The sequence below is a fragment of the Dunckerocampus dactyliophorus genome, chromosome 7, assembly GCF_027744805.1.
Source record: "Dunckerocampus dactyliophorus isolate RoL2022-P2 chromosome 7, RoL_Ddac_1.1, whole genome shotgun sequence".
Classification (NCBI taxonomy): Eukaryota; Metazoa; Chordata; class Actinopteri; order Syngnathiformes; family Syngnathidae; genus Dunckerocampus; species Dunckerocampus dactyliophorus.
In genome coordinates this window covers 13,261,352-13,463,754 of record NC_072825.1, presented here as the reverse complement: position 1 = coordinate 13,463,754, position 202,403 = coordinate 13,261,352, and the positions used below count along the sequence as shown (strand labels likewise).

General features: G+C 40.0%; 5 protein-coding genes across 42 annotated transcripts; 1 reads left to right on the top strand and 4 right to left on the bottom strand.

Annotated features, from left to right (window-relative positions):
- Positions 1-10,194: 10,194 nt before the first annotated feature.
- On the bottom strand, positions 10,195-16,623 carry zgc:91890 (solute carrier family 52, riboflavin transporter, member 3-B). Of its 2 annotated transcripts, none has more exons than XM_054781660.1 (4): positions 16,500-16,623; positions 13,056-14,121; positions 12,739-12,862; positions 10,195-10,897 (listed from the first exon to the last, which is right to left on the bottom strand). In XM_054781660.1, exons 2-4 carry the CDS (start codon positions 14,072-14,074, stop codon positions 10,685-10,687), a joined length of 1,356 nt encoding a protein of 451 aa, XP_054637635.1. In that variant the 5' UTR covers positions 14,075-14,121; positions 16,500-16,623; the 3' UTR covers positions 10,195-10,684. The 2 variants fall into 2 exon arrangements, with proteins under 2 accessions (XP_054637635.1, XP_054637634.1); XM_054781659.1 differs by lacking the exon at positions 16,500-16,623 and adding an exon at positions 15,413-15,571 and having other exon boundaries at positions 10,196-10,897.
- A 380-nt stretch (positions 16,624-17,003) lies between these two features.
- Positions 17,004-51,596, bottom strand: macf1b (microtubule actin crosslinking factor 1b). Its single transcript, XM_054782428.1, has 43 exons — positions 51,453-51,596; positions 51,179-51,286; positions 49,245-49,385; positions 49,073-49,131; positions 48,378-48,489; positions 36,614-36,670; positions 36,363-36,533; positions 34,762-34,928; positions 34,516-34,675; positions 34,319-34,403; positions 33,982-34,226; positions 32,122-32,241; positions 31,948-32,055; positions 31,639-31,857; positions 31,244-31,447; positions 29,981-30,212; positions 29,617-29,843; positions 29,409-29,531; positions 29,234-29,335; positions 28,982-29,083; positions 28,702-28,866; positions 28,440-28,595; positions 28,094-28,291; positions 27,626-27,754; positions 27,348-27,518; positions 27,103-27,258; positions 26,802-27,008; positions 26,586-26,705; positions 26,354-26,523; positions 26,100-26,259; positions 25,597-25,791; positions 25,194-25,319; positions 24,089-24,232; positions 23,777-23,965; positions 23,554-23,668; positions 23,294-23,460; positions 23,035-23,197; positions 22,411-22,565; positions 22,256-22,330; positions 22,006-22,123; positions 21,770-21,915; positions 21,397-21,517; positions 17,004-19,463 (listed from the first exon to the last, which is right to left on the bottom strand). The coding sequence occupies exons 1-43, from the start codon at positions 51,555-51,557 to the stop codon at positions 19,435-19,437; spliced, it is 6,222 nt and encodes a 2,073-aa protein (XP_054638403.1). The 5' UTR covers positions 51,558-51,596; the 3' UTR covers positions 17,004-19,434.
- Positions 51,597-51,639: 43 nt separating this feature from the next.
- Positions 51,640-161,215, bottom strand: LOC129185395 (plectin-like). Of its 36 annotated transcripts, none has more exons than XM_054782402.1 (36): positions 160,824-161,215; positions 153,792-154,022; positions 82,341-82,402; positions 78,995-79,009; positions 77,595-77,684; positions 77,226-77,261; positions 76,973-77,050; positions 76,745-76,849; positions 75,739-75,905; positions 74,875-74,990; positions 73,948-74,051; positions 73,384-73,503; positions 71,449-71,544; positions 71,228-71,355; positions 70,740-70,833; positions 70,520-70,674; positions 70,110-70,419; positions 69,921-69,998; positions 69,643-69,804; positions 69,392-69,496; positions 69,186-69,281; positions 68,659-68,784; positions 68,420-68,572; positions 68,182-68,336; positions 67,937-68,063; positions 67,013-67,196; positions 66,874-66,897; positions 66,203-66,360; positions 65,618-65,796; positions 65,367-65,505; positions 64,800-65,156; positions 64,633-64,716; positions 64,185-64,289; positions 63,961-64,059; positions 59,162-62,515; positions 51,640-58,387 (listed from the first exon to the last, which is right to left on the bottom strand). In XM_054782402.1, exons 2-36 carry the CDS (start codon positions 153,982-153,984, stop codon positions 52,256-52,258), a joined length of 13,686 nt encoding a protein of 4,561 aa, XP_054638377.1. In that variant the 5' UTR covers positions 153,985-154,022; positions 160,824-161,215; the 3' UTR covers positions 51,640-52,255. The 36 variants fall into 36 exon arrangements, with proteins under 36 accessions (XP_054638377.1, XP_054638389.1, XP_054638390.1 ...); XM_054782414.1 differs by lacking the exon at positions 160,824-161,215 and adding an exon at positions 114,879-121,532 and having other exon boundaries at positions 153,792-153,905; XM_054782415.1 differs by lacking the exons at positions 153,792-154,022; positions 160,824-161,215 and adding exons at positions 114,879-121,532; positions 145,322-145,434.
- Positions 161,216-180,168: 18,953 nt separating this feature from the next.
- LOC129185412 (hepcidin-like) lies at positions 180,169-181,115 on the top strand. The gene is made up of 3 exons (XM_054782479.1): positions 180,169-180,326; positions 180,413-180,490; positions 180,566-181,115. Exons 1-3 carry the CDS (start codon positions 180,234-180,236, stop codon positions 180,680-180,682), a joined length of 288 nt encoding a protein of 95 aa, XP_054638454.1. The 5' UTR covers positions 180,169-180,233; the 3' UTR covers positions 180,683-181,115.
- Positions 181,116-187,274: 6,159 nt separating this feature from the next.
- On the bottom strand, positions 187,275-192,823 carry LOC129185055 (hepcidin-like). Of its 2 annotated transcripts, XM_054781717.1 has the most exons (5): positions 192,774-192,823; positions 187,963-188,028; positions 187,765-187,877; positions 187,614-187,691; positions 187,275-187,509 (listed from the first exon to the last, which is right to left on the bottom strand). In XM_054781717.1, exons 3-5 carry the CDS (start codon positions 187,849-187,851, stop codon positions 187,414-187,416), a joined length of 261 nt encoding a protein of 86 aa, XP_054637692.1. In that variant the 5' UTR covers positions 187,852-187,877; positions 187,963-188,028; positions 192,774-192,823; the 3' UTR covers positions 187,275-187,413. The 2 variants fall into 2 exon arrangements, with proteins under 2 accessions (XP_054637692.1, XP_054637691.1); XM_054781716.1 differs by lacking the exon at positions 192,774-192,823 and having other exon boundaries at positions 187,765-188,789.
- Between the last annotated feature and the right edge of the window lie 9,580 nt (positions 192,824-202,403).

Here is a 202,403-nt window from a genome sequence, read left to right as displayed (position 1 = left end):
ATCATCCACTAAACTCAAATCACCTGCACAGGCTTCCTCAGGTGTCATTAAATTGCTTCAGTTTGGTTCAATTGTCTCAGTTGGGTTCAATATGGGGAAGACTGCAGACATGACAACTGGCCAGAAGACCATCATTGATACCCTCCATAGGATGGGTAAGCCACAAAAGTTCATAACTAAGGAGGCTGGTTGTTCACAGAGTGCTGTGTCCAAGCATATCAATGGAAAGTCTAGAGGAAGGGCAAAATGTGGCAGGAGAAGATGCACCAGCAAAAGAGATGACCGTGGGCTTCAGCGGATTATCAAACAGGGAAGATTCAAGAATCTGGCAGAGATCCAGAAAGAGCGGAATGAGGCGGGAGTCACAGCTTCAACAACCACCACATTCAGATACATCCGGGAGATGGGCTACAACTGTCGGGTTCCTCGGGTCAAGCCACTTGTGAACCTGAGCCAACGTAGGAAGCGTCTCCACTGGGCCAAGGAGAAGGAGGACTGGACTGTTGGTCAGTGGTCCAAGGTCCTCTTTTCCCATGAAAGTAAAGTGTGCCTTTCATTTGGGAATCAAGGTCCAAGGGTTTGGAGGAAGACGGGTGAGGAACAGAACCCAAGCTGCCTGAGGTCCAGTGTGAAATATCCACAGTCCGTCATGATTTGGGGTGCAATGTCCAAGGTCACCGCAACAGTCTACCAGAATGTTTTAGAGGACTTCATGATTCCTTCTGCTGAGGATCTGTATGGAGATGCAGATTTCATCTTCCAGCAGGACCTGGCCCCTGCTCATACCGCCAGAAGCACCAAAACCTGGTTTGATGCCCATGCCATCACAGTGCTTGACTGGCCAGCCAACTCACCGGACCTAAACCCCATTGAGAATCTATGGGGTATTCTCAAGAGGAAAATGGGGGGCACCAGACCCAACAACAAAGAAGAGCTGACAGCAAGCATCAAGGGAATCTGGGCTTCCATAACTCCCAGGCAAAGCCACAGGCTGATTGCTTCAATGCCACGTCGCATCAAGGCAGTGATTAAGGCAAAGGGATTCCCAACCAAGTATTGACGATTGACATATCGTTTTGAACGTACCATATTTTGATTGATTTGATGTGATCCTAATTTCTTTCTTTTTTTTTCCTGCAAAAACTGAGAAGTAAATGGTGATTTCTTCAGAGTATTCTAATTTTTTGAATTCCTGTTTTCGTGGGTTTTATGAGCTGGAAGCCCAAATTACGTAAAAATAAACAAATAAACACTTGAAATCGTTTAAATTGTGGGCCCTGAATCTATAATCGATGAAAGTTTTACTTTTTGAATGGAATTATGGAAATTAAACAACTTTTCCATGACATTCTAATTTTTTGGAAAGGGTCTGTAGTATGCAATTCACTATTTGATGCAAGAGAACATAGTTGCAAAAGGCCATCTTTTACAGTCTCACTGTAATTTTAATTCTAAAATGCCAAAATGTTTTTAACATTTATATGAAAGACTTGGAAAAAAAAATACTTATACAGTAAATGAACTGTTAAATCTGCCAACAAGAAAATAAAGTTGAAATGGAATCATGTGGAAAAATAATGTGTTTGAATTTCTGTCACTACAAAGATAGTTTTTGGCGGGATGGACAACTGATTTAATAACACATACTAGACATTTACCTGTGCTGATTAAATGCTGGTTAAAAATGAGTGAGATGTAGGCTAACACAACATGCTAACACTATGCTAGCTTATTTCATTGTGGACATGAATGTAACAGGTGCATTTCCACGACACACAGCCTGGCTAGGCAAGAAAAAAAAAACTGGGTCACATATTGACACCATTTTTGTTTGCCTTTCTTCTCTCACCTTTTTCTCTTTTCTTTTTTCTCTCCTTAGGCTCTGGCAGCACAAGTTCACTCTGCTCTGCCACAACTGCCGACTGACAGGCAACACGCAGCCAGGAGGCACGGTGAAGGTAGTAGTGGACCAAACCATTTCATGTAGCCAGTGTTGCCAACTTGGCAATTTTGTCGCTAGGTCTGGCGACATTCCAACCCCCCTTGATGACATATTTTCTCAAAAGCGACTAGCGACAAATCTAGCGACTTTTTCTGGTGTCCTTGCAGAGTTTTCTGGTATTTGGAGACTTAAAAGTGAACGCACGTGTTGTTCTGCATTTTGTGTTCTCACTGAGCAGAGGCAGCTGCTGTTGACGGGTCCGCCCCGCCCAAAGACCACCGTGCGGCCGGCCGAGATAAAATATTTAGAAATCATATGCAAATGATGTTCAAATTACACAATGACATCATCTAGTGACTTCTCGGACAGCCAATAGCTACTTTTCTTACTGAAAAGTTGGCAACAGTGCATGTAGCTGTGGCGGGTGGTCAGTCAATATGGAAGTTTACTTTCGGTTAATGTGGATATTTAACTGTTACTACCAAATACAAGAGATTGTTGGAAATCACAACCAGATAGCAAAATTATTGACCTAGTTACTGGGGCCAGTGTCAGTCATGGGCCCTTGGAATTGTCCTAACTTTCCCCCCCTTTACGGCGCCCCTGTGTATAACCCAGGACGGCGTGGCCCCCAGAGCCAGGCAGGAAATCTATCACCGAGCTCACCACGCCAAGGGGCTGGGCCCGCGCAACGCCCGCGCAACCCCCGCGCATGCCAGCAGGCCCCCCGGTATGCATTATCTTTAAGTGCGTGTTTATACGATCGCAACTGTTCTCAATTCTCCGCAGGAAAGTGAATGGAGTCAATATGCCCTTTCTAGTTCACTTTGTAGGCTGTATTTCTTCATGGAGACTTCTCAAGCAATCAGTCGTCCATTGCTGGCTTTAAATGTTTTAGCACATATGCACAATGTTTACGTTAAAGTATATTGTAGCGCACATTAGAGATACGCTTAATGGGCTACAGTAAAAGCCCTGGCTGGTCTGGAGTTGAGGCAGGTGCAGACTCTTACAGTAGATAAAGCAGACTGGCACTGAAGATGAGTTCACAACAATCACTGTGAGGCTTTTAGACGCCTTCTCCAAGTTCAATCTTCATTTCCCCTGACACTGATTTTGCAATAAGGATCCGGAGAAAAGGGGAATGTCCATCTATTCATTTTAATGATCCTTCATTATTGACTGCTGGCAGGGAGGGGGCGGGTAAAGGTAATGATTCTTTGTCTTTGCTGGCCAATCACTCCTCTTAAAGGAATCAGACTCTAAATAAGGCCACTAATGGATGCCCACTGTGACCTAAAACTGACCCCATATGAAATCCAGGACTTCCGCACATAAAGGAGAGTGCTGTTTGTCTTTTGTCTCAAAGCTGGTTACGACTTCTCAAATTTAATTTCCTTTCAGGGATTAATACAGCAATTAGTATAATAATAATAATAATAATAATAATAATAATAAACAGTGCTGAATTGGGAAGATGAAATGTCTGCCCACAATCCAGTGTGGTTTGTAATTATTGATTCCAGATAAGAAGTACGAACACTGAAACTATGATTACAATAAAGAAATAGAAAAAGTTTGGAAAATGTGCGGATTGGCTTTCTTTCAGAGCTAGATGAGAAAATGGATTACACATGCCTGTACACTCAATGACGAGGCTGCAGACTGAGGTCTAGCCCAGCCACACACTGTCCCAAGGTTACAAAATCCACTCGTCATACCTGCCATGTCCGCAAGTATGCAGGGATCCACCGCATGTCTGCGTGCAGCAAACAGAGATGGTTTGTGTACCTGACAAATTGTTGAGTCTGCTGTAAACAGTAAACAGCCTGATGGTATTAAACTGTCAGAGACCATTTTTTGCAAGATGGCTGCTGTTCAAACTTATTTACCCCTCTGTTTTGTTCTTTTTCATCCTTCAGGCCTGCGTCTGTGGACTCATTTATTTTCCACAAGACACATGCAGAATTTTACAGGTATGCTGGTGAAAACGTTGGGCTCGATCATAACTACACCTAAACACAAAGAAGCAGCCCCAACATGGGGCGTTAAGAAGAATGTGACAAGAGAATTATATAATATAAATAGACATAGACGTCCCTATAATATAATATAACTAGACATAGACATAGACGGCGGTTAATTGGTTCCAGACCCAACCACAATAAGTGAATTTCCGTGAAGTGGAAGTCAATATTAATAAACGGAGTCGTTTTTGTAATTAAAGCATAGAAAACCTGTTTATGACTATGACTATAGTCTATGGGTTTTTAACATTATTACATCCCTGCACACATGAAATAACACCCCAGTAGTCACCTTTACACTCCTATTATTCTTTGTTTGCAACAATTGCGCAGGCCGCTAGCATCGCAAGCTACCAGGCTAACTAGTTAGCCTCTTCAATTTACTTATTCTAAACTAAAGAAAGCGTTTCAAACAGAGTGGGGAAGAAGGACAAGGAAGCCAAACACGTACCACTTCCACACGGAATGAGAGGAGAACCTTTTTTTTCATTTGATCTCAGCCATGGCATGTCAGCTCGGCTCGGCTGAATGCAGTGTGAAAGGTAATGTAACCTTTTTACTAATAGTCAACCATGAAACAGTGATCATTTATTCATGAATTCTTTTTTGAAAATAATTGAGTGATATTCGAACCGTGATATAGCGAGGGATGGCTGTACTATAAGCTCAGTCACATTCAAAGCCGTAAGACAGCAGTGCTGTCCCATGACACTTCGTGTGGTAAAACACCAACACAGGAAGGGGGGTGAAGGTTGGGGGAGGTGTGTCAAAGTCGACCGGCATATATTTCAGCTGCAGAGGTTGGGCGGCGGCAGTGTGCAAGGGTATGCCACTATGCCAGGACCGTGGTGTGAAGTTTAGTGAAGGACACCCAAGACACTTGGAAGTCATTGTTGCTGTCTGATAAATATTGTACAAGTCCCACCAGATGCTGGTGATGATGTCGCCAAGCATCTAATTATTTGATCATGGGAGACATGCACATCGGAATGTCAGCGGGTTCACTGGGAAAGTCACATGCAAATAAATACTGGCTCCACTGGTACGTCTGTGAGGCGCCAATTTTGCATCATCTCTGTGTGAAAGAGGCTACTACCGATGGGTCACATTTTTTTTTTGTACAGTTGAACAATTCTGTCTCTGTTTGCGTACAGTTTCCAGTCATCGTACAATAGGCCGCGCATTTTGTCATGTGATTAATACACTACAGGGATAAATGAACATTTAAGGTTACTGTGCTTTTACCTTCATTGAAGACGTGACTGTTCCCAAAGACACGATGTGGCAGCAAGATCAACATGGACACCACCTTCCTGTTTTATCATGAGTTATTGTTTCTCACCTTCTTTATCAAATGCTGCCACTTGCAACTTTCTTTAGCTCCATTTTAGGTTATCGAAGTGAGAAACACTATTGAATTCATGAAGTAACTCAGCAAAACAGGGACGTGGTGTCCGTGTTTGATCTTGCTGCCATGTGTGTCTTTGGGAACAGTCACGTCAAGAATCATGTCTTCAATGAAGGTAAAAGTAACCTTAGATGTTCATGTATCCCTAAATATAATTGTAAAACCCTAAAAAGTAGGGCTGTCTAAGTTAACGTGTTAATAACGCATTAACAAAAATTTCCTTTGACGGCACTAACTTTTTTTGACGTGCGATTAACGTGCGCACGTCCTGTTTGACTCTCAGCCGACACCATAGTTTGAGGAACCACCAGTGACTGTGGAGCCACAAGCGGGAACAAATACGTAACAGAAATGGATAAAGGGAAGGGCATTTTGATTGGTAAATTTACCTGGAAAGCCCTGGCAGACCATGGCTGAAGACTGGATTAGCAGCATTAGCAGCCTATTAGCAACGCACGAGCTAGTCATTAGGAAAGATTTTCAAGCGTACATTAAAGGGATCTAATTTATGCTATTTAGTATGTATTGTGCAATGCTAAGACAGGAACAGTGTCAAATTAAAAGCACAAAATTAATACAGAGCCACTATTCACCAGTATGAGCCTGGACTTCATTTTTCAGAGCGGTTGCGTTCCACAAATATGCACATTAGCACTCAATAAAGTCACCAGATGTTACCTTTATGCATTCCCCACATACTATCAGCATTTGGGAGCAAATATGGTGAAAGAAATATAGTGAAAGAAAAAGGGTAAGTATTAAACATTCAAAAAGTGTGGGATTTCTGACTGTATATTATTTTTTAATAAAATAATGGCCTGTATTTCCAAAATTAATATCCTTTTACATAAAGTTTGATGTAGTTATCATTGTAATTGCGTATCAAATCGTTTTCTATCTGTGATTAAATGTGATTAATTATAAGTTAACTACGGCTAAAATGTGATTAATTGTGATTTTAATCGATTTACATTCCTTATAAAAACGTGTTTTGTATGAACATTTTTAGCTTTGTGGAACGGTTTGATTGGATAGACATGATTTTTCATGAGAAAAATGTATTCCGTTAGCATCTGCTTTGGTTAGAGTGAGACCTTCTGGAATGAATTAATGATGAATTAATCAATGAATTAACCAAGGTTCCATTTTACTTTACCTTACTGATAACAGTTAATGTTAAAACCTTACTCAAATAATTGCTTGTGGAGTTAATAAAGGTTTTATTAAGGCGACAGCTTGACGCTGGAACAGATTATTTTTCCATTATGTTCTAGGGCAGACATGGGGAAACTGCGGCCCGTGGGCCATACACAGCCCGTTAAGCTTTTAAATCCGAATTTGAAACTATTTCATTGGTTTGGCTGAAGTGAGAGAGTCTGCGTTTCTAGTGATAGACGGGTCATTACGGTAATTATAGGGACTAGGTCACAGCAGCTCCAGGAAGAGGAGGCTTGGCTAGAAAGCAGGGTGGGTGGGGGTATGTGTACAGAGCAGCTCGAGCCCATGTGACAGAGAGGGTCAGCGAAGCAAGATTTATACCACAAAGCTGTGCAGAAAAGTGGTATTTTATTCTTTATGGGTGTTCCACTGTGTTGTTTGTTGCGTTTTTGCTTAATGGCAAAACATGTCGAGGAGGTCATCTGTAAAGTAAATAAAGAGGGACATTCACCTTCCCGTCACATCGTTTCATAGTTCATTTTGCAAATCCCACATCCTTTAGTCATGTACATTCTGGGTGTCTTAAACAAACCTGGAAAATGTCATTTGAGGCGGTCTGTCATTACAATATTTTAAGCATGTAACAATGCAAAGCAACCTCGGATGTTTGAAGCGCTCCTGAAAAAAGGGAACCGATCACATACAGCAGATACAGCGAAAATAACACAGATAATCCCATTTGGAATGTCATAATTGCAAAGACTGCAAACATTTTTAATCCAGTGCGGCCCCCGAGTCAAAAACTTTCCCTACAATAGGAGTGGGCAAACATTGTTTCAAACTGATAGTGTTTAACTGTGCAATGCCCCACTTTAAATCACATTCCCAAATTTGTTACAATTATTTTAAACCCCTCGCAGGCTCAAATTAAATGTTTATTGTTCTTGTTTTTTTTGTTTTTTTTTTAATGAAACCACAGCCAATGTATCCAATGTACATCAAATGATATTTGTCTGTGTATGAATGTATGAATGTGTGCGTGTTTGTATCTCAGCTGTCATCAGTCTGTCAAGGTAATGAACCCTACCTTGGTGTGGACTCCAACAGCTCTTTAAGGCATCATTCACACCACTGAGGAGACACACTCAGGTATAGTAGCCCTGCCTGGATGGTGCGGTGGATGATGGGTGGGCGGGGAGGTTATTAGCAACCTTCATCTCCAATGCTCCCCAAGCTATACTATACGTATTGAAACTGACCACAAGACAACCCTCATCATCTTCAAAGATTACCTGTCTCCTGCACATTATATGAATGTTTTATCATAAAAGCTTTTCTTTTTTGCTAAGTGCCTCCTTGAGTGTTTGCTTTCAACTTTTGATTACTTTATGTCTTGTTGCAAAGAAGAAAAAAAGGCCCAGCCCATTTGAATATAATGGACCTAACGGGAAAGGTAGTCTCCCATGCATTTAAATGATATATATTGGAGGTGTAATTCAACATAACGGGTGTGAAAAGGTCTGGACGAAAGATTTTAGTGCCTCAAGCATGCTTTTGTTTGAGTTTGTTGAGCAAGTGGAGAGAGTCAAGGATAGAAAACAGTCGGGACGGAGTCATAAAATAAAATAATACGGCAGGTTTTGTATAGAAGCCATATGTTTCCACTTGTGAGGAAATAGGATGTGATGTGTTTTTTGTGTAAAAGGCCTCATTTCACACCATTAATACCAATCAGATTTAACATCGCCTCCTCAGATGTGGTCGTTCACATCTCACTTTTTGCACTTTTATATATTAAAAAAAAGCTGAGTTTCACTTTTACATACAGTATATATAGTCTTGAGTCATTTACAAGATGACATATTTTTGCTCTCCTTTAGTCCAGACGCTTAGGTTTCCAGGGTCCGCCCCAACCCTCCTCCCCTCATCCTCAAAGTTTTAGCAGACACTGCGTTGTGAGTGGGGAATGGACCATTGCATAACAGCAGGCGAGACGTGATCGTTCCTGGCCGGCTCACAAAACTCAATCATTCTCTGCATACTGCAGCCCCATAACTGCACATTAAAAAGCAGAATGGATGGCGATATTCACTCACGTTTTACACTGAAATGTTGGTCACATAAAAGTACATAAAAGGCAGAGCGTGTACAGACGCCGAAAAACACCGAAAAATAAACATCAAGTTGGAGATAATACTTTCATACATTTGGCATGTGATTACTTTGCCACCCACATTTATTCTCCGTGCATATTCAAAGAGCCCTATGGAAACTATGGACTCAATCTCCCCTCTTTATTATAGTGGAAATCCTCCCAAAGTCTGCAGTATTTAAACCCAGCACACCATAAGTCATAGAAACTACTGGAAGAGATAAGAGCCAACAGGTGATGTATGAGCCACACGGAGATGATGACCCCAGATGTTCACTGAGGAACCTCTGGGATCTGAGTCAGACTCTGACTAGTTATGACTTTCTCATTCCTATCTGCCCCTGTGGACTAAAAGAAAGATAAATTGACAAAATCCATACACACAGCACATATACACTGTACACTCCCTCTGATTTAGTATGAAGAGGATATGATGCAGATGCAGTCATGTGGGCAGACCCTCCAGAGAAATGCATCACCAGGCTACCCCCAAGGTTGCGCAGCATTAACGTACATTGGGGAACATGTAATAAAGTGTGCATCCCAGCAAAGTTTAGAAGTGATATAAGGAACCTTGCGACTCTAAGGTTGAGGAGAGGCACTTCAATTCTTGGCTCATTTTTGTCAAAGAGAGACATCTAGTGTTCATATAACACACGTGCAGATTAAGGGTCCGAACTGAAATCCCCACAATTTTTGGTAAACATATCCTGGCTGTTGAGTGCTGTATTAAAATGGAGAATCCAAAACATACTAACCTACTTGTTTATTATGCGGTTTTAAATGAAACTGTAGCGAGGTGTTCATTTAAGTACAGTATATGTTGATCAATATGTCTGAAGTTTACAGTGGAACACAACTGCATTTTTCTGATATGACAAATTCATCAACGCCATCAATCGTGTCCCTGGTTACGGTGAAACAGAGTTATCGTACATGTTTAAGCACGTTCCGTTTACCTTTTGAGCAGAGCAAAATATGTAAAAATGTTGCCATATATGGCTAAAATGTCATCACAGGAATGTAGCCATATATGGCTAAAATGTAGCCATATATGGCTACAATTTTACTTATTTTGCTCTGCAACCAGGCACTCCTGCTTCTGTCGGCTTTTATTTTTAGTCTTATTTTTAGTCCATTGTTTGGAGTTACACTTAAATGATTTTGACCAGAAACAATGACACTTTCGCTATGAACGACCCATAAAGTAGACACGGGTAACTTCCTGTGATGACATCTTCCTGTCACTTCGACAAACATATCGCCCATTTGAATCCTGTTTTTATTGGCTGTATAAGCTCTCAGATGGCATGTCACTCATATACATCAGACATGCCAACAGGACACAACCAGCATTCCACACATTTAAGAGGAGAGATGCACAAACTATCACATTGAACATGCATCATTTGTGCCAAAGTGTTATTTAGTGTTCATCTGTTTCAGAAGGTTCAAAATAATTGGCATCCATCAAGCCTGAGAAATATCTAAGGAGATTGCTGAAACTACCACAATCGGCGTATAAGAAATCGTTAAGTAGTTAAGTATATCCAAAAAAAAAAAAGAAAAAGAACATCATTATTTTGTTTTTAAGATTTATTTTAACAGTACCTTCACTCAAGTAACATTTACAAAGCAAATCATTTTCAGCAAAAAGTATATAAAACATTAACACAAAGAGCCTAGAAGTACATCATAGTAGTACACACTCAAAATGTAATACAGTCACTGTATGTTAACCATTTTATATAATAGGTGAGCTATTATATTAAATGGTTAACATAAAAAAAGAACGTTGATGTGTGGGTTATGGGTAATGTGCTTATTTACCTGATTAACAAGTCGTTTGAAACATCAAGGCGACTCATCTCTCTTCCAAATATGTGAGGCTAAAGACTTTGATGAGTTCACGCCTACTAACATGGTGGCGGCATGGCATGGTATAGGTGCAACTTAGATTTCTGGTTTGTACAGCAGTGTTTTAACGTACTTCTTCTTTACATGGGACACTCTGTGTTGCAAGCGTCACCTGACTTGAAAAGTCCATAGACGCTGACCAGTGGGAACATGGACAGGGCACCAACCATGGAACCCAGTTGGACTACTGCTCCACACCACACGAGGGCGCTATGGCCCTCATCCCGGAGAATCACCCCAATGATGACCTTCACATAGGACAGACAAAGAACAAACAGGATCCAAGCCAGCACCTGCAGGACACAATGTGTGCAAAAACAATTACAATATTTGAGGCTTTTTTGGAATGAGCACAAGACAAAAATGTTTAAAAAATAAAATAAAGAGACTGATGGAAGTCCCATTTTGTTCAAGGGTAGGAGGCAATAATCCTAAATACACTCCTGATCTAAATTTTAAGAACAGTTGAAAAATTGCAAGAATTTACATTTTGCACTGTTGGATCTTAAAGGGATAGTTCGGATTTTTTGACAGCAGTGTAGTGTATCAACAGAGACTTATATTACTCTTTTGAGCCCATTTTGTTTTGAGAAGCCAACCTCATTACTTAAGTGACCCCAGCAACTGACCGGAAATATGTTCCTCCTCACCATAATCCGACCAGAATTCCCCTCACGGAACAAAGTGGGGGGTAAGTTACTGTCGATACACTACACTGTTGGAGGGATGCTCCCTGCAACATCTCCACATAGCCAGCTGCTGTTTGATGACCCTGCACAACCTGAAGCTCCATTGTTCCATTGATGGATAAGCACTCCAGATCATGATGGCGCCCCCTCCACTGTGCTGTGTGGAAAACATCTCAGGTGGGATGTCATTGTCATGCTAGTAACATTGGAAGCCATCGGGACCGTCAATATTTTTTTTTTCTCATCAGAGAACAAAACTTTCTTCTATCTTTCAATGTCCCATATTTGGTGCTCTTATGCAAATTCCAAACAGGTAATTTTGTGGCCTTGAAGGAGATGAGGCCTTTGAAGATGCAGATGCCGTCTGATGGTTACTGGACTGCGCCCGGCACCAGCAACAATTTTCATTTGGGCTGAGGATCATCTTGTGTCCTCCGCCAGGGCTGCCCTTTGTCATCGATTCTGTTCATTAGTTTTATGGACAGAATTTATAGGCGCAGCCAGGGCGTGGACGGGTTTTGGTTTGGTGGCTGCAGGATTGGGTCTCTGCTTTTTGGAGATGATGTCCTGCTGGCTTCATCGAGCCGTGACATTCAACTTTCACTGGATCTGTTTGCAGCCGAGTGTGAAGTGGCCAAGATGAGAATCAGCACCTCCAAGTCCGAGTCCATGGATCTCTCACGGAAAAGGGTGGAGCGTCAACTCCGGATCGGGGATGAGATCCTGCCCCAAGTGGAGGAGTTTAAGTATCTCCGGGTCTTGTTCACGAGGGAAGGATGGAACGTGAGACTGATAGGTGGATTGATGCAGACTTTGCATCGGTCCGTTGTGGTGAAGAGGGACCTGAGCCGAAAGGCAAAGCTCTCAATTTACCGTTGGATCTACGCTCCTACCCTCACTTATGCTCATGAACTTTGGGTAGTGACCAAAAGGACAAGGACGCGGGTACAGGCGGCCAAAGTGAGTTTTCTCCGTAGAGTGGCTGAGGTCTCCCTTAGAGATAAGGTGAGAAGCACTGTCATCCGGGAGAAACTTGGAGTAGAACCGCTGCTCTTCCGCATTGAGAGGAGCCAGATGAGGTGGCCTGGGCATCTGGTCAGGATGCTGCCGGACGCCAATTGCTTACTCTATTTTTTTTTTTTGTCTCACTCCCATTTTTTTTTTCATTTTGAAGCTCTACTTTGAACCTCCTCAAGATTCAAAAGTGCAAAATTGTATTGTTTTTTATTTTTAATCCACTGAAAGGAGCAAATATTGAAGCATAACACCTGTACTATTACATGCTGTAAATATAATTCAGATATGTTGCCGTCTTGATAAGTATATCGAGTCAGCAACATTTTCTATGACCCCCTACTTGTATTACTTTTCATTACATTGTGCACATGCAATGTTACGGGTGTTGAGTGTTTATGAAAAGTTTGAGAGTGTCACAAAAGTCTTACTATAACAACAGTTCCAGAAGCACTGTGGACCAGCAAAGGACAAGGACTTAAAGCAGCCATGGCCATGATGTAGGCTCCGAATCCAGTCCCAAACACAGTCAGAAAACACATGAAGGCGAGTGACCTAGAAATACATGCATAAAAGGAAATCAAGTGTTTTCGGTTGAACACGCTGCATAATCATACAATGGATGTATTTAAGATAGCCATCAAATTGAAGAGTTTTTATTAGAATCTTTATAAACATGTCACTATGTTTGAGCCTTAGCGATGCGTTATAACAGAAATACTTTTAAAGTTTGTAGAATGGAGCTCACCTGATGGGCATGAACATGGCAATGAAACAGGCCACTGGGTTGGAGACAGCGGCCATGGTAGCAGCCAGATGATAGGCCTGGTTCCCATAAGGCAGACAGGAGTAAGACTGCACTGATGGCAGCACTGCGTTGGTCAGAGCATTCACCCACGCCAGCACAGCAAAGATAAACACCACCTCAAAGTTGCTGTATGTGCCCCTGCCAAAGGAGCTGCGGGGTTCTCTCTTTGAAGACTCTAAGGGATTGATCATTGGCTTTTGCTCTGGTGTTTGAGCGTGCAAAGAGAACCCTTGCTCTCTCTTCCCAGGCGCCGATTCTTCACTGAAATACATGTCGTTCCTCTTCTCTCGAGCCACAGCAGGGTGATGATTGAGTAGGGTGAAGGCAATCAGGCAAACAACCATCATAACGCTTAGAAACACGAAGAAGACCTGAGCAGAAAATGTTGCTGGTTGGTAAATCGCTTCCAGCTCTCCACTACCAACAGTTTGGTTAAATGAGTCTGTCAAAGTGGCATTCTGACAATGGACGACACCAACGCCCTGAATTAGAGCCACCAGTGCAGGGACCAGACCACTGAGGCCTTCCCCTGCAAAGTAGGTAGTGAGGTACTGGGGGCTTAGGCGCATCATGAAAGGCAGGAAGGTGACAGAGGAGGTACAGTCCACGACCGACAACAGGAAACATAATATCAACAGGGGCACACTGTGCGGGGCGCCCCCTATTGTCACTGTATGCTTCCAGAAAAAAGCCAAAAGGAATGTTGCAATGATCCCCAACACCACAATGCAGTAGACAACGGGTCGTTCATCCAGCATACCTGGACGAAAGCGGTGCATAAGGGTGATGAACAGGGGTCCTACATTGGCCATCTGGATGAGGACTGTGAGGTAGGATGGAAGGTACCAACCCTCTGGGATCTCTGGTACAATCAGTGGGAGCTCTACCCACATTCCGTTGATGGCCACCCATGAGCCCATGCCAAACAAGCATGCCAGCACGTGAGTCAGCAGTGACATTTTGGCAGTTTAGAAGAAGGAAATCAGGAAATGGAGATCTACACAATCTGAAACACATGAAGAAAGTTTGATCAGTTGAGTCCTTGACTGCAATCCTGGAATTCATGATCCCAGAACATGTTTTTGTTTAAATACAAGCCACTTGCTGCATAATCCTCAACTCTATTTGTGCCTTGCAGTCTGTAACAAGCCTCAGCCATTGATGTCATGCAAATTGTTGAAGACAACCACAAATGCAATATAAACATGTTTCATGTAAGACAGTCATTACAAATTCATGATGTGTAATTTTTTTATAGAGATGTGTATAAAATGGAAGTAAAATGCTTGTTTACAGTCAAAGTAATCACTGAAGCTCTTCAAACTATCCATCCATCCATTTTCTATGCCGCTTATCCTCACTGGGGTCGCGGAGGATGCTGGAGCCTATGGAGCCTGGGCGTGAGGCGGGGTACACACAGGGCACACATAGACAAACAACCATTCACACTCACGTTCATACCTGTGGACAATTTAGAGTCGCCAATTAATCTAACATGCATGTTTTTTGGAATGTGGGAGGAAACCGGAGTACTTGGAGAAAACCTACGCACACACGGGGAGAACATGCAAACTCCACACAGAGAGCCAAAGGAGATTCGAACCCAGATCTTCCCGATCTCCTGACTGTGTGGCCCACATGCTAACCACTAGGCCACCGTGTGGCCCCTCTTCAAAGTATTTGACACCTTATTAGCGCTGCAACAACTAATTGATTAATCGATGGTTAACCGATTACAAAATTATTATTTTGGTCATCGATTAATTGTTTTTTAAATTTAAATATGTAAATATTCTCTGATTTCAGCCTCTCAAATGTGATTTTTTTTTTTTATTTCCTGAGTCATCCACGAAAGCATCTAAGCTATTATCTTTGTGTTTTAGCCAAAACAAGATATTCACAAATATCAGCTTTGACTTTGGAAAACAGCGATGGGCATTTTTGCCTCTTTTCTGTCACTTGACCTTCCCAGTCTGTCTCTCCTCTGGTGAAGGATGCCATGAACTTTCACACACTAACACACTGCTCCCATAAAAAGCACCATGCGGATGACATCGAGACAAGTGTACGGCTTTCACATGAAACTACACATCGATTCTCATTATAATGAAAAAAAAAACAAATGTTAATGACATTTAAAATCATCAAAAATGACACGTCTTAATAACTTCCTTGAATAATACGTCAGTCAGGTCATTTCTGCCATGCTTAGCATTTCACATACAGTAGTGTTAGACATTAAATTGTCCAAACTAATAATATGAACCTAATTATTCCGCGCCTAGAAATTATCTTACCGTGGTCAGGTCACACGGAGCTCTGCTTTGCTCTTTCCCCGTCTAACACCTTTCTACTCCATTATGAGTTTGTGAGTTTTGTCAGTCACATATGTGTGTACATGGCCCTCCCTCTTTTCTCCTCCACACACCGGTTTACATTCTACTTCCGTGTTTCTGTTGCGTTTGCCAGAGCGGGGCGGAGTTACACATGCGTACACGTTCTCTCTCTCCACCGCCATGACACTATGATGGGGGAGGTTTTATTCACGTGCATGCACGGGTGAAAGAAGAGTGTGAATGTTGCGCCGCTAGAAATGCTTTCACGCTAATTTTGTTTCTTTCATACGTCAAGTTCAAAGTTGCGCACATTCAAATTTAATGTGAATATCCTGACAACTGAAAACTCTGCTTTTGTTCAGGTTGAAACCCCTGAACTGACTGCTTTGCCTTGTCATCTATAGAAACGTCAGTTCTTTTTTTAATTATTATTTTTTAAATAACGTTTTCATGTTTTTAAATGTATGCATTTATATAATATTAATATAAATATATGACATCAATATAAATACATTTTGATTAATAATACTGTATAATATATTTTTTAATAAATTTAAAAATATACTTTAAAAATCAGCTATTTCCAAAAGAGCCAATTGATTTGACAAAGGAAGCACAATATTTAGAAGAAAACTAAACTTTAGTGTGACAGTGTGTGATTCTACATTACAAATATGGCAAATATAGTAGGGTGTAATAGTAACATATCATGTCAATTAGAATATTATAACTAAAATAACTATTATCATACATTCTAATTAGTAATTTAGCTAATGACTATAACCATTAAATCAATCAATTAACCCAATTTAATTCAAGCTTTCATATGCATTGTTCCATTAATCACTAGGATAAAGGGGGGAAAAATGCAATTCAGCATTTCAAAAACCTCTTTATTGGGTAGTTTCTAATTTTGCATGAGCGTACTGTAAATGTATTCAGTATGTTGAAAAGTACCGACATCTATCTTCTATGCTCTACATTACATAGAGTGTCTAAAGTACATGTTACTGGATATGTCTTGCAAATGGCATCAAATACCACCTACCTGCTTGTGGGAATGAAAATACAGAATCCGTTGTTGCACCCCTGGAGAGGAAAGTGTTCTGAGATAAAGACACTGTGCCGCAGGACGGTAGCCTTTTGATGTTCCAGTGGAGTATGCATTATTCGCTTTGACTCCAGTGTTTTACTAGCCTGGGTCGCTGGGATGTTGTCATGTGACTATAGGGGCTGAGCCAGGGGTCCAGTCTGGGAACCAAAACCCTAGGAATCATGAGTGGGAGGAGGAAGGCAACAAGGGTAGACAGCGGTAAGAAGGGTCAGTCTGCCTTTTGTCCAACTCAAATGAACAAGCCTAATGTCTATCCAGGTACAGTATTTCATTTGATTAGATTTCATCGTCCACAAAGGTTGTTCTCCTCCACTAATAATCACTTCAGCCTTGTCATAATATTACATACATTTATTTAGATTTTGCATATTTGACATTTCTTGGACACCACACCGGTACAAAAAAGAAAACAAAACATAACATTGAACTTTTTGGATAAACATAAAAAAGTCTGAACATTTCGAGATTAGACAGCAATGATTTCTTAGTTCAATCCCTCATAAAATTTGCAGTCCAATTCTGAAGATAATTACGATTAAAAAAAAGATCATTTTATTAAAATATCAATAAACGTAAGCTAAACTTTGTGGACAATGCATAGCAAACCAACACAATTTAAAATAATACCAATTTTGCCAAGAAAAGTGGTCAAATAACCAGCCAGAATTATGCCAGAAACTCATTGATACTACTTTAAGCAGGGATTAGTGGGTGTGTATGTACTGTATGTATTTGAACGTCCATCCATCCATCTTCTATGCCGCTTATCCTCACTAGGGTCACAGGTATGCTGGAGCCTATCCCAGCTGACTTCGGGCGAGAGGCGGGGTACACATATATTTGAACCTGTTTATGTAAATCAGACCCTTTGTAAAGTAGGAGAAACTTCAAATGTGTGCACTCAATCACTTAAGATGTGCACTGTCTCAACTTTCCACCGAAATGATGACAGCATGTAAACTAACCAAAACTGTAAAAATGGCAACAGCTTCCCCTAGAGTGGTTTGAAAGTATGGTTCTACTAGACTATTCCGAGTGAATGTCTCCTTGTATATGAGCCTTACAGGTCACAGGGTAGTGTTGTTTTGATGGACCCCAGCATTAGCGTAGGGCGATGCTGTGACGAGTCACTGTCAGTACTTTCGGCGAAGAACAATACACTGCTTTCTTTGAGAACAGCGCTGGCCTCTGTGTTTAAAGCAATATGACTGTGTTTTCAGTAAGCAGTTTCATGTTAGCTGTAAGTGAGCCTAGTTGTTTGACAGCAGGAGACCAAACTGAGCTGAGGATCCACAGATGAAATTACTGCCATTATCATTAAATAATATCAACAACGGAAGACAATGTGTATGTGGCCTAAATCTTCACACACATCTGCTACTATTGTAGTATTTACTGACAAAAATGTTACACAAAATACACATTTTTGCATATGAAATCAGCCAAACTAAATAAATAATTTACGAAATAACTAAGCTACTTAGCAGTTGGTTTGACAGAATCATGCAAATGACAAAATAATCACAACAAATACGTTTATTTCATAGCAAAACATGTACAGCATTTATCTGTACAGGTAGACATAAAATGATTAGTGACAGTAGAGAAAGATCAGGGTGCATAGTAAGAGTTACAATGTTGAGGTTTCTTTCACTATTAACCACATAATGAACATTTTTCAAAGAGTTTTTGTAAATTGTGTCATCATAATCATAATGTCGAATAGATGTGGAAAAAACAACCAAATAGTTTGCATTTTTGCCGCCTTAAAAATTAAGTTACTGGTGAAAATGAATATTCCTGTTGCCTCAGGGTACAATGGTGTGATGGCTCACGTGTTTAACATATAGAGGGGGTGTAGAGATGTTAAATGAAGAACAAAAAGTAAAAACATCTAGACAGGTACTTTTGGTACAAGATACTGAATAGGAAAAAGAAAACAGCTGAATATCCATTTGTAAATTTTGCAACGTCCGAGTATAAATCTGTGAAATATATACAAAAATATTGTTTGGCATTTTAACATGTACTTTACAACTGCCAAATTTCGTGTTTGATCATCCAACATAGTCTGACAGAAAGTGCTTTTGAAATGGGAAAAAAAAATGCGCTAAAGAAAACATGGCTAGAGTAAAAATGAAAAAGCACATGCACAGTATATTTTCACAGCGTATAAAAAAAATACATCCAAAGGCAAAACCAATCCTGAGAAAGTAATCTCAGCAAATCAATCAACAACGGCCTGTCAACCATCAGTGCATTGTTCAGTACACAATCTTCGGTGTTTAAAATATCCCAACATTGCAGGACTGTAAATAAAATAAAATAAAAATAGACACAACATTGTGGCCCTGCCAACAGCATCACCTTTATGGCAAACAACAAATAACATCACACGGTTCAAGACCAACACACTGTAGCCTTGCACACTAATTTGTTTGGGTAATTGTGTTTTTGAAACACGATTTGTGCACAAATATTAACATACAAGTGTCCATGATGGACAATTACACCATCCAGCAGTTGGCAATTTATGATGTTGCAAGGCTCAGGCTACCATGCATTACGTTTCCATGCATACACAACTATTCTCTAAGCAATGCAATTCTACTGTGAGAATTGGAACAGGGAGTATAAAATAGCTTGATTCACACCTGGAGGGACAGTGTCAATGTCTTTATTTTCACACAGGCATCCCAAAGGTGCAAATATTTCTGCATCCTGACCTCCACAGTACTTTCTCTTCAGGGCATGATTTTGTTTTTGCTTTGTTTGGCCTCTAAATCGCTGTACTCTACTTATCACTGTGTCTCAGGGCCGTGTGGCTGTTTGGGTTTAGAAAACACATGGACCTCTGGGGCAAATGCGATCATGTGGGGAGCAGCCTCTCAGCTTCCTCTGGAGAATGAAAACAAAATGAGCTCAATACTTCATTCTATCCAGTCATGACTGCAGTGGTGCGGCGTCAGGGCCTGCAAGGCCTTCTCTGCTGGCCTAAACACTGTCAGAAGTACTGACCAACATTTACAACTTATGTAGCGTATCTCTTGGCTGCACTGCGTCAAAGTATGGGTGAGATTTTTTTTGTCCAATCAGTTTTAGCTTCTATGTGTTGCCATATCAATCTAATCTACTGTCATTGAAAACACAATCAGATAGTTGGGCCACAGTAGCATCAGCATCTTTCCGTCCTCTGATTGGTTGATCACAGCAAAACTGTTCAACAAGCTTAGTCACGCCTAAAATGGTTGACTGAGGAGGAAATTGACATCTCTGGGAAGTAGATGTATTTTATTTGAAAGTTTTACGTTATGAGGTAAATATGAATTCTGAACTGCTCCAGATGATGTTGTAGTGTAGCGTTTTGGAGTAGTCTGCATCCTTTATCACCGAGCCATTACATTTACAGTCACATTTATGCTTTGAATGTGAGCGTCAAAAATGTCAAGTCAAAACACGTTTTTATAGTTTTACAATTTTAGTTTTACATTCACAAAACAATTCTAAATGCATATACTTGTAGATGCATATAAATTATGATGAAAGGGATAAATAAACATTTAAGGTTACTTTTACCTTCATTGAAGACGTAGCTGTTCCCAAAGACACGGTGTGGCAGCGAGATCAACAAGAACACCAGCTTTGTGTTTTGTCACGAGTTATTTCTTGAATTCAATAGTGTTTCTTACTTTTATCAAATTCTGGCTCTTGCGACTTTCTATGGCTCCATTTTGGGTTACTGAGCTGAAAAACACTCTTGAATTCAAGAAATAACTCATGGCAAAACAGGAAGGTGGTGTCGGTGTTGATCACTCTGCCACACCGTGTCTTTGGGAGCAATCATGTCAAGAATTATGTCTTCAATGAAGGTAAAAGTAACCATCCATCCATTTTCTATACTGCTTCTTCCTCATTAGGGTCGCGAGGGTATGCTGGAGCCTATCCCAGCTGACTTTGGGCGACAGGCAGGGTACACCCTGGACTGGTCGCCAGCCAATCGCAGGGCACATATAGACAAACAACCATTCACACTCACATTCATACCTATGGACAATTTAGAGTCGTCAATTAACCTCACCTGCATGTTTTTGGAATGTGGGAGGAAACCGGAGTACCCGGAGAAAACCCACGCGCACACGGGGAGAACATGCAAACTCCACACAGAAATGCCCAGGGGAGGTAAAAGTAACCTTAAATGTTCATTTATACCTGTCATTCATCATTCATAAGTATTTAGATGCATTTCAAATTGTTTTCGGCATGTAAAACTATATGTGTAAAACCATAAAAACATTATTTTGTGTTTACATATTTGGCTTTCTGGAACAAATTAATTGGGTTTCCATGATTTCTTCATTCATTTAGCGCCCGTTAGAGTTTCTGAAACGGATTAATGACACTAAGGCTCCACTGTCATGGTATTGTAGCCACCTGGCTATAGCTACAGTATAACGACTATGTGTAGTGTTAGAGTTTGTGATTTACGACTGTCTGTGAATGTGACAAGCTGAGTCCTGATGTTATTTTGGCTTGGTTTCAGCCGATAGTAATCAGTTTTGCTTCAAAAAAGAGAAGGTCGACCACTTCCTCGTCATCTTCACAACGTCCTGGCAGACGTTACAGTATTGGAAGTGCCTTTCTCTCTAATGCCACACAATGTTATATTGCGTTTTTGTATATTATTGATGGTTTGTATAATTGTGACGTGATCGTGGTGGTAAGAGGTGGATCAAGTCGGTTAAATCCCCACTGGAGGCCCAGGTACGACCACTGCATGACTGTGGCCTATAACCTGCATTACATAACAAAACAACTTGACATTTTGCCTCACCTGATGGTGATAGAGAGTTGTCTCCCTCTGTTGAGACAAACTGGAGTTCAGATCCCAGAGCAGCGATGGAACTTCTTGGACGAATGCAGCGGTCGCCTGACAAGCTTCGGCGAAGTAAAGCCTAAAGAAGACGGGTTGCATAGTTTAAGTCAGGCATCTAAATGGCAAAGTATTCATCCATACATGTTTACTTCTTATTCTGTTCAGTGTCATTGGGAAGCTGGAGCTTCCATCCATATATCCATTTCACGTATCACATAGAGACAGACAACTAGAGTGAACCTATACAAAGCAATGTCTGGTCGATCAGTGCTGTGTTAACCGAGTGATGAACCTTTAGTTCTGCTGTTAGTACAAGTAAGCGATAGCTTGCCTTGCGTGTCATGGGGCTGGTGGGGGCAGAGGCACTGCTGTAGAGACTGAGGCTTGAATTAGACCTGCTGACAGTCAAGCCTTTAGAGGTGCTTCCTGTTGGAGACAAGTACTTCTCCTTGATCTTCAGGTTGGTCCGACCTTTTACTGTTGGTTGAACAGCATCAGAACGGATTACAATATTGTAAAACCTAGCACATAACTCACAAAGGACATGCTATTGTGCATCATGCTGACCTCTGCAGGGATCATTCTTCACCAAGAACTCATCTAGAGCAGTCCAACCTCCTCCCACTCTGACCATCAGTGTGCTCCGCAGGATGCGAACCATCCGCAGCTGTTGGGAGTCTCCAAACTGACGAAACAAAAACTAACTTTGAGTCCACAAGTCACACGTACACTCACTATGGTATAAACAAACATCACCTGTAGAGAAGGCGACACCGATATCCTGAGCAGCACATACAAAAGCTACAGGATGACTCACCCTGTATCTATTGGCACTGATCTGCTCCACTTGGAACCTCTTGGGGCAGTTACACTGAGATACCTGACGACTCACCTACAAAGTGGAATACCATGGGAAAAGTGCTGTAAAAGCATCTGACAGGTCATTTATCCTGAAATACACATTGTTTGTACCTCTTCATTGATTTGATCTGCATCCAGAGTTTTCCTGTAGGGATCTCTGCTTGGGTGCAGTGCACTCACAAACTCATAGTAATCAATGAAGCCGTCACTATTCATGTCAAAGATGTTTGCCACTGCATTCATCTCTAAAGAGTTGGTAGGGAACTCTGTAATAGAGATGTTTTCATATGTTAACAAGTAAAACAATTACTGAGTTAATCTATTTTCCCGAGGATGCACATGTTAAAAACTAGTACTTTTATGCAACATTGGTTTGTTATAACACAACTGCTTTGATGACAATATATGAGCTTATGAAAACGTACTGCAATTTAATATGAGGGGTCATATGTAAATATTCCTTGGAACAATGGCTTTCAAGTGGCTTGAATTCTATATACCTGATTAATGCATTAAATAGTAGTTCATTATCAACAGACACAATTTTTATTTGTCAGGTGTCCCTCAGTAAATGTACTGGGCATATGTATAGTCATATGTATAGTTATATATAAAAAAAAAAGTATTAAATTACAAAAGAAAAAGAAAAAGCATGGATGCAACTGTACGCTCATTAAGTGTAACTAACATTAATTTCATGTTTACACAAAAGAACAAAAAGGCAGGGGATCTTACTAGAAGCAAGTACATAGTCGATGAACTCCTTCTGACTGATACGTCCATCTTGATCCTTGTCAATGTTGCGGAACACGTCTAAGATCCGAGACTTCAGATGGCTGATCCACTGAATGTAGCGTTTTCGCCAAATATTAAAGTCAAAGTTGGCAAATTCTTCCATCTGTGCACAAATACAAAAACATCGTAACATCACTGTTTGAAGATGGAACAACCTGTACAACCTGTTTCTTATGAACAACTGAAAAGCCACAATAACCTCTTTCAGTGTTTGCTGGTGTTGGTCCAAATGTTTTTGTCTCGCCAGAGCCAGGAGCCAAAGTTTCTGCCACTGACTGACCAGTTGACTGAGCTGTGGCGTCTGGGGGTCAAGGTGCCCCAGTGGGAGTGGTGCCGCGGGCTGCAGTTTCATTGTGCTCCTCCTCTCTGCGTGGAGAAAAAGCAACATCACTCAGTTAAATAACTATGACACATAATCTGTTATACATTGCTATTTTAAATTAAACATGTTCCTCTTACTTGTGAGTGGTCGTTTGTTGGGGGAAACGAGCTGTTTAGAAACATTCTTATGTTTGCAGGACTTTGTTGCGTTTTCAACCTCTGGGAACTTTATATTTAACTCCTCCATGAATACCTGCACAAAGAAAAATATCGACTTACTTTGTGTGGTAAAAGGCTACGCTATAATTGTATCCACACAGCAATGGGAACATAAAAAAAAAAACGAAAAAAAAAACCATACAGCATGTTGCTCAATGAGCTCTTGGTTCTGTTCTGTGTTTTCAGGCAAAGGCTCTTCATCTCTGATGTTGAGAGCTTCTTGTGCTGAGGATATCCACTCCAACAGCCTCTGGACTTCAGCTCTCTCTGCCTCTAGCGATGCTAAACTGGTCTGGATCTTTAAGTCCTGCTGCTGGGCCCATGTCAGAACCTGTTTTAAAAAAACAAAGTCAATGGTCTTATCACCATATATGATACTATTCATTTACTAAGCAAAAACTGAAAAACCCTGATATATTCTGCTTCATAACATGCATGTCATTTTTCCCCTAACCTCCTCATAGCGGGTTTTGGTGACACCCATCCAAGACTTGAGGGTGATAACAGAGTCTGGATGACAGGATGAGAGGATCTCTTCGCCTAGACACTGTATATTTTCCAACTCCACTGCCTGAGCCTGCAAAGTAACCACTGACTCCTGTGGAAAACAAACAAAACCTTTGGTCAGCATTGCATTTGATCAATTACTATTGTTCCTATGTGGTTAAACAACAACGCAGCCTTATGGGCCCAAATAGTGTGAGTAGAGTCATGCAGCGGCCTGCCTGAATGACTGCCCTTGTTAATGATAGTCATCAACCCCCTTCTGCGGCTCTGAACCCCCCTCCTTTTTGACCTTCCCAGATATGCTCTGCATAAAATTGTAAGCCAGAGAAGAAAAAACAAATGGGTATTTGTATTCACTCTCACCCAGTTTACATGTTCAAAATGGAGCACAGAGATCTATAGATTTAGTTAAACCTACCTGGTATCAACATTATACTCTACAAGTGACATATATGTACTACTGGAAACCACACTACTAGACAATATATAGTAAGGAAGTACGCTGTCCAGAAAAAAAAACTATCAGGAACTCTCCCAATGCTAAAGTGTGAGTCTATGTTATGTTTTATTTAGATCAGATAGATTAGATTAGATAGATATTTTATTGATGTCCAAGAGAAATTTACATTTCCAGCAGCTCTGCAAAAATGTCACAATGACCTTAATCACTTAAATCACAAAAAAAAACAACCCTGGCAAGACCTGAGAGACAAGAAAAATAAGAAATAGAATAAGAATAAATAACAAATAAATAAATATGGGACAGATCACATCAAATTTGTAGTATTTATATCTAATATATGTTATTTTCCGATATTATGTATACTATATTGGGTTGTATGTAAAGTAATGTAAGTAAAGGTGACTATAGGGGTGTTATTTCACGTCTAGAGGACTCTAAAAATGATTAAAAAAACTTATTTTCAATGCTCTAACTGTGAAAGTATTCCATTTATAAATAAGCAATCCTACTTTGTAGAAATTCACTTATCAGGAACCAATTAACCACGATTAACGAGGGATTACTGTACATAAAAACTGTGACATATTACCTCATGTTGTTTGCAGAAAGCAAGCAGACTCTCCTCCTCTTCTGGTATGACCCCATATTTTAATATCCTCTCTGCCTCAGTAAGGCGCTCCATGAAAGAGTGGACTAGGCCATCAAATTTCTCAGCCTCAGGAGAGCAAAGATAAATAGAAGGGAGATTAACAGCTACAGTAAGTGCTAACCAACTACAAAGCATTTTTGCTGTGATATTATGTAGTTTTGCTTAAGACCATCTGTATAACTACCTAATCTAGAATTGTGTGTTCCAAAAAAACTTAAGAAATAAACAAACTCAACTCAATTCGTTGTAACCATGCATTAGCAGCATTAGTATTTATGAATGTGTTAGGATTTAAGAGTCAGAAAGACAATTTTATTGTGTCATCAACACTATTTTTAAATACCTGCTGAAGCGCAACCTCCAGTCTGTCTTGCTTGCTGACTGACAGTTTGCAAACCACCTCCCAGCGGGTTTCCAGTTCATCCATCTGCTCCTGCAGCCAGTGTGCATCAGCTGTACTGCTCCTGGTCAGATCCCTGACTGAGCGCTTTAGGGTCTTTATGCACCCGGCTCGCTTCCCCAGTTCCTTTTGGAATGCCTAAAGAGTAAGGAACAGCGATGAGAACTTGAACTGAAGAATTGTGCAATACATGCATTTTTTTTTTTTTTTTTATAACTTAATACCATCTCTGGAAAAAAAAAAAGATGTCTGTTGGTAAGTGACAAATGTATCATGAAAGTGTGGCTTCTAACATTCTGCATATAGTTCAACTGTTTTGATAAATTTGTCAGCTGGACTAGAAAGTGAAAAATACAGGAACATCAATGATAATAGAGGATGGATTTGTCTGTTAAACATTGTTTATTTTGTGGGAATAATGTACCATTCCGGATTACAAGACACACCTTGTGTGTGTCGATCAGATTGTTGACCATGTCTTTGTCTCCACTGACAGGAACATCCTCAGCTAGGTGGGGCTCAGCTCTATACAGCCAGTCATTCAGTGCGTGAAGAGCATCAGTGAATCTCCCTGAGAACAGCAAAGCTTCCTCCAGTTTATGTTGTCTGTGGGATAAAAAAAAAACAAAAACTTAATTATAAAACGTTTAAAGTTGGTAGAACTGAATTGGATCCTTTCAACATCACTAGAACACCATACCTCTCCATGGACTTTGCACTGACTGTGTCCCAGGTGTCTTTTAGTTCAGCCAGAAGGTTTTTCAGGTGCTGTCTGTCATGGCTGCTTTGAGCTCTTTCGTGAAGGTTGCGGCCACTCTTCAGTGTGGCCTCATACATGGGCCTCTTGGATCGCAGCAGTTTCTGGAACTCCTAAAGACAAATCTTGTAATAATGGAACACTAACAAATAAAATGTGCTGACGCCAAGTGTACCTTCTGCTCAGTTAGTTGTTGTTTAATCTCCTCATGAGATGGCGCAATCTCTTTATGTGTGTCTAAGGTCTCTTCTACCTCTGTCATCCATTCCACCAAGATATGCCAGGATTTATTAAACTGAAATATTGTAATATAATGTAATGTAAACTCACAGTGAAGGTCCATGTTATACAATGATGGTAATAGCGAGTGAGGGTGGAAAACCTTTTTTACCTGTTTGGCATTCTTTTTGACCTCATCCAGCATCTTGCCTCTTTCGGAAATACACTGTTGTAGTTTTTTGTACCGATCCTGGATGGTCATGATGAGGTTATGGATAATGTCACAGTCTTCTTTCCTGCTAAGCTCTGCAAGTCTACTGCCAGCATTCTCCACTGTGGTTTTCTTTTCTCCGTAACCATTCATTTCATCCACCAGTGTCTGTACAGAGTAATAAAAATGATATACCAGATTATATATCAAACAGGCATTATGTATACTCCTGATGACTCTTGATGTACTCCTCAAAACATACTCTGTGATCCTGCAGTTGGTTACAAACAGTCTCCAGAACAAAGCTGGGAGTTGGTAGGATCCCAATAGACTCCTCACACTTGGTCATCTTAGTGAGAAGGTCCTGGACGTTACTGTGGAATTCCTTGGCCAGACCCAAACCTTTTGTAAGCTTTGCCTATGAGAACATCAATACCCACTTCTTTAAAAAAAAAAAAAAAAACGGCTGTAGTGGTAGAACTGAAAATAATTGATGAGTTCACAAACCTTTCGCTCCTGAACTTTGTTGTATACAGAAGTCCATCTCTGTTCCAGAATTGACAGGCTGTGCTCTGTATTTGATCCCCGCACAATGTTACTGTCTTCCAGCATTCTGTAGATGGCATTTTTCATATTTGTGTACATGTGAAGCTTTGACTCCATCTCATTGCACAACTCCTGTTGAGGGTGACCAGAGCAAACAAACATTTAACATTTAAGCCATTAGGAAGTTTATTTGTTGCGAAATATAAGAGTTGCTAAATGTAAGGATTTGTGGGACTTACAACATGAGCATTAAGCCTCTCAGTGGCGGTGTCTGGCATGCCCCACATGCTTATGGAGGATGACAATCTGATATCTGTGCTGTCCAGCCACTGCAGGAGGTCCTGAATATCCAATGTAATGTCTTGCACCTGCAAGAGTAATCAGTTATGAGCAAAATATCAACATGTAACAATCCCAGCCATTAATCATTGCATTTGCATAAATAGGGGTATCAAATATCTGTATATAAAATGTATGTAAAAAAATACATATATACACACACACATACATACATATAATATATACGTATAATCATATACTGTATTTAATATTGTAAAATATTATAAACAATAGAAAACTGTATGGACTGACATCTGTATGTTGATCATTATATTCACCACAAGAGTGCGCCAGTCTACACACAGACAAGTGAACAGGCCTTAAAGCGAAATAATGATCATGAAAATAAGGAATGTTTTTTTTGTTACCTGACTGAGTCTGTTTTCTAATTCCAGCTGACAACGTTCAGTCTCACAGCGAACAAACTCCCAGCTTTCATTGAGTTTCTCTAGTCGAGACTGCAAACCGTGCGCACAGTCCCCAGGGCCAACCTCCAGCAACTCTTTACCGGCCTGGTTCAGGGACGCCACGGTGCGTACATGGGACATGACATCATTACGCAAGACCTGGAAAAATACAAACATTTCATAGATAAAACCAATTTATTATATTAACTCCCACAGGTTGTGGTTGATTGATTGTTATATTGTCTTGAAAAAAGTCACATAACTGTGAAGAGAAGTAACTGTTCACTTCATTTTTTAGGAAACATACCTTATGTTTGGCCAGCTCTATTTCACAGGCCTGCAGGTCGATACTGATTGGCTGCTTGCCCTGGAGTTGTTCAGCAGTACGGGCAAGCCATGTGTGCAGTTCATCCAGTGCGTTCTGGAATTGACCCAGACTCAGTAGTGCACACTCCAGTTGATGCTGCAAACAGAAATAATTGATGTTAGGGAACTGATGTAGGGAAAATGTATTGTACTGGCATGAGACAATAACTGCCATACTGGGGCACATTAAATAGAACGCTCACCTGTCTGTTGACGGTCTCTGACTCCAAACTGTCCCAACGCAGTCGAAAGTCGCACAGTGGTGAGACTGAGCATGGACGTTCTGAACCCGGAGACAGTCGACACACAAAGCGATGGTTTTGGCTTTCTATTTCAATCTTCTTCTGGTAAAGTTCTCGTTTAAATTCCTGGAGAAAATACATAAATGAGTTAACAAACTGGTGACAGGCATCAGCTGAAGTGGCAAACTGGAAATAACATTTTCAACAGACTACTATGTATGGAGGGACATCACAATATCACCTTGAGATCACGTAGCTGGTCTTTCACTGACTCCAGGTCAGTTCCAACCATGAACTCTTCAGTTGACCTCAGCTCTGCAGATTTCAGCCACTCAAAAAGCCCCTAAAATATAATGTTTTTTTGAATTGGAAATGTGAAGGACCAATTGAACAGATATTGTCATAACCAAATTAACACCAGCATTGTGCAGTTAGGATAGCTAAATTTCGCATTGGACATAATGCATGTATGTTAAACACAGCTCGTATTCACCTGCATAGTATCTTGATAATGTAAGGCCATCTGCAATGAATCCTCCAGCTTCTTGTGACAGTCATTCCACAGTTTGCTCAAGTTGTTCCACACACAATAAAGCTTAAGAAAAAAAACGTAAATAAGTTATTCTCATTGTAACATAGAAAATAACTGATTTGAATGTATTGTTTACTTCATCCAGACTCTTTGTGACATCTGGTTTGTCTGTGTCCCCACATGCTGACATCAGGTCCATTCCAAGAACACCAAGAGTGTCTAGATCTCCTTGTAAAGTGTCAATATCCTCCCTGAGGGTCTATTGGGTGAATGAAAGAACAAGGTTGTATATTGGCAAACCTATTATTTATTACAATGCAGGGTTTAAGATATCCCAGACAAACCTGCATGGTCTCCAGGCTCTGGCGAATTGTTTCAGTGTCTGTCTGGCTTGTGTTGAGATCCAAAACTGCCTGCTGAGCATCATTAAGAGCTGATGTGACATCGGAAATGCCATTCCAAAACTTAATGGAAAGGTCGAGCAGTTTCAGCAGCCACCTTTCCCTCTCTTGAACCTCACTGAGTGTCTCAGACAACAGCTGGGAAAGGGTAGACACTTGCTCCTGGATTGCTGGTATTGCAAGGATGAAGACAATATGTTGAGAAGCAATATTGCTAAGTGTGGAATATTAATAATGTGAATGAATGTGACACATATGAGGGCATCATTATTTCTAACAAGGTTACATTCAAACTGAAGTTTTAGACCTGTGCCAATGGATGTATCCCCAGTTGCCTGTGTGTTAGCCAGCAAGTCGTCTGTCTGTGTCTTGACACTGCGGAGGCTGAGCTCCAACTTGGAGAGTTCGGCCAGTGTGTGCTTGTTGTCATGCAGCTGCTCTTGAATCCTCGGTGTCAGGCCTTGAAGCGACGTCGGAGTTTGGATTTGACTGAGCAGGCGGTCAAGCCTGTCTCTGAGAAGACTCATTCTCTCATTCAGCTGCAAGAACAAGAATAAGTTGCATTTTTTTTGCCCATAAAACAAAATACAAGCGACAAAAATATAAACCCAACACCTTCGTTTTTGCTCTCATCCTTCCTGAGCTGAGCTCAAAGATCGAAAACAAAATTCCTATTTCAAGATTCAAGAGTCATGATTCTTTATTGTCAATTTTCTATATATACAGGACATACAGAGAATCAAGATACCGTGTCTCTCTCACTTTACTTGGAGCTAATAATAGGCTAAAAGAATAATAACAAAATAAAATACAATTAAAACAACAGACAACTTGGCAGTGCAGAAAGGCAGCTTGTGCAGAGAGCAAGTCTTTGTGCAAATAACAGCGGAGGTAATTCTTGTTGAATAGATGGGTGGGTGGATTTCTCTCAAATATTGTTCATAAATCTTTGTGAGTGACCACTTCTTCTTTGCTGAGATCATCCATCCCTCAAGATGTTGATTAGACAGCATGGTGTTTGCATAGGTGTGCCTTAGGCTGGCCCCAATAAAAGGCCATTCCAAAACGTGCGGTTTTATCACACAGCGCAACACCACAGATGTTGCAAGTGTTGAGGGAGCGTGAAATAGCTATGCTGACTGCAGGAATGTCCAGCATGAATTGAATGGTCATTCCTTAAGCTGTCTCCAAAGGGGTTTCAGAGAATTTGTATAATGCAGTAAAACTGCAAAGCCAGCCACTGACCATCCATTCATTTCCAGTGCGAATGGAGCCTATCCGAGATAACTTCGGGCAAAAGACTACACCCTGTATTGGCAATGACAGGCAACCACAAGCCTATCAGTAACTAAGTCCGCTGTATATTAATTCATTTAAATTTTAAACAGTCGTGTATCCAGTCAGTCACAGGGCACAAACAACCATTCACACTCACATTCACACTTATGGGCAACATAGAGGTACCAATTAACCTCCAGTGAATCCCCATTTTTAAAATATCAACACACCACTGACTGAGCTGATCAGATAACTGTACTGACACACTGAAGGTGGAGGGAACAAGTCTCACCTGAGTGAATCTGGGTAAGGCCTCTTCAAGAATACTGGCGGTCTCCCTGACACGATTTCTGATGGCTTGATGCCGCTCCTCAGCCTCGGTTGCCAGACGACAAAATTCCTCTCCTTGAATTGGATTAAGCTCTGACAGGCGTTTCGCCAAGGAGCACAGGCGTGAGATCAAGGGTCTATGCTCTGCTATTGACTCCCTCAGACCCTAAAAATTGGGGTGAAAAATGGTTTAATAAGAGCATTAGTTTTGTCCCAGGTTGCCTTATTTGAGTTTAAACTGTTGATGTTGAGAGAGACAAAAATAGTTGAATGTAATAGCTACTATACTAGTATGAAATGGGTTCTTTGTTGAACTGAACACAAACAGCGATAGTGAGAAAAGCAGGTTCCTTTTACCTGTAAAAGGTCTTGTTGTTGACGGAATGCTTCATAGCTAATCGTGCTGAGGGAGAGCTGCCCAATGAGACCTTGTGTTTCTTCTAGCCAGGGTGAAACCTCAGCATGGCCCTCTGAGAACTGCACAAGAAGTGACTGAGCATGCTCAAGCTGTAGAACCACATGGGAATTAGTGGCTGAAGTGGTGTAGCATTGCTCCTGTAAGGCATCTAATGGTGTCTGCATGAAGACAAGAAAGCCCGTTAAAATAGTATAATTGCCTTGTAACTCCAAGTGTCACATATAAAGTAATAATAATAAAGAAAATACCTGCAGATTGGTCGCTTCTCCTTCATCGCTGTAAGTTTGCAAGATTTCAGCAATCTTAACCATCTTCTCAATGTTGAACCTGTGTTGGAGAATCTCCACAGCCAAAATCTATCCAGGAGACTTTTATTTAGTGATTCATTTCAATAACAAATAGCATTTTTGCAGTTCACAGACCTTCTGCTCATTGAGTTGATCCGATATGAGCAGTGGATCCAGAAGAACAGTTTTCAGCCGTTCAAGTCTTAGTGCTGTGTCCTTGAACCAAGTCACCTCTTTCACCACAGCTTGTTCTAGCTATTAGAAACACATAGAAATATATAGTGGTAATTCCATCAAAATATGGAATATTCATTATTTACAGAAAAAAAAAAATTAAACATATTTTGATGTTAGTCCTTTGAAATAAAGAAAAGAGGGAATCCAGAGCAGAAGAGCGAGAGAGATAACTGCTATAGCACTTATTCACAACTCAACTACAGGCGGTCCTTGGGTTATGTATGAGTTCTGTTCCTAGACTGTGATGTTAGTCGAGTTTTGGTGTATGTCAAACACACGAAGGGCATACAATACAGTAATAAAACACTACATGCAATAATTAAATAAAACTTTTTTTTTTTTTTTAAGCCAAAGCTCGAGCGACCTTTCCATCTCAATAATAGGACAATTACGCCGCTATTATTACTGTCACTTTCAGAGGATTAGCTACCTGGCAGTTATGTGTCCTGCAATTTCCACACTATAAAACACACCAGTATTTAAGCCTCAACCACTGAATTTAAAGACAAAAACAGATTCCTCCATAGATAAGCCGCACCGGACTACAAGCTGCATGTTTCCAGGTCATGACATGGGATATTTACTATAGTGTTCCCTCGCTACATCCTTATTCAACTTTCGCGGATTTACTCTTTTGCAGATTTTTTATATGTGCAATTTTGCACGTTTTTTTTAAACAGCGTATGAATGCGCACTGTGTTCTGTGTCCTTGTGGTGTGTTAGAGTTATCTATCCGCGCTCATTTTGCATGTGTCTGTTATATTGTCAGCTGGAGTGAGCTTAACCAGCTGCAACTCAACACCAGCAAGACAAAGGAGATGATCATTAACTTCCAGAGGAAAACATCCCACTTCACACCGGTGAACATCCAGGGAGCGGACATAGATTTGGTAGACAGCTACAAATTCCTGGGTGTTCACCTTACCAACAAACTGGACTGGTCCGTCAACACCCACGCCCTCTACAAGAAGGGCCAGAGTCGCCTCCACCTGCTGAGGAGACTGAGGTCCTTTGGTGTGTGCAGGACTCTCTTACGGAGCTTCTATGACTCTGTGATGGCCTCAGCCATCTTCTATGCTGTGGGCTGCTGGAGAGGGGGCAGCACGGACAGGGACAGGAGCAGGATAAATAGACTAATCAGGAGAGGGAGCTCTGTCCTGGACGGTCCTTTGGACTCCGTGGAGGAAGTGGGGGAGAGAAGGATGTTGGCTAAGCTGACATCCATCATGGACAACACCTCTCACCCGCTACATGACACTGTTGTTTCCCTGGGCAGCTCCTTCAGCAGCAGACTGTTACACCCACGGTGTAAGGAGAGGTTCCGCAGGTCCTTCATACCGACCGCTATCAGGCTCTACAACTCCTGAACCTTTTTGTATTCACTATGTCACTATGCATTCTTTACTTGTCTATCTTGCTTGCTGCTGTAACATGTGAATTTCCCTGCTATGGGATTAATAAAGTACTACTACTACTAATATTTACTACTGCTACCAGTAGAGGGTGTTGTGTACTCATGTGAAAGTTGAAGACTTGTCCAGTGTGTCTTTAGAGCCACAACAGTCCTGATTGGCTAACGCAGAACCTGACCAATGTGTTCTGCGTTCTGACTGTAAACCATTGTCAATCAATCTCTTCCATGCAGCACTGTCTGGTTCCTGTTGTACTGTATGAATGCAAGCTGCTAGCGAGATATCAAGTAGGGTAAGCAGAGTAGGCCAAGCTATTTGAAGCTAACATTTTAAGACTTCATCTTACCCTCTGTCTTTCAGCTGTGCATAGAACTGCATCTCCTGCGTGTGTCTGTGCCCCAGCTGCACCCAAGAGCTCCCTCTCAATGCGGCCCAGCCACAGGTGGAGGTCCTCCTGGCTGGATGTACAGCGGCTAGAGGCCTCCAGGGCTTGTTCCAATCTTTGGAGTACATCCAGGCTGCTCAGATTTAGCACAGAGCATCGGATACGGAGGCCATCTAACTTCTCCTGCACCTGGTGACCTTCCTCCTCTGAAATCACGGCCACATCAACAATTATTAGGTCAGAAAAAAACAATTTAACAGTTTTCACTGTGTGTTCTGCATCAGTACAGGAACTTTACCTGAAATCACTTCCATGAGATCACGACCTGTGTTCTGAAGTTTTCCTAGCTCAGCAGCTTTAACCTGAATCTCAACAGTGACGGCCTAAAAATAAATTATGGCATATCAAATAATGCATATTTCTCCAATTAAAACAAACATGCAGTGAAAGAGTACTCTATATATATATGCTAAAGTTGTAGCATAAACTTCCAACCTTTGCCCTGTCTGTGGCCTCTGAGAGATGCAGCATCACTCTTTCTGCATTACGTAGTTCAGCAAGGACCTGCTCCACAGATATGAGCCACAGCTGCAAACTGTCTGTACCTTCCTGGAAATGCTGGGCTCTAGGTAGAATGCACTCCAGACTGACCCTCCTACCAAAAATGAAGTTCCCATCATCAGTAAGTAAGAATTGTGTTGCCAAGTCAAAATGTTGCGTTACTTTGTCAAAGGTCCTGACCTTTGCTCCGCCACTTGCTGTAATGACTCCCACTTGTGTTTGAGAGCAGAGAGCTTGACCTTTGCCTGCTCCCCCTCTTCGCCTGGGTGAGCCTCCACTAGCCGAGGACCCTCGGACAACATAGTATCCATACTTTCCCATCTGTCTTTTAGGAGGCGTTGTAGAAGCTAAAATGCATGATGCATAGTTAACACAGTATGTTTAATGACCTGTGATGTGTCCACATAGGTAGGTATAATATTTATGGAAATCCTAACAGACATTTTCATTAATTTAATCATGCATATAAGACAGTTGTGCAGTCACTTGAATTTAGGATAAATCAGTTTTCTCCGGTTTAGCTTGTTTAGCTTTACTACCTTTGTGTCAGTGTGTCCTTCTCATGTGTCAAGCTGACATTGTCCAGAGCCAAGCAGGTTTCACCTCCTCCAAAAAGAGGTTGCAGCAGAAAGGTGAGAAACCTGGCTGTTTTGTTCACCTTGACGAAATGTTCACTAAAACTACAAGAGCTCATTGTGGCCACAGAGGCTACCATTCACCCTTGAACAGAGCAGTTTTTGTAGGGGTCTGACCTTCTTCTGTTGGCTTATTTCTACGGTGTCATCTCCCGAGATCTCGCAAGATTAAAACGTGATGAGATTTCTCATTTAGAAAAAAGCTGTCTCGAGATAATAAATAAGTAATCACACGATAAATGATAATGAACTCGATAATTTTGACGGCCACGTGCATGCGTGTCTGTTTTCCTCGTCTCCTGCCGCCAAACTGACAGGAAGAGTGTTCACACTGCATTGGTTCAGCACCTAAACGTTTCATAGAACAACAGTGAACAGGGTGAGACCTCTTGTCAGTCATACAGTCGCTTTGTCTCTGTGGGGAAGGCAGGGCCACTAGCATATACACAGCAAAAGAGTGCAGCCTCGTGAGGAGCAATGCAAGGTAACGTAGAAATTAGGATGAAAAAAGATGCTTGCAAAGCCCAATGCCCAATTTCCCATCTGGGAAAAAATACTACACATACAGATGCAGAGCCAACGCTTGGTCGGCAAAGTAAATACAAACGGAATAGCGCAAATGGTGTGCGTCCACAGAAAGTTATCGCAAAAGAAACGCTGCTCTTTAATACAATTAAAAAGCCAGCATTTCATGAAAAGTTTGACAAATTGCCTTTGAGAAATACATGTCACAAACACCAATTTCACAACTTTACAGTGAAAGCTGACATCTTGCATTATTATGACATATTATTTATTATTCTATATTATCAATACAGCGGTTTGTTCGGTCTCAGGAAATGCTGACAATAATATAGTTTAGCTTCAGTTTGTGGGACAATAAACATTTAAAAATGCACCTGCATTGACTGTGACTTGGTTAAATAAAAACGTTTGTTTGTCCAGTCATATTTTTTCATTGTACTTTTCTTAAAATTAATGTTAAAATCTCATATCGCCTTGTGGACCCAACCTTGTGCATCGTCTCATGTTGGGAGTTGGGTGTCTCGTGACACCCCTACTTACTTCCACAATATGGTGGCTCTATATACTGTAGCCTTTGGAGTGTGGCATGAGGTTATCTGATATTATTCATAAGAAACACACCCTTTGTTCTTGAAGTTGTGCTTTCACCACTTTGACCTCTGAGGATGGAGGTTTCTGATTTGCTGTGAGCTCTTCTATCTCACACACCCATGTGAGCAATGCTTCCAGGTTTTGGAGGAACGTCTCAGTATCTGTAGAGATGTCTTTCGGGGACAGTGGAGACTTGGTGCTCTTTTGGAAAATATACATGCCACATCAATAAAAAGAATGAATCACATATTTTTCACTGTTATAAAAGTAATAGAACATACCCTCCATTTATCCAGACATGAATCTTGGTCTGAGCTTGAGTGCCCATCACTTTGGAGCTGTGAAGTACACAAGGTTGCATCATTGTTGATAGAATTGGTAGTTGAATGCACAGTTCAAACTTCAGATCAAACACAGGCATTGTGCATTGCTTTTAAAGACAGAATGGAAAATAAAGGGATGGAAATGATGAAATTATTAGATTTGGTATGGTTAAAAGGATTTTATCAACCTCAGCCAGTTCCTCAGCAACTCCATTCAGGACTCGCACAGTTCTTGTGATTATGGGGTCCCCTCCCTTTTCACCCGTTGGATACTCCGTCACTTCCACAATTTCCGTCACAATAGTTTCGGTCACCTCCGTCACTTCCGTTACTTCCCTTGATGACAAAGTCTTCCAAGACCAGGGACTCCCTTCTCTAGAATCTCTCCTCTGAAAGCTGGCCCTTTTCTCTGCAGCAGTCTTGTCAGAATAAGTCAAGGGGGATCTTGCAAACTCTGGGGGCATCGTCCTCCTTGTTAGTGTGCCATTACGTGATGCTTTTATTGGAGATGGGGTGCTCTGCCAGGCGTTATCCAAAGTACTGGTGCTCCTGATTGTGGAAGCCGGCGAGCTGCGGAGAGGTTTGTCTGAAACGGGTGTATGAGATCCTTCCTCTCCCTTGTGATACGCTTCTTGTGCCTCCTTGTCATTCTCCTCCCCACATTCCTTGATCTTATCCTGTGCATGTTGATCAGGTGTCTGCCACTCTTTTCGCCGTTGGTAACACTCCTTCAGGAAGTCCTCATCTGACCTCACATGCTTAGACTTTTGGCCCAGGCAGCTGGGCCGGCTTATGAGGTTACCCATAATCCTTCAGCCCAGAGGCTAGTGAGGTAATAAGTCAGGTAAGAGCCCTTGGCCATGCATGCGGAATCTCCTTTAGCTACCTAAAATAAGAATATGAATGAATCATCATGCAAAAATACTGCTCTTTCAAAGTACTACATGCCACAGTAAAATGAAACCAATGTCTCTGCATTTTGCTGTGCCAACAACACCCCATTCTTGGCCGTGAGGGAACCGTAAAAGAAATACTTTGCTCCAACATTGCCAGTGTCTTTGTTTTCATTTAGACCACAACACACATGCGCGATCTCACACCAGCAGTTAAAATATTCTGGGATTACAAATCTATGTGACAGGCTTGTCAAGGATCCCACTGTTGATCCTGGCATGAAGAACCAGTGGCAAAGATCCAACTCAATCTATGAATCCAGCCAAGACCGGTCCAAAGAAACCCATTAGGAAGCCAATTAATATGACAACCATACAAATATAAAAACCGCCTTTATTTTCTGGTGTGAGGCACCAGTGAGCTTCTTTTGAGGACTGTTGATTAAAACTGAAACTAAGGATACATTTGCCCTTCTTATGTTCTAAAATTACAGCCACCCCAGCCTAAATGCCATCAATATATTTTTACCCAAATTTCTACGTCATTCAAAAAAAGATTACACGTACTGTACATACAATTTTTTTCTTAGCCCCTCTGTTATCCTCAGTGCCATGCCTTTATTATTTGAAGAGGGGTTAAAAGTCAATTCAGTTATGCTGGTGTCGTGAGGTGAGCCCATCATGCGATCACAGGGAGGATTCCTGTTGTAACAGGGTCATCCCATTGTGGCTGGCCCAATTCAGAACTCTGGAGGTTACCTTGGGTCATGCTTGCTGACTAACGTGGCGGGGGTGCAATTTGGCTAAACAAATAAGAGAGAAAGAGGAAGTGACTGTCTGTTGTTCATGCTTTAAATATATTTATGCTCTCCATTCTTTTGGTTGCCATGAAAAAAAAAGGAATAGGAAAATAAGGAAACTAAAACATTAAATTCCACATCAAATATGAAAACGCTTCCAATTTAGAGGGTGTGGCTTTTAAATAAGCGACAACCAAAATATGCCCCATTTTCTTTATGATGCCCTCATGCACATTAGTAATTACTTATCGTGTATGTCTTGACAGAGCAGATGATGCAGTCAAGGAACACACAGGGGAATACTGAGTCAGATCAGAGAATGGTGCCCAGACAAAGCCCCGGCCTCAAGATCAATGATTACCCAGTTAGCTCACATCACTACCCAGCAGTGAGTCTTTGGGAGCCCACGGTGTGTCTGTAGCCATGTCTGCATGGGTTAACAATTCAAAAGCAAGGGTGTGCATTCTCTTAAGTACCCGTTTGTGGTCATTCGCTAAAATACTGACTTGCTTCTACAGTGGTCTAAGAGAACTGTACATGAAAAATATCAAGATGTATGCTTTGCAGTATTCAGTATGTGGTCGAAAAATAGTGTGATTTGTAGGGAATTTTGTCGTCGTAGACATGATCTTCATTGCTATCACAACGCACACAAAATGATCGAGCCTGCATATGATAGACAACTGTCTTTGTTGGATACTCAACTAGACAGGACCAAGGTGCCAAAGAATCACTCATCCATTTCACTCATATTGTGATGACCTAACCATCCTATCACTTAACCTGTTTAGGAGTCTCCTGTAATTCAGATGAGCCCTCTCTGTGTAAAATGAATAGTGAGGAAATGCATTGCATTTCCAAATTATTTTAATAACTAAGGCCTTTTTCATGATGAAAAACAACAGTTTAACTAGCATGTTATATTTTTAAATGTTTTGCATTTTGTAAAAACCCAGCCATGCACACAAACCAAGAAGCACATAATAGAGGGGATTTGCAATTAGCAGTAGAGTAATAATCATCAATCACAACAATTCGCCCCTATGATGTTTTGGCACTCGAGGTTAAGTGAGGTTCTAAAATTGCAATCACGGTAGTGGTCCCTGAACAAGCATATACAGTAGCTTTGCATTTCCCCTTGAGACTCATATAACATATGGATGCATGAATTGTGTACAAGGTCACAAGTTCACCTCACAGATCTTCCAAGGCACAACACACTCTTGGCACAGTTATCAAATGGGTCAACAAAGTTGTAATGTTGATCAGGACTGATTAGGCAACTGATTTGAAACAAATGTTCAACAAAAATGTATACTTACATGACACAAATCCATTCATGTTGATGGTTTTTGTAGGAATGTTGCAATATCTGCTCCAAAGCCATTGTTACTTCATTCAGAACAGAAAATCACAATTCTTTCACAATAACACGGAATGCCCAAACACAAATACCCTCCAAGCCAATATTTCACTTACTAGGAGTTTTGGCGGTTTTTGTGAACTATACTTACCCTAAAGCAAGGACCAACAGCATGAGTAAAGGAATCCAGCCAGTCCCCATTCAGCATTCAAATAGCGAAGGGAAAAAAAAAAGCTTTGTTTGAGCATCCTTTGAGTGGCCTCCCAGTTCCAACATCCCAAACTGAAGACTGTGCGCACACAAACACATCCATACTCTCTTGAACACACACTCAGTCACATCCACTGATTTACTCCCATAAAAACACACTTTCTAAACACAACCACACACATGTCCTGATAACTCATGCTTTTTCGTTGCCCACAGTCACAGGGAAACAATGTCCTCCTCCTTTTCCCTCACAGCGCACCCCTCCCCTCAGTTCACTTCTCCTCCCACCGGCTCTGCTCCTCTCCCTTTCTTCTTTGTTGTGGGAGCTGTGATAGAGGAATTCCTTCCTTGTTAACGCCGCTGATGGGATAGCGCGCCCAGATGGAGACAATGTATTCCAACGGCTCAGTTGAACTCCCACAGCTCCATGCCAAGAGAAGCTTATACATGGAGGTCAGAGGACTCCACCGGTTCTATTTAACAACAAGGTGATGTCATTCTCGCCTGCTCTGACACTGCTCAGGTTGCTCCTGTACCAGGCGGCTATTAGGCAAAGTGCCCCTTTTACCCCCCCTGGGCTTTTCCCCTCACTCTCTCCCCCTTCTCATCCAACAAAGCCCCTCCTCTGGATTTGAGTAAAGCTTATAAAACTCCATGCTGCTTCTTCTTGAAAAATAGAGTGGGTGGGGGCAAAAAAAGGAGAATTTTCTAAAGACCCCCAGGCCGCTGTCGAAACATTCACATGTTAAGTGACAGCTGCCTCAGCCCTTTCCCCCTTTTGGTGGTGAGGGAGAGAAGTGCAGGCTACAAAAGAAGACACCCACACCCACTCTGATACCAACCCACACATGCATTCACCCAGCCTACTTGCAACCCCCCTTCCCCATTCAGAGTCAGTACAGCAGTCTTCTCAGCAGTAAGAAAGACGACTAATTACCGTGAAACATCTGAGATTACTTTTCAACTCACTTCCACCCATTGTAACCTTCGACCATAAACAAACGACAAAATAGACAATGCGTGTTTTCTCTGGTTTCAGCTTGGATAAGCCAAGGAAGGACCTTTATTTTGAAATGTTCTCATTACAAGATGTCCTAATATTGTCTGGACACTACTCTATCACTCTACTACTCTTTATGTACCGTAGTTTAGGTCAGGACAATATTCTTTTATACTGTACAAAACAAATAACTTTCTCTCCTGAAATTGAGTTCTGTGTAAGGGGTAAACAAACACACAAGAAGTGCGCTCAAAGGTGACTTACCAGAAACTTTTATGGCCCAAATCCTGCCCTCTTTATTCTCATGCTTCTGTATTTCTCCAGCCAGCCAAATAACGAACCAAAACAACTGATTTCACAAACGCATGCATGCTTGTACAATCCATACACCCACTCCTTCCCCGTCAGCGTTTCCAATTAACAGACACGCATGCAGATACACTTTCCTCCTACCAACATCACAGGGTCAATGAGTTTGTCAACTGAAGAACCAGTTTAAAGCACACGCAACTAAAATTTACATATTTCTAAAACCATTATAGATATAGATATATTAGAGATATTGATTGTTTAGTCATGTGAATATACTCGTGGTCAAAATTTTAAGACCAGTTGAAAAATTTCAAGAAATTATATTTTGCACTGTTGGAACTGACGGAGGTTCTAAGTAGAGCTTCAAAATGCAAAATGAAGAAATGGAAATGAGATTTATTGCGAATAACCATTAAACTGAAATAGGCTGTTAATCAACTGATCAAAAGTTTAAAACCAGAGCTAAAAAAAACCCTGAAACCCGATGATGCCGCCTCATCCACCATCTCAGGTCTCCTTGCCATGCCAGTAATGTGCCATCAGGACCGTCAAGGTTACATTTTTCTTATTAGAGAAGAAAACTTTTTTCGCCTTTCAATGTCCAATGTTTGGTGCTCAAATTCCAAATAGGCAATTTTGTGGCGTTGAAGGAGACAAAGCCTTTGGAGACATTTTTTGTTCTTAAACCCCTTCTCTCACAGATGCCGTCTTATGGTTATTGGACTGCACTTGGCACCAGTAACAACCTTCATTTGGGCCGAGGATCGTCCCGTGTTTTCACAGACATCCAATCGGATCCTCCAGCTCAGGTCCGGTAATTTTTTGGGGCCTACCACTTGACTTTTTTGTTCCATAACCCTCAGGATCTTTTAAGAAGTTTTAAACGACTGTCTTATTGCGTCCAACCTCACAAGCAATGGCGCGCTGCAAGAGACCTTGCCTATGCAGCTCAACGATCTGATTGCGTTCAGAGAGAGAAAGCTTTTCTGATTTTGCCATGAAGAGATCATTACAGTGTAAATACCTGACAGAAAATGACATTAAATCCACATTTTTGCAAAGACTGTGGCTTTTGAAGGCTGTGGTCGTAAACTTAAACATTTGATCAGCTGATAATCAACCTTTTTCACTTCAATGCTTGTTTGTAATAAATTGCTTACTCAAACTGTTTTGTTTTTTTTTTGTCTCATTCCCATTTCTTCTTTTTGCAGTTTGAAGCTCTACTCATTATGAGCCAACACTGCAAAATGTAAATTCTTGCCATTTTTCAACTGGTCTTAACATTTTGATCATGTATATACAGTTCTCGTGTACAGTTAACAGACACTCATCATGACCTTGAATGTCTTATGTTGGGCCATTAATGGTTCAATGGAATGTTTATAAATTAAATAAATTAAAGTAATTTAGCATCAAGCTTGTGTACTTTAAATGCATTCCGTTTATGTTAGTTTTGTCTTATGTAAGTCATAATTAACATGCCTTATTTCTGTGTTCAGTTTTGCTTCAAAGTAAATGCTCTGAAATGGAACACAACTGGAGTCTTTGTTGAGAACCTGTTATTTGTCTCAGCTAGGAAGGAGATACCAAACATTAGCCTTTTGTGCCCGGCCCACTATTTGAGAAGCAAAGGCAGTCCTCTAAATCTTAGAATACGTGGTGTTGGGTCCAGAATGTTGTTTAACTTGACAAGGCCGAGCCCTCTTAACATCAGTTCAATTTATATAATTGTCCATTGTTTTGTTGCTAGTGGTAGTGGTACAAGCATGTTGGCCACATAGTCAGGAGATCGGGAAGATCTGGGTTCGAAATTCCGTTGGCATCTCTGTGTGGAGTTTGCAAGTTCTCCCCGTGCGTACGCGCGTTTTTTCCGGGTACTCCGGTTTCCTCCCACATTCCAAAAACATGCATGTTAGGTTAAATGGCGACTCTACATTGTCTATAGGCATGAATGTGAGAGTAAATGGTTGTTTGTCTATATGTGACCTGCAAGTGACTGGCGACCAGTTCAGGGTGTACCCCGCCTCTCAACCGAAGTCAACTGGGATAGGCTCCAGCATACCCGCGACCCTAGTGAGGATAAGTTGCATAGAAGATGGATGGATGGATGGATGGATGGATGGTAGTAGAACACTACACAAAGTAGATAGAAACTGAAGAAGGACTACCTTCGAACTCACCTGTAATCTACAGTACAGCTAGACAACTGAAAATTGGACAATTGAGTGATTGAGGACAATGACCCCAACCACACATAAAATCTTGATTGAAAATATGTGGGCTATGTTTAACCTAGCTTAGAATTGTATTTGTATAAAACCCAGAAAAACACACAGAGCCTTTTTGTAAAAACATAGATGTCCACATTAGACAGCATGACCAACAATCTTTTCTTTGGGTCATTAGTGAGTTCATGTATTTAGCTTTTAATGAACAACTAAGCACCCTTTTCCACAAACCCCCTCTTTATTTCAAAGGAGCTGGCAGTGCTGAGGCACCACTTTGCCAGGAAGACATTCTTGTAAACCATGACACTCTGAGCCCAGCACTCATTATTGCCCTCATTTTGTCCAAACTTTGCCATTTCACAGTACTGTAATTCCATACAGATAGCACACAGAAAGAAACTGCATTCTTTATGAATGCTTTTAGTGGCAACAACCGATTGACGCTTCACAATGTGGCATTCATTTGTCTCCAGGGGGAAAAATTATGTCCATCCATCTTCTAGGGTCGCGGAGATATGCTGGAGCCCATCCCAGCTGACTGTGGGCGAGAGGCAGGGTACACCCTGGACTGTTCGCCAGCCGACAAACAACCATTCTCATTCACATTCATACCTATGGAGAATTTAGAGTCGCCAATTAACCTAACATGCATGTTTTTGGAATGTGGGAGGAAACCGGAGTACCCGGAGAAAACCCACGCACGCACGGGGAGAACATGCAAACTCTACACAAAGATGCCCAACAGGGATTCAAAATGAGATCTTCCAGATCTCCTGACTGTGTGGCCACCGTGCGGTGAGCAAGGTCATGGCCCTTTTGTCAGGTTTTAGAGTTAAATTAATACAGTTTGGCAGCCAGTGAGAGCAAATATTTTGATTTCTGTTCCCATGTGAATGTGGGTCTTAGACAAAAAAAAACATAATAATTTACCACGCTTGTTTTGCCCTTCCTCCACGATTTCAAAATCTCTGCTGCTTTCAAATGAAATCAGACCGCAATGGGTCCACAACAGAACATGATAGCCCTCTTCATGAAACATGAAAAAGGAGGTTCACTCTATGGCCCACGCCTGAACAACTATTCATTGCACACTGCTGTTTATCACCAAAAGAGAAAGCTTTCAAGAAAGTCACTGAAAAGCTGTGGGACATCAAACATATCTTCAGGTCTGTGTGAGTCTTCTGCACTCAGGCTGAGAAGATTTGATGCTGTAATGCTTTCTTTGAATCTCAGAAGGCATAAGCAATGAAGAAAAAACAGTATGTGGCTTTCGAAATATCATATCTGGAAAAACTACCCCAAGTTCTATAAAATTAAATAAATCTGACATGCTGAGGAGTAGCGAGGAAGGAACCCCACGTATTGCTTAATTACAGTGCCAATCAACATGTTAACCCTCTTCATTCTTTAAACCAAATTGTCTGTGAGGAAGACAAGCCCCTTTGGCCAAGGACAAGAAGACCACTGAACACCAAGCAGCATCCACTAAGAGCATGGAAAAAAAGAGTAGCATAATAAGCTGTTGTTGATTACGCCTGTTTGTAAATTGCTACATACGCATTGCTATGTAGGCCAATGTGGGACATACGCTGCATGCCAAGGAGACCCAAAGACAGAGAAGCTTTATACAAGCGTTTCTCATGAGCTGGACAGCTGGCATAAGTATTCACTTTAGACCTAAACATTATGAACTAATGCATAGTTGTCTTTTTGACTAATTTAGTGAATTCAAATTGTATTATTACACTCAACAAAAGTATAAATGCAACACTTGTTTACGTGTAAAACTTTTTGTACACAAAAGGCCAATTTCTCTCAAATATTGTTGATAAATCTGTGTACATCTGTTAGTGAGCACTTCTCCTTTACCAAGATTCATCCACCTCAGATGTGTGTTATTTCAAGACAGCATAATTATTGCATAGGTGTGCCTTCAGCTGGCCACAATAAAAGACCTCTCAGAAATGTGCATTTCTTTCATGCAGCATAATGCCACAGAAGATACAAATGTTGTGCAAGTGCAGGGTGAAATAGGCATGCTGAACGTCCACCACAGCTGTTGCACGTGAATTGAAGGTTCATTTCTATGTCAAAAACCATCTCCGAAGCCATTTGTTTCAGATAATACAGTACAATCCATACAGTAAAACGTTCACATTTTGGAGTGGCCTTTTATTGTGGCCAGCCCAAGGCACACTGGTCATACTGTCTATTCAGCATATTGATATGCCACACCTGACAGGTGGATAGATGATCTCGGCCAAGGAGAAGTGCTCACTAACACAGATTTCCACAGATTTGTAAACAATATTGGTGTACACAGATGATGTACATAGAAGTTAGTTTAGTCGCAAATCAGAATCCGAATACCTGGTGGAAATTTTAGTAGTAGCTTAGCTATGTGGGTGATAGGTAAAGACCATAAAGAAAGTGACATGGTGTCAGCGTGGTCAGCACTGTCCCCTCGCAAGCAAGAGAGTCCCCAGTGCTGACACAAGATCTAGAGTCAGTCCATGGTTGCCCACTGCTGTAAGTCCATGGCTTTCTTTTTGTGCATGTTTGTATTCCTTATCCAAGAGCCCCCTTAACATTTGCAAACCATGCCTGATTGCATTGGCTGTCCAAACTCAGCAAATAAAATATTACTGAATGATCTGCTTTAGAGTGAAGTGAAATGTTAAGTAACAGCAGTTAAACAATGAGCTGAAAGTCAATAAAGCACAATAAAGCATAGGGGACCTATAGACTCATCACTTCAAGCACCGTACCGTGTTGTCATCTGATTGATTTTGATCAAAACATTTTGTGCAAATGATTACATCTTTTTTTAACATTTGGATAAATACATATCTGTTGTTAGATACTGTATAATCAATCAAATCCATGCAATGATTCAAATTTAGATAGTGAATTATATTCCTTTGTTAACTTAGTTCGACATCCTCCTGGTTGAGGGTTATGGCATAGTTCATGGTTAAAAATCTTACAGTAAAATGTGTCAATACAAGCCTTGTTTGTAGGAGCAGGTGTGAGCCTCTCTCTTGTGTAATGGACAAGAGCCTGTATCAGGGATGTCCTCATCCATGCTGCAACCTAATGAGTCTCCGAGGCCCAGACTGAAACTAGCAATGCAGCAAACTAACAACATTACCATGACAAATGTGTGTCGCCAAATGTTTTTAACAGTTTAAGTTCACATCGATCACATGCATGAGGTCATGCGAAACGTCAGCCTAGTTTGGCAAGCATCAAAGATTTCATTTTGAGCATGTTTTACTTTTTCTTTGGCTTTTTCGCAACACATAAGGGAAAAAGGAAAAAAAAAATACATACAGAAGTCATGTTAGGTTAAGACTTAAGCTCCTGTGGTGTGCCAATGATTTTGTCAACCAGGACCTTTCGCATTCTTTGAGTGTTTTGTTTTCTAAGAAGGTTAAAGAGTGAGATGTTGCATCCGCAATACAAATCACATTTAATTATTTTTTTATGTCCAGCGGCTAGCTTCTTTTTGCACTCGTATGACGGTTAAAGATTAAAATATTACTTAATTGTATCATTTGTGGAAACAGTTTGACCCTGGACGTGATTATTATACTACTAGAATGTGTAAATCTGAGTTTGATCAGCGTCCCACTCTGTTTGACCCCAGAGGTTCTACTATACAGCCTTGATCCTTTTGTCAATTTCACCAATAGCTCTTTCTGCAGCATGCAGCCAAATTCTACAAAGGACAAATATATTTGGCCTCATCCTGTGTTGCTTTATGCTATAGCGCCTTTCATTCCATGTGACACAATAAATCGGCTCAATAAAAACATTGCACAATGTCCATGTGACAGTTGTGATCCATAAAACAGTCTGATCTGAGCGCATTTTCCGCAAGGACTTTCCCTTCTTTTCTTTCTTTCTCGTCATCCCCTCAGAGTTGAATGTCTTTTCACTGTGTTCATTCATGTGTGCAGAGGGCCTCCAGTGCCAACCACTTGGGTCGCCTGACTGTCCAGACTAAGCTCAAAAAACCTGATTTCCCCGCATCTCCCCCAATAGTCAAAAGTATCCTCCTTAGGCTGTCTCATTTAAAGTAATAATAATAATAATAATACACAGTCATACTGTAGTCCTGAGATCGGGAAGATCTGGGTTCGAATCTCCGTTGGGCATTTTCTGTGTGGAGTTTCCATGTTCTCCCCGTGTGTGCGTGGGTTTTCTCCAGGTACTCCCACGTTCCTCCCACATTCCAAAAACATGCCTGTTAGGTTAATTGGAGACTCTAAATTGTCCATAGGTATGAATGTGAGTGTGAATGGTTGTTTGTCTAAATGTGCCCTGCGATTGGCTGGCGAGCAGTCCAGGGTGTCAGCTGGCATAGGCTCCAGCATACCCCTGCAACCCTAATGAGGAGAAGCAGCATAGAAAATGGATGGATGGATAATAAAGAATGATAATAATAAAGAATTATATCAAAGAAAACTGAAATTATTGTCATCTTATTCTTTGCATTGTAGCTGAGTTGGTATACACCCTGGCTAGTTTAAAAGAATGATGTCATATTTTCAATCTATTATTCTCTTGGTTAAAGTTAAGTTTGCTAATAATAAATAGGTCGGTGCAACATTTTTGTGACAGATTGGGCTTTCAATGCAGGATCTCCATGGCACATCTGCAGCATGTCCACCACTTTATGGATTGTTTTGGAGAAGTAACGGAATGTGGAATATAGTGCTACAGATTACAGAAGGCTCCAGTACAGTATAAAACTTGAAATAAATTGCAAAACCACTGTATCTTCACTCTTTTCACCAAAGTAAATGGATGTGCTGGCATGAAAAATGTTCATGAATGGGATCAGGTTAAAAAAAAAAGAAGAGATTGGTAGATAAGAGTTCAGGGATGACAATGAGAAGACCAGAACTGACCGTGGGGTTCAGGGGGGGCAGCCTCATCTCCATGCACATCAGCCATTGTCTCAGCGCTCTGATTTGACCCCTGAACTCACACTGCCAGTGACTCAAATCCTCCACATCTCTCCTTAAAACAAATATAAACAATGCGTTATGTTGAACAAGTTAAAATAACTGTTGCATAAATTATACACATACTTAAGCAACAATACTAAAATTATCTGTGCCAATCGTCTTCAGACTTTCATCAGAATATTTGTTTTGTAGCCTTTTTTGCTTGCTGATGCACAGTAAAGTGCAATTGCTCAACATTGTTTAGCTTCTTTCCATTGACTGCCTCGAACTGACTTGGTGCTCGACGCCTCATGGCGGCAATTGACATCTTTCACATTTGCTGGGAATACAGTCCCTTGCGCAAAATGGGGTCCCCCATGGACGTGGGCCCCTAAGTGTGTATTGTGTGTAGGAAGGGGGCCGCCCTGATTTCAACATATGTCACGGTCAGACGGAGCCCCGTTGTTGAATTATGTGGGATGAAAGCTCATATTGATTAGCATATGTTGTCCTGCTGTAGGTTATTGATTTGACTATCCTGTTGTGTATTGTTTTGATGTCACATTTTTCTTTTCTTAGAAGACTTCCATGTTTAATTCTTGAGATTTCCATTAAGATAAGCCTTCATCATCGGTTTATCAAAGCTCTAAGCATACCAGTAATGCCGATTCTGTGAGGTAGGTGTTGTTGATGCAAACAAATCGCCTCCGATATCCTGCAGTAATACACAAGTTGTCCATGTAGTACATTTAAAGTACATTGTGTATATACAAATTGTATATATACTGAACGAATCGACTATATTCTCTCCTCTAAATGCTTACTTACCTCACTGCTTACAGACGCAAATGCAGGAAGTTCTGAGATGGAATGAGTCCAACTTGAGCAGTCAAGGGAGTCTTGAGAAGAACTAAGGGAGATAAATGCCTGGTTGTCCTTGCTTGTAGTCCTCTCTATTGGACTCCGTGACTAATGTTGGCACACAAAGCAAAATATGCATGTATGCAAATTCATAGGACGAATAATAATATTCATGAGGTCTATTAAATACAGTATTTCATTGAGATAAACTCCCGGGCACACATTGATGTGGTTTCCACAGGCCCTCAAAAGCAGGTTATAGTTGATAAAAACCTAGTACTCAGTATTATAGCCATTAGTATAGAACAGCAGCTAGGCTGCTAAATTTAGATAAATTATGACAAGACTCTGTCACACTGCCCCCTGTGGTCAACTGAGCAAACATTCTGTTTTTTAAGACTAGAGTATGTGGTAAAATGAAACTTTAAACACTAAACATACATCTCAAATAGTATATATTTGTATTTATATCTGCAAAAGATCAATATAAAATGACAACAGGGCTCCTCAAAAGACATTTATTTACATCATCTTATCTTGAGAACGATCAGCCCAAACAACCATCTCCAAATGCTAACTCAAATGATTGTTCATTTTAAATATTAGAAACACATTTCAGAAAAAAAAAACACTTCTTACAACAGCAGTTTTTAATGTACAAGATTCCCCCTAAAAGTATTGTAGGAAACAATTAAAACAACAGTGGGAACATTGATGATACAACAAAACCCAATTAAAATGAAATTAGAAAATAAACACAGAAAATTAATAAATGATACTGTACATGTTGTGGAAACTGTTAACACAAATGTCCATGCTGTCTTTACTGAAATAAAATTACTTAATGCAGTACATGTGCCTTGTAACTAACTAAATTTCTATTGGAGATGAATAAAGTACTGTATGTGTTATACTGATTATGCAAATTACCACAATTATTGTAATGAGGACTTTGTATTTAGCATAAATAAACGTGTCTTCGATTGGTTCTCAATTATTTTGTGTAATGCCCCTTCTGGGGGACAGACATTTTTAACCCCCCCTCCCAATACTATTGAGAACCTGATATTTATTAGGAATGCATGAGCATGAAACGAGTACAGCTTGTCGGTATCTGCAATCGTGATGAAGGAAAATCCTCATCGGGTAACTACTTAGGTATTCACTCTTCACGCACTGTGATTGGCCAGTCATACACAGCGACCGCCCCTCCCTAGACAGACTCGCTCCAGACACAGAGAGGAGCCATGCCTTGTTTGATGTAAGATGTAAGCACCACCCATTTCCGGTCCAACCATACTCACTTCCGGTTTATGCCCAGCCCACTACAAGTACAGATAGGATACAGATAATTTAGATGGGTGAACAGATACAGATAGTATCCTTGATCATCCCTAATATTTATCTGGACTGTACAGACTGAACTCAAAAATGAAACTAGCAAAATGCAAAATGGAGAGCAGTGAAGAGTATACGTGTATTCAAGGCTCAAAATGCATGTTGAGTACGAAGAATTCATACATGTTGGCAGACCAGCACTGATATTGAAAGCCCCCCACAGGTTCTCGCAGTTCTTAACAGCTCACATGTCCCTTATATTTGAGAAGCACTGAATTACATTAACGTGTGAGTGTGATGAATGTGTGTTTGCTTCTTTTGTGTTTCAGTCTGCCAAATAGGGACCCAAGATGGTGTCAGGTTGACTCCCTCCAGCTCTCTTCAAATGTGATATACAATGGAAGAAAGGGAATATACCTGCACATCTAGAAACAAAACAAAACAATGAATTGAAATCAAAATAAACAAATAATGTGATGATCAAATGTTGATATGAAATAATACAAGTAGAAATCTGAAGAACTTCAGGTTTTGAATATGAAATTTATAGTTATTTACCATACCTGTGCTACGGTGTGATGATCACACAGATTTATAAATCCATCCAGTCTGAATGCATCATGAGGTTGGGCCATCTGGGTATCTGTGTGGACTCGGAGGGACTGAGATGGCTGTCAAAAAGAGGAAAGGCCATTTTAATTTAACAGTAATGGAATTGAAAAAAAACAAAAAACATTCCCGAACATAACCAGTTTATATTGTATGATTAATGAGACATCAACATGAATATAATAAAATCAAAACAAACATAAAAAATGGAAAATCAAAGCAACTTACAACCAAATTAAAAGTCGGTAGGTAGTTCTGCATGGTAGTGGGGAGGGCAGGATCAATTGACATCATCTTAGGGTTGGCCAAGGACACTTGATTATGGATGAACATGGAGTGTGTAGAGTACAGTAATAAAGACAAAGTATGCAAGTCCACATTATAAAAAAATATGAAGTATCACAAAGACTGAAAGTTTGTTGTTGCATAACTTTAATTCAGTGTTGTATGCTTGTGCTGTTTCATTTTTAGTCAGTTTGATACTGCAAATACATTCCAATTATACATTTTAAGGCATTAGATACGTCTATTTGTCATAAAACATTTGAACTATGCATGTTATTAGGAAGTAGATAAGAAGTAGATAACAAAATAAACACACAGTATTGAATTGAAAAAAACAAGGAATACTGAAAAAAATATTTCAGTTTGACATACAAACAGCATATATTAGTTCAGAAAACAATACAACTTTTTTTGTTTAAAAAAGGCAAAAAATAAGTGACGAAGCTGTTTTAAAAGAGCAGAAATGTCATGCTTGAATATACTCTATCATGACTTGTTAATTTATACTATAAAAGATGAATATGTCTAGCAATGTTTTGTTACATCCATACAGGAATATCCTTTAGACATTCTTGTGGAAGACCAAAATGAATAACAAAGGTAAGGCTTGATTTGACCACATGCTGGTAAAAAATAAATAAATCATAATTTCTTTGTCATTGAAATTTTCCTTTCGTAAAATAAATGTATTGGTATTGGGTCTAAAGTCGGAAAAGAATAAGGCTGTTAGAAATACATGTTGTCAATTAAAATCTGCGGCTGTAGCCGGTTGAGGATGACGTGAAGGAAGAGGATGAGTAGTTCACACTGAAACCAGAGCCTGCATCAAAACTGCCTCTCCTAGATCCTGATCGGGATCCTGTCCTTGAACCTGACCGTGAACCATAAGCAGATCCAGAGCCACTGACATTGTAGGGACTGTAGAGGCCTTTGCTGGACTGTGAGGAGGCCTCCAGAAGCCTGAGACTCGACCCTTCTTCAATCATGCTTCTGTCCATGGCATCTTTAAATGATATTTTGAGTTTCGTTTTTGGACATGTTAGATATCTTGAATAGGTACTGACATCTCTTAGTTTTTGTGCTGTGCGGGCATCGATAGTGCCCTTCTTAATTGAGTCATCCAGTGAGACTCTTCCCTCGACATCAGGCTCAACAAGTCCACCAGTCAGATATTGTACCTCAAGGAAACGCTGCCCAGCCTCATAATACAACCAGCCCTTCTTTAAAGCTTGCGAGGCAGACATCCTTACTTTACTTCTGGGGTCTTCAAATCCATTAAATGCTTTTTGAGCCAGATTAAGACGGTCAACCATGATTTTGTCCACAAGACCTTTTTCTGCTGCGTCAGTGACTGAGAATCTCTCCCCACTTAAAGGGTCAATTATTCCTCCAGTACAGGCTTGTGCCTCTAACAATCTTTGGCCAGTGATATTGTCTACCAAGTTTCTGCGCATGGCCTCAGTGATTGATACCTTCTCCAATGTGTCTATATCCAGTATCCCGGCAATAGGGCCAGTCTCCTCTGTTGGGTCATTCCATATGACTGCAGGTGCTTTTATGGAAGGAATGGGGCTCATTGAAGAAGACAAGTCAGAACAAGTGGTGGAACCAAAGGAAGATGATCGAGACCGGAAGCCTCCCATGTTTCCAGAAAGCATGTCTGCAAACTCTGTGATGGACAGGTTTCCAGCTCGATATGATTCAAGACAATTCTGGTCAATGAGGCCACGTGCAAGAGCATCATCAACATCATACTGTCTCCCTGACTTCCTGTCAATAATAATGGATTTGACTGTACCATCGGAAGATCTCATTGTGATTTCTTCCCATTCGCATTCTTGTTGAGCAAGCTCCAAGTAGGTCTGGTGATCAATGAGTCCCTTCCTATAGGCCTCATACACAGTCATTTCTTTGCCTGTCTCTGGGTCTACTATAACAATTCTGCGTTTTCGAATTGAGGATGTGGACGACGTCTTTCTCTCCCGTTTCTTTTCTTTAAGTAGAAGGAGAACCAGTCCAGTTTCAGGATCAGTAATGCACCTCTCCATGAGTTGCAGGTAGGTTAAGTTTTCTTCAGTGTTGGGATCAAAGAAGCCTTTGGTGTCATCAGATGGATCTGTCAGTATTTCATTCATTTCCTCATCAAAGAAGCCACGTTCATAGGCCATCTCAACTGGCAAACGGTGACTTTCCTCTGGGTCAATAATTCCACCAGTGGCTATCTGAGCCTCCAGGAGGCGGATTCCATGATCTTTGAGGATTAGGCCCTTTTTCATGGCCTGGAAAAGGGATATTGTCTTGCCTGAATATGGATCCCTATAGCCTGTCACTGCACGCTCAGCAGAAAGAAGCTTGTCTTTAAATTCTGGCCCTACAATTCCCATTTTCACTGCTTCATTGACAGTCAGCTTGAGGTTTTTGATTGGGTCAATTACATATCCAGTGGCTGCCTGGGCCTCAAGAAGTTCAAAGGCAGTGCCTGGTCTGATCATGTTCTTCTTCATGGCTTGGTAGATTGACAGACGTTCCTTGGTGTTTTCTATGTATACACCAGCAATACAGCTTGTGCCCTCGAGATACTTTGATAACCTACTGCTCACCTCTTCCACTGAAATCAGACCCTCATTCAGTTCAGTAGCAGTTTTCTGGTCAATAATTTGTGAAAGGAGCAACTCTTCCATTGTGATTTGTTTTCTCAGACCCTTGAACATGAGCCTTTTGTCTCCCAGACAGAGAAGACGTAATCCGCCTTCTAATTTACATCTCTTCAGTAGCTGGGCATATGACAGGTGTTCATCCGTGACAGGGTCAGTGAATCCTTTAACGTCATCTGTTAGTCTCTCATTGGTCTCCTTGCTGATATAACCTCTTTGCATCGCAATGTCTGCTGGTAGATGGAATTGGAATTCTGGATCAATAATGCCTCCAGTGGCAGACTGTGCCTCTAACATTGCCATAGCATAATCCTCTGGAACAAGATCTTTTTTCATTGCCTGGAAAAGAGATATGACTTTTCCACTGTATGGATCTTTGTATCCTGTAACTGCTCTCTCAGCAGAAAGTAGTTTATCATGGATCTCAGGGCCAACAACACCGTTACGAACAGCTTCATTAACCGTGAGTCTCTCATTTTTGACAGGATCAACAATGTATCCTGTTGCTGCCTGGGCTTCCAAGAGGTTGAGAGCGATCTCAGGTTGAAGGAATCCTCTCTTCATTGCTTGGTATATGCTAATCTTGGAGCATGAGTCAGTTGTGACCCCAGCAACACAGCCCGTGCCATATAAATACTGTTTCACACTAGTCAACTCCATTATGTCACGAATATCTCTTTTCCCTTGTTTAAGAAGGTTGTATGTCTCCAAATCAATGATGCGGGCACTGTACAGCTCCTCGATAGTAACTTGTCTCCGCATTGTCTTACATGACAGAGGATGCTCATTGCGGATGATTTCTCTCTGTTCCATGATCTCAATAATAATTATTATCATTCGCTCTTTGGTGATGTTTCCAGAACGATATTCATCCATAAGCTTCTGCCTCTGCTGCTCTGGAATCAAATTTGAGTTCATGACATCCCAGAGGCTCATAGGTTTATCAGCAAGGCCCTCAATGGGAAGGTCAATTTGTGTGTTGGTCAGGTCACTTTGTGTTTGCTCCTCAGTGTACAGGTATGTCTTCTCTACAACTGTAGGAGACTGAGGTTTTGAGATTGGGAGGATGCACAGGCCTGTCTCTGGATCCCTTTTACACTTGTCTTTAAGCTGTCTATATGTAACATTTTCATCAGTTTCTGGGTCTGTAAAAACCTTGTTGTCATCAGATGGCTGAGATAGAGTGTTGGCCACTTCCTCACTGAAAATGTTCTTCTCAAATGCAACATCCATTGGGACACGATGGCTGTTAACAGGGTCAATTATTCCTCCAGTGACCATTTGTGCCTCTAAGAATGGCATAGCTTGCTCTTTCAAAATGAGATCTTTTTGCATAGCTTCAAAGAGAGAAATTTTGTTGCCTGTAAATGGATCTTTATAGCCTGTGACAGCTTTTTCTGCAGAGAGTAGTTTTTCATGTAGCTCAGGGCCAACAAGCCCTGATTTTACAGCTTCATCTACTGTCAAAAACTGCTTTTTAACTGGATCTACAATGAACCCTGTCGCAGCCTGAGCCTCTAGAAGAGCAAGGCCGGTGTTGTGTCTGATGAGATTTTTCTTCATGGCCTGATATATGCTTGTTTTCTCTTTAGTGGGCTCTAAAAAGATGCCAGAAATGGCGTCTGATCCATGGAGGTATTTGTTGACATTTGGATTCTCTCTGACTTGTTTAGGTGTTGTTTTCTCTTGTTGAAGAAGAACAAATGTTGGCTTGTCAATTATTTTGGAATCATACAGAGAACCTGCAGGAACAGGTGATCTGAGACCCTGGAAGCTTAACTGCTCTTGTTTCTTTGCCTCCTGTTCATCTATAATTGTGATGACAATCTTAATTATCTTTTCAATAGTTATCTTTCCTGATCTAAATTGTCTAAGGAGGTCACGTCTCTGTTCATCAGTTAGATATCCAGAATTGATAAGATCCCAAATGGTCATCTTCCTGCCCTTGAATGGTCCGGATTCAAGCTCAACAGTTGCCTGAGTCATAACTTCTTTTGTCTGGGCTTCAGTAAGTGTTGGCTCTTCCTTTGCATTAATTGCTTCATCTGTGAGCAACAGGAGCTGGAGACCAGTTCGCTCATCAGTTACACATCTCTGGAAGAGCTGCGAATATGTGACTTTTTCCTTCGTGTTGGGGTCAAAGAAACACTTAATTTCATCAGTTGGTTGGTTTAGAATCTGCTTCATTTCATCATCAAAATATTTTCTTTTGCAGGCAACATCATGTGGAATGCGATGGCTCTTGACCGGATCAATGATGCCACCAGTTGTCATTTGTGCATCAAGCAGTCTAATCCCTTGCTCTTTAGGGATGAGATCTTTTTTCATTGCTTGAAACAGCGACACTGTCTTTCCAGTATAAGGGTCTTTGTAACCTGTAACTGCTCTCTCTGCACTTAAGAGCTTTTCATGCAATTCAGGGCCAACAACACCGGCTTTTACGGCTTCATCAACAGTGTACTTCTGATTTTCCAAAGGGTCAACCACATAGCCTGTTCCTGCTTGAGCTTCAAGCATATTCAAGGCAGGGCCAGCTCTCATGATGTCCTTCTTCATGGCCTTATAAAAAGACATTGTCTCTTTTGATGACTCAGTCACTACACCTGCAATACAATTTGTGCCCTTCAGAGCTTTGTGGACAGGTGCCATTTCAGAGACCTCTTTGATAGTCTTATTACCCTTTTGCAATTTGTTGTACAGGTCTTTATCAATAATTTTGGATTCAAGGAGCTCAGAGGCAGGAACAGGTGCTCGAAGTCCACTGAAGTTAATTTCGTTCTTCTTCTCTTTCTCTTCTGCCACAGTGATTACAATCCTGATTATTTTTTCTATTGTGATCTTCCCTGTCTTGTACTGACGCAGAAGGTCTTTCTTTTGGTCTTCGGTGAAGTACTCAGAATTGATTATTTCCCAAATGGTCACAGTCTTTCCCTTGAATCTTCCAAATGGAACAGATACTGTTGTTTTGCTGAACACATCCTTGGTCTCTTCCTCGGTGTATATGCTGGAGCACTGAGCAGCTTTATCTGTGATTGGCAAAAGCAGCATGCTAGTGTCAGGGTCGGTGGAACATCGCATCATTAATTCAGAATATGTCAATGGTTCCTGGGTGCTGGGATCAAAGTAACCCTTTGCATCATCTGAGGGGTTTTCCATACACTTGTTCATTTCCACATCATAAAGACCCTGTTTATAGGCGACTTCATTTGGTACATGATGACTATTGACAGGGTCAATAATGCCCCCAGTTGCAAGTTGAGCCTCAAGCACTCTGATGGCATGATCATGTTCTATCAGACCCTTCTTCATAGCTTCAAAGACAGATATCTTGCCACCAGTATACGGGTCTTTGTAACCAATAACTGCCCTCTCAGCTAAAAGCATTTTATTATGCAGCTCTGGGCCAATCAAGCCTTCCTTGACAGCCTCATTAACAGAATATTTCTGATTCTTAATGGGATCTAGCATGTAACCAGTTGCTGCCTGAGCTTCAAGAAGTATCATGGCTGTGCCTGGAGTAATGATCTTCTCTTTGGATGCTTGGTAAATGGATGTTATTGTATTAGATGGTGTCAAAATACCAGCGATACTGTTCTTTCCTTTGAGAATAGTTTTGAGATGTTCTGTCTCACCAAGTTCTTGAACTGTAGTTTTACCATTTTGAAGCCTATCAAAATCTTTCTTTGATAAAAGACCTAAGTCTTGAAGTCTGATTGCTGGGACCTTTTCACGAATACCATCAAAAGATAAAGGATCTGCTTTCTTCACAATGCTGTCTACTGTGTCAGTGGGACTTTGTCCATTAAGAACATTGTCCACTGCAGTGATTGGCACGTTTGCTGTCTCCATCTGCTGCAGTTTGTCTCGCAGTTTTTGGTTCTCTTCTTCAAGGAGTCTTTCTTGCTCTAATCTTTTCTTTTCCAGTTCCTGCATTTCTTTTTGCTTGTTAAGCATCTCTTTTTCAGCCTCTTTCTGTTTATTAAGAGCTGCATCCATGGTAGCCTGCAGTTTCTTCTTCTCTTCCTCCATCTGCAGTCTCTGGCGTTCCTGTTCATCTTTGAAAGCTTGGGCCTTTTTGACTTCCTCTTCAAACTGGCTCTCCAGTCTCTTTTTCTCATCTTCAATGAGCTTCTCCTTCTTCAACAGCATTTCTTTTTCTGTAAGGAATGTTTGTTGGAGCAATGTCTTCTCATGCTCAATTTGTTTCTGCTGTGCATCAGCCATCTGGCAGAAAAAATATAGAAAACACCAAGTAAGTACAGGTATGTAAGTGGTGCATGTACATTTTTCCACACCCAATGTTTACTTCACAAGTCATACAGTGCAATCTGCTTATGCGTACTAAATTATTCATACAATTATGTGATTCTGTTCGTGTCTATTGTTTGTTGTTTTGGATAATACATTAAAATGATTAGTTGTTCTAACTAATTAACTAATTCAAACTATATTGCACAATGTTTTTTCCCCCATTGTTAAAATGGTTTTGTCCTGCGTTATTTACTAAAATGAAAAGTACTGTAGAAATGACACATTCATTATTATATGTTGTAATTGTAGGTTAGTTATCCGGGATGAATGGCCTAATTCCGGATTTAACGATGACTTTCCATCTTCGCGACATTTTTATTAATTTGGCTGTTAGGCATTTCATTTTAAATAATTTATACTCAACAAATCAAATAAAGCAGTTTTCAATTATTTTGCAGCAAGGGTACAAATGATTATTTTTCATGACTATTATTTTTTTTAATGAAACATAAAATGAAGCATTCTCGAAACATTCCATGGCATGAAGCATTCAGGGAGGGACGTGCATGAGCACAGTGCACTGTAAAAAAAAAAAAAAAGATTTAAGTGATACTTAAAATCAAAGATACATGGTTAGTACAATCAAAGAAAAGGGATAGAGGAAACTGGAAGAAAGATTTTGGTTAGTTTTCAGAGAATAGTTAACAATGGCATACACTGCTTGTTATGCCATTTTTTACACAATACCTCTTTAGACATATTTTGAAGTTCTTCAGCCTCTTTTTTCAGTCTAGCCTTCTCGTTCTCGAGCTCTGCGATAGACCTGCGTAAGTCATCTGCCTCTTTAGTGGTATTCAGTCTTTCAACTTCCAGTTTTTCAACAGTAGTCATTTTTCCTTTGGTGGCAATTTCAGTCTCATGAAGACGGGATGCAATTGCATCCGCTTGTTTCTTGAATTTCTTAGCCTCTTCTTCGGCTTTGGCCTGGGCTTCACTGAGCTGAGAAACTTGGAGTTTAAGTTTTTCGGCTTCTGCTACGATCTCAAGTTGCCGTTTTCTTTCTGCTTCAAGTGACTTCTGGTATTCCTCAGTTTCCTCGTCCAGACGCTGTTGCATGAGTTGTTTGTCCTCAAGCAGCTTTTGTGTTTGCTCTTCAGCCAACACCTTCTGCCTTTGAAGCAGTTCTGCCTCAGCTCTAAATTTGGATGCTTCCTGTATGGCCTGCATTTTCTCTTTCAGCATTTTGTCTGCAAGAGCGCGTTGCTGACTCAAGTCATCTTCAGCAATCTGTCTCAAGCGAGCGGCCTCTTGGGCTTCGACACTTAGTCTTGCAGCATCTTCAGCGAGCTTTTTCATATTTTCAGCTTCCTCTGCAAGGAATTTTTGAGTGTTATCTTTGTCTCTTTTAATGAGGCGCTGATTTTCCTCCTCAATTCTCATTTTAAGCTTGAGCAGCTCTTCCATTTGAACTTTTACTTTGAACAGTTCATCTTCTACCTGTGCCTTTTGTTTGACAGCATCTTCAACCTCATCCTTCAAACGATGGAGCTCTTCGTCAAGCAGAGATTTTTGATTATCAGTCTCGCTAAGCTTAAGTTTAACCTTCGTGAGCTCTTGTTCTACTTGGAACTTTTGTTTCAGGGTTTGCTCTGCCAGTTTTTTGTGTTTTGCCATTTCAGCATCAGCTTGTTGCTTCTGTTTCAGTGCTGCTGCTTCAGCTTGGGCAAGTTTAGCAGCTTCAAATTCAGCCTCCTTCCGAAGCCTCTCAGCATCCTCTTGGGCTTTGGCTTGATTCGTGGCTTCTAACTCAGCAGCCACTTTCTGGCGCTCTGCTTCCTCTGCTTGCTGACGGAGGAGTGCTGCTTCCCGTTCTGCCTTCTCCTTTGCAGCCTCAGCCTGTTTTGCAAGCATCTTGGCTTTCTCATACTCTTCCTTAAGCTTCTTCTGCATGATGCTGTCCTCCTTCTGTTGAGCTAGAACACTTTGGGCTTGCTGTTCAGCTGCACTGCATTTCAGGGCTGCTTGTTGGGCTGCCGCAACCTGTTTTTCTGCTTCTTTGTCGGCCTCTTCTTTCTGCTTCCTGGCTTCGTCCGCCTTCCTTTTCAAACGCTCAAGTTCTTCCTGAGCGGCCTTGCGTTGACGAGCTGCATCTTCCTCTGCAGCGGTGATCTTCTTGACTTTTTCCTCGGCTTCCCTCCTCTTTTTCTCCTCCTCAAGGGCGAGCTTTCGCAGCTTTTCAGCTTCCTCCTCTGCTCTGAGTCTGCTTTGTTGAGTTTCCTCTGCAATATTTTTAAGCTTGTTCAGTTCGAGTTCCAGATCTAGTTTTCCAGAGGAAGCTTTCTCAAAGTTGAGCTTAAGGATTCTGATCTCTTCTTCAACAACTCGCCTCTGTTTGAGCGTGTCATCCACTATAGCCTTTTGCCTTTCCATTTCATCCTCAGATGATTTTTTTAGTTGGAGGATCTTCTCCTCAATAGCTAGCTTGTGTTGGTTGGCTTGGTCTTCCAATGCCTTCCTCTGGTAAGCCTCATCTTCAGCTTGTCTCCGCAGTCTCTCATTTTCTGCTTCTTTCTCTTTCAGAGCAATTTCAGCTTCAGTTTTTAAACGGGTGGCTTCGCTTATAGCTGCAAGCTTCTCTTTGAGGATCCTCTCAGCTTCTGCTCTCTGACGAGCTGCCTCTTCCTCAGCAACTTGGCGTTGATGCTTAGCCTCCTCTGCGATGCCTCTTAGCTTGCTTGCCTCCTCAGCTAGGTCCCTCATCTTGGCAGCCTCCGCCTCAAGAAGCTGTTTGCTCTTTTCGGTGTTGGACATGGTCTCTTTTTCTGCCTTGGACTTCAGCTGAATCAGTAGATCCATTTCACTTCTCACCTTGGTTAGTTCATCCTCTAGCTGTTTTCTTTGTTGTTGAGCTGCAATGACTTCATTCTTGAGACGGTAAAGTTCATCTTCTAGCAGGGACCTCTGCTGTTCTGCATTGTCAAAGTCTGCCCTGAGGCGAATCAGTTCCTGTTCTGCAGCAAGTTTCTGCTCAGCAGTGCTCTCAGCCATTTTTCTCTGCCTCTCAAGTTCTTTTTCTGCCATGTCTCGCTGCTTCAAGGCTGACTCTTCAGCTTTGGATCTCTTTCTAGCCTCCCGCTCCGCCTCCTCCTTTTGTTTTTCAGCTTCTTCTTGTGCAAGGTTCTTTTTGTGAGCTTCTTCCTCAGCCTGGAGCCTGAGACGGAGGGCCTCGTTAGCCTTTTGCCTCCATTTCTCAAGTTCTTTTTCTGCATCTTCCCTAGCCAATTCTGCATCTTCGTGTTGTTTCTTCAGACGTGCAGCTTCTTGTTGCAATTGAAGGACAGCGCCATGCTCTTGTTTAAGGGATTCTTCCAGCTTTGAGGTCTTTTCCACAAAGGAAGTGTGCTTGCTGTGGAGCTCAGCGGCAGCACTCTTTTGGGCTGCCACATGAGCAACCTTGATTTGTCTTTCCTTTTCAATCTCAGCTTGCTTCACTTGTCTTTCCGCCTCCTCTGCCTGCATCTTAAACATTTCAAGGTCATCCAGTGCTTTTTGCTTTTGACGCGCAGCTTCCTTCTCTGCCTCAGATTTGAATTTGAGTTCCTCCTCAGCCATGCGTTTTTTTTGGCTCTCTTCATGGACTTGTTTGCGAAGCTTTTCAGCTTCTTCTTGGGCAGCCTTCCTAAGTTTCTCAGCTTCAGCTGCTCTGTCGCGAAGTTGCTTTAGCTCAGATTCTGCGGTAGATTTTTGTTTTACTGTTGTCTCAAGTTGAATCCTAATGAGGCGGATTTCCTCTTCAATCTTTGTTCGGCTTTGAAGAGCATCATCCACTTGTTGACTTTTGTCTTTGATCTGCTGCTCTGAAAGGTTTTTGAGCTCATGGAGTTCCAGCTGGATATTGTGCTTTTGCTTTTCTGCGTCTACAGCAGCAATTTCTCTCCTGCTAACTTCTTCCTGCATTTTAAGCTTCAACTCTTGCGCCTCTTTTTCTGCCTTGGCAATGGCCTTTGCATGAGCTTCAGCTATCTGCTTCTGTTTGTCTAACTCAGCCTGCATCTCAGCCATTTTTTTCTGTTCTTCTGCTTTGAGTTTCTCTGCAGTTTTCTGCATTAGTGGAAGCAAATGGTAAAGAAAAGATTATAATTAAGCATGACACGTTATAGGTGACACTTTACATTCGCCAGCTCAAAACAGTGTGGGTTAAAATTGTAATTACAAAGGGTAATCACAACATAATCACACTGGAATAAGAGCAATGCAATGTACAGCATTACCAGAGCAAAGTTAATATTAAAAGTTAGCTTAAAGATCAAGTTAAAGATCAATGTCAGATGCAAAACAGATTCACATTCAAGTGATGTTAAATTCACGATGCAATGCAAAGAATATATGACAAGGCAATTCAAGAAAAATGGATGATGATATCAGTTAATGGATGGAATATATTCACAGCAAGAAAATCAAATTGCATGCAACTGTGATTGGACTTCCTACACTCAAAATCTGCTTCTTTTTACCTTATATTAATATAATAATCTTAATGTCTTATCAAAATAGGTAGTAGGATATTCAAATGCATGTTAATTTATCTATAAAATCCTAAACATTTTTTTTTTCTTTATACAGTGTCCAGCTGTTGGGGCACTTATATTTTTTTTTAATTAGGGTTCTTTAAATCACCATACACCACCATTGAATGAAACGTGAAAGATGTGCAAAGTGAAAAACCAAAAACCCAGAAAATGCCACTGTTTGTTAGAAAACCATTGAAAAGGAATTCTGTAAGTTTTAAGTCCACTCAAACATGAGATTGACAAAGAGAAACAGTGCTGGTATATAAGGATTTTGAACTTGAATTGTTTCTAAAGTTTATCTTTTGCAGCTACCAAAGATTTAGAAATTCAATAAAGTAAAGCTTGAAACCATGTAGTGAAAAATGAAGGGAAACCAATAAGCACATATACTGTATGTGTGAGAACCTTCACCTCTAAACAATTTACCTTTTTAATGCTCAGACAAGTTCAAGCATTCATCTCGGCAAACCACTGGCAAGCAGTTAAGAGAAGCAAACAAACACACAAGCCGTTAGGGTTAGAAAGGAAGGGAAAACTGTGTTGATTTGGGATACACCTATGATACTAGAATAAGACAGAGGTATAGTTTTGAAAAGTGAGCAGAAATATAGGAAACGAAATAAAACCTGTAGTGAAAGAAAGAACCCCTTCCCCCAAACCTGCAATGGGACACTACCAAATGAAAGAAAAAAAGCAAACCAGGAGCTTGCAGTTTTAGATGCTGTAAACCCAGGAAAATAAATAAAGTAAATACAGCATCCAGGTAAATTTTAACAGCTGCTGCTCTTTTCCTATCAAAGATATCAGCAGTTGTCGTGAGAATGTCTTTGTGTGTGTGTGTGTGTAACTGACCGTGTAAATGCATGAGTGTTGTTATGGGAGGATAAATGTGTTGCTTGTTTTGTCGATTAGTTTGTTGGTTAGGTTATTGTTAGCCTTTAGTTTGTTTGGGAACCCCAGCCATAAGTCACGCACCTCCTCATTCTCCAGGCGCTGCTGTGCATCTGTGATGAACTTGATGTATTGACTAGTCAGTGTCATCAGCTCACTGTAGCGGGTCCTCAGTGTTACATACTGGTGGGGAAATAAGAGTATTGTGGGTAAGAAAATCATCTTTATGTCAGTCATTGATAAACATGTGTATTCAATGTATTAATGTATTCAACTAGTCAATAGAATATTGATTTGAAGAAATATACCTCCTGAATAATGTTATCAGATGCAGAATCCAGTTTGCTTTTCTTCAGAGGAGAAGCAAGGGGCTCCACTTGTGCTTTATAGGCAACCAACTGGAGTTCATAGTCCTATTGGGGGAAAATAAATGTACAATATTATAATTAAAACAAATTAATAGCCATTCTTCAATGCTAAAAGACAAGCATTCACATGCACGATGTGGCAATAACCTCATAAACAAAGACACCAAAAACTTACTAAGCAACCAGTGATATTCTAAAACCATCCTGTTCCTGCTCATGGCCCATAGCAGCCATGTTTGGACCGCTATAATATGCTGTGATGTATTAGCCATCGGTATTGTCTGCAAATCACTTATTTCTTAGTATTGCAGCTTGCTAACAGCATCTTTGAATATTCACACAATTTCTCAGGGATTTTTAAATTTACATTGGTGTTGTCTAGTCTCACCTTGATTGTATCGATGTATGCTTTGGCATATTTCTGACACTCATCAACTTTGCCTTTGTTCTTCTCAATCTCCTCCAGTAATTTCTGTTTTAAGATAAAAAGTGTCTCACTTGTTTTATGTGAAGACAATTCATGAGTTAGTGGTGAAGTCAAACTACACCACTGACCTTCTCCAGTGCCAGTTGCTCCTTAAGTGTTTTGCTGTCAGTGATGGGCACAGTCTGGATCCTTTCTTGTCTTTGCTTGGCGTCAGCTATCCAGGTGATGAGCCAATCATAACTCTCCCGGTAGTAACCCAGCTGGCGGCCGAGCTGCTCCAGCTCCCTCTGGCGGAGGTCAATCTGCGTGAACACGGCCTTCCACCGGTCCTGAACACTAGACTGGAGCTGGTGGTAGTGGTCCAGCTCAGCATCGCGCTCACTGTGCACACGACTCATCTTGTCGCTCACACCAGAAGCTTTCTTGAGTTCTTCTTCAAGGGAATCAAACACAGGCTGTTCAGCCTCTGCCTCGGCTCTCATTTTCTGCAAGCAAAAAGAGAATGAGAAGGCAATCAGGGATCACAAAATAAAAGTTTGATAAAGATTAGGCTACATGAGCTACCTTTCCTACTAATATATTTTAGGAGCACCACTTAGTTTTTATTTTATTTATTTTGTCTATAGCTGCGGTCCCCAAACTTTTTTGACCCACTGATAATCTTAAATGAGACATTTTTTTCATACACTGATTACCTTAAGCTTTGCACGGTATGTATCGACTGCCTGGACGTCACTGGGCACAGCGTGGACTTCACGCAGGCAATCCTCATACTGCTTAAGGACACCTTCTGCACCCTGAGTATTACGGATGACCATTTCCACAGTCTTCAGCCTGGTACAAGAGACAATAAATCAGTTGAGCGCACACCACCGTGGAAGCAGCAAGCACTGAGCCATTTTTCTTAATGACGCATAATCTGTTGACATGGGGAACAGGGTCTCACTTCTCGAGATAAATGGAGGAGAGCATGTGCGTTTGATCCATTTTCTGCACCGTAAGGTCAAGCTCAGAACGCAACACAGGAGTAGAAGCAGACTCCTGTGGGGATTTCAAGATGTCTTGTGCCCTCACAGACACCTTATCAAGGTCCTTCTTGAGGCCATCAAGCTCCACCTGCACTTTCTGTAAAATAGATAAACTGCATTAGTTAACATACATATACATGCAAGGTACACATATATACAGTATATACATACATACATACACACACTATATATATATATATATATGAGTGCTCACAGGCGGCTCAGTTTTGTTGTGAAAGATAAAAACAGTGCCAGAAGTTTTAAACGTAATTGTTTTGCTCTTTATGTTTTTTAAAAAAACTTTTTGCATCATGCATCATGGCCAATTATGGGAATGTGACAATTACCATAGCCACAAATAGATTGCAGTCCTGTGAGAAACACTAAAAATAGATTATTTGATAGTCTGAGGATGCTTCATTTTTAGGAGATTAGTACATGTTCTCATGCACACAGGAATGCATTTAAGCACAGGCAGTATCAAGTAAGTGAGTGCATCATACCTTCTGGTCTACTGTCTTCTGAACACATTCTTTCAGTGGTTCCTTTTCCACTGGTTTGCGTATGCGGGCCACAGTCTGGGCCTCACAGTCCTCAATTCGCAGTCGCAGGTCCTTGAGATCAGTGATGTAGTTCTTACAAAGAGACTCATTTTGTTGACCTAGGATGCAGGATTTATATTCATGTATAAATGTGTGAATACATTATACTGTAATTTATTCACCCCTAATAATTGATTGATGGTAATGACAGTCATTCATTAACATTTTTGCACATAGCCACAGAAATTTTGTATATGTATCACCTAGTTTGCAGTACACTCAACACAATAGCACATGCAATTCATACATAGCTGATACACTCCTCGGCCACGGTATTAGGTACACCCGTACAGCCACTACAATCTAATGAGACCCAAACACCAATAGTTAATAATAAAAATATGTTGATATACAGTATTAATAAGCCTCATTAGATTATGCGGGTATACAAGCATATGGCCTGTTTCACATCAGTACACACTATTACGAAGTGACTAAGTACTTTGTGCATACTTTCCACCATGCAGTCATCATCTACGTCTACTTGAAAAATAACATCTCACGTGTGTTCTAATGCTAAGAAGCACGTACACATAGTAGCTGCCGCTGTGCATGATTTTAGATATACTCACCTTTGATCTTAACAACCATTCGTCCTGCAATATTAATTAACAACATAACATATACCACATGATCTATGCTTATCGTCATGGCATTTCTCCCTTTGATGTATCTCCTGTCTTTAAAGGGCAGATATTTTAAAGTTTTTACCTTTCTCCATGGAGCGAAGTAGGCTGTCAAAGTGCTGGGTGCATTTAGTGTAGTCGTCCTGCACTTGTACACGGTCATCAGGTCCAAAGAGCTGAGAGTCCTTGCTGTCACGCATGTAGTCCTGGTAGTGGAGTTCCAGGTTCCTCATCATTTGTCTATATTCATCTGGTTTCATTGATTTTAACTGGAAAGGACAAAGGAGAAGCGAGATAAGGATATGACACATTAGAACTCACTGATGCAAGACACAAATAGTCAAATAAAAATGTTGACTGATATTATCACAAATGGATTAATTAAAAAAAAAAGAACAATGTCATCAATCTTATTTGTCTATGCAGGTGTTCTTGTTGAAGTGTACATTCTATTCATTCGCAAAGTTCATAAAATTGCAGTAGTTTGCAATAAACAAACAATAATTTAAAGAGCTCAACATATCTAATTTAAAACTGGCCGTCTACCATTTGTACATTTGGAAAAGAAATGTCATTTACAATGGGGGTTGAATTTAGAGTGTAACTGTATTACTATCAGTATTTATTTGTTATACTATTATGCCTCCATATATTGCTATTTCACAAAAAATGAGGATGAATGCTCAAGAGTGCATATTTATAATGAAAGTGGCCTCAGCATTTAGTCTGTAAAAAGTTGACTTTTGGGCTCAAGGGTCAACATTTTGAATTTCAACTCATTTTTTAAGAGACGCTAGTCAGCTTCCCGAGCAGTGTCAAGGTGCCATACCGCTAAAAAGCCTTACATGTTAATTGTTTGTTTGGACAATAATTGCATGCAAAGCAAAATATAATTACACAGTAAGTGACCATTTCATTAAAATGCAATTTGTAATAAATTATAAGTACAAAATACATTTTAAAAACATCAGCTAGCAGGTCTCGAGACAAGATGTTCATCAACACATACCGTAGTAATATTCCAGGAGCGAATCTGTGCAAAGTCCCTCATCAGGTATTGCCAAGACAGCAGACTCTTCATGTTGATATACAACATCTGCCACATGGACACCATCTTCTGATGATCTGTATCCAGACTGGAAGTCGGAGAAAGGGTAGAAATAGAGTATTGTTACATTACCAAGATGAGGTATTAGATTTAAGAAAATGGAGGAAATCTTCTGAGTGACAATTTTGCTTCACTGTGTTTCTCACCTGGACACACTGTCCATTGCGTCCTTGTTGATGGGAGGTACCAAGAAGCAAACAGAGGGCACAGCTGCCTCGTGCCCAGAGCGACTCAGCACCTTCCATTTGAAAGGCTGGGAATTGTTGAGGAGTGCACACTCATCCCCTTTATGAACAGTGATCTGTGAAAGAATCCACCATTTAATTCTACAGTGGCTCTTTGGGTGTTCAAATCAGTCATTTGACATCAAGCAAGTGATCCAACCTCTTGTTGTTTGAAGTCACAGACAGCTTGAATGGGGAGTTTGCCTTTGATGGAAGTGGTAGGGTTGCGTGGTTTCAGCTGGATGATGGAGCGAGCTCTCTTGTTCAGGCCGTTCACATGAGTTTTGAATTCATTCAGCTGTTCTCTCTCCTCCTATGGACAGAGACGTCAACTAGATTACAACTAGAGGGATGGAACAAGAGTGCACATTCAGATATTTGTCAGCCTTCATCCCTTACCACAACATCCTGCAGCAGATCCTCCAGCCGTGTGGCTGTGGTGGAGCGATCACAACTGTATTTCTTGTTCATGGTCTCTTTCAATTTCTTCATCTTGTCCTGGGCTTCTTTTACATCAGCAAAGAACTATGAGATGGAAGACGAAGCTAGTTACACATGGTTCAGAAATGACATTAATTAAATAACGTCGGAGTACTAAAAGCAGGACGAGGCAGGATATAATGCTATTTTGTACATTCGAATGTTGGTGCCCTCTAGGCAGGTGCATCCAGTCCCTTAAAGTATGTTCATAATAAACAAAATCATAACCATTAGTATTACCAATTTAATTTACAATAGGGGTTGAATAATTTCAAGTGCAACTGTAATACAGTGTGTCTTAAATAATAATAATTATGGTTCTTATGGCATTAGCTCATCATGCTCACATGCTATGATGTTATGTCTCAGCATTCACACAAAATGTAAATACAATTGCAATTTTGAGTTCATGAATCATAAATGCGTGACTATCAGAGAGCCAATACCTGATAGTAAGCTGTGTTCTCTTTAAGATGAGCCTCAATACAGCAGCACAGCTGCAGGATCCAGCTCCACTGTGTCTGCAGGGCGGCTGTGAAGGCCTGGTAGATGACAAACAGACATGGCGATAGCAAGTTGGTGAATATAAAAAAATAAAACAATCAAAAGTATACTTTTTCTGTCAAACGTTTTGTTTATTTTTTGTACTCACCTCCACCGTCTTCTTGCCAGGATGGCCATTGTTGACAAGTTTGTCTCCTGTAGTCTGAATGTCATTTACTTTTTTCTCCCTCTGCTCCAACTCCCGCATGAGAGCCTAAAATATATGAATGGTAGGGAAAATAACAAGTTATAACAAATATACCGTAAATACATTCTTGTATTGTGTACAGATGCATCTCAAACAATCTAGAGAGCTTAATACGAGAACACGAAAGGGGAAATTACACTTGCGATACAAACCGAGTAGTTGTCTTTCTTGGCGGTAATGTTGCTGTTCCTATCACTCCAGTCAAAGTTGACTTCCTCCTCCTCTTTGTCGTTCAACCACATGAGCTCCTTGGTGGCTGCGCTGACAAATGCATGCAGTGAATCCAAGTTTCTTAAACGGGACTTTGAGGAATTCTGAGGGTGAAAAAGTATGAAATATGTTACATAAGTATTTCATTGACAGCTCTTAAAATCTTACACCAGGCCGTGTACATTCAGTTGTTAATCATATCATTGTAAAGGTTATTTACCAGTAGTTTGCCATAATGAAGGTCCAGTTTACCCAGGTATTCTCTGTAAGTGCCTTTGCTTCCAGGGGATAACTGACTCTGAAAAATAGTACGTGTGAAATACAGTACAGTAGATACAGACAAAATTCATTAATTAGATGTGGCCCTAAATGGGGGAAAAAAAGAAAAGAAAAACGATAAAACGACTACCTCATCAGCCTTTGCACGTTCAATCTTTGACCTGAAGTCCTCCACTGTCTGATGCAGGCCTCTGTGGCTGCCCAGCTGTGATTCTACAGAAGGCAGGTCGGATCCCCATTCACCTTCATCGATACGCTGCTGGTTCTCCTCCACCCAGGCCAGAAGATCTTGGACATAGCGCAAGGTCACGTCATCCAGCTCAGGCCGTGCCTTCATGGTAGTCTTCAGGGTAGTTTGGGTCATGGCAACCTGGGCAGTCTTCAGACGCAGATTATAATCACTGCGCAAGTTGACCAGGCGCTCATGAAGGCAGTAAACCCTGCGGATATAGAGGGGACATAGCTGGTAATTAATTTTTCTTCATGTCTTTAAGTGCTTCATGATAAAAATGCTTTGAGTTGAGTTCTTCTTGCACCCACCTGCGGTACATCTGTTCAGCCTGTGGATGGCGCCCATCCTTGAGGGTCTGCACGTCGTTGAAGAGCAGACGAACTACATTGTCGGCTCTGTCCAGCTCACGCTCGACTTCTGCTGTGTGCTGAGCTGGTTTGCCAGCATTCAGTAGACGCATGTCCTAAAGAGACAAAAAGCTAATTAAAATGCCATTCTCATGGCTATGAGACTGGCAGTGTGACTCACCGTCTGCAGCAAGGTTTCTAGGTGGTTGAGGTGCTCATCATACCTCCCCGACTCCATCTGGACTTTGCTAAAGATCCTCTGTAGTCTCTCAAGTCTGATTAATACAAAAAACACAAAGAAATAAATAAGGAATCTTCTGTGCTGTATTGCAGTTCGCAGTGCGGCATAGAAAATGGATGGATGGATGGAAATAGGGAGTACGAAACATCACATACACATTTGTTGTTGTTTGGAAATGTTTGTTTGTACACGAACATTTGCCCAAAAATGGTATGATCCAGTCATCTTAAATCGTTATCTGTGAACCAAGAAGTGGCCTGCTTACATACGGATGATGTAAAAAACACAAATACGACACTGCACAGGGTGGTTTGTGTTTCTGCATTGCTATGTTGTTGCGACTTCTTTTTAGTTCAGTGGTTTATTTCAAGTGTTTTCAATCAAAATTCTGTTAAAGTTTACATGGTATTAAATATCTGCCAGCTAACCTCTCCAACTCAGTCCTCAGCAGTCGCTCTCTCTCCAGGATAGCCACATGGAGTCGACCCCATTCTTTTTCCACATCAATAGGATGGTAGCCTGGAGGGACCTTCACCTGACCAGCATGTACTGCACTCTGTGAGAAAGTGGCAGCACAAGGCATTAGTCATTGTTCAGTAGAACAGGGACAAGACAAAACGCAATAAATTTAAGAATGCAGGTGGCTTGCCTCAAAGGACTGGTAGATGTGTGTCGAGCGGTTCTTATCAGACTCTTTCACTGGTAGCTCTGTCTCCTTGAACTTCAAGAACTGGCGCCAAAGAAGCTGAAGGGGGAAAAAAAGGGATTAATCAGTTAGAGATTTTCTTTAACAATTAATAAAATTATTTTTTAAAGTTTACAAAGTATTACATGCTATGTTATCCTTTAACATTGCTTTTTTTCATCGACAAAGAGAATATAATCAAATTCAAAATAAATCAAAAGCAAATAATGACAAATTAATAACAATTCAATAATAATTAAAAAAGGAGGAATAAAGAGAAACAGATGTACCTAGACTTATAATACTAATTGATAATAATGATGAATGATATTCCATCCATCCGTTCATTTTCTATGCCGCTTATCCTCACTGGGGTCGCGGGTATGCTGGAGCCTATCCAAGCCGACTTCGGGCGAGAGGACCCCGCCTCTCGCCCGGGTACACCCTGGACTGGTCGCCAGCCAATCGCGGGACACATATAGACAAACAACCATTCACACTCACATTCACACCTATGGACAATTTAGAGTCGCCAATTAACCTAACACAAAATTATATTTTATTTGTAATTTCACCGTTATTATTATTATTATTATACAAATCTTCCAAGTATAACTTATTAAAGGGCTGCCCGATAAATATCGCACCGACATGAGGAATTGTGATGTCATACTGATAAATCTCTATCATTCAAAAATAGCTCTGATAACCGATAAGTTGAAAAAAAAGCTTCAATGAGGTGAGATTACTTGTACTGTGCTGTAGATGGGAGTGTGCAAATCAAGTGCTCAACACGTGTTGTAAACAAATATGGCGTTGATCGTGTGGCACCTCCCACCTGCCTCAGACACCTCTGCAAACACTTTGCAATGAAACTTCAACCCCCCAACACACCAAACTCCACCAGTCACCGGAAACACCAGCATCGCCACGACCGTGTTTCAAAAGCCCACAAAGACACCCAAACCGCCAAAGGAGCTGCCCTAAAGCCACCCGCAAAAGAAAGACCCGGGACCCGCTCCCATTGCTGCGGTGTCCTCCCCCATCGCCAAAGACATCCGCAGCAGTTGGCTATAAAACACTCCGTACCACTGTTTGTACTTCTGAGTGGCTGCTAATTGTTTTTATGTTTTGTTAGTAGTAGTGATGTCATGATAGTTAGCATATTTTAGGACAAATCTGCATGTACAGTTTGTCAAATCCAACTTTCTTTGAGTGCTTCTTACCCCCTGGTGTGCACAAACTACAGTTACATCTAAATTTAAAAAATAACAAATTTAAAACATTATCGGTTATTGGGGTTGATCTTGTAAAGCAGGAAGTTATTGGTATCAGTTTGGTTAAAAAAAATACTACCGCTACTACTTACTTTCTGATGACGATATACATACTGTACATGCTACAATCGCGTGCATTCATGCAAGTTAAAGTAGCAGGAATTATTGAGCTCTCCCTGGAGTTCGGACATCTAATTTACTTCGAGTCCACTATGGTGAATGAAAATCGGCAGAATAGAATGTACATGTAAGACATACATGACAAAATGGATTCACTTTTTATCACAATATTTTTTCACATTATCTGATGAGTACATCATTGGTCAAAGTTTCTACTGTGAAATACAGAGAACTGTAAGTGCCAGACAGAAATATAAGTGCCAATGCAAACTTTAACAGGAAATGTCAGGGCAGGTCCACCAACAGAAGACCGCTAAGGTCGATCTGGGTGCATTATACATACTTTTTTAGATGCTGTAATTGAGATTACCATCAAAATTAAAACTATTTTAAAACTACTTAAAGTATTTGTGTCCGTCAATCTTAAGTGCAAATTTGTAATTTCCAGCATGCCATGTATGATATGTGTCATCATGTGATGTGTCATCATGTAGCTTCTCACCTCTGTCTCCTCATAGCTGGCTGGGAACTTCCTCTCCTCGAAGACCATGACATGGTGGCGGATCCACTGGAGCAGAAGAGTCACCAACTCATAGTACTCCTGCCAGCGCAGCTCTAACTCCTGTAGCCAACAGACAGCAAAACAGACAGCAACAACAGTTTAACAACAACAGCAGACAGGGGAGCTTTTCTTCTCCTTCGTGTTCACTTTCAATCACTCACACACCACAGTAAACTCAATTAGCCGCCAAGAACAGTCCAGGTATTGTGTGGAGAGAGAAATTGGGAAGGGGTTTTCATGATGGGAGCAGTAGTGATGGTAAGTTTGAGACGGAAAACACGGTATAACAATGTGAGGGAGTTTAGATTTATTTTCTTGTTTTGCCAGAATAGACAGTATGAATGCTTTACTGATCATTTCGCAGTTGATCTTCACATGCATACACTGTAGATGGACTTTTAGATGAAATCATGGATACTTATGTCCTCCTTAAAGAACATCTATACAATATATGGCACATTTTGCATCAACTCTGATTCATGTTCTACAGTATGTTTTACTCACATTAGCTCTCGTGCTGTCTTGTGCAGCAGCCCGAGGCATGACATCGTACAACGACGAAACGTAAGTGATAATGGATTTCTCATCTGGGTGTGGAACATCAACATCTGAAAGAACAAGGTAAAATTGTATCATGTCTGTTCATATGTTCCTTGCGGCACAATAGCACAATCACAAAAAAACCTAAGGATTATAGAATACATGCATTCACAGGAGTTTACTAAAATGTTTTACAGAATTAATGCATGGAGTGTATTTTGTCAAAAAAATGTGTGGTCTGTTGCAAAAAAACATTAAGTCTGAATTTTTTTTTCCAGTCTTCGCACGGATGACATGTTAAGGCGACTGTTGTGGAGTCATACGAGTGCTTTGAAAGTCCAACTTTAAGCCTTTAAGGTATGAAATTTAAGTAAAATCATTTTTATCAGATGGAATTAATCACAGAGTTGATTTAATTCAATCTGTTAATTCATTCATTGTTGATTTAACCTGAAGTGTTGGTTGCACTTTATTCAAATAACATGTGGATGCATTTGCCATTAATTGTTGTTTACTTATTTGTTTATATCTATAATCAATTTATACCTGATTCCCTTACAAAAAAGAACGGGAATCTAGGAAACTTCACCTGCACTGTCCAGTATCCAGGTATTTATTTCACAGTCAGACTGGTTGATCTTTTGGCTAAAATGTTACTGAATTGATTTAAAGTTACTGAATTGTTTCGGATTGTATCGTTCTAAATGAACCAATGTCATCCTTTAATCGTTTTGGCAACCCCAAATCGTGAATTGTTACACTCCCAGAAACCAGGGATAACTTAAAAACACACCAACTTCATGATATGGCACTTCCACATCATGTAATTCACATTTAATTCAGGACCATTTGTATAAGGGTCTAGTGCTATCACAGAATACATCGTAGTACCTTCTGGGTCTAGAAGACGTGTCACACCCAGGTCTTTCTCAGCAACGTAGAAGGCCTGTTCAAGGTTCTGCAGATTGCTTTGTTGATACACTTTGCCCATGTCAATGAGCCTGGGACTAGGAGAATACAATAATAAACAATGTTTTTTATCATTATCACAGGTAAAATACAGTATATATCTGTGTCTTCATACGAAAACAGGGAAATGCACTTTGCAGTTGTGCCATTTAAACCAGTTTACGGAATAAGCGATGGTTTGGTTTTCACGGAAGATGCACTTCTTATGTATTATTAGTAAATGTCAAAAGAAAGCTCAACAGTGGAAGGGAAAATAATTCAGTAGACAAAAGTAATGCGGTAAGTAATGTAATGCGGTGCTCAAAATGCTTTGGAAGACATGCTATCATAGAAATAATCAATGTGCTTGTCAGTCCCCTCAAGGTGTATACCAAATTTAATGGCGATTCTTGAACTTTCAAGTCAATCCGATTTATGGGTTTAACAACAGCGACACCATGTGGCGCATTAATCTGAAAAAATACTAGCACAGACAACAAAGCCCGCTGCATGTTTTGCCAAATTTTCACCATTTTGTGGGTTCAGCAGTAGAAGAGTTACAACATGGAGTGAGCTATTTTTTTCTTATGACTATATAGAGGCTCAGCAAATTGTGATTATCACACTTTGAATTGCTGTACTTGTTTAAAAGTAATCAAAACATATCAAAAGTTATGTAATATACAGTACATAGTTGCCTAAGGTACAATACTGAGCAGGTTTCAGCAAGCAATATCAAATAATAGATGGATGTGATGATAAGCTTCCACCTGAAAATACTGACAGCAATAAACTGAGGCGACTCACTAGTGCTTATGTATGACAGCGTTGAAGAGTTTCCCATCTCTCCAGCTGGTGGTGAAGTTGTCACAGCGAAGGCCTTGGTAGCCATCAGTCATTCTCTGAGACCAGAGCAGCAGCTTCTCCTTGGCCGTCATGTCCTCAGATTGGCCATTGACCTGAATGTCGGAGATCTGTAGCAGTATAGAAGAATGGCGTGGTTACACACAAATATAATGAACTGTGGAAACAACATGGGGTAAGGTGGAAAACATTAGTCATTAGTGGAAACCAAAAGATTGAAAATAATCATACAGGAAACCCAGGTTGAAAAATAAAATAATTGCAATCCATTTCAACTATAATGAAATAGAGAGAGATTATTATATTACTATGAAGAGATTATTCAATATTGAGAGAATGTGTATGATTAATTGTCGTGTAATTTCAAATGGGGTATCATTCATAGAAAAAAGCAGTAAATTTTGTCTTCAGCTACGCCAATAGAAAATCTTAAATATTAGATGTGCATAAAGCCTTTAATTGCTTCTTTATGCAGGCTATATATGTTATGTAAGGATGCTGTTGGATGAAGAACCACTAAACCAAAGTGATTTATTTTCAACATGTGAGTGAGAAGCTTTTATGCAACCTACACCAAGAATGTCTGCTCTAAAAAGGTGCAAATCCACCAATTATTCTGATAACTAAAGAAATTCCTGCCTTTGCTTTTGGCATAAACACCACGATGAAGAGGCCCATGAATAGTTTGTGGCATGTGGTCAGACACACCCTCCCCTCAAGAGTCAGACACAGTGACTCATATACTCACAGACTCTCTAACGCGGTGTTAGTGAGTTACATTGGCTTTTCGGATAATGGTTAGAAGTGAATATAAAGATGTATTCTTTGCAAGTGGGGCAGGGTACTGTCCATTCTGATTGGTACCAAAGAGTTTGGAAGAGGCAGCCAACAGGTGCAGATCCCAGAGATGAAGGGCGACAGCGATAATATAATAAAACACAACACTGACAGCGGAGGAGACCTGGAAGTGGAGGATGATGGTCCATATTAACCCGAGGGTCAGCTTGGGGTTCCCATCTGCAATGTCATCGTTTCTAATGTTAACCAATTTGACCTAGAAGCAAACAAAATTGTAGTGTGATTGTTGCATTTTTAATTGGAAAAAATACAGTCAAGGGGTTGATATGGGGTGAAGGTTTTCACATTTTACAACATGATATCATAAAATGTACTTTACCTGCCGGTGCTTGAGGAAGTCCAGTGCTATTTGTACATTCTGCAGTTTGTGGAATCTCATGCGGCCTTTCTCTCTGGGCTAACAGAGCCAAAGAAGATAATATCAGGATGTTAAAGGATGGACAAATTAATGAAAGGGGACAATTAGAAGGGAAACATGACACTTTACCAACAAATCACTATATAACAATGAAGAATCATTTGCATTTCCAAAAAAGACAAAGAAAAAAACTGAAGCTTATGAACCCACTCACCAACTGAACCCTTGTGACCATGTTTCTCTCCCTCAGCTAGCCCCAAGAGGAGCAATGCAAAGCAACAGGGTGAAAACCAGATGGCAAAGATCAGTGCACACACAGGAAGGTTAAAGGGAGGCAAACAGGAGGTGAAGGAAAGAACAAAGATTCGGAACAGAATTCTGCACCAGGCAGGAGTTCGTTAACACACACACACACACACACAAACAAACACACACACACACAGGTCAAAAGTTTGTTTAAATGTTAAAAAAACAAAGTTAGTCACATGGCATGAACAGCTCAGCAATGAAATAACAATAGCATTTGCACCAGGATTGGGCTTATTTGTAGCTTGATATTTCCGAGATATACCGTATTACTGACCAGTGTTTCTCCAGAGAGGACCTCCAGCAATGAGATCAGGTTATGTCCATCTCGAAGGTCCTCATAAAGGTCGGATACATGACGCTGGGCCTGCCAGAAGAAAAGACAAACAATCTATTACAAATAGTATGGAAACAGATTAAGATATTGTTTGTAGGACACTAAAAACTCTTATCTAAAAACTCTTATCAAGTATTTAATTATTGTAGCTGTTTTTTGGATTGTGTGTTTCATCTAATATTAACAAATTTACAACATAATTAGAGTTCAGCACTGAGGAGTTAGATGTCCACAGCAGAAGCTAGGTTAGCGTACGCCCTGGTTAGCATGTTTTTGGATTGACGTAAAAAAAAAATTTCGCAAAATTTTTTGCCTTGGTTCACGTACATTTTCTTGTTAGTATACAATAATGCACGCAACATGTTGTGTTATTTATACAGTGCATGAGTACAACTGTGTTCATAATGTATTTTTATCATAAAACGTCCTTGTTAGCAGCCTATTAGCTCGCTAACAAAATGGCAACCGTCACCTGTCTATGATACCATCAGTGGTTGACCCTGTAGTTCTTTGCTATTTCAAATAGTTAGGCCACAAGTGTCTGTTTTTCGTTTGATCACGGCTGCAAAATAACCCACAATGGAGCCACAAGGTGAGAAACACTATTGAATTCAAGAATTAACTGATAGTGTCTCCTCTCCTCCTCCCTGGCTCCTCCCTTGCTCCTCTTCAATCAAGGTAAAAGTGACGTTAAATGTTTATCCCTTTAATATGTCATTTTCACGCATTTTGAATGATGTTCTATGTAAAACTATGTAAAATCATTTTAACACATAAAAAAAAACATTTTTGGGTGTCTGGAATGGATTCATTGGATTTGCATTAAAAATAATTTGGGTTAGACTATGTATGACAGCGTTTCCATTTGAGTCTGACCTTCTGGAATGGATTAATGACGCTAACCAAGGTTCCACCAAGGTCTATATATAATTTTTTACAACTCTCACTCTCCAGCAGTGCAATTCTACACAGGTCAGGAATTCATAGCCGTAAGCAACTAAAGCCCAAGCAATAATAAAGGTGAGACATCAGTGAGTTCAACTGGGTAAACCAGATGCAAAAGAGTTCAGTCACAGAAATGCCTGTTGAAACACGGCACTGGATTTTTGTCATGGCAAAACTGGGCTTATTGATTAAGTGATGGAGGTGCAGTGGGATTTCACTTTTCTGTTGCATTAGAAGTCTGAAGGTGAGCAATAGTGCAGGAAAACAAACGATTGAATGTAAGCGGAGAGTGTTGAAGGTAAAAAGGGGGACAATCACAATGCAAACACGGTGTTTGCCACTCTTGCAATCCATTTGTACTTAGAAGTGCTTAACAAGAGCATGCTGGTACCTACCTCTGCTGTCCAGGGCTAAAGGGAGGAATTGCAGTAGATGAGTAATGCATAAAATGATTAGAAACAGTCAGAATAAAATGGAAATGAAGGGCAAGGTGCAGCATAATCTACAGAATGATTTGGTTGTACGCAAAATAAGAGAAGGGGAGAAGAATTTAGATTTTAATATGCAATCTTTATCGCCACTTATGACATTATTATAGTAATGTTTGCTCGTGTAGAAAAATAAGCCTCAGCCCCAAAATGGAATTAAACAAAATCACTCTTACAAGTTAGGACAGGGGTTGATTCATGTTGGCAAGAATTGAAACAAACCTATCCACCAGGAGCATTGCCTTGGCCACTAGGGTTCGCTCTCAACGTATCACTGTTGCTTTCTTGTGGAGCTTGCATAACACTGTGCTTTATGTATGTGAAGTCTTAAGTACAGTAAGTTAAATTATCATTTTAGTGTTCTCTTGGATTATATTCATAGAATTGTACCATTCTAACTGAATTATATGTCAATTTTAGGGACGATATGCATTTTTTTAAACTGTTGTTCTCTTTAATCCTGATGGTAAATTGTAGTTGCATATCATTACTGTATTAAGTACATGATTGCCATAAAAGCTCTTGATGTGAAAGCCCCTCGCATAAGAAGACGGACAGGCCCCCAACTATATTGCCATCCTATGTCAAAGAAGCAAAGCAAATCAACATTACATTATGTAATCCCACACAACTCACTGACCCAATTATAGGTGCAAAAAGCCTTTTATCTATTATATTTCATTCCCAGCTGATAGTTGTTATGACACTTTGTGTTATGCAACCCAAAAAGATTTACTGAGCACTCATCCTTACCACACCCAAAATATATAGCATGTCTCGGTCAAGCCCACCATTAAACTATCACTATAAATCACACTGTCAGTTTAACCTTCGCACAGCATTCCACACAGTTAACACATCCCCACCCATATGTGAGCCATTTTTCATCCGTAGGTGGAGATTAAGTTAATTGAATCTTAATCCAATTTTGTTGACTATGTTTATGTAATACCAAACAAAACACAATGATAGACCAAATTATGATGGTGATGATGTGAATGAGGTTGTTGTTATTGTTGTTTAACCAAAAGCCTACTAAACATACAGACAACGGACATGTTCTAATGACTTTAATGTCCTACTATTTAAGAAGCACTGCTAGAATGGATAGGATTAAAGCTACAATAAATTGTATGGAATTATTTTCAGTAGTTTTTAATGTTGTTAACTCTAGACATTGTAATATCTTTGAACCACATTCCCACCTTACAGCCACTAAAGTGTCAACAATATTTTGCAGCTCTTCACATAACAGTTCTTCAGCTAGGTTGTACTCTTTTACCATACTATTTGGATGGCCACTCATGAAAAGTAAATGATATAATCAGCACAATGATTAACTACTTAGTGCTCTATTTTAAATAGTATTTGTATCCACTGCAGTTTGGCATGGCTAAACTTGCTGCCTGAGCAAGTCTTATGCATGAGTTAACATGTCGCTTAGTACATTTAGGACCACATCGTGTTCATGCTTATACTGTAACTCAGGAGCATCTGCAGGCTTCAGTGTGTCTTTTTCTGTATGAGCTGGGCAAGAATGCATGTAGCCACCCAAAACCTGCGCAGTCTGCAAATGTGCTACTGTGCTGCTGCTGGCCTTAGCGACCATGAGCTTTGGGTTGACGCCATAATTTGACTTCTCAGAGGCAACTAAACTAATCCAGATGTCTATGAGTCACCCTCCCAACTTTGCAGTGAACATATAAGAGAAACAAGAACGTGTGGCGGCAAAATATGTTAGCGTTGCACTTTCATGGAAAGGAAAACACTTTTTCTGCCCGCCTCATTCCATTTCTAAAGAAGATGAATGGCCCTAAGGAGTAGAGTGAATATACCCTACAAATAACAAAGGCCTTAATGGCACAAGGCGGCACATATACTGGAGTATGGTTCATGATAGTGTTTCAAAGTGACATAATGAGTGATGTTTTCAATGCTATGAGGGTTGTGATTATTTTACTGGAACAAATATTTCATTTATAATGAGAAACTCAAGGACTGTTTACCTTCATAAATTAGCCATGCCTCAGTGGGCTTTCATCTTGTGGTGTGAGAATAAAGGGAGTGGGAAGGTGACAGTGGATGCATGGTTTACACAGTTTTTCATCTGATGACTGACGGGGTTTCTGGTAAGCCACTCTATAATGGTGCGAAAGGCAGAAACCGGCTAATGTGTGTAAACAGTGAGTGATGTTTGTATGTAACGTACAGGTGAGGGATCGATTACATTCGACATAATAATTGGCTGACATTTAGAAAACAAACAAAATACACATAACAGAGAAGTTGCAAAAATGTGACAAAAGAGCAAATATATGTACAGTAATCCCTTGTTTATCGTGGTAAATTAGTTCCATGATAAGTGAATTTCCACAAAGTAGGGTCCATTTATAAATCAAATTAATTAGTTTGTTAGCTAGAGCATAGAAAACCTTTTTACTACCTTTTAAAGGGTCACTGACATGAACTTTAACTGTTGTACATTGTTGGTAAATATGTTCTACGTTGTTCGTTTTTTGAAAGTGAACGGTTAATTCGTAAAAATTGCATTTATAGTACATGCCGGGAGCCATTACTAATAGGCGGCCTTGAAACGAGGCGTTTCTGGAAGTGACGTCGGTGAAAGCGCAGCTCTCAACACCTAGTAACAAACCCTTCTAGAGGTAGATCTTTTCACCAAAAAAAAAAAAAAAATACAGAATTTTTCACCAAAATAGTAGTCACGCCAAAACGTCGTGCAGTGTTAATGTAATATAATGTAATGTTTTGTGTCATTACTGCCGCCTAGTGACTAGAACACTACATGCCACTTGTATTTCAATATGTTTTGACTAATAATAGATCATAGCGTACCACGAAACAGCGATCTTTTATTGATTAATTCATTTCTGAAAAAGCGCATTATAGCGAGGACGCACTAATCAAACTGGGATATTGCAAAGGACGACTGTATTTGTATTTTAGTTCATTTAGCCAATTTTATACTAAAAAGCGCTTAATTTAGGCAAATGCTACATAATTATACAAACGTTTTTGTACTACCAATAGGGCATATTCAATATGAATATGCTCATATATTTCCATGGATAAAAACGTGATCATAGACATTTTGCCAAAATAAATTAAACCACGCCCACCTATTTTATAGAACTGCACTTCTTACATTTAATGCTTAAGGGGGAGATCATGAACTTCACCAGTGTTGTATAGTATACATTGAGTATTGAAGACTGTTTAAAGAGTCTGCAATTACCTTAATCAAGTGCTTGTTCACCCATTTTGTGAAGGTCTTTTTCTGTACTCGATCTCGTTCATCTGAAAAATACAAACAACCAAAACATCAGAATGTGCCATGACCAGTAGATTATACAAGTATATGAATGTACAATAATGTAAATATCCTTCAACTGCAAGATGCAAATAACCCTACACATGGGGGTTACCTGGGACCTCACAGTGGAATACATTGCAAAGAGTGATATATGATAGAATACATTTGTATACATGAATGAGGGTAACAAACAAGTTTAGTTACTAAGTTACTAGGTCTGCACAATTTGCCAGTGGGTGGAAAAAGGTGCCTGACAATGCATGTCTGCAGCTGAGTCAGACTGCATCAGAGTTTAAAGATTGGCAGCAGATCAGCCATTATTGTCTCAAAGAGGTTGCATTTGCAAATTGATGTCTGTGTTGATTCAACTGTTTATGACCAGACATGACATACAGTACCTACAGAGCAATTATCCAACAAGACAAGGCAAGCTGCACAGAGGGAACACACCCATTAAGGCAACTAACCTGCATGTACCCATTTCTTGTTGTGCATCTTTCAGCTAAAAGCCACAAGACGCACTGAGGAATGTCTTCAAACTCACCTTCACCTTTACTCATAATTACTGACACACACAGCAAATAGTCCCATTAACACTGTGGTGGTGACCTATGGACATCAATGCTAAGTTCTTTGTCTTATCAGTTTAAAGAGAGTGATATGTGTACAGCATTGCGACACACCCAGCAAAAAACAGCCAAGGAGAGTGATTCAATCCTAACACGTACTCGAGATGGCCTGAGGATAGACTTAATAATCCTATCAAAATATACTGAGAAAAAACACTTCTTATGCTTCATAAGCATACAGTGTACAGTACAAATGACAGCAGCTGCCATGAATAAGAAGTGAAAAGTACAGTGACTTATTTGCGTCTGCAGGACAATTTTCCAAGCAGAGTGGTGACAAGTGACACAGATTCACGATACAGACATATATTGTTGAAGCTACTGCAGAGGTTTGTTACTCCTTAACCGCCCGCACTTTGTTGCCTGCTGTGACGTTTTGACTTTATAGGTAAACGATATTATTGTTGAAAGCAGCAGTATGAAACCCAAAACAATCTAAGAGCCAGTGATGTTTCAATCTGACATCAGTGCCTTGTTTGACAGATGAGAAAAGTCAGATTATAATAGTTTTTCCCACCACTGCATTGCAGGAGGCAAGAATTCGTCTAGTGAACATCATGTTTCTATCTAATGCATTTCAGAGCAATGTCTCACTGAACTAAAACTTGTATATATCACACAGTCCTTATCTACAATTATACGTTTTTTTCTGTTTAAGGATATCCATTCTGGTGAGTCACTATGAAAAAAGCACATGGACACTAAACATCATAGTATATGACTGACCAGAGGGAGTACCCTTTATAAGATACATGGTTCAGTTAAAACAGTAATGCAATGCACTATACTTATCATTGTCCAACAGTGGCATTTTGTAGTAATTTCTACGAAGTCGTAGTATTTTTTCCATTGAATGCCAGCATACTGATACCTTTCCTCGTGTCCATAGCTTTCAACATCCCCTGGTAATAGATTTCATCCGAGGGCATCCTCTCTCTGCTCGCGCTGTCAGTCGAAAAGTTCCTGTACCTCTGCTGTGGATAGGCCATTGTCTATCACGTCTGTTTTTGTCAAAAATCCTAAATCCTAATAGCAAAATATAAATGTCAATTGTTCCCTAATAGATGCTCGTGTTAGGTTCACACCAGCAGTCCCGTGGCCCTGGTCCGCTCACCACTTGGAAAAAACAGTTTCTCCCTTCTCGCCTCTGAACCCCCTCACTCCCTCACTGGGTTCAGTTCTGCCCTTCTTTACCCTTCTTGTGTTTGTTTTTCCCCTTTCCCTTTCTCCTTCTCACTCAGTTCCTTTCATAGTAAATTGTGCCTGTGGGCTATGGAGTTCAGGCCTGTCTTCCTATGTGTTTAGTGGAGGACATTGTGGGAAGGGCTCTGAACACACCCCTGTTTCATTTCACAAGCTAGCAGAGAGGCGGGAGAGGTGTGGTAACCAGAGTGTACAATCACTTAATCGTCTCGTTTGCGCAAGATCGCCCACACTTCCTCTTGTGGAGTCATAAAATATAAGAATACAAAAAATTCACGAGTTATTCTTTATTTTTCAGATTTTGTGTCTTAACACATTTCTACTAAAAACCCAAAGTGAGTCAGTCACAAGCACACACACTTACAGGGTTAATCATTACTTAGTTATTCCTTAGACATTTGGTGTTTGGGGATAGCAGACAAATGACAAATGAGTGACAAAGTGGGGATGATCTAGCTTGGGATTCCATAGTACACATGTGTCATTTACTTAGAAGTCCAGTCATTCTCGAATGTAGACTTGTACGTGCTTTGATTGTGTACATTTCAAGAAATGTACTAAACTGCACTGGAAATGCATTACACTTTATTTAAACTGGTGTTGCTAACGAGCAACTTGCTTAAACTTACTTAAAAAACGTAGCTTTTATCTTTAAAGACGATGGTTGTAGTCAACAGATTCATTAAGCAGCAATCAGCTAATGTTCAGACTAATTACCGTAAAGCACCGTGTATAAATCGCGCCCGTGTATTAACCGCACCCCCATTTTCAGGCTCACGGCGGGGAAAAAACATTTTTAGTTCATAAATGCTTGCCAACTCTAAAGAGTAAAGGTACTAAGCAATTTCAAAAAGAAGAAGAAAGGAGAAATCTGCCGTCTATCAATTCATCTGCAATGGAATTACATAATGCTTCAGTATGAATTTGAATAAACTCCAACGTTTATTCAAGCAGACGCAAGCAGTTTCAGCAACTGTACAGCAGAGAGCGCTAAAGTCAAAGCAACTGTCTGACCCACAGACGGCTTCCCAAATGCGCTTCTGGTCAATTTCTCCCTGTATTTATAGCCAAATTCTGGCCTAGCGGACCCAAGCGTCCACGAACTTGCATCTAGCGGCGCCAAACTTTGCCTGGGCGTTGTTGGAGCGGTGATGAACTTTGCCGTGGCGGAAAATTGGCCACTCGTAATATTTTGTGCAGCTCAAAATTTTCGGAGCGGTAGGAGGGACCATCAGCGGTGGCCGAGCGGATACGGCGTTGCCTTAACGGGGTCCAACTTCTGTTAAACGGTGGTGAACGTGTGGTGATTAAATTTTTTCACCGCTCTAGGAACGCTACAGCAAAGTTCAGGCGGTGTGACCGGGCTTGTAGTATGGGTGATCTTCCGCTGAAGCGTTGTAGAAGTGTTGTCTGATATTATTTTTCAGTCCCAGTCCGGTCACAGACCTGTCATCGTGTATAAACCGCACCCCGATTTTTTGCTTCTTAGAGGAGGAAAAAAAGTGTGGTTTATACACGGTGCTTTACAGTACATACTTCCTGTGTTGTGGTATTTAATCCAGACACATTAGTCATTTATTACTTCCAGAGTAGTTTTCCTTGGAGATGCAGACAGAATCTCCAAGAGAAATGCACATCGTGAACACTGGGAAAAAAGTACGCAAAAAATCAAATGTACTGTTATTTTCTACCAAAAAGTACACAGACAATTACTTTTGAGTTGTTTTATGAACATATACAGGTATATATGGTTGTCTCTAAGATGAATGGAGGGCAGGGTGTTTCCTCCTGTTCCTTAATCTAATCTATTTAAAGTAATAAACCCAACCTGTATGAACATGTAGGCACTGGATGTGTCAGTGTCAGTGACTATGTATGGGTGTGTGTGTTTGTTAATTTTGAGCCACCTTTTTACAGCTTGACACACCTTTTGTAGATCCATTGGATGTCTAGGCAAGCTAAGGAATTAGGGAGTGGCATATGGGTTGGCAAAAAAAAAGAAAGTAATGATTTAATGTGAAAGGAATTTGAGATGCACACATGTTGAAGTCTGACATTCTAATGGCAGGTTTTCATTACTCGGGACAGCATGATGCATCTGGTGATTATTACTCATTATTGTGCACAATATTGAATTTTATCTGAGATGCAGAATTAGAACATGATGTTTAAAGTTGGGTTAAAAATGCAATTATTGGATGGATTAACGATCAACCACTTTGAAAAACAAACAAACCAATATGGCATAGTCTAGTGTTAACAGTTTTGCCAACCATGTTTGTGTCCCACATCAATGTTCAAGTTCAATTTGCATTGCATATTCTAATACAATGTTATTATTATGCCAGTTGAACTTGAACTTCTCCTATCAAGGGTCACCAAAGTGAATCATGTTTCAAACATGATTTGTATGACTCAGATTTTACACTTGATGTTATTCCTGACACAACCCTCCCATTTATCTTGGCTGGGGACCAACACTGGACATCTCAAGTGACTGGGTGTTGAGACATTGCCTGGGAACCTAACCTGCGCTATTTGCATATGTGCACCACTTTATTACTAATGTTCTGTCAGCAGAGCGTTCGGTATTGTATAAACCTTGGGTTTGGATTTGTAAACTTCAGGGGAAACACTTGCAGGCGACCCAAATGAGAACCAACATAGATACAGCAACTGTGGAACATCTTAGTCATGAGATCTTTCCTCCGCAAAGTAGACCCATCATTATGGCCTCAAGATGCTTATTACTCTACTCCCTCATCCTGCTTCATCAAAACCAGATGGAACACTCTGGTCTCATACAAGCAATGGGAACTGAGGGAAATCATGAGATGAACATAGGTTTTTACCTTAATGAATGCATTCATAATGCTGGTTCATACATTTATGTCTATCCTAAATGTAATTTGGTTTGCCCCAATGCTATTGGGTTCAAGTCAAGGGTGCACACACTTTTTCGGCCTGCGAGCTGCTTTTAAAATGACCATGTTCCAAAGATCTACCGCTATACTAATACTATACTACCGCTTACTATAAATATAGAACATATAGATATTTACTTTATATACTGTATGACGATTTAAGTACATTGTACATGTATATCAGGGGTGCATGCACTTTTTCAGCATGTATAATCTATCTCTTGCAATAAAATATACAACATATGTATAAAATCTAACCCGTAAACTTTGTAACCGCTATACTAAATACTAATGATTAGTATTTCACATTCACAATTTAAAAGTTTACAGGTAATCATAGTAGTTGGTATCATTCAATGATTCACAGTTCAATTCAATACGGCAATAATAATTCCAGCCACACTTTGGCCTAGTGGTTAGCATGTTGGCCACACAGTCAGGAGATCTGGAAGATATGGGTTCAAATCTCTGTTGGGCATCATGCTCGAAAACCCTCCAATGTGACTGAACTACAACAATTCTGCAGATGAGTGGGCCAAAATTCCTCCACAGAGCTGTAGAGAGACTCATTGCAAATTACATCTCAAACGCTTGATTGCAGTTGTTGGTGCTAATGGTGGCCCAACTACTTATTAGGTTTAGGGGGCAATCATTTTTTTCACACAGGAATTTAAAGTTTCATTGAGAGCAGAAGTGTGAATACAGATTCATTGTGACGTATGGAAAGGCTGCAGAAGGTTCTAATTTATTAGGTTACACTTATCGCCAGGTTTGTATTTTCTCCACATAATGCATGTCTCCACAGGTGCATTCAGGTGAACATGTAAGAATTACGACAATATCTGGCCCACCACACCCCATCGGTAAGGAATGCTGTTAAAAGTGGGAGTGACTTGAACACACCTCAGGGATTATCATCTTTCTAAGAAGAGGAGGAGTATGTAGAGACAAGAGGGGCAGTGTGAGTTAGCTACCACCTCAATCTGACATCGTATCCAATTTCGGCAGCTCTTTTGGGAACAAAGCCAAGCAAGCTGAGTCTCCGCCCGAGGGTAAGGAGATAAAAAACTGGGAGGTGATGTTCTGGATGATTTAATCTATCAGGCATCTCGCTGTTGATTTAACTGGAAATCGATTTGGGACAGACACTGTGAGAGCAGCTTTTTATTTTGGCAAAAGACAACTTTTCAACTAATACAATGATTTTGTCAACTCTATTGGTTCTCACATACAGGTACCTTCCATACTGTGCAAACATCCTAGGCCACTTTTACAGTTGTTGTTGATAGGTTATACAGTATGTATAAGAATATCAAAACATTAACAAAAGCGGGGGAAAATACTTTTTAACCTGCATCTAATACTGCAGCTGTATATACAGTATACTGTGCATATACATTAAATATATGCATATACAGCATTGAAATAATCTGTGAAATGCAGACGTCAACAACAGTTAATGCAACTAAAACAAAACCGAAATGCCAATGATGCTTGTTATTTTTGTACTATGATGGCGTGTCCTGTTATCATCCACATCACATCCCAACCCGCCTGCACGTCCTAATTAGATCTACCCATGATTCTGTAAACCCAGTTTAACTCAACAAGTCTCTAGATTAGCCATAGCAGCTGAGCTTTAAAATAGATCGGCATTTTGGAAATCCGCAAAGTGGCAGGCTGGCCAACTTTCAGTCATTAAAGCTGATCTATAAAGTTGGGAGGAGAGATAATATGCAACCTCGTGGTGCAGGGAGATAGGGCAGTGTGCTTGGACTGGCTTTAAAACAGCATCATGTGTCTCCCTCTGCAGGTGAGCGCACCAAAATATCATCTCATAAAGGCTGCAGTAAAATGATATGTTACGTGTTCATCATTTTAAAAATTCATGTCTAATGTGTTTGCTATGTCTGTAAAACCATTAGTTTGCCTTGGCCAGTTCCTTCCTACTTGGATTATGTACGTAACTTCAATAACACACACACACAATGGTCTTGCTGACATTTCTATTACTCCTCCTTTTCAACCCAATCTACATAGGCAAAACATATAATGCAGCATTATTCTGTCAAAAAAAAAAGCTTCCATACTCTCAAGGTCTTTAGGTAGATTTCCTTTTTTTCTTTCCATGTTCAATACATGTATTTATTGTATATATGTAAAAATGTATCTAAAAATATCATATACCAATATCAATATCAATGTGGATATGTTTCCAGGGCCATGTTTCCAGAACATGTTTGGAAATGTTGACTAAAACAGGAAACTTGACTGATGTTTCTATGACAACGGCCATGAACATAGGGCTCAATTCAACATTAGAGCCACGACTATACAGTATACTGCATTCTTAGTCACAGAAGGTTTCAAATGTCTGGCAGGTTTGCCATGGAAAATAAAAGACCATTTCATCCTAACAATCCCTCTTGCAGGAGCAGTCAGCAAAGCAGAGACACTTTTTGCCACTAGATGGCGACAGCACAAACACACACACATACTCTATGTACATTCATCCACTTCTCAGATGGTGAGTGTCAGGAAGTAAATTGTTGCAAGTTTGATGTGTCTAATCTTTAACATTTGCACTATTTCTGATTGGTACTAACAGTGTGCCGGTTCAAGACATGGTAATACAAGAAATGCTGCATTTGTTTTTTCTTATCGACCAAAGCTACTAATTTACACTAATCTGTCTTAAATCATTCCTGATTACTAACTCCAACAGTTTATTGGCTGTTAGACATCTTTTCAATATTGTTGAATATATATATTTTAATATCTTCATCTCCTGGTTCTGATTTACATTTTATGTGCGAGCTAACTCATGCACTCTGCATTTAATTGTAAATTCTTACTTCTAAATATAAATTCATCAAACATGTTGCAATGATGTATTTACTGTTTTGAATACTTACTAACTCACTGAAATAGTATTATCAACCCCGGAAAATATGTGCAATAATAAAAAAAAATCATTAAAAAATGTTTTGCATTAATTATATATATATACACACACATATATATATTATATAAATATAAAATATATTATATTTTATCTTTTAGTACATTTAAATATACCATTTCCTTTATTATCATTACTTTTTTTGTTGACTGGCTAGGCCAAATTATAAGACTCAACAAACTTATAGTGAAACTATGAAATGAAATCTCATCACAGTATTTAAATTATCAGAGACGCTGAAGAAAAAGTACAAGAGGTAAGCACAATTTGGGGAAAGACAGACCTTGGTTCACTCCTTATTCGCCTTACATTTTGTAGAGACTCCCCTGGAGAGTCACGTGGCTTCAGGTTGCTCAAATAAACTCCTCCCCACACAAATGGGTCTGACTCACCTACACAACACATTTTACTGTACACATATCTGCTCCAGTCTCCAGATGAGCCCATTTTATTCCGATAGTATGTTCTTGCTTCAAGGTTCCATCTTTTAGCCATTATGATCCCAATGCAACAAAAGGATAGTCCTCTGAGTGTGAGACAAATGGGGCCAACTGGTGTGAGGACTCTTAAAAAAGAAACAGGAAGCACTTTCAAACATATGTTTTTTCCCTTTCCGACTTACAGGCAAAACAACAGATCACAGATCAGTGAGACACGATATTCCTGCCATGCTGCAAATGTTGTTTGCACATCCTTGCCCATACATGTTGTGGATTAAACATTATCTATCTGTTAATATAATATAAGTATAAATATACTGTAGTCAGTATTATTTTTTCAGAGCATCTTTTTGCTTATTTAAATGCATGGCTGCATCTAAAGTATAGGGGTATGTAAACACATATCTTAACATGTGTCATTTACTTATTTTATCTAGTAATAACGTCTACATCTTACCAAATGTGGTCATAACTAAGTCCGATCAGTAATAGGATTATTATTTTCAGAATGAATATGTTTAAATGCCACAAAAACACAAGAAAGCTCTGTCAATGTTAAAATCACAAATTTAAAAAATTGTACGTGCGGTCAAAAGAACAGACTCCAGTGACAAACCCACACACCTACTGTCGCCACTCAATTTTAGGATGTGACGATCTGTGGCGGGGCACAGCTGAGAAGTTCCTATAGGACATAAATGAAAGGGAAAACCATTTAAATGTGCTGAGCTCTCTTCTTACAAGACTGTGACCTCTGAACTGGGGCTGTATAGGAAGGTCTCTCATCTAGTATTTCACATGACCGCCGCCACTGAGAAAGCATAGCTAGCAAAAAAAAGTCCTTCGGTTGTACCAAATAATGATTATGACTGTGATGCGACCTTTTGCAAAAGTCATATTAATAAACTTAAAAATGCCCAGTATACTAAAATGCTGCTAAGGGTGGCATATACAGTATATGAAAGTACTACTTTAAAACTAAGTCATGCAGGGGGGGTTATTCTTCTGTATTCCTCTGATCACTTCCATATGATCAGTACTGCTGACATGGAAAAAAGTCAAAACCAGTGTTTTGTAACAAGATAAATTGCCCACTTGAGAGATTGGACTAAGGCACAGTTTAAAAAGGGGCAATGAATAATGATCTGGACATAAGTGAAGTCACATGTTTTGAGTCTCTACAGACTTCTTTATGGACTTTAGTTGTACACATGGAACTGAAAAATGCTTGCGTATCGTCTATGCATACACTCGATGTATACTCAATGGGGCAGGCAGGGTCGAGAAAGCTCACAAGATGTATAAACAAACTGCCAACACTGTACAACATGTGTTGTTAAACTTCCACTTTGCATTGCTCGCAAAGATCCAAAAAACAACTGATACATACTGCACAGCATTCAAGACTTTCTGTTTACTGTTTACTTTTATCACGATCATATTTGTTGGATTTACTAGTAGGGAGCTGCCGTTCATGCATGATGTCACACAACTTCTGGCCGGAACTTTAAATTAACAGACACTCCAGTGTTTCCCATACATTAGTTTACCTGTGGCGGCCCACCACAAATAGATTTGGCGCTACCTGTTCTCCCTCGCTCATAAACAAATTTTAATGGGAGTGTAACAACATTTTTGAGACCTTGTCTAGATGATATGCAGCTGTTTAAAAAAATGAGTTCTCTGATGTCTTGTTATTTATTTGAGCAATGCTATGATTTGAAATACACTACTTTTTCAAATTTACCTGACACGTTAGGTGTATTTGCACAAAGGATCGGTATCGGATCGGTAACACTCATACCAGCCTGGATTTGACTCAGTATTGCATGAGAAAATAAACCAGTGGTGTCACACATCACTAATGATGAGGCCGCGCAAACAAAGCACAAAATGACTACCTTGAAGCACACAAGAAGTCGCGAGACCAGAACACGTCCACAAATTATCCGCATCACTGTATAAGCAGCAGAGTTCAAAGCATGAGAAAAAAGTAGCAGCTTATACACTGGATATTACTGTAATTAATATATTTTCGAAAAGCTGTGATAGAGTGAAGCCGCAAAAATCTAACTGCCATAACCCTTCAAATGATCATTTCAATTGGCTGGGAGGGGGGAAAAGCTTCAACTGTGCAAGTTTACTGCAGACCAAATTTCTGACATGCCAGAAATTCATATGATTGTACTAGAACAAGTTAGGCAAGGCTGTTGTTCCTCTATTTCTCTAGAATAACCAATAAGAAATTTTAAATCAAAAGCCAAAAAACAAAGAAGTAATGCAAAGGTCAGTCACGATGACTCACTTCTTAATTCTTACGTGTCACACAAAGTGAAAAACCGAAGTTAACCACCGCTAATAGTAAAATGTAAAACCAATACAAATAAATGATGATATTATATATGACATACAGTACATACACATATAAAACCTTTTGGTTGAATAGTACAACCTCACTACAGTCATGAATGACACCGCTCGTGCTGTGGTGTGATACTAAATCTGCCACTGTATATCCTGAGAGGCCCATGGGATGCCATCCGCATAACCAACAGAAAACAAACACAAAAAAGAGGACAAAGTTCAGCTGGAGAATGCATCTGTCATGCAGCTTGTGTGAGACACTGTATATTCAAAGTCAGACTTAACCACACCCCCTTCCTCATGCCCTTTCACATGGCGTCATTCCACTATGGCCGTGGAAGAATGTTAATATCCGTGTTCTCACCCTAGCATGCACAACACAACATACTGTATCAGACTCCAAGCTGAAGCAGTGCTGAGGATGAGGGAAGAAAATCCTTGAGGTCTGGTATTAGTGGCTCACGACAGCATGAAGAGATATCTCATACTTGAGGATAGGAGGCAGAGCTGTCATCATGCAGAATGGATGCCAGTGACAAAAGAGACAGCTAAGCCTCATAAAGGTGCTCTACTGAAGAGCACAGATACTGAGAAACAGATGCTGTGTATAGATACGCAAAAAAACCCAAACATTTTATCATTTTATTTTCTTAATAAAGCAATGGTAAGTAAGGCTGTCAGAGAATTAAAGGGACTGTTTGCAACTGGCTCAAGGTTACATTTTTTTGTAAAAGTGATTTAAAAGAACAGATTGAACAAAAAAAAAACTAATATTTTTTTCTCAATTAAAAATTAAACTGCATTTAAATTGTTGGCCAATTCAATTTGCAATTTAATGCTATTTTCTGAACAGTTCAGCGGGCCACATCAAATGGCGTGGCGGGCCACATTTGGCCCCCGGCCTTGACTTTGACACCTGTGCTCTAGGCCATATACTGTACAGCTACGGCTCCACAACTTTTTGACCATCTGTAGAATCTAATGATAAGTAGCAAAGACACTATAATAATCTTCAGTTTTGATTGACTGTGTCAGATAGGTATGTTCATTACTGTGTTTGTAGTTTACTCAGAACACTTACACTACCACCGCATTGTTTGGCAACCATTGTGGTGAGCAGAGCAAACTATGATATACATTAAAGTTATACTGGGCAAATCTGCGTTCTTCTCCTCTTGACTGAAAACGCTCAGATTCCACAGCCTGCTCCCCTCCTTGCCTACTCTGTTGTTATTGCTCAGTCGGTGCACCTGCGTAGACGGACGAAGATGAGTGCATAACATGACAGCAGCGTGTGGCCATTGTTCAGTATGAGAACAGAGCTGCACATGGCAATTATAAAAGTTGTGCTTCAGGTAAGGAACTCAAAATAAAATAATCATAACCCTGTTCAAACTCTTACCGCTACACTTGCACCTTCCTAAAAAGAAACAGCGAAAATGACCCAGGGGTCATTTTCAGCCTACAGCTTGTTCTTTCTAATGAGATATATCATTAGATATTACGCTAACTTGCTTTGTCACCTATAACACAAAGCTTATATAGCTTATAGTACAATATCCTGGCCTACATTGGATTCATTTTAGCATCTTACTGTGGGTCAAAGTGCCCCCACATTCTTATTTTTTTCTGTAAGCTATATCAATATTTTTATTCTTTATTTGAAAATTGTATTTATTGGAGTATTACCTGCCAGTAGATTGCAATTTCATGTTCATGCTTCATTTTCAAATACATTTTTCATTTTCATTTTCAATTTCAATTAAACTTTTTAATTATTTAATAATAATGATAAATAATGAAGAGAGGATTTTGGCAGAAAAGGTTCTCTCTATGCACAAAAAAATGTACAGAAAGTGTAGCCCAAATACTGAGGTATGGACCCTACCGTGGATTACTGTTCCGTTGCTCCCGTAGTCATCAACTAATCACAAATGAATACAGAAATGAAATGTTTGGCCTATGTTGATTTCTTATGGTCTTTTACAAAATACACAAATTGTACGGAATGAAAACAAAAGCTGTGTTCTTTGTAAAAAAATAATAATAAAAAATAATAATAATACAAACCTCTATGACGGTGAACACAGGGTTTCCCCAGGCATTACAATAAATTAGACTTTTCCCTCAGGTTACGCCACACACCCTTTTACTCTTCTTCTTACTCTGTTACAATTCCACATAAAAGCATTCCACAGAACACACTCTCTCATGACTGCAGACAACTCCTCTCAGATAGAAACAACTGCAAGTCGCAGCATGAAATAGTTAATAATTATCCAAAGTGTATTTATGAGAAGTCATTTCAGACTTATTTTGAATGAAATTTTAATGTTTTTGCAGGCTTCACACACACACACACACACACATACACACACACACATACACACACACACACACACCAAACAGCTTTAATGGCTAAGGAAGCATAACAAAACCGGTTTGGGGAGCCACTGTTTTTTTAAAGCTGTCGTCTGCCACTCTGCAGTATAATCCAAGCGAGTTTGTGCGTGTTCTACTGGAATCCCATCAGTGTCATACAATCTTCTGCAAAACAAGGCCTATCAAGCCCCCTTCCCATTATGTCCCCACATGATGAGGACTAATTCTTCTGCAGTTGCAAGTGAAAGTAGACATGACATGGCTGTATTTTTACTCAGGTCCTTAGTTTTCACCTTGAGGGGAGGGGGAGCTGCTGTCAAGGTTGCACATGGGAATGCAAAATGTAAACAGGCTACACATGAAGCTGAGCATAAGCTCCAAAAGAGAAACCTGAACATTTTGAAATATAACAAACCAAAAAGCTAATAATTCGAGCTCCAGAAACAACATATTGGTCGAAATGTTAGGCAAGTAAGAGGAAATAAAATACACAATGAATCCCTTATTTTAAGTTCCCTGTTGACATAATCTACTTTGAGTGCTGCAACCTGCATCTCTCTTACTTTGCTTTTTGTGTTTTCTCAAATGCCAAATTACATCAAATGCCAAATTACAATGGCAGTCACTAAGAGCCCAACCATCATCAAAGTGGGAAGAGTGGGTTCTTGGGTTCTTGCAGGCATTTCATGGAACAGAAGAATAAGATAGATACAAGATTTTAAAAAATATTAAGAAGATAGCGGGGATGAGCCTGGGTGGTGGTGACAGGTGGGGCCCTTATGGGTGGGTCGGCGGCTAAAGGGAAGTGGGATGGTATGGGCGTGTCATTTTTAAAAAAGGAGACCATGTGCAGAAATTCCAGTTGTTTTCTCCACCCTGAAAACACCCATGAAAGACATCATGCTCTTGGCTTGCTCCTCATATTGATTCAGCTGTTCAAAGACCTGTGTGACACATGGAGCACAGACACTCCTTTTCCAATGTATTCTGAGCAGTAATAAACTAAATCCAGGTTTAGCGCTTATCTCTATTCAACCATTCAGTTCACATCTATTTCACTTGCAGCTGTTGCAGTTTTTCATATTATCTGATGCACCGCTGAGACTTAATATTAACCGTATGAGGACTTTGCTCTCATCCTTCCTGTGCCATTTTTGGAGAGCAGAGTCATTTCCAAGGCAATATTGAACCATAATAACCTTACAAGACTGCAATCAACACCCCAAAATCATACGGCATATTATTAAATAGTGTGAAGTGGATGGGTTTATCTGCTTTGCATAGTAGGTGACACACACACGTAGCTGGCCCTCATGTTATCATCACCATAATAAAAAAAAAGGTACAGCTTAGGCAATGAGAGGGAGGTCTCGTTTTAACGCTGTAATATAGCCAAAATTTGTCCAAAATGATGTGGCGTAATGTACTAATTTTTGAGGTTGCCTATGTTTATGTTGACAGTAAACAAAGTTCAGAGTGGTAAGATGCTTGTGTGGTGGGCGGCGGCTTTGGCTGAGTGCCCTCACCCACTTCCACTGACACACCATCAAATGAAATAAAAGAGTAGGGCAGCCAACCTTAATTCAATCCTGCCGTGGACAAGTATAAATGTGAAATGCAATGTGTACTGTCGTAGCTGCCAGTTGCTGTTGCAATGTGAGCACATGTACACGTAGTTTCTGTTGCGTTCATGTTAATATGCTGGGTTTCTTATCAAAAAAATCCATACAACTCATAACTAGATGAACATATAAGTTAGACACACACATCACAGCAGCCCAAATCTGGTAACCTACCAGGTATGATCTTCATCTACAAGATGATACAGAGGAGAAGAGGAAGATCAGGGTGAAGAAAAGAAGCACTGGACTGAGGGGGGATACGCAGCGCAGGAGAGGCTGTTGTTTGTTTGCTCTGAAATGCCTTGTTTCTCCCTTGTGTTGAATTTTGACAGGCTGCGCCTGCTGCTTGAATCTGTCAGCCTGCTCTCCTGTGGCCAGGGGAGGAGGGACGACCCCAAGCCTGGGGAAAAGGGCAGGGGCGAGGGGCTAAGAGAGCTGAGAGGGTTGGGTGTTGACGCAGAAAGGGCTGGAGCTGACTGGGTGCTATAAATACCTACCAGCACCAGATGATCACATAGTGTCACAGTTAGAAACTGATGGAAGCACTCTGGCGGGACATTTGACAAATTTGCCCCTAGAGATCCCCTACAAACACAATCAGACCGCCCACCATCACATACTACCACTGATGATAGACAGAAGTTTTATCCCATTAAACCACAACGAGACACCCATCTGTACATGACAATCCTAGCTCTATTTATGGCAAACACATACAGTTCTGGACAGACGTTTACATACTCTCAACATGTAAGTGAATATCATACTAATTTTGGGCCCTCAATTTATTTGAACAATTCTTTTTCCAGGGGATAATGATTATAAAATGCACATTAATTCTTTTTTTTTTTTTTGAGAAGAATTTGGTGCACAAGTTTTCATTTATTTTGGATTTTCTCTCATTTACACAGAATGCATACATACATGCATAACCTACACAATTGTAGGTTAAATAAAAGTAAAGAAACAAAAAAGCGTTTTTATTTTCGAAAAGTACATATAATGCCATTTTTTTCATATAATGCCGTTTTGCTTTGTTTCTTTACAATGCCATTGTTTTTCATTTCTTTGTCAGTTGCTGCCATGAATTGAATTGGTGAGCATCGCACTTTCATTGTGAAAATGTTTATCAAAACAAACGAATCTGTAACTGCAACACAACGAGCGTTCCGTTTGCACTTCAATCTTGGCAGACATGATCCCGTACCAGCTCCAAACACCATCTTGTTATGGGTTACCAACTTCAGAGCTACTGGATCTGCATTGAGTGTGTGGACAAAAATGGATCCCATTTGACTGATTTCATTTTTAAAACATAATGAAACAGAATGGCATTATATGTACTTTTCGAAAATAAAAACACTTTCTTGTTTCTTTACTTTATTCGCCTTTTATTTAACCTACAAATGTGTCAGATCATTTTGCCTGACCCTGTATATTCCAGAATGTCTTGACAAGGCCAAGGTCAATTAACTTCTTCTTAGCGATCACTAATTTTAGCTGGAAGTTTCTCTTTGGCAGCATAACCAATAACCAATACTCAAAACAATGACAAGGTTCAAGGAATTCAATGAAGATCTAAAAAGGACAAAAGGTTTTATGGTCAGACAAGATCAAGATGGAGCTATTTGATCATAATGACAAGACGTTTGTTCATGAAATGGCGTTCCCAAAGCCACTATCTCTATTTTATTTAGCCCATTTTGGACTGAATGAGTGACTTTGAAAATAGGTCAGCGTCAGAGTTTACTTATTAAAACTGTGGCTTGATCGGCAAAAGAGGCTGCCATCCTCTGACCTTTTAGCATTAATCACCTATTTTGTCTGGGATCAAAACAGTGCACAGCAATCCCTAAATATAGTTTGTTTTCCTATATGCACATGGTATACAGGGTTGTCAAGCGGTCTCATTTCTCTGCAATGCTAAAAGCAATCCCACCCTGTGTCTGGAGATCAGGCTCGAAACGTGGACACTTCAGATGGTAACTATATGGAGAAAACATGTGCTGGGAAGTCCTTTCATGAACATTCTTATATCTTTTCAGGGGCCTCATGCACGTCATTCAAGAACACGTGACTAGAATGTATTTCAAGCTTGCGTCCACATGGAAATAAGTTTCAATCGACACCCATAGTCAGATGGTGAAGAGACAAGCGCACGAAGGATAATTGCACCCAGCGGAATAATGAACACATGGAATGTGTATGTAACAGATAAGTCTTACTTCAGTACAGCACACACAGTTGAAGTAGTTTCAGTCAGATGTTACTCTGGAACATGACTAAAGTCCTAAGTATTTTGGACAAACCTACAACTGATTCCACATGGTATTGATCTCTCTTTCCTGGGTTTGGCTGATATTGAGCTAACAGCTTTGGTGCTGCAGCATATTTCTTATGGTGCATCACTTTCCTGCTCCTTGTTTCATCTGGTTGCTTTTGAAAACTTACTTACTACTTACTTAAAAATCTACTAACACCAACACATAGTCTATTAAAGCACACAGCAAAATGCCTTCCTCCCCGATCTTTCTTTTTACTGAAATTGGTTCCAAAATATATGCAGGTTCCAGTGTTCCAGTTAGCAGATTTGTTGGCTTATGTTGAAAATGTATGCAAAACCTTTGCTTTGGTTCACGTACATTTCCCACTTAGCGTACAATATGGGGCACATCTTGTCGCGTGATTTATGCACTGTGTGAGTCCAAATGTGTTCAGAACATATTTTCATGACAAAACCTCCATGTTTGTAGCCTATTAGCATGAAAAACGGAAGTTCCCACAATAGTCCCCCAGCTCTGTTGCATGTCTATGACGTCATCAGCATTGACTCTGTAGTTCTTTGCTAACACAGTTATGCCACAAGTCTCTGCTTTTCTTATTATCAAAGCTGAAATAAGTAACCCACAATGGAGCCAAACAAAGTTGCAAGTGCCAGAATTTTAATAAAGAAGGTGAGAAACACCATGAATTTGAAAAATAACCCCCTCTCTCTATCTCTTCTCCTCCTCCCGTGCTGCTTGTAATCGCCATCTTTGTCAAAAAATCAAGGTAAAACTGAATTTAAATGTTCATTTATCTTTTTGTATATGCATTTATACACATTTTGATTTTTTTTCTGCATGTAAAACAAATGTTGTAAAACGATTTAAAAAAGCATTTTGGGGTGTCCATAATCGATTCATTGGATTCCAGAATCGATTCATTGGATTCCAGAATCGATTCATTGGATTTGCATGATTTCTTATGGGAAAATTAATTCGATTTGAAGAACAAGAAGGATACAAACGTTTCACACACAAACAAGTCACTAGTCAATTGTTCTTTTCCATTAAAGATTTTCAAGTTCAAAATAACTCAAATGTATGCTAGAGATTTGTGATTTTAACTATCATTTCAGACTGTAGGGCCAATATCTTTTGCGTTTCCCCACTGACTGCAGGCCACTTAACACAATCTTAATAAAAAATGATTATAATAAGTATTGTTTGGTGAGCTTGTGTTTTCCTTTCTCAGCCAAGTAACTAATGAACTATGACAAGGTCTGCAGTTCATTTTCATTGCACAAAGTAGAATGACAACACAACTCTATTCTATGATTCTATTGTAGCTATGATGAGACAACTATAATTCCGTCAAAAGACAAAGCAAATGGTAAGATATTTGCGAGCTGCTAACAAAAACTATATAAATTGCAATATTCCACTTCATTCTTTTCTTCTCAGATTCAGAATTCAAGCCCTCACGTTTAAGAATAGTTTGGTCACAGCGCCAGTAGGGTGCATCACCACAATGAAACACACTGACGTGCAGCATAGTGTAGTTGTTCATTTAACCGATTACACAAGTATGCATTGGGCAGCAGTTCAGAGATGCGAACAAGGGGGACCTCAGTGGTATGTCTGTGGTGTGTTCAAGTCCGATTATCGCTGGTGCCATGCGTGGGTAGAGTTGAAACACTTTTTCAAGCATGCCAAGAAAATCCAGAATGGAGTGTCCACCACTTCAGTGCAGCACTCTATTCATTAATTCATTCACATTCACAAAAAAGCATTCTAAACAGGATTAATCAGCACTGAAACAAAACTACATAAATATTAAGGAATGTCTTTATCTGCAAGCAGACATATAATTAGATAGCAAACCAAGCACAAAGAACTCAGTACTAAAAATGGCTTGACTGTAAAACTGAGCACAACATTCAACAAAGATCAAATCAGAAGGACAGAGACACCCAAGCACCACCTGTTTAAGCTTGTTGTCCATTCTCAACACAACAGTGGTTGTAAATGGACAGCAGATGTCAGCAGTGGGACATGAAATACTGTAGTCACTTATTATACATACTTAGAGTACATTATGTGAATATACTGTATATAACACCTTCAAACAATCATCAAATATGAAGAATACAATCTTTGAAGTCATTCTTTTGAAGTCAGCAGTGTCTTTAAAATATGTCCGATGAGATGGAAATTAGGTGGGGTATTGTTTCTTTGCTGTGAGTTAAAACATTTAGACCACATATTGAATAAGGCTAGCTAATTAGATCCAGATCTTTTGTCACGTGTTTTACCAAACAAACAACTGCAGAGCTATGAGCAAGCTGTTCCAGCTCCCTCACTCTTTTCTATTGCTCACACCCACACCAGACAACGCCCATGTGAAGTTCTTCAAATGCCCTTAGAGGGCTCCAAACTGTCACGTGATCTGGACTTTTATTTCACTTTCCAATTCCAACTAATTTGAATCACAAGCACACACTTCAGTGCCAAGACTCAAGTTTTACTTCTGCCATGAAACACAAAACCAACCAGACTTTTCAAGAATCCCCAAAAAAAAGTAGGCAAACTTGCAAAGCTCTTATCATATTGCGTGCGTGTGTGCTTGCCTCCCAAATCCTACACATGAATACCTACAGTATCTCTCATCCAAACTCAAGCTGACAACAACCAGGGTTCCATGAAGACATCTTAACAGTGATGAAGTATTATGGCAAGTGACTCGATGAGAGAGACTGCCAAAAGCACCACGCCTCCTTCACTGGGTCAATCTGGCTTTAGTATCTCTACAGGGACCAGGCGAGGTTGAATCTTAGCAAACAGCCCCACCTTGTTAGAGTGACCTCAGGTCTGCATAATCTAATTAGGCAAACATGCAAAGTATGGCCCTAGAGATTATGACTTTTACTTTTAACCATGTGCAAAAACCTACCTAAACTATAAGTTTGCATGTGATTTGTTTAATTAATTGTCACTGCAAACCACCAGTGATTGTGTGAACACTGTATTTTTCTACTTATACAGTACTGTTATTTATGTTTATGTATTTTTTTTATTTAATTAACGATTTTAGCTTTGATAATTTGTAGAAGTCATAAATCATGGCTGTGTGAAAACTGCCACTGCTATTTTAACACAGGCATAATTAAATCCCAAGCATGCCTCAATGGATTATTCACACCATCTATTGATAAAAAGAGACAGCTGTGAGTTGCCTTACACTAAAGAGGCTACACTTCATAATATGTCATGTTGTACACTTGCTATATTATAGATTACAACACAAAAAATAAATTTTATCATTAGTGCATGGCATTGTAATATATTTTTTTTAAGTGTTGCTATAAGTTAATTTCAAATTAACAAGCAAGACACGGTGAAACAATGGAAGATACAGGAAGTAAAATAAGTTGTGCACACACCTTCTATGAAGTTAGGCCATGTCTTTTCCTCTGGTGCCTCCAGTGAGTGGTCCCAGTCTGCCTCAGGTGAGGCTCCCTGCACCTTGCCACCCGCCGCTCCTGACAAAAGTGCCCTCTCAATGGCAATTTCTTCCAGAACATCCAGGTCCAACTCATCTTCTTCTGCCTCAGGTTGCACAGGCTGCGGAGGTGCCTGCTCCCCAGTTGCCCCAGGACTAACAAGCTGCTTCACTTCCACTACCTCTTCAACTACTACGATTTTCCTCTTCATGTTGCCCTCGTCTGTTTCCGGGCTTGTGGACAAACAGGTGTCCCCCAAGTGAGGCTGGGAACTTGCGGGTGTTGCAGTGGCAGAGGGTGTGTCCTCCAAGTCCCTCTTCTTCTCTTCCTCCTGTTGTAAGGCCACCGACACAGAGTGTGAATTCTCTGTGCTGCGCTCTGCTGCCGGAGTGGCTGAATGTTGTGCAACTATGGGAGGCTCCTCTTGCTTGACAAGGGGGCTGGCCTGTGCCTGAGCTACAGCTGCCTCTGCTGTTACCACTGGCTCTGCTGACACTAATTCTTTGGCTTCGGGTGCTTCCCTAACAGTGGAGGATGTTTTTGCTTTCGGAACCTCCTGCTTGGCTTTTTCTGCAAAAGGCAGTACTGGCTCCACCCCTCCTTTGTCTGCTCGGGCCTCAGAGAGCGCAGCTGCAGCCTGTCTGGTTTCCTCACTACACATTCTTTCAGGGGTCGTTTTCGGAGAAACATTACGTTTTTTCAGTTCAGAGGTCACACTCGGGCTGTCTTTAACTGTGTGCACAGGCAGTGCTGTCATGTCAGTGGACATCAGTGCTTCCGCTTCAGGGTTTGTGCTTATGGTCGAAGACACGGAAGTCCCAATTTGCAATTTAACCTTCCCGCCTCTTGATAATTCCCCTCCAGATTCTGATGTTTGTTCAAGGGTTTTCTTGTCAGGTTTAGTCATTTTTGGTACAGCCTCTACCATTTCTTTCTGGACTGTCACTGTTTCCACTTTAGCAGTTGTTCTTTCCTCACATTTCACAGAGTCCATATGAGGCAAAAAATCTTTAACTGGTGCAGCTTCTAGTTGACCCACTAGGGGGGCTGTTGTGGTATGGCAAAATTGAACTTCTGATTGTTTGGAGGTTTTCTCCACTGTTTTAGCACCATCAGTTACTTCCCCTTCATTTTTTATTTTTGGCTCAGCCTTTACTTGCGCAGATGATGGTCCCTCATGTGTTATGCTGGGTTTGCTATGGTTTTCGTCGCCAGTCTTAACTTTTTTTTCTTCCAACTTTGTGTCCGGTGTCTCCTCAGCAGTTATATTCTTGTTTTTTTCTGCTTGAGATTTCTTTTTCTTTCGCTTAGATTTCGAGCTTCCCTCAGTCACTTGTTTGTTCTCAATAGGCACTTCTGTGGGCACGATGGTTTGACTGAGCTCGGAAGAAGTGACTATTTGCACCAATGTTGAAACTTGTTCAGAAAGTTTCCCAGCCTCTTCTGGTGCCAATGCGTTGACACATGCAGTTGCATTTACATCTGTTTTCATTTGTTTATGTTCAATTTCTTCTTGGTCTGGTTTTGCCTTTTCAGTACTCACCATCACTGTTGTGACAGTCGCATTCACATCAGTTAGTGAGGCCGCCAGTGATGCTTTCTCACAGATTTCCTTCTTTATAGACTTAGCTGGGAGATTCACGTTTGACACAATGAGTTTCGAGACTTTCGGGATCTCTGCTACATTCAGAGACACAACTGGATTGGTCACACACTGATCTATTTCGGTTTTGGCTGTTTCCTTAACAATGACTACTTTAGATGACTTTTTCGCCTTTTCATTGCCTGTTTTAGACTCAGTATGGCTTTTTAAAGTGGTACATTTTGCTAATTCCTGTTTAATCTTTGCTCCCTTGATCTGTTCTTCTGTGGCATCTTGAATGTCAGTGCCTATTAGGAGTTTGGATGTTTCCTGAGAAGCTGCCATTTGCATTTGGGATCTTCCTGTATCGGTTGCTCTTCCATCTTTGGCAAGCTCTGCATCCACATTCCGCTTTTGCATCTTTTCCATAACATTTTGATTGTTGACTTTGGTGATGACAGGTGTGGCTGGGACGGTTTCTGCAACAAGACTGCTAGTTCCCTTAGCAGAAGCATGCACAGTCAAAGCTTTTGGTTTTACATGATCTGTTGCTGGGACAGCAATGGCTGTTAACTGGGAAGATTTAACTGGATGTATAGCCTCCTTGTTACACTCATCCTTGACTTCTGTTTCAGGAGGTGAAGAGACAGTTGAAATGCTGGTTACACAAGCATTTTCTTCAATCTTGAGCTTGTCTGCATTTGCTTTAAGAGTTGAGGGCTCAAGTTTAATCTTTGCTGTTGTAGCCTCGGCAACAGTAGGCACAGTAACCTGTGGGGCTGTTTTGGAGGATACTGCTATCAAAGAAGTCTTTGGCACATCATTTTTTAAAGATAGCTTTTCCTTTTGGATCTCAGTTACTTTCCTTTTGTGTGATGATGGTACTGCCTTCTCAGTGCTGACATCAAGCTGCTGATGAGGCACATTTTTGACCTCCATTGACCTGGATTCACCTCTGAAATTGTTTCCATTTGTAAACAGAGAATGAGACTGGTCTTCCATTTTCTTAGACCTGACAAGTTCTGCGGACAGTTGACGACCCCTGAATCTGGGGGTCCCAGCAGAATAGCTCTCCTTTTCTCTGCGACCCATCATATGGCGGTAGCTTTGACGCTCTGCCACTGCTTCTTGGCTTTCAGCTTCACCCCTCGGCCCTGGTTTGGTCACATAAGATATTGGACCTTCAACAGATTGGACCCGTGCAGCTCGTTGAACCATAGCCAGAGTGGCAGCTGGTTTCCTAAACCTTTGCAAGGAGGCCGGAACAATCTCAAGGGGCAGGCGGAGGAAGTCACGCAGGTAAACAATACCGTCATTGGTTAGGTACCAGTAGAAATGTCTCCAAGCAAATGTCTCCTTTACAAAGCCCCTGGACTTAAGTGAACCCATAGCACGAATTACTTGTAGGTTGCTCACTCTTTGTATCTCAGGATGCTTTGTCTGAGGTCTCTTGTCCTTTTTGGCTACCATGACACCATCTCGAAAGAGAACCTCATAGATCGCCCTCAGGTCCCGCAGGGGCATAAGCATTCCTGCAACCATTTTTATATCTACGCTATCTCTAAGTGGAAAGAAAAAAAGCCTCCACTCAAGCCACACGTTTTACTGTGTGAAAAAAATACACTGGCAAACACGTGTTTCAATTGAACGAGACAAAAAAGATTGAGAAAAAAAATGTTGCAATATCTCCTTTCTTTCTCACCCTTTTGTTCTTGTTGATTCACCAGGTATCATGAAGAATGAATAGTCCTTTCTCAGACTTGATTCAAACAAAATTCAGAGTATGTTCCCCACAGCATTCAATGTGGCTCCCTTCTGCTGGGATGGCAATGACAGAATGGAAGAGAGGGAGCGCATGAGAGTGTGTGTGAGAGAAAGAGTGAAGTACACTTCTTAGTCCGGCTCCTCCTACCGTCCCTCTCTATTCCTTATAAAAAACCTTGCATGGAAAAAAAAGTTCTCGCTAGAGTAAATAGAACGACAGCTGCAAGGAAGTGAAGAGAAAAAAGTATCTGCAATAAACTGATTAACAGAAAAAGAGAGCGAATCAAATGAATGGAGCAACACACCACTGAAGTGTGTCTGAGCACATGTTCAGTGGCTCTGTGACTTCTACAGAAACGCCCACTCCAATGCAAAAGTACACACCTCCGGTATAATGTTCCCTCTCTCTCTCACACACACACACACACACACACACACACACACACACACACACACCTCTAAGCTAACACCACGGCAAGCTGACACACACCCTTTGGTGTGTCACACACACAACAGCCCTGTGAATGGGATTTTCTAAACTCAGATACACTTAAAGATAGCAAGACAACCACTTGGCTTACATCCATCGTGCCCTGGAGCCACTCGTTTTTCATGTATATAGGTTATCGGTTGCAAGCTATCTAGTTTAACACGTTTCCAGATCAGATATCCTTCTAAGTCGAAGGTGTGGCATTCTCAGTTTCTAAATGAATGTCAACACACAATAGCATATCAAAAGAAAAAACTGTCTGAGGATTTATATTTGAAGGCAGGAATTACTGTTCTACTGTATATACTCTGTTTAAATGTTACATTGCATATATATGATACGCATCGTGAAAAATCAGCAAACCTTTTGCAGTTTATTAAAATGATGTAACACATGGTAATGCACCTTAGAGACGTGTTACTGGCTAACATTAGAACATCATGCCCCAAATGATCTAAGAACTCCCTTGCATAACTATAAAAAGAACCGTGCATTATGGCCAACCTTTTCAGCCCTTGCAGTGACATGATATCAGATTTCTATCCCTAGTTCACTTCTCTCTCCGGCGCATCTGTCTCCCGTCCGTCTCTCTGTCTCTAATAGTGACTTCTCATGGACAGAGTCCAGTTAGAAGCAAAGGTAAAGCGACCATCGGGTAGCGCAAGAAAGTGCATGTTCACTGACTGAGTCATGAAAAGCTCATAATAGACAGCAGTTGCGAAATTACAGCGAGCGGCTATAAAAACATGCATTCCTCCTTGTGTTTGAAACCACAAGCACTATTACGCATTCAGGCACTAGAGGAAAACTGTTTTTATTATATTTACCAAGGCAACAGTCAAATTAGCTTTTTGTGAGTGCAGCACTGGACCGGCAAGCCATAAATCGATGCTTTGGGACTGCTGGACTACAACCCTGTCATTTAGCCAGGAGATCATTTGCAACAACAAGGTGGGCCGACACACTGTTAGCACATAGTCAGACTTTCGCTTCTATCACATTTTTTTCCCGAAGTTAAGGTTTTGCCATATACAGTGTTTCCTCGTTTATCGTGGGGGATAGGTTTCCAAAATAACCCGCAATTGCTGAAATCAGCAAAGTATCCACATTAATTGTTTTAAAATTATTTTATATATTTTAAGGCTCTAAAACCCCAAGCTAGCGATGACACCGGAGATATGGCAGGACAGCATGAAGGAGATTGATTGACAATGGTCTACAGCCAATCAGGATGCAGAAAACAATGGGTGGTGCAGACAGCCGAGAAAGGGAAGAGATAGTCACTCAAGTTCCCACTTCTTAAAGGGCCAGGCTCGGCCTGTAACAGCGTTGAAACGCTGTCATAAAAAAAAAAAAAGCAAGAAATAATTTCGCGAAATGGCGAATCCACGAAAGGTGAACCAGAATTGAGTGAGGGAATACTGTATAATGTCCTAGAGGTCAGAAAGTCTTTTTATGGACAAAAATTAAACAGTAAAATTATACAACTCTTGGAAAATGCAATTTTTTTCAAGCAAGGTGTGCACAAAGCAAGATCCACGAATGCATGGTTGGATAGGTTTGTTGTGGAACAACCTTTCTTCACGTCAATCACATCAAAAAAACAAGATGAGATGAACTGAACTAATCTTAAAAAGAGAGATGACCAGTTGGATTAAATCCAACCTGGCCTGGAGCCACTCATTTTTCATGCACATACAGTGCAAAGTAAATGTCATTGATATTGGGGGTTGAATAATTTTTGAGTGCAACAGTAGATTATCAAGTTAGTAGCCAAAAGTGTTCCTCAGGATAAATAAGACAAAAAAACAAAAAATAAAAACCATACTGAAAAGGCTTCCAAGACATGGAAGCTGCAAAATCCCCAACTTTCATTTGTTTTCTGTTCCTGTTTGTGTAGTGGTCAGGCAGGTGTTCAGACACTTGCTCATGATGACAGCATGAGCAGGTGGTATTGTGTTGGTGTTGGACTGTGCATTTTATGATGATGTCAACAAAAATGCACTTAGCACTACAGCAAAGTGCTACAACCTTCGCCCTCCTACTGCAAAAAAAAGGACGGTCCATGTCGGTATGTGCCTCCTTTGTTAAAGGTGTTACAAAATAGCCAACTTAATTGTTGGGTTAATGATTCAAACCATAAAATGGGAGGAGCAGTCTGCAAACAAAGGGTTTCTCAGATATCTTTACACGTCGGGTGTTCCTCAGAATTACAAAACCGATTCGCATTAACATGCTGCAATTACCTTGAGGCAGATGAAATTGCAAAAAGTCTGCTTTGTGTTTTTGTATGCAAAACAAATACACAAATCATCACAGATAATATGCATATTTTAAATATAGTTGAGAGCCGAGAGCTATCTGATGTGAGGGTATTTGCATCACAGACATGGCTCTCTGAGATGAATATCCGAATTCACAAAGTACCCCTGACCACCCAACAGTGAGTTTGTTCAGGCTTCATCAGCCATATAGCATACAAATATTAAATATACTAAAATGTATAATATCCATCCATTTTCTATGCCTTTTGTCATCAGTTAGGTTCGCGGGTATGCTGGAGTCTTCCCCAGCTGACTTTGGGCGAGAGGCAGGGTACACCCGGGAACGGTCGCCAGCCAATTGCAGGCCACTTATAGACAAACAACCACACTCACATTCATACTTATGGACAATTTAGAGTCGCCAATTAACTTAACATGCATATTTTTGGAATGTGGGAGGAAACCAGAGTACCCGGACAAAACCCACGCACACACACCCACAGTGTTGACTGCATGTTGACTGTGTGGCCAACATGCTAACCACTAGGCCTCCATGCGGCCTGTATAATATAATAAAAAATAACAAATGTATGCGACTTTGCAGGAGTAGCCAGCTGATAAAGGTAAGACAAAGATTCCTGGTTAAGGGTGCACATTTACTACAATGTTTCAGACCTTCACAAGTCCCAGAATAGACCTGTCACCACATACTGATGTTGGCTGGCGGCTGGCCCACTTTAGAGGCCTCCCAGGCTGGGCTCTATTGGTACTGCGCACGTGGCCTCCATTTTGATTCCAGTGCCAAGCAATAGTCAGCAAAGGTCAGCAAAACCCTTTCAAATTCATGAACAATAAGATACGGTGAAATCAAAGGCCAAATGATTATGAATGACCAACTATTCTTACATGACAAGGAATACAAGGCTATCTGATAATTCATATTTCAGATTTTGCAGCTGTGACAAATGGCTACAAATGGCAAAAGTTACCCTTTCTCTCTAGATGATAAGCCTATTTTTATTGGACTAATTTGTCTCCTGACAGGTTATAGTTAGGAGTTTGACCCCTCAGGCAGTGACAGCTGTGCCCCCTACCAGAGCTGAAGCATGGTAGAGCTTCAACACCTCCAATCTCAGAAACCTTCTAAACTTAGAGAATGTTGAATAATGCTTTGCAAGGAGGCTAAGCTTGTTAATGATAGAGTACTCGAAACTGTCTATTGTTCTTTTTAATAGGCGAATGGGTTTTTGCTTCAACATATTGCTAATTAATAAAGTTCAATATTATATGTATGTTTTCTCACAAAGGTGAGTACACTCCTCACATTTCAACAACCATTTATTATACATTTTCAAGGGACAACTCTATGAATTAAACTTGGCTACAACTTGCACGGCTTGGAAAGCAGCGGGTTTGCTGTCCACTGACAATAACTCAACACACCCCCACTAGTATTTAAACAGCAAGCAACATAAGCGAGTACCAAGATAAATATTGCCACAGCATCTCAATAGGATTCACGTCAGGTCTTTGACCAGGCCACTCCAAAGTCAATTCAAGTCTTCAATTTGTTTTTCTTCAGCCATTCAGAGGTGGACTTACTGGTGGTTCCATTTATCACAGCAAGTCTTCCAGGTCCTGAAGCAGAAAAACATCCTCAGGCCATCACACTACCACCAGCATATTTAACTGTTGGGATGATGTCATTTTTCTGAAATGCGGCACTACTTTTACGCCAGATGTAATCGGACACACACCTTCCAAAAACTTGTCTTGGAGACAAGGTCTTGGAGGTCTTGGAGATCATTAAGATGTTTTCTGGCAAATTTGAGACAATCACTTTTTCACACAGGGCCATGTAGGTTTGGATATGTTTTTCTCCCTTAATAATAAAAAAGTTTGATTTTAAAAGTGCATTTTGTGTTCAGTTGTGTTGTCAATGACTGAATAACAACGCATGTTTTTCCAAATATTCCGACTTTTAATAAAATCTTTAATATTTCAACTTTATGCTACTAAAACACGTTATTTTTCCCCACAATATTATGCCATTATGCCGCTGTTATTAACTTTATCTCGTAAAATAAGACTTATTCTTTTAAAATTACAATTTTTTTTTCTATTATTTTGTTTTTATCCTTGTGAAATTACTGCCGACTTTTACATTTTCGCTGTTTTTTTTTGTTTTCTTGTTAAGTTATATTTTTATAATGTGCCGCTGGCCAATAACAAAAAAAGCTGCGGGCCGCAAATGGCCCTAAGGCTGCACTTTTGGACACCACACATAAAGCAAGCACTGTTAATTACTAATGTACTAGTTACCATTGTCGTTGACCCAGTAACAGGTGTGCAGGCTCTGTGGTACTCTATTACGAGTAATCCACCATACAGAACGAAATAAAAAAGTAAACTGTGTAACTGTACAATGTTCAGTTCATGTTCAGTTGTGGCACACAAAACCTTGCACTCACAAATTCATGTCAATGATAATCGTGATGATTAGACACCACATGATTTTTAGACATCAATACATAATGAACTTAATGTTTTATTTACAGTACATGGAGTAGTTTGGCCTCATATCTATAGCCTAACTTCTTGCTTTGAAGCTGGTGTGTCTTACAAGCAAGAGAAGGCCTACAAGGCGCTTCCCACCCTAATTATTATGGTGATGATTAATAATGACAGTGGCGGACACGAAAGGTAACGATTGTTACTGGATTTCCAAAGTTTCCTGTACTTCATTATTTATTATTTTTCATATTTTTATTTGGAGGCGAAGCAACCCTAAATCTAATGTAATTGTTTGCTTCAATGAAAAAAAAATGTGTGTGCGTGTGTGTTTTTTAATACATTTAACACAAGCACGTCCAACACATCCTTACAACCACATTATGTGTGAGGGTCATTATGAAGGAGTATTAACAACAAAGTCAACTTTGAAAGACAAGAACAAAAGCTCCAGGGCTGACCTCTTTGAATGACTGTTTGGGATGACATTGCCGGGTTAACTGATAGTTGGAAGGCAACTTTATAATTACAGCAGAACCTTGGTTAGCATCATGAATTCGTTTCAGAAGGTCTCTCACCAAAACGGATGCTAAGCAAATACATTTTTCCCATAAGAAATAATGTGAACCCAATGAATCCGTTCCAGAAAGCCAAAAATGTTAACACAAAACAGTAGTTTTACAATTATAGTTTGACATGCATAAAACTAATCTAAATGCATATAAATAGATATAAATGATGAATGAAAGGGATAAATGAACATTTAAGGATACTTTTACCTTCATTGAAGATGTGATTCTTGACAACTATTCCCAAAGACACGATGTGGAAGCGAGATCAACCACAGCCACCTTCCTGTTACTTAAATTCAATAGTGTTTCTCACCTCAATACTATTACCCAAAATGTTTGGCTGCATTTTGGCTTATAGTATTGAGGTGAGAAACACTACTGAATTTAAGAAACAGGAAGAAACATGTTTTATGTTAACATTTTTGATAGTCAACCTCTGAAGACATCCTAGACAGGCGACGTAACTTCCACTTTCAGTTGGAACGGATATTGAAAAAGTGGAAGAATATAAATTCCTTGGGGTTATAATAGATGAAAAAATGAGTTGGAAATCTCATATTAAATATATACAGCAAAAGGTGGCGAGAAATATCTCTATATTGAATAAAGCAAAATATGTTCTTGATCAAAAATCACTCCACACTCTGTACTGTTCCTTAGTATTACCATATCTAACGTATTGTGTGGAGATATGGGGAAATAATTACAAAAGCAATCTTCACTCACTCACTGTACTGCAAAAAAGATCGGTGAGGATAATTCATAATGCCAAGTATAGAGAACATACAAACCCTTTATTTTTAAAATCACAGATATTAAAATTCGCAGATTTAGTACACTTTCAAACCGCTAGAATAATGTATAAAGTTAATAATAACTCGTTACCCAAAAATCTAATTAAGTATTTCTCAATCAGAGAGGAGAAATATGATCTTAGAGGAAAATTAAACCTAAAACATTTATATGCGAGAACAACGCTGAAAACCCACAGCATTTCCGTGTGTGGAATTAAATTATGGAACGGATTGAGTAAAGAACTCAAACAATGTACAGAGATGAGCAAATTCAAAAAACAATACAAGCAGTTGATGTTTGCTAAATACAAGGCAGAAGAGTCCTGATTGTTCTGTCAGGTTTGTTATTTTATTTTATTTTTTTTATTTTTTTTTATTTTTTATTTTATTTTATTTTTATTTTATTTTTTTATTTTTTTATTTAATTAAATTTTATTTATTTATTTATTTATTTCTATTTATTTATTTATTTTTTATAATTTTCTTTGTTGTGTTTAAAAAAAAAAAAGAAGGAAAAGAAAAAAAAGGAAAAAAAAAAAGCTTTGTTCTTATTTATTTATTTATTTAGTATTGTCATCATTATTATCATTATTATGAATGTTCTCTCTTTTTTTTTTTTTTTTTTTTGGGGGGGGGGGGGGGGGGGGGCTATCTCACCGATATCTATTATGTGTTATCCTGACTATCACTGAAAACATGACATGGAATCCAGGAAGTGAACTACATGTACTGTACTAGATGTAGAATGGATGGGGGGTAGGATTAAATAAGCTTTGCTTCTTCCTACTCCTTTTGGACATGTGGAACTGTCAAAGAATGATTCACGAGATGTATTCCATTGTAACCTTCATGTTCAAATAAACTAAACCAAACCAAACCAGTTGCCATTTTGTTCGCTGATGATGTATTAATAACTCGAAAACAAGCGCGCCACATTGTATGCTAACCAGAGAATGCATGCAAACCGAGGCAAAATTGTGACGTAAATTTTCAAAGTTAACCAAAAAACACGCTACCCGGGGCAGACGCTAACTGAGGTCCCACTGTATATCGAAAACAGGATGAGGTACAACTCCTAATTCCAAAACACAAAACAAGATAGTATATCAAAACCCTGCATGCATGCAGGACATTTTCCCAAAAAAATAATGTCCTGGTCAGAGTGAGGCATGAAGTAATGTGTTAAAATATATCTAAACACTATTGGAGCTGCTCCTGCTTAAACCTGCTTAAGTGTACTGGGTCCATAAAATTGGCATGAAGGGGTGTTCAAAGTAATGATGGAAAATGTGCGTTACACAATAATACATGGGGTGTCCTTTATAGGAAACCAAAATCCAACAAAAAATCATTTTGATGGTAGAAGCTGAACTAAGCAATAAAAAAACACTGTGGTGTCACGAGATGATCCTTGTGTGTCAGTAAAGGGGCAAAAAGCACTGATTCTTGGCTTTTGTCTCACCAATTCATGCATAAATGCACATGGAAAATCCCCAATGTGCTACAGGAAAAAATGACAGTCACTGTGTGTGTGTGTGCTAAAAATTCCCAAGCCATAGATCACCCTGGTTTTACCTTTTCCAGAGTGGAAAGAAGTGAGGTAACAGATTTATCATCACCAAAATAAGCAAAGGCTCCCAAAAAGACTCTAAATCCCCCTTAACTCTTCCTGAAGGGACCAAGCGGGCGTAATAATGAAGCAGATGTGCTATGTCTAATGCTAACAGCATGGGCTGTGGATAATATACCTAATTATTCATTCTACCTAGGAGAGCCACAGGTGAGCCAACCTACTTTTCACAGCAATTATCGAGCTCTTTGAAGTTTATTTTCCTCTTGCAGCACACACTGCAACAAGCACCATAAAAAGTGACAAGTATTGTTGTCGTGTACAGTGTAACTTTTGGTGCTATACAGAATACAGTAGCAGAGAGCCACAGCCCACAATGCTGTGTAGCAAACGAGTTCCAGGGGTGAAAACAGATTGAAAACAGAGAAATTGGAACCAGCGCCACAATGCTGTTCCCCTTGAGAGAGCGAAAGAGCAGTCTGCCTTAGTCGAAGAGCAGAATGTATAATCCCAATTGCCTCAGCTCAACCCTCAGTGAGCCGAAATGTTAATGGCAGCACAATTTCCATGAGCACCAGGCACTTCCTACCAAGCATTGTCATTTTCAAATACGTGCTACTTACCTTTTTTTGGACTGAGCCAGAACCTGTCACCAAGGGGGTCTCCTTTGTCCATGTTGCTTTAATATGTCAAATCAAAAAAGACCAATTAAAAAGACAATACACTTTGCTTTTACAACACAGTTTGGCTGTCACTTCTTCATTTTACCCCGGTGAGAGTGACTGCATGCCCAGTACCAACATGGTGTACAACATTGGCCTGAAAGAGAGCAGGAATGCGAGTGAAGGGGAGGATATTTGTGAGAAAAGAACAAGGACATCTTTTCTTTTCTGTCACAAAAAAGCAGAGGAACATCAGCACCATAAATTTGAGGCCTTGCCAGCCTGGATGCATTCTCTCTGCTGTCCGGGATACTCAGGCACATGTCCTGAATGCAACTACTTGCAGCCACAATAGCCAAGTGGGAGATACACACTGGATGCCTTGTCGGAGAAACGTCACAAATTACTGACACAGAGATTTAGATGAAGGGTTGACACAGCAGGTAAAAAATGTGTTGCAATTTTGTCACCATAGAATAAAATGGAAAAAGAAAAGAATCTCTTCCAGGATCACTATCACTATCATAAAACCATTACTAGCTGTTATGGGCATTTTTGAAGTAACTTACTATTAAAAAAACCTAATCCCCAGCATATATTTTATATAGATACACATAGTGCATCTTATATACTTAGATGGTCCCTATTTTGCAACAAATGTTTATAATCATCCATGAAATGAAAAAATAGCAAATCACACATAAAAAAAATGAACTTTGCTGAGGTCCAACATAGTCCTAAAACTTGGGTCACTCGTCATCCTTTCATTAATTCAGTGGAACCTCAGTTTTCGTATGGAACTGTGTAGTCTTGCTAAAAGGTACAAAATAAAATGGCCATACATGGAAAAGTAAATTGTGAGGTAAAATCACTTTTCTGTGATCCTGGAATGACAATGACAATATCTATATCTAAAAGTTATGCATTTTGTATATACAAAAAGAAAAAAGAGTTTAGTACGGTGAGTCAACATTTGGGTGTGGCCTTGCAATACTTTGGTTGCTGTAGCAACCCAACCCAAAGGTTAGGCCAACGAGCTGACTGGCCACAGTCAAAGTCTGAGGGGAACATGGGCTGGCTGTTGCTATGGGCAACCAACTATCACACAACAACACTTGTCACAGGATCCCGACACTGGCCTTCCTGGCCCAACATGACACAATGTGTGGATTTGCATTGTAACAAGAGAGGACAAACTTTATTTTTAAATGTGTATCCCAAAGATGCGTGTGTAAACACAATGCGGCTGCCTCCTCTGGCAAGTGTGCACACCCGTACACTGTGTGTTATTTTTTATTTATTTTTTTTTTTTTACATACACATATGCACAGAAGTGATTTATGTGCCCACTCCCATAAACCTCCTCCATCTGGCTACAATGAATCAGTTACATTCTTTCTGTCCTTGGAGTGGAGAGAAAAATGACTGCATGGGCTGATTCTTTCACGAAAGTAAGACGTGCAGTTAACTTGCACAGTATGTGTGTGGTTGCGGGAAGAATAGACCCATTCTTCTACAGCTTTGGAGTCCTGTTACAGACAGCGGTGACTCACCATCATCAGTGTCTTCCATAAACCGTCTGTCATTAAGCAGAAACAGCCACAAGATTGTGCCTCTGATGTTAGAATAGGTTTCATTTCTCTTCCTAAGTCCTGTTTTTCCACTGCAAAGCCATGCTGGCAGACAACGCCACACCCACACAACATAGTAACACATGTATGATTTGGACCATTACTACTGAGAGATGGAAAAATATTAATTGTTAAGAAAGAAAATAAAACATAAATTGCACAAATGTTGTCACATCCAGCTCTAGCTAAACTGATTTCGGGAACATAAAGAAAAATAATCTCATGTGGTATGTGTAAAGGTTGCCTTCACAAAGACAATGAGTTACGATAATTTGGCACGTTTATTAATGTGACTGTGGTTTGCATTCGTGAAGAAATGCACTACATCACCATCCTAAAACGTAATTTCCGGTATATAAGCCTTTACTTTTTTTTCATGCTTTGAACCCTGCAGTTTAATCAGTGATGCAGCTAATCTGTGGTCGTATTCTGGCAACATCTCATGTCATCTGGAGCAGTCATTTTGCTCTTAGTGTGTGCACCCTCTTCATGAGTGACGTGTGATACCACTGATTTCTTTTCTGATTCTATACTGACCAAAATTCAGGCTGGTATTGGCGATACTGATCCGTTACCGATTCTTTGTGCAAATCCACTAAAGTGTCGGGTAATTTTTAAAAACTGGTGTATTTCAAATTATAGCATAGCTCATAAAACAAAGAATATAAGACATCAGAGTCATTTATTCATTTATTTTAAACAACTGCATATCATTTAGACAAGGTCTCAATAATTTACTTACTTTTAACTGTATTGAATTATATATATTACCTCAAATGATTTGAGAATCAACTTTAGAGCCTAAATATTTGGTATTGGAAGTATAGATATTGTAGTAACGAGCCACACATCACTACCCATCATGGAGAATGCGTGGAGAGGTGCATGTGATGCGTTTTTCAGATTGAAGGCGATTAATCTAGCGGCTTTTGGACCTTGGCAGCGTGCAGCGGTGTTGGGGGTCCACTGAGGTCCACTGTTGCCAGCGGGTATCGACGGGCAGGACTGCTGCGTGCACGGGAGGACAGAACGGGCTCGGGGGATGATTTGCTTCAGGGCAGGGGTGACGCTGGTAGCGACAAAGAAAGAAGGAGGGAGACCGCCAGTGTGTGCGCGCTGAGGGAATTGTGGGGCTGTTCCGTTCCAAGACTTGAAGAGGACGACTTTAGTGGTTTTAATTCTTCGTCGGAGGACACAGATGAATGACTTTTCTGGTAGGCTATTGTTTAACCAGCCGTGTTACACATACTGTTCGGAAAAAAGAATTTATTTAATTTAAAGTTAAAAAAATATCCCAAATTTAGTGGGTGCAGCTTACATACTCTATATTCTGATGATTAAGGTACATTCATGTATGATGCATTTCATATTGTATATGTCCCAGTACATTTATGTATCACCTTTCCCCTTATTTGCACTACACAGGACACCCCCCTTAAAAACTGATGACCAATTTTTACTCTGAATACATTTTAAATTAGTTATTTTTTTCAACTTTTACTTCAGTAAGACCACGGCATTTGATTTTACTTTCGTAACATGTCAGCAAAGTAACTGTACTTTAGTACAGTCTGAATGCTGTGACCGTGATTGTAGATGAGATACATACACACACACACACACACACACATACACACACCCACACAGGCACGCACACACGGGGCCTCACTCCAGGAGATTTCTTATCAACTCGGTTGGTTTGACTCCGTATCCTGTTTCCACTGTGACACCCAGGTCTGAAACCTCTTGCCATTAAAAATAGGAACAATAGTCCAAACAATGGGGAGCTTCCCTTCCATGACTGTCTGAAAAACCAGTGGGCAGCAGCTGCTAAATCATAAATACAAAACTTGTATGCAATACTATGAACCACATTGAAACAGAGAGCTAAAGAAAAGCAAACAGGTAACAGTATATTTACATGCAGAAAAAAAGAAAATATTTTTGCATTAAATTGGTTAAAACTTTTATGCACACATGAAAACTTACGGACCATACATAAGAGCTGTAGAAAGCTATGTTATGCATCTGACCAGTCGTCTTCTACAAGTTACAGATAGCTACTGTAACCCCTCATTTATCGTGGCTAATTGGTTCCAGACCCGACCATCATAAGTGAATTTCCGCAAAGTAGGATTCCTTATTTAAACACCCCTGTAGTAACCTTTACACTCATCTTACCCGATATAGTTGACAAAATAAGAGTAAATAAGCCATTTAAGACATAAATAAGACTTGTGCCCGTGTGTGTTACAATAAAAAACAAAAAGAGGCGGACAGAAGAAACATCGGGGTTTGGAGTTGAGTTTCAGTTTTTAACGGCCACAAAAGTATCCCGTGTTTTTATTTAGGATTTTTATTGGGGATTATTGTGTTTGTTGTGATATCGTTCAAACCTGCAATAAAAGCCTGTTGCTCCGGCGATCAATTCTGATCGTTGTGTGTCTCACCAAATATTACGATAACATTACTGACACCTAGTGACCGGTGTAGAATACTACAGCTCGTCAATGTCTTTGAATGCCTTATAGTTATACTTTAGTTCATTTAGCCATTTTTTTTTTGCTTGAAGATGCTTAATTTATGCAAAATACATATAACACTTACTTAAATATGCATAAAAAAACAATAGGCCATATTCAAACTGTAAACAGAATGATTTATTAATATATTTTTGAAAAAAGGTATTAAGAAAGTTGTAAACAGTTTTTTTTATGCTGTAAGTAGGAAAATATTCCATTTATAAATAGGGACTCATACTTCACGGAAATTCACTTATCATGGTTGGGTCTGGAAACAATTATCCGTGTTAAACAAGGGACTACTGTAATCCGACTAACATGTGCATGTAAACATACATATGAAAGTGGTAAAGGTTTGTCCTTGGAAGGATATTGCCCCAAACCTCTCAAGTTTCTCAGTATGTGTGAGCTACTTGAGAACTTTACAGCCCCATTTCATTCTAATGAACACAAGCGAATGCTGGTTAACTATTTAACGTAACGTAAAGAACTCTTTCCCTCTAGAAATGCACACACTTTGAGCTTAGAAAGCAGCCTTTCAAAATGAGGATCCAACCGGTCTTTCATGATGTTCTATCTTGCAGTGCAAAGCAAACAAGTACACATGGTAAGACAGCGAGTCATTACTGTCCCTCAACGGCTGAAGTGTACATCACACAAACAGTAAGGTAGAAAAAGACGGAGTACTGTATGTGTACTACTCGTATTACAATATCGCCCTGTAGTTAAACATCACCTGCATGTTTCTGCTCAGTATTACTACGCTTACTGTACACACAGTACATGTAAGCACACACTTTTGGCAGTTTTATTATTATTATTCTTACTAAAGTCCAGGAAAATCCACACTATAGCCTCTTATTCTCAGCAGATTATATTTTCTCACTTATCAATCTCTGCGATGTCAATCATATTCAATAAGCGGGATAAATTAAGCTTTTACGCAGCTACGGGTCTTCTTTTCCATGACACACCTCACAGTTGGATCTACAATTTAAAGCACAGTAGTGAAGTGTCAGGGGCTTGGCTACACCCAGGTGTTAGAACCTGAGTCCAGACATACTCTGCTGGATGTAAAACATTCCAGATGGACTTCAAAAGAACACGTTGGCCTGGAAAAGCAGGTTTGACCCAGCCTTTTCCACTCAAGACTCGTCAAAGATAAACCTGCTCTTAAGTCAAAGTAGACAGTATGCATCTCATACTGTACACCAGGTAGCCCCCCACGGCCACATGAGGCGCCCGCAGGCCTGCTTTTCATTCAGGTTTTCAGTTAATAATGTGAGAACACTAGAAAGAAATGTATTCTGAAACATAAAATGTGAGTTGTGGATACCAGCATTTTGTGAATGTTTTGGTAAAACAAGCATATTTGATTTGTTTGGGTTAAAATAAGCTATGAAAATCATTTCTACAAAAATGAGTAGCTCGTGGCCATTTTCATTTTCTAAAAGTAGCTCTCACAAGAAAAAACGTTGGTGACCCCTGCTGTACACATCACTCAATCCGAATGGGACATTCACGCATTATGAATTTCTAGTACAGAGTAATAACAATTAGGTTGAATATGTCAAAATTAAGTGCATTACTCTTTAGCACAGGGGTGCCCAAACTTTATCCACCGGGGGTTGCGTGGTGAAAAATTAAAGGATGCAGGGGCCACTTTGATATTTTACATTTTGTAAACCAACCTATGTTATATACTGTATATTTAAAGAAGAAACAGCCTTTGTGTTACAGGTGACAAAGCGTATTATTAATGTGAACTTTCTCTCCTTACGTTGCAATTTTTGCATTTACATTTTTTTTGTCTACTGTATTTCAAGTATATTCTTGTGAATCTTCTTTCTCATAATATTATGACTTTTCCCCAAAATATTTTAATTTCATTCTCATAAAAAACTTTGTTCCAGCCCAATTTTCCAAAAGTTGCATCTTCATTCTTCGTTTCATTTCTCATATTATGACTTCAAAAAAACAATTTTTTTCTTTAATATTTCAATTTTATGCTTCCAAAATATATATTCTCTCCCATAATATTATGACTTAATTGTTGAAAAATTATGAATTTTTTCTTGAAATATTGCCACTTTTTTTTCCTGAATATTTTAACTTTATCCTCGTAATATTTCAACGATTCTCGTAAAATTACTCTTCAGTTCTTCAATTTTTGTTGTTCTATTTTTACTTTTTCTATTTAATTGTATTTTTAAGATGTGTCAAGGGCCAGTATAAAAACAGCTGCGGGCCACAAACAGCTCCCAGGCCACACTGTGGACACCCCTGCTTGAGCATCTTTAAATAATCTCCTTTTTAATAATGAAGAGTGGGTGTGCCTCGCTTTCTTTCACCTGTGTGTCTGATTGAGTAAATGTTGTAAAGAGTACTTATTGCCTTTGACATCTACCGACGTCCCCATCCACATCTTGTCACAAAAAATCAAGTGAAGAGGGAGCACTCACCTACAAAAGAAACACAAAGAGGCAATATATTAGAATAATTTGGATTTTTGGTAGGTAAAAACAGGTATACATATATACACATATATATATATATATATATATATATATATACAGCATATATATATATATATATATACAGTATATATATATATATACATACAGTATATATATATATATATATATATATATATATATACACACACACATACAGTATATATGAAAAAACAACACATATTTGCACAAATACAGTATACATACACATATATACACATATACATCTGTAATAAACACAGTTAAAGATGACTCTATAGAAGTGGTTAGAGGTTATTTCACATTATATTATTACATAATATCACTTAATACAACAATTGGGAACTTATATAGTATATAAATATTGGAACTCTTGCATACTGTATATTAGTTACAGCGAAGGGTTACTTCAATCAACTGACTACTACCGCCATCTAGTGGACATAAATAAAGGCTTGAAAAGTTTGCAGAGTGCTGAAAGTTGACCATAGCAAAGCAAAATTGATTTCAAATGCGTACCCTATGACTGTTGTAATTATTGCAACATCAAACTGCAGAGCACAAGCTCCTGCATACAATATGCATACATCATATATGTATTAAGTACGGCTGTATAATCAAGCAGTCTATGTTTACAAAGACAATAGCGGCGTTTTTATTATTGTGCTTCTACTACTCTTATCTTTGAGAAGTCACAATTTTGAAAGCAGTTGGATTAAGTTATATGGATGGCTCTGCCATACAGTTTTTGCTTTGAAAATGCATATGCATACATATATATTGTAGAAAACAATGCATTGGCACTGCAAAAATTCCATTGCAAAATAAAATACACATTTTCATTTTTATTTTATCATTTTATATTGTGTTTTTTGTAATTCCAATGTTCCCCTTTATGTCCATATTCCAGAGAGTATTTTTTTTATTTGTCGTTGTTTGTCCATTATTTTTTTTCTTTGACCCATCCTGCTGCTGCAATGCAGCATAAAAAGACAAGCATCGTCTTTGATATTAAAATGAAGTCAATTAGTAAATATACCACAAGCATGATAAATGACTCTTAAGTGAATGAGAAGCTTAAAATTTACAGCTGTCCTTTGTGCTGGGGTCATGGACCTATGCTTGCCACCCACGTTGCTTTGCAACACTGTCGGACATACCACATATTAGTGACAGTACATCTTCCTATGTGTATGAGTTTTAGTCTTTCTATGCTGTAACCAACACTGTGTTAAATCATCACATAACGTGGCTGACCTGGAAAATATCACATTCAAACTAAAATTGGACCTGTCGTAACCTTATGGAGGATTTTAACAGCCAGTATGGGTTTTGAATGATGATATATTACAAAAGAGAGTACGAACCTATGAAGTGATCTGAGAACCGAACAGAAGACAGTCTAAAAGCAATATAAGATTTTAAGAATGCTGTGTTTATTACTCCGTCTGTGAATTGATCAGAAAAGTTATTTTTGTGTGGATTTCGCAAGATCATTTAAAGCTTATAGTTGAGTCTTACTCAACAGGTGTTTGCTTCTGCAAGACCTATACCAGATTAGTTGGACAGATGTGAATGGACCCAAGTAAACAACACCTGATCCAGACCTCAGTGTGCACAGTAACAGTGGAAGAACATGAAATGAAAAGAATAGTTGTTTTTTTGTGCACGATGGCAACACTCCCTAGTCTAGTGCAGCTGCAGTAGTGATGTGTGATATCAACGATTTTGCTTCCGAACCAATACTGAGTAAAATTAAGGCTGGTATCGACGATACTGATCCGATACTGATCCAATACAAATTGACCTTATGTGTCTGGTAAATGTTTAAAAGTAGTGTATTTCATATCATAGCATAAAAAAATAAAAAAAATCTCAATTTTAATAAATACATCAATAATTTAAGTAATTTATTTACAAAATTTGACTAATATTCAATTAGTTTTTTTTCTCTTTGGCACCAACTCAAGGACAAATTTTCTTTGTTGTACTGTTTTATTTCTACTGTAAATAATGTCCTGCATTTCATTTTGTGTGACGACTCTGACTTCCTGTTTGTTGATTTTCTGTTATGTCATGGTTTGCATAAAATATGAAATGTGTGTGTGTAAACAGAAACAGAAAGTTTACAGATCAGCAGTAATTGTGGGCCATGTAGAAGGGGTAGGTTTAACCTTGTATATGTATCCATGCACCAACTTTCTGATCAGCAAACAGACAACCTCAAACAGCCGCAAACAGCGCACTAGTTCTTCTCACACCGTGTGAGGTCTTTAAATCATTTTGTGGCCTGCTGAATGCTCAGTGAGAACTCCAGACCCTGATTTAGAGTGTGACAGCAAAATGGTCTTTGAGTGAGAGTGAAAAATCGCCAGTCAGCAGAGCACCATGAGATTCTTTGTATCGAGCTCAAGCTGGTAACTGGCATATAAACTGGCAGTTATGGGAGCTGTTAGACGTGGCAACAGCAACAACACGCACACATGAACATTTCTAAAAAACAGAAAAACTATCTGCCAGACTTTTTATCAGAATACTAACTTTTAAAAACACCTACCACTTCCTTAATCGCAATATAGAACACCTGTGAGATGAGACAGCAAGCTACCTCTCTATGAAAACAAAACCAACAAATCATAGCAATCACTGGGAAATACTGTCAGTAATATCTGGACAGTTTTGGATTTTTTTTTGGGCCAATTCAGGACTGCAATCCACTTAAAATAAAATAATAAACATGTGATTGAAGTGTAGACGTTCTTTCATTTAAGATGTTTAATTTTGTACTATTTAGAAATGACATTACTTTACTGTCAGTAAAATACAAGCACTCAGCCTAAAGCGTTCACGTCTTCAGACAGTTGGACAACACGGAACTCTTAACATCGCACATACTGCAACTTCCTGTTTGCTACATTATCATTATTATTGATATTATATTATGATATTGTAGAGACCCGGAAGTTGTGTGTAGCATGCAGAGTTTGTGATATCCAACTGTTTTGTGTGGCCGTGAAATTTCCAATACGTGAATTACGTTGGGAACAGAACCCAATACCAATACTGGATTGACTAGTGCTTTGTGGTTTGGAATGGATTGAAATTATGTTCTACAGTGAGAGGAAACAAAGGTCAACTTGTATCAGACTGTAGGATAAAGTATGCAAAAAGTGTTTGATTTTTTTCAAAGAAAAACAACATAATATATTTCAACAGCCAAGGGAGTGTACTGATCTCATCTCATTAGAGCATGCTTTTGTGTTCCTGAAGACAAAAATGAAGGCAGCAAACACAAACAGTGTGTAAAGGGAGGAAATTCAGAATGTGGTGGCATCAACAGGCTCCAGATTTTCACCGAGCATTGCCTGCCACAGATGTACACCCAAGTATACATACCTTAAAGACACGTGGATGCAAAATGCATCCATATATTACGTACTGTGTGACTCCAGCACGTGCCATCCCTGCTCCGTGCAACACTGATTGTAACCTCTGTTGTTTCTACTGTTTTTAGTAGAAACATGTTGATATGTTTTAAATACAGAACGAACCATTACTTATTGCACTGAACAGAATATATACCTTAAAAAATGTGGAAATTCAATGAATTTAACCAAAGTTCTATTTATCTTCCAGCAGCAGCAGTGGGGGGGTGTCAAAGACTAGAAAACACATCCAAACAAACACTAACAGTGGTAGAATGTCTCCCATGTGTAGTGCCACCTATAGTGCAGGAATTTGTCTGATCTCTACCTGTATCAGTTTACCTTTTCGGTTTGTTACCTGCCTTTGTTTGCAGCTATTCTTCTGTTCACTTACAAAAGCATGCCTTACCTTTGCTTGAGTAGAAGTACTCCATGGTGGACATCTACAAAGATATCCAAAATTCTTTGGAAATGAACAAACGCTAGTATCTTAATCACTGTCATACACGGTTGCCGATTTGTTCCAGGCTCTTTGACTTCCTCTCGCTATAATCTTCCTTCTCTCCTTCAAAACAAGTCACGCTTGGTCGTTGAACAGAATGGGAGTCTCTCACACACCCTCCCACACAGGTCAGAGCCGCCCTCCATTATAATACCTCTACTTGTGTCTACAGCTTGTGTACAGTATGTGTTTGTATGAAGCGTCTGAAACTGAGCTGTACTGTCCGGTTAATGCAGGACTGTGGGATTAAATGTTGACTAAAAACAATTAAAAGCAGATGAGAATCTTACACTTTCACTCAGCTCTATGTGGGTATCTTTGGGAAGGAACGTGAGAGACAGCATGTTAGCTATTCTATTGCATTTAAAAAGACTGGATTGCAGTCTGGGATACAAAATGTGCATCATACTGTAGCTGGACAAGAGGCAGAAGGGTGGTGAGGCATACAAATGCAAGGTCTGAAAAGTTTGAGTTGCATTGTATTTGATTATACATTTGAGAAGGAATAGGATGTTGCATAATACACAGTAAGTGCATACTAGTACGGTGGAAGAGACTTACAAAGATATATGGTATACTGTAACATACTGTATTTAATATAGTAAATCACGTAGTAAAGTTAACTCTGTTTCTGGCAAATGTGCTAAATTCCCAGAGAATTACATCCTGGCTATGGAAAGAATACACGTTGCAGTTAAGGTATTTGACACGCTGGTGTAAAAACTACACTGTGAGGCAGGTGTTTAAATGAATGTGTATATAAACAGGAGGTTAATGATTAATATGTCTCCCTAAATTGCAGCAGAGCACCACACACATTAACCAAGCCCTTAGATATCAGAGTAACTCAACAGACGCTTTTGAAAAACTTATTCAAAAGTCCAAACTTATACCCTCAGTTCACTTCAGCCTCTTCCCTACACCAAGTTGCTTTTCTCTTCCTCTTGCCACCTTTACAAAGGAGTGAGATGACCTGAGATGACCCAGGCCCACACTTTCAAGAACCAGTAAATTTCTTCCAATACTTGGCTATGACAGCTCTGCTAATGCAGTTTGTTTGGCCAATTGTGACTGCTATTATTCAGACCTGGTGGGCACCTAAGCAGCGACTATTGCTTGTGTGATGTGATGAAAACGGCAGGTTTGTTATACAGGTCGTGCATTGTGTTTTTAGTGTTTGCTCCAGTGACCATCTACTGTGAGTGCTCAGGCTATATCCACACAAACACGCATATTGTGTATATGTATGTGTTATCTTAACAATTATTTTTTTTTCTGTCTTTAAAAACTGAGCTTTTGGAAAATGGATGGATCTTAAGGAGGTTCTAAGTAGAGCTTCACAATGCAAAAATGTAAATATTTTTGTTTTTTACATATACAGTATATAGGCCACACACATATTTACACAGAAAGATACACTATAAACCTTGCAACCCTACCTACGCTCTGTGTTCTCGCTGTCACTCTGACGCTTTTTTTCACCGGTGTTCAAAAGCTTCCACGATCCAAGCAGAAGCTGTAGTAATTCTATACTTCAGCAACCTTAAGATTTGTCAGATCAGGCTTCAAAACCTGATATTAGCATCCACTTGACTACTCCAATTCACTACTTCCTGAATCTGCACGTTAACCATCATTGGAACTGTAGTTCTTTTAGCCCTCAATTAGCCACATCATCATTTAAGTTTCAGGGTTCAAAGCGTGTGAAAAAGGCAGCAGCTCAGTTCGAAATTTACAGGAGGTTCTATTTAACAACGGAACAATACGTTTTTCACCTTGGGCTGCCAGTGTAACGGTAGACCTGTGCACCATACCACGCACAGACAATTTAAAAATACTTTCATAAGTGACTTCTGATTTTAAAGATATGGTTCTTGTATGTCCACTCATTGGAATATAACACTACTGTCACTGCATATTCACAAACAGAGGTGTCAGAATGTGCAGCCAAGTAAGCTGTGGTTGTTTTTCCAGGCCAAAATGCATATGACAGTGGATAAATGTGTTTTTATGTGGACATACATTTTTTTTAAATGCCACTGATGTGGATGGAGATTTTTTTAGCATAGAGCAGCACTGAAGATTTTTTGCTTGACTGGGTTTTTTGATATGTACATTATAGAAAGGAAATGTAGTTTACAGTTTGGCTGTAGTGCACAGAATTTATCGTATCGGCTTGTTTTAATTATTATTTTAAAAGTGCTAATATGGCAAGTGTCAAGCACGTAATAACAAGCCTCAATAAAACAATGTGATGGAGTTTGCTCAAGCAACACTCTGACTCTAATCACTGCTGTGGATCAACTTACTCTACAATCAGGTATTCCCTGAGGCCTCACCTTCACAAAAAATAGCTCAACAGACAGGAAATTACCCATGATGCATTTCCTTGAAAGGATGCAAGGATACTATGTCACAGGAATGTCCTGTATTGTGTACAAAATGCTGAAGGGATAGTGGAGGCATGTGAACATAATGAGTTTTCTTATGAGTAGAAAGTGAGTGCAAATGCGCCATACTACAGAGGTTTGAAAATGACATTTTGCAGTCAGTATATAATATATTTCAACACGCTGGGATTATGTTAGGTACAATTCAAAACAAGTAAAGCCCTCACATTTCATTGGTTGAAAATCGGATGCACTTTAGAGCAATCAGTGTACAGCTTGTATGGCAGTATAGATTTTCTATTCACTGAAAATTACTCAATACACTACACAGCCATTATTGTCTAAATAGCTGAAAAAACCAGTGAGTACCACGATAATTGTGTCTTGCCAAATTTGGAGATGTTCAGCTTGGGGTGTACTAACATGTACCAGGTATTCAGACAAAGGCTGGGTTATTTTGTATACGTATAGCAGAGTAATGTGTTGTGCATCTCACAAGGCCCTTTTCAGTAACACCAAAGATATACAGCAAAGCAATAAAGTCTAAGGATGCTCCAAGCAGGGTCTTATGCTGCCGATTCCGATCATCCACGAGTGAAACCGATCACATGGATTAACTGTAAAGTTTAACTGTATGATGGGTGCTTTGCCCAGGGATGCCGTATAAAGGGGAAAAGTTAGGACAATTCGAAGGTCTCCTGACTGCCAAAGGGCCCAAAAAATAGGCAATTATTAAAAAATAAAAAGGGCAGCAGGCAACGTGATTTTTTTTCATGGGGCCCAATTATTTTTCATGTTATTTGCTTAGCCTTCTGACTGTCACAGGTGAGTGTCCAGCATTGGCTGCGTTAGCTGCCGTTTGACTGATGCTGCACCGTGAGCCTCGCAACTCACCATACTCCGTCAAGTGTTCGTTCTTCGAATGTCGTATTAAATTTAAGCTTTAAGCTAAACGTGCTATCCCCACGAGATATTTTTCATGGCAATGTTGTTTTTTTTCATTTTATATCACTCTCACAAATGGCAGGTAAGTTTGACAAGGCAGACAGGCATAAGCCGATCACATGCTTTACCATGGAAATCGGACGATATTGATCGGTGGCCGATTGTTTGCCTACCTGTTTCAGGTAGTGTGCATCTGTATTACTGAAAATGACCAAGAAGAAACAACCACAAAGTGTTATTTTAATTGTTATTTTAACAGTAAGGGGCCTTTATACAGTAGTACAGATGCAATGACTTCATATTATTTGACTACCAACCTGTCACATATTACCAATGATACAACACGACAGATGTAAAGTTCAGCTGATTCAGTGAGAGAAAACCTGAAAGGTGAGACTTTAAAAAGAAGTAACCTCAGGCGAGCACGATAATGAAAAAAAATACACAAATGGGGTAAAAACCGAAAGTGCTGAAATGATTTTCTCTGCTGAACATTACTATCAATGTCCTGTGTAGTAGTCAAACTACATGTTTGCCTATTATACTCATGAGAACAATGATCTTTCAATATGACCTTTGATTTGAAGAGAAAAGATGTTGGTGTTCAAAGTTTGCATGGGAACTTTGCATGGCAAATGAAAGACGCTTGTTTACTTTTCTCCCATATAACATGTGCATCAATTATGCGTTCTGCGTGTATCTGTTCATCCACACTTAGACAAAGCAAACCACTTTTCTATACCTAAAAAGGTAGCACAAAACATGCTATTAAAAGATTCTTTTACACTGAAACTGAATGTGCCATATCATTTAAAAGGGTGTGGGCCTGGAAATATTCTGCCTTCTGCTGCTTGCAAACAATGCTTATATCAGACGCCACTTCTTTTTCATCATCACAGTGAACATTGTTGCTGTTCACCTGAAGTATGTACTGTAAATACCTTTTAGAGAAGTTATTTCCTGTTGGATGGATCGGGAGTTGTCCATTGCCACTGTTTGTCCTCTTGGCGGAGTATGATGATAAATTCTTTATATATTAAAGATGTAGCTTTAGAAGCTCTGCCTCCCTCCTGTTTGGCTCAAGTACTGACAGAATATAAGACTGTTTGGCCACAGTTCACCTTAGTGTACTAGCTCTGACTGGGAATCTCCATTGTTTTGGTACACACACCGTCACAGACTCATTACCAGTGCCAATGTGTGCAGACTCCTCCCTTGTCCCTTCCCATGCTTCCTCCGTCTAACATTCATGTGGAAATTACATTGGAATGACTATCAGGAAGTGTCTGTGCAGAACATACGCATTTGTTTAACAGTTTTAGCACCAGAGGGATGTGTGTATGTGAGCAGGAATCATACGCCTGGAGTCATTTAAGGGCAGCCCTTATTTAACCAACCAAAGAAACACAGAATTAGGTATACCTGCATGATGTAGTGAAATACTGTATTACAGGTAACAAATGAGGCCTTTACCAAGATAAAAGTTAGTTTTAATAAGTTTTGATTGACCTGTTAGTATAATTTAGTTCTCAACAAATGCCTCCCACTGCAGTTTTTATTACTATCTGTGTAATCCTGAATCTCTGTTTTGGCAAATTTATAATTTGTAATGTATTCAGTTTAGAGCTTTAAACTGTGTACACATTGTTGCTCAAAGGCTATCAGCAGGTTTACTATAAAGGGAATATGAGTTAACAGTTTTAAGGGTACATTCAGTTTGATTGCACACAGAACATACTATAGTGAAAAAAATATAATTATTACTAGAATACACATGAGAAAAGTATGTTTACTTTGGTTTATTTTTTTCTTCTGTTTTCCTTTTCTGACCACATGAGGGCAAACTTTTGGTGCTGCAGCATATGAGAGTGAAACATGGTGTATGGAAAGTGCACAGACAATAGGTTCATCTCTGTGGTGCTACATTACTTTAACAATCTATCCCAACTGACTTCATGTGTGAGTTTATACTCCCTCGTCAGTTCAAGAGTCAATTACAGGCCTGATACCCATAAACCAGGGGTGTCCAAACTTGTTCCACCGATCGCAGCATCTCAGCTTTGTAATATACTGTACAAAAAAAAAAAAAGTGTCTTTGCTTTTTTTCAGTTTTTTCCTTTTTTTCCTGCTTTTAGTTTGTTTGTTATACTGTTGGAAGTTTTAAAAAAAATAATGTTTTTTCTTTAATATTTCAACTACTTTTTCAGCTACTAAAATTACATTCTCCTAAAAATTTTAACTTTTTTTTCCTCATTAGAAAACAGCTTCTTTCTCTTAATATTTTAACTTTATTCTCGGCAAATTACAGCTGTTTTTTTTTTCTATTTCTGCTGGATTTTTAAAATTTTTCCATATATCCATCCATCCATTTTCTATGCCACTTATCCGCCTTCGGGCGAGAGGCAGGGTACACCCTAGACTGGTCGCAGGGCACATATACAAGTAGACAAACAACCATTCACAATCACATTCATACCTATGGACAATTTAGAGTCACAAATTAACCTAACATGCATGTTTTTGGAATGTGGGAGGAAACTGGAGTACCACGCACGCACGCAGGAGAACATGCAAACTCCACAGAGAGATGCCCAACGGAGATTCGAACGCAGATCTTATCGATCTCCTGACTGTGTGGCCAACAGTCTTGTACATTTTGTTCTCATAATTATGACTTTACTACAATGATATTTTGATTTTATTCTCATAATATGATAACTTTTTTCACAACCTAATTTACGACTTTAAAAAATTAATTTTTATAAATATGTCAACTTTATGCTACTAAAATGCTATTTTTCCTCATAATATTACATTATTCTTGTAAAATTTCACCTTTTTCTCATTAGATTACTTTTTAACGTTTTTTTCTCTTAATATATTGACTTTATTCTTATAAAGCTAATGCTGATATTTCCATTTTTCCTGTTTTCTTGTTAAATTATATTTTTGGAATGTGCCGCGGGCACCAAAAGGCTCCCAAGCCACATTTTGGACACTCCTGCTATCAAGAAACCCACATTCTCACTGACATTCACAATAACAACAATTGAATGTCTTCATTTAACCCAACAAGCCTGTTTGTTGACTATGTGAGGTAGCTGGAGAAATCTACACATGCACAGTGAGACCAGGACAAGGCCCACACGGTATTCAAACCCAGAGCCCAACATAAAACAATACGATAGAGTGGTATGGCTCCTAAGTAAGTCTGTGAAAAGTATACTCCTTTGCATCCAATTTTAAAAAGATCTCTTGATGTCCCCCTGTGTTGGGATAGATTGTAAGCTATCCAATAAAAAGGCCTACCAAAAATTCAGTAGCCACAGGAAATGGAACAAGCTATCCAAAATTAACCCTAAACAAAATAAATGTCAAATCCATCCACTCACTAATAGGTAGTAAGCCTCAGTCTCAGCTTAGACAGCATGCTGCCTTGTTGCCAAGCTATGATTTGATTCTGCTCCAGAATGTCCTCTTGTACAAGATAAAGGAAATATGACTGACATGTTTTTGGCAAGACGGAAGACTCGCTAGTCTTTACTGTCTAGCACAATTCCAATGTCTTTGTGAGATGTACAGCTATTGGAAAACCTTGCAGCAGCCTTGTCATTAAACACAGACATTGGTGATGTAGCTAACCATGACTTGAAAAAAGAAATGTGTCCAGTACCAGTGTATGGTTTCCTTTGTATAATCTTTTAGTATGACAAATGTCAGCTGACAAACTACAACGGTACTCAGATGCTTTGAACATACTAAAATTAGAAGTTTGATTTTGTTTTCTTTTGGTGTAACAATGTACAAAAATGAGGAGGTAAGGTACAGTTCGTAAGGTCAGTGACAAACGTTTAATACCCCTCCAAATGCATCATGAAAGATAAAAGTGATACATTGTTTGTAACATATTATACTGGTTATCTTGTGTTTAGAATTATATGACATTATTTGTATATGTGTTGTATGACAATTAATAGCCCCTTTTACACTGCAGAAACTTTTCAGTAACTTTTCTCATGTATCTAGGATTTTGATCAACAGCCATTATTGGGCTAATGACCCTCTCCGTCCCCGGTCTGTCTTTCCAAGATGCTAACTGTCTCTACAGTCATCACCAGCGTAGTAAAGGACAAGTCTATTAGTGCGGCTAAACACATCATCAGTGATGCATAGTGAGGAATTTTATATTACAGTAAATACCAAGGTTGATCTTAACCAGTTCTAAAAAGTTCTTTTAGGGGCAATTGTTCATCTTAGAAGAATTGAGATTTTCCTATAAATGAAAAACTTCACCCAGGTATCTAACAGCCCATCAGTCCCTCAGGCATCTTCATAAGAATGGTATCTTTACTGTGGCCATCCAGACAAAACATTCCTCTTGTCTGACATCACGCAGCTACTGTAATCTCTGAACCAAAGTAGCAGCTTAGAGCCCTATTTTTTTCATCGCTCTTTTTTTTCATCCCATGGTACATGCTACTGTTTTAGTCAATGATAAAACAGTTAAGCCAATGGATTGAGTTCAGCAGTCTAGTGAACTGTAAATAGACAGCAGAACCAGGAAAAGATGGATTAAACACTTCTTCCGGTGGTCTGACAGACAATGCTGGCATAAAACCCTGTACAGGAAGTGATTTCCTACTGAACTGCAGAACAAAGTGACTTTTTGGGAGTGAAAAGAAGAGTGTTACGTGAATGACCTCTGCATCTTTACTCCGACACACGGCCTTCTAACAGTCACGGTACACATGTAACGTAAGAAAATGGATGGATGTTTATGTTGCCATTTTTGTGTGTAAGATTGTGCAGGCACAGAGACCCTCCTGGAAAACAATAATAATAATAAAATAATACACCTATACGCTGTACATGAGCAATTTCTTGGAGACTTGAGAATTCATCTGAACTTGCAAAAAAGATTTAACAAAAAAAAAAAAAAAGATTTTTAACTGGATAAAGTCTGATAAAGTCTGATAAAGTAAATGTGTGCCTCAAGACAAGAGGTACCTCACCCTCCATAGATAATGCTGGCTTTATTGGCTGGATGGAGTAGGGCCAATGGCATCATTGGAAAGATGCTGTCATTTTCAGCTTTATTTAGCTATGCTCCTCAAAGAGTGTCATCCAAAATGTCATTAAAATGTTGTTCAATATACTGTACATACGGTTTATGCATTATCATACATTCATTGTTTTCTGACCACTAAAAAGACATGTTGTCATTAGATCAAGTATGTTGCTCTGTGGGCAATGATCCACTAGAGGCTGTTAAATTGATGACACCAGAATCAAAACACTGACTTTGCCAAGTAAAGACAAAGGTTCTTCCCCATGAACCTCTAGGGAGCTGGCAGCACTTCTATGGCTGTACAAACTCAACAGCTGAATGGAAAATGAAACTCTGGTGCCTTGTGCTCATCTCCTAAACTGAACACACAAACTATGACAACAGTTTAGCATGAAGATGTTACAGGCAATGGGAAGATATGCAAATTAGGGCTAGGAATCTTAGGGTACCTCACAATACGATACAATTTGCAACACATGGCTCACGATAACAATATCTAGGATGAAACAAAAGCAAACAAAAAAATAATTTCTATTTTTGCAGCGCTGAGTTTGGCTGGCGATCAGTCCAGGGTGTACCCCGCCTCTCGCCCAAAGTCAGCCGGGATAGGCTCTAGCATACCCTTGCAACCTTAGTGAGGACAAGCGGTATAGAAAATGGAGGAACTTTACAGCATAATTAGTAAGACACTGGCATTTTCTGTGGAACACACATGTAAACAAAATGGCCACAGCGCTCCGTCGTGGAAGAAGATACGAACATCTTCATCACATACACAAGAACGGACAGGCGACATTGCGCAGGGATACGGCGGGAGACAAACATAACACCGAGCAATTTGTGAGGTCAGAGTTTTTCGAGGAGGCATTTTTGTGATGCAAATATATTGCTCTTTTGAACGCATATTGATTTGAGAAGCCAAACTCCTTATTTGTGTAATCCCAGCGACTACCTGGAACTACATTCTTCATCACCGAAATCCGACCACAACTGGACTTAGGGGACCAAGTGGGGGTAAGTCTCTGTCGATGCACCACACTGCTGATGGGGGATGTCATACAACTTCATGTCAAAAAATCCTAACTACAGTATCTCTTTAAAAACGTTTCTCCTCAGCTGTTATTTGGAGTTGCGTTCTTATTTTCTTATGACCCGTGCCGGTTGTGTGTCGTACTTTTGTGAGACACTTCAAACATACTGAAAAGTCTTTATCCAGCTTGGTCTCATCCATCCATACTGTGTGTGAGTCCACACTTTTGATTTTACTACTTCGCTGCTTGCGTCCTCCATAGCGCTGCGGTTTGAGTCAACATTGTGCCACTCTCACAAGGAGCACCTACTGGATGGTATGTCAAATGGTGACTGAACTCACTGAGGAGGAATGGTGACATACGTTTATAGTGGCTATATTTTAATAATAATGTTTTTAAAATCCATACACAGCAAGAGCGTCAATAATCAATCATCCATCATAAGATAAAACATTGCAATAGTTCGATATATCGATACTTCGTCACACCCCATGTCACAAATGTGATGGGAAAAAAACGTCAAAGGTTTCAATAATGTGATGTTACACGGTGTAGTAAAAATATTCTTGGGTTGGCTGTGATAGTATGAAAATGATTTGGTCAAAAGCAGCATATTTGAAAGGCCTGGACCCGCCGAGAACACTCAAGCTATCCAACAAATAAACAGATCAAATGAATGGAATGTGTTTGTAGACTAAATATAATATTTGGACACATTTCAGAGTATAGCTACAGCACAAACTGTAAGCCTAATCAAAAAACAGGAGCAAACCACTTAGTGAACCTGTAGAAATGTACACAGTAGTTTTACCTCATATTTACATGTGTTCTTTGGGTGTAGAGTATCTATGTTTACGCAATCAACTGTCATATTTCAACGCCCGTCTCAAAATGTCTGCAGTCACACTGGCAAATATCCAATTCATTTCAGATTTGCATCCATATATGATCAAGGCCTAGAGGGTTAAGCCTGTTAATTCTATCAAGAAGGTTGAGGCACACAATCATTCTCCTATCTCATCTTAGGCTTGCTCCCTCACGTCAGCACATTGCAGCTAAGCGTGACATCAACCACATACTTGACAGGATGGAGCTTTCCTTTCCTTCCTGAATCTTTGTTTCTACACATTTCACTTTGTCTTTGCCTCACTTTGCCACTTTGCTTTGTCGTTTCTCATTCTATATACATTACATTGAGCAGGGTTTCTGCAGCACCGCCCATTACCCTGATTACGATTTACTCTGAGGAAATCCCCACAAGTGAGACGTGAGACCTGCCCTATAAGTCATTAAAAAAGATTCAGTGATTCTTTTAGATTATTTCAGAAGAATGACTTCAGCCTTCCTTCAGCCTTCACAGATTAATGTTTTTAGAAACAGCCATATTCTTAAATAACACAATATTTACCTTCACCAAAATACCCACCAGCATAACTCTAATGTCCTGCAATGTTTATAACAATTGCTCCATGTCTCCAGCTGTGAATTCATGAAGGCAAAGGTTAAAAATGGAGTACACATTTCACCGATCTAAGCATTACATACTTCTGCCACACAGATAGCTATTACACATTATGACTTTTCTTTCAAACATTTTATAAACATCAAATTTTCATGTGACCAACGAAAGGCGGCTGGAGGGACGTAGTGGTTTGTTATTGTGACAACAACTGTGTGTAGCACCAGTGTTACAGGAAAGCCCAAATTAGCAGTGATTGGAGCTCAGAGATAAGAACACAACCAAATGGGAGGGTTTTTTTTTCCATGGTTTGCCTTTTGACCTGTGCTCTGAGGGAGAGCAGCCACACCCCTCAGGGACCTCACAGTCAACACAAACATGAACATGTTGGAAGATCTGTTTAGGTTAACAGCCATGTATTATTTCAGAAGCTTATTTTGTCATTCCTTTTACGTAATAGTATAACTTGTGGAGTCATCTCTGCCATTTAGGGCAGTTTATAACTAAACTCATCTCCTCTCAAAGCTGCAGAGAATGACTGTGAAAGGTATTCTGAGTTAACATACCTACTCCTTCTTTGGTATCCCAGACCCAAAAGAGATTAAGTGATCTGCTAACAGAGGTGAATGTACCAGCCTATTCCTTGTGGTGTTTTTGTAGTTCCCAAGAGTGTGCGTGAGCATTGTCAGATGCTTCGTGTGTGTGTGTGTGTGTGTGTGTGTGTGAGTATGCACACGTGGGGTACATTTCCCCGTCAGCTGTGAGGGGTGACCTTTGGGGACATTCCTTGACTTTGTGGTTGGTGACTGTCACACTGTCTCCAGTTGCCCTGAATACCAGTGGCCACCAATAAAGTCGGAGCCTTTCAGTGTCAGGAAATGACAGGGTAGACGAGGCACGAGGCAAGACAGCTCACATCATACATCTCAGGTAATACAAAATACCAAGCATCAAATCAGGTGTAAAGGGGGGTTTCCATTATTATCCACTTAGTAATACTCTGAAAGTCTTTTTTAAGCCTCCTTGGTAGTGAAGCAGAACTGTTTCCACCCACGCTACTTGTGAAGGAATTTGAACATTATTCCATGGGAACAGAATTGCACTGACTAATTTTCTCCATTCAACAGACAGCCAAATCATAAAAAAGTCCCCTCTGAGCCAAACATATGATACTTAAAGAAACATATAAAGAGCCATCCACACCTTGTGTCTTTACTTATTTCAGATTACATCTAAAATGATGATGTGTTGTATAGCTATGAGATTAAATTAGCCAAATTGTCATATAAATGAATAAAATGTTACATTTATTTATGCTCGTGCTTACACAATTTCTACGTCCGATTTGCAACAGGGCCAAACACCTGTCGTTATGTGGTGAAAATAACGCCTGCACTGACAACTAACTTTAGAAACAAGGACCGAAGAGTGATTTATGTAAAGTTACAGTCACACATGCATAGGTGCATCAATGGAGAGAAAAGAGGGATGGAATGAGCGTGAACGTTTTGCCTAATATGAAGTTGGTGATGGCCATATTGTGTGTATTGATGCTCGTCACCAAGGAAGAATGTGTTATATTGCATTTCCACCACACCTCAAAGCCCTGGGTAATTCATTCAAAGCAGACTGGCGATGTCTGCAGAGTGTTACAGTTTTACATTGATGTCATGTAAAACAAACATAAAATTACAAAAACAGACAATAAATAAAAAATAATGTTTTCACTAAAGTGCAAGTAAGTAAAATACAAAATACAAAGCAAGTAAAAATGTATTTAAAAAACAAAGTGCCCTGAGCTATGCAGTAATATACAGTATATTAGGGATGTCCACTGATATTATCAGCCCGATACTGGCATAAAAAATGTGATCGGTAGATATCGGGTTTTTTCCCGATAATGAAAAAACGATTAAAAAAAAAATGATGGATAGATAGATAGATAATCTCCAAGAGAAATTCAAAATTCCAGCAGCTCTGCAAAAATGCCATATTGAACTTAATCACAAAATAAAACAACAAAGGCAAGACATGAAAGATCAGAAAAATAAGAAAATAGAATGAGAATAAATAAATACAGAACAGATAACCTCAAATTTGTAGTGCAATAATACATGATAAATTATAATAATTAGGGCTGTCAAATGATTAAAAATTCCAATCAGATTAATCACGGTTTTGAAATTAATTAATCATGATTAATCAACATGTCACACTATGTTACTTTATATTACCATATCATATTATATTACCTTATAATTTTCCTGTGCATTTTAAACTAGCAAAGAGTACATTTGGAATACAGGAAGTGAACAAATGTATTGCAATTGATGTGAAAACATCTCAGGTGGGATCTCCTTGTCATGTCAGTAACGTTGGAAGCCATCTGGAGCATCAAGGTTACATTTTTTCTCATCAGAGAATAAACCTTTTTTACACCTTTAAATGTCCCATGTTTGATGCTCCCTGGCAAAGTGTAGACGGTTTTGGAAGTCGCAGCTACCGTTGTTTCACCAAGGTACTAAGATGATAGGCTATCTAAAAGCATCATATTTTATTTATATTAGTCAGCAAAAAATGTACAGTACTGGTTTGCAGCTTTAAGTCATGCAAAGTCACACAAACATCTGTGACACTGTGAAAGGGTTTTGTCTTAGTTTAAATGGTGTGAACATTATTTGTGAGCCATTTTAATATGTGCAACAAAGAGAAGGTGAAAGCACACATACATTAATTAAGCATTTGGATTCAAGTTCTAATTCTGAAACTGGAAATTATTAAGGAAAACACTTTGAAATGGTTTGTTTCAAAGTCTCAAACTAGTTAAAAAGCAGATGTGTGTTACCACAGCAGATTGACATCCGTTCGGCAGGGTCAAAGTCATGGCCAAGTTAAAAAAAAATAATAATAATTGGTGATGACATTGATTGGTTAAGATTTCAGGGCAACTGAAACAGCAAGAAAAAAAACATATCTGTCTCTGCCAATAAAAAAACATACAGAGAAAAAACAAGCAGACAGCTTTTAAATAGCTATGCCTAATTGAAATCAAATTAATCTACTTTCCTTGACGGGCCAAAAGAACCGTGTCCATAATGTTTAGGTAAAAGCAGCCACACAAATGGTTATTAAAAAGTACGGCGGCTTGTGTTCTGCAAAGCAGTTGAATGCCTGACAGGAAGGATGTCATCTTGGGGGAGCATCACTCTGGAGCTCCTCTTGCTCCCTTAAAAGGCCCTGAAGGAATCCTGTACAGTTGAGCTTATCAAGTCCCACAGTAACCTTTGGCCTTAGCTTTGTGTCGGTGCTGATCTATGTCAGGCAGCAGGATGCTGACACGAATGAAAAGATACAAATAAATTCTGAAACAGCATACACAGTATAACTTAAACGCGATGCCACTTACACACATCCAACTTTCAGGTGAACCATGAGGTTGATGTTTTTCTGCTCCTCTAGCACAGTTCCATTACCAAGACTTTTTCTTAATTCTAAGAACAGACCAGATTCCACCAACGGACAACTTTCCAAGTATAATCGGGTTCTGAGGTCCTGACCACAGTTGGTAAAGATAGACATCAAAAGTGAAAAGACACTTCATGCTTTGAAGAGAGGACATACTATATACATCCATACATCTTCTATGCCAGTTATCCTCACTAGGGTCGCAGGTATGCTGGAGCCTATCCAAGCTCACTTTGGACTGACTGGTCGCCAGTCAATCGCAGGGCACATATAGACAAACAACCATTCACACTCACATTCATACCTATGGACAATTTAGAATCTCCAATTAACCTAACATGCATGTTTTTGGAATGTGGGAGGAAACCGGAGTAACCGAAGAAAACCCACGCACGCGGAGAACATGCAAACTCCACACAGAGATGCCCAACGGAGATTCAAACCCAGATCTTCTAGATCTCCTGACTGTGTGGCCAACATGCTAACCATTAAGCCACCGTGCGGCCCGCCAGAAATTGAATAGCCCTCAAATTAGATCATTTAATAATATAATCATATCCAAAGACCTAATGTTGTTGCTATCTTCAGAGTCGGACAGCTCAAATAGAAGATGTCATACACTATTCTTCGCTGCCATCTCTTGGAAGGTTACAAGAAATTACATTAAATTTAATGTCAGGCAGACAGGAAACAGGAGTGATCACAGTCACGAAAACCAAAACTGAAACAAAACCAAAACTCCCAACCAACAGCAAGTTTAAAGGAAAAAAAAATCAGTTTCAGCATATTGTGCATATAAGCCTCATTAAATGTGACAAAGCACTTTGCACGTTGTAAGGTCAAGGCAATTATAGAAGCTTTTTCATTGTGACTGATATGGTAAAAACATAAAAATAAAATTTGGTTGATTTCCAATTCATTCAGCCACTTCACTATTTTATTACTTTATAAATGTCCAAATATTTACAGCCACCAGGATTCAAATTACTACAGTAAACAATCAAGATTGCCATAAAATCTGGTTAACTGAATGACTGAAAATGCAGATGGCTATACAGGTATTGGAGTTTTTTGAAGTCCTGCAAGCTAGAGGAAGGGACTTGCAGGACAAACAGTGAAGCAAAATATGGATGCCAGCCATGGTTGTGCTCCATCAGCAATCCACCCAACATGAATAGGGCAATCCCGCCAGACAGGCCTGGAACATCGGCATCAGCTGCTTGCACAAATTGCCTTGGAAGTCAGTGGGAAGACAGTCAGAACTTTCCTGACCCGAGACAAGCAGCGGGTAACATTAGAAGTGGCATACTCCCTCACTATAATTGTATTATATGAGGTTTGGATGATGTTGTAGTATCATCTTTACTGTTTGTTGAATTCATTTTAACTGGGCTATAAGGATCATCATTTTTATGCATTTGAATGGAATATATATGTTTGTATATAGCTTCTAGCTCAAAAAGTTACCATACAACAAATATGTAGGAAACCTCCCTGCGAGTAACTACTACCGTGATAACTTGGGGTGTCTCAAAATAGTCGACTATTGGACGATTTGGTTCTACATGGGAGGGGGGTGCCCACAGTTGCTGAGCATACATTTTTACGAAGAATGTCTGGGTTTCCATCCATCCATCCATCCATCCATCCATCAATTTTCTGTGCCGCTTATCCTCATTAGGGTCGCGGGGGAATGCTGGAGTCTATACAAGCTGACTTCGGGCGACAGGCGGAGCACACCCTGGACTGGTCGCCAGCCAATCGCAGGGCAGGTCAGGGTTTCCGCTACATGTAATCGATCGTGGCGGCCCGCCACTACAAAATAAAAGCCGCCACACCTTAAAAATTACATTAAATTAAATTAAAACAATGTTAAGTAATATATTGCATATATACTGCATATGCTATATAGATACACATACAGCTTATTATTTATGCACATTTTGACCACAATTAGTTTGAAAACAATTTAAAATATCATAAAAATGTTTCACTGCACTTTATTTTGAAAAGCATGCATCAGAATTGTGTCTCTGCTGCATCAGCACTTGCTCATGTTGCGGCACCAGTGTCTTGTGTTGACATTCACTGTGTTCCTTATTATCGTGCAAATAAGAAAATAGTCCGCAAAATGTGTAGTCAGTTGACGACAGCTTGTCACATGTGAAGCCTATCTATGCCAGCGTGTGTGATCGCTCACGTTTCAATCTTATTCAACTTTCTGACATCTTTTATCCATTTGCACGGCCTCTCTGGCGGTAGCTAGCTAGATCACGAGTGAGCTCGAAGTGGCCATAGACATAGATAGCCGCCGCATCGAGTGGGTTTGTCCACTGCTGCGATACGTCAACGTCACCGCCATATTGGATGCAATACAAGTAAATGTACTTACTTTCATAAAGCGCCTTTCTACAAAGAAAGAAGTTAATACCTCTCGCTTATTCATTCACACACACACTAATATACTTGGGAAACAGGCATCAAAAATTTTAGAAGATCACATACACGACACGAAATGCACGACACAGTGGCAGAAGTCCCATGCAGCACACCACCACAGCTTCAAAAACCAGGGAAACCATTAACGTCTTTGTTTTTGTTATAAATCACAATAAATCACACAATGCCAGGATTCATTGGTTCCAGGAACTGAAGTCAGCTTGGTCACATTATTGAATTATACGATTGAATTCAAGAAATAAGTCATGACAAAACTGCTGCCACATCGTGTGTTTGGGTAACGTCAAGAATCACGTCCAATGAAGAAAAAAGTAAACTTAAATGTTCATTTATCCCTTTCATTCATCATATCATCATGCATTTTGAATTTGTGATTGCAAAACTACAAAAACATGTTTTTTTCTGTCAACATTTGTCTTTCTGGAATGGATTAAGTGTCCTTTTCAGTTAGAGTCAGACCTTCTGGAACAGATTAATTACACTGACCAAGGTTCCACTGTAATATACATACTTCACAGAGTCCACACCTTAACCTCATTAACAATCGTTTGGGATTTGCTGGAAACAATTTATCCAGCAATCTCAGTCTCCCATCATCAATAATAACTCAACAACAACTAGGAAATGTATAGACAGACATGATGAAGACATGGTGAAGGCTGACCAAAGAAACAGCACGAAGAAATGAAAGAAGATGAATAGCAAGAGATTTTTTTGCATTGGCTGTATCATCAGTGTGCCTTAATATGGAGAGCAAGCAGGAACTTAACGCAACACCGCCGTTGGATGGAGCGTCTGTAACATAAACATCTGTCACAGAGCAAGCTCCTGCTTCCCATAACCTTGTAAAGAAGCAGCACAACAAACAGAGACACACTGATTCGTGTTAACAGCCAGCCATGCTGGGAACAACGTTGTATTTATGTACAGTATAACTTTCCATCCTGTTCTTCTACATGTAGTTCAAGTCAAGTTACTTTCATTTATATAATACCAATTCACAAGTTATCTCAAGGCACTCTACACATTAAGTAGCTCTAGAACCATGCTCCTCATACCATCTGAACCCCACATGAGTAAGCCCTTACAAAGAGAGAGTTGAGGAACCAAACGTAAATAGAAAACAGGATGGAGGGGTTGAGGAGTGATTGATATGAAAAAAATGGGTATACGGTACCAATATTTATATTAATAACTGTGGTAATACTGTGGTGACAGCAGCATTGATAATGGAGGTCTGTTAGCAACATTACTGTCACCTGGTTTCATCACTACTAAAACAGGTTCAGTCAGTTTCCAATGTGAAACTCACCATAAACTACATTTGTCACCTGTGAAATTACAACAGCAATCTGGATCTGAATTAAACATTTCCATTTGCTATACATCCCTCATTTATCACAGCTAATTGGTTCCAGACCATACAAGTGAATTTGTGCAAAGTTGGATTATAAATTATACATTATGTGGTGGTGCAGAATGATCCACAATGTCTTTTAACTCGACAGGGCCAAGCCCTAATAGCTTCTTGTTAATGAGCAAGATAGACTGCAGCTGATAGTGTCTCTTTGGCAGGATAGAAAAAAAAATATTTGACTCATTCAATCAACCAATTCTCAGAACGATTGTTGAACTTTCATTACATATCAGCTGTCTCTTCTGATTTGTCTTGTAAATCTGCATCTGCTCCCATTTATAACCCTTCAATGAAAGGGTTTCACCAAAAAAGGGAGCAAATATAGAAACTTGGTGAGAGGAGCACAGCGAATGATGTTATTCAAGATATAAAGGGATAAGGGGATAAAATGTGAAGAAAAAATGAAAAGAGGAGCCTTAATGAAGACTTCAGAAGGAGTCAATGTTATATGTTTTACAGTAAAACATACCTTAATGGGCATGGTTGGGCACTCAGGGATCTGTTTTTACCTTTCCCATCAGGACCAAGTATTTTCCCAAGCAGTGAAGTGTCAAGGGTACAAAAGCATTACGGTATGTTTGAGGGTACCACACCAGTTACAATACACAAGGGGTGCCACAATATCTTCTGTTGTAGGATTAGAACGTGACAAGATTTCTCATTCAGAAAAAAAATGTTTCGTGGACACTAGGTCTGGGACAATAATAAATTAATGAATTAATCACACAATATATGAAAATGAACTTGCTAATTTTGCCTGCCTCAATATATTGCCACGTGCATGCGAGGCTGTTTTCCTCATCTCTTCAATGAGAGGGTTTCGCCAAAAAAAGGGAGCAAAGATTTTAACTTGCCCATTTGGAAACTCTCGCTTCCAAATGGGCAGGTAGAGGGTTCACTCTTTCACTTGCAGCACCTTTCCATAGAACAACAGCATGAATGGAGTGAGCCCTTTTGTCAGTCATACAGTCTGTTTGTCTCGGTGGGTGGAGGCAGGACCGATAGCATGCACAGAGTGCAGAATTACAATATATTGTCATATATTCTTAATAGATTTTAATTGTAGTTTTCTGAAAAGTAATGCTAAAAATCTCGTCTCGTAAGCCCAATTGTGTGTATCATCTCGTCTCGTGAACTGAATGTCTTGTGACACCCGTACAATACACTGTATAAATAAATGTTCCATTTTACAGGGGTTTAGATGATGCCACGCCTGTGAAGTCTACAAATCAGAAAATCATTCTGACCTAATCTATCACTTTTATTGGGATCGGATGCCAGCAGCGCAGTCTGACTGTTTTGATCACATATCAAAGTGGAGCACTTTTGTAAAGCCGGTGGACTATTGTAACCGACAACACACAAGAGTTCCAGAAAACATGTGAACCAATCAATAAAACTCTCAGCACTGCAGGGATGTGGGTGTCCATAGCTACCTTGCAAGCCCAACACACACCATGGAAGAGTGTATGCACCTATGCAGGGGCAATAACCGCACAAATACTGTAAATCAGGCCTTCTACATGCAAACAGAAAAAAAAAGTGTCTTCCATCACATCCTGTAGTCATACATAAATGTCACCAGAAAAGCTCCCACCTTTATACTTCTCTCGGACGCTTTCATAAGCCTGGATGAAGTCCTGCTCCTCAGCGTCTGGAGGCAGGTAGGCGGGTTCATACATTGCCATGCCAGTACTCACACCCTCTTCCCCTCCGTCTTGTCCAAGTCTGCTTCTTCCTCTTATTTTCGATTTTGGTGGTGTGTGAGGAATTGTGTGCTGTCCTCTGTCAGCTCTTAGCAGTGTGTGAACCCTCCACAGCTGCCAACTTCATTCCAGGGCCCGGCTTTACACACCCCCCCAAACACACAGCCTCACAAAAACTAATATAAATGTCCAGCCCCTCCTCTTAAAGATACACAGACGAGAGTATCAGGGCACTCACTCTGCCGTAAGGCTTGCAAAGTAGCAGGAGCAGAGTTCAAGTACCACCCTCTCTGGTAACACTTAACAGAACTGGAAAGTCACGTCACGGCATGCTTATGACGTAGCTACACCTGCACAACCCAACTAGATCCAATACAAAGATTGTATCTGCTGTTTGATACATATGTTATGTTGTTTTGATTCTCTCGGTCAATAGTGTACAGTGACACAGACAACTATACTGGCACTGTAATGACAATAACTACAAGTAGGATGGTTCAAATCTCCACCAAGGGAGAACAATCCTAAATAGCTCTGTCAGACTTCAGCGGAAAAAAGCGTGATGTGCAAGAGGGTGGAACAACTTGTATAGTATACAGTACGAGTATTGTGCAATGACATAATAAAATAATATTTTTCAATGCATTTTGAAGGATAGTTATGTAGTGGGCCTACTGTAACAGAACAGTGGAGATGTGTTGTGGTAAAAGAAAAATCTGAGCAGTTCAGGATGAACTCAATTATTTGTTGACAATGCAACTTGACATCAGCCAGGTCTCTTTCCTGGATGAACCATGGTTGGCCCTAAACGTGAGCTGCTTTGTCTGTCTGTATGTGTGTGGGTTAGAGTTGGTCTAATTTATTCTTCCACTAAATTTTAAGGAAGGTTCACCAGGCTTTTGTGATCCTCCCTGAAAGATATAAACTCTTTGACATACAGTATGTGCATTTTTTCGGAGGGTACAGTTTAGGGAATTTGCACAAGCATACAAGAGCTTGCATTGGTGTTGTTACCCTCATCATGCTGACAAATAGTCAAAGAATAGTGCTTAACCACCTGCTCACAAGAGGGGACTTGCACAGGAGCTATGTTACATGTAGGTGATGAATGCACCAAAGCTTTAATTTAGTACTAAAATAAACCTACACATGTTACATTATATGTCATTGTAAAGTAAATAATCTCCTCTACACAGTCATGTAAGCCAAGGCTACTCTAATAAAACACACATGTAAGTATATAAATTAACTAAGGCAAAACTGTACACACATAACATCCAACTCAATAACTTTGTCACACAACCATCTACTTAGCGAATAAAGCCTTTATTGAAAGTTAAATACTTCAATCAATTCAAGCAGCAACAGCACGTTCAGATGCAATTTCCTACTATATTCTCGTAAAAACACCTCCACATAGTGATGTACTCATAAAGCCACCACAATGACACGTATGGATTGTGTTATATTTGCAAAACTTTAAATTCAAATGTATTTAAAGCAGGGGTCTCAAACTCAATTTCACTGGGGGCCACTGGACGTAGAGTCTGGGTGAGGCTGGGCCGCATCAAGTATTGGGAGGGCTGGGAATCTCAGGGTACTTCACGATACGATACAATTCACAATACATGTCTCACAATGACGCCAAAGGGCCACCCCTCCCCCGGTCCACGCGATAACACCACTGTTAGTTCAGTGTTGGTGTTTACTTGCCCCTGTAAGTATGTAACTAACACTGAGCTTGCCCGGATGTTGCAGGCTGCAGTTACACTACTCTTTGATGTCCAGTCGCGGGCCGCAAGATACGATTTTGTGGGCCGCGAGTTTGAGACCCCTGATTTAAAGCATGTCTGACCCACAATAAAATAGAGGATAGAATTCACCCTAAAAAGTCTCCCTTGTAACCCTTGTAAAAGACTACAAGGTTTCTTTTTACACAGGTATTTTACTGCATTCCCCAGCTGTCAACTCGTGTGTTTGCTCATTAAACAGTCCTAAAAGCCAAGGTACATATGTTTACCTCTGTTTAATACGTAACTTAAATTCTGCTGCCAGTTTTCTCAAATGTGATATTTTATAGTGAAGCATCTTAAGGGACTGAAGCATACACATAGCTCACTGCTGGTGAAAGAAAAACCGTGAGGAAACAAAGAAAAGAGATTTTGCACACACATAGTACATAATTAAAACATGCAATGTTTATAGGGAGCGATTGGTGTCTATTACTTACTCAGTGACTTTACATTAAAATAACTGTTTTTCTGTTTTTAACACTTGATAGAGAAAAAACATATTTATGTAAAAAAAGCATAAAAACAGAAAAAGTAGATTCCTCCTGCTGCCTTGGGGACGGCAATATTCAAATGTATGAATACCATAAATTCCCACCTCTTGAGTATACTGTATGTTAGACGTAACACTCACATTAGTTACAGTATGTTTGTTGTTAGCGAATAATAGCAATGTGGCTAAGTTTAACTACTAACGACTGCTATCATTTAATGCATAGCCGATTATAACCAAACAATGACTCCACATTGTTGGTCACTTCTCTAAGACTTCTTTCTTGTATGAGCACGTAGTAAAGGCGTACGTACAGCTGTGAGTGAAAGCCGTGGACACCAATTAGTGCCCAATGAACATTTTTACTAAGTTTAACTTTGAATTGTGACAAATATAAACATTTATTTGTTCAATTTGTTCATCTTTTAAACCACTATTGGTAACTTCTGCTAGCCGGTGGTGTTCTTCTTATGTTTTCTGTTTTAAAAATAGTGTAATTTGGAGCCGAAGAGGGATAATACAGCAAATGCCATCAATCCATTTTCAGTCTGATCAATTCTAAACTCACCGATACATTGACGATGCTTAGTCAAAAGATTGAAGATGCATATGCATATGTTTTTCTTTAAAAAAGTCTTTACAACAGTATCCTTTACCCTTTTAACTTTCACTTTTTTCTTCCTCTGTTTTATAGTGATTCAAGCAACTGTCAAGAATACTTTTTATGTGGTGTCATAATAATGCTGCAAAGCTGATATAATAACACTTGTGATGAACAGGCACAAAAAAGGTAACAGGCCGTAAGTCTCTCAGGGTCAATATAAAAAGAGTTTTCTGTTTTTTTCCCAATTTTTTAATGTCAGAACTTGGATGTGTCCAGTCACATCACATATGTTGCTGCTGCCAATTTTTCATCCTGTTGGTGTGTCAAAGTGATTTCTCGCGTAAAGGGGGAAGTGGAAAGGTCACTGCTGTAAAGAAGAGATGAAATCAAGACATTCTGTCTGCATGGCAACTTCACTTCACTTCACTGTAACACCAGCAATACAATGGGTACTCTATATGGGCAATGCAATTTGAAGTGTGTGTGTACAGTGAGACACATTTTCCAGTGGATGTGGTGGTTTTGCTTTCAGCCTACAAGTCCCTTGACATAAAGCGCCACCTACTGGCCAAAAAGATTATTTGTGTGTGGAACATAATAGCAGCTCAGTGTCTGGTCTGCACAGACCTTGATCTTTAGTAGAAAAGGCCAAGCTCGTTTCCTCTTCTTCAATTGAAGGTGATCCAAGAACAAGTAGGCTGCACAACGATGAATAAAACAAACAATAGACAGAGAAATGGGTTTCCATGAGACATTTCTCGATCCAAGGGGATGGACCGACACAGACAGAGATCCTTTCATTCCTCATTCAGATTTCCAGTCGAAAAAAGCAAAAGTGAGAAATAGACTGCTTTGTGCTAAAATGCCAACGTATGAATGCTATCTTTCAAATAAACATTTTTGTCGTATTATTATTAAATCTGGGGTAATACAACATGTGGCAGAGCAAAAAATGTGAGACCTTTGATTACAATGGCATAGACAGAGATATATAACCCTTAAAGTCGATATATAGTCTTTTTATAGCATTTAACAGAAGCAAAAACATGGTGATCGCTGCAGCATCTCTCACACACCTCTTTTCATCAAAGTAGACAGGCATCAACCCTGATCAGTTGAGTAAATGGTTAAAACGATTATTAAATCGCATGTATGTCTGTAAGCATATATACTGTATATGCATGTTTTCACGATGCATGACTAAGACCTGTCTTGTCCTGCAATATACTCGATGGCAAGCGAGAATTTATCAAATTGTAATCTAAAAGAAATATCTAAATTAAATGCAAAAAATGAATACGCCTGTGCAGCGTGAAGGAAAGTGGCAGGATGACGCTACCCAAGACATTGCTGATCGGTGGCCGATCGATCGGAGCATCCCTAATTTTAACAATTAATACAAACATGACTCAATGAGTATCCTCTCTGGGCTCACATTTTCTTATTTACCAAACTAGTACTTCCCCTCATCTCTGGATTGAAGGTCAATGAGATACACTATCCACAAGGTGGAGTACAACCACACACGGTATGAGGAGGTGTCACCTTAGAGTTATGATGGCCTCAACTAGCACTCACATGCATAATCGAACAATTGAAAACATTCTTGTACCTACACTACCCATGACCTTCAACACCACGTTACATTGTGGCACAACCTGGGCAAACTTTCTGTGTTCATATGTTTGTGAGTGTTTCATGAGCAGGAGTATGACAACAAAACCTCTGTAATTAAAAAAAATGTCCCAAATTCATTAAGAAATGGATGGCAATGCTATTTTCTGAATGTCATAATATACCCAGTACAGGGGTCGGTAACCTTTATCATCAAAAAGAGCCATTTTGCTTCCTCTTCCAGTAAAAAAATTTTTGTCTGGAGCCGCAAAACATTACACAGCTCATAAATTTGTCAAAGCTGTAATGTTTTTTAAATGTTACCTGTTACAGCAACAGAATTCAACAAATAAAAGTGCAGAAAGGATGTGTAGGCCTACTCTGAAACATTTAAACGCCTTTTTCAGTGGTTCTCGTATTTGTTTAAAATGAAAACAAAACGTAGCCAACTTTAACATAAAAAAGCTCATCAGAGTTCACATTTTTGCATATGTGTTGTTTGCTCAATAGCGTTTATGCCTGTGCTGAATTGCCAACAATAGCCATTCTATTGAGCCTGTCCTTGGCTGTCTTTGCAGAGGGAGACATTCATTTTCTGAATCATTTCTAATTTTTTAATTCGAAGAACAGATGCTCTGATATTTTTATGAATGATTCTTTCACCTATTCTCCATCTATGAACGGCTTCCCCCTCCTTACGATCTCATTGTTGTCCCAGTGTTGCCAATGTGGCCATTTTCTCGCTAAATCTGGCAACTTTCCAAACCCTCTTGGTGATTTATTTTCCCAAAAGCGACTGGCGACAAATGCAGGGACTGGTATTTGGAGACGTAAAAGTGAAAACACGTATTGTTCTGCCCTGCCTCACAGCAGTCACAAGCAGGGTGACACTGTCAGCTCCTGCAGCACGGTCTGCCTCTCCTGGACTAACCACATCGGCGATTAGCGTGGTTCCGAACACATAGGTACAGCGTGCTCCTTGTTATAAAACATATAGCTATGCGCTCCTAAATTCTAGAGTTTCACTTTACTGTGCAGTAACTTGCTTCAGACTCAACTCCAAACTCAACTTTTTTCTCTCCAGTGAGACTCACCGCATACACTAGCCTATCTCCCCTTACCTTGCTCATCCAAGTACCGTAGCAGTCAGAACGCAGTCTAGATGCATTCACGGACTTGCGGTGAGTCGGATATTTCGAATTCTGCACTTTCACCTACTTCAGTGTTTTAAAAAAAATCACAGAGCTCAGCAAAGGGAGCCACAACAAGGAGGCTGAAGAGCCGCATGCGGCTCCGGAGCCACGGGTTGCCGACCCCTGACCTAGTTCAATATTAGTTCAAAATACAACATGGTTTGACTTTGTCATTTTTTTACATTTCTGTCTCAATACTGTATGCATAATAATGTATGTATAATAATATATAATAATTAGTGGTTTATGCTGAAATCTTCTACATCTGCTATACTGGTAATCATCAATAACAACAGTTCATCGTCCACAATTGTACTCTGTGGCCAAAGCTTAGCTGCATGCAGTAAGAGATTCACTCTGTCGAGTCCAAAACAAAATCTAAGCCTCACTCGTGTGTTGCTGACACTGCCTGACCTCAGATGATGGGAGAGCAGCAGAAGACAGCACAGGATGTGCATGAAGGCTTATTGTAGGTACCAACGTTATGCACACTTCCTCTTAGGTTGGCAGGAACACAGCATTCCAAAACAAACTTCAAAGACTCATTGTTTTAAATCCTTTAATGTTGTTAACTTAAGCACAAAACTTAAGCACAAAATGTATTACTTATTTATTTGTATATTTATTTGTATGAATGTCTCTTCTTTTTGTTGCTGCTTAATTTATTGGTATATATGTTTATGTTTCTTATGTTCTTATTCTTTCTTGTGTTTTCTTTCTTTTCTTGGGAGAATGAACAGAATAAGATTTTCATTGCATGGTATTACTGCTGTTTTACCATGCACATGACAATAAAACTCTCTTGAATCTTGAATCTTGAATCTTGAAACTTAAAACGCAGAATGGTATTGTGTTGGGCTTGTCTGTGTATAACTTGCCAACTGCTTTTATTCATATTCATCTGCTTTTTCATCATGGAATTAGTGAAATATAATAATAATTTCTCAAACAAATGTTGAAAACAAGAAAAATGCCTATACTGTGTATATGCATGGTCTAAAAGGAGCCATTGCTGCCATTCAGTGGCTGTGAAAGTGAGTGGCTGTCTGTTTCTATGAGGGTTATACAGTAGATAGGCGCCAGATCACGGTGACCCTGAACAGGATAAGCAATGCAGAAAATGGATGGATCGATGGAAGTATCGGTGGATTACAAACAACCCGTATCTGTCAAAGATCATATCAGGTTGCAATTTGTAGATCTTATGAAGGACATCGTTACATGATGCTCCATTGGATGAAACTTGACCTTTTTTCACTGTTAAGATCCAGATCTAATTTCTGTCTCTGATTAGTATGTGATCATTTTTAAGCCTTTTGGCAAAGATATGTGGTCCAGGTGCTTTTCTTTAAGTACGACTGTGTTAAATAACTTTACATTTTTAATGTATTCTTAATGTTTGTTGTGTAAACAACACAAAAATACAGCATGTGCAAACAACACAAAACATTTTTAATTCATGATCTTTCTTGACTCTTCTTCTCTTGTCATAAGTGGTGTAAATGCACTGTATACAACACCTGCAAACCTTTACGTTATACAACATTATACCCTGCTATCCCTTAGCATAAATAATGAATGTCTCCAGCACTACGGCAGTGGGTTTGGACATGATCTGAGTCTATTGTTTCAGCAGTGCAAAGAATACCAAGGCCAAATGTCCCTATGTGCTTCCTTTGTCCTAAATTTAAATTATGTATCCTGTTTGGATGGTAAAATACGTTATGTGTCTGCAGGGGGCAAGATGTTTGGCAGGTATGTCAAAAACAAAGCTGTTTATTTCACTTACACTATAACGTCCAAGGTTAAATGCTCCGTGGTGGCATTTTAAGCAGCACAGAGTAACAAAAGCATGTGCATTTTGTGAAACGTTTAAACATATTCATTAATAACATAAAAAGTAAAACATTATCTCATCCAGCCAAATACCGTTATAATCCTTAAAAAAATAGACATTTTTTCCAAGGCTTCATCTCATATGTGTATTCATCACACTGATGGTTCCCCACATGCCACACTACTCAAGTTCAACTACTGAAAATGTATTTTTCATTTGGTTGCATTTGCTCTGAATAGAGACACACCGCCTTGGTATACAACTGATGAATAAAAGCAACAGCAGCGCAAAAAAACAACAAAAAAAAACAAATGTAACATTCTTCTTCCCTCCACCAAGCACATGAGGGATTGGTGGTTCTGTTTGGATCACTGTTATTCAGCAGAATTACCCAAAAAATACACAATTGATGTCCTTAAAACTTTGTGTAAGAGTGGTGCCTGGGTCAGGAAAGATCATATTCCAATTTGTGCTGATCCAGATAAACATGTGGACCCACTTGCTACTAGCATTGGGACTAAGAGAGACAGTCATTCATCAACTACAGTAGTATAACTAAAAACAGTAGTTGCAATTAAATAAGCTTGCTATGAGTTGCAGCTGGCACAACTTTCAATGCATTGTGCCATATGCTAGCAGGTCATGTTTTTTTTAAACAGTCAAGTCAAGCAGACATGCTTTGAATTGGCAGGCAGAGGTGTTTTCTTTATATTATCACTGTGTCATTTACACTGTCTACTGTATATCAAAATAAAACAACCACACACTAAAACTAGGCGCAACATTTATGTTCCAGAAATAGTTGTGCGAATCAATTGAAGTGAGCTTACCTGCGATGCGGATTACAGCCCTCTCTGCTGGATCCAGGACTTCCCCCGAGGTTGACTTGGAGAGCTTGGCCCGTTGGTGTTTGGATAGATTCCAGGGGAGTGTGTCACCCGGACTAGGGACACTGCTCGCCTTTCCATCGTCCTTCTCCAGTGGGATTCGCTCCCTCCGTCTGTCCTTCCAGGTGGCCATCATCCACCCGCAGGAACAATCAAAGAAGCAAGTTGACACTGCTGCATGTATGAGCACAGACAGGAACCACAGACACATGTCAAAGTCTGACAGAGCACAAAGTCAATTTATTTGTAAATGGCCCAGCAACACAGCAAAAGGCTTTGACTTAAGGATGGGGAATAAGGCCTAAACACCATACTGTGATATATATTGCATCCTCTTGCAATAATGATACATACAGTATCACTATACATTCTTTGGCATATAAATAATAATACAGGGGTCTCCAAACTATGGCCCACAATGCATTCATTTTTAACTGGCCTGTGTCTAAAAGTCTAAAAATACAACAGAGTATGGCCCACATATGATATGTACTTAACTGTTTTGTGCTTCTTGGTTTAAACACTAGGTGGAGATACTGTCTTGAACAAGGCAAAACAATCACTGAATAGAAATTGTCGAGGGCAACCAGAAATGGCAAAACCAAAGAGACGCAACATTGCAAGCTATGCGTGTGATATGCGTAGGGCCCTATTATGGACTGAATCACATTACTTCTTTTTTCATTCAGTCCATGTGTGTCCAAGGTGTGGTCTGGGGGCCATTGAAGGCATGTGACTTCTTTGTTAATTGGGCCGCATCATATGGTAGAAATAGCCATCCATCTATTTTATGTACCGCTTGTCCTCATATGGTAGAAATTAGGTATGTTACGATCGACATCAGATAACATCGGCCGATTTCTGTAAAAAATATGTGATCGGCGTTGCCGATAAATGCTTTTCAAAGCCGACCACAAAAAACGATCGGCGTGGGGCAGCAAATCCTGCATGTCTGCTGTGTCACGTAAGGTTGCCAACAAAATGGAAGTGAAGTCAGGGGGTCAGAGTTGAGTTTTAGCTTGCCGTGTACAACAGCCATAACAGCAGCCTGATGACGATGATTATTATTGTTAATATGCTATTGTGCCTGTAGTGAGATAATTAAAACCTGAAATAAAAGCCTGTTATTCCGGCCATCAAGTCTGGTGCTTGTCTCGCTAACATCTAGCGACCAATGTAGAATACTACATTTATTCAATTTGAATGCGTCTGTCACCTTTTACTAGTGTTTGTTGTAATGTCACCTCAGAATGCGGATACAAGGTGGTAGGTGCAAATAGAGTCTTTATTTTACAAAAGAGTCGGTGAACACAGAGCGAAACAAAAGATAAAAAGACAAAGTAACAATGAAAAATAGACTAAGGCTAAGGCTCGCCATCAAAGGTGGAAGAAAATGCTCAAATTAGGCATAATAGAGTGATAGAGTGAAGTCGCAAAATTTTAACCGTGATGTGGCAACGGACGACTGTACTGTGAAAAACAAACCACTTTTTGTTTTTTAGAAGACAAAGTTTGTTAATACCTTATGCCAAAGGTGGGAGAAAGTCAGTATTTTGCAAGTCTCAAGTCTTTAATCCCAAGTCTCAAGCCAAGTCTCAAGTAAAGACGTGCAAATCCAAGTGAAGTCTCAACCAGACAGAGGTGTGCAATGAAGAGGACACACGTTCCAGGCAGCCCTGGAAGTCAGGAGAACCAGAGTATAGAGCGGAGGAAGCCACCTGCTGTGACTGCCACCGTGCAGTCGGACACATGCTCCGAGCAGACCCGGTGCTGCCATTATTAATGTTGATGGTGTTTAAGGTAATGGTGATTAAGGGTGCAGACAAGTCCGTCTACGTGTTTTGAGTAACTTTGATCAAACGTAGAATTACTACAGCTTGAATATTAAACGCACCGCAGCTGTTTAACTCTAATAAAAAAAAAAACATCCGCACATCACTCACTGACGCTGACGCTGGGAACACCAAGGTAGGTTGGATTGCAGGGCTTAATGTATATGTAAAGAACTTAATGTGTAGTTCCAATAATGTCTTGTACACTGCCACATGACATTTATTATCATTCATAGTAGCAATGCCATGGTTCACATTCTGATTGTCTTCTGGCTGCCCTGTTCTCACAACGAGAAATCGAGTCATGTTTTAATCTCACAAGATCTTGTGACACCAGAGCCTGTGACACCCCTAATGTTGACACGTCCCGGTGTTCATCACTGCCACTTTCCAGCAGTCTGGCGCTCACAGAAATATAAGCCTTGTTGTTTGATCTTAAACCTGACTGGACATTAAGAGATGCATTCAATGAGGTAGATTATGTGGGAAAATTTGGTGTCTTGCTAAAAATGACAAAAAGGTCACATTAGTTGAATACTTTGAATGGGGAATCATTTTGCTCAACACACTCACTGAAAATTTCAAGTATTTTCAAGTCATCAGACTAAAGTTCAAGCCAAGTCTGTTTTTTAACAGATTTGAGTCTGCCCTCCCTCTCTCCCCTACCAACTCACCACTCTTCACCCCCACATCCCCATCCCAGCCATCCTCTACTCCCCTCTCCATAACTGATGATCAGGTGAGAAGTCAGCTGAGGAAGATCAAGGCAAGGAAGGCCCCGGGACCAGACGGCATCAGCCCTAGAATCCTCAAGGCCTGTGCTGACCAGCTCTGTGGAGTTCTCAGGCACTTGTTCAACCTCAGCCTGAGCCTGGAGAAAGTCCCGGCCCTGTGGAAGACCTCCTGTGTGGTCCCGATCCCAAAGACACCGCGTCCCAAGGAGCCTAACCACTTCAGGCCTGTTGCCTTGACCTCTCACCTGATGAAGACCATGGAGAGGATTATCCTGCAGCACCTGCGACCCCTGGTGGGCACTCAGCTGGACCCCCTGCAGTTTGCTTACCGGCCTCGGATCGGAGTGGACGACGCAGTGATCTACCTGCTGCACAGATCACTGCTACACCTGGAGGACAGCGGGAGCGCTGTGAGGGTCATGTTTTTTGACTTCTCCAGTGCCTTCAACACCATCCAGCCGGCACTACTCAGAGTGAAGATGGAGAGTGTGGGAGTAGACCAACACCTGACTGCATGGGTTATAGACTACCTCACCAACAGACCACAGTATGTGAGGCTCCGTCACTGTGTGTCTGACATGGTACTCTGCAGCACAGGTGCCCCTCAGGGTACGGTGCTCTCCCCTTTCCTCTTCACCCTCTACACCTGGGACTTCACACACAACTCCACACAGTGTCACATCCAGAAGTTCTCCGACGACACAGCCATCGTTGGTTGTGTTTCAGAGGGGAATGATCTGGAATACAGGACGGTCATCAGGGACTTTGTCAGCTGGAGTGAGCTTAACCAGCTGCAGCTCAACACCAGCAAGACAAAGGAGATGATCATTAACTTCCAGAGGAAAACATCTCACTTTACACCGGTGAACATCCAGGGAGCGGACATAGAGTTGGTAGACAGCTACAAATTCCTGGGTGTTCACCTTAACAACAAGCTGGACTGGTCCGTCAACACCCACGCCCTCTACAAGAAGGGCCAGAGTCGCCTCCACCTGCTGAGGAGACTGAGGTCCTTTGGTGTGTGCAGGACTCTTTTACGGACCTTTTATGACTCTGTGGTGGCCTCAGCCATCTTCTATGCTGTGGGCTGCTGGAGAGGGGGCAGCACGGACAGGGACAGGAGCAGGATCAATAGGCTGATCAGGAGAGCGAGCTCTGTCCTGGACGGTCCTCTGGACTCCGTGGAGGAAGTGGGGGAGAGAAGGATGTTGGCTAAGCTCACATCCATCATGAACAGCACCTCTCACCCGCTACATGACACTGTTGTTTCCCTGAGCAGCTCCTTCAGCAGCAGACTGTTACACCCACGGTGTAAGAAGGAGAGGTTCCGCAGGTCTTTCATACCGACCGCTGTCAGGCTTTACAACACCTGCACCACCTGAACCATGTTGTAGACACTATGCTTTACTTTACTTTACTGTTCTCTTTACTTGTCTTGCTTGCTTGCTGCTGTAACAAGTAAATTTCCCCGCTGTGGGATAAATAAAGTACAATAAATAAAGTCCCGAGTCACTGATGCCAGTCAAGTTGAGTAGCAAGTCTTTGATGATATTTTCAAGTCATGTCAAAGTCATTAAAATTGTGATCCGAGTCCAAGTCACATGACTCGAGTCCACACCTCTGCCTTATGCTCAGACCCTCGTCTTGACTGCTTGGTTAAACATTAGCTAACAGGAGGCAGGTGTTACTAGTGACCTGACTGAAGGAGAAAATACAGTAAATCATTTGCACCAATGCAAAACATCACAACTGCCCACAGCTGTCATACTCACTACTAACATCCATTGTGTCCTGTTTTTAATATTATAGATGACAGTGCCACTGGGTGTGTTAATCACCTCTTAGAAATGTGGAAACTCTGCTGTTGTTTCAATGTTATTGCCCCCGCTGGCTTCAGTTCACGGTTAGGATTCTGAACATATGGTGTGTTTGGAATAACATGTAAACGTGTCATAAACTGATTATTACTCATAACGACAGTTTCCATGCAAGATGGAAAATGCTGTGCCAGGTCCAACTCATTAATGTCGTTACAAGGTATTTTTTAGGAAAAACTCGTCAGTATGGGTGATTGCAAAAACACTGTTTGTGATAATTGCTCTGCTATCATCCGACCAAGTGTATAAAGTTGCTGCGCAGCCCAGTAGACCTTGGACTTACAGGACACAAGTAAAAGATCTAAATGACTTTGATAGAGGATATAGTTGTCAGGACACAGAAAGCACAAAGTCTTCTCACCTTGGTAATGTTGCAATAAGAACCGAAAAACATTAAATAATAATCTCAGACACCAAGGAAGAGCTGCCAGAGTGTTGTATGTGGTCAATAAATAAATGAGAGTACTGTTTAATGCTGCAACTGGGAAATAAGCAAGGAAAATGATGATGACTGTGGATGTGAATTCAAGAGATGATCAGACTCTCTGAGACAGCAAACACACACGCAATATTATTGCAAGGTTGCAGCACAAAACACTTCCATATTATCCACCAGTGCCACTATTGCTGTAGCAGCATTTTACTAGCATTGTTAATGTGTCTGACAGAGAAGTGCACACCAATTCATCACAAAATGTCGCACTGCTGCCTCAAAGCAAGAAGGATAAGATTCTGGATTTGACTCACAGTTTAAACCATTCTGTGCTGAGGTTGCATATTCCTTGTGCTGTTGTGTATGTATCAAATTTGTTTTTTCCACTTATACTATAATTTACAAGGTCACTTAGTCCTTGATGTCACATTTTAAGCAGCACTGAGTAAAATGAGGCCTTCATCAGGATAAGCATTACAGTCGTCCCTCGTTTATCACGGTTAATTGGTTCCAGACCCGATCGTGATAAGTGAATTACCGCAATGTAGCAATGTTCAGTATGGGCATGTCACAAGTCACAACCATAATAGTTGCAGAACAACATACTATAGTAGCATTTGTGTTAGTCCAACAATTTCTATACCACTTGTCCTAATTATGGGTGCCACACATGGGAGGCGACATCGCATGTGAAAGTTTGTGTTTGTGCGTGCCATCGTGCACACGATGGCTTGTGACGCAATCCCAGAATGTTGAACATTTTTCACCTTTTCATCGCTGTCGCCCAGACGAGGACCAATCAGCGGGAGTTTCCTTGATCGACCAAATGAGCGGACAGGATGCTAATTAGTACACTATACTCATATTTCCTGGAGCTATTTGACATTTCCAAAAAAGAATCTAGAGATATAAAGAAAAAAGCGGCATAGAATTTGGTCTGTGCCAGAGTAAACATATCGGGTGAGTTTACATTCATTTAACACTGACATTTATGTAAGTTTATCTTCTCTACTAGCATGAGTAGTCGTTTGTCGACTCTCGTGTGTGGCGCAGCAGGGTCATGGGTGAGCTGGATCCTGTCTGGAGATACAAAACCTCAACCTCTTGACTGTAAGGCCAACATGCTAACCATGTGGCCATCGTGCGGTCAGCCCAGAAGTCTTGATTCAAATATTGCATATTCTTAGACAAAAATTATTCGCAACTCATTTCGCCTCTCATCCGAGCGGACTGCATCAATTCATGTTCAAAGACTGGGTAGGCCACCTCTAGTCTATCTAACCATCTTGCTACGCCCTGAGAATGACTTGAGAACACAATGACCTAGATCCATCCATCCATCCATCTTCTATGCCGCTTATCCTCACAAGGGTCGCGGGTATGCTAGAGCCTATCACAGCTGACTTCAGGCGAAAGGCGGTCGCCAGTCAATCGCAAGACACATATAAACACACAATGACCTAGATTAATGAGAATTTTTACAGGCTCGATATTTAAAAGGCTGTTTCATAGAGGACAATCAGTTGGTGATAATCCATGATAGTTTCTATACAAAGTTTAATCTGAAACAGTGAACGGTGATTGTTTTGACAAAGTTGTTACCTGTGCTTACACCTGTTCAAATCACATGGGTTGTTATATGAGATTTTATTTAAGGTAATTTTGAAGTTAAGTTCTTCATTTGCCATTCCCAAACGAGAACAGTAATGGAGGTATTAATATGGGGATACTGGGGGTGGTTTGCTTCCCAAGCACAGCTGAAGCACATGAATGCAAGGCATGGAACTTGTTTATACTTAGACGTGGATTTCTCTTTGTTGATGCATGTACAGCTCCAAATGGAGGATGCTCCATAAGCTTATCAGTGTGAATGAGTAAATAAACATTATCACCTCGTTAGATTGTTGATGTTCATAGAATGTAATTTTAATGTCTCCTCAGGGAAAAAAACAGAGGCTGTTGTTCTCCGACCTCTACTACAATGGTGCACCTGCAGCATCCCAATGCCACAAAATACTGAATAACAAGTTACAGCTGCAATGTTTGAACAGGTCGCTATCATCGTTACATCATACCAATGAGAACACCCACCGTCTTACCTTGCTGTGTTGCTTCGTCAGCAACTCCTGCCACAGACGCTCACGCGCATTGTCTTTGAAGCATATCTGCAGGTTAGCGACAGTCGCCGAAAGCTTTCCAGTATGTCTGCCAGTAACGTCAAACTGGTCACTCCTTCATATGCTGACATACACAGACGCTGACAAGAGGCAGTGTAGTCTACACCGTGCTACCCGTCGCCCTTCCTCATCACACAGCATCTTCCTACGACGGTAATAAACATTCCACGATTAATGTTCATTCATGTTTTGGACTGAAACCGGCACCAAAAGCTGTCATATTCTCCTTCTCGTCTTCGTCACTGCACAGAAAAAAGAAAGCAGGATGTTATGGCGGGACGCGGGAAGCTGCGGACTGATCAGCGATCACTGATCGAGAGTATTGAACTCCATATGGCTCGGTGTTCGATTGGTTAACCTGATTGTGTGGGTGGGCGATACTGCAAATATTGGTATCGGTCCAATAACATGTACTGTACCAATACCTATTGTTGTTACTTAAAATTGTGATACTGTAAATTTGTTGACCAATCGTAATAAAAATCAGGAAAAATATTTTCAACAAAAAAATCTCTTATCAACAAAGTTATTTGTGAACAGTGTAATAATTGAGTCATTCCCTTGCATTACATACAACTGTAAAATAAATCCAATAGTCAACAAAAGCAAACATTTCTATTGGATATCATTCAAATACTTCGGCTTTTTGCCCTTCCTGTGTCAAGAACTTACTCCCTTGGTTTGTAATCGATATAACAATGTCAATGATGTAAAAAGATATACACAAAAAGATATACAAAGATATACACAATACAACTACTAATATTTGGGTCAATCTGCCCACCACTAATTCTGATAAACATGTGTCCAAAAGCAAGTGAGGGCTTTATGCCTGGGATTAGATAAATTAATGATGGTGAAGTTACATTTTAGCCGAACAAGGGTAGCGTTTATGCCACAATTAACTTAGATTAACATTTAACTTTACATTAGCATGTAATGCAACCTTGTACCTGGAGGCATACCATTCCATTCAGTTTCTCTTCCACTTGTCCTCAGTCACCGGTGAGCTGCAGGCTCAGCTGATTCCGGGCAAGAGATTAATTTATGCGAAATTGTAATATGCATCAAGAGGTCATAGACATGAGTGTACTTTTTCACAACCTAAGTTTTAAATTACCTGGTAGGACGTTGCTCAAGGACACCGAACATATTAGCATGGCAGCTCACCACTGTCTCTGTGCAACGTACATGGACCTACTGTAAAACTAGACTGTAAAACTGTAAAAATAATGTCATTGTCATATTTCAAAGTTTTATATTCATCAGACTAGAACTGTCTTTGACTATGGATTTTCATAGTCAAATCTGATTGGTTAAATTTTGTACATAATCAACTAATAGTCAAATATATACACAGTATACAGTATATACATACATATATAGAGTTTTTTAAAGAACAACATTAAGGCCGATCCCTACAAACAAACAAACCTAATTAGCATCTTTTTCCACCTCAAAGTAAAAGGCTAAAACACTCAGGAAGGTGTGCAACAACAGTACCTTTATTTATTTCGTGACACAGAAAACAGAAAGCAGTTCACTTAGATGCACAGTCCTCCGCCTTTGGTTTTGCTTGTTTGAGCTAGCTTGGCTAGCTCAATAGCATTGTACACCGCTGTTTAGTCATGTCTCTGAAAATTATGACGTTGTAGTCCAAAAGTCTCTTACTGTGGGTGATGTGGAATCGTAACTTGTCCATTTTATTCACTAAACACCCCACATTAGCAAAAACAATGCTCGGTAAAGAGAGTCTGTGCGGGGTGTTAGCTCGTATGCCACCGCTTGTAAGCACTTCCGCCCGGCTGGGTGGTATGTGTACACTCCGGTACTGTGGAGCTCTCAGAGACGAATCGAAAATCTGTGATAAAGACGTTAGCGCTGAAAATCCAAATATCCAAATTTCAATATTGTCAAGTGTAAGATGTTAAACCAGATTCGATATGAACAAAATAATGACTACAAAACTCCAAATCTGGAAGAGACGCTGTGCTTTGCTGTGTGTATACGAGTTGCCATCTTGAGTAAGTATACAGTAGGCCTTCTGTTTTCTTTTAATTCTTTAATAACACAAATGGGGCTGAATTTGTATCGATTTCCATGTAAACTGTGGGTCTGAGTCTGAATCGACTCGTCAAATAGTCAGCTATTCTAAGACACCCCTACACCACACAAATGGTCAATGGTTTATGCGCAATTAGTTGCTAAGTCCCGAGTGTGCCCCCGCGAGGACATTTGGATTGATAGCGGCCATGTTTTTCAAACAATCTTGCTCAAATTTAATACACATGTGCTTGTCAGTCCTCGAAAGGTGTATGCCAAATTTTGTGGTTATTCTGTGAAGCATGCTAAAGTTACTATGTGTGTTTCGTGTATGTGTATGTACAGTATATATGTATGTGTATTGAGCGGGATGAGAAAAGCCAATGCGATTTATGAGGTCATCCTTTGGGGTTTAATAACAGCGCCACCATGTGATGTATTTCTCAGAAAAATTAAAAATAGCACACATGACAACACAGTACGGGTGCATGTCTGCCAAATGTTCACCTTTTTTTGTGCAGCAGTTCAGGAGGTCCATGATGGGGTGTTCTAATTGATGACTCTAACTCTTAAAAAGTAAAAAAATAAAACATTAGTGTAATCCTGGATTAAATATAAAGAAAAGTGTCATGCCAGTATTAATAAAACCATGGATAGTGTAGTTATCTGGATTGTAAAAAGAACCACCTCAGAAGACATAAACCAGTTCAAAAGCAATCAACGATTCCATGACCAACACTGCCCTCTAGTGGACAGACATCTCTTCATGGAACAAATTGAGTAAAGGTCAAACTTTAGCTGACCTAGAGAGAACACACTTATCAAACTAGATGTGTGAAGCTAAGATACATATGTTCCAATCCAGGTCAGAAAACATAATGTCCTTTATGCATGTGTGTGATGGAAGGCACATATTTTCAGAGAACTGTAATGGCAATACAACCATAAATAATGATGGAAAATGGTGGTTGTTATGTTCACTCTTTTGGATATACGATTTACATAAATAATACCTGGAAAGACTAAAAGTTTCTCCACAATGATGCACATCTGCAACAGACCACATCATGGAAGAGTTTGGACACTCGATGAGAGGACCACTCGTAGGATGTGAGATGTGATCACTGTTACATGTGAATTCACATTGATAATATAAATTGGATCAATAATTTCAATATTAACCGCCGAACCCAAATGCATGCAGCATTTTCAAGATGCACACCCACCCACCCACACACGCTTATTCACCCACGTGTTCACACACACACAAGTCGGGTGCAAAACCACATACAGTCTACACACAAGAGCAGTCGTTCACCAGAAACCGCGTTCGTGCAGCCTACCTCAACATTAATGGTGCAGACCCAGACACCGCATGGCAGTGCACCTCGCTGCATGAGCCACAGGCCACAGCAGTAGACGAAGAAACAGATGGGTACCAGCTGTTTGGATGCGAGCCCTGGGCACACTGCTACTGTATTGCACCATTCACACATGTGCATGAACACACACCCATTCAGATTGTTTAAAACTTGAACTTTGTCCTTTAGTGTTTTTTAGATTTAATCGTTCAAAGTGCCACTTTCTTCAAATCTGGCACCCATTTCAATAATGATCTGTTAAAATATTGATAGTTAAATGTCACGTTGAACTCATAGGGACTGTTACTTTTGATGACTTTTGGTGATGGATGTGGCTATTCTCAATCGACTAGGATTTCTTTTGCCAAGTTGCTGATGTGTGCAGCGCTTTGCTTGATTTCTTTTTTTTTTTTGCGTCATACAACATAAGCTTATGTGTGGTAGTCGAGAAGTGCAAAACACTTTAACAAAACAGCAAAACGAATTACAATTGCCCAAATCATAAGGGGAATATCGTACCAAAACATACCGGACATACAGGAAGTACATTTGGCATATTCCTTTTCCATTTGGTCAAAAGGCTTTAATAAACACTTTTAACATTCAGAAACAAAACTTAATCAGAGCCGAATAAAATTAGCATTTCAGGAAACATATTAACAAAATGTGAAACTAATTATCATATCAGTTTTATTTATGTATGTGTTATTTATTATGTGTACGCTGTTTATGTTAAATCCCGTTAAATCCCAGCAGAACATCCACACTGGTGTGCACGTCTTTATTTGTAAGAGTTCATAAAACAAGAATCGACATACAGTATATTACATAATTACAAAGCTTGGCCTGTTGCAAGAAACTAGTAGTCTAGAATACTATACGACATGGGAAAACATCTTCCGCAATTTAAAACAAAGTGATACGAGTTAATGAGTTAAGGATCCCCCCATGGAATAGCAGTGCACCAAAACGATGAAGGACACATACAAGAATGCATTCATGCAGACTGATTTTGTGTAATAACGCAAATAGTCATGTTAAAGTGCTATTTTTATATGCTACATTTATTATGTCTGATGTTATGTCACTGTTCCCTGCTGTTCGATCACCTTGTTTTCAACTATTTAATGTCTTTTCTCAACACATCATGCATACTCACATGTTTAGCGCTAATAATTTCAATGACACGCGCTGTTAATGGCCTCGATTCCTGTCAAATTGGGCTTTGGTATGTTCCATTTACGGTTTGTGTGATGGCAATTTGTTTCATCTTTTGTTAATGTGTTTTCTGAAATGCTACCGTAATTTGTTTTGCACTACCGTAGTTAACAAAACCTTGACAACCAACTCCAACACACACTGTAATCCCAAAGATGCAATGCCTTAAATTGTTGATGTTGCTAAATTCATATGTGCAGCCACATAAATTGTCACAACAGAGCCTTGAAAGGCAGGCAGGAAATGTTCAAGTGATAGAATTCTCTGTCCAAAAGGTCAACACTGTCGCCTTGTGTACAACTCACAACTCAGCGGCAGACTGTAATATTATATTCCATTACTTCACCAAATATGCAGTAGTTACTGGGCAAACTTGATTGTACTGTGATTGTACTGTGATAGGCAAAGGCCTGCGCTTTCAAGGTAACTAAATCAAAGTACGGGTTCTACAGTGCCTTTTGAAAATGTACAGCTTTAATCACTCTACAACTTTAGTTTATTTAGATTTAAATTGTTTGGTTTTTTTTTGCCCACCGGAGTTCCCTACAGTATTATTTGTATTTCACAATGGTAATTAAAAATCGTCAGCAATTGAGAATTATTTTGATTAGGAAGATTATTTTAATTGCATATTTATTGTTTTGTGTTTTTTATTTGCCTTAATAGATGAAAATTCATTCATTCATTCATTCATTCATTCATTTTCTGCCCCATGTGCAGTTTGGTGTCACAGGGAAACTGGAGCCTGTCCCATCTTACTTTGGGCAAGTTAGAAAAATCTCAAAGCACGCCAAGCATGCCATGACGTATAATGTTGTATGAATGGGAACAGGTGGATACACAGGTCAAGTATGTACCTTCTGCCATCTAGTGGAAGAGCATCTAATTGTTGAAGCTGATGATCGCAAGCATCAACCCGAGGTTGCCCACGCTTATTGTGGACCCATTACATAAAAACACAGCATGTTTTGACATTTTGTGAGTGCAAGAGTGAAGATACAATAAAATAGCTGATAACAAGAGAAGCTAAATACAGCATGTATCAAATTCCGGATGCAGGTCCAGATGTTTTATCAGTTCTATCAGTGTAACTGCTTGCTGATTTGATGCAGTTTGATGCAGTTTGCAGTCACCACAACTTTAGCTTAAAGGAAAACTGCACTTTTTTATTTTGCCCATCATCCACAATCCTTATGTAAGACATGAACACACGCCTTTCTCTTTTCTGTGTGTTCTAAAGATATAAAAACAGATAAAAAGAGGCAGCTCATTAATGCACAATGGAACACACCTATTCCGCCTACAAAGTCTGCTATTAAAACACCTCCAAAAACCTCCAACAACATGTTATGGTTTTATATCAATCCTGTAACAATGCAGCAACAGGCACATTCAAGTATTCCCCAAACCTCCTTCTTGGGCGCATTAATTTCACATAGCAACATAGAAATGAATACTACAACTAGGATTAACTTTTCCAAACTCCAAAACAAAAACACAGCAGCGGTGGCCGCAGCTTCAGTATGTAGCGTTACCTTTCGGTAGTGGGCTGATGCACTGTGAGCACGGTGCTGACCCGCTATGAGAAAGTGTGTGGTGAATCTACTTGCTAGCCGGCTAGTAGCTTGGTGTGGTGTGGCGAGGTGTCACTACACCAGTAAAGTAGTTCTTCGGCATAACAATTTGAATAACAATAATAATAACAATGTAGCTCGATTAATATGCAGCTCGCATTCTGTAAATGGAGCATTGGCGGTTTTTGGAGTTTTTTTTCAGAAGGCTTTATAGGCAAAATAGTTGCATCCCATTACGTGCTTTCTTAGCTGTCTCTTTTTAGCTGTTTTTTATCTTTAGAATGCACAGAAAAGAGAAAGACGTGTTAAGTCTCACATAAGTTTTGTGGATGATGGGCAAAATTCCTAAAAAAGTGTAGTTTCCCTTTAATTGTCCTGAGGCTTTGCAATTCTCAGTCACTGGTGAGTGATTAGTTACTGCCTCCACAAGAGAGTGCTGCTATACCATCGAACCAAGAAGGTGTCAGCATCCAGGCTGGAAAGGAGGAGGTGGAAAAACAAGCTCACATCCTTATCATCATATCTCTAAGCTGTTGCAATGGTTCAGTAACAGTCCTAAAACTAATATATTTATTTAGTACAAATCATGTATCTTTGTTCTTCGATCCATGCCAGTGACATACTGTATAGTGCAGGAAGGATAATTAAATGCATTTTCACTGGATGGTAAAAGGTATACAATTAAACCTAATCATCCATATTTCAGTGCGCTGTATATACTTTGTGACATTTTTCTTGAGTGTGTGTTTGTGTAATTGGTTGGTGTAATTGGAGGCTTTGAATAGCAGTGTGAGAAAAGAGGATATGACCATGATTAAAGTGTTCACTCCAGCAAAGGTGGTAGCTGACATTGTAAACACTCACCTTTTCATGTCAGCCTTTTAATCAGGCATTTGTGTTTATTCTGAGCATCAAAAAAATAGCATCCACTCAAGAGTGTTTAGAATTGCCTCACTGCCACGAAGTCTGTGTCATGATTGTAGCATTAGAGAGGATGTTAACTACACAAATATTCACGATACAGTGTGTGGCACAAACACAACATGTTGTGTATAGAACCAAAAGTCACCACAAGCTCTCAGGAAAACCTCTAGATAGATTTTAAAAGGACTGGATGCAAGTGGCTCAAGGTTACATTCTTTTCAACCCAAAATATATAAGAACACCACTGGCTAGCATATGCTATCAATGGTGGTTTCAAAGAACAGATTGTAAGATAAAAAAAAAAAAAAATCACAATTCGAGGTAAACTGCATAAGAATTGTCTTAAATCTTCGTTAGGCCCGTATAGATAACTGCCGGAACAGGTACAGCAATCTCTAATAAAAATCCAGAGTAAAAACACAGGCTAGTGTTGCGACTGTAACCCACGGCTGCTAAAACTCAACTCTGAACCTCCGGCGTCACTTCCTGCCTGCCACTCGCTCTCCTCCCCCAGGGAACACATTTATAGTAACACACAAGCATGAGTCTTATTTATGTCTTACATGGCTTATTTACTCCTATTATATATACTAAATTAGATAATGAGTGTAAAGTTGTGCTATTTCATGTCAAGAGGGCTCTAATAATGTTAAAAAACGTATTTAGAAGGTCGTAAACAGGTTTTCTATGCTCTATCTACGAAAATATTCTATTTATAAATAAGGAATCCTACTTCATGGAAGTTCAGTTACCAAGGCAGAGTATGGAACCAATTAAACGCAAGAAACGGGGGATTACTGTACATTTAATGATAGCTAACGTAATTAGCTAAACTTTACAGCCAATTTGCTGTCATGAGCTGACAACAAACATAACTAATGCACTTGCGTGTGTTACAAGGGGCGTACTTTACGTACTCAAACCAGGAAGACTTTCTTCAAAAGTCACCCAAAAATCTCACAAGTTCAGCTCTAATGCACTTAGGTTTACTAGTTACTGTACTTGGTTTCTTTCCGTTCTTGTCAGATCCTTGTTTCATTCATTCTATCCATTCATTGTCATCATTCTTTGAGTTTTGTTTCATTAAGTGCCCCATGTGTAAAATCGTAGTGTTGTGTTTTGTTCCATTTTTTTTCTCCCTCATTTCTTTTGTCTCCAGCTACTTATTTTTATTATTTGGTCCACATTCCAACATTTCCACCACGAAACACATAAATATTCAGTTTTATCCCAAACTATTTGGTGTTTTGATGACAGCACAGTGAATATGATGTGAATCTTTGTTATATTCATCAAATGTTCTGCATGGAAGCGTCAATATTTTTCATTTATTTTTGATTAATAATAAGTCACCATTAAGTTTCATTTCTCTTCTTTAAAGTCAAACGGTACAAAGCTTGAGAAGAAAGAGGACTGCAAAATAACACAGAGAACACATCTGAGCCATAATACAGTATGTACAATCGCATGCATTCCTGTAAATGTCTGTATTATTAAATGTTCTCTCTGCATTATAACCAGAATGAGCATAAATATACCATGACCACAATAATATCCAAGTCGAAATGTCATTATTTTGACAACAATGGACTGACATGTCCGACCACATAGCTATTTGGTTACATTTTCTAGACTGATTGATCTTTGGCCTTTGTGACCAAATGGAAAGTTTAAACAGTATATTTTGCATGCCAAGGCCCTTTAAGGTATGTATTTTTTATTGTGACTGCACCCTTGAGTCTTCAACTAAAATCCCAAACTGAAGAAAAGTACAATTAGAATTGGATCACCTTGGGCCATACAGGATTGACATCAGAATGTTGACAGAAAATATGTTATAAAAAATATAAGAACACCACTACCGGCTGACATATGTTACCAATAGGGGTTTCAAAGAACAGATTATACAAAAAAGTCTAGATTTTTCACAATTATGAATTAAACTTCATAAAAACTGCCGTAAATTGTTGCCCCAAATAAGACGACTGGTCACTGACCAGATTTCTGTGGACCAAAAGCAGTCCCAGAGAGACAGTCACGTGCAGTCATGTTGTTGTTAAAATAGGCTATACTTTCGATGATAGCTAACATCAGTAGCTAAACTTTGGCAAATCGCTAATATTAGCTGACAACACACCTAACTAGTGCGCCACTCGTGGCTGCAGATGTGGAAGCAAAGATAAAGACCTGTGAAAGCTGCGTCAGCCCTTCCAGAATGAGCTGCCCCTTTTGGAAACATCACGACCAGTTGACCACTTCAGTTAGTGTGCATGGACTACCTTTTGCTCAAGCCCTACAAAAGCAACACAAAAACATTTTGGTTCTCTCAGATCATTTCAGTAAGTACACCATGACCAATCCAACGGTTGCAAAATTTCTGTGGGAAAATGTTATTGTGCATTATGGTTTCCCACAGCTCCTTCACATGGACTAAGGACATGATTTTGAGTCCCGCCTGATCAAAGAGCTGAGCTACATTGCTGGCATTGAGAAGACCAGGACAACGCCTTACCTTCCTTGTGGAAATCGGTCGAAAGGTTCAGTGGAACACTGTTTAGTAAAGCGGTGTTTACACTTGCATGCATTTTGCCTCTGCATTGTCCCGCAATTTGTTGTGGCAATGCATGTCATTTATTTATGGCACGCCTGAAAAGCGTGAAGATTAGTTTGTGCAATATTTGCGTTCTGTTTACACACTAGGCACGCAATTTGTGACCAAAAATGGTCATCATTGGCATCATTGGCACGCTCCCACACAACTTATTTACACCTTGTCAAGTACTGTTTATGTCTAACAATCGTATGTGCAACACGCATTGTTTCTGCATGGGCATGCATTGTCACCACCTCTTCGCACATCTAGGAAGCAGTCATGGCATTATTTAGTCCCCCTGTGTCCCACGTAACGCTACGCAACAGCAGGCATATCCCCATGGCTTCATTAATTCCTCTGTTTGCAAGGCACCTACAAGATGTTGAACTGCAGAGAAGAAGCTCATGGAAAAAAACAAACTTAAGTCCATTTTATCTTGCAGCTGCTGAAAGAGAATGTGCAAAGAGAGGAGGCAATAAACTCGAAAAAAAGAGGCACGGACAGTGTGGCAGAGGGTATTGCTGACAACACTTTAGGCATTATGATCACTTATTAACAGAAATTCACAAAAAAGATCCAAGAGGCTACAGAAATTACTTGAGAATTCCCCACAAGTTGGTCCAAGAGGTGGTGGAAAAGCGAATGAGACACGCACTTCGATACGCACCGCCGCATTGTTTTGCCGTAGATTGTGTTGTGTTCACGGTGCGTTCACGTTGCGTTCACACCCATTTATGACCAATTTACTCATTGGCACACCATTGGCACTCGGGGACAAAATGTGTGCCAAAGTGTGAAAACGAGGCTTAAGTTAGGTACTTCGGAGCAGGAGCAGAAACAGCAATGGAAGGAGTATATGAAGCCTCTCATCCATGTTTACAATAAAACTTCAATCCCCCCATCGGTCAAATTCCATGTTGAGGGATCTCTTGCTGTCGAATCTTCAACTAGAGGCACTGCGGTTCCTGAACCAATTCATTCACCTGTTGCTGGGAAGTCCTCTGTGGTGTCTGATGCCATGGATCCCAGGCCGTGTGTGTGTTACGTCAAGCGTAGCTTATGTGCTCAGAGCAGGAAAAGGCGAGATATAATGCTTGCAATACGTTTGAATGTTGGTGCCCTCTTGGCAGATGGGGAACTCGCTGCATACAGTCCCTTAAAGACCAAATGCCAAGCGGTAGATGTGTGTTTTAATAAAACATAGTCAAGAGACTGGAAGATGCTGCAAACGGTTTAAATGACTAAACCCTGCATATACTTTCATTGCTGTGACGGTTGCTTTTTAATGACTGGAAGTGTTTAACTAAATATTACGCCTCCCCTCTGGCTGCTTAGATTAGGATCTGTTAAACATTCTTTTCTGACTTGTTAAACGGCAACATCTATTAGTTACCTTCAGCGTTTCCAGTCCAACCCCACTTGGAATCCTTCTGACTTTGCCATGCACCCGATACAGTACAAACAATGCCAATTTATCAGAATCCTTTGAAGAGTAGTGCTAGAGGAAGCTCAAGCAGTCCTACTTCCAAACGTTGTGTGGCATGTTTGACATAGCGAACGAAGGGAATAACAGCAGTTGTCAGGTAGGAAAGAGCCAGGCTAAAAGGCCACAGCAATCAGGAACATTTGGTCCGGCACTAGGCATGACTTCAATAAAATACCTCCAGTCCCACTTTTAAAAGCATTAGTCCAGGGTAAATTAAAAAGTAGAGTGCAATTAAAAGAAATCACTGTGTAAATGTTAGCATGTGGAAGTTGTTCTTTTTCCTTTCCCCCTTTTTTCCCTCCTCCACGTTGAACAAAGAATGCCCCAGAGGCAGAGCTTTGCAGCTGCTGAATATTACGGCATCCATGTGTTTTAAATAAGACCCCATTATAATCAAAATCATAAAAAAGGCAGTGGCTCCCTTAAATGGCTCCTTAAAAAAACATCTGAATTCAAGTTAACCAATATTGAGCTAAGATTTTGTGATTATGAATCATGAATTATTTAACTGTTAAATAATTATTTGGAAAATATATTATCACACTAAATATATTGTTTTTTAAACATTTGATTTGAAACTGGCTTAAAAGGTAATACTACTGTTTGTCACAACAGTTTGCTTTCCTTTTCGACCTGATTACAAAACGTGGAAATGCCTCCGTTGTGTAAGACAACAAACAAGTTTACAGAGGATATTGATCAATCTGCTGCAGCATGCCGAGCAGTGAGGAAGGGTGCCAGTTGGAACTTTAAAAAAAATTGCCTCATGACATCCTGATAGTTCAGAGGACTTTTCAGTAAGTTCTGCCCTAAATAAACATATGCTTCAGATTGTATGTGTTACCTGTTCACGATTTTTCCAAAGTTTGTACCATAAGTGGTTTTCACATGAGCTTCAAGAAAAGAGAAGAAATATAAGCAAGCAAATAAACATGAGAGAACAGTCAGCTGATTTATGGCACTCAAAAAGCAACCTGTAGTTTTCGAATGAGCTCCCTCAAAGTGTATTTGAAGTTAAGTCATTTTCAAAGAAACCAGAAGACTAAATTGCGGCTTCATTCTGTGGGCCATACTCATCCACAGTCTATACTGAAGCCTTTAGTTAAAAGTCACTGAGGGTGTCGCCTCACACCAGGACAGATGAGTTTCCATGGGAGGAATGAGGACGTCTGGCCAAATCCACTTTTCCACCTTATTAAAATGGATATTTCCAAGTTGTCAGAGGGTGAAGTCTGGGTTTTGCAGACACTCGCTGACAGTAGGCTTCCTTTCGCCACTGGTTCAGTATCTCCTGTGGCTCCCTCTCTTCCACTGTGCGGTGTAGCGGGTTCCCAATGGGTCCTGAGCCAGTCCTGGAAAGATGTGCACTTTTCACTTAGCAGCAAACACAAATTTACTGTGACACGACACTGTTTTGGTTCGGCAAGACAATTCCCAAATTCAGTTGACAAAATATATAATTTGTCCCCCGTGGTGTAATACATGTACACGTTCAAATAACTGTGCGTAAAGCTACATGGCTTAATCAGCGGTGATCTCAAGTTTGCATCACTCTGACCACCAATCTGGAATAAATGGACATTGAAAATTTCAGCCAAATAAATGCTCCTGAGCAGCTGCAGGACTAAATATACACAGTACACAGAGCCAGCTGGTCAGTTAGGCAATACCATGATCCCTCCTTTAGCACGGTTAATTGGTTTCACGCCCGAGTGAATTTCCACAAAGTAGGATTTATTATTTATTAATTGAATATTTTCGCAAGTAGAGCATAGAAAACCTGTTAAGACATTCTCGCCTTTTGTAACCTTTTAACATTACGAGAGCCCTCTCGACATGAACTAACACCCCTATAGTCACCTTTACACTTTAATTACCCAATATATGGTAGACATACTGTAATAATTACCCAATATGGTAGACATAATAAGGGAATTTAGTGACGGGACGAACAGGAGGTGACGTCGGGGGTTCAAAATGTTATGGCTGCAAGGATTTTAATTAGGGCTTATTGCGTCTGTTGTGAGATAATTCAAACCTGCAATAAAATTATTCTACCGATCAAGTCTGATGCTACTGTGTCTCACCAAACATGACGGAAACATTACTGACAACGAGTGACCAGTGTAGAGTACACATGCATTTCTGTCTTCTGAATGCCTTATATTTCTATTTTAGTTCAATTTTCCATTTTTATACTTGAAAATGCTTTTTCTAGGCAAAAAAAATACGCATAATATGTTTAAAAATGCATTTGTTTTTTTTACCAACAAAAGGCCACATTCAACCAAGAAACCAAGGGGTCTGCAACCTTTACTAACAAAAGAGCCATTTTGCCCCCTCGCCCACAAAAAAAAAAATGTCTGGAGCCGCGAAACATAAGAGTTTATGAACTTTGAATCTTTCTTGATTTTACCTTTTACAACAGAATAACCAAACAGAAGTGCCAGGTGCCTGTGTAACTGATGCCAACTAGTGGGGTTGTGATACAGCATTGGTTAAACCTCACTACCTGACACCTAAAGAAATGTGCATCACAATAAATTGACAGCATGTTCCTTTTAGCTTGCTGGCTAACGCTGCTTGACTCTATCAGTCAATGTACTTATGTGGACACCGCTTTGAGCCTGGCGTGTGCAGAGCTGTACTGGAGAGATGACCACTGTTATAGGTCTGCTTTGAAATAGACTACTTTCCAGATCCACGGGTTGCCGAACCCTACTCTAGGCAAATGCTGAGGGCAACATGGATGCCACTGAGCACCACAAAATCGGGAAAAAAATTCACCTTCAATATCAAGTAGTTTTTACTATGAACTCCTAAAATTGAAAAACTCACATGAGTTCAAACGTACAGCCCTGCCCAATTAAAGCCCAAAATGAATACAGACCCACCATCCACCAGTACGAGCCTGGAGTTTGTTTTTCGGAGAGATTATTACATCGCTGTTTGATGTGTGTGGTAAAATGCAGTGTGCTAGCTTGAATTAACTTGAGGTTGTGCACCAACAAATATGCACATTCGCACTCAATAACGTTGTCAAAACGTAACTTTATGCATTCCCACTATGAGCATTTGAGACCAAATATGAGGTGAAAGGAAGCGGTAAAAAGCCAGTATAGTAGTCTGTGCAGCATGGGAGAAAGTTAGCGCACACACAATGGTGCATTCAAGGACCATCTAACAAAGTGGAACAGGTCGCCGCTCGCAACGAAAAACATTTACATGCAAAAACTATGGGATTTGCATTTTATTTTTAAAATGAAATAATTGCCCATATTTCCAAAATTTATATGAATTTACTTAAAATTCGATGTAGTTATTTACAAATGTATTTTCTTAAGTGTATTTTTTTTATCATTGCCCAGTGGTTGCCCAGTGGCCTCCTGACTTTTGGGCACCAGACACGGGAGGCGGCAAACAACTGTGATTGGCGATCGCCAACGTGTAGCAAACCCTTCACACGGGAGGCGACGAGCAACTGTGACCAGCCACACTGGTGAGCGACTCGTTCACGTCCAGAGTGAATAGTACGAGTCTCTCACGGTTTTGATTGGTTGTCAGATGTGGAGGGAATTTTGGGGTATCAACAAAAAGCAGCTGGTGCTGATTGAGTACTCATGCTAGTATTGTAGGTAAACTTACATAAATGTCCGTGCCACTGCTTTCTTCTTTATATTTCTATATTATTTTTTAGAAATGTAAAATAGCTCCGGAACAGTAAGCATTACTTACTTCCCCACGTTTACCTGCAAGAGCGTACTGATTAGCATCCTGTCTGCTCATTGGTCGATGAATGAAACTCCCGCTGATTGGTCCTCTCCTGGGCGACAGCGATGAAAAGTTGAACATTTTTCAACTTTCTGGGATTGCGTCGCAAGCCAGCGTGTGCACGATGACATGCACGAGCACAAACTTTCACACATACAAATTTTGCGTGTCGTTTGGCTGGACGGTGACTCGTGAAAATTGCGAAAATCTCGCATGTTCCATTGAAAATGAATGGAATAGAGGCGATGTTGCCCCCCCCCGTGTGTGGCGTCCATTAAACAACCCAACCAGAAAGACACTTCTGCAGCATTCCATACTGTGTGAAATGTTTTAAACATCCAAGGTCCAAGTCAAAGCTAAACAAATAAACATAGCTAACATCCTCACTGAGTATGTTTTTCAGTCACAGTAGTTTTATAGGGAAATAGGGAAGCTAAAACTAGGTAAATAACATTATTATTGCTGTTCTACCCTGTGCATATGACATCACTCACAAACCTGTGTGCTGTAATCGGGCCGGCTTTGCTTCCTGTGCTACCAAGTAAAAACATTTACTGGACTAATTAAATTGGATGTTATTTCTGCATTCCACATTTTGGCCACCGTCCCAGTATTGTGTCAGCACGTCTTACGGTTGTGGCACCTTCTGCAAAATTCCGTGCATGTTAGTAGTTAGACAGGAGGTAGAGAAATACATTTGCCATACAAATAGATTTGACAATGTCATACAAGGTTTGGAGGAGATAATGAAAACATGAGGACACTTGTGGGCCTGGATGTTGTTTCTAAGAAGCCAAATTACTGGATTAGCAGTGGGAAATTTTTATATAGTGGCTTTGGTAGCAATTAGGCTGTCACACATGTGGCTTTGTTAAATATAAAGTTAGTAGAGGCCTAAACTTAGGTAGGAAAGAGAGGGCAGACACATAAATTGAAGTGCAAACAAGGATTGAGCTTGTCAGTGACCATGACCTGTCAAAACTGGTTGATGGGTATTTGCCGACTGACTTGTTTGACAACATTATTGATAACACAAGTGAAACCATGGAAACAGGCCAAAGAAAACCCCTGGAAAATCCAAAACATGGTGCCAAAAATTAGGATTAAAGCAAAACCTTCACTTTTTTGCCGATCATCCACAATCCTTTGTCTTTTCTGTACATTCTAAAGATATAAAAACAACTAAAAACGGGCTGGTTGCACATAATGGGATACACCTAAAAAGCCCGCAATTTAAACACCTTCAAAAACCTCCAACAAGGTTTAATGGTTTTACGTCCAGCTGTAAACATGTAGTCACAGGCACATTCATGACAACATGTAATACTTACAGTATTTTGCTGTATTTTGGTCGTTTTAAGTATTACTGTAACTTATTTCCTGGGCGCATTGATTTCACATAGCAAAATAGAAACCAACGCCACACCTAGCATGAACTTTTCCGAACTCAAAAACAAATACACAGCAGCACTGGAGGCGTTACTTTTCGGTAGTGGCCTGAGGCATTGTGAGCGCGGCGCTGACTTGCTGCAGGCGAGTCTTAGGTGAAACTAGTTGCTAGCCAGCTAGTAATTAGCCGGTATGGCGCGGTGTGGTGTCACTACACAATTAATGTAGTTCTTCGGTGTAACAATGTTAATAACAATACTAATAACAATGCCGCTGTAGATTGGATAGTGTGCAGGTCACATTATATGTAAATGTAGCGTTGCTGGCGGTTTTTGGAGGTTTTTTCAGAAGGCTTTATAGGCACAATAGGTGTGTCCCATTACTTGCATTCTTAGCTGGCTCTTTTTATATCTTTAGAATGCACAGAAAAGAGAAAGACATGTGTTCATGTCTCACATAAGGATTGTGAATGATGGGTAAAATACCAAAAGAAGTGCAGTTTTCCTTTGAGACTAACAACAAAATAGTATTTAGTATTCATGTTACATTACAGTGAACATGCATGAATATGTTGACCCTGATTAGATTACAGTTTACAGTAAGAAATAATGTGGATATGCTATGTTAGATAAATAATGCGCAATGACTTTAATATTTATTCATTGTTGAAAATAAGGAGTGGCAGTTGTCACCAGCCAAGTTATGTCAAGAATTTTTTTGTTTTGTTTTTTAAATAGACACTGACTACTCACAAGATGCAGGGAACCATCCAGACTATTCTGAGTCTTTTATAGAATGAGGGTGTGTAAATGTCCTGAGCAAACATAACAGCTATGATGGACCATTATTATTCAAGGTACACAGATCTTGGTGTAAAATCGTGTCATTCAAGATGATGATGTTGATTGCTAGTGGCACAAACCAATGCAAAACTACATACAGAATCTACATCCTATATAGTATATAGGATGTACTATATACTATATAGTATATACTATTTACTATGCGGGTACTCGTCTAAAACGAGTATCCGGCTCATCCCTACTAATTAGTGATATTTCACATTGCATTTTATTCCTGGTGCTCGCCTCAAAAAGTGAGCATACCTAGTGTATTCCCTTGGCTGAAAATCTATGTCGTTTATAGATGGATAATATCATCAGAGAATGCTCTTTTTACATTTTTTTTCTCCATGTCACCTCGGGAACCTCGTAGGTTCTTAATAAATGGTGACAGTGAAACAGTGAAAAATTTTAAGCTGAAAGCCTGAAAATAACATAACTCGTAACCTGGTCGCGATAACCTGGTGATACAGCTGAAAAATTAAGTAAAGAGTTTGGCTTCTAAAAACAATATGCGTTAAAAAGGTTAAAACATTTGCATCACAAAAATGCCTTCTTTAAAACTAAAACCTCACAAAACGCTTGGCATCATATCTGTCTTCGCCACATACACATGAATGCACAGGCAACAGTGCGCAGGAATACGGCGGGAGACAAATATATAACGTCAAGCGTTTTGTGAGGTCTGATTTTTTTGAGAAGGCATTTTTGTGATGCAAATGTGTTAATCTTTTGAACGCACATTGTTTTGAGAAGCCAAAGTCTTTACTTAATTGTCCCCAGCAACTAAGTGGAACTACGTTCTTCATCACGGAAATCTGACCAGAACTGGACTTAGGAGACCAAGAGGGGGGTAAGTCCCTGTTATTGGACTACAATGGGGATGCCATACAACTTCATGTCAAAAAATCCGAACTATCCCTTTAATGTTCTGGTAAAACAAGCATGTTCGGTTTGTTTGGGTTGAAATAAGATATGAAAATAAATGTTAAATGAGTAACTCTTTGCGATTTTTATTTTATAAAAGTAGCTCTCACAAGAAACAATGCTGGAGACCACTGGACTACACACAAAAAGTTAGGTATATTGAACTTTCAGGGGAAATTTCTGGATGAGCCTAAAATGCACTATATCCATTTACAGGTGAACTTAATTTGACCTCCTCTAAACCTTGGAATGTGCATGTCCAACTGTTGTGTTCAGTGTTCAGTATGCGGCACGCTAAGGTCAGTGGCCCCTTCCCTCTGAGAGCATCCTGCACGAAGCCTGGCAATGGCGAGGTACTGTTGATCAGTTGATAGGTGTTGTATTAGTGTCATGATGTCAAAATGTGAATAGCGCGATGAAGATGACTATTTAATTGAACCGAGTATTGATCTATGAATGGAGCACACACCTGTTTGAATTTTGCTGTCCAGCTCCTTGTTGAAGAACAGCAAGGTTTGCAAAAAGTACTGAAACATTGAAGAGCCGGACAAGTGCGTTTGCACATAAGATCTCCACTTTGACTGTGACTGAAAAAAACAAAATTCATTGGATGATAATCTAAAAACGTAACCAGCTTGTTGATGTAGTTAAAAATAACCCAACCTGAACATTTGCTTTGCAAAAATATAACCCTCCTCATTTCTCAAAATATTTGTGCTGATACATGCACAAAGATCCACCCCAACATTTAAAATCAAACTTTTACAATCAGATTTTCATTTTAAGAATATATGTTTTAAATTGTTCCGTTACAGTGAGTCTATTAGTAACTTGGTTTCATATTCTACTCAACGCTGCCATTACCAATTAACACAATATCCAATCATGGCATTGGCAGTCTTGGGTGTGGTCAGCTTGGATAGGCTTCAGCTCACCTGTGACCCTATAATATTGTAAATGGTATAAAACTTTATTGACATATGATTGCAAGGATTTGTATCCAACACATTCAGAACTGGAAAGTCCCCTTGCCCGTTCCAAACATCATTTGACGAGTGACCCAAAGTCCACTCTAGAGGCAGGTAAAAAACCAGTCATGATGAACCTTTGATAAGTATATATACCAGCTTTGGTTGGAGTCACATTCAACAGGATCAGCGGAACTGAGCATACTCAAAGACTAAAACCCAGAAACGTTCCAAGGATGAAGACATTCAACTTTGCAGTTGCTGTGATCATTACGCTCGCCTTGTTCATTATTCGGGAGGCTTACACCTTCCCATTTAATGATGATGTGGTAAGAACAAAACTTTATTCAATGTTCTGTGGAACCCAGCTCTATTTTAAAGACATTAATCCCACACATGCATATGTGATTCATAGGCTCGTGACCAGGATTGGTGGGATGCAAGAAATGATATGGCTGCTGAATTTCATGAGTTGCCAGCAGACCCAGTGGAGGTGTGTAAAGTAAATAAATCAAGCAGGGTAAGTAACGTTGCACGGCATTGCTCATAGTATTAATTGTTCACACAGATGGCAGACGTCAACAACAGACAGAAACGCCACAGCGACCCTCGCGAATGTCGCGTTTGCTGTGACTGCTGTGGAGGAGAGGGGTTCTGTGGTCTCTGCTGCGAATGGACATTCTAGGAATTGTCTGGAATTATCAACGCAATTAGTAGCCTAAAAATGAATCTGTTCAGGCTTCTTGTGGCTGGAAACATCTGCATTCAGTAGATTTGGTCATTCTGACATGCTCATTTCTGTTACTGTATGGACAAAATAACTAATGTAATAATGTAACTAATCATAACCATGTCTTGATTTTCACAATAAATTTTAACAAAAAGCATGATGCATCAGTGTTTGTTGAATGGCCTATAAAAATGCACACAAGTGACGCATTCATTCATTATTTTCTTGATATGGCTGGAGGAAAAGGCATTTATTAATTGGCAGAGCAGTATTAAATGTCAGCAAGTTTGTATTAGGAAGGGGGACATGCTTACTTCACAAGATGATTTGTTTTCTGTCTGACGTTTCATACAGAGCAGTAGTCCTAAAAGTTACTCCTAACTGTGCATCTACAGCATCGGCTCATGTGATCAGCCTGTATCATTTTGCTGTTGTTGCACACACCAACTTGAAGCTGTTAGCTTTGTTTCTGCTTTGTTGAACACTGAAAAAAGCATGATGGCTTTAAAAAGGCACCATTTCAACACCCAGGAGGTGCCTAAATGAAATGTTTTTTCTTTTATATAATTGTTAATTGTTTTCAATAGTTGTTACTTACATTTGATAGCCTAATCCTAAATGATTCGCCCTCCAAAGGCCAATACCCTGGCGTCCATCAACATTTGTTTTATTGTACAGGGTCAGGCAAAATGATCTGACACATTTGTAGGTTAAATAAAAGGCAAATAAAGTAAAGAAACAAGAAAGTGTTTTTAGTTTCGAAAAGTACATCTCAACATCTCAACAAACCATCTCAACAAACACTCTGTAGATGGAAGTACTCAGGCTCTGTACAAAGAATGCATCCAGAACAAAAACCAATAGTGCTCCCTCCTCAAATAGCAGAAACAGCCAAGCGTCCTGATATCACCATCTATTCAGAAAAAACAAGAACAGTAATCATAATAGAACTCACTGTTCCAATGGAGGAGAACCTGTCCAATGCGTATGCCAGAAAAAAGTGCAAGTACCAAGACCTAGTTGCCGAGTGTGAAAACAGAGGATGGTGTACCCACTACTTCCCAATTGAAATAGGAAGCAGGGGCTTCTACAACACATCACTTACCAAATGTCTTGCTGCAATAGGAGTCCCAAGTGGTAAAAGAAAAGCCATCATGGACACCACCTCAAAGACAACACTGAGAGCAAGTTATGTTATCTGGCTATGCCGTCAAAGCAAAGCATTCAATCAGGTGGACTTAACAACACCAAACAGACTCACTGAGGAAAGGGGGACGGTTGAGCGCTCTTAAAACCGGTTTAACCCACCAAAGTCTGGTCCGCAGTCCAGAGACCTCTAAGAGTAATGGAAGTGTTAATGTCTACATGCCAAACATGAGAAGAACCACAGTTCAACTTTTCCCAATGTCACCTTCACAAGTGAGAATTACAATGGAGTGCTCATCATAAAAAGGGTGAAATAAGGCTCCGGAGGTGACAGCACTGGTGTTCTACCAATCAAATACTTCTCTCTCTAATGCCATTCTGTTTCATGATGTTTTAAAAATTAAATCAGTATTCATTATTGTCCACACACTCAATGCAGATCCAGTAGCTCTGAAGTTGGTAACCCATAACAAGATGGTGTTTGGAGCTGGTACGGGATCATGTCTACCAAGATTGAAGTGCAAACGGAACGCTCGTTGTGTTGCAGTTACAGATTCGTTTGTTTTGATAAACATTTCCACAATGAAAGCGCGATGCTCACCAGTCCAATTCATGGCAGCAACTGAAAAAGAAACGAAAAACAATGGCATTATAAAGAAACAAAGCAAAATGGCATTATATGAAAAAAAATGGCATTATATGTACTTTTCGAAAATAAAAACGCTTTTTTGTTTCGTTACTGTATTTGCCTTTTATTTCACCTACAAATGTGTCAGATCATTTTGCCTGACCCTGTAGATTAGAGCTCCTTTTATTTTTATACCAGACATAAAATGAATAGGAATTGTCCGTCTTTGCCTACATACGACATCAAGTCACATACATTTTTAAAATGGGAACATTTTTCTTGTTCAGTCTCAGAGACAAGTAACATTATACACTTCACAAAACCTTGATTTTAAACAGTCAGGGTTGATATCAATTGTGTAACACAGCCGATGTGGCCCAAGTCAATACTAGAGAAATCAAGGATCAAGGCAAAGTCCATGGCTGAAGTGGGTAAATGCTATCAGTGATGGGGACATAGACCACTATAAATGCCAATCTAGGTCGCGCACATTGCACGGGACAAACACATCAGAGTTGAGAGAAGAACTGAAGAAACGAAAAGTTGCTGCATACTCAGCTATTAAAACCAACTGCAATCTCCAAGATGAAGACTTTCAGCTTTGCTATCGCTGTCGTCATTGCTCTTGCCTTTATTTTAATACAGGACAGCTATGCTGAGCTTGCTGAAGTAAGATGGCTTTCATGATCTTGACAATGTTTTGTCAGAATCCTGAGACATTCTTCACTAACTGCACTTTTCATAAATAGGAGGTGGATGTGGCAGAAGGAAGACGCGACGCTGATTTTGAACCTCTTGTGATGCCAGCAGACGAATTGAAGGTAGGCTAAGATAATTAAACAAATAAAATAGAATGAGTAATACTGAATAACCTAGCTGATTTCATTTGTTTTGTGCACAGGAAGCCCATTACACCAAACAGAAACGTGAGAGCAATCCTAGAGGATGCCGCTATTGCTGTAACTGCTGTTCTAAAGGGCCAGCGTGGTGCGGGATCTGCTGTGACTGGTGATTCCTCGAACCATAAATCTGTATAATCCCAATAAACATGGAAGTTATTTAATCATTGTTGTATGGTAAATAATATATATACCCTGTATATATAAATTACTGCATCCAATCCAACTATCTCACATCTTTCAAATCTCTGCTGTACATTGTCAAACATAAAATCAAATCTGAATGATATTATGGTAGGTTGCACTTCCAAATGGTCAGTGCCCTTTGAGGGACTGTGCAGAATACATCAACCCAAATAATGCATCGCAATACAATACTTCAGTACTATAATAAGCGCTGCTTTGGTTCCAATATTACCAAGTGAAAACATGTATTGATGTAATTATAATGATCTCCCAATGGATGTTATTTCTGGGTTACACGTGTTTTAGCCAAGTTCTCGGTATTGTTTCAGACTGTCTTGATGCTGTTGCACCAATGAACAGGGTTAGCTGCAGAAAAGATGAACTGCACATATAGTACATACAACATTTACTGGCACAAAGAAACAATATCATAGGGTTTGGAGGCGATAATCAAAACATGAGGCTACTTGTGGGACTGGATGTTGTTTTTGAGAGGCCGAATTACTGGATAATCACTGGGAATCTTTCACATGGTGGATTTCGTAGCAATTAGGCTGTCATACATGTGGTCATTTGTTAAAATTAAAGTTGGTTGGGACCCAAAATGAGGTAGGAAAGAGAGGACAGACACATAAATTGAGGCGCAAACAGGGACAGACGGGGTCAGTGACCAAGACCAGGCAAAACTGGTTGATGAGTATGAGCCTCCGGATTTGTTTGGGAAGAATATTGATCCAAGTGAGAAACACGTTCCCATGGAAATACAGGCTAAAACAAACAAAGAGAAATCAAAAGGTCAGGATTTGGGAGCTAATAAGACTAGTCCCTTGAAGGTCTTATGATGCTGCTATGTCCAGTCAAATTTCAATTAATGCTAGTTTGGATACAATCTGAAATCAGAAAGCGACAACTGTTCACCTTTTAGCTTTTTCTTGTTTTTTTTACTTGTTGTTTGTTTTTTAACTGAGAGCTACCAGTGGTGGCAAACAGGAGAAATGTGATGATAACCATAGAAGCCAAAATGCAAATTATTCTAACATGCGTACAGGTTGGTGTCCTGGTTGCAATTGATCAACAACAAAACCAGAAAAAGGACGTAGCTGGGCTGTTGATATTTATTTCCTAACATGTTTTTGTGTGGCTATGTTAATAGTATCATTATTATGATCATTTGCTTGGTTAGATGGAACCTTTGTCACAAGTGGCATGAAAAAGTGATTGCCCCCATCCTGGTTTCTTATTTCTTTGCATGTTTGTCACACTTAAATGAAAGTTTTTCTTTTTGAGTATTTCTTTATTTTATGTTCAGTTGTGTTGTCATTGACTAATATTTAAATTTGTTTGATGATCTGAAACATTTACGTGTGACAAAAAAATAAAATAGCAGGAAGGGGACAAACACTTGTTCACATTTAGTAATTGTGATTATTGTTATTAATTTAGCTATTAATCTTAATTCCAGATGTTGTCAAGTGTAAACTTGCTTTTGAGAAGATAACAATATCCTTTTTTCAGGTTTACATATCTAATGCTAACTAATTCACTCTCCAAAGGCCAATGGTTGGCACGCCTTGATAATGCAATTTTTGTGATGCATAGTTTGATCTTGGACTGGAATGATATAATTACCATTATTTTCTCTGGCAAAACAAGTTTGAATATTCTGTATGTGCACAAGACTACGACGAAGGAAAGAAGCTCTGTCAACTTTTTGGACGATTTGTAATTTATTTCCAAAATGTAACAACCACTGAGCACGTGCACCCTCGCTAACGTCTTACTTTTTCTCAGAAGCAATGCTGTGCGTCATGCATGTAATAAAATATGATTTAAATGTTCATGGTCGATTTTGCTTTTGTGCCACAAAGAACACGGCCCAGAGTAAAACCAGAGAAATCCCCTAGGCACTTCCAGACATCAGCCAAGGACGGATGCAAAACTAATTAGAGAATAAGGTAAATGGGTATAAAGGAGCATTTGCCTTGATGTCTGTAAATACCAGCATTCGTTTTAAACATTACAAAACAGCTGAACAAGAAGAACTGACAAAACTAGAGGTTGCTATCTCAGTACACAGTATATACAGTAAATATTCATTGTGTCTCTGTTAATACCGTACATTCCAGTGTAGTGTACAAGCCTCTACTTTGAACCCTGTGGCTCCTACAGTGGTGCGGCTAATACATGGCTAAATTCTAATCTCGTGACATCTCCTTTACTCAGAACTACTACAAACTGTTTAAATAGTGTGCAAGTCAGTGTTGAAACGATATACCAACATAACAGTCTGACTCATGGTCTCATCTTTCAAAGAATACCTTATTAACAGCACTAAATTCATCACACCGCAACTTAATACTCAAAAGGTGAATATATACACATATACACATAATATACAAACATGTAACCAATATCAGTTTAAAATAAAAACAACATTTGAAAGTTTTTCCATAAGGCATTGCTTCTGAGCAATGCATTCATTGGGACGCTGTTACGACGCCAGTTTCCCTTTTTTGCCTAGGACCCCCGGGTCTTCTGGCTCCCTCTGGTGGACCGAGGCAACATTGCAGCGCCATTATCTATGCTCCTCCAATTAAATGGTTTTCTCAACTGAAATGTATTATGGGAACACTTTAAAATGTTGGATTTTTTTCGTATAAAACTTGTATTGATACATGTTTCTATATTTCTGAGGTCATGTTTGAGTGTTTAATGTTGTTTGTAAGATGAAACTGTGAGTCAAACTGTTATATTGAGTAATGACTAGGGATGAGCCGATACTCCACTCGTTACTGAAAATGCATTTTTGCCGAGTACGAGCATGAAATGAGTACAGCTCGTCATTATATAATCGTGATGATGGAAAATCCTCATTATGTGTTCACTCTTCACGCTCTGTGATTTGCCTGTCACACACAGCAACTGCTGCTCCCTAGGCATACTGGATAGTTCATGGCTTGACACGTGACAGACAGAAGGAGGAAAAAAGAGGGGAAAAAAACGAGAAAATTATTTATTTTCACCATCAAAGTTTGGCCAGCATTCACACATGTAACAGTGCTAGTTTAGCAAAATAACTTTCATGTTAGCCATGATGCTACAACATTAACTGCAAAAGCTTTGTTGTTTGCTGGCACTGTTTTTATGCTCAAACATCATGTTTGTGGACGGGCAATGTTAAAGTAAAATAAAATTAAAAAGTAATTTCTGTTCTTGTGTAATGGATGCCAGCCTGTGAGGCTGCACGAGTGTACGTTGGTAAACCTCACGCCCTCTGCCTCAAGAGCTGCGCTGAACACGCGACCGACAGTCGGGGCTTTTAGTCGCGTGGTCAGCGCCCTCGCCTCCCATTACGAAGGTCTTGTGTTCAAGCTCCGGTGCGGGCAGTGCGAAACAGGGCGGGTTACAATTGTCCAATATGAGTTTAAATTTACCTGACAGTTCGCATGACACATGTTCTTATTTTTCATATTGTATTGTATTTTCGTACTGTATCATTTCTATAATAACAATATCAAATAGCTGCAAAATAAGGTAGGTTTCTATCAACATCAGCTATTTCTTTTTTTTACTAGTTCGTAAGTCACAATCAGCTGTGGCGCCAGCTAATTTGGACAAATTATTACAGTATTTAAAAAAAGAATCAGTAGGCCAGTATACTTCATTCATCTTTATTTAAGAGGTGGGAAGTACAGTAAGTGTTAGCATATTGAACAAACACACATTTACAAACCGGGTCTACTGTTGTATTTTTCTATATTGTTAAACTGGCAAATTTGATGTCAAGCCGGAACAGAATGTAAACGGCATGGAGGTTGGTGCAGGACTTAGAACCTGCAGCACACTCCACAGACGCCAGGTCTGCAGCATCCACAGCAGAAACGACACTTGAAGCCACGCTTGTGTCTGTTGGTATACGGCATCTGTGGGACAAAAATATAAGACATGACCAAGATGTTCCACTCCAGCATCATCAAGTACTTCGCTAACATGTTGGAGACAAATCCATCCAAGTTTGTCAACAGACCTTCCAGGATTCCTCAAAGGTCTCGTCGTATGCAGCAACTGCACTTTTACTGTCCATCACCTCCTCCAGCTGTTCCGTCTGTTCATGAATTGAGTAGGTTCATATATAATAATGTAAACGTTTTCGTTCAGTAGGTCACATTGATACTCACTCCACTGACTGGGGTGGCTGAGCTCTCCTGAAGATAAATACAGGCCAACATGATGGCCACTGCAAGAACAACACCGAGAGTCTTCATCTTGGACTGTTTCAAGTTGTTCTGCTCTGAGATTCAAGAAAGTGTATTTGTCCTGATCATTGTGATCTTGCCTGATGTAGGAGTGTGTTTAACGCTCCTATTTATACTCACTTTGGCCCCTGTTGCTTCATCACAGAATGTACTGACCCTGCATCCAGGAAGGAATGACATCTCTATCTGTGTGGTGATGGGAAGAACACTGGGAATTTCTCACCTTAAGGCACTGGAACATTCTTTTTATCTGTGACCTGTTTTTCCGTAATAGCCAGTTTCCGAATACTACAACATTTCCCTCAGTAACATTTTGTCAGTGGTGTAATTCCAACACCATTTATGTTTCTCCAATTTGCAAGCATGTCTCTGGTCCGACACTTCCTCATTGTCACTGGACTACCGCGAGATGTGTTCAGGGACACTCGAAAATCATAAAACGCCTTTACTATGCGTGTATGTGTGGTCTAAATAAACAGTAGGACAACGAAAAAGGGTAAGTGGATATTCTTATCACTCACCAAGGTAACTCTTACTACAACGTAACTCAATTTGCTGCAATTAAGTGTGATCGGAAATCACATAAGATACGTCTGCTCACAAAATGTGTCAATTATTACCTCATTAAAAAGTAAACATATGAACAAAAGTCTTCAGTTCAGTTTGTTCCATTCAGTCCGTAGAAAATATTTGGATAGACGTGAAAAACAAAATCCGTATATACAGTATAGTAAGTGCCTGCTTTTTTGGAGTTCAGCCCACACCCCAGTAGCAATCTCTGACAGTATGCTAGGAAAAGAGAGATTGTCCAAAATCCCATCTTTCAGGAAATTCCGACTCTGAAGGACACAAAGGAATGCTGGCAAGTTTGGGCATTGTTACAAACCAGAACTTGAACGCAGTACACTGTAGTGAGCAATGAGTCAGCAGGGTCTTGTTGAGTTTGTGACAAATGACAGGGCTTTTGCACTTTCAGTCATCTGCAAAATAATATATCACAAGGAAGGAAGAAGAAAGGGACTGTTTTATTTTGGGGGTGTACTTCCTGCCGCGTGTTTGCAATTGCAGTTAGTTGGGTTCATAAGCCCAGCGTCATCCCATGAACAGCCCTGGTCGTTACCTCTGTTCTCCTCACCTGTGCTGACACCTAATGATTTCCTTACCTGTTGCTACTGGCCAAGGCGTCCCGTTGTGATTTTTCACGGAGCTTTCCCCTCTGTTGCTTTTTGTTGCATGTAACCTGCACTACGTGAGTACCTGCACCTGACTGTGATTAATAAAAGGACTTTTAATTGCACGCTGCGTCTGTCTCTGCATACCGGGGGTCCAGCATTCGACAGCCACACTCAAATCGTGACAGAATGAACCAGCCAAAGATGACCCCTGCGGAGACATCCTGTGGAATTTTTTTTGGGCCGCTCAGTACAAACGTATTCAGCGTGACCATGCGGCACCCGGAGGTCTCCTGGAGCACCTCAGGAGGTTCAATGCCCAGATCGGTAAGATATGTAGACCTGCTGGTTCCCAGCCCCTTCACCACTCGTCTGGTTCATCTGGGGATGTCTGGGATCCGTCCCTTGAGGAGGGGGCTTCCGGGTCTTCCGGGTCCGGCTGCGCAGACTACACCTCGCCAGGCCGAGGTCAGGTCACCTCTGCCGCCTACTACGTCTCTATGCAGGGCTGAGGTTGGATCACCTCAGTTTCCACCTGCGTCAGCTCCACACTCTGCCGAGGGCAAGTCTCCACCCGCTGCAGCTTCACGCTTGGCAGAGGGCAAGTCTTCCTGCCGCCCCAACTCTGGCACCGCAAACTTGGTCGCACCGGCCGCCCACAATTCCCGCGGCAGAAACGGCAAGTCCTCGCCGGTCACTCTTGTCGGCTGTGCCAATCTCCAAACAGTCCTCACCGGCTGCACCGTCGCCACCAGATGCAGCAAGAACGCTGGCCAGCCATCAGCATTCATCCCTCCGTTCTCCCTCCACCCACCCTGGATTTTACGGGACTGTGGAACGTCTGGTATCCATTTCTTCCTTATGTACAGTCATGAGCTGTCTCTTTTTATCTGTTTTTATCTGACCTTTGACTTTCAGTGCACACAATGCTGTCAACAGTGTGTGAACAGTGTCAATGACAATGTAATGTTCATTACCAGCCAAGCAATTCCAAAATATTAATTACTGCAATTGCGATTGAAAGAAACGTTTTATTCTTTTCACTTTTCCACAGAATTAAAAAGAAATACTGTCGAACAAAGGACAACAGACAACAGAGTGGACACATGTCTTTCATAAATCGAGATAACCAGCTCATAAAACAGGTTTCAATGTTAAACAAACGCTGCAACTTCTGTGGGTTTGCAGTCACACAATAATCTGTTGTTTTTTTATTAAAATGAAAAAAGAGCATTGTTGTTGCTCAAAAAAAAATCCCTAAGGACATTCCAAGCATCACTCAGAGTGATTTAGACCCATCCCTTTGTCCAAAATGAGACAAAACCATCCGGAATGAATATAAATACCAGCTGATTTGTCACACTTAGGGGATATTCTGCGAAAGTGACTCAACGAATCCAGGCCTTGTGCTCAAGTTGCAACAGAATTGAACGGTACTTCGACGGTGGTTGTCAATTTACTTTGTCAAGTCTGCTTTTCGGGTTTCTGCTAAGTGCGCGTTCATATGAAAGGGGGCATTTGATGTCTTATTATTCTACTTCCGCTGAAAAGTGAAGCGATCCCAACCTGTGTATTTTATTAAAAATGAGTAAGTAATTATTATGGATCGTTATGAGGAGTTCCCAGAAGATTACGACTTCAAAAAGCAACACCGTCGCCGGCAGTAGAGTGAGGAAGGACCACTGACAGAATAATGTAGAGTAGGGGTGTCAAACTCAATCGCACAGGGGGCCAAAACTCAAAGCCTACTTTAGGTTGTGGGCCGAACTGGACGTTACCCCCACCCCCCACACACCCAACCCCACAACTTTGTATCTTCCTTATTATTTATCCTGAAATTTTCAACACTTGTATATTTCTGCATATTGAAAGTATTAAAAAGCTTAAAACCTTCTTGTCCTTTTAACCAACATAACTGAATTAAGCACACTCATATGATTCATCTCTGCACACACAGATGCTCGTTTGAAGTTGCCAGCATGACAGGACATACCCCAATAATCCAGGCTGAAAAAATAGTAGTTAGAATGGTCAGATTTTGAGAAAATGTCTCATTTTTACATCAGAGTGGGGAACATTTTTTCTTGTCCATTCATTCCTGCTTGAAATTTGTTTTTTCCAATACACCGCGGATATACAACTACAACTGTTTTGGTGTAGTTGTTGGTTTCAGTAAATCGATTGTTGACCAAACACCTCTTCATCATTCTCTCAATGTGCAGGCAAAAGCTACAGTATTTTATAGCAAAACAAAAACATCACACTCCGTGAGATGTGCAAACCGGAAGAGTTTGCAGCTGTGGAATGGGCAGATTACGCCATTCCCCAGCATGCTTTGCTGTAGTTAAAATGATCACTTTTGACTGTCTTATGCCTCTTAAGGTCTTATTTTGTACAGACAGGGTGTAATGCAGCGCGGGCTGAATTTGCCCCCCACCCTGAGTTTGACACATATGATGTAGAGCGTGTAATGCGTAAGTTAACTCCCGACCTTGCTCAATAAGCCCGGCCGACGTCGGCCCAGCGATTTTATGTTTATGGTGTGATTTATTGTATTAACTATACCCTCCTAGTCTTTTCATTTTCAACACTCAACATTGCACAACTTTGACACTTTAACATTTTAAGCTGAAAGGCTGGACATAACCTGGTCACAACCATGTTACGGTTCTATGTAGAAAAACAATGACGAGGGAAACGGACTTGCGTATTGACAGGTGAACGTGTGGAAGCCTTTGCAGCAGCGGGATGGTTCGCATGGCTTCAAAACCACAGTGGTATGTGTTCTTTTTTGCTGTGTTCAGTATGACTGGGTTATTTGTCATAGCGATGGTGACCACAAAGGTCAAATACATGGTCTGGTGTTAACTAAATGCCAAAATGGTTAAACACAGACACAGATGGATTGATGGAGTTATGAATGGTGAGGCAACACAGAGAGGGGTCAACATATTGCAAGTGACAAGCTGAACAACAGGAACACTGTGGTTGCTATTTAAGCCGATATGATTGCAATTTAATTTACTCTCTCTCACAGACACAGAAGACCATGTATGCACACACACACACACACACACGCACACTTGCACAGTATCCACATGCTCTGACTACTAGACTGGAGCCTGGCAGACTCTTGCTCTATTACCACACTCATGTATCCTTGCAGGGGGCTGAGCTACGTTCCAGGCATGACTCGTGCACAGACGAATGCCCGTTATTCACCCCCATAAGAGCACAACTGCTGCCAAAACATACAAGGAGATAGTAAAGGAGAGGAGAAGGTTTTGTTTAGCTTCCTCACAGCACACACACACTCACACATAAACTGACTCATAACCACATGAGCACACACAAAACAGAACACATCCAGGCAGCAATTAGAGGCCTGTTCATTGTTAAGTCTGGTATACTTGGATCATAAATTTGAAAGCTGTTATTTCAGAAATAGGTAAATAAATAGAAAAACACAATATTAAGTTATAAACTAAAGACGTCCATACAGCACTCTTACATTTCTATACAGTGGAACCTTGGTAGCGTGAATTTGTTCCAGAAGCTCTAACCCAAACGAAAGTTAATGGGATACATTATTTCCCATCAGAAATCATTTAAATCCAATTAATCCATTCCAGAAAGCCAAAAAATGTCAACACCAAAACACATTTGTATAGTTTTACATGAATAAAAACAATTCTAAATGTATAAATACATATAAATGATGAATGAAAGGGATAAATGAACATTTAGGGTTACTGCTACCTTTGTTAAAGACATAATTCTTGATGTGACCTTTCCCAAAGACACGATGTGGCAGCGAGATCGAAGCCTTCCTCTTCAACACCACCTTCCTGTGCACACACTTCCACTCAAGAGACGAGCGAGTACAACACTATCTGTGTCTGTTCACCAATCTAAACGATCTGTGTCCGTATCTGTACTCGGAGTGGGTGGGGCATAAACCGTCAGTGGCCGTGGTTTAAATCTGGTGGGTGGGGCTTAAATCTGTACATAAAAGTCTGAAATTGACATGGATTGATCAGAAGTTGCTTTATTTATTTTTTATTATTTAGCTATATGTGTACTGTGTATGTGCGTAAGTGATCTGTAAGACTTTGTTATTTGTGTGTCGTTTACAGCTTTGTCTTGTCAAATGCACCGCGTACTTAATGAATAAGTCTACCAACTAACTTTAAATATCATACAAACCAAAATAGAGAGAAATGGAGAACGTGAGCTGGAGTCGAGCCAAGCAAGCAGAGATTCACTGTCTGTATGGTGTCTGTGTGTGAAAGAGTGAGAGGCATGGTTCCACTCTCTGACTATAGCGAGTCTGTCTAGGGAGGGGTGGTCGCTGTGAGTGACTGGCCAATCACAGAGCGTGAATACATAAGTAGTTACCCAATGAGGATTTTCCTTCATCACGATTACGGATAATGTACGCCTTTCATGCTCGTACTCAGCAAAAATGCATAATCCGTAACGGATACTCGCCTAAAACGAGTATCCAGCTCATCCTTACTATAAACCACAAATTGAGTGAATGTGCGCATACGCCACTTTTTATAGGTTTGAATATTTTGTCCATACACACATTTGGGTTTCTGGCGTGGGCAGATTTCCACACACATTTTTTTAGAAGAGGCTCCTGCTTGGTCGATCAAAGCAAAACTATTCAACAAGATAAGTTACACCCGCAATGGCTGACTGAGGAGTAGGAAACTGACTTCTCTGTTGAGTAGATGTATTTGACTTAAAAAGTATGATATTTTTGTCATGTTATTAAATACATATTGATCCTGAACTGCTTCAGATGTTGCTGTTGTGATGATGAAGATGTTTGGAACTGTCTGACCCTTTAATCCCCTTACAAGCACCAGTGTAGCGCCGATCACCAGTGGAATAAGTAACTGACTTGAAGTTACCCGCGGTAATGTCAGGCGTATTGGCGACCGAAGATAGAGTGTTGGTATTGTGTCAGTGTTACGGTGGTTGCGGCTATCGTACTTAACATGTTGGAGTTCCCCTCACTCTGAACGCCTGTAGGGTGTATTGCTTCTGATTTTGTTGCTGTACATGGGTGACCCTGGTTTGAAACTCCGCTATGCATATGTTTACATCATTATTATTTTGTTTTTTGATCCTGGTTCTCATGGTGTCTAGCAAAAAATAATCTGGCCGGGCCACTGAAGGCCCAGGTACCAAATGCACCGCCCGCCACTGTATGTGATTAATTAGATACCCAGTGAGCTGGCCAAACTTTGGGTATGAAAAGCTGGACTAGGAATTCAGTTTCTCTATCTACAGTATATCTACATCTTTATATCTATCTTTCTAAAGGGAACATACAGTATATGATCTGATCGCTGCTCTCTGATGCCCCTTCTAACTTGTGTCCTGTTTCAGGTAATTAATTTAAGTCCATTTCTTCAATTGTTGACATTATCACATCACAGGACATCAGGATGAATGGATCGCTGACATGCTGAAATAGAACTTTGGAAAAGATTTCTGTTAATGCTACACTTCGCCACAATAGTTCCAGCCTCGTAACCGTCAAATGAGTCATCACTCCTGTACAGTTAATCATTTCAACCAGCACCAGGCGAGAGCAGACTGTAAGCCAGAAACTTCACCACAGGTCACACTGAAAGCTGGTAGCCACCCGGCTCCATAGACTCTTAGGCAGAGACACAATCAACACTAGTGACATGAGGTCAAGACCTTCTCTACAGCTGAGTTGATTAAACACGCTTGAACAACTCACACATTGACCAATAACCTCTGCTGTGCTGAGGATGATGACTTTGCTGTGCACAAAGGGTGCATTGCTGAGAGATCGGATCCTAGCAATTTAGGTACAATACCCTAGTTTCTACAGTTCTGCTTCCATTCTGTTGCTGCGCCTTGAGGGACCAATCAACTTGGCAGAACCTCCTTGTGTGCAAATATGAATGAATGAATATTTCCTCAACAGACCCTCCAAGTTGAGGCGACTATTGTTTCTGATTCATGGCTCTGCATTATTTCACTCTGAATGAATGGTGGTGGGTGGCTAAACATTTCGGAACAATGAAACCCTCCTTTACCCCCTACTTTACTAATATACAATAAAATCTCCTTACCCACAATTCAACACTTGAGTAAATAGCCCCCTGGAACCGGTGAAACGCCACTATATGCCCACTTCTAGAAGCCACAACTGTTCGCCATGGTGCAAATACATCCCTTCCCAGCCCTTAGTGAACACATTATATCCACTTCAACTGGTCTTAATATACTTTAATAAGACCTGTTTTTGATTATTTCTCCCTGGAAACCGGTAGTAACACAGCTACTCGGCACATATAAAAATTGAATGAATGGAGTGGGATTGCCAAAGAGTCAGGAGGGGGAAAAAAGAATCCTTGTAGATTTGTTCATACCAGCTGGATCATGAGACCAATATAATGCTTGTGCCCATGGCTCTGAAAGTACCACTCTGAGTAACTATATGCCCAGCCTGTAATGTTTTTAAGGTGTGTAGTATGATTCAGCTCAGGTCATAAAGCATACGAGCAAACTCGTATGCCACATCCTGTGTGGAAGGACATAGTGGCTCAATTACCCTCTTGGGAAAAGGGACAATGGTTAATGTGTTGTATTTGGAACCCAAATTTCACAGCAACATGGGCAAAGAAATTATTGCACACGGGGGAAAAAGTACACCGGTTTGGGGAGAAATGCATTTAGTTCTATGTAACGGATGTTTATAAAGAATCAATGTCCCCAGTGCACCTGCTGTTAGCAAGCTGAACCGCAGAAACACTTCCTCACGTATAAAAATGATTGACATAGGTAAGGTTATTACTTTAATTGATCCTGAAGGAATATACCAATACAAACATGAGCATCCCCTTGCTGTCTATAACATGTACACCAGGTATATTACACTTTTTGAGAGTGATTATTGCCCTGCGATTAGCTGGCGACCAGTACCTGTGTACCCTGCCTCTCGGCCAAAGTCAGCTACGATAGGCTCCAGCATACCCCGGCGATCCCAGTTAGGACACGAGGCAGGATGGATGGGATGGATGGAGAGTGATTTTTGTAATTAACTGTGTTTGGCGTAATGGCGTTAAAAATAACTCACTGGATGAATTTCAATTTCAGTAGAAATTGTGTGGAGATGCTGAAATGCTGAAGCTGAACTGAAATGTAGAATGACACTGAAATATCTTAGAAATGCATTGATGCATCCACTCAGAATAGAACCAGCAACCGTCAGGTTGGGAGGTATGGGAGTTATGTTAAATATAAGATCAAGTTTTGCCAACGGTGGTGACATTGAAATTTTCCAGTCATTTTCAATAAGAAAAATGTCACATAAAATATAGAATCATGGAAAATGTGGGAACTGTTAGAAAAGTCCTGATAGATAACCTACTGTACATGTGCTGAATGAGCTGAGCATTTCCACGTCGGAATGGTCTGAAGCAGTTGAGAGATGCGGGAGTAATTCGTGGACAAAAAAAAACAGCAGAATTTAAAATGTTGGAATGTAAAAATGTAGAATGATTTAAAATGTGCATGGACTGAGGATTGAATCAGCAACCATTGGGTTGGGAGACGACCAACTTACAACCTACTGTAAGTGATGCCACCCTGTATAATGAGTGGGATGTTACAGTAATGGACAACGGAAAATGTTTTTCCACTAGTAGGGGAACTAAATAAATTGCCCATTCATTTTCAATGGGAAAATTGTCGCAGACAAAACGAAATTAAAGTAAATGTGGGCTTTTTTTTCAGAAAACACTGCCCCTTAGCGTTTTGGTAGAGAACTGCAAGTCATGAGTTTAACCTAATCTCAAAACATCAACAAAAACAACATCCCCTAACGGCACACACCACTACAAAGCTAAATACTATTTTTTTTGCATATTTGAAGTAATAAGTAATATATTTACTTATTTACTTACTGTACTTTCTCCCTGGTAACTAATTGCATTTATGAGTAATGAGTATGAATGAGTAATTCTTAGTCATGTGTCACTTGATACTGAAATATCATGAATCATGAATCATATATCATTAAAAGGAACACATTAAATGAACACACTAAATGATTGAGACCTAAATGATACTTTTTCTTCCACCTGAGTAAGTGTGTAATGTGTGAGCGGAGCGGCACACTGCTACGTCAGTCAGTCTAAGTCTGTTGGAACGATGGCCGATCGTAAACGGAGATATGTGTGAATTGTGAATTACAAATTTTATAGTAGTTCTTAAAAATGAATCATTTATTTTAATGGTTTTTGTCATTTTCGACCAGTCCAGGGTGTACCCCGTCTCTCGGCCAAAGTCAACTCGGAGAGGCTCAAGCATACCCCCGCGACCCTAGTGACAATAGGCGGCATAGAAAATGGATGGATGTATTGTTTTATCTTACTTTTTTGTTGTTTAAAACACCATTTTCATGTTTTATATGATTTTGTCCTTTCTTTTTGCCGTGGCTATATTGTAAATCGTGCCACTCCTCAACATACTTGAGAGTTTAACATAAATAAATAAATTACTCTTGTATTATTTATGCTATGAGCAATGCTATCATGTGAAATACATTCTAGAATTTACCAGACACATTAGGTGTATTTGCATAAAGCATCGGTGTCGTATTGGTATCGCCGATACCAGCCTGAATTTTACTCATGGCTCTGTCACACCTTGACGATTTAGCCAGCGCATGCCCGACGTGATCATTTTGATGGCATACGTTGAACTGTGGACGTTTTTTAAAATTTTGGGCATATACATAGCGTATTCATAACGAGTTTGATGTATACATGACGTATTAGTAACTTATATAGAACGTTTCTATAATTTATAGACAACTTATGCCGGCGTTCACAACTTATGCCCAACGCCAGACTACTAACTTATGCAGACCGCACGGCAGCGTATGGCCGATGATCACGTGCCGTAGCCTATAAAAAGGCTGCCTCTTGATGACTTAAATCATAACCTCACTAGACATCGCAATGTCAACATCACCATCATGCCGAAGAAAATTTCGAAGACCGCTGCCAAGAAGTGTCAGGGCAGTGACGGAGGCCAAGGGCGAGGACGTGGACGTAAGAAGGATCCATCACCACCCACAGGCTCCCCCTCCCACTCTCACTCTGATGGAGATGATGCAGGTTCTAACGCCTCTCAGGCATCGTCAATGGTATCGGAAGCTGCTTCCCCAGTGGCCTCCATCTCCTCTCAGCCAACTCTTGCCAAGAAGAGAGCCAAGAAGACACAGTTTTGTCTCAAGGTATGTTGACGTATTACGACTTGTGCGTAACTTACAGATAGCGTGTGTGAACGGGCGTCAACGATCGCATAACTTATTGCCCGCGTATGCGGGACGTATGAATCATACGTTGACATACGTCGAAAAGTTTTGTGCGTGCACAAAATTTTTGGACGACTTGGACGTACTACGACGTATGCCGGCGTGCTTCCGCGTGCTCTTAAATTACACAAAACATACTCATAACTTATTCGACGTACGCCAGCGTATTATCCACATTTTTCATACGTTGTCGTACGCTGGCTAAATCGTCAAGGTGTGACAGGGCCATCAGTAAGGGAAATCGGTGGTATCGCCAATCACTAGTAATGATGTTATTAATTCAGTTACTTTTTGGGGAAAGTAACTAGTAACTGTAAGTAATTACTCTTTTGAAGTAATTTGCCATATGCTGGTAATTAGAGAGTGGTGTAAGTCCAGTCCTGCACATAATCATTTTACAATTTCCTTTTTCTTTATTTTCCTTTTGAAAAGGCTGCACAGCAGAATAAAACTGTCACAGATCATTTGCTTTCACTGAAAAAACATTTATTTGGGAGATTAACAAGCAACACCATATTAGCTCATTCAAAGTAGACTTCAAATGACACTTCTGCAGGATTATATTTGAGTTTTGAGACATCAATTTTGGCTGAGGCCCACAGCTGACCAATGCAATTCCAGATTTCCGTCAACTTAAAGGCCAAGAGGTGATTCATTATAAAAACAAATTATAAAAACATGTAAAATCCAGTGCAAATTTAGTTTCCAATAATTGCTGCCTACATCGGAACAAATGTGTCACTTGTGCCCCGACTGCAAGCTAACCGTCGGGTATACAGGATGGGAATGTAGAGCAGGGCTCTCTAAGCTCATCTTTTTATCCTCTTACTGTCTTTCATTGTGTATAGTGGAAGCACTTTACCACAAGTAACCTGCTGTAAAGCACAGATTGTTATCACTGCAGAGCCCCCTGGGTCATTTCCTCTTTGTGGTTACACTTGTTGGGCCTTTGAACTACGGGATAATAATAGGACTCAACACAACTAATGAAAACACTCCCTTTAAGATTAAAAGAGAGCTTCCGTCGCAGCCAACTAACCGCATTTAGTGCAACATTGAAACACACACACACACACACACACACACGCATGCACACACACAGTTTACAGAAGTGGTTTACACAGAGAGGACTATTCCCTCTAATGTGGAGAACTGCTAACCCGCTTATCACAGTGAACGCCACCAGTGTCGCATTTCTAATAAAGGCCGAGGTAAAACGGTGACAGTAAAGTCATCCATTCATGTGGGATGCATTTTTCAATCACTTATTTGTAGCCTCGTTCTTTTTCCTTCATAAACTCCACAATGTGTGATTTAATGGTGGTCTTGTTTTTCTTGAATCCACTTCAGTGCACTTCTCCATAAGCCTTTAAGGTTTACTCTCCCAGTCTAGAGGAGTGATAGTCTGGCCCAGGGGATGACATCTGGGTATCACTCATTAACTCATAACCGGCAGCAGATGTCTTTCAAAACCGCTACTACATGTGAGCCGATCTTCTTCATCTGCAACGTCTTTGCTTGTGTGATGCAGTTCTTGGAAGAAATATGCAGTTCTAATAATTAGGTAGTGCAATACCGAGTAATGGGAGCCAAGGCATTTTCCTATTTTACCAATAATTAAGCTCAGTATATTTTTATTGCTTCATTTAAAATTTCAGCTCCCTCAAGTCTCCATTTTTTTGGGCTTGGCAGATATGTAATTGTAAATTTTCCACACGCAACGTTTCTTACAGAGCTGTGAAGCGCAAGGAGCTGGTAAAAACTATTTACATTTTTCTCAGGGCCAATATCAGATGATTCATATGACTTTACTAAAAAAAAAAGATTTGCCAGAACATTTTTTTTTCAGTTACTTTGAAAAGTGATGGTTAAGAGGAAAGGTGGGTAGAATGGCTCTGCACATGACCGATCCAATGAATTCGATATCAGTTACAAGTGCAAATTCATTTGTGTCGACACAATGCTCAAGCTTCTTATGCTGCCGAGCAACAGACACACAAGATGACAGCGGTACCTCAGTTTTTGTTTTTAATTCATTCCAAAACGTTGGAAGGAAACCAAAATGTATGAAAACAATCCAAGCAAATTGCAGTAGCACTCGATAACAAAATGCACGGACAGTGAGCGATCAACGCAAGGGTGCTTCGTTTGGGCATTCGATTTTGCATATTGATACAGTACAGGACAAACAGGCTGGTTTGTTCCGTGCAATACTGTATAAAAACCGTGACAGTTGACAAAAACTGAGGCAAAATTTGGGCAAAAATTTTCCACAAAAAATGAATCTGAGGGTACAGTCAACTGAGGTTTGACTGTCTTCTGTAGTTCCAGCAATATCCATAAAATGCCAGCATTCATCTGCAAACACCTGAGATGTCTGTTACGCATGCCTTCCTAGCAGTCATGTGAGCGGAGCCCTATAGCCCTATAGACCTTGTGATTCATTTGATGTCTGTCAGCAGTCACATCATCATTAAACATCAGTGATACCGTTACATTGGCAGCCATACATGTCCACGCCATAAGACTGCCTCCACAACGTTTGACGCATGATCTGCTATATGCTGTGAATCATGAGCTGTTCCTTTCCTTTCCATATTTTTCTGCTCACATCATACCGACACAAGTTGACCTTCGTTTCAGAACAATCTGAATCCAGATCAATGGAACAATGGAGGCATTTTAGATGTTTAGATGAGTCAAATCTGGCCTCCCCGTATGAATTTTACCTGTGGTTTGCATCATGTTTAAACACTCCTCATTTTCGTTCATAGAAACATTTCTTGAGTCTACATTTTGATACTATCTTTATACTCTCCAGAATATTCAGAACTTTTGTTGATGTTGATGATGAGGTTTTTCCTCTCCAAGGGCAGGATTCTCCCATGGTCTTCCAGAACTTTGATGCATTTGACCTAATTTGTGCGTTCCATTTTATTAAAAAAAGAACTGCATTCTTGGTAAGATGCTGTTCCCAAAGATATCAACGATAACCTTCACCTGCGTTCGCATTTGCATTGAGATATCCTTGGACTTCCTATTATATTACAGTAAATAAATGGCAAATGGTACTTCGAACTTCCAAATAATACTTACAAAAGAAGCAGTATAAAATAAGCATAAGTGCAGTATAAGCAGTATAAGTGCACATAAAATAGGAACAACACGGCTTGGAAAAACATTCACTTGCCAAAACTCTCAGTTAGCAGCCTAATTTCTTGCATTAAAATTCACTGTTGGGATATAAAATGAAGTGTGCGTAACGGCCTCACTCGGTGTAAATGATTCTATGATGTTCAGTGATCCGATGATGATTGGTGTCATATGAGAAGTAAGAAGCTGCTGACACAAGTTGCACTTCACTTTCTGGAGTTATCTTTGGATGATTTTTTAGCAGCCGTTATGAGCCAATAAGTCCATCGATGTTGATGGCCGTCTTAGCGCTTACATAAGATGCTTTGGATTGTGCAGCTGCAGTGGGTGATTTTATGATATTTACGTGTGGCAAGCATAGGTCTTCTGATAAACACGCGTCACTTTCAATAATTTATTCACGCAAATCATGTGGTTTTTGTATCAAAATAGGCTCATTGTAATAAAAACAAAGACATTCTTTGTTCAAATGTACGCTCAGCAGCATGTGGGCACCCCCCATGTAGTCAGAATGGTACAATCTTGATGACAACATTTGAATATGATTGGACGGCGAGATTCATCGTCAAATCATACTCCTCCGACTCGAATTAGCGACTGTTCTACGACAAAGCTACCACACTTTGATGCGACACAATAAAATTGGGCCACCTAAGCCATTGCTTTTTTGTGTAGAAAATAGAAGGCGGCTTGAAGTACCGTATTTTCACGACCGTAAGGCGCACTTAAAAGTCTTCAATTTTGTCCAAAATGTTTTTGCGTTGCTGTGTGATGTTTGTAGTTGTGCACCACGACTGAGACTGTTGTGTTGAGTGATGACCATCCTGATTTTGAATTGGTTTGATAAACCGAATGAGAGT

Bases quoted from the DNA above. Each gene is read 5' to 3' on its own strand.
- zgc:91890 (XM_054781660.1), bottom strand. From the start codon at position 14,074: ATGTCACTGCTGACTCACGTGCTGGCATGCTTGTTTGGCATGGGCTCA. The intron at 12,863-13,055 runs GTGAGCTCCATT...ATGTATTTCTAG, and splicing joins GCCATGTTCATGCCCATCAG to GTCACTCGCCTTCATGTGTT. The intron at 10,898-12,738 runs GTAAGACTTTTG...TGTGTCCTGCAG, and splicing joins CTTCTGGAACTGTTGTTATA to GTGCTGGCTTGGATCCTGTT.
- macf1b (XM_054782428.1), bottom strand. From the start codon at position 51,557: ATGTTCATCCATAATCAAGTGTCCTTGGCCAACCCTAAGATGATGTCA. The intron at 22,566-23,034 runs GTAAGATCCCCT...TCTCTATTACAG, and splicing joins CGACTATGTACTTGCTTCTA to AGTTCCCTACCAACTCTTTA. The intron at 21,916-22,005 runs GTCAGCATGATG...TTCAACCAACAG, and splicing joins GAAGAATGATCCCTGCAGAG to TAAAAGGTCGGACCAACCTG.
- LOC129185395 (XM_054782388.1), bottom strand. From the start codon at position 105,832: ATGGTTGCAGGAATGCTTATGCCCCTGCGGGACCTGAGGGCGATCTAT. The intron at 77,051-77,225 runs GTGAGTGGGTTC...TGGCTCTGTTAG, and splicing joins TGGTCACAAGGGTTCAGTTG to CCCAGAGAGAAAGGCCGCAT. The intron at 68,064-68,181 runs GTGAGAAACACA...TCCGACTTCCAG, and splicing joins GCAATGGACAGTGTGTCCAG to TCTGGATACAGATCATCAGA.
- LOC129185412 (XM_054782479.1), top strand. From the start codon at position 180,234: ATGAAGACATTCAACTTTGCAGTTGCTGTGATCATTACGCTCGCCTTG. The intron at 180,327-180,412 runs GTAAGAACAAAA...TGTGATTCATAG, and splicing joins TCCCATTTAATGATGATGTG to GCTCGTGACCAGGATTGGTG. The intron at 180,491-180,565 runs GTGTGTAAAGTA...TTGTTCACACAG, and splicing joins TGCCAGCAGACCCAGTGGAG to ATGGCAGACGTCAACAACAG.
- LOC129185055 (XM_054781717.1), bottom strand. From the start codon at position 187,851: ATGAAGACTCTCGGTGTTGTTCTTGCAGTGGCCATCATGTTGGCCTGT. The intron at 187,692-187,764 runs GTGAGTATCAAT...ATTCATGAACAG, and splicing joins CAGCCACCCCAGTCAGTGGA to ACGGAACAGCTGGAGGAGGT. The intron at 187,510-187,613 runs GTCTGTTGACAA...TTTGTCCCACAG, and splicing joins CCTTTGAGGAATCCTGGAAG to ATGCCGTATACCAACAGACA.